The sequence below is a fragment of the Staurois parvus genome, unplaced genomic scaffold (genome assembly GCF_062004578.1).
Source record: "Staurois parvus isolate SC_StPar_1 unplaced genomic scaffold, SC_StPar_1.0 ptg000172l, whole genome shotgun sequence".
In the NCBI taxonomy this organism is placed as follows: Eukaryota; Metazoa; Chordata; class Amphibia; order Anura; family Ranidae; genus Staurois; species Staurois parvus.
The window spans coordinates 10914833-11203190 of NW_028317968.1; the positions used below are offsets into that span (position 1 = coordinate 10914833).

The following is a 288358-nucleotide window of genomic DNA, read 5'->3' on the forward strand; positions in this document are numbered from 1 at the left end:
ATACAGTTACCGGTTATATTATTATTATTATACAGGATTTATATAGTGCTTTACAATATAAGGGAGACAGTATAATTACAATACATTTCAGTACAGAAGGAATAGGAGGGCCCTGCTCGTGGAGCTTACAATCTAAAGGAAGGGGGAGGTGATACAAAAGGTGATAGCTGCGAGGGATGATATGGCGGAGGTGATTCAAGTACAGTTCTTAGGTGGAGGTGGGGTACGCTTCCCTGAAGAAGTGAGTTTTCAAAGATCGCCTAAAGGCAGACAGGGTGGGGGCTGACAGAACATGCTGTGGTAGGGAGTTCCAGAGGATGGGAGAGGCTCTGGAGAAGTCCTGGAGGTGAGCGTGGGAGGAGGTGATGAGGGAGCTAGAGGAGGATATCATGGGAGGAGCGGAGTGGGCGATTTGGCCGGTAGCACTTTCCTCACACGATCACAGTGTGAGGAAAGTACTGCTGATAACCGGCAGCTGTCACAGAGCAGATTGGCACTGATCATCAGAGCACTGATGATCAGTGCCCTGCAGTGCCTCCCATCAGTGCTGCTCAGCAGTTGGGCCTATAAGTGCCGCCAGACAGTGCCATCAGTCAGCACCACCCATCAGTGCCGCCTATCAGTGACCATCATTGCTGCATATCAGTGCAGCATTATCAGTACCTCCTCATCAATGCCCACCAGTGCTGCCTCATCAGTGCAGCCTATCAGTGCCCATCAGTGCTGCCTATCCATGCCACCTCATTAGCTCCCATCAGTGCTGCCTATCAGTGACTATCATTGCTGCATATCAGTGCAGCATCATCAGTGCCTCCTCATCAATGCCCACCAGTGCAGCCTATCAGTGCCCATCAGTGCTGCCTATCCATTCCACCTCATTAGTCCCCATCAGTGCTGCTTATCAGTGCAGCCTCATCACCGCACATCAGTGAAGGAGAAAAAATTACCTGTTTGAAAAATTTTATAATAGAAACAAAGAAAAACTTTTTTTTTTGCTCTTTTTATGTTTACAGTGCAAAAAATAAAACACCCAGTAAATACCACCAAAATAAAGCTCTATTTATGTGTAAAAAAGTATAAACATTTCATATGGGTACAGTGTTGCATGACCGGGCAATTGTCATTCAAAGTGTGAGAGCGCTGAGAGCTGAAAATTGGCTTGGGCAGGAAGGGGGTATAAGTGCCCGATAGGCAAGTGGTTAATTAACACCTTAATTACCCACAGAACCCGTGTAATTACTATGTGTTTGGTTTAAAGGGATGAAGTGGCAACCCTAGATCAGCCCCCCTCAACTTGGCAACCTGGGGTGAGTGAGCAGTGACTGAACTCTCCCCATCTCCCTTCCTCCCTTCCAAAGAGCGATCTGTGTTCAGGTCGCGCGTGGGAAACCTTTTGACAGGCAGTGAAGAGGCATTGTCTCATCTCCTTACTGCTTGCTTTAACCCCTAGAACCATGCACTAGTGCGCCACAATCACCTGCATTGCACACAGTTGTGGTGTGCTTGCAGAGCAGCCTCATTCACTTGAATGGGTCATGTTCAGCAGGCACACAGAGGATTGAATTCCTACAACAGCCATGAAAGAAAGCACCAAAATGGCAGCATGTGTACACCCTCAGATCTGTGTTGCCAACCATCCATGAATTTGTAAAACAAGTACATTTCTCCTGTCCATAAATGTTCATGGATAGTAGAAAAGCGCTGTAAAAAATCGCCTTGTCATTGGCTCTGAGCTGCACATGCACAGTTCAAGAGCTGGCCAATTTGAAAACTGCCATGCTCGGCCCCGGATCGGGCAGCAGGGTGCACCTGCGCGGTGAGATCATGGTGGCTTATATTCACATGTCCCTCCACACAAGTTGAGGCTCAGCCCGGCAGTTCACTAATCACAGTTCAGAGCCAGGAACAAGGGAATTTTTTTACAAAGCTTTTTCCAACCAGCCACCTGCCAGTGGTGAAGGTATATACAAGGGGGAGCACTGTCAGACTCGGCTGTAAGGGGGGACTCTGATGTACGGTGGTGGCTCTATGAGGACACTGATGTAAGGTGGTGGCTCTCTGAGGACACTGATGTAAGGTGGTGGCTCTCTGAGGACACTGATGTAAGGTGGTGGCTCTCCGGGGACACTGATGTAAGGTGGTGGCTCTCCGAGGACACTCATGTAAGGTGGTGGCTCTCCGAGGACACTGATGTACGGTGGTGGCTCTCCGAGGACACTGATGTACGGTGGTGGCTCTCCGAGGACACCGATGTAAGGTGGTGGCTCTCCGAGGACACTGATGTAAGGTGGTGGCTCTCCGAGGACACTGATGTAAGGTGGTGGCTCTCCGAGGACACTGATGTAAGGTGGTGGCTCTCCGGGGACACTGATGTACGGTGGTAGCTCTCCGAGGACACTGATGTAAGGTGGTGGCTCTCCGAGGACATTGATGTAAGGGGGTGGCTCTCCGAGGACACTGATGTAAGGTGGTGGCTCTCCGAGGACACTGATGTAATGTGGTGGCTCTCCGAGGACACTGATGTAAGGTGGTAGCTCTCCTAGGACACTGATGTAAGGTGGTGGCTCTCTGAGGACACTGATGTAAGGTGATGGCTCACTGTGGACACTGATGTAATGTGGTGGCTCTCTGAGGACTCTGATGTAAGGTGGTGGCTCTCTAAGGACTCTGATGCAAGGTGGTGGCTCTCTGAGCACTCTGATGTAAGGTGGCACTCTGAAGCCTGTGATGTAAGGAGGGACTTTGGAGATATGGATGTAAGGGGGGATTGCTGGGGAAAAGGAAGAATTTGATGTGATTGTTGAGCTTCTTGAGGACGCGCATCATGCGAAATGCATTGAGGCTGAGCTGCACACGTCACTTCCGGTTTTTGTAATGCATGCTGGTATGTGGAAAGGTTCCCTCTGGTGGACTGTACATGGTGGTACCCCTCTTGGCAGCAGATGCGTGTGAGTGCATATACGTTTTTATTGTATTTCTTAAAGTGGAGTTCCAGAGGAAATTAAAAAAAAATAAAAGTCAGCAACCACAAAAACTGTAGATGCTGGTTTTTAAAAAAGGACACTTACCTGTCCCTCGATCCTGCTGTGTCCTCCCTGCAGCCCGTTTCACCAGCCGCCCTGTGTTCCTGGCACCGGCATCTTCAGTGTGGGCACCCGGCTGTAACAGCTTGCGGCTTCTCAGCCGGGTGCCCACTGCGCATGCGCGAGTAGCGCTATGCTTTCTGAATAGTCATCTGGGACCTGTCATGTGTCCCAGAGGACTACGGGGAGGGAGGACAACTTCCACTTCTGATCGCCTAGGCCCTGTCCCTCGATCCCATGGTGTACTCACCACAGCCGGTTTCACCGGCCGTCCTCGCTCCATGGTGCCGGCATTTCAGTGTTGGCACCCGGCTGTGACAACTTGCGGCTTCACAGCCGGGTGCCCACTGTGCATGCAGGCGAAGCGCTGCGCTTTGTGAATGGTCCTGTAGTCTTCTTGGACCTGTCATGTGTTTCCGATCACCTATGCAATTGCAGCAGAAGTGAGAGTGGGTACCTGTCAATTTCAGGTACCTGCTCCCCAAAGGTGCCAATTCTTAACAGGGAGCGGGGGACCAGTCCTTAAAATGGAACTTCCCCTTTTGGGTGGCGCTCCACTTTTAATAAACATACTATACTATATACAATTTCCTTTCTGGCTTCTCTCGGAGAACAATTAGTAACAATGGAAGAGGCTTATAATTGCTTGTGAAAATACTTTTTTTGACATTCTGCATGAGAAGTAAACATCTAATTGGGGCTGATTATTATAATACAGGATTTATAAAGCGGCAACAGCTTGCGCAGCGCTTTAATTAGAGGATCTATCATCCAAGGCACACTGACCACTTGTTGGTCAAGGATATCTGGTGAGTGCACAATTCAGCTGAGCATGTTGGTAGAACACTGCTGGAATATTAAGAAGATTTGGTCACTCTAAGTTCACACACAAGAATTTGGTGGATGGGGACTTTTCTATTTAATATTATTTGAACTTAATGATCACTATTGTATTCATTTATGTTAAGGATGAGTTCCCACTGTTATTGTTTTTGTTCATGACTGAGGGACATGCAAAATATCGAGGCAATTACTTACCACCTACACCATAAAACAACCACCCCCCTTCAACCTCCCCCACCTAAATAACCATGCGACTCTCCTTTTGGTGAAAACCAGCCATAACAGCCCATTTATTTAACATAATTCTTACATAACACTTTTTCTGGTACAATTAAATAATAACTGACATTAACAATCACAACTGGGTCCAAGGTCTTCGAAGGCACTGTTACTCACATCAAAGACTTGCCTGTATCTGACGCCCAACGAAAAGGCCCCCAGCCGCTACCACACCACCTCGCGGACAATACTACAGTTACGTAGTCCCAGATACAACCAATGACCTCCCACCTTACCACCATGACCTTATAATTAGGAAGGGACACTCATACCTAAGATGGGCCCAACCCATAATCCACCAACTTGTCACTCCAGCACCGCCTTCAAAGACCCAACGACCCCTACCGGCTGCCATGACAAAGCATAAAACCAGACAACATCACAGGACTTCAAAATGGCGAGCAAGAAAAGAAACAAAACAATGAACCAACACAAAACTACCACAGGACAAACACCAAAAAGGACAAAACCAATAAACAAAGCAAACAAACAAAACAGCAAAACAAAACAAAGAAACAGCTCCAGGGAGGGAGGGCGGCAGAAACCTCACCCATGCTGGCACAAGCTCCGACTGACCACAGACAAGTCCCGACTGACCACAGACAAGTCCCAACCCCTCTCCTCATCCTAGCAAGACCACAGACAAGTCCCGACTGACCACAGACAAGTCCCAACCCCTCTCCTCATCCTAGCAAGACCACCCTCCAGCCCGATTTCTCCGATCAGGTGAGTAACCACCCCCATCTCCTATACTCCCCACCCAAATCCAGTCTCCGCCTCGTCTGCAAGCCCCAGTCATGCTGGCTTCGCTCAGTCCAGGCCCTGACTTATTTGATGTGAATGTGACACTCATCCTGACTGCCACACTCTATAAGGGGGATTTACTAAAACTGGTGAACTCGGAATCTGGTGCAGTTGTGTGTGGTAGCCAGTCATCTTCTAACCTCAACTTGTTCATTTAAGCTTTGGCAATAAAGCCCGGAAGCTGATTGGTTTCTATACAGAAGTGAGCCTGATGTTGTACTCTCTAGCTTTAGTAAATAAACCCCAATGTGTTGTTTGTTACTGACCCCTGAACTCTATACATTATGTTGTATAAAGTCCTGACCAAGATGTTCATTGTCTTAACAGTTACTGGTGTTAATTAAGTTTTTCTTTAACCGCTTCCTGACCGCCCTATAGCAGATATATTACTACATGGCGGCAGGGGTGTGCAAAATTAGGTATATATACACATGATTTTGTGTTTCCGAGCCATGTGCCGCCACTCGCGGCTGCGGCTGTCAATCACCGGGTCCCGGTCGGTGATTACCCGCCAGCGCCTGGTGATTACCAAGCATCTCCGATGGGGAGGAGGACTGCTTTGTTTACTAACAGTCCTCCTCCCTGTCAGCTTGGGTACACTGCTCTGGATGGCTGCTTACAGTGAAGCACCAACACACCGCCCCCCAGTAAAACACTCCCTGGACACAATTAACCCTTTGATCGCCCCTCATGTTAACCCCTTTCTGCCCAGTGTCATTGCTTTTTTTAGCACTGATCATTGTATTGGTGTCACTGGGGGTGTCAGTGACACCAAGTCAGTTCCCCTCAGTGTCAGAATGCCTGCCGCAGTCCCGCTATAAGTCACTGATCGCCACCATTACTAGTAAAAAAAGTGTAAAAAAATAAATACAATTTCAGTATCTATACCGCCATTTGTAAACAATATAACTTCACGTAAACCAGGCCATTTTTTCCATTATGGCGCTGTGTTACTTTAACTGACAATTGCGCTGTCATGCAATGCTACACCCAAAAGAAATGTATGTCCTTTTTCTCCCACGAATAGAGCTTTCTTTTGGTGGTATTTGATCGCCTGTGTGTTTTTTATTTTTGGCGCTATAAGAAAAAAAATACTAACAATTTTGAGAAAAAAACAATATTTTTGACCTTTTGCTATTAAACATATCCAGTAAAAAATTTTAAAAAATCGAATTTCTTCATAAATTTAGGCCAAAATGTATTCTGCTACATCTTTACTAAAAAAAAATCCCAATACGTGTAAATTTATTAGTTTAACTGAAAGTTATAGCATTTACAAATGGCAGTATATATACTGGATTTTTTTTCTTAATTTTTTTTTTTTACTAGTAATGGCGGCGATCAGCGATTTATAGCTCAGGGTGAACTACTCTCATCTGTGAAAAGCACAGGGTGCCAGTGGTGGACCTGCCAATTCAGGTGTTCAATGGCAAATGCCAATCAAGCTCTATGGTGCTGGGCAGTGAGCACAGGACCCACTAGAGGATGCCAGGTCCTCAGGCCATCTTCATAAAGTCTGTTTCTGATTGTTTGGTCAGAGACATTCACTGCTGGAGGTCATTTTGTAGGGCTCTCGCAGTGCTCATCCTGTTCCTCCTTGCACAAAGGAGCAGATACCGGTCCTGCTGATGGGTTAAGGACCTTCTATGGCCCTGTCCAGCTCTCCCAGAGTAACTGCCGGTATCCTGGAATCTCCTCCATGCTCTTGGGACTGTGCTAGGACACACAGCAAACCTTCTGGTAATGGCACGTGTTGCTGTGCCATAGTTAAGGAGTTGGACTGCCTGTGCAACCTCTGTAGGGTCCAGGTATCACCTCATTCTACCAGTAGTGACACTGACCCTAGCCAAATGCAAAACTAGTGAAAAACAGTCAGAAAAAATGAATAGGGAAAACAATGTCAGTGGCCTCCACCTGTAAAACCATTCTTGTTTTGGGGGTCATCTCGTTGTTCCCCATCTAGTGCACCTGTTGATAATTTCATTAACATCAAAGCAGCTGAAACTGATTAACAACCCCCTCTGCTACTTAACCTCCCTGGAGGTATTCCCGAGTGTAGCTCGGGGTAAAGTTTCAGCACCACAAGCGGTAACCCTGAGCAACACTCGGGAATACCCTGCAGTGCTGCTCCGGGATCTGTTCTTCACTTACCTTGTCCTGTGCTCCCGCGATGTCCCTCCTGCAGTGTCCCCTGTAATGTCCTACGGCCGATGCCGGCATCTGTCTTCTGGGTTCTGTCCCCTGCGACGTCAGGACGTACGGGGACAGAACTGGTGGGAAATTTGAAAATAACAAAAAGTGACATTCACTAAATACACTAAAATCACATAGTAAAACATTACTGTATCAAACCATTTCACATACATTTTATCCCTAGTGCTTTGTCCGTGGCGTCCAAAAAGCGTCCCTTTAGGTCAAAAGCGGTTTTAGACCAGCTAGAGAACAGCGATAGTAAATTAGAACCACTTGCAGAATTGAGTGATAATGATTCATAGGGAAATTCGTCATCAGACACTGAAAACGATTTTGCGTCTTTGCTCAGTGATGTGCGAGCTTGGCGCTATATTTCAAATTTCAGTGTTTTTGGTTTGATTATATTATTGAATTAAATTTATTATTATATTATTATTTTTTATGATTATTTATTAAATTATAATTTATGATTTCGTGTTTCAAATTTTAACATACCCGGGATGTTTACTAGACTCTTGTACGGACAGATTTCAGTGAGTTATTCCTAAAAATTACAGGCCTACAATAAAAAAAATACATATTTCCATGCAAAAAAATGTACCGTTTTGAGCACAGAAATACTGACATAATCAGACCGCTAGAGATACTACCTGACTAGATCAATATCCCAGGAGTTTAATTGACTTGATGCTATACTCTGTATAAAGAGTGTTCCTTTAATTTTTTTCAACAGTGTATAACGAGAAAGAAGTACTACTTTTCTCTTATTCCTTTGGTGCTTGCTTTATCTGAGATTGTGATTCCTGCAAAATGCACTGTGTTTTTAGATGCGTGATCCATGCATATAATAACGCAGCGCATTTGCAGGTGCAGGAACCATAGGAAAATTGCATGGTGATTTCAAGGACACTGCATTACTAAAATGCTTCATGCATTTTTTTTTCTGCTGGAAATACAGGCATGCCAGCCCATTCAAATTAATGGACTTCTGTGCCTGCACAAATGTGGGCGGCAAACCCACATAGTTGTGAACCAGGCCTAAAACGGTAGTGAAATAATTTTTTAAAAATAAAAACACTAGTCCCCCTGCAGATTTAAGTCATAATGCACTAGTATGCATCTTATGACAGACTTATCAGTAAACTGAGCCCTTCAGCGCTGTGCTATTATGGATCCCCTTGGCTCTCAGTGCATCCCTCTTCTCTGGGTTCTCTATCTTCAGCCGCTTGAATGGGTAGGCTGTGGTGATATCACTCCAGCGCATGTGCATGGGAGTAACATTACCAAGGACACAGTGTGGGTTGCAAATGTGATGTGAGCTGCGTATGCGTGGCTCAAATCACATTATCGCTGGCAGGCAGGTGGGACATTTATAACAGAAGAGACCACTAGGGACTCTTTTGGTAAAGTGTTACTAAACCCAGGACCCTGCAATTACTATATCTGATCTCCCACAGTACATAGAACATGGAAGTGCAATTATTTTAGTAAATATAAACTGCTAAATACCTTTTCACATCAGCAGTTAGGGCAGTCTTATGACTTTAGCTGAGCACTGGTTAAAGCTTGTAGAAGTTTTCTTTCTTCTCTAGGAGGATGCAAAACCCATGACCTCGATTTGGACAGTGCTGATTGGTCCTGTGCTGATCACATGCACTCTCCCAAGAAAAAAAAAAAAACCTCTCTAGCAATACACACTAAACTGAGCATATGGACTCAGTCTGTGTTATCAGGAGATAAAACGTGGACATTTGAACAAGAGGAGGATCAGAGAAGACAGGATCAAACAGCCTTTTTACACAATGTAGAGGATTAACCCCTTAGGTTCCACAGTGAGTATAACAAGCACATTTTACTGCATATACAGACTGATTTTACTGTTGAGGGTTTAGTAACACTTTAAGTTATTAACATAAGTGTTACTACAGTTGTCCACAGTTGTACAGAGTCCGTACTGTTATAGATCAAGGTAAGGTTTATGGACCAATTCTTTATGTTTACATTATTAAAGTTTTTTGAGATAACTCTATGTGTGTGTTTGTTTTTTGGGATGTTGGGGTAGAGAGTGTGATAGACATTTTTGATCCTACAATAATTTTTAACATTATTGTGAACTTCTGTTAGGGGTCTAAGTCTTAGTTCCTGCAACTTATTTTTCATGACCTTAACAACCTACCCTTTTGAAGCTTTCCTGTAGAGGTTTATGACTGTATGGCCACCTGGCTGAATAAGCCCTGGAGTCGTCATTCCTAAACCCCTCCTAGGGAGTATTGTCATAGATCTTCCTGTGGGAACTGACTTCAAAGGAAGTATGCTTAGCTGGACATTTACCTATTATGAATTCCATCTGATGAGCTACAGTTGGCCAATATCTTTCAGAAGTCACAGAGCCCCCCTTTGAAAAGAAATGGCAAAGTACTGGAATTTATTGAAGGGTGTGACTACCTGGAATGGGGGGGGGGGGGGTTATAAAAGTAAGCTATTGCTCTCTTTCTGCCCTTCCCTCTTGAAGCCCAGTCATCAAGATGTCTGCGTAGCATATTATTCTATGCTTCTTTCCTGTAACTTTCTTTCCTGTAGTTTTTTCTATGTATTGGTAACATTCTGTGTTTACATTGTAATATCATTACTTTAAGGTTCCATGTACACGGGACACTTCTGAACTATGGAAACTGACTGCTAAACGTAGGTTAAAAAACGTCTGTTTAGTCATGTTTGCATACCGCGTTTATGAGCATTTGCGTTTAGAAGCGTTTTTTAAAGATAACCTCAGGAGACCTTCCAAAATGCCCAAAATGCACTGAAAAATAGTAAAAAAATTAACTTTTTCAGACATTTTGAGATAAATAGAGAGAGCAAAAGCAGAGACAACAGTATTTGTTGAGATTAGTTGTCTTGTGTTTTTGTGGTGTTTGGATGTGTTCCAGCTCATTTCTGTGCAGAAATTATTGCAGCAGTGTCTAACATTTTTTTTTTAATGCAAAACCTCAGAGTATGGTGTACCAGGTCCATTTGAGTACCGAGAAAACGCTTTGCATGCATTTTTCATGATGAAAAAAGGCTCTGGACAGCATCTGGAAATGGAAGAGTTAAAGAAAATTTTCAAACACAAACGCCTATAAAAAGGGTTAGCAGCGTTTACAAGCGTTTTGCGTTTGAAATGCTGATAATATCTACTGCTAAACGCAAGTTTTTTGCGTTCAAAAAAACGACTGTAAACTCAACTGCCTGTAAACTCAACTGCCTGTAAATGACGATGTGTACATGGACACATAGGAAAACATTAGGGAGAGTTCAGGGGCTGCTGAAAAAAAACATTGAACAGCTCCTAAACGTGAGTTTATCAGCTGCAGTGTACATGAGCCCTTAACCTCCCTGGCGGTATGATTATTTCAGATTTTTGGTGCTGAAAGCAGTACCATTATTTTGCATGGAAATTTGGCGTTTTATATTGTAGGCCTGTCATTTTTAGGAATAACTCACTGAAATCTGTCCGAACAAGAGTCTAGTAAACATCCCGGGTATGATAAAAGTTAAAACACAAAATCATAAATTATAATTTAATAAATAATCATAAAAAATAATAATATAATAATAATAAATTTAATAAAATAATATAATCAAATTAAAAACACTGAAATTTGAAATATAGCGCCAAGTTCGCACATCACTGAGCAAAGTCACAGAATCATTTTCAGTGTCTGATGACGAATTTCCCCACGAATCATTATCACTCAATTCTGCAAGTGGTTCTGATTTACTATCGCTGTTCTCTAGCTGGTCTAAAACCGATTTTGACCTAAAGGGACGCTTTTTGGACGCCATGGACTTTTCTAAGTTTCCAGGCAGAAAGAACAGTCAAAATGCAGGCAGGGCACAGGACAAAGCACTAGGGACAAAATGTATGTGAAATGGTTTGATACAGTAATGTTTTACTATGTCATTTTCATTTATTAGAAAATGACAGTTTCTAAAATTTTTAAATTTGCCGCCGGTTCCGGCCCCCGTCTGTCCCGACGCTTGCAGCGACCAGAACACGGAAGCTGAATGCCAGCATCAGCCAGAGGAGATGGCCGGGGATGCTGCAGGGGACACATTGCAGGAGCGAAGGACAAGGTAAGAGCTGCAGGGAATCCCTGAGCAATGCTGCATGGTAAGCCTGAGTGTAGCTCGGGGTTACCGCTTGTCGTACTGAAATTTTACCCCGAGCTACACTCGGGAATACCTCCAGGGAGGTTAAAGTTATACCGCTTACTTTTTAATTTTGTTATAATTGATTAGTAGTCAGCTTCTATACTGTGTAAATAAATTAGATCTTTATTTTTGCACAGTTGTTATCATTTGTTATTAACATCATTGGTAACAGTCACATCAGGATTGGCTAAATTCATGTATAGACAAAAGGTTGTAATCACTTATTATATTTATCACCAAGTGAATAAGTGAGGGGGCAAAACCGCAAAACAAGAGAAAGGGGGGGGGGGATGTTTGCCCAGGGTCCAATCCATATTAAAGACAGCCCTGCTTAGATGGCCTCCTTTACATCAATAGCTCATCTAAACCATAACATTGATAAAGTGTGGCATGTCATTTGTTGCATTGCATATTTTAAAATATATGGGCAGCACAGTGGCTAAATGGTTAGCACTTCCGCCTGGCAGTACTAGGGTCGTTGGTTCGAATCCCAACCATGGCACCACCTGCCTGGAGTTTGCATGTTCTCCCTGTGCCTGCGTGGGTTTCCTCCGGCTACTCCGGTTTCCTTGCACACTCCAAAGACATGCTGGTAGGTTAATTGGATCCTGTCTAAATTGGCCCTAGTATGTGTATGTATGAATGTAAGTTAGGGACCTTAGATTGTACATCCCTTGAGGGTTAGGGACTGATGTGAATGTACAATATATATGTTTTGACGGCGCTATATACAGGGTGTTTTCTTCACCAGGGAAAGAATTCTTCGGTCATCCACCACAGTTGTTTTCCGTGGTCTTCCGGGTCTTTTGGTGTTGCTGAGCTCCCCGATGCATTCCTTCTTTTTAAGAATGTTCCAAACAGTTGTTTTGGCCACGCCTAATGTTTTTGCTATCTCTCTGATGGGTTTGTTTTGTTTTTCAGCCTAATGATGGCTTGCTTCACTGATAGTGACAGCTCTTTGGATCTCATCTTGAGAGTTGACAGCAACAGATTCCAAATGCAAATAGTACACTTGAAATGAACTCTGGACCTTTTATGTGCTGATTGTAATTGGGATAATGAGGGAATAACACACACCTGGCCATGGAACAGCTGAGAAGCCAATTGTCCCATTACTTTTGGTCCCTTAACAAGTGGAAGGCACATATGCAAACTGTTGTAATTCCTACACCATTCACCTGATTTGGATGTAAATACCCTCAAATTAAAGCTGACAGTCTGCAGTTAAAGTACATCTTGTTCGTTTCATTTCAAATCCATTGTGGTAGTGTATAGAGCCAAAAATGTTAGAATTGTGTTGATGTCCCAATATTTATGGACCTGACTGTGAGTACCTGAAATAAAAAATAAATAAATAAATATATGGCCATAGGACCATCAGTTTGGCATAATATACAGAAGAGTGTCTAAATAAAAAAACATTAAAAAAACCTTTGCACTGTCAACACTTTTTTCTTACGATGCTTTAGTAAAGTCTTGGCAGCATATTGTCAGTAGCCAGACCGACCAATTGGTTTGAATATCACAGCTGGGATATGATTACACAACTGAACAATATCACACAGCTGGCTTCAGTGTCTCATTGTTGAAAGTAGGGCGATTTTTCTAAAAGGACCTAGTACAGGAGATCAGAGACACGCTCATGAGGTCAATACATTAACACAATGCAGTCATATAGGCTGTGAATAAACAAGCGATTTTCAAATTCAAAAGATAAAAAAAAAATAATATGTCATATGACAGATTTCAATGTTTGTATTCCATTATCTCAGACAGACAGTCTGTTTGTAAGATTTGTAGAACAATGTCAGTAAAAAAAAGATTTATTCTGTTCTTTCTGCACTCGAATATCAGCCAACGATAGTGATCATATCCCAAGGACACCCAATTCCTATCAAGAGCAACAGGATTTGTTTTGTACTTGCAGAAAATGTACTTACCCTGAAGTACAGTCATCACAGCACAGAATTGATAAGCTCAAAGCGTATCTAAAAAAAAAAAAAATTTTATTTTTTTGCAGCTTACTGTTTCTTAGATGTAGTGGCTGTATTAGTATTCCTTTTTTTATACACACTTCATGACCTTGGGTGACAACACTCAATCACAAAAGGATCAGTATTGTCACCTTAGGCTGCTCTCCTGGTTTGAACTACAAACACCTGTAGTGGTTTTACTGTGTAGTTCACAGGAAGTGACAAGGACGTGTTTTCTGTACTTGCAGAAAATGTTTTTGGCCTGAAAAAGAGAAAACAAATGCTGGAAAGATACTGTAGAGTTTAATTAAAGACCACATGGATGAGTTCTTTATTGAAAAATATTTTAAGCAACAGATAGCATGGATTCATGAAAGACAGAAATTGTCAAACAAATCTGATTTCTTTTTATGAGGGGGTGGCGGTGGACGTGGTATACTTGGATTTTGAAAAAGAGTTTGACACAGTTCCCCACACACGGCTAATGTATGATGATCAGTGTACATGTACCCTGAGGAATGCCAATTACCGGCTCTCCTCTCCTCACAAGCTGTCAGCGTGACAGCTCGTGAGGAGAGAAATGCCGATAACCGGCATTTCCTTATTTACATGCGATCAGTTGTGATTGGACACAGCTGATCACATGACAAAGTTGACGTCTTCAGCTCTTTCCGTTGATCAGTGATTCTCTGTGTCGCAGTTAGAGTGGGAGAATGTCATATGATGTCCTCCCAGAACGAGAGAACCGCTTTGCGCCTGTCATTTCCTTATGTGGTGGGCGGGAGGCGGTTAAAAAAGGCCTGAATTCTTTCCTAGATACACAGAATATACCTGGATACTAACATTTATAGGTAAAGTTGATCCACGGGCTTAAATGTCAGCCCCTCATGGATAAGCCCCATACGTCACCATATCCAACAAAAATACCTCATTGTCTTGAGGAATGCAAATGATGAACTGTAATCCACAGTACAGACCTCTTCAAAAAAAGGGGGGGAGAGGAGTAAATACCATGTGCATCCAAAATTGCTCCCAAAGAAAAAAAGAAACTCTACATGTTTTGCTCCAGAAAACAGAGCTTCGTCAGGAGTATAAGGAATTAAAATAGGTCACATAGTGGCTGAAAGTTGTGCTCAGCTGCACATTTTATGCCTTACCTAAGGTACACAAACATAAAGAAAAATCTCCTGGCCGCCCTTTTATCTTGGGCAATAAAAATCTTACAGAAGAAGTAAGCAAATATCTAGATTATATCATGCATCCATTTGTATATAGTTTACCTTCATATATCGACGATACACAAGACTTTGTAAACAGACTAATAGATATCACAATGGAAGATGATGTGTGGTTAGGTAGTCTAGATGTGGAGGCTTTATATAGTAATATAAATCATGACTTGGGTCTAAAAGCTTGTAATTCCTTTCTGGTGAATAGAGGCAAACTATTTGAGAACCATACTACATTCACTCTCCAACTTTTGCAGTTTGTATTGGAACACAATTTTTTCTTATTTGATAGACCGTGCAGAGGAACTGCGATGGGTTCATTGTGCGCACCTACGTATGCAAATCTCTTTCTTGGGTGGTCAGAGTGTACTATGGTCTTTGTAGAAGAACTAGAAGGTTTTACGTCACACATTCGTATTTGGGCAAGATTCATTGATGACGTGTTCATATTATGGCAGGGTCAAAATAATCTGGCATTAATTACAGCTGAGCATACATTTTTTATATATTTGAATAAAGGTTATATATTTTAGATTCATCAATTGGCCAGATGGTGCATAGGGAAATGCACCCTTATCCAGTATAGATTTGTTATTTGCTAAAGATGATGATTCACAATTAAGGCTTAGTTCAATAGTTGAGAAATTTGAACTGCCATTGCTGACTTCGCCTATTAAAATTGCTAGCAGTCTGGCAGTCATGTTGATGCTTTGGTTTCCATAGTTTCTAAATCTAGTTTCTAAATCACTGACCCAGAACAAGAACAGAATGTTCCTAGAAACTAGCTTTCTAGCATTTGACATCATGGGGATAACCAAACCTGACATCCTTCTTTCCTTCAAAATTTTGGTTTCAATAGCTATGTCGTCAAATTCAGAGACCGTAAAGCTGGGTGAAATATTGGTCCTTGAGACAGCAGGTCTGGCTGGTTCAGCAGAGTCCATGGACCATCCACTGCTAGTTTCACTTGCTCCTGGGTCAGGCTAGGGCAACCAGTATCACCGGAATTAACTCCTCCCAAATCCTGCCCAAGAGACATGCCAGCAGCTGAATTGGGGTAAAAAACGTAGATTAGGGAAAACTGGTCCCAAGGTATTACCAAGGAATCTACTCCTACTGTGAGATGGTCCCGCATCCTGGACTCAAACCTGTCCAATTTGCGGTTGAACCTGGACGCCAATAGATCTATGTCAGGGCACCCCCCCCCCCCACTCTGGCAGATTGGCTAGAAAACCTCAGATGCAAGGCACATTCCACCGAAACTAATTGCTGGCAAATGAGATAATCCGCCCGTCAATTTTCTACCCTTGGAATGTATACTGCTGACAGAGCTGGAACATGCCCTTCTGCCCAAGTCACAATGTGGTTTACCTCCTCCTGAGTTCTCCGGCTCCTGTTACCACCTTGGTGGTTGACACATGCCACCGTTGTGGCATTGTCAGACTGAATCCTGACTGGCCAACCATTAAGCCTGGTCATTCAATACTTCAGGGCAAACCTCAGTAACCTCATGCAGAGATGTATTGAAGGATATTTTCTGCTTCTTAAACTCTGAACCTGATCTCTCAGGGCGTGGCACTCTCCCGGAGGCAGAAACCGTGTCTAGGACCATCCCCAAATATTCCAGGGCTGAGTTCTCGAAGTTGAGCACCCACCCCAGGTGTTCCAGGTTATGAACTGCAAGAGCCACATTTTGTCTCAAGCTTGGAACAGACTGACTCCTGAGAAGTAGATCGTCCAGATAACCTAAAACCGATACTCACTGAGTTCTGAGCAGCCCCAACACTGGAGCAAGAAGCTTTGTAACTATTAAAGAGGCTGTGGCCAGCCCAAGAGGTAATGCCACAAATTTAAACTGCTGAGTTTCTACTGCAAAACGCAGAAACATTTGATGAGAGAGAATATTGGCACATGCAGTTATGCGTCCTTGATGTCTATAGACTCTAGAATATCTCACTCTTGTAATGAGGCCACTACTGACGAAACTGATTTCATCTGAAAAGAATAAACATTTAGAAACTGGTTCAGTGCCTTGAGATCTAGAATAGGCCTTAAGTCACAATTCGGTTTTTGAACCAATAACAGGTTTGAATAAAAGCCCTGGAATCTTTTCATCTTGCCTGCAATAAAGACTTTTTCAATGGATTCGTTGGTACATTTGACTTTAGAAAAACGGGGAGGGAGGAAGACCCAAAATTACAGTCTGTACCCCTTAACAACCATAGAGGTGACCCACTTGTCCTGGATCAGTTCCTTCCAGGCACCTAAACAAAAAAAAAAGTCTCCCCCACCCACCCAAACGAGTGGAGGTGCCCCTTCATAGGGAAGCAGATTTTGAATCCGTCTAGGTGGATTTTTGCACCCAGGGCTTCCTCTGGCTCTGTCCCCGAGATCTACCTCTAGATTCTGTGTATGGTGAAATGACTGTCTGGCACTCGAGGACCCAGTAACCAAAGTGCCCAACCCTTTAAAAGTTGGGTGCTTGTATTTCCTCTTAAAGGGTAGCTGTGACCCCCTCCCTTCCCAAAAATCTTTTCGATAGACTTGTCTAGATCTTTGCCAAACAGTCGTTCACCATGATAGGGAAAACCTGCCAATAACTTCTTGAACAGCAGTTCTGCCAACAAACCCTTTAACCACAAGACTCACGTGTGCACTGACAAAAAAGCCATGCGAGAGAACTGCTGAATGATGTCCTTAATGGCATCAACTGCAAAACATAAGGCACATGCAAGTCGGCCAAACCCTCAGTAGAATACTCCCCTTAAACTGACGATCTTCTAACCAACCATTTGACACGATCACTCAGAATCTGACAAATGCCAATAGCCGCCACTGCCGGCTATGTCGCAACCCTGCCAGAGAAAAAGAGGCTTTAAGGAGAAATTCTAGCTTATCTGCTGGATCCTGGATATTATCCAAAGGATATGGTAAATACTTGTTCAGGGAAGAAACAGCAGCATCAAGTACTGCGATGCCCCACTTTGTAACAAATTTCTCCTCCATTGGGGTATATGAGGCCAAAGAGGAGAAAGTAACCTTAGAGGTTTCCACTGGGGGTAGTTTGAAACCTAAGTGGACCATATCAGTAAGGCCCTGAACTAATAACCTCTGTGATTGACAGCCTTGGCAGAGACAGCCTTCTTCCTTTTAGGCTCTGATACCTCAGCCGCAGAATCAACTACCTGACCTTCCTCAAGATCTTCAACCGCCTCCTCATCCTCCATTTCCACCCATTCCTGTTCGAGGACCAATGGATCAAGAGATGGGGATCTCTCCCATTTATTTTTTCCCCCTTAAGTTACAGACACATTCATCCCTGCGATCTTGTCCTCTAACCCTGCCAAGGCTGATGCAAGATTGTCTTTGGTTATGAATGCAAAGGCTGACGCACCAATAGTTCCCACAATGCCAGACAAACGCAGTGGCTCAGATTGACAGAAGGTCCTCAGGACCTGGCGGACGTGCACTTGTGCCTGTTCCTGTGGTGTCTCCTCCACTCTGCTTTCTGGAAGACATTACTTCACCAGCAATCCCTAGGCCATGTAAAGATTAATCAAACAAGCCACAGAGCCCAGGATACAGCAGTGCAAGTAGTGTGATATCACTACATTCAGTGCAGCCTGCTGAATAAAAAAGGGGCAGCACGAATGCAGCCCTCCTGTCTGACTGGCCAGCCCCCCAGAGGAGTACTCACATGCCCCCAGTATAGCCTGTGTCCAGGCTCCTCACAGAAAACAGCAGCAGCAGCCTACGTGTGCCCAGGAAGCCCCATATACAGGGGCGGACTGACCATTCGAGCACTCGGGCACTGCCCGAGGGCCCGGGGTCAGTAGGGGGCTCCATGAGATGCCCTTGGTAATTTTCATTGGCCTTTTCATAGGCTTTTTTGGGTGTTGGCGAGGACACAGGGGCCCTATGATCCCCTATTGCCCGGGGGCATATTGAGTTGTCAGTCCGCCCCTGCCCATATATATTAACATGGCCGACTTCCCCTTTTGGCTGCTACATCCCATCTACTGCACAGGGTTCCGTTACGCAGGGTCCAGTGCCAGAAGGCTGCATTATAGGCAAAACCCAGAGGATTCTTCTCCTTATCCAGTAAGGCTCGGGTACCATCCATTTTATTTATCAGCTTTTTCAATGGATCCGACTGAAGTCCTTGATTCTCAGCAGAACCATTCCTGACCTCCAAGTGTGCTCCAAGAGCACATGCAGCACATCAGTGACCATACACTGGCGAAAAAAAAATGGAAGTATTTCCTGTGTAGAAAGGGGTTATAAAGGGGAGGACGTCTTGTTTGATTGCTTGGCCCATGTCCATTCACCTATAGGTGGCATATAACCCACATAGTCATGATTATAGCCTACTCTGTGTCTTGTGATGAACGATAAAGGATGGCTGTGATAACAGGAAGAGATCCTGTGGTTTTCCATGCTGGACCTGAGTTGTACATGGTTTTGTCAATAGGTTCATATATATTTTGAGTTTTGATTACTACTGAAAACGTAGTCAAGCCGTTCATAAACACAATGAGATTTTTACTGGCTCTTCAATTAGGACACGATGCCTTGCTTGTAGCAGCTTACAGTTAATAATGAGCAAAGCTGCACTTTCTAACCCAGTGAGAGATCATAGTTTAATTACATTCAGCAGCATGTCAACTTGGATAATTACTGTAAGTCTAAAATCCCCAAACCAGTAAAGTAGATAGACTGATAAAAATAGCAGGACTTTTTTCTTGTGTATGCGCTGTCTAGGCCATATGAATAAAGCTATTTTATATTCACGAAGCAAGCTTAATAACATTACTAAGTACATATTACATGATTGCAGCCTGCTTCATTTGTCTCTCTGAAATGCCCCTGGCTTGCAATACTAACTGGTAGCCTGGGGTGTAGGGATTTAGATTTGGCTGACTGTATGCATCAGCCAATCTGTGACAGAATGTCAGTGTCAGCCTGTGCCAAGAAGGTCATTGGGGAACTGTAATGGATTTTATTTGTCGTGCCACCCAAAAGACTGAGCACTTTCTATAAGGTAAGCCATTTAGTTCAAAATTAACCTGTATAGTACTTTTAATCCTTGTTTATTTCAATCAGTTTAAGAGATATATACAGTACTGTACAAAAGTTTTAGGCAGGTGTGAAGAAATGGTATAAAGTAAGAATGCTTTCAAAAATATACATTTTAATTGTTTATATTTATCAATTTACAAAATGCGAAGTGAGCGAACACGAGAAAAATCTAAGTCAAATCAATATTTGGTGTGACTAGCCACTGGCTTCAAACCAGCATCAATTCATCAAGCTGTTTTGAAGAAACGCAATGAAATGGGCAACATTGAGGACCATAGATGCAGTGGTCAGTCAAAGAAACTTAAAGAGGAACTCCCTTTTGCTGCTGGAGGACGTCGGATGATGAAACGCGTATGACGGGGCCTTGGGGGTAACGCACCACGTACGGGTGAGCTGCCGCTGTCTGCTTAGACCGGAGCTATACCTGTCATAAGTGATTGTATTGTTATGCTAGTGTCGGCTCTGACACTGGTCCATGTGAGTGGTTTTAAACACATTTTGCATTTTTTAAAGTCTGGATGGTTTTACACCATGTCGATTCCTCTTTTTTTCTTTCCATGTCCCATTCTGGTTATGAGGAATAACTGCTGTTTTAACGAGTTTCTGAGTATCAGAGAAGTAAGTGCTATTTGTAAGTATCTTTGAAGAGCCAATTACTATTTCAAGGATTTCTCATCAGCTGGTGTGTGTTGCTGCAGATTATTGCACATAGAGCACTAGCGAGTATAGATGGTTGTTATTTTACCAGCATGGAGCTCTGGTGAGTTTATTCAATTTGGTGGTGAATTATTTGGTTCAAACTAATTTTTGGACACTTTTTTATAATTGTTATAATGTTTGATACATATTTTCACGATTAATTATATATAATTTTGTCTGGACACTGTTTTTTACATATTTTTATATTTAGGTTCACTAGGTTCACTGATTGATTCATCAAACTTGTTACTGATTTTGGTACTATACTATTCTTTTACATTATTTTATGGTTTGTGTTCACTCACCTATATTATTTAGAGATATATTAAATTGAAGAGCGCTGCTTTAATTGTGTTTTATATTCAGCACCCTGCCTACAGGGGCAGATAGCAGCTCTTCCTGATATATTTTTGTTGTATGTTATATTGATTCCATAGGCGCTTTCCCCAATTTTCATACATTAAAGAGGAACTTCAGCTGGTTTTCTGAAAAGTAAAAGTCAGCAGCTACAAAAGCTGTACCTGCTGACTTTTAACAGACATTTACCTGTACCAGGATCCAGCGATGTGCCCACCAGAGGGGGCGCTGGGGACCATGTTTGGTCCTCAGCACTAGTATCCTAACTGTGGGCACTCGGCTGTGACAGCTTGTGGCTTCACAGCTGGGTGCCCACTGCGAATGCATGAACCACACTGTGCATTGTAAATGGTCCTGCAGTCTTCTGGAACCTGTCATGTATCCCACATAGGGGGATGGGGAGAGAACACTTGCTAGTGTCTCCAGAGGTGGGCTGAGGCTGATACTTAATGCAAATGTCATTTATGGTAGCACCCTTTCTGTAAAGCAATGCTTCTCCCTACAGACTTAATTAACTCTTAGCCATCCGGGCCTCAATATCTTAACTCTTTACTTTGTATACTACAGACAACAGTTTCTCATTACAGTTCATAACTCTTTTTTTCTTTTTGTTGTGCAGTATTTCTGAGCAGGTACCACTGAGCTTGTACCAAACTCCACCAGCCTTGAAATAATGCAACAGTTTAGCAAAACAAGAAAACACTTTACAGCCACCTGCTTACACAGGGCTATTAAGAATATTGTCTAGTGTTACTTTAAGCTAGGGGTCCTCAAACTACAGCCCGCGAGCCCATACAGCCCGCCAAAGCCATTTATGTGGCCCACCGGGCCAGCCGAAAAAAACAAACAAACCAAAAAACAGACTGGCAAATAGCTAGGCTTCTCACTGGGTCCTCGGCCGCGAGGAGCAAGCGAGTAGCAGCAGCGTGGAAGTCCCTGATTTAACCTGCTGCTGCCATAGAAGTAACAGGAGAGGAGGAGAGTACACCAGGCACCAGGTACAGTGCATTGCAGTGCCTAGGGCGTTAGAGACTACAATGCATTGCGGTGCCCAGTGCGTTACAGTGTACAATGCATTGTGGTGCCTAGTGCGTTGGAGAGTACAGTGCATTGCTGTGTCCAGTGCCTTACAGTGTACAGTGCATATTGGTGTTCAGTGCGTTACAGAGTACAGTGCATTGCGGTGTCCAGTGCGTTACAGAGTACAGTGCATTGCGGTGTCCAGTGCGTTACAGAGTACAGTGCATTGCGGTGTCCAGTGCCTTACAGTGTACAGTGCATATTGGTGTTCAGTGCGTTACAGAGTACAGTGCATTGCGGTGTCCAGTGCGTTATAGTGTACAGTGCATTGCGGTGTCCAGTGCGTTATAGTGTACAGTGCATTGCGGTGTCCAGTGCGTTACAGAGTACAGTGCATTGCGGTGTCCGGTGCGTTGGAGAGTACAGTGCATTGCTGTGTCCAGTGCCTTACAGTGTACAGTGCATATTGGTGTTCAGTGCGTTACAGTGTACAGTGCATTGCGGTGTCCAGTACGTTACAGTGTACAGTGCATTGCGGTGTCCAGTGCGTTATAGTGTACAGTGCATTGCGGTGTCCAGTGCGTTATAGTGTACAGTGCATTACAGAGTACAGTGCATTGAGGTGTCCAGTGCGTTACAGTGTACAGTGCACTGCGGTGTCCAGTGCGTTACACTGTACAGTGCATTGTGGTGCCTAGTGTGTTAGAGAGTACAGTGCATTGCGGTGTCCAGTGCGTTACAGAGTACAGTGCATATTGGTGTCCAGTGCCTTACAGTGCACAGTGCATATTAGTGTCCAGTGCATTACAGTGTACAGTGCATTGCGGTGTCCAGTGCATTACAGTGTACAGTGCATTGCGGTGTCCAGTGCATTACACAGTACAGTGCATTGCGGTGTCCAGTGTGTTACAGAGTACAGTGCATATTGGCGTCCAGTGCGTTAGAGAGTACAGTGCATTGCTGTGTCCAGTGCATTACAGAGTAGAGTGCATATTGGTGTCCAGTGCGTTACAATGTACAGTGCATTGCAGTGTTCAGTGCATTACAGAGTACAATGCATTGCGGTGTCCAGTGCGTTAGTGTACAGTGCATTGCGGTGTCCAGCGTGTTGCAAAGTACAGTGCATTGCGGTGTCCAGTGCATTAAAGAGTTCAGTGCATTACGGTGTCCAGTGCATTACAGAGTACAGTGCATTTTGGTGTCCAGTGTGTAAAGCATTGGACAACAAAATGCACTGTACTCTGTAACGCACTAGACATCGCAATGCACTGTACACTGCAGTATATGCATATTGGTGCCCAGTGCATTACAGTATACAGTGCATATTGGTGTCCAGTGCATTACAGTATACAGTGCATATTGGTGTCCAGTGCGTTACAGAGTACAGTGCATTGTGGTGTCCAGTGCATTACAGTGTACAGTGCATTGCGGTGTCCAGTGAGTTACAATGTACAGTGCATTGGGGTGTCCAGTGCATTACAGAGTACAGTGTATTGCGGTGTCCAGTGTGTTACAGAGTACAATGCATTACAGTGTACAGTGCATTGCAGTGTCTAGTACGTTACAGCGTACAGTGCATTGCGGTTTCCAGTGCGTTACAGTGTACAGTGAATTGCGGTGTCCAGTGCGTTACAGTGTACAGTGAATTGCGGTGTCCAGTGCGTTACAGAGTACAGTGCATTGCGGTGTCCAGTGCGTTACAGTGTACAGTGAATTGCGGTGTCCAGTGCGTTACAGAGTACAGTGCATTGCAGAGTACAGTGCATTGCGGTGTCCAGTGCGTTACAGAGTACAGTGCATTGCGGTGTCCAGTGTGTTACAGAGTACAGTGCATTGCGGTGTCCAGTGTGTTGCAGTGTACAGTGCATTGCGGTGTCCAGTGTGTTGCAGTGTACAGTGCATTGCGGTGTCCAGTGCGTTACAGTGTACAGTGCATTGCGGTGTCCAGTGTGTTGCAGTGTACAGTGCATTGCGGTGTCCAGTGCGTTGCAGTGTACAGTGCATTGCGGTGTTCAGTGAGTTACAGAGTACAGTGCATTGCGGTGTCCAGTACGTTACAGTGTACAGTGCATTGCGGTGTCCAGTGCGTTAAAGTGTACAGTGCATTGCGGTGTCCAGTGCGTTACAGAGTACAGTGCATTGAGGTGTCCAGTGCGTTACACTGTACAGTGCATTGTGGTGTCCAGTGCGTTACAGAGTACAGTGCATATTGGTGTCCAGTGCGTTACAGTGTCCAGTGCATTGCGGTGTCCAGAGCGTTACAATGTACAGTGCATTGCGGTGTCCACTGAGTTACAGTGTACAGTACATTTTTGCACTACAAATAAGATATGTGCGGTGTGCATAGGAATTTGTTCATTTTTTTTCAAACTATAGTCCGGCCCCCCAACATTGTGAAGGTCCGTGAACCGACCCCCTGGAGGTAGGAATTGGGACAGCTGGGACCTTGAGATGGGTAGAAGACCTGGGAAAGGTGAGACCCTGCCAAGAGCGGTAGATTTGGAACAGCTGGGACCTTGAGAGGGGTGGTAGATTTGGGACAGGTGAGACCCCCCAGAGGGGTGGTGGATTTGGGACAGGCGAGACCACGAGAGGGGTGGTAGATATGGGCAGGGGCAGACTGACAACACATGGGGCCCCTGGGCAATAGGGGATCATAGGGCCCCTGTGTCCTTGCCAAAACTCAAAAAAGCCTATGAAAAAGGTACCAGGGGCATCTCATGGGGCCCCCTACTGACCCCGGGCCCTCGGACAGTGCCCGAGTTTCGAAATGGTCAGTCCGCCCCTGGATATGGGACATGTGGGACCTTGAGAGGGGTTGTAGATTTGGGACAGGTGAGACCCCCCCCCCCAGAGGGGTGGTGGATTTTGGACAGGCGAGACCATGAGAGGGGTGGTAGATTTGGGACAGGTGAGACCCCAGAGGGGTGGTGGATTTGGGACAGGCGAGACCACGAGAGGGGTGGTAGATTTGGGACAGGTGAGACCCCAGAGGGGTGGTGGATTTAGGACAGGCGAGACCACGAGAGGGGTGGTAGATTTGGGACAGGTGAGACCCCAGAGGGGTGGTGGATTTGGGACAGGCGAGACCAAGAGAGGGGTGGTAGATTTGGGACAGGTGAGACCACAAGAGGGGTGGTGGATTTGGGACAGGCGAGACCACGAGAGGGGTGCTAGATTTGGGACAGGTGAGACCCCAGAGGGGTGGTGGATTTAAGACAGGCGAGACCACGAGAGGGGTGGTAGATTTGGGACAGGTGAGACCACAAGAGGGGTGGTAGATATGGGACATGTGGGACCTTGAGAGGGGTTGTAGATTTGGGACAGGTGGAGATCCCCAGAGGGGTGGAAGATATGGGACAGCTGAGCGCCCTACCTAAAGGAGTGGTAGATTTGGGACAGACCCCAAGAGGGGTGGTAGAAAAGGATAGTTGAGACCCTGGGAGGGGTGATATCTGCCATGTGTTAGCACTTCTGTAGCTGAAAGGGCTGAGGAGCCACTGTACATTGCATTGGTGGGTCCTGACTGAAGTTGAAGGATGCAGTGCTCTGCTGAAGGCAGACTGTCCTCTCTGTATGCACTCTGCATCCCCCTATATTTTTGTTAGTCACCTGCACAATCCTTCTCTTATTGGGCTGGAGGAGAAGAATGACCCCATGTTATTGTTGTGCGGCAGCTGAGAATTCAGCAGCAGGGGAGAGGCGGGTGGTTCCAGCGTTTGTGCGACACAGTTAACATACCTGACATCCTTTCACCACTGTCTCATAACAGGGAGGAGCCATGAACAAAGAACCTAAACCCTCATTTTCTCCATGCAGCCTAAGGCTCCATGCACACTAGCATTTTTTTTAAGCTTCCTAGAAGCTATGAGCATTTCTAGAAGTGAATAGTGTGTTATCCTATGTGTGCCTTCACACTGTTTTATGCTAGAAGCATTTTTTAAGTGGCAGCGTTTAAGAGCAGAAAAAATTGTGTTTTTGTAGAGTTTTTGGGAGCGTTTTCCCGGCAGAAAAAATGCTGCGTGCTACTAAAATGCTCCTAACAGTTCAAGCGTTCTTTTTTTCCTAACATACTGTAAAAACGCTAATAAAACGCTAACGCTCCTAAACTCTTTTAAACACTACTAAATGCTATTACAAGCTGGCACAAAAATGCTATTATCGGCATTTTTCATCCAGTGTTTTTTTCTACCATTTTTTGAGCTTAGAAAAAATGCTAGTGTGCATGGAGCCTTAAAGTTTGCTAACTGCTGCAGCTCTTTGTAGCAAAGACAAGGGGCAGCTTACTCACTATAGTGCATTCATTTGGTGCTTTGGTCTGTATGACTGTCATTTGTTGCAACGTTCAAGCCCCTCATAAAATCTAACATTATCATTAACCACCTCCCGTACAGCCATTGTATATAAACGGCCAGACGGTGGCAGTGCAGGGTCAGGTGGCCATGTATAAACGGCTTCCCCGGCCCCTGCTTGTGCGCGCTCCCTGGGAGCGCGCAGCACCGCGATCCGGAGCCCGCTGTGTCCAGAACACCGATCATTGTATGGGACCTCTGTGCGAGGTCCTGACCATGTGATCACTGATTGGTCAATCAGTGATCACATGCAGAGTAGTAAGCAAGATGTCATTTGTGACATCATTGCTTACTACATGTGAAATCTGTGAATGATCACAGAGGTCACATGGTACAAGGCTATTCACAACAGCCTTGTACCATGTGACAAGCTGTGACTAATCACAGCTCACTCAGTAGTTCTCAATGGCTGCAAGAATGCAGCTAGAGAGAAGGAGAAATTATTGCTTTTATAGCCTTTATGGGTGTAAAAGCAATCAGCGTAAAAAAAAAAAATCATCACCCCCGACAAGTAGTACAATGTCACCATGGTGACACTGTACTGCTAGGGTGACAGTATGTAACAAATAAAAATAATAGTATATAAAAAAAAAAAAAAAATTGTAAAAAAATGTGTAAAAATCATAATTTTTGGTTATAAACTAATTTGGGTTATTTTTTTTTTTACTAAAAATATAACGGAATAAATTTTGGACAAGATTTATGATGAAATAATATTTATTTGCAACATTTTATAAGAAAAACTCTTTTTTTTCAAAATTTTTGGACTTTTTAATTTACATAGCAAAAAAAATAAAAATCCCAGTGGTGAATAAATACCACCAAAATAAAGCTTTATCTGTCTCAAAAAAATGCTAAAAAATTCATATGGGTACAGTGTTGCATGACCGCGCAATTGTAATTCAAAGTGTGATAGCACTGAAAGCTGAAAATTGGCCTGGACAGGAAGGGGGTGAAAGTGTCCGGACTGGAAGTGGTTAAAGATAAATACCTGCCAGTGGGTAATCAGTCTTCCTTCTCCTTTGCAACAGGGATGATCTGGCTGAATAATGAGGTGTCAAGCAGGCACACTGTCTTGCTAGTCTTACTGCCAGCTGACTGATGCTGGAACATTTGCTGCCTTTTTGGTCTTTTGCCATCCAGCTAAATGTTGAAAAGTTGATATAGTTCAAAAAACGGGTGTACAGCTTACACACCAAGCCGAGACCTATGAAACTTAATCTGTATTATCTTATCCTTAAATACTGCTATCCAGTGTCATGTGAATTCAGAAAAGGGTCCCTGTACAAAAACAATTCTTGGACCCTATGTCCCCAACTGACTTTTGTGGAGCTGCTAGGTCCGCACAATTTATATGTGGGCCCCAATGAGATCTATGTTGTGTGGCTTACTAGTAACTGGAGTCTCTTATTCTTGATTTATTTTTAATCCCTTCACTTCACTCTTATATTTTGCACTTTTTTGCCTCTGTTGAAATAAATTTATAGGTGAAACATGTTGGAACTTTGAATACTTTGTTTGTAGCACCTTAACAATATCTTTACTCTTAAAGAATATGTCAACCCAACATTTCCTATTCCTGATATGTGCTTGCTGTACGATGTACATACAGTTGCAAGAAAAAGTATGTGAACCCCTTGGAGTTACGTGGAGTTTTGCATGAATTGGGCATAAAATGTGCTCTGAACGTCATCTAAGTCACAACAATAGAAGAACACAGTCTGCTGAACATAATACTACACAAACATTAGATGTTGCCATGGTTTAATTGCACATAACATGTAAACATTCACAGTGCAGGGAGGAAAAAGTATGTGAACCTTTAGACATAATAACTGGTTGACCCTCCTTTGGCAGCAATAACCACAACCAAACGTTTCGTGTAGTTGCAGATCAGACCTGCACAACGATCTGGAGTAATTTTGGACCACTCCTCTTCACAAAACTGTTTCAGTGTAGCAATATTCTTGGGATGTCTGGTGTGAATCGCTCTCTTAAGGTCATGCCACAGCATTTCAATCGGGTTGAGGTCAGGACTCTGACTGGGCCACTCTAGAAGGTGTATTCTGCGCTGTTGCAGCCATTGTTTTGTATAATTACTTGTATGCTTTGGGTCATTGTCCTGTTGCATCACCCATCCTCTGCGGAGCTTCAGTTGCCGGACAGATGGTCGTACGTTTTCCTGCAAAAAGTCTTGATAAACTCTGGAATTCATTTTCCCAACAATGACAACAATTCGTCCAGGCCCTGAGGCAGCTCCAAACCATGATGCTCCCTCCGCCATGTTTTACAGTGGGGATGAGGTTTTGATGTTGGTGTGCTATGCCTTTTTTTCTCCACACATAGTGTTGTGTGTTCTTCCCAAACAACTCAATCTTGGTTTCATCTGTCCACAGTATATTTTGCCAGTAGTGCTGTGGAACATCCAGGTGCTCTTTTGCAAACTTCAAACATGCTGCAATCTTCTTTTTGGACAGCAATGGCTTCCTCCGTGGTGTTCTCTCATGTACTCCATTCTTGTTTAATGTTTTCCTTATTGTAGATGTGTCAACAAAAATGTTAGCATGTGCCAGAGATTTCTGTAGGTCTTTAGCTGACACTCTGGGATTCTTCTTGACCTCATGCAGCATTCTGCGCTGTGCTCTTGCAGTCATTTTTACAGGACGACCCCGCCTAGGGAGAGTAGCAACAGTGCTAAACTTTCTCCATTTGTAGACAGTCTGTCTTACCATGTACACATGAACATCAAGGCTTTTGGAGATACTTTTGTAACCCTTTCCAGCTTCATGCAAGTCAACAATTCTTGATCGTAGGTCTTCTGAGAGCTCTTTTCTGCGAGGCATGGTTCACATCAGACAGTGCTTCTTGAAACCAGTAAACCCAAAACAGGTGTGTGTTTTTTAAGGGCAGGACAGCTGTCAGCAACACATCCAATATCATCACACTGATTGGAGTCAAGGTTGGCTCACTCCTGGCTCCAATTAGCTCTGGGAAAAGTCATTAAGCTAGGGCCTCACATACTTTTTCCTCCCTGCACTGTGAATGTTTACATGTTATGTGCAATTAAACCATGGCAACATCTAATGTTTGTGTAGTATTATGTTCAGCAGACTGTGTTCTTCTATTGTTGTGACTTAGATGACGTTCAGAGCACATTTTATGCCCAATTCATGAAAAACTCCAGGAAATCCCAAGGGGTTCACATACTTTTTCTTGCAACTGTATATGAAAAAGTTCCCGTTCTCTTTTTGCTATTATGTGGGTGGAACAAAATTTTCATATGATCCACGAATCGAAACCCAGATTTGATGCTAAATGGGACCCATGGTTAGTATATCGTCTTCCCTCTTCAGACAGATCCTACTTTATATTTGGTAGTTGCTGTTTTGATCACTTTCATTTCTACCATGACATACCGCTGTATATGTATTTAGCTTTGATAGATGCAATCTGTCTGATACATTTTGCTTACAAGACTTAAAAGTGCCTTATTTTATACTCCCATGTTGGGTGATAAGTTTGTCAAAAATTCTTTTTATTTTTGGTCAGTTTTTCACTACTGCATGTAACGATTGTGCGCAATAGGGACATGGAACCTGTACGCGACAGCCATTTTTGTTTTTCATGAGCAATAATCTTCCTCCCTTCCAACCTCCTGCTGAAAACTGTAATTTGTAGCTGTAACTTTTAACAAACTTCAAAAGAACCTTTCATCTTAATTAAAACACAAATACAAATGTCCAGGGCTGTAAACAGCTAATTAGTCTGGGCAGGATGTCCGTTTCCACGAACCATGGAAAATACTTTCCTTTGCCCTATCTTAAAACAATAATAACTCAGTCAAGCAGTCGCACATCACCTGTAAGGCCATTAGAGATCTCGGAATGGAGATCGTGCCATAAAACATCTATTCCACATGTAACAATTCCACATACAATTCATAGAATTCAACAGGAACAAGGCACATTAATATTAGGTATATATTTGAATAGGGAATACCATACCAAGCAAATCAAGGTCATACATGACTATGTTATTACATAGAAAAGGGGAGAAAGCAGTCTCTTCCCTCCTGGGTGACAAATGTACGCTGTGTTTGGTATCCCTGGGTTCAAAATAGAATTCTGAATAATAATCTGCTAGTTGCTAAAATACCACCTGCACATATTGGAAATTTTTAATATTAGTATGAAACTGTAGTTGGGACTTGGTCATAAATTTGGTGACAACCTAGCATCTATCCCCAAAACCGAATGACAGGTCAGTTGTTCTCGGGCAACACCCCTTTAACATCACAGAAAAGGAACTGACCTGATCTAGTAAACAAGCTCTCGTTTAACTTCAACCAAGAAACATCTTAACAGACTTGAAAGCCAAGGCAACATTTTTGCTCAGACAATTGTACTCTGCTAAACCAGGACTTTGCAAGTATTCTGCCTTCTGAACTCCTTTCTTTAATTTCTCTGTTGCATTATTGTTCTCTGTATTTCTGTGTAACATCCCTTTCTGTAAATATTTTAATTGCACCATTTTGACCCATTTAGTAATAAACCCTATTTTGAAAAGTGTTGAAATGGTCTCTAAAGCTTTTAATGCAAACTAAAGAATCCCTGTCTCTTGAAGAGTGCTACTGTATATAATAATCCTCTGCATATACTTGTCTGTGGTGACAGTGTGTTTTGCAGATGTTTTTTGTTCACATTTGTTCTTGCTAACATTGTGAAGGGTTGATATGCCCAAAGCTACAGTATCTGGTGGCAGTTTGGAGTTTGAAGGGTTAATTGAAGAACTAACCTATCCCAGTGACAATCGTTCTCAGGCTGCTAGCACCTGTGGTCCCGCGAGCTGGAAAATCTTTGCACAGGATGCAGCTGAGAGTGGCATTGTTACACAAGTGACAGCGAGGTGTAAGATTGGCTGGTCCTTTGTAACGAGTTGGTGAGAAGGGCAAGGGTTGGGCACTGCATTCATCACACTGCATAATCTAGAGATACAATAGAACTTGATTGTTTGACACTCTCATTATACAATCTTTTCGAATGTATCCAATATACTTTTTTTTTTTTTACTATCCACAATAAAAGTTTTTAAACAAAAAAAAGGGGGAGGGGAGGGGGGAAAGGTATTTATCATGTTTTTATATCTATGCATGCATGTTTTGCCTTTCATTTCTATTTTAAGCTGAATGGGTTGTTTTACAAGGTGAGGGTTTACATACTGTACATTTTAACTCTTACTTGGTGAGGGAATAGGGAGGGAATCTAAAGAAAGGAAAAAAATGACAATTACTGAATAAACTTTTCCTAATATTCCTTGCCCTTTTCTCCCTTTAGCTGTTGGTGAAACTAAGGATAAGAGAATGAGAGTATTAGTAAGCCACATAGGCCTCTTTAGTAAACTAACGTTACTAACTAAGAGTATACAGTATGTGGTTGATAAAGTTAATATAGCTGAAATCTTTTACCAGCAAACGGCCGCTCATAAAGCTCATAATTTATTTTCACAACCTGTTCATAATTTTTAATCTGCCCCTCAGCAAATGTATTACATAAGTGACTTGACGGACTCATCTGGTCTTTACTTTAAAACACTAGGTGGAGATAGAGTATTTATAATTCTTTTGGCTTGCCTCAAATGTATTTTTGTAATTTTTCTTTTGACTTGCAATTTAATCTGAAGGTTTACTTTAACATGCTAACTTCCTCATACTAAAGGGCAGTAAGCCTACGTACACTACAGATATCTCTCAATTTAATGGCAGTTATAAAGTCCACACCGATACCATTACAAGGATTATTATGTAACAAAGATAATGTGGTTATGTTGAAAAAAACCTCAAAATCCAAAGCAGCAGAACCATAGTGTAGTTTTGCATTCTCCATTGCGCCATATGTCATACTTCAGCTCCTTAGAGCTTGTAATTCTGACTGATCACTTGCTTTGCTTAGGCTGTGCTCCTATTTCTCACATATTAATATAACTCTTTTTTTTCTGCTGTGGTCTAATACCAAATATTCATAATGGATCCATAATGATAGTTTGAGACATTCTTCTCTCACCTGTGTCCACACTAACTCAGCTTCCCTTACCAGAATCCACATCTCTGCAAATTCTTTTCTCATCACTACTGCAGATATCCAGACACTGTACAAAGGAGGTACTCCTGCAGGTATCCCATTCATTTTCAATTCCAGGTTCTCTGGCAGCTCACCTCCTCCTGTCCCTGTTACCTTTTTGGGAGTCTCTTTGATCCTCTCTGTTTTGTAAAGAACTCTAACTAGAAGCCTTATAGCTGTTGTCTTGTCATGGCAGTTGTGCTCCAGTGTCTCCAACATTTTGTATCGCAGCTATATTGTTCTTTTAGTAGTACATTGCCTCCAAAATACTGTGCCCTGATTGCTATAATGGAGCTACAAATTATCATTTTTTTTTGGGGGGGGGGGTCTCATGCATGATAACAAGTCCAATCACAGTATTGCCTCCAAAATACTGTGCCCCGACTGCTATAATGGAGCCACAAATTATATTTTATGGGGGGGGGGGGGGGGGGTCTCATGCATGATGATAAGTCCAATCAGAGTATTGCCTCCAAAATACTGTGCCCCAACTGCTATAATGGAGCCACAAATTATATTTTATGGTGGGGGGGGGGGGTCTCATGCATGAGAACAAGTCCAATTGCAATATTGCCTCCAAAATACTGTGCTCTGACTGCTATAATGGACCCACAAATTATATTTTATGGGGGGGGGGGGTCTCATGCATGATAACAAGTCCATCCACAGTATTGCCTCCAAAATACTGTGCCTTGTCTGCTATAATGGAGCCACAAATTATATTTTATGGGGGGTCTCATGCATGATAAGTCCAATCACAGTATTCCCTACACACACACACACATTTCTGAAAAATGGCTGTTCATTATTGCTGGGTGCTGCAGTGACTACATGCTGGGAACCATAGACACTCAATGTAAAGAAATGTCACCAGCACACCAAAAAGTCCTCAAAACAGGTCCAAAGTTTTATTCCGTGGTCATGTAGTGCAAACAAAGGCACTGTTTCGGAACCATAGTTATAGTTGGTTGCTGCCACTTCACATATCAGGCAAAAGAGTATGAAATATTTTCCCTCTCCCAGTGGGGAGTTATGACAGAAAAATTAATAAGTGGATGTGAATTTGGTTTTATTGGGAAGTGGCTGGCAATGAGGGGAGAAAGAGAAAGCTCCGATTATGGCTGAAGAGGCAGAGTGGGTTCCAACCATCATATGCAATGGTAGGTGGGGGATCAGAGGGTATATACAGTTGCAAGAAAAAGTATGTGAACCCCTTGGGATTACGTGGAGTTTTGCATGAATTGGGCATAAAATGTGCTCTGAACGTCATCTAAGTCACAACAATAGAAGAACACAGTCTGCTGAACATAATACTACACAAACATTAGATGTTGCCATGGTTTAATTGCACATAACATGTAAACATTCACAGTGCAGGGAGGAAAAAGTATGTGAACCTTTGGACTTAATAACTGGTTGACCCTCCTTTGGCAGCAATAACCTCAACCAAACGTTTCCTGTAGCTGCAGATCAGACCTGCACAACGATCTGGAGTAATTTTGGACCACTCCTCTTCACAAAACTGTTTCAGTGTAGCAATATTCTTGGGATATCTGGTGTGAATCGCTCTCTTAAGGTCATACCACAGCATTTCAATCGGGCTGAGGTCACTGGGCCACTCCAGAAGGCGTATTCTGTGCTGTTGCAGCCATTGTTTTGTTGAATTACTTGTATGCTTTGGGTCATTGTCCTGTTGCATCACCCATCCTCTGCGGAGCTTCAGTTGGCAGACAGATGGTCGTATGTTTTCCTGCAAAATGTCTTGATAAACTCTGGAATTCATTTTCCCATCAATGACAACAATCCATCCAGGCCTTGAGGCAGCAAAGCAGCCCCAAACCATGATGCTCCCTCCGCCATGTTTTACAGTGGGGATGAGGTTTTGATGTTGGTGTGCTGTGCCTTTTTTTCTCCACACATAGTGTTGTGTGTTCTTCCCAAACAACTCAATCTTGGTTTCAACTGTCCACAGTATATTTTGCCAGTAGTGCTGTGGAACATCCAGGTGCTCTTTTGCAAACTTCAAACGTGCTGCAATATTCTTTTTGGACAGCAATGGCTTCCTCTGTGGTGTCCTCCCATGTACTCCATTCTTGTTTAATGTTTTCCTTATTGTAGATGTGTCAACAAAAATGTTAGCATGTGCCAGAGATTTCTGTAGGTCTTTAGCTGACACTCTGGGATTCTTCTTTACCTCATGCAGCATTCTGCGCTGTGCTCTTGCAGTCATTTTTACAGGACGACCATGCCTAGGGAGAGTAGCAACAGTGCTAAACTTTCTCCATTTGTAGACAGTCTGTCTTACCGTGGACACATGAACAGCAAGGCTTTTGGAGATACTTTTGTAACCCTTTTCAGCTTCATGCAAGTCAACAATTCTTGATCGTAGGTCTTCTGAGAGCTCTTTTCTGTGAGGCATGGTTCACATCAGACAGTGCTTCTTGAAACCAGTAAACCCAAAACAGGTGTGTGTTTTTTAAGGGCAGGACAGCTGTCGGCAACACATCCAATATCATCACACTGATTGGAGTCAAGGTTGGCTCACTCCTGGCTCCAATTAGCTCTGGGAGAAGTCATTAAGCTAGGGCCTCACATACTTTTTCCTCTCTGCACTGTGAATGTTTATGTTATGTGCAATTAAACCATGGCAACATCTAATGTTTGTGTAGTATTATGTTCAGCAGGCTGTGTTCTTCTATTGTGGTGACTTAGATGACGTTCAGAGCACATTTTATACCCAATTCATGCAAAACTCCACGTAATCCCAAGGGGTTCACATACGTTTTCTTGCAACTGTAATCATGGTTGGGTGTGGGAAGCAAACCTAGAAGCTGATTATAGCAGGGGTGGGGTAACAAGCAAACTTTTTGCTGTAATTGGGGATGATTTACAATTCATACTCACTTGTGATGCAGGAATTAGACAAAATTGGTGGACAATGCATAGCAATAACGTATCCAGAGCTGCATGCTGGTCGATTTAGCACTGGGTACCAAATCAAATTCTTGGTCATGTATTAACTGCTTCCTTTCTTGATGTGCAGAGTGGTGGTGCAGCACCAGGCATGACAAACCTCTAGCAATATCTAGACGTTCAACAGAAGAGGTGGAGCTTTATGCAACCAAGAAACTCCATATATTGGTTAAACATCAGGTGATAGTTGGGAGATTGTTTCTGCTAATGCCAGTGGATAGTGGAGACAGTCTTCAGAGACAAGACACCACATAAAGGAAAGCTTTGTGAGGATCAAAGGGCATTGGAGATACCGGAGTACAAAAGCAAGGACAAGGCTGCAGGTTGAGTTGAAGCACAGTACAAAGTGGATGGGATCACAGGATGCGTAGCCATGAAAGCAGTTGACAGTATTGTGGAAGGAGATCAAGGTTATTAGCGGTATAAACAGGTGCAGGCTCTGATGCAGACAATGAGAGTACCCACATGCAAGAAAAATATATTTTAAATATATTTTAAAAATACTCTTCCCAAATATATTGACATATATTTGAAATACTACAATTTTGGCCGTATTCAATACATCTAAAAAAAATTCTGTATATATATATATATATACACACACATATATATATATATATATATATATATATATATATATTTCACACACACACATATATATATATATATATATATATATATACACATACATATACACACACATACATATACACACACACACATGCACACACATACATATACACACACACACATGCACACATGTTGAAATGCATTTTTTATACATTACAGAATATATGAAAAAAATTTTTAAAAATATATATTTTTTAAATATATTCTTCATATTTTTGTAAACATATAAAAAAGTAATTTTAACATACATATTTGTAAATGCATTCCAAAAATGTAGATTAAATGTATTTTTAAAGACATACAGTGTATTTGAAAATGTATTTTTAAAAATATTTTTTATATGTTTTGTAATAAAAATGCAACATGCAGTATATATATATTTATTAAACTATATTTTGAAATATATTGAATACGGTAAAAATGTTAGTATTTCAAATATATGGCAATATATTTGGGAATAATATTTTTTAAATATATTTAAAAATATATTTTTCTTCCATGTGGGTAAAGCTAAAGACGTGTTGGGCAAGCTTTGACAGAAGAGAGTGGATGAAATTAAGATTATGTTGCGATTTAGACACTGATAACAACAAAATGTACAGCGGGGACCTGAACACTGACCAGAGAAAAATGCCTTCTAAAACTTTTATGCGATGAATAATATGTGTGCTGAAGACCTATTGGAGTTAAAATGAAAACTGTAGGAAGGTGGTGCATAGGCTTTTCTGCTACATTAATTCCTGAGGACACAAGTAGAGATGAGCGAATCGAAGTAGGCGAAGTGGAATTCGAGTCGAATATTGGAAAATTTTCGATTCGCGCCGAATCCGAAAAATAGCCTACTTCGGACGCGTGAATCGAAATTTTTCCTAAAATGGCGGCGAACATGTGCGGCGACGGAGCGGGGATGTCTGGGAAGCCGCGCAGACAAGGCGCGCTGACCCATAATGCATTCCTTAATGACATGTGATCGCATTAGCCAATCAGCAGCCAGCCAGCCAGCACTGTGTAATGGTCGAGCTATAAATAGCGGCCATTTTAGAATTCTTCATTTGCCTCCAGTCATTCAAGAGAGGCAGACCGCTCTGTACTAGGGACAGAGTTAGGGCCACAGAAACGTTACTTGGGGACAGAGAAACGTTACTTAGGGACAGAGAAGCATTACTCAGGGACACAGAATTGTTAATGAGGGCCACAGAATCGTTACTTAGGGCCAAAGAAACGCTAGTTAGGGCCACAGAATTGTTACTCAGGGACAGACAGAATTGTTACTGAGTGCCAGAGAATTGTTACTTAGGGCCACAGAAACGTTAGTTAGGGCCACAGAATTGTTACTCAGGGACAGACACAGAATTGTTACTGAGGGCCACAGAACTGTTACTTAGGGCCACAGAAACGTTATTAGGGCCACAGAATTGTTACTCAGGGACAGACAGAATTGTTACTGAGTGCCAGAGAATTGTTACTTAGGGCCACAGAAACGTTAGTTAGGGCCACAGAATTGTTACTCAGGGACAGACACAGAATTGTTACTGAGGGCCACAGAACTGTTACTTAGGGCCACAGAAACGTTAGTTAGGGCCACAGAATTGTTACTCAGGGACAGACAGAATTGTTACTGAGTGCCAGAGAATTGTTACTTAGGGCCACAGAAACGTTAGTTAGGGCCACAGAATTGTTACTCAGGGACAGACACAGAATTGTTACTGAGGGCCACAGAACTGTTACTTAGGGCCACAGAAACGTTATTAGGGCCACAGAATTGTTACTCAGGGACAGACAGAATTGTTACTGAGTGCCACAGAATTGTTACTTAGGGCCACAGAAACGTTAGTTAGGGCCACAGAATTGTTACTCAGGGACAGACACAGAATTGTTACTGAGGGCCACAGAACTGTTACTTAGGGCCACAGAAACGTTAGTTAGGGCCACAGAATTGTTACTCAGGGACAGACACAGAATTGTTACTGAGGGCAACAGAACTGTTACTTAGGGCCACAGAAACGTTAGTTAGGGCCACAGAATTGATACTCAGGGACAGACACAGAATTGTTACTGAGGGCCACAGAATTGTTACTTAGGGCCACAGAAAAGTTACTCAGGGACACAGAATTGTTACTGAGGGCCACAGAACTGTTACTTAGGGCCACAGAAACGTTAGTTAGGGCCACAGAATTGTTACTCAGGGACACAGAATTGTTACTGAGTGCCAGAGAATTGTTACTTAGGGCCACAGAAACGTTAGTTAGGGCCACAGAATTGTTACTCAGGGACAGACACAGAATTGTTACTGAGGGCAACAGAACTGTTACTTAGGGCCACAGAAACGTTAGTTAGGGCCACAGAATTGTTACTCAGGGACAGACACAGAATTGTTACTGAGGGCCACAGAATTGTTACTTAGGGCCACAGAAACGTTACTCAGGGACACAGAATTGTTACTGAGGGCCACAGAACTGTTACTTAGGGCCACAGAAACGTTAGTTAGGGCCACAGAATTGTTACTCAGGGACAGACACAGAATTGTTACTGAGGGCCACAGAATTGTTACTTAGGGCCACAGAAACGTTACTCAGGGACACAGAATTGTTACTGAGGGCCACAGAACCGTTACTTAGGGCCACAGAATTGTTACTCAGGGACAGACACAGAATTGTTACTCAGGGACACAGAATTGTTACTGAGGGCCACAGAACCGTTACTTAGGGCCACAGAAACGTTACTCAGGGACACAGAATTGTTACTGAGGGCCACATAACCGTTACTTAGGGCCACATAATTGTTACTCAGGGACAGACACAGATTTGTTACTGAGGGACACAGAATTGTTACTGAGGGCCACAACCGTTACTTAGGGCCACAGAATTGTTACTCAGGGACACAGAATTGTTACTGAGGGCCACAGAACTGTTACTTAGGGCCACAGAATTGTTACTCAGGGACACAGAATTGTTACTGAGGGCCACAGAACTGTTACTTAGGGCCACAGAATTGTTACTCGGACAGACACAGAATTGTTACTCAGGGACACAGAATTGTTACTGAGGGCCACAGAACCGTTACTTAGGGCCACAGAATTGTTACTCAGGGACACAGAATTGTTACTGAGGGCCACAGAACCGTTACTTAGGGCCACAGAAACGTTAATCAGGGACACAGAATTGTTACTGAGGGCCACAGAACCGTTACTTAGGGCCACGTAAACGTTAATCAGGGACAGACACAGAATTGTTACTGAGGGACACAGAATTGTTACTGAGGGACACAGAATTGTTACTGAGGGCCACAGAACCGTTACTTAGGGCCACATAAACGTTAATCAGGGACACAGAATTGTTACTGAGGGCCACAGAACCGTTACTTAGGGCCACAGAATTGTTACTCAGGGACAGACACAGAATTGTTACTGAGGGACACAGAATTGTTACTGAGGGCCACAGAACCGTTACTTAGGGCCACAGAATTGTTACTCAGGGACAGACACAGAATTGTTTCTTGAGGGACACAGAATTGTTACTGAGGGCCACAGAACCGTTACTTAGGGCCACAGAAACGTTAATCAGGGACACAGAATTGTTACTGAGGGCCACAGAACCGTTACTTAGGGCCACGTAAACGTTAATCAGGGACAGACACAGAATTGTTACTGAGGGACACAGAATTGTTACTGAGGGCCACAGAACCGTTACTTAGGGCCACAGAATTGTTACTCAGGGACACAGAATTGTTACTGAGGGCCACAGAACCGTTACTTAGGGCCACAGAAACGTTAATCAGGGACACAGAATTGTTACTGAGGGCCACAGAACCGTTACTTAGGGACACAGAATTGTTACTGAGGGCCAATAGAACCGTTACTTAGGGCCACATAATTGTTACTCAGGGACAGACACAGAATTGTTACTGAGGGACACAGAATTGTTACTGAGGGCCACAGAACCGTTACTTAGGGCCACAGAAGTGTTACTCAGGGACACAGAATTGTTACTGAGGGCCACAGAACTGTTACTTAGGGCCACAGAATTGTTACTCGGACAGACACAGAATTGTTACTCAGGGACACAGAATTGTTACTGAGGGCCACAGAACCGTTACTTAGGGCCACAGAATTGTTACTCAGGGACACAGAATTGTTACTGAGGGTCACAGAACTGTTACTTAGGGCCACAGAATTGTTACTCAGGGACACAGAATTGTTACTGAGGGCCACAGAACCGTTACTTAGGGCCACAGAATTGTTACTCAGGGACAGACACAGAATTGTTACTGAGGGACACAGAATTGTTACTGAGGGCCACAGAACCGTTACTTAGGGCCACAGAATTGTTACTCAGGGACAGACACAGAATTGTTTCTTGAGGGACACAGAATTGTTACTGAGGGCCACAGAACTGTTACTTAGGGCCACAGAAACGTTAATCAGGGACACAGAATTGTTACTGAGGGCCACAGAACCGTTACTTAGGGCCACGTAAACGTTAATCAGGGACAGACACAGAATTGTTACTGAGGGACACAGAATTGTTACTGAGGGCCACAGAACCGTTACTTAGGGCCACAGAATTGTTACTCAGGGACACAGAATTGTTACCGAGGGCCACAGAACCGTTACTTAGGGCCACAGAAACGTTAATCAGGGACACAGAATTGTTACTGAGGGCCACAGAACCGTTACTTAGGGCCACGTAAACGTTAATCAGGGACAGACACAGAATTGTTACTGAGGGACACAGAATTGTTACTGAGGGACACAGAATTGTTACTGAGGGCCAATAGAACCATTACTTAGGGCCACATAATTGTTACTCAGGGACAGACACAGAATTGTTACTGAGGGACACAGAATTGTTACTGAGGGCCACAGAACCGTTACTTAGGGCCACAGAAGTGTTACTCAGGGACACAGAATTGTTACTGAGGGCCACAGAACTGTTACTTAGGGCCACAGAATTGTTACTCGGACAGACACAGAATTGTTACTCAGGGACACAGAATTGTTACTGAGGGCCACAGAACCGTTACTTAGGGCCACAGAATTGTTACTCAGGGACACAGAATTGTTACTGAGGGCCACAGAACCGTTACTTAGGGCCACAGAATTGTTACTCAGGGACACAGAATTGTTACTGAGGGCCACAGAACTGTTACTTAGGGCCACAGAATTGTTACTCGGACAGACACAGAATTGTTACTCAGGGACACAGAATTGTTACTGAGGGCCACAGAACCGTTACTTAGGGCCACATAAACGTTAATCAGGGACACAGAATTGTTACTGAGGGCCACAGAACCGTTACTTAGGGCCACAGAATTGTTACTCAGGGACAGACACAGAATTGTTACTGAGGGACACAGAATTGTTACTGAGGGCCACAGAACCGTTACTTAGGGCCACAGAATTGTTACTCAGGGACAGACACAGAATTGTTACTCAGGGACACAGAATTGTTACTCAGGGACACAGAATCGTTGAATTAAAGAGTATGTCAGACAACATGCAGAGGAGTGGCAGAGGAGGCAATGTTTTAGGAGCGAGCAGACGTGGCAGCAGAGGAAGGGGTCGAGGCAGCACTATTCGCAGCCAGAGGCCAGTGCTCCCGGTGTCATCCAGCGGTCGTGTCTCCACCGACAACCCTGCCGTCATCGATTGGTTGGCTCGGTCGTCTTCCTCTTCCCAGGTCACCTCTGACACCTACAGCCAACGGTCGGTGGGTACGTCAGACACAACCGTTAGTTGGCATGGCCCGGGACCAAGCCCACTGAAATCACGTGTCCTCTACCTGCCCCTGTCCTTTGGTGTTCCCTCACCAAGCGAAGTATCGCATGCTGTGGGCTCAGCCCCACTGTACAGTGAGGAAGAGCTAACAGAGGGCGGTCAGGAACGGGGGGAGACATCCGCCTTTTCAGCAGCGAGGCGAAGAAGTAGTGGCGAGGAGAGTGGCTCGGTAGCCGGTCTAGAGACAGGTCTGTCTCCTGACCCAGACGCAGCCGAGGGGGCTAGTAGTGAGGCGGAGACCCTACTTGATGATGAGGAGGTTGATCGCACTTGGCAGCCTCGTGATCATCAGGCAATTTCTTCCGCATCATCAGGAGAAGAGGGTGGCAGCTTGGCAGCGAGCGAAACAGTCGGTGGGTTGCCCAGGAGGCAGCAGGGTCGCAGCAGTGTCAGTGGAGCCAAATGGCCACGGAGTAGAGCACCAGCTCCACTGCAGCCTACCACCACGGCCAGTAGTGGTGCCGGTGTGCACGGAGGAAGCAGCAGTCAGCCAGTGAGGAGTATCGGGGGCAAAGTTTCCTACTCGGCGGTGTGGCAATTTTTCGTCAAGCCGCCCGAGGAAGTAAACGTAGCCGTATGTCGACTATGTGGCCAGAAAGTCAAGCGTGGCCAGGGGGCCCATGTTGGGACTACAGCATTGCGGCAGCATATGCAGCGTCGCCATTTGGTGGCCTGGGAAAACCGTGATAAAGATACGGCGGTTCTGCCCGCCCCAGCCCCCGCTCCATCACCCGCTCCGTTACTTGCTCCGTCACCCGACGTCAATCGCCCTCCATCAGCCAGTCAAGGCTCCACAACCTCTGCTGAGGGGAGTTGTCGCTCGTTGGCATCTTCCGCTCGTTCAGATGCTCCTTCTCCTGCTACTCCTCTTCACGGATTCCGTCAGCAGTCTTTCTTGGAATCCGTTTCCAAGAGACAACAGTTTGCGAGCACGCACCCGACGGTGCAAAAGCTGAACGTCCTCCTGTCCAAGTTGCTGGTGCTGCAGTCCCTCCCTTTCCAAGTGGTGGACTCAGCACCTTTCCGAGAAATGATGGCTTGTGCCGCGCCGCGGTGGAGAGTGCCAAGCCGTCATTTCTTCGCCAAAAAGGCAGTGCCAGCCCTGCATTCACATGTAGAAGACATGGTGGGCCAGTCTTTGAGCATGTCGGTCTCTGCCAAAGTGCACGGCAGCGCCGACGTGTGGAGCTGTAACTACGGTCAGGGACAGTACATGTCATTTACGGCCCACTGGGTGAACGTGGTGCCGTCACAGCCGCACCAGCAACTTGGACAGGTCACGCCGCTCTTGCCTCCACGTTTGCACGTCCTTGGTCCACAAAAGATGTCCGCCTCTACCACCTCTTCTTCCGCCGTGTCCTCAGCCGCCACCCCCGTGCCAAGTCCCATTACCCGACCGGCATATCACATGTGCAGGGCGCAACGTCACGCTGTTCTGCACCTGGTATGCCTTGGCGAACGTAGTCACACAGGGGAGGAACTTCTCAGTGTAATGAACAGAGAAATCGACAGATGGCTGTCTCCACGCAAACTGAAAATCGGAACCATGTTGACCGACAACGGAAAGAACATGGTGTCTGCTCTGCGTCAAGGAAGGTTGTGCCATGCGCCATGCATGGCTCACGTGTTCAATCTGGTTGTCAAGCGGTTCCTAAAATCCACCATCCCACTGCAAGACATCCTTAAAATGTCACGTAAACTTTGCATGCATTTCAGCCATTCCTACACCGCAAAGCACACCCTCATTGAGCTGCAGCGGCAGAACGGAATTCCACATCATCGCCTGATCTGCGACGTTGCAACAAGGTGGAATTCAACCCTACACATGTTAGACCGCCTTTACGAGCAGCGAAAGGCCATCACCGATTTCCTGATGTTACAAGCGGATAAAGGTACTCCCCTGTGTAACTTCGATGTCAGCCATTGGCAGCTCATGCGTGACACCTGCCGCTTGCTCAGGCCCTTTGAGGAGGCCACGCTATTCGTGAGTCGGCAGGACTATGGGATGAACGACGTCATTCCTCTGTTGCACGTCCTTGAACAAATGCTGTTAACAATGGCTGGTCAGGGTGCGGTAGACGTGGCGCACAGATCTCAACGCCACATGACCCCTGTGGGGGTAGGACAGGAAGAAGAGGAGGAGGTAGAGGAGGACATTTGTGCTCAGGAATTATTGAGTGAAATGGGTGGTTTTTCCACTCAGCGGACAGGAGTGGAGGAGCAGGAGCATCTGGTAGAGGAGGAGGAGGAGAAGACAGAGGACCCAGACGCACCGTGGCAGTATGCTGTGGAGATGGAGGCAGGGAGTCCCTCGCATTCCTTGGCACAAATGGCCCATAGCATGCTCGGTTGCTTGCGTAGCGACAGCCGAATAATAACCATCAGACAGAGGGATGACTTTTGGCTGTCCACCTTGTTGGACCCTCGCTACCGTTCAAAAATGGTGGCCTTTTTCACACCTGCTGAGAGGGAGGCCAAAATAACGTACTATAAAAACCACCTATGTAGTCAGTTGGTCTCTGCCTTTGTGCGCCAACGTCCATCCTCAGACACTGTGGGCCCTGTGCGCTCGCGTTCCGCTGCCATGGCAGCAGGGGAGGGGTGGGGTGGTAGGAGCAGTGGCAGCTCCACCAGCAGCGGCTGCCTCAGTCTGCAGTCGATGATGAGTAGCTTTCTTCACCAGCGCAGTGAGGAAACTACTAAAACCAGCCGCAGCAGCAGCAGCAGCAGCAGCAGCATCAGGTGGACCTGGAGCAGGACCTCAAACAACAGGCTTGGGCCTACTTGGACAGTACCCTGCCAACCGAGGTAGACAATCCCCTTGACTACTGGGCAACGAAACTTGACCTTTGGCCCCAACTAGCTGAATTTGCCCTTGAAAGGCTGTCATGCCCGGCCAGTAGCGTGGCATCGGAGCGCGTGTTTAGTGCGGCAGGAGGTATTGTAACTCCGCGGAGGACACGACTGTCCACCCAAAGTGTGGAGAGACTCACGTTTGTGAAAATGAATCAGGCGTGGATTAGTCTGGATTTCAAACCACCAGTTCCTGACACAACTGACTAAATCCGCCATGAATCATGCCTCAAACATGTGCCACTTTCAGGTCTCCTCACACACTGCTGGTGTGTTCCATTTTTTGTCATAGGGTGCTGGCAGATTACGGGCCTCCCATAGCTGCTGCCAGGCCCCTAATCTGCCATGGGCCCCTATACCGCCTCCTCATGCTGCTGCCAGGTCCACAGTCTCTTATGCCATGTGCCACTTTCAGGTCTCCTCACACTGCTGGTGTGTTGAATTTTTTGACATAGGGTGCTGGCAGATTACGGGCCTCCCATAGCTGCTGCCAGGCCCCTAATCTGCCATAGGCCCCTATATACCGCCTCCTCATGCTGCTGCCAGGTCCAGAGTCTCTCATGGGTCCCTGTACGGCCTCCCATTGCTGCTGTCTCCATCGCCACACTCTGCCATGTGCCACTTTCAGGTCTCCTCACACTGCTGGTGTGTTGAATTTTTTGACATAGGGTGCTGGCAGATTACGGGCCTCCCATAGCTGCTGCCAGGCCCCTAATCTGCCATGGGCCCCTATACCGCCTCCTCATGCTGCTGCCAAGTCCAGAGTCTGTCATGGGTCCCTGTACGGCCTCCCATTGCTGCTGTCTCCATCGCCACACTCTGCCATGTGCCACTTTCAGGTCTCCTCACACTGCTGGTGTGTTGAATTTTTTGACATAGGGTGCTGGCAGATTACGGGCCTCCTATAGCTGCTGCCCGGCCCCTAATCTGCCATAGGCCCCTATATACCGCCTCCTCATGCTGCTGCCAGGTCCAGAGTCTCTCATGGGTCCCTGTACGGCCTCCCATTGCTGCTGTCTCCATCGCCACACTCTGCCATGTGCCACTTTCAGGTCTCCTCACACTGCTGGTGTGTTGAATTTTTTGACATAGGGTGCTGGCAGATTACGGGCCTCCCATAGCTGCTGCCAGGCCCCTAATCTGCCATGGGCCCCTATACCGCCTTCTCATGCTGCTGCCAGGTCCAGAGTCTCTCATGGGTCCCTGTACGGCCTCCCATTGCTGCTGTCTCCATCGCCACACTCTGCCATGTGCCACTTTCAGGTCTCCTCACACACTGCTGGTGTGTTCCATTTTTTGTCATAGGATGCTGACAGATTACGGGCCTCCCATTGCTGCTGCCAGGCCTGTAATCTGCCATGGGCCCCCGTACCGCCTGGTCACGCTGCTGCTGGGTCCACAGTGTGACATGGGTCCCTGTACCGCCTCCCATTGCTCCCACTCTGCTATGTGCCACTTTGAGGTCTCCTCACACTCCTGCTGTTTTCCATTTTGTCATAGGTTGCTGGCAGATTACAGGCCTCCCATAGGTGCTGCCAGGCCCCAAATCTGCCATGGGCCCCCGTACCGCCTCGTCACGCTGCTGCTGGGTCCACAGTGTGACATGGGTCCCTGTACCGCCTCCCATTGCTCCCACTCTGCCATGTGCCACTTTGAGGTCTCCTCACACTCCTGCTGGTTTCCATTTTGTCATAGGTTGCTGTATGGCCTCCCATTGCTGCTGCCTCCACCGCCACACTGTGGCTCCAAACACTGGTTTTGGCCCCGTGACTGGCCAAATGAGTGAAGTGTGCGGTGATTCTAAGATCGACGGCACTCATCTGCATGTCATACTGACTGACAGTATTATTTCTCTTCCCCAGCAGACTCCAAGGGCATTTAAATTAAAGGTACAGTGTTCTGCACTAATATTAAGTCTCTCTGAAGCCTAGAAACACCCTTTTTTAAGTTAAATTCACAGCGAATATATTCGACTCGAATCGAATATTGTCCACGAATTCGCCAAATCAGTCGAATCGAATTTTTGAATACTTCGCTCATCTCTAGACACAAGCAGCCAACGCTGAAGTTAAAAATCTCTCTTAATACCACACATGAATAAAAAGCAAATGATGGGTCCAGAATGATCCAGCTCTGTCCTGCCTCCAACTGAACTACAATGACATATCACTAGATGGTAACAGCAAGCAATAAATCAGTATTGTAAGTGCATGGACGGGCTGAACCAGGCCTTCCCTGACCCGATTCAGAGCCTTTTAATTAAAAAAAAAAAGATAAAAAAATATTTAAAATGTCTCCTACGTAGCCCATATCCCTTCTCATACTCTGAATGACATTTGCATGAGCTTAAAAACATTTACATAGGTCAGTGCAATGCCTTTGAAAATTTTAATGATCACAAACAAAATGTCAAAATCAGGGGCGGAATGACCATTCGAGCACTCGGGCACTGCTCGAGGGCCCGGGGTCAGTAGGGGGCCCCATGAGATGCCCCTGGTACCTTTCATCGGCTTTTTCATCGGCTTTTTTGGGTGTGGGCGAGGACACGGGGGCCCTATAATCCCCTATTGCCCGTAAAAAGTCCTGTCTGTCCTTCTCTATTGTGCATATTCTTATGCCCCTTGTAGTCCACAGCCTATTTTTCTCCCTTCACTTGCATTGGACTTTGCTTCTCTAAGGACTACAGTTCCCAGAATCCATGATGGTTGCATAGTAAATACCCCTTCCACCCCTTCCCCCCCGATTTTCTCAGGTCCCCTGCTGCAGGGGGGAGCAGGAGGGATTGCACACACAGCTACTCCAATGGTCACACAGAATTCCCAGCTCTGCATTGCTCACAGTCGGGTGGAGGGGGAAGAAGAGCCCACAGCCAGCAGCAGTAAAGGGCGCAGACACCTACCCGCAGCGGGGGAAGGGGTGTAAGCAGGGGAATATTACACAGCCAGCAGCACCCAGCTACACCCTAATACAAACATCTTTAGACTGGGGCTTTTTTGAAGAACTACAAACAGCTATGTGGTCAGTTTTTAGCTGAGGAGACACTCTTGGAGTTTGTACAGCCTGTGGAAGACTGGCATACAAGGTTAATTTCAGTGCTGGACAGGATGACCACAAAGTCTAAAGGCAATAAATCTTCACTACTAAGATAGCTAAATAAATTCTCCTTACTGAACAGCCTGCAAGGGGGATCTGTAACAAGCAACCATGATTCTCAAGTCTCCTCCTGTATGTCTAAGGTCAGCTGTTCTTGATTTGAAATGTCACAAGGGGTACAAGGCTTGTGTCAACAGCAACCTCACTATTCCTAAATGGTACAGTACTGGGATTTGGGTTCTCTTCACATTCACAGATTTTCTGTTTAATTTGCCCCCTTCCATCCTAAGGCTAGGTTCACTTCAAATAAAGCTGGTACTACAAGAAAAAAGAAAAGGGGGGGGGGAATGGTGCCCATAGCCAACCAGCCAGCAATGCAGAGCGGCCAAAGCGCTGAATTTATTGCTTATTTAGGCTATAGAAATAAGTTAATGTTCATAGTTCAGAAGCAGATGCCCCTTAAGCCCTGGTTCACACTGATGTTTTGGGGAATTTGCAGCGTTTTCTGTGCGAATGGCGCACCGCATCAGAATCGCACCTCGTTCATGCAAACAGGTGTGTATATTAAGTTAACAACACCCACAAAACGCGGTGCGATGTACAGAATTGGATTGCATAGGTGTGAATACCCATGCGTTCTGATTCTAGCGCGGACCAAAAAGAGGGTCCTGCACCTTTTTGGTGCGGGTGCGGTGCGTTTGGAGCCATACAAAATGTATGGCTCCATTCGCACCGCACACAAATCGCATGTGATTTGCACAGGAATGTGGTGCGGTTCCTGCGCGAATCAGGTGCGATATACCGCATCACATATATGTGAAACCAGGCTAAATGTATGTAAAAAAAAATTCCTTCAGTTTTCCCACTTAAGGCAAATTCGCACAAGTGCATTGATCCATGTTTTAGCTCAGCTGCATAATGCCGGTCAGCGTAAGGACACCTAAAGGAAAAAAAAAAATTACATGTCCTTTTCACGCCCTAATGCTGCGCTGACCTTTATTATTAGCACTGATCACTGTAGTAGTGTTACTGGGGATGCCAGTGGCAGTTAGTCAGTTCCCCCCAGTGTCAGAATTCCTGCCGCAGTCCCGCTAAAAGTCACTGATTGCCACCATTACTAGTATTAAAAAAATTTTTTTTTTAAAGATTCCAGTATATATACCACCATTTGTAGACTCTATAACTTTCACTTAAACCAATTAATATACATGTGCTTGGATTTTTTTTTTTTTAGCAAAGACATGTAGCAGGATAAATTTTAAATTATAGATGAAATTTGATTTTTTTTTACTGGATAAGTTTTATAGCAAAAAGTCAAAAATATTGTGTTTTTTTTTTCAAAATTGTCTGTCTTTTTTTTGTTTATAGTGCAAAAAATAAAAAAACGCAGAAGCGATCAAAATATCACTGAAAGAAAGCTCTATTTGTAGGAAAAGGACACAAATTGAATTTGAGTGCAGCGTTGCATGACCACGCAACTGTCAGTTAAAGTAACGCAGCACCATATCGCACAAAATGGCCTTGTCAGGAGGGGGGGGGGTAAAATACACAAATGTTTGACATGTAGGGTTGCCACCTCATCCCTCTAAATCCGACCTTTAATCAGCTACAGAGCCTGTGTAATTAATGTGTTTGGGCTTATAGGGATGAGGTGGCAACCCTAATGACATGCACAGGATGTGGATCTAAAATACTTGCCCATCACTACAGGGTCCCGACTCAAAGCAATCTGTTTACTTCTTTTTTTGAGTGAACTTTATTTAAAGCACCCATTGGATGACAAACTTCCAATGACAGTTAGGAGTCTGCATGTCCTGCTGAGCTAACTGTCTGGTGTCAGTTGAGGTTGACGTTGACTCCTTTACTACTACTACCTTAATTAACCTTCAAAATGGAGAAAAGTTGCCTACTTTTAGGATTTCTCCTTCTTATTCCCAGCTCAAAAGGTACTGTATATTTGATTAGAATACACACAGTAGAATATGTGTAATAATGTAGGTGTTAGCCCTGGTTCACACCAATGCAACTTGTCATATGTGTAATAATGTAGGTGTTAGCCCTGGTTCACACCAATGCAACTTGTCATATGTGTAATAATGTAGGTGTTAGCCCTGGTTCACACCAATGCAACTTGTCATGCATTTTGACAGTTCCAAATCGCATGATAAGTCTCACCCTATATGGACCTATGGAACCGTTTAAATCAGTGTTACTCCGACTTTACGGTGCCGCACCGCTTTGGAAAAAAGGTTCCTGCACTGTTTTTTTTTTTTTGCAATTTCATGTGCAACTTGCATAGACAGTGCATGAAGTCACACAGATGTCAGGGAAGCCACACATGAAATCGTACTGACCTACAACTTTGAAATTGCGCTACTTCAAGTGAAGTAGCGCGATTTCAAAGTCGCATTCAGTGTGAACCAGGGCTTAGTGACAATTGCTGTACAAATGGGTTACTCCTGGCTGTTTGCTTGCAAGCACAGTAAGGGATTGTTTACCATAGCAGCAGAGACCACAGCACCTCTTAAAAGCAATCTGCCAGCTGGTCACCTTTCAGAGGCATTTAAAGTAGAAGTATAGGCAAAACTTTTTTTTTGTTTTGGGTAGAGTAAGGGAGGTTTATACCTAGTCAGTTTTTTTTTCCGCTATTTTGGAAATCCCTACAAATTAAGGGAATCCTTAGAGGACCCCCAGGTCACCAGAACTAGTGTCCCCATAGGAAGATTTCAACTCTATTACTTTTCTGGGGAAAACTCAAAATTTACGATTTTCTTTACTTTCAATGATAATGGTAAACAAGACAAATAGGGTGAATCTCCTTAACGGGGTCAGACAGCAATAAAAACTAACAGGGGTTCTAATCCCTCTCCACTCTATCCAAAACTGCTTTTAGTTATACTTTAACAGCTGCTGAGGAGGCAGCATGTCACTTCCTCAGTGCCTCTTTTACCCCTCTAAATATTGTACCACTGTGTCACAACTGCGTACACTGCATGCAGTTGCAGCACAGCGCCATTCATTTGAACTCCAGCTCACCGAACATGAAAGGGGGTCTAACTCCTGCTGCAAAGCATGGTGGCTGCAGCATGTGTACATCCCCAGTTGCTGCTTATGCAGCTAAAGCGGAGCAAGGGGGAAGGGGGTGTGGTAAAAATGCAGCTCAACCACGTGGTCTTACCCCACCCCTCCGATCCCCAATGACAACTGTAAACGAGTGAATGAAAACACATGATTAAGCTATTAAATCATACTAAATATATTATCAGGATATACGTATATGGCACTTGCAGTAAAACAAACTCCCTATGCACATCAGTTGTCTGCCAACAGTAAGCAGAGGATATTTTCCTATTAAGCCCCATTCACACTTCACGATTTTGAATCGCGGGCAGAATCACTGTAATTCTGTCTGTGATTCCAAATCGCACTTCAATCATGGCAAAATGCACCATGCATGTTTGGGTGCATTCACTCTTAATGGCACCTCAAACATGGTGTGATTTTGCTGCGATTGTCACGTGACAGAATCGAGGCAAAAATGCATTGCGTGAAGCTTGTCGCACAGAAAGGAGCAGGAGTTGTTTATGTGACTGGAGTTGCATGAAGGCAGCCTATGTTATTGAATTATTATTACAGGCGCTTATATAGCGCCGTCAATTTACACAGCGCTTTACATATACAGTTGTGTTCAAAATAATAACAGTGTGTTGAAAAAAGTGAATAAAGCTCAAAATCCTTCTAATATCTTTTATTTCCATACACACAAATGCATTGGGAACACTACACATTCTATTCCAAATCAAAACATGAAGAAAAATAGATCAAATTTGTGTTGTTCCTCTAAAAAATTGAAGAAAAGTGAATATTAGACTGTTCAAAAAAATAGCAGTGTTTGTATTCTTCTTTACAAACTCAAACATTCACTATATAAACTGAAAAATGTTTGAAGATTTTGCTTTCCTTTGAATCACTTAATTAATATTTAGTTGTATAAGCACTGTTTCTGAGAACTGCTGTATATCTGTGTTGCATGGAGACAACCAACTTCTGGCACCTGTGAACAGGTATTCCAGCCCAGGATGATTGGACTACATTCCACAGTTCTTCTCTATTTCTTGGTTTTGCCTCAGAAACTGCATTTTTGATGTCACCCCACAAGTTTTCTATTGGATTAAGATCCGGGGATTGGGCTGGTCACTGCATAACGTCAATCTTGTTGGTCTGGAACCAAGATGTTGCACGTTTACTGGTGTGTTTGGGGTCGTTGTCTTGTTGGAACACCCATTTCAAGGGTATTTCCTCTTCAGCATAAGGCAGCATGACCTCTTCAAGTATTCTGATGTATTCAAACTGATCCATGATCCCTGGTATGCGATAAATAGGCCCAACACCGTAGTATGAGAAACATCCCCATATCATGATGCTTGTGCAACCATGCTTCACTGTCTTCACAGTGTACTGTGGCTTGAATTCAGTGTTTGGGGGTCGTCTGACAAACTGTCTCTGGCCACTAGACCCAAAAAGAACAATCTTACTTTCATCAGTCCACAAAATGTTGCGCCATTTCTCTTTAGGCCAGTCAATGTGCTCTTTGGCAAATTGTAACCTCTTCAGCACATGTCTTTTTTTTCAACAGTGGGACTTTGCGGGGGCTTCTTGCAGATAGCTTGGCTTCACATAGGCGTCTTCTAATTGTAACAGTACTCACAGGTAACTTTACACCTTCTTTGATCTTCCTGGAGCTGATTGTTGGCTGAGTCCTTGCCATTTTGGCTATTCTTCTATCCATTCGAATGGTAGTTTTTCGCTTTCTTCCACGTCTTTCAGGGTTTGGTTGCCATTTTAAAGCATTTGTGATCATTTTAGCTGAGCAGCCTATCATTTTCTGCACTTCTTTATATGTTTTCCCCTCTCCAATCAACTTTTTAATCAAGGTACGCTGTTCTTCTGAACAATGTCCGGAACGACCCATTTTCCTCAGAATTTCAGAGAGAAATGCACTGTAACCAGCATGTACAACATTTGCTGCCTTCCTTCCTTAAATAAGGGCAATAATTGCCACCTGTTTTTCAAAGAATGAATGACCTCACTAATAGAACTCCACACTGCTATTATTTTGAACATGCCCCTTTCAATTAGTGATTCAATTACACAGAATCAGCAGCATGCATGTCATGACTGTTGGGTCTGTTGGATTTCTATTACTCTACTACACCTGCTAGTAAATTATTTGCCATGTAGAAATATCATTTCTACAAAAAACAGTGATCAGGTTAGTGATGTCTGACTATTATTTTGAACACAACTGTATATATTGTACATTCACATCAGTCCCTAACCCTCAAGGGGCGTACAATCTAAGGTCCCTAACTCACATTCATACATACACAATTTTATATTTATTACAGGTGATCATATAGCACCGTCAATTTACACAGCGCTTTGCATATATATTGTACATACACATCAGTCCCTAACCCTCAAGGGGTGTACAATCTAAAGTCCCTAATATATATTCATACATACACATACTAGGGCCAATTTAGACAGGATCCAATTAACCTAACAGCATGACTTTGGAGTGTGAGAGGAAACTGGAGCACCCGGAGGAAACCCACACAGGCACAGGGAGAATATGCAAACTCCAGGCAGGGGTGCCATGGTTGGGATTAAAATCAACAACCCTAGTACTGCCAGACGGAAATGCTAACCATTTAGCCACTGTGCTGGGGATGCCCCAGCTGTATGGACACAACCGTACGTCGCAATTTGACAGGTGTGCAGGGGCAGGTGCACAACCCCAAACTAAATGCTATTCCTCTATTGTGTACATTAAAAAGCAAACGTATATATACTGACATAACATGCATGGCATAGGTGAGATCTCCAGCATTAGGGTTGACAATACAGGGGAGGAATGAAACACATCACCAACACTAGAGAGTGCAACAGGCTGGCAGTTAAAGTGTCTGGCCAAAATCAAAACGGACATGTAATGCAGTCTGTCAGAAGCATTACACAGCAATTTATATTTTCTGAGCTCCTTTTAACACGGCTTATTACCTGATGATCTGACCAGTAAGGCTAGGTTTGCATCTACAGTATGTGTTTTTTAGTGTGTTTGCTACAGACATGCACAACAACCCATTTAAAATTATTTCCTGTGGGAATCGTTCACATCTATACCGTTTCCTGCAGTGCTTTTTTGGATGAGGTGCAGGGACTTTTTTTTTTTTTTTACAAGCAGGATGCTGCATTTTTTTGCTTTTTAAGACTTTAATGGAAACACATCAAAAAGACATAAAATATGTGTAGCACTACCCTCCCAGGGGCTGCTTGGTAATGCTTGTCCCCAGTGGTTGCCCTGACCTTGCAAGCCTCCTAACACCTTTGACACTGTGGGTTCAGACATAATTCAATAGTATAGAATAATAATGCAAGAGACACAATTCTTTAGTAACACCTCTATATTAGACTTGTTCAAAAGAGTAGGCTACAGGAATAATGGGTTTAGGATATACAACCCCAGTTAACACATAAAAGCGGAACACTGGTAAAATAGGAATAATCAGTTAGCAATGTTCAACAGATTATACAGTCATGAGTAGTAAGCTTCAACCATTTAATTGCAACACCAGCTCTAAGAGGGGAGGAAGTGGCTTGGTCACTTATCAGCTCCCTCCGGACCACTAGCGCCGCAATGGGGAATGCAGAGAATTATGTAAATGCATACTCCGATATGAATAGATATAAGTACCCTGATTTGAATAGCAATGGACGTAAAAGAAAAGAGGTCCTTTTAACTAGAGATTGCAACTTGAGTCCTATGATGTTTAAAGTTCCTGATATGGTGGTATCTGTTGTGTTCTGCTAGCAATGGTGGGGCCCATAAACAGTAGTGAATACTGGTAATTCAATTAAGTTAAACAGACTGTGATACTGCTCCAAGCAAAAATCTTCTTGTACTGAGGTGTAAAGGTGTCTGCATGCAGTGTCTCTAGAGTGATGATAGAAAGAGGTTGGGTATCCGCCCACTCATCCATCCTATGGACAGCATGGCCTCCTAAGAAACAGAGCTCTTGGTCAGGCTCTTGGCTGTTTGCAGGGATGTGCAGAGTTACCGCCTGACAGCCTGTCAGTGCGGGGCTAGCAGAAATGTCTGTGTGAAGACCAGACAGATAATGATAGTCCCAATGCAGGGACACTGATGCAATCCTAGTGACACGGAAAGGTGTCAGGCTTTGAGACCAGTAGCTACAGCAGTAGAAAAGCTCCCACCAACCAACAGGATTTACAAGCCGATCTCTCTGGCAGATGAAGTGGGCTCACCTGAGGTGCGGGGTCTAAGCACTAACCGGTATTCACCAGAGCTCTTGATGGTGGAGATGGGATTTCATGTGTGTTAGTACCAAGTCACGGTTCTCAGGATCGCCCCACCAGGAGGTGAGCAAACCAGGGCTCAGGTCATAAATAATGTGAAGGAATAACCAAGGATTCGAATTGCCCAGATCTTGTTCTAAAAGCGGTTTTCTATTAGTCTTCTTGACAAATGCGGACAAGGTTATATGCCCCCCATAAATCAAGTTTTCTAAAGACTTGGGCAGAAGTCTTTCCAGCATTTCAGAGATTAGAGGGAGTGGATAATAGTTTTTAATAGTGATTTTATTTAAGTCCCTAAAATCAATGCGCAAGGTGGAGTCCTTTTTCTGAACAAAGAACAGGGCTGCCCCTGCAGGAGACATTGGGGGTCTGATAAAGCCCTTCTCTAAATTTTCAGTAAGCCACTCCCTGAGTGCCTTTAATTCAGGTTGTGACAGATTGAAAAGGTGGCTGAATGGTATTTCTGCCCCTGGAAGCAGTTCGGTGTGACAATCGTATGGGGCAATGAGGAAGTAATTGATCACCATTGTTCTTATCACACACATCCTGGAAATCATGGTATTGTGGAGGCAGGTTGTCATGTGACTGGGTAGTTACCACATCAATTTTTGGTTTCTTGACTGAAGGTGAACTTATCCGACAAGGTTCTCTACAATGTTTCTTGCAATGGGGGTATGCAAAATTTATAGTCCGTGCTCCCCAGTTGGGATTATTGGTAGAAAACCAATGAATACCCAAGATGACCAGAAATTTGGGTGATGTAACAGCTGGAAGCTGATTGTCTCCTGATGGTCAGCCTCAAATTGGAGTACCAAAGGAACCGTTTCATGGGTAACAGGTCCTGATGATAAAGGTGAGCCAACAACCGTCTCCATATCAATAGGGGCAGATTTGTTTCCTGTGATAATATTATTACTGTGGGCAAACTCTATGTCCATAAAATTCTTCCCAGTCCCTGAGTCCAGCATAGCAGAGCAAGGAATTTCACTGCCCTCAGTGATAGGTTTGATACAGACAATAAAATGAGACAGTATAGAACAAACTTTATTTTCTTCCTGGATCAATGGGGAGATAGACTGGGTAATGGAATTTGTTCAGGTTTCATAACAACAGTCGCAGCAATTGTTCTTTTAACTTTGTTCGGACAATTAATTGTGCCCAAAGTCACCGCAATATAGACGGAGAATTGAATAGTTCTCAGAGATTGTTCTCTCTTTCTCTTCAGTAGAAATGGATCTCTTAACAGCATCAACCTGCAATGGTTTGGGTGTGTTAGAAACATTTGGATCTTTCTGAATGGATTAGTAGAGAAACGAATGCCACCAGTATTTCCAAACATTCCCAATCTCTCCTTCTTCCCTGATCAATTCTGATACATAATTTGATGAAAGCCTCAAGATCATTAGGAGTCTCTACTCTGACAAGCACATCTTTTACCTGTTTAGAGTGCCCTTGGTGTAACTGACTCTTCTGCGCTGCTGGGTTCCAGGTTGTGTCTGAGATCCATCATCGGAAATCAGCTGTGTACACAACAGAGCATCTACCTTGCGGCAAACTATGCAGCTTTGCTTTAGCAGTGGCACAACGGTTTGGATCATCAAAAACCTGATTCATCACTGTCACAAAAGTCTCAAAATTATTCAGAGTTGCACGGTCTTGTTCTATTTAAGACTAGAAATGCTGAAGGACTGGTATGTACCCTTTCCAGCAGACTTTGCAATAAAGAATAGGGATATTTAGTTCACACATATTGCAATACATGTTTAAGCTGGCCAACTGCGTCAAAGTAGTCCCTCTATGGCCAGTCCTACTCTGCTAAGCCTACGCAAATGCTACTGTGGTCACAATGCCAATATAAGGGAAAAGACAAAGTGGGGGAGAGCTAGTAGGTTTAGGTCTGGCTACTGACCCCCATTCAACAAACAAGATATACCTGTGTTCAAATCCCAATAGCTAGTACATGATTTATCTCTCAGGTGCTAAAGGGGTGTAACCTCATATTAACACTAGAAATTCTGAAGGACCCTCTGCACACTGGTATATACCCTTTCAAGCAGATTATGCAATAAATAGGAATATTTAGTTTACACATATTGCAATACATGTTTAAGCTGGCCAACTGCGTCAGCTATTGGGATTTGAGCATTGTTTGTTGTTCTATATAAGGAGAGGCCCAAGCTAGGGCTTTCTCAGTCAGGAGGTTTATAACAAACAATACCTTGTTTCTCAGAATATGTGTGTTAGCAACATCGCAGGAACATAAGTCCAACAATCGTCTCTGCAGAGCATGGATTTCCTCCTGTTGCCCCTTCATCACACTTTCCAGTTTGGAAAATGTTTCGTGATAGGTTACACTGAACTCTTGCAGCTCTGAAATTTGCTGCCTGAAAGGAGCCACGGCATTTGCTGTAGTGGCCTCCATGTTTAGGCCAGAATATTCTGTCACGAACAGGTGTCAGGCTCGGAGACCAGTAGCTATAGCAGCAGAAAAGCTCCCACCAACCAGCAGCATGGTTTACAAGCCGCTCACCCTGGCAGATGACGTGGGCTCACCTGAGGTGCGGGGTCTAAATACGAATTACTAAATACTATTCACCAGACCTCCTGATGGTGGAGTTGGGTTTTGCTGTGTGTTAGTACCAGGTCGTAGGCCTCAAGATCGCCCCACCAGGAGGTGATCAAACCAAATTCCAGTAGCAGTAGCAGACATAGCAGGTAGAGATCAAACAGAAGCGTAGTCAGTAAACAAGGTCGGTAATAAGTGGTTACAGGTTGGGATTGGGCAGAAGCGTAGTTGAGGAACAAACCAAGGGTCAGTAATGAGTGGTAGCAAAAGTACAGATGGCACCAGAGGAGACAAGAGCAAGATATTGGCTGGAGAAGGCACAATAATCTGGCAAACAAGAAGTGCTGAGACATGGCTTAAATCAGGAAGTTCATGGGAGGAGCAAACAGTTCAAGGTTCTGCAGGCAACAAGGTAGGATTGTCCAATGGATCAAGCAATGTGCTGTCCAGCATGTTAGAGAAGCATTGCTGCCAGACACAGCAGAGATCCCAGGTTCAAGTCCACGCCGTGACACCTGGTGTGGCAATCAGTGTCAGCACCATGCTGAACTGATGTGCAGAATCATGCAGCAGTAGGCCAGCTGAGTGACCATGTCCCTTGTAGAATATATCTGCTCTCCTAGCATCCCTCTGTTTTGCCAGCTCTCTGGTCATTATAGTTCAATCAGCACTCAGAAACACAGGATATCATGGCTATAGGACTAAAAGTCCCAAGATCCTCTGCTGTTAGAAACACTGGATCCACTCTGCTAACAGGGGGTGATGTAGCAGCCCCAGTACTGAGTACTAGGGGGAAAGGATTAATTATGGTCTCATCTGTAAATGTCCTTGAAAGGCATAATGATATAGCAGGTACCTGGCTACATGTGATTGTTACTCCTTTTTTTTCTGTAAAAATGACATTTGAAAGTTTTACTGGTTGTTATTACCAAAATGGTTTTGGCATTGATGTCACATGACGGCCTAGTTTAATAAAGGATGACAGTCGGATCAAAGTGACGCTGCTTATAAATACAACAAACCCAAGCAGATTAGTATAATTTTAGTTTGACGCTAGCAGATACGTGTTGCCAGTACACAGGCTGAATGCTCATGCCTTTATGATTACCTTCATTGACTATCAAGATGCAGAAATCTTTCCTAATCTTAGGAATTTTTCTTCTTATACCCAGCTCATCAGGTATGAGTGCGGTGAGGATACATAAAGTAGAATGCAAGTGTTAGTAGCTGATGTTGTACACATGTTTTCTCTTTGACCCCAGTAAAGCAGATCTTCACTGCTGCTTACCAGATTGCGGGTTATGCACAATTTAAATACTCACCCACTCAGCAGATCCAGAGTTGTCCTGCTGAGATCCTCTTCACTACTACCACCACTCTGGTGCCATCCCTTGCCGCCATGTTCTTGTGTGACGTCATCAGGAGGCTGTTGGCTCTTCCAGGCTCAGCTAGCAGGCCTCCCAATGACATGACGCTAGGCATGCCGCCTCCTCCTCCTTTTGTGAATGAAAGGCTATGCTTCTTGGGATAGGTGATGTGCAAATCCCAGGAGCCACAGGGAGCATTTTGTATATGATTCACCCAGGGTGAATCATATACAAATGACAACTCATGAGGCCCCCGAGCAATAGGGGATCATGGGGCCCCTGTGTCCTTGCCCAAACTCAAAAAAGCCTATGAAAACGGTACCAGGGCATCTCATGGGGTCCCATACTGACCCCAGGCCCTCGGGCAGTGCCCAAGTTTCCAAATGGTCAGTCCGCCCCTGGATTCACCTAAATGAGTGTTGAGTATGGGGTTGAGACCAGCACATCTTTATTAGACCAATATTTGTGAGGAGGAGAGGTCAAGAGGAGCGAAGTTTGTTTTCAGGGTGAAGATAATTTAACAAGGTAGAAAAGAGCTACTGATGATTTACTTGTGGGCAAATACTTGCTTTACTGCTTTATAGGTGGAAGAATGTTGCGTTTTTGTTTTTAATGCACAACTGATTGTACTATTTCGAAGTTCTGAAATGATTTTTCTATGTTTCTACAGCTGTGGAAATCACTTCCATCAGTGACATCCCTGATGAGGTTAATATTGAAGCTGGATTGTGGCTGTTGATACCTTGCATCTTTTCTACTTATTCAGCAACAAATAATCATAGAATTGAGATGGAGTGGGGGATGGTCCCCTTGGAAGGTGGATCATTCAAATCGTATGTTTATCTCTACCAGCCAGCTACACCACAGATCCGTGACAGCAGGGCCCATGTGTTTGCCTCACTTCTCGAAGAAGGGAACTGCTCTCTTGTCATTGACCCAGTTGGCATACAAGACAAGGGTTTTTTTGAACTCCGTCTCAGTATAGATGGCAACAGCTATGAACCATCTCCAAGTGTAATTGTGAAAGTTTTTGAGGATTCAAGTAAGTCGTACAGAATTTTCAAACCATAGTTACGTTTGCAATATGTGCAAACAAATACCTATTGATCATTTCAGCAATCCAGAGCTGTCCTCTTTCCTGTCCACACTTTTTGTTATCTAAAGGAACCTATTTAGACATCCATTCCTATCGTGGACTATAGCTCAATTAGGATTTATGTTGTAGACATAAAAAGAAGAGGAGAAATTTAAGCAGGACATAAATAATACAATTTTCTTTCCTTCCACTACGGGTATAAGGAAAGAAAATTGCTCAATTTCCCCATCAACACAGTCAGTGTTGATGGAGAAATCACTTCCACAGTGCTTTTGTGTTCTGCCAGCAGGAAGTCTTCCCTGCCGGCAGAATACAATGATCACTGCTAGCAGCTATAGCCAAAGACAGTGATTGCATGTGAAAATAAATCCGAATGGCTGGTTGTACTGAAGTCAATCGATGGATACAACCAGCTTTCCCACTGATGGATCAAATCTCAGCTGGGCCTTTCTGAACCAGCTGAGATTTGAACCCTTATGAACCCTGCCTTTAGTACTTTAGCAAAAAAAAAAAAACTGGGGAGGACTGACACCACTCAGTCCACAAAAATGCTGTTGGCACCCAACAGAAAGTTAGGAGTTTAGGCTATTTTTTTGGCTGTTCAACAAGTATTTTTCTTTACCAATTTAAGGAAATAAAACATGGGGAAACTTTTATATAGTGCAGAGGCGTAGTGCACTTTTTTAATGTCACATTTACATACAGTCAAAGTAGAAGCTTTACTTTTAGTAACTGTCCACACCCAATTGGTGCAGCCTGCTGTATGTAAAAAAAAAAAAACCTACCTTGCTCCCCCTTCTAGTAATCTTCACTATGCAGCCCTGCCCTGACTAGGTTGCTGAAACAGTTCACCTATAGGAAAGAATGGTGCCAATGCATGTGCACACTGAGGGTGGGCTGGCAAGGGCCATTTTCACTAGCAAGGTTGTGAGGCTAAGGACAGGGCCCATACAGTGAAGATGACTGTGTAAGTGCAAGGTAATTTTTTTTTCTAGAACACCCTGTACTATGGGCATTTAAATTGAGACTTATTGATTGTTAATTAACAATATTTTACATTAAAATGCAACAGACAGTTACAGGAACAGGAGGATGAGCATACTAGGAGTGCTCTAACTCTAGACTACAATCTGTGGCTTTAAAAAAATCTCTGTTCAACAACACTATAGCTATTTAGTTTGCCTTCTAACCAGACTTCTATTGTGTTCTTTGCAGATCAGAGAAATGCTGATACCAACAACAGAAGTTTTGAACCTAATGCTGAAATGGATAATGGCTACTTTGGAGATCCAAAACTCGAGGCAACACCGAAGTATACCTTGTTCCTGTGTGTTGGAGGGGCAATTCTAGTTGTACTATTGGCAGCATCTATGGGAGCATTCCTTTACTAGTAAGTTCATTAATACTTTCGATATTTTGCCAACAAGGCGGTATTTAATGAATGTAATGTTTTTTTGTTTTTTTTAAATATATGTTTAGATATCTTTAGAATTATTTTTTTTTTCATTTTAGTTAGTCATACAAACATGAAAGACTACATACCGTATTTTTCGCCATATAAGACGCTCCGGAATCTAAGACGCACCCAGTTTTAAAGGAGGAAAATCTAGAAAAAAAAGATTCGGAACCCAATACATATAGTAATTCATCCCCCATAGTAATTCATCCCCCATATAGTAATTCATCCCCCATATAGTAATTCATCCCCCATATAGTAAGTCATCCCCCATATAGTAAGTCATCCCCCATAGTAATTCATCCCCCATATAGTAATTCATCCCCCCATAGTAATTCATCCCCCATAGTAATTCATCCCCCATATAGTAATTCATCCCCCATAGTAATTCATCCCCCATATAGTAATTCATCCCCCATAGTAATTCATCCCCCATATAGTAATTCATCCCCCATAGTAATTCATCCCCCATATAGTAATTCATCCCCCATAGTAATTCATCCCCCCTATAGTAATTCATTCCCCATATTGTGTCAATTCACTTACCTTTGCTCCGCGCGTTCCTCTCGCCGTGTTCCCGCGCCGTTCCGGTCTTCAGGGTGGACTGTAAGAGGAGAGGAGTTCGTCACGCTGCCCCGCCTACATCCTGACAGCCAATGTTTGCCATGCTCCGCGGGCCGGATTAAAAGGTCCGCCGGGCCGTACACGGCCCGCGGGCCGTAGTTTGCCCATTGCTGATCCACAAGCAGAGGGGGTGATGACGTCAGCGCGCACCGCCGGGTGTACTAAGATGGCCGACCGCTCCAGAGATAGGCCAAAGCCGCGGCCTTCCCTACGGCCGTGGCTGCGCCTCACGGATTCTCTCTCTATTCATTGTATAAGACGCACCAACTTTTCCCCCCCAGTTTTGGGGAAGAAAAAGTGCATCTTATACGGCGAAAAATACGGTAATAATATTTAGAGGAAGACTGGGCTGAGGGTACATGTGCCCCCTAGGCTTGCACTTATAAGATATGTTGGGCTGCTGGCCCTGATTGGAGCTACTTCACTATTCAAACACCAATCAGAACAGGCCCCACAGTCAGTGACACATGCTGGGTATTATATGCCTACCTTGATCAGATCTGCAATCACAGTGTCTGAAAGTAGGTAGTCTTCCTCCACCAATTTTGTCTTGGAGCTATGAAATACTAGGGACCAAATTTTGAGTGCTACATAGGAATCTGATGTTGGTTTATTCAGCTCCTAGGAACCTGTCTCTCTCACAAAAGGCTAGTTGGTTGTGTTGGCCCCTCTGTTTTTATTGATTAGTTACGTTGGTTCAGTTTTGAGCAATTTTAGTATACCTATTCCATACTGATTGGACAATTATGGAAGCGGTGAATCACTTAAGTAGTTGCTGCTACTACAATGGTTGCCACGGTCTTCCAGATACTGTGCCAAGCAACTGCCCTTCTGCATAGTGAACAAAGGTCGTTGCTTGCTCAGCACAGGCTCCATTCACAGAACGCCTTGTATTTATTTTCAATGAATATAAGGCTTTCTCTGATTGGACAAGGTGGAGAAGTGGGGTGGTGATGTCCCAATAGCTTTTATTCAAGATCACATCTGACAGGTTATTGCAATACCTTATATTACTTCATCCACTGCCACGGAAGGACCAGCTATGCAAGAAAGTCAAGAGCCAGGTACTCAATTGACTAGCACTGAATGTTACTTGGGCACAAAATCCCTTGCTCACTTCCCTCAAAGCAGCTTACTAACAAAAACGTGTTTAAAAACCCTTTATCAGACATTTACTGCTGTCTACATACCCATTTCTGGGATTTTCCCCTGCTTCCTGTCCAGTAAGCACATAGGAAATTACTACAAGTCCCTACAAAAAGGTTACAGACAGCAATACAATCTAAAAAGAAAAGCGTTTTTTCCTGCAATAGCAGTTTTGCTAACAGATTGTATTTTTTTTTCATAGTGAGCTACGAGTTCGCAAGGAAAAAGTAGATGGATTAAGGTTGGTAGAAAAGGGAAATGCAAGTCTAAATTCTACAGGTTCTAAGATACATCAAGACACATCAAGTGGCCGTGTCAACCCTCTGTCAGCTGATTACAAGGATGACCATGCAACTGCAGGGTCTGAACTAAATGGCATGAGTCAGATCAATGAGAATTCTGCACCAGGTATCCATAACACCATACCTCCTGAAGTGATATCTGAAGGCTTGCCACTTACCATCAGTGTTCAAGTGACATACACATGTACATGCGTCCCTCCAAGGGTAGGGCCTTCTATATCATCTTTTAATCTCTGTGTCCCACCAGAAGTTGCCTCATCACCATCAGCAGTAAAGCTTTACATGCCAGCAACAGAAGGACACCATGCATGTACATGTGTGCCAGCACAAATTTGCAGGATCAACCTGCTTCCACCTGTTGCCTCTCTCCCCTCATCATAGGCTGTCTACAAGACGCCAGGGGCAGGCTGGTTCAAGGTAATTCAGCACACCTTTGACCAATTTTTATGGGCATGTAGACCTTTGACAATAAAACGGTACAAAACAATGGGTAGAACTGGAATAAGATTTCACTAAAATTCCATTAATAACACTTGGTGTCATGAAAAAGTACCTATTTCTATAAACACATATACATTCTATGATCTGCACTGCATTGGCTTTGTGTATGAAACTCTTCATGATGGGAAATATAGTATTTCCCAATCCCCTTCCCCTTTCTTCCCTATTATTAGAAACCATGTGTTCCTATCAGGAGTTGATGACTCCTAATTCAGGGAATTACTCCATAGGAAGCAACACTGTGCACACTCCTTCCAGGTAACACAGCATTGGCTCTCATTAGAGCAAATAACTTCAGATTCCCATCTGTCATCTAGGAATCTAGAGGCTGTCACAGTTGAAATAAAGAACATCTTCAATAGGTACTGCCAGGAACCATATACCAGGCGGAGACAGAAAGTGCAGTTAAAATCATACCTTTAATGAAATCGCAAAAATAACAGTCCAGGAACATAGTCAAAAACAGAAGCCAGGGTTTGGATGCCAAAGCAGCTACTCAGACGAGCCAGGGTCAGGAAACCAGAAGTCAGGAACAGAAACCAGGAACTGGAAGAGAAGTCAACCAGACCGAGTTGTACACAGGAACACAGGCAGGAACACACTGGTTTGATTACTGAATCAAATATATAGAATATTATAAGATGGCTGTATACTCCATTTTGTCTCATAATAAATGTTTTTATAACTTCATATATTTCAAAGTTGTTCATTGCAAAACACATATCTTGATTGTCATAGTGCCATTAGACGTGTGTGATATTCTAGGAGGGGTGTGTGCCTTCCAATGTTGTCCTTTAATGTGATCCATCTCTATTTGATAAGAAAGGCTATATAAGCAGGGACAGACTCTATGAAGAGCTGTATTCTCATATACGTATATGCAAGAATAAATACAGTTTGGAGCCTCATCTTGTCTGAAGGTGATTATTATTCAAGTTTACTTTGAAATAGAGGAACTTGAGCAGGAGGTACTTTCCTCCCTACACACTGGAGATCATAGACCACGCAAGGGCAAGGAGGAAATGAGCTAAACTGCCAAAATAGCAAAACGGGCTGGCTGTGGGGTGGACTATTGAGGCACATAATGGTAATCAGGTGAGTCTCCTGTGCTACTGCCAGAATTATAATCTGCTGGACAGGAGATCAGTCTACCTGGCACAGCAAGGCAGCAAAATTGAAAGAGGTGTGCTGGAATGCATAGTGTTTCTGCCACTTTTTTTTTTTTGGGGTGGGGTGCGCTTCTTTACTGGCAATCTCAAACATCATAAAAATTCCTATTGCAAGCAATGGTGACAACCAGGGGACAAATTAATGATACCACAGGTAGGAAACAGATAGTAACAAACACAGTACTGAAAATGTTAGTCCTGGTTTACAGCTATGTGTGTTGCGATTGATGCGTTTTTGACACTTTTACGTTTTTTTTGCCAATAGGACATTATTGAGTGCAACCTTGATGTGATTTTACAATCTCTGGCATGCAAAGTCGCATCAAAGTAGTGCAGGAACCTTTTCAGAGTTGCTGCCACTTTGAAAAAGTTTCTGCACTACTTTGATGCGACATGAGAACAAAAATGCATCAAAAACGCAACACTTGCGTTTGTGGTGCAGTTCCATTGAAGTCTATTTCACCAAAAATGCAATCTGCTGTGGGAAAAAAGTCCCTGACTCTTTCCAAAAACACAGGGGCTGAAAACACATATGAGAACGTGCCCAAGAGCAAACCATGTTAAATGGACTGTAGTACATTTCTGAAAAACGCACTAAAAAACACATAGATGTGAACCAGGCCTTAGAGTTCATTCGCATGGGCGATTACAGATTCTGGGATTTCTAGCAGCAAAAAATCTGCAGATTCCTGTGGTTGGAATTGACAGATGCGAGCAAATAGCTGTGGCTGCTGTGCCACAAACAGTGTGTCCAATAGTCACTGCAGACAGGGCCGCATGCTAGACTATTTTGCATCCTAGGCAAGACCAGCTACTTGCACCCCCCCCAAACAAAATTTTTTTTTAAAAAATCATAGAAAATATTAAGTCAACAAAACATGAAACAGCTAAATTTCTTTTAATCTTTTAATTTGCAAAAATAAGTGCCATAAGATGCCACCAGCACCAATATTAAAAACTAAATATATATTAACCAAATATAAATTAACTGTATTAACCAATCAGACAGAGAAACAAAAAAAAAGACAGAGTTACAAAACTCCACAGTGATTAGCAGTCGCCTGCCAGTTTGCAGTAAGAGACTGAGTCTGAGAGGAATGCTGAAAGAAGCAGCAGCTCAGCTGCTACTCTGGCCCCAGACACTCGACATCTTCCTCTGTCCTTTCTTCCTTTCTCTCTGCGCCCTTCCCTTCAGCTGAAGGATCATTCATGATGTGGCGGCATCCCACACGATCAATCAGCATCCACTCCCCTCACCCCGACCATTGTTCACCTCCCTCCTCCTCCTGTCACCTCCATGACCAGCCATTCTCCTAGGCTTGGCTCACCTCTGATGGCTCTTACTGGGGTGTAGAGTCCAGGCTGTGGCTCTTAGTGAGGACAGGCGGCCTCCCACTACTACACCGCTTCCCTCTCGTACACATCGGGACCTGATCATCCTACTCAAATAGGGTTAGCCCTGTAACCAGAGCAAACCCCCGCTTATTGATTGGCTCCAGCTGTGTAGAAGAAGGTGAAGCCAACGCTGGACATGCCCTATTCGGTCACTAGCTGGCTCTCTGTTATAGCTGGAGGATTGTGTGTGCCAGTGTTTGTATCGGAGATGTACGGACTTATCCTCTGATCAGAGACTGCTGACCACCCGGGGTCCTGGGCTAATGTCATCACTTCCCATCTTAGGGGAAGACGACACTTCACTTCTACATGGAATACTATCATGTGTGTATATATGTACTAAATGGTCATGTGTTTGGACAGGCTGTGAGACAATTGTGCAGAGTAAAGATTTCATCATTCCCTGTGTATGAGGAGAGGGGGACAGAGAAATGAAGAATTCAAGAGGTCCATAGGCCACACAGAGAGAGTGGTGGCCTGTGCTACGCCCAGGCGTCCCTAGGTGGTAGTGCACCCTAGGCGGCTGCCTAGTTTGCCTAGTTTGCCTAGTGGAAGCACCAGCCCTGACTGCAGGTAAACACTGGCTGTGCAAACAGTCTTTAATAGCTGTGGCCGCTTAGAGTTTGTCATTATATAGTAACTGCTGCCATTTACACTCTATCAATTCCAGCTGCAGGAATCCACTAACCCGTTGCCACAGGTAATCATAGCATGTGGAATCGTTTGTGTAAATTAACTTATACCTGATAACAGTAAACAATACATTTTTTTGTATGCCTGTATTCCTGAATCCTGCACTCTGTACGTAACACATTCCTGAATCCTGCACTCTGTATGTAACGCATTCCTGAATCCTGCACTCTGTACGGAACGCATTCCTGAATCCTGCACTCTGTATGAAACGCACTCCTGAATCCTGCACTCTGTATGAAACGCATTCCTGAATCCTGCACTCTGTATGAAACACACTCATGAATCCTGCACTCTGTACGTAACGCATTCCTGAATCCTGCACTCTGTACGTAACGCACTCCTGAATCCTGCACTCTGTATGAAACGCACTGCTGAATCCTGCACTCTGTATGAAACGCACTGCTGAATCCTGCACTCTGTATGAAACGCACTCCTGAATCCTGCACTCTGTATAAAACGCACTCCTGTATCCTGCACTCTTTATGGATTGCACTCCTGAATCCTGAACTCTGTATGAAACGCACTCCTGAATCCTACACTCTGTGTGAATTGCACTCCTGAATCCTACACTCTGTATGAATTGCACTCCTGAATCTTGCACTCTGTATGCAATGCACTCCTGAATCCTGCACTCTGTATGAAACGCACTCGTGAATCCTGCACTCTGTATGAAATGCACTCCTGAATCCTGCACTCTGTATGAAACGCACTCGTGAATCCTGCACTCTGTATGAAATGCACTCCTGAATCCTGCACTCTGTATGAATTGCACTCCTGAATCCTGCACTCTGTATGAATTGCACTCCTGAATCCTGCACTATGTATGAATTGCACTCCTGAATCCTGCACTATGTATGAATTGCACTCCTGAATCCTGCACTATGTATGAATTGCACTCCTGAATCCTGCACTCTGTATGAAACGCACTCCTGAATCCTGCACTCTGTATGAAACGCGCTTCTGAATCCTGCACTCTGTATGAAACGCATTCCTGAATCCTGCACTCTGTATGTAACACATTCCTGAATCCTGCACTCTGTATGAATTGCACTCCTGAATCTTGCACTCTGTATGAATTGCACTCCTGAATCCTGCACTCTGTATGAATTGCACTCCTGAATCCTGCACTATGTATGAATTGCACTCCTGAATCCTGCACTATGTATGAATTGCACTCCTGAATCCTGCACTCTGTATGAAACGCACTCCTGAATCCTGCACTCTGTATGAAACGCGCTCCTGAATCCTGCACTCTGTATGAAACGCATTCCTGAATCCTGCACTCTGTATGAAACACACTCATGAATCCTGCACTCTGTACGTAACGCATTCCTGAATCCTGCACTCTGTACGTAACGCACTCCTGAATCCTGCACTCTGTAAGAAACGCACTGCTGAATCCTGCACTCTGTATGAAACGCACTCCTGAATCCTGCACTCTGTATGAAACGCACTCCTGAATCCTGCACTCTGTATAAAACGCACTCCTGTATCCTGCACTCTTTATGGATTGCACTCCTGAATCCTGAACTCTGTATGAAACGCACTCCTGAATCCTACACTCTGTGTGAATTGCACTCCTGAATCCTACACTCTGTATGAATTGCACTCCTGAATCTTGCACTCTGTATGCAACGCACTCCTGAATCCTGCACTCTGTATGAAACGCACTCGTGAATCCTGCACTCTGTATGAAATGCACTCCTGAATCCTGCACTCTGTATGAAACGCACTCGTGAATCCTGCACTCTGTATGAAATGCACTCCTGAATCTTGCACTCTGTATGAATTGCACTCCTGAATCCTGCACTCTGTATGAATTGCACTCCTGAATCTTGCACTCTGTATGAATTGCACTCCTGAATCCTGCACTCTGTATGAATTGCACTCCTGAATCTTGCACTCTGTATGAAACGCACTCCTGAATCCTGCACTCTGTATGAATTGCACTCCTGAATCCTGCACTCTGTATGCAATGCACTCCTGAATCCTGCACTCTGTATGAAACGCACTCCTGAATCCTGCACTCTGTATGTAACACATTCCTGAATCCTGCATTCTGTATGAAACGCATTCCTGAATCCTGCACTCTGTATGAATTGCACTCCTGAATCCTGCACTCTGTATGAATTGCACTCCTGAATCCTGCACTCTGTATGAATTGCACTCCTGAATCCTGCACTCTGTATGAAACGCACTCGTGAATCCTGCGCTCTGTATGAAACGCGCTCGTGAATCCTGCGCTCTGTATGAAACGCGCTCCTGAATCCTGCGCTCTGTATGAAACGCGCTCCTGAATCCTGCGCTCTGTATGAAACGCGCTCCTGAATCCTGCGCTCTGTATGAAACGCGCTCCTGAATCCTGCGCTCTGTATGAAACGCACTCCTGAATCCTGCACTCTGTATGAATCGCACTCCTGAATCCTGCACTCTGTATGAATCGCACTCCTGAATCCTGCACTCTGTATGAATCACACTCCTGAATCCTGCACTCTGTATGAATCGCACTCCTGAATCCTGCACTCTGTATGAAACGTACTCCTGAATCCTGCGCTCTGTATGAAACGCGCTCCTGAATCCTGCGCTCTGTATGAAACGCGCTCCTGAATCCTGCGCTCTGTATGAAACGCGCTCCTGAATCCTGCGCTCTGTATGAAACGCACTCCTGAATCCTGCACTCTGTATGAATCGCACTCCTGAATCCTGCACTCTGTATGAATCGCACTCCTGAATCCTGCACTCTGTATGAATCGCACTCCTGAATCCTGCACTCTGTATGAATCGCACTCCTGAATCCTGCACTCTGTACATAATGCATTCCCTTAATCCTTCCACACTTTATATAATGCACTCATCCACAGTTTGTGCAAAACCATTTGTAATGTAAGCTTTTTATTCTTTTTTTAAAATGATTTTGCTGGGGTTTGTGTCCATGAGAGTCTTGCTTGTAGCACAGCAATCGAAGCATATTTTATAGGTACAAAGAAGCCAGGATTTTGTTTAGCCACACCCCTTAGGCCCCTCCCACTGTCAAACATTTGACCACACCCATTTTGCTATGGCACGCTACACCCACCGCAGGTCACTTCCTCTCTCAAGTGTCCTTTATTCTGAAGTTCAAAAGTTGTGAGGTATTTTGAACTGAATGCATTCACCAGTACTTGGATGGCCAGGAATATTAATACCTGAAAGAAGCAGTCTGAAAAATGTGCCATTTGGGCAAGCTCTGAATTAGGAAAGGTACTAACTAAAAGTCAGAGCCAAATCATAGCTTAAAAGTGAGTAGTCTGTGCATGTATTTTGTTTTCTTTTGTATCTGTCTTTTTATCCTAATGTCTCCCCAAGGAATCAGAGAATCTCACATGTAACAGATAGGCTTTGATAAAGCCTTTAATGCCCTGCACAAGTATAGTATGCTTTAACAAAGGACCACAACAACTCTGTCAATGCATTCTCACTTTGAAGAGTGACGCTACTGGAAACTGTCATGTGATCACTAGCAGCTGCCGGAAACTACAGTATTCTAGAAAGTGGTTAGTGGTGATAGATTTTGTCATCTGTTTTTGTTATGATCTGTAGTATTGTGTCCAGGCTCTGGTTCTGTGACCACATTTATCCAATATACGGTATTTACTTTTATAGTAACTTGTTAGATATTTGATATAATAATGCAGTTAGAGTTTTTAATATTTAAAGGAAATCTCAGGAGAGAAGTATGTGGGATAGCTTTGCTGACATCCTTCTGAAAATGCTAATTGTTTGACTGTTACACAGATACTTTAGCTTCAGTATTTCCTGACCCACAGCAAGTACACTGCTCAAAATATTTAAAGGAACACTTTGAAAACACATCAGATCTCAATGGGGAAAAATATCATGCTGGATATCTATACTGATATGGACTGGGTAATGTGTTAGGAACGTAAGGATGCCCCATCGTTTGATGGAAATGAAAATTATCAACCTACAGAGGACTGAATTCTAAGACACCCTGAAAATCAGAGTGAAAAAATGATGCAGCAGGCTAGTCCATTTTTGATGAAATTTCATTGCAGCAACTCAAAATGGTACTCAATAGTTTGTATGGCCCCCACATGCTTGTATGCATGCCTGACAACATCGGGGCATGCGGGCATGCTTCTAATGAGATGACAAATGGTGTCCTGGGTATTTCCTCCCAGATCTGGACCAGGGAATCACTGAGCTCCTGGACAGTCTGAGGTGCAACCTGGCAGCATCGGATGGACTGAAACATGATATCCCAGAGGTGTTATATTGGATTTAGATCAGGCAAGCGTGGGGGCCATTCAATGGTATCAGTTCCTTCATCCGCTAGGATACTCTCGCCACATGAGGTCGGGCATTGCCATTCATCAGGAGGAACCCAAGCCCCACTGCACCAGCGTAGGGTCTGACAATGGGTCCAAGGATTTCATCTCGATACCTAATGGCAATCAGGGTGCCATTGTCTAGCCTGTAGAGGTCTGTGCGTCCCTCCATGGATATGCCTCCCCAGACCATCACTAAGCCATCACCAAAACGGTCATCCTGAATGATGTTACGAGCAGAATAATGTTCTCCACGGCTTCTCCAGACCCTATCACGTCTGTCACATGTGCTCAGGGTGAACCTGCTCTCATTTGTGAAAAGCACAGGGCACCAGTGGTAGACCTGCCAATTCTGGTGTTCAATGGCAAATGCCAATCAAGCTCTATAGTGCCGGGCAGTAAGCACAGGGCCCACTAGAGGACATCGGGTCCTCAGGTCACCCTCATGAAGTCTGTTTCTGATTGTTTGGTCAGAGACATTCACACCAGTGGCCTGCTGGAGGTCATTTTGTAGGGCTCTGGCAGTGCTCATCCTCTTCTTCCTTGTACAAAGGAGCAGTTACCGGTCCTGCTGATGGGTTAAGGATCTTCTACGGCCTTGTCCAGCTCTCCTAGAGTAACTGCCTGTCTCCTGGAATCTCCTCCAAGCTCTTGAGATTGTGCTGGGAGACACAGCAAACTTTCTGGCAATAGCAGATAATGGTCCTGCTGATGGGTTAAGGACCTTCTATGGCCCTGTCCAGCTCTTCTAGAGTAACTGCCTGTCTCCTGGAATCTCCTCCATGCTCGAGACTGTGCTGGGAGACACAGCAAACCTTCTGGCAGTGCCACGTATTGATGTGCCATCCTGCAGGAGTTGGACTACCTGTGCAACCTCTGTAGTATCCAGGTATCATCTTATGCTACCAGTAGTGACACTGACCCTAGCCAAATGCAAAAACTAGTGAAAAAAAGTAAGAAAAGATGAGTAGGGGAAAAAATATCTGCCTCCACCAGTAAAAGCATTCCTGTCTGGGGGTCATCTCATTGTTCCCCCATCTAGTGCACCTGTTAATTTCATTAACACCAGAGCAGATGGAACTGATTAACAACCCCCTCTGCTACTTAACTGACCAGATCAATATCCCAGGAGTTTAATTGACTTCATGCTATACTCGGATTAAAAAGTGGTCCTTTAATTTTTTTTTGCAGTGTATAAAGAGAAAGAAGTACTACTTTTCTCTTAATTCATTTGATGCTTGCTTTATCTGAGATTGTGATTAAGAAGTATAGAACCCAAAAACAACTCCACTATCAAGGATTATCAGAACATTAAAGTTTTTACTTATTGATTTAGTTTTCTACTTTAGAAACCCACTTTAGCCCTGGCTGTTGTTAAGTCCAGATTTCAAATAGCCTAAGCCCCATCATTCAAAACAGCTGCAATCACAAATACAATATGCAGCTTTTATTGTAGGCATGCTACATTGTGTATATGCTAAAAGGCTTATGGTATTTCTCCTATTCCAAACATCACTTGTCCACAGGAAAAGTGTCACATGAGAGACTCGTAGCTAGACGTGCACTCCAGAAATTTTCGTTTCACTTTGTATGCATTCGTTAATTGAAGAATTTTGTTTTGTAATATTTGTTATGTTGAACTACTTCGTTTTTGGAATTCATTTCGTATATTTGTTGGCCCAGATGGATTAAAACAATTAAGCAGTTTTTCTGGAAGATTGCTATATACTCAATATATTATCAAATTGGACAGATTTTAATCGAAAGGATTTGTTATTTTCAGACGCTAGTCCAACCCACCAAGAAAAATGGCATGAGCTGATTAAACAATATTGACTGACGTCATGTGCATTCGATTTAACAAATGGAATATTTGGATCCATTTGTTATCCAAATTATTTGAAAACTGAATTAATTTCCCCATGGGCTTGAACAACTATCACATCATGTGACACCATCTGAATGAAACAAATGCATTTATTCATTTCGTTATTTTTTTCAGATTTGTTGACATACACTACTATGTCTATTCGGAGAGACATATACATCAGTCTCCAAAAATGTAATTTTCATCCAAAGAGTGAAACGCACATGTCTACTCATCTGCTTCGCTGCCACAAATTGCTGAAAGTAGCAATTATTATAGCTATCGTCTGAGATTTTAGTGTCACATAGAAGCACAGAATCCTTGCTGAGACACTGCAAATAGCTTATATTCAGCTATTTAAAGCTATACATTATAGACTATTAGAGGTAACAACTGCCAGCGATAATGTTATAAAGGTAAAACTGCAAAAACACAATCACTGATTGACTTGCTATAAATCACTAGTGGCTCATCAATTCCTTTTCGGTGTTCCCATCTCTACAGCTGGGGAATGTATGCAAAATTGCCCATATTCCCGACCCGGAGAGGAATGCACGGCAATTTAGCAGATGCGCAGGGGTGCCATTGATTCTTCCTATCACCCCCACACATCAGCACCTGTGCCTCATTTTCGCGCATTCCAAAGCACATGGTCCGCAGCCCCACGTAGCTTGATGCAGCACAATTTAAAAAGGAAAAAAAAAAAGTTTAGGAACTTCTTTCCCTGCATTTTTCATGGTTAGTGCAGTCCATGCAAATAAAAGGGCTGACTTACCTGCGACGTGCGCACCAAATGCACATGCACAGATCTGAACCGAGCTCCATATCACAATCCAGTTCTTACATCCGTGTCCTCAGTCCCCACTGTACATCACAGTTCTCTGCCTTCACGTCAAGACCCCCCCCATCTTCTCAGTAGTGTCCTCAGCCCCCCTTCACATCACCCACCACCCCTTTCACAGTAGTGTTCTCCAGGGCTTTTTTTTTTTCAGCGGGAACGTGGGAGAACGCAGTTCCGGCACCTCTAGCACTAAATGTATGTAATGGTAAGGGGTACTGCGGTGTGCTGGAGAATCTACTGATGCGGACTCCTGAGGGATCTATTGTTGCTGGGGGGATATATTTTTCCTTGGGGGGTCTATTGATGCTGGGAGGTTCTATTGTTGCTGGTGAGGGATCTACCGTTGAGGGAAAGGTCTATTGTTGTTTGCTGCTGGATGGTTTATTGATGCTGGCTGCTGGGAGATCTGTTGTTGCTGATGGGGGGTGTTGTTTGGGTGGATCTATTGTTGCTGGAGGTCTATTTCACTGCTTTTCTTGTTATCATCCAACAAATTAAATACAAATTACTTAGCACCATTAAATACTTGGTTCTGTAGTCTCTAAAAGGGGTGGTGCCTGCAAGGTGGGTAGAGGGTGGAACCAAGGGACAGTACTCGGAGGTGGAGACCAGGGTGACTCAGAAGGAGAGAGGCCCTGCACCCATTCTCTGAGAAAAAAAAGCCCTGGTGTTCTCATATCCCCTTGACATCAACCCCCTCCAACAGTACTGTTCTTTGCCCCCTTTTATTGCAGTGTACTCTGCTCCTTTTCTCACCCCCCCCCCCCCATTACAGTACTAAGACCCTCCCCCACATTACTGTCCTCATCCTCACTCCTCATTACAGTGGCTGTGCATGTGGTATTAGGATATTTTTCTTTGAATTGGATCACTTCTTAATAATATGCTGCATCCTTTTTCAACCATTTTGATTCAGTCCAGTTTCCTCTTCTAAAATGGTTATAAACCTCAGGCATGAAATATGAATAAAGCATATCGCTCTAGAGCAGTGATGGCGAACCTTTTTGAGCCCGAGTGCCCAAACTGCAACCCAAAACCAACTTATTTCTTTCAAAGTGCCAACACTGCAATGAAACCTGAATATCGAGCTTTTGGTTTAGAAAAAACAACTCGTACAGTAGTGCAAACTAATTAACAGTACAGGGATGACCAGAGACTGCGGACACAGTACAGGGATGACCAGAGACTGCGGACACAGTACAGGGATGACCAGAGACTGCGGACAGTACAGGGATGACCAGAGACTGCAGACACAGTACAGGGATGACCAGAGACTGCGGACAGTACAGGGATGACCAGAGACTGCGGACACAGTACAGGAGATGACCAGAGACTGCGGACAGTACAGGGATGACCAGAGACTGCGGGCACAGTACAGGAGATGACCAGAGACTGCGGACACAGTACAGGGATGACCAGAGACTGCGGACACAGTACAGGGATGACCAGAGACTGCGGACAGTACAGGGATGACCAGAGACTGCGGACAGTACAGGAGATGACCAGAGACTGCGGACACAGTACAGGGATGACCAGAGACTGCAGACACAGTACAGGGATGACCAGAGACTGCGGACACAGTACAGGGATGACCAGAGACTGCGGACACAGTACAGGGATGACCAGAGACTGCGGACACAGTACAGGGATGACCAGAGACTGCGGACACAGTACAGGGATGACCAGAGACTGCGGACACAGTACAGGGATGACCAGAGACTGCGGACACAGTACAGGAGATGACCAGAGACTGCGGACAGTACAGGGATGACCAGAGACTGCGGACACAGTACAGGAGATGACCAGAGACTGCAGACACAGTACAGGGATGACCAGAGACTGCGGACACAGTACAGGGATGACCAGAGACTGCGGACAGTACAGGAGATGACCAGAGACTGCGGACACAGTGCAGGAGATGACCAGAGACTGCGGACACAGTGCAGGAGATGACCAGAGACTGCGAACAGTACAGGAGATGACCAGAGACTGCGGACAGTACAGGAGATGACCAGAGACTGCGGACAGTACAGGAGATGACCAGAGACTGCGGACAGTACAGGGATGACCAGAGACTGCGGACACAGTACAGGGATGACCAGAGACTGCGGACACAGTACAGGGATGACCAGAGACTGCGGACACAGTACAGGAGATGACCAGAGACTGCGGACACAGTACAGGGATGACCAGAGACTGCGGAAAGTACAGGAGATGACCAGAGACTGCGGACACAGTACAGGGATGACCAGAGACTGCGGACAGTACAGGGATGACCAGAGACTGCGGACACAGTACAGGGATGACCAGAGACTGCGGACACAGTACAGGGATGACCAGAGACTGCGGACACAGTACAGGGATGACCAGAGACTGCGGACACAGTACAGGGATGACCAGAGACTGCGGACAGTACAGGGATGACCAGAGACTGCGGACATAGTACAGGGATGACCAGTGACTGCGGACATAGTACAGGGATGACCAGTGACTGCGGACAGTACAGGGATGACCAGAGACTGCGGACACAGTACAGGGATGACCAGAGACTGCGGACACAGTACAGGGATGACCAGAGACTGCGGACAGTACAGGGATGACCAGAGACTGCGGACAGCACAGGGATGACCAGAGACTGCGGACAGCACAGGGATGACCAGAGACTGCGGACAGCACAGGGATGACCAGAGACTGCGGACAGCACAGGGATGACCAGAGACTGCGGACAGCACAGGGATGACCAGAGACTGCGGACAGTACAGAGATGACTGCTGACCTTTGGGGAGGGAGGGGGAGCGGGTACCTGAATTTGACAGGTACCCGCTCTTACTTCCGCAGAGTTTTTTTTTTATCTTACCTGTTCTTTTATCCAGCCGCGCGCTGTCTTCCCGGCTTCTGTAGTGTGGGCGCCCGTCGGACAGCCGGATGCCCAGTGCGCATGCGCGAGAAGCGCTGCGCTTTGTGATTGGTCCGGCGGCTTCTGGGATCTGTCATGTGTCCCAGGTACCGCCTTACCATTCACAAAGAGCACTGCTTCTTGTGCATGCGCACTTGGGACCCGGCTGTCACGCACACTACAGCCGGGAAGACAGCGCGCCGCTGGATTCTCCTGGCGTGCCCACAGATAAGGTTCGGCGTGCCACGGGTTCGCCATCACTGCTCTAGAGTGTGTCTCTATCCAGAGCACTAAGTGTCATTTCTGTCTGCTTCTCCATTCCTGTGCGATCAGCATCAGTAACTTTTGACAAGTTTTCCTGACACCAAGAGAAAAAAGGTGATGGGGAGGTAGCTCTAGCAGATTGACAGCCTCAGTTCTGTTTCCGTGAGCTGTGTGAAGGGGGCATGTCCGTTCTCTCTAATCAGCTCTGCAGTGTTTAATTTCAGCCCTCCACCTTCTTTTTCTGAACTCTCAGATAAGCTTTATAAATTCTGGACTTTGAATGGATGTAGAGAAGTGAATACTGCAGATAAACAGGTACAACTTCTAAAGGAGGATTTGTTTAATCTCTGTGTATCATCCGAACCCTGTCACTTCATTGATATATGTAAAGATTTACAACCACTTTAATTATGTTTGTGCAATGTCATATATGTTTTTAATTGGCTTTGTTTGTGGTATATCTAGTAAAGCATACATCAAATGGTAACAAGCATTTGAAAATAATTTCAACTGATAGTGCCTTCAAATGATACAGCATGCCAGATATTTTGTGTACTTCTCTCTCAGCCAAAGAGCATTCAGAAAGGGAAACACACTGGCAGTCTTTTTTGATCCTCATAGTAACAAGCAGCTCTTAGATCTTTTGATAGTTGAACCCACAATTACGAAAATAAATGTAAGTAATGCAGATACACCTTGGTTGAATCTGAATTCAGAACCCTCTTGCTGCTAGGCAACAAGAGTGCTTACTGAACCACTGTCCCACAATCTTTTGATGACAGGGATCATGTAATATTTAAACCTTAAATTGCATTTGTTCTAGTTTTGCTGCAGGACCTTGTTTTTCTGTGCCTTCCTGGCTACCATCATCATGTGGATTTGTGATGGAAGGTTTGAACTGTTTATAGAACATCATTGTCCATTAGCGGTTATTATTAGACACAGCTTCTGTAATCACTGTACAACACAGCTGAAATATCCTCCTCTTGCTGGCATAGTCAATAATCTTATCAATTATTCAAGTCATGTCCTTGATTGCTCTATAATTTGCCATTCTTTATCGTGAAGGTTACAAAAGATGATGTACAGTCTTAGGCAAGGGATATACATCCAACTATAGGCTTCAACATTTAAAAAATAGTTCAATAAAAACTTAATATATAGTATGACGTCTTACATTTACCAAATTTATGAGACAGGATATGTAAATTATGAGTAATTATTTTAGAAAGAATGATATTACTAGAAAGCAGTTCTAGCCATAGGCAAAAAAGTGCTAGAGGCCTTTCTTGCATAAAAAGAGCCCATCAGTCATTTTAAACATTTGCAATAAAAAAAAATAAATAAAAAAAAAAAAACTTGCCTTGCAGCAGACACCATTTGGTCCCTGGTATTTTTTATTATCTAGAAAACCTCCCTTTGTAGGCCACTTTGAATGGTAGTTCACTTTTATCAAAAGACTGCCCATGAAAAAGGGGCACCTGTAGATAAAGGGAGGATGTCATCTCTAGGAGTTTTTCAACCAGGCTTCAGGAAGTAGATAAATGGCCTACACCTATGGCAAGGGCATTATCCAACTTTAGGCAAAGCTATTCAGTTTGCTTTTTATCTACAGGTGCCTCTTACATGCATAGACAGTTTTTTGGTAAGGTGAACCAACTCTTTAAATTAGATTACATTTTGTTTTGATGGGCCTGGCCTCTGGATTTAGTCTTGCCCAAATGCCAATCTATTGTCTAACAAGGGAATTCTAGTGGCAACATGGCTAGGACATTAATAGCAGAGCATGCCTGGAATATAGACCAGGTTTTCTCAACCAGGGTTCAGTGGAACCCTAGAGTTCCTTGAGCAATAACCGATTTCTGACTCTCAGTAACCACTGACACCAATGATCTTTTTAGCTACAGTGTTCAGCATAAATGAGTACACCCCAACAGATTTGTCAGAAAACCTTTACTCTCCTTTCAGAATCAACATTTTCTATGGGACACTACACTACAAAATACTCCCACAAATGCGACAAATTGAGCATAACTCTCCTTCCAGCATCCAGGCTCTAAAAGAGGTCGTTCTTGTAGAATGAAAACAGATGGAAGTCGCCAATGTGTTCATTCCATGCCTAGAAGGCTTGGTGCTGTCCTTACAAATCATGGAGGTCATACAATATACTAGAAGGAGTAATATTTGCTGTGGGGTGTATTCATTTTTGCATCAAATAATTTGAGTAAAACTGAAGATTTTGTACTCTAAGTTATTTTATCAAACTTACTTTCATGTAATGAGCTAAACAAATGTTCTATAAAACTCAGTTTTGTCAATTTTGAAAATTTGTCTTGTGTTCATTGAGATAATAATTAAAATGTAACTTTTCAAAAGGGGTGTACTCATTCATGTTGAGCACTGTATGTGTAAGGAGTTTAGTCTTCCCAATGACCACCAATGTATGCAGGATTCTTCCCAATGATCACAAATGAAAGGAGCAACAGATATCCACTTATCCATCTAAAGTATTAGGGCCCTATTAATTTGAATGGGCTAACATACCCAAAAAAGTTATCATACGTTGTGAATGCCAAAAGGAATGTCGTTGCCACGCATTATTGCATAGCAAAAATATGAATCCAGAATAAAAAGTAATAACATATCTTTGGGAGCCGTTTAAATGAAAAGACCTATGTGGGACAGAAACATGAAAGCTGCCTTTGCTGACTTCTTTAAATATGCCAGTTCAAGATGGTGGGTCCCTTAGGGAGATTGTCTGCATTAAAAGCACTTTTAGTAGAGTTAGGAAGGATTATAATCTTTGCATATTTGACAGCTTTTGGGAACATTTTATTCAAAACCAAAAAAAAAAAAAAAACCTTTTCAAATAGGTTTAAAAAACCGACAAAACGCTTGTATCTTTAATAAAACTTTATTTTTTTTTCTCAAATGAGCACCAACGCATTGTAAATATGACAGAAATAATGCACTTTCCTCTAATACTGAATAACTATGTACATTTACACAAAACATAAAAGACAAACAATTACATTTATAAAACAAAAAAAAAATAAAAATGACCTGATAAAACTTATAGAAGCCAAAAATAAGAATAAGACATTTTGTAAACACAAAAGCAATACACACAGGTATCTGATTCTTATTTCTTGTAAGATAAAATATGGATTTCTCTTACCTCACAAGTGAATTACGTTTGTAAAGAAGTTTAACAGGGAAGATAGATTCCACGTTAAGTTGCTACATGCATGAGCCTCACAAATCCCCCTTTATAGTAAAGATTTCAGAAGACCTCACAGTGCTTAACATAGAAACATTCACTTTCTCCCACTGCTTCCTCACCAATCTTTCTATTTACTGCAAACATTTGGCTTATGACTACCCTTGACAGAATTATCATAAGCAGTAACCAATAGGCTGAATTCTAGGTCAGTATCACCATGTACTATGTACCATAGATAGCAAAATATAGATATCATTTAATTCGAACATCATTTCCAAAACAAAACTAAACAGGTTGTTTAGGCTGGAATTATGATTAAAGTATTACAATAAACCAGATGTTTTTCCCAGTGCTACAGGAATGAGTAAAAATTCCAAAGGGCCAATGCACACAAATTAATATTGGATTTTCGGCAGATGCTAGCAGGATCAATCACTCACTGGTCCTTATTTATCTTTCCAAAAGAGATGTAATGATATCCTATGAGGAGATCTTTATGTGGGAATCTCTAGGAAAGCCAACAAGCCAGTAGGTGATTTAACCGGCCAGAGTCCACCCAATTATTGGATTAGGTTTGGGTGGAAACACCATCTGGTTTCTACTTGCCTAGAGCCATCAGCTTATGCTCTGTCCTGAGAACCACGCTCTTCTTTTTAAAGGGATGCACCAAACCTGTACAAGCCTACTGATCATGACAGATGTATTGGGTCATCCACCAAACTAATATGTAATACAATTTTATTATAAACTCATGCTCTATTATTTTTTGCATCCTGATCAATATACAATATATACCATGGAGATCTTTAAACATTCACTAAACAATAGGGTTTGCTTTGATCAATGTCCTTGTGAAATTAGCAAAACTTGCATCGATTACCTGGTTAGGGTACCATTCTTCAATAATGAACTATGCTAAGTTCTGTATGCACGAATACATAAAGAAGGAACCCCTGTGGAAAAATATAGGAGCCTACAGTGCCAACTTAACAGATTTAGACTCTAGGGGCTGTCGTCATGATTCTGGCTCCAGATAAGGATGACAGCCTTGGAGTCTGCACCTATAGAAGCCCAGAATGCAAGCTTCTATATATTTTTTGTTTTCAAGGGTTCACTATTAACCTAAGGCTAATTTCACACTGCGCAGTTGTAAAAACACAGTACAAATGCAGACATGTTTTTGTTCTGTTTCCATTGTATTTTGCACCTGTGGAAAAAAAAAGTGACTTAAAAATACACCAAAAAAGCAACTGCAGGTGCGTTTTCATTTCAATGGAGAGGTGCGTTTTCAGTGCATTTCTCTTTTTTACTGCACCGAAAATGCAGCAAGCAGTGCTTTGAAAAAGCCAATGGACTCGCAACGGACCAGTGTGAAGAGTTACATAGGATTCCATAGGATTTAATAGTCATGTGTTTTTTTTTACCGCAAAAACGGAAGAACAACGGATCAGTGTGAAAGTAGCCTAAGTAGTAATGCAGAATAGATAATAATAAACCCAGTTTCCCAGTCACGCTAGAATGCTTTCGCTTTGACAATTTCTAATGCAATCTAATTTTAATAACATGATGCAAAGCATAACTGGTGTTGAAACTCGTACCAACCAATCAGAAATCATCTTTTAATTATTTTATTTCATTTAGCAATGAAAAGCCAGTTTCTGCTAGCTGTTGTTCATACCAATAGCTTCTGTATCATGTTATAAAATATACCCAACAATGCTTTGCCCAATTCAGAAAGCCATGTTTATTTGACAAGGAAACCATATGATGAACTCCTTGAATTTAACAAACACAGTTATCATACTGACCATTTTAATGGAAAGAGTATTGTACAAAGCATGGTAGTCCATAGCATCTAATCAGCAATCATAAATCTCTGCTCTTATTGCTCTGAACTGATGAAATCTGATTCATTGCTATGGAATACTAACATTTGGACTTTGAACTATTAGGAATACTAATTGTTGCTTTTTTTTTACTACATATAAAGGGCTCAAATGAAAGCAAATTCAAATGTAGAATGTGTAATCACTGTATAAGGATATTAAAATAAATCTAGCTAAATGCAATGTTTTGGGGGATGCTGACAACAGGATTATAGTTTTAGAACAGCACTGTGGTTGTTGGGGAGGGGGGGGGGGGGGGTAAATGAAAGCATTTCTCCTAGCTACCATTCAGAGCTAGGTTTTAAAGAAAACAAACTGTGCAAGGTATTTTCTTCATCTATCAGCACACCATAATGTATTAACTACACACGAATTCCACATTTTATGTGCTCCTTGCACTTACTCTGTGTGTAAAAGTACTGTACAGTCTTAGCAGCATTACAACATAGTAAATCACAACTCTCTAAAGCTTTGTCAATGTAAGCACAGATGTAACTTTGGTTAGGACACCCACATTTAAAATAAAGACTGAACCACAGAAGGGGTGTAAAATACCCAGGTTTCTCAAAAGTTAACCAAAAGGTGAAAAAAAAAAAAAGAAATATGAAGGCTTTAACAACAAAAGCTGAAAAAAACAGTTGGTAATAAAGACAAGTCTGGATCTTTAGTATGATGAAGGTTCTATGCCTCGTTCGATAAAAAGAAGAAGGTGCAAGTTCCCAATTGGGGCAACATGAGTAAATTAACTGATTTTTGGCTGCTATAGGAAATTTAGTTTTCATCAGACTTTTGTTTCATTTTATTAATGATTTATGAGGGTTGGTGTGATGCTGGTTCACTGAAGAACAAGGTTGATGCTAATAACAGCCTGTATTTCCATACATTGGGTATGCTGCATAATCCATTAACAAGCTATTGGAAAACATACTAGGCTTTACTGCCATAATGAGGCTAAGCACACCTTCCATAGAACAAGTGCACTAAAGGCATTACTGTTCTTTATACAAAGTTTAAATACCCTGTTTAATATTTGCAGCTGATCAGATGTCAGCTGACAGAAGAATCAGTAGTCAGAATAGTCACCCTTCATAAAAAAAAAAAAAAAAAACTGACTATGATTACTTGTACAGGAATCAATAACTACACAAGCCCTGTTGCAAATGAGTTCATTGTATGTTAGTAGATACTTGAAATGCAAATATAACCTCACAAATTGACAGGCAATCTAACAAAAAAGGCTAGATTATGTTATTTTGTCGACATCCTTGTTTTTTCACTTTTTTTTTTAAATTTATTCAAAGACCATTTCTAGGTCATGGTGACCTTGAAGGGTGAGTTACAGCCTATAGCCATAATCTTGTGAAACACTATCAGTTGCATAGCATCTCATGGGATGTTCTTATAATCTGAATTCAGATACATTCACTGCAAACTCAAATCTTATAGGTATGGAGGTTACCCTTCAGATGATAAAATGTGGCTTTCACTGCTGGCATTGGCAATGTAAAACACTACTACCAAATATATATTTCCAGCTGAGCAAATTCTTTTTTTAAGTAATTTTGAGTGGAAGGGGAAGGATGTGTCTGATATATGACTATCACAAGGCCCCATTCTGCCAATTTCCTGCGCTATATGCCATGGACTCAGAGCCTCCTCAATCTATGAAAACATATTGGACTAACAGAGCCTGCTCAACCTATGCAAACATATTGGACCAACAGAGTACTGGAGGCATCCAGGTAAAGTGCAGAGGAAGCCAGTGGACAACTGGAAGAGGAATGTATGCTGTGAATCAGGACAAAGGGAAAAAGGTACAGGAAGGAAAAGCTGCCCCCATCCTTCCTTTAAACACAGCACAGCTCCAAGTTTTAAATTCTTTTAGGTCTAGAAATCTGAACCTATTGATGGTGTTATGTACAAGTAGAGTTTCAAAGTTTAAACTGAAAATGCAATAGTTGCATGTGATATCCTAAAAAAAAATTACATGTTTTATTGGATTAGCCAAAGGCAATATTAAATTCTAAAATTAACTAGTCCTGCCATCAAAATCAAATCAGAGGCTCGTTCATACCATAGAGCTGACACATTTAATGTCTTGTTATCTCCAAGTATATATGTAAATATACTTTTCATTGCTTTTCCACTTGCATGTATTGGGTGCGAGCTATGAATGATCTGTTACTTGACCTTAAATAAAGTTGTTCAATTTAAAAAAAAAAAAAATCAGAGGCTCACACAAGAAGTTCTTAAATGCAGAGAATGACTGTCTTACAACTAGAGTCATAACCTGTCCATCATCTCTGCATAAGTAAAAAGGCTTAAAGTGGAGCTCCACCCAAAAGGGGAAGTTCTGCTTTAAGGACTGGTCCCCTGCTCCCAGTTAATTGGCACCTTTGGGGAGCAGGGGGGGGTGGTACCCGAAATTGACAGATACCTGCTCCCACCTTGATCGCCTAGGCCAGCGGTAGGCAACCTGCGGCTCTCTAGCTGTTGTGGAACTACATTTTCCATGAGGCATTGCAACACTACAAAACTGACAGTTACAGCTATGACTTGCAGAGGCATGATGTAGTAGTCTTGTAGTCCAGCTAGAGCCGCAGGTTGCCTACCCCTGGCCTAGGTGGAACGAAAATTGTCCTCCTCCCCGTAGTCTTCTGGAAACCCGTAACAGGTGCCAGAAGACTACGGGACCATTCAGAAAGCGCAGTGCTACTCGCGCATGCGCTATGGGCACCTGGCTGTGAAGCTGCAAGCTGTCACAGCTCGGTACCCACACTGAAGATTCCGGAGCTGGGAACACAGGGCAGCCGATGAAACAGGCTGTGGGGAGGACACTGCGGGATTGAGAGACAGGTGAGTTGCCATTTTTTAAAAGTCAGCATTTACAGTTTTTGTAGCTGCAGACTTATTTTTTTGCACTTTCACTGGAACTCCACTTTAACATGAGTTTGCTACCAATATTTATAAAAGTAAAGTAAGTGAGATAACTGCATTTTTTACTAATGTAAAAAAGGCTATGCCAATCTTATGCAAGAAACCAAGTATTTAGTCTTAAATTATAAAAATTTATAGCTGTGCATTCTGCTGTAAGAGAGGTTTATATTTGCCCCATATTTAGCTTTACTTATTCTGCCAGACTAACTTCACTTTGAGAGTCAGGTGTTACTTGAAATTTGACAGTTGCTGTCCAATCACATATTTGACATACAGTCCCCCAGCATCTCAGACTGTAAAACAATGTCAAATAGCAGAATTCCACAATTAAGAAAATGTAAACAATTATGGGACTCCGCTATTTAATATTGTTATGTACACTCAGAACTCATCTAACTGTTGCTATAAAATGACTGACTTGACAGCTTCTGACTCTCTAGTAGAAAAGTCAGACTCTAAATAAATAAAGTTAAACAAAGGATATACTCGAATGTAAAAATACACAACCTTAAGACCAAATATACAGATGAAACATCACCAATATTGGCCATGTTCTACATGTCTTTGCACTAGCAGATAGTTTATGGGTTTAGGAATGCATGATTATGAATGCAACAATAATCTGTAGCTTTGGTCACAGAACTCTTACAGGAACATAAAAAAAAAGGAAAACTGCTAGTTTATGATGGGTGTTTTGCTTTGAGAACAGGCTCTGGGTCTATTTGAGATTACTACTTGGTTTGCCTGTGAATATCCTGCAGAAGACATGTAGTACAAAAGGCCCAATGACAATGCCATCTAATGATTACGTCTAGAGTGGCTGTATGTATACCAGTTGGGATTACACTTTTACATTAGAAAATGGAAGGTTAAATATAGCTCACGCTTTTCCTGCATATTCCCAGTACAATTACAGCAACCTTGCTGGAAATCTTTCTACATATATCATGAAAAAATTGTAAAATGGAGCAGATCAGATTTTATAGCATGGATTGCCTAGCATAACACAGAGGTGTCAGTGGGCCATGTATCAATGAATAAAGAATATTACTAGTTTTAATTTAGCCAGTTTTTTTTCTTAGATCAATTAAAAAAAAAATGATTAAGCTATTCTATAAATGACACTGGAACTTTAAATTTAAAATATTTTTAAAGTCCATAATTTAAATTATTATGGCCTGAAAAATGTTGATAAGCCTACAGGCTAATATCTCAGTCTATATGTATTGGCAAATGTAGAGTATAAAAGTAAACCTTGCAGCATGTAAAGATATTGATTATTCTATGGTTTTGTACTGCAAGTACAATAACTAACCAGTCTTTAATAGTCCAAAAAATATGTTTTAGTATACAGAAAACTAAATTATAACGCTTGTGTTGGGCTGATAAAGATGTCACAACACAGCTGTAGTTGTAGATGCCAGGTAATCCTCGACAACAACTAGCTTAGACTGTTGGCTGTCTCAGTTGTCTGTCAGCTAAGGCAGCAGACAGTGAAATTAAAAGTGGAACTTTAAGTCAAATAATAAAAATGGGAGAACAGGCTGGAATTTTAATGCAGAAGGGACAGGTGTTGTCTTTTCTGCATTAAAGTTACTCACCTACCTGTCTGCCCCTGTACAGTGAGCTGCGCACACATAGCGCACTATACAAATTCGGCAATGCCGAATCTGACTAAACTCCCACACATGCACGGGAGTGACGTCATCCCCGCCCGGCCAATGCAGCGGCCGGCAATCAAGACCCACAAGCCGGATGCTCGAAGATGTCAGCAACAGATAGATGCCGCATCTGTGGAACTGAGGTAAGTATAGTTCTGTTTTAAAGAGAGTTTTATCTGGCGTTAGTTGCACCGTGAAAATCTGTTACCAGTGAATGAGATGGGGCTGTTTCAAGAGACAGTTTACTTAGAAACAAGAAATTTGCAGTCAGGTGGAGAAATACATCAATCCTTGGTTTAGACATTTTCTAAACAGATAGTTAAAGAAAAGGCTGCACCCACAGTAGGAGAGACTGGGAGACAAAAGCTCAGCCCCAGGTAACCTATCAGGGCTTACTGCTTTGCTCAGTAAAGTCAGCCTAAACCATTTAAACCTGAATATATTTATAAAAGGAGGGGAGAGAAGTACAGTTTGCCTTGAACTCCTCTTCAATCAAAAAAAGTCTGACACTGAATAAAACCTAAGAGATACAATTAAAGACTTCTGATTTGCAAACTTTAGAGACTTGCAAGTGTAATGCACACACTCCAGCTTTGGATGAATAAAGTCGACTCACAATATTTAGTACCTAGGTACCTTTCCATCATAGCAGTTTTTTCAAGTTGCTAGTATCTTTGCTAGATATAGAGTTAAAAGAGTCTTTTTTCTCTCCTCCTACCATAAACACAATAGCCTCTTGTCAACAACAGAGGACCTACTTTGGAGGTGAGGATTTCACTATAAATCACATTTATTTATTTCACAGTTCAGAAGTAAGCAGATATTAAACAGCTTGTAGAAGGAAGACATAGGTCAAGCCACTACTGAATATTAAAGTGATTCTAAAAGGATTTTTTTTACATAATTAATACGTCATAATTACCTGCTCTGTGAAATGGTTTTGTACAGAGCAGCCCTAATCCTCCTTTTCTGGCGTCTCCTGCCAGTGTTCCTGGCTCCAGCACCCCTCCCCCCTGAGTGCCCCCATAGCAAGCCATTTGCTACGGGGGCACACGTGCAGGCTCGCTCCCAAGCCATGATCTGGGTGTCCATTGATGCATACAGCAAGGCTCGGCCCTGCCCACCGCTCTCTCCTTACTGGCTATAAGTGACAGCAGCGGGAGCCAATGGTTCCCACAGCTGTTAATCTACCCTGTGAGGAGGGAGAGAGCATAGCGCTGTGTCAAGATCAGGCTCAGGTAGGTATAAGGGGGGACTGGAGGAGGGGGGGGGGGGAGATGCACACAGAAGGTTTTTTGCCTTAATGCAGAGAACGCCATTAAATTGGTAGTAAAGTCATTATATTTAGGATCTAATGAGAGGCAGGGCTTTTATAACAGAAGAGACCCTAGCAGGGGTGGACTGAGAACTCATGGGGCCCCCGGGCAATAAGGGATCATGGGGCCCCTGTGTCCTCGCCCACACCCAAAAAAAACCTATGAAAAAGCCAATGAAAGGTACCAGGGGCATCTCATGGGGCCCCCTACGGGCCCTCGGGCAGTGCCAGTCCGCCCCTGGACCCTAGTGTGTTGTCCCCCCCCACCTGTCAGCAGGTTATGTAATCTGAGCTGCACATGCGCAGTTTAGATCACATTTATGGCCTGCTCTGTGTGACACGGAGGTTTGACTCCCGTGTGCATGTGCGTGGGTGACATCACTGCAGTACAGCCATTCAAGATACCCGGTGGAGGGTTCCATTTGCACATAAGTCTTGCATAATGTGCTAGTATACGGTAAATACTAGCACATTATGGCTTAAACCTGCAGGAGGACCATTTATTTTATTTTTCTCTGGAGAACTTACTACTGCTTTAAGGTAGAAAACAACAACAACAACAACAAAAGCCTACCTTTAGAACCACTTTAAGTTGTCAGGTTTGGGTTTATTGAAGTGTAAACAGCAAATTTAGGATCTTTTTTGTGAAAGTTTCTTTGCAAAACTGCTTTTCTCTTCTAAAGCTCTTAAAATAATTCATATATTTTAATTGACAGAGCCCTTAAGTCAACTACTCTAAACTTTGTCTGACTTTCTTCACTCTGAGATATGTATAGAACTTGTTTTATAGACTATTGCAAGCACTTTCCTGGTAAAAACAGCTAATGCAGTGCACTGCAAAATCAACTTCTGCTTTCTCCCCAAGGGGCCTTTAGGCCAAATAGAGCAAGCAGAAAAGGCAGTTTTCCAATGAAAGAGGAACTCAGCACAGAATGACATAGAATTAAGAAACAACTCAACACTACTCATTCACTTTTTGTGTGCATAACTCAAAATGTACATATTGGTATTTAGGTATACTTTAAATATTTTGTCATTGCTCAAAAGGGACACTCTTTATGATAACCCAGGAAGAAGAAAAGCTTTTGAGAATTAATTTCCAGTATTTCAAGATGCTGCTCCAACAAACCACTTTGGTATTCCCAGAAACATTAACATGAATTCTGTAAAACTTCCAATTAAACCTAAACTGTGGGACTAATTTACCAACTGAATGTAATTGTACAGAAAACGATTTTAAAGATTTTTTTTCTTGCTCTGATTACCCTCAATTATATGGATTATCTAACAGTGTAAGAAAACGTAAGAAACATGCAGGAACTGTCCACACATAGCAGTTGTTAACATTTGCCTTCAACCCGGCACCAGAAAAATACCAGCTGAAATATGATAGACTGTTTGATGTCTATCTTTACTTTTATTGACATTTAACAGAATACTGTTAGGTATCGCTCATGCAGCCATTTCCGGCGATTTAATAAAGGTTTTCCCAAATGCTGTGCAGAACAAACACCCGTTCTTTACATGAATAGCAAACAGTCTAGTAATCATGTATCTGTTAATTTTGATCTTGCCTGCAACAGTTGGCAGTTGTTACAACTTGCAAAACTTCCATTAAAGTCTATCACATTGACTTTGCACGAACGCATTCTGATGCTTCTAAGGTGTTTGCTATACATTTGTGGAGAGCTACGACAAAAAAAACAGGCTTTTGTAGAGCTTCAGAAGTTTCTTTCTTAACGCTTCTAAAACACATCTAAAATGTGTGTAGATCTCAAATGCTTTAGGTGTTTCATCTTGTGTAAACCTAGCTTTCAATGCCTTTCCAGTTTGTGCAAAATGCAAGTTAATTAACTGGGCCATAGGAAAGACTATATTATCTTTTAAAGGATGGAGAGTGCAGCTGATTTATGATCGTATAAATGTTTTTGCTTACGGTTAAATACTACTGGTGAAGTAGGATGCTTTTTTAAAGTTTAAAAATAAGTCCTCGGTAATGTTCTTTCTCTCAAGGAAGGTTACAGTTTTACATTTTATGTACTTAGCAAGATTGCACATCAGCAATGTGGAAAAGATAGCTGTGCTTTAGTGGGAAATGTCAACGTGGCTTTACATTAAAACACAAGGTTCTTCAAGCACTGAAATGTATACATACTGCACAAGTGTATTTCCACTTAGGAGTCGAGATGTGTTATCTGTAAATAATATGCTACAGAAAAAAATATGCAATAATAGCACATTCTTATCATACAGTCTATTCCTATTACTTTGACAGGAAGTCACATAGCAAAATGAAAAATGCATCCTTTGGTTTTTCTTTTTAAAAATGGTTTCAGTAATTGCAACTAATATACAGAACACAGACTATGAAATAAAGGCTTAAAAGATCCAGGCCAAAAAAACATTAGGGATCTGTTATGATTGAGATTTCAGCAGCATGAGCTGCAAGGACAATTTTGAAAACAAAAAGGGAAAAAGCTCTGTTTGTTGGGTGAACTTTGCTTTTAGTATATAAACCAAAAAATCTAAGTAAAAAAAAATTTAAGTGAACAGAACACAATATTACAGAAAAAGCCACCCGTGTTTTTGTGAAAAAAAAAACAAAAAAAACCCCAAAACAAATGAAATCTACCATCCTATTCTACAACTGAAAGGTTCATTTTAAATTAAGTAGATCAGGTGAACCAATTTAAAAAAAAAAAAAAAAGAACTTCTTTCCATGCTTTATGGCTGTTTTAAGATCACAGACCACAAATAACCAGCGTACTGATGGCTACCGGAACATTTTACTGAGTACTACAATCAAAACCTGGGAAGCTTTTAACTGTAATAGCAAATGCAGAATAAAATTGACTTATTTAAAGTAAGGGTTTCCCAATTATCTCACAAAGTAAATCAATATAGCATTGTTATTCCTATTCTGGTTTCAGAACTTTTGCAGTTCTCTTAAAAACGTGGTTCTCGTTCTTTGCCTTGTATTTGATACCACTTTGATAGAAGGATCTAAACATACACCCTTCTGCACTGATTTCTGAAACAAAAACAAGAGCTGCTACTATGCTCTTAACAAAAAACATACTAAACAAACAGGTGTTACATGTCCAATATGGACATTAAAATGCCCGGGACACTGGATTGGTTTAATCAGTGGTGCCAGGGCAGACATAAGAAATGTGATCATATACAGGACTTTCAATGTTTGATACAGTCAAGGTGCACAATTCTGTCAGGGAATATTGGTGCAATATGAAATCATAGTTTTTCTGAAGAAAAAAAAGTAATCCTCCTTTTAGTAAACCAACAATGGTCCTGTAATCGGGGGCTAAACAAATTTAGCGTATCAGCTGATTTGCAAGAAAGAATTTCTAAGTACCTCTATATGGCTAAAGATTTCATGAAACATAATTTTCTAATCTGGGTATTTTTGGTTTCTTCAAGGTATAAATTATGAACCCAGTTTGTCTAGGGTAATCACGCACATTATCCAAAAGTAACAGTGAGGTATTTTCCTCTTGTAAGAAACATGTTTCATAACTTAAATTTTAGGACATCGTCATCATCTTCATCATCATCGTACGTCCCTCCCACCATTTAATGACAAAACCTCCCCTCTGTTCTACAGGACGACCCCCGTATGCCACTTCTTTTACATCATGTTACGCACAGCTTTAAATCAACTCTAACAGTTAAAGAACTGGCTGGGCTATGAGGCTCCTGATGCTTTTCTTTAGCCAACTCTACAAAAGAGCATGAGGCCGAGGGCAACTCACAAAAGGAATACAAAGCAAAGAGACAGAGTGTCAGAAGTTTAGAGGCCATTCACCAAGAATGATGGATTAAGGGTGAGAGGATGCTCCATGCGGCACAGCCTCTGAATCATATGAAACCAAGCACTCAGTTACTCGCTCATTCTAAGGATAACACGTTCGGCTGGATGTTTTTTTTTTAAGCTTCTGTGCATCTCTTCAGTCCCAGCCATTATCCTTGATCATGTGAGCTAATTCAATGATGTATTTGCCTTCTTTATACTTCTGGCTGCTTTCAAAGGCATGTTCCTATGGAAAACAAGGAGAAGTCACCTACAAATTCTGAGCATTAAGTATGTAAATATTGTACGTTGCATTAAACATTTCATTGCCTTCTGTGTGTATAAACCTCCCCATTGCAACCTCCCACATACAAAGCCATTCACAACGCTGCCCCAAACTACCTCACAGACCTGATACCCAAATATCACCCAACCCGTAATCGTCGCTCTTCTCAATCACAGCAGATCACATGTCAATTGTATACAATGGATGGCTTCCTGTCATGCCATCCATTGTATACAATTATGTTAGCTGTGATTGGTCAAGGCAGTCACATGATACAAACAGGGTCAATCAGAGCCTGTGTCATGTGATCAGCTTTGCCCAATCACAGCTAATCACAACAAAAGACTGAATGAATCAGATCAGTATCACCTGATATCCAAATACCACCCAACACGTACTCTTCACTCCTCACAAGACCTCCTACTCTCTAGCTCCCTGGTCTCCTCCTCCCATGCCCGGCTCCAGGACTTCTCCTGGGCTTCCCCCATCCTCTGGAACTCACTACCCCAATCCATCAGACTGTCACCTACCCTCCTCACCTTTAGGCGCACCCTGAAAACCCATCTCTTCAGGGAAGCCTACTCCACCCTCACCTAACAGCCGATCTCCTCCACTCCTCCTACCACTCCATCCCCCACAGCCACTTCCTCCTGTACCAATATCCCCTCCCTCCTAGATTGTAAGCTCGAAAGAGCAGGGCCCTCGAACCCTTTGTGTATTGTTTTGTTACTGTATTGTCTCATGTTCTGTCCCCCACTATAATGTACAGCGCTGAGCAAACCTTTCTGGCGCTATATAAATACTGTATAATAATAGTAATAATAATTGCTGCTAGCGTATGACATACAATGGTGACAGCATAAAGGAAAAACTTGGGTCTAACATTTTGTAAATGCTTAAATTGGTTCTAAAGGCTCAAGGTTTTTTTTACCTTCAAGCATTCTATGCATGAAGGTAAAAAACCTTCTGTGTGCAGCATTCCCCCATCCCCCCTAATACTCACCTAAGCCCCCTCTCGATCCAGTGATGTGCACTGGAGTCTCGGATATTCCAGGGCTCCCTCTTCTCACTGGCTGAGACAGAAGAGGGAGCCACTGGCTCCTGCTGCTGTCAATCACAGCCAATGAGAAGAGGGGAGGCGGGGCCAAGCTACAGCTCCGCCTGTGAATGGATACATGGAGCAGCGGGTGCCCCACAGCAAGGAGGGAGGGGCCAGGAGCGCCGGCGGGGGACCTGAGAAGAGGAGGATCTGGGCTGCTCTGTGCAAAGCCACTGCACACAGCAAATAAGCATACACATGTTTGTTACTTAAGAAAAAAAAGAATAAGCCTTTAGAGTCACTAAAAGTTTAAATTGCAGCCAACTAGTCTACATGCTTACAAACTGTTCTGTTTATTAAGGAAAATACAGTCATTTTAGAAGTCTTTTGTTTTTTTTTGGTTGGAAAACTAAAAAAAGGTATTAGCCACCACTTTATGTTTTCACATTAAATGTTAATTTAGCATAGTCACCACAGGTTTACAAAACAGCTTTAACAGATGTACAACACATTCAAAGGCAACCAAATGAATAAATGTAACTAAACACAGGCCTACTTACATATTTCCAGCCCAATGTGGTTTTGCAATTTTCACAGTAGATGTCTGCTACCGCATGGAGTCCTGTAAGTAACACACGCTCTTCTGCAGGCCCACAACCGACGTTAACGCTGTTTTAGAAGAGAAAATGAAAATATATAAAAACTTTATAGTTGAGGTATACTGCACACTATGTTTTCACCATGGAAAATCTCTGAAAAGGATATGAACAGTGCACAGAGATGTCTCTTTTAGATATCCAGTATTTAATGATTCACATGCACAGTAATTTACCTGTCAGCAATTTAGATGAATGTAGCACAAGATTGGTGGAACCTTTATGCAATCAGATGCTAGACACCCCCAGCTTACAGAAGATTGTAGTCACTGACCTATTCAGGTTCTGTACTGCCAACGTTTAGCCCTATATTCTGCTCGGTCTGAGCCAACAACACATAACGGTAGTAGACCCAAGTGAAGAAGGCTAGTGAGCTTCTGAAGGTACGAAATGAAGAATTAATATTATTTTAGCTAAGGCCCCTTTCACACAGGGCAGACGCCATCAAGAATATCTGTCTACTCAGTGGGGGATCTGTCCACTGAGAATGCAGATGAAAGGTCTGTGTCCGCTCTGCTTGTGCAGAGTGGACACAGACTGACACAGCCTGCTGTTCTCTATAGGGCAGTCAGATGTATGCGAACCGCCTGTCTGTTTACATCTTACTGTCATTCGATCCGCTAGACCAGTGATGGCGAACCTATGGCACGCGTGCCAGAGCTGGCACGCAGAGCCATCTCAGTGGGCACGCCAGGAAGAAGAGGAAGATGAGCGCACAAGGACCACGCACACTGACTGGCCATCCAGATCTCGTCCACACTGGACCCCCATCAAACTACATCTCCCACATGTCTCTGGGGCCAGGGTGGGTGTGGACGAGATGAAACGGCTCCTATGCGGATCTGGCACCAGGGGTGATGTAGCCGGGGATGGGCGTGGAAGAGAGGAAGAGGCTCCCACACTGCTCTGGGGCCAGGGTTCAGCGTGGATGGGCATGAGCTGCTGGGTTGGAAGCCACACTGACACTGCCAGAGGTGAGATTAACTGCTTGCCAACCATGCTATAGCCAGTGCCGCTTATCAGTACCCATCATTGCTGCATATCAGTGCATCATCAGTGCCTCTTCATCAATACCCACCAGTGCCGCCTCATCAGTGCTACCTATCTGTACCGCCTCATCAATGCCCATCAGTGCTGCCTATCAGTGCAGCCTCACCAACGCACATCAAAGAAGAAATATTACCTGTTTGCAAAATGTTATAATAGAAGCAAACAAAACCTTTTATGTTTTTAATTTTTTGCTCTTTTTTCATTTATAGTGCAAAAAATAAAACACCCAGTGGTGAATAAATACCACCAAAAAAGCTCTATTTGTGTGAAAAAATGAGTGTTGCATGACCGCACAATTGTCATTGTCAAGTGCAACAGCACTGAAAGCTAAAAATTGGTCTGGGCAGGAAGGGGGTAGAAGTGCCCGGTAGGCAAGTGGTTAATTGCAGTGTTGGCACTTTGAAATAAAAAAGTTGGTTTTGTGTTGCAGTTTTGGGCACTCGGGCTCAAAAAGGTTCGCCATCACTGCGCTAGACAGATGGTGAACGTATCCCCATCCATCTGATTTTGGCGGACCAGATCGGATGGAGGCGGGTGTAAATGGACACGTCCGTTTCCATCCACCTCACCATAGAGAACAATGGGTGGTCTGATCTGTCTGCTCATGAAAGGGGCCTTCAAGGAGATCCAACTCAGCCACCCTTACTACAACTTATTATCTTAAATGTCTACAGCATTACATCATATATGGTGTATATTATTCAAACTAAACATTTTTTTCTTATTAAATGAAACAAAGGTTGCTGTCTGCTCAAAACTTGGTTTCCTGGGCCAAAACCCATCATGTGTTCCATAACTCTGGGTCGGGTGGTAAATAGATAAACAGCTAGCATCAACCCTTGCACAACAGTTGATCTTATAAGTCATGCACATGTGGAAGAATTTAAAACTGCTCTTCTTTAAACGGAATCTGAAGACAAAACCTTTTTTTCCCCACCATTTTGGATAATGTGGGGTCACAACATACACCTTCATTTTATAACATCAGCATTGTAATAACAATACAAATTACAGGTGTACTTCGGTTTACGAATTTAATGCTTTCTCGGGACGTTTCATATTGCGAAAAATTCGTAAACTGAAAACGCAGTTTCCCATAGAAATGCATTGAAAACCAATTAATCCGTTCTGGAGGTCAGAAAAAAGTAAAAAAAAAGTTGCTGTCACTATAGGTCAGTGCCAGTTTTTAAATGTAATTGCCGGCTTTTTTTTTCTTCACTATAGCTCAGAGAATCAGCTGTCACTTTCCCCCCAGTTAAAAGAAACAAAGTTCCCTTTTAGTTTATTTCCTGGAGTTAAAAGAAACAATGTTTCCTTTTAGTTTGTTTCCTGGGATAAAAGAAACAAAGTATCCTTTTAGAGATGAGCGAAGAAATGAAAAATTCGATTCGACTGATTCGGCGAATTCGTGGACAATATTCGATTCGAGTCGAATAAATTCGCTGTGAATTTAACTTAAAAAAGGGTGTTTCTAGGCTTCAGAGAGACTTAATATTAGTGCAGAACACTGTACCTTTAATTTAAATGCCCTTGGAGTCTGCTGGGGAAGAGAAATAATACTGTCAGTCAGTATGACATGCAGATGAGTGCCGTCGATCTTAGAATCACCGCACACTTCACTCATTTGGGCAGTCACGGGGCCAAAACCAGAGTGTGGAGCCACAGTGTGGCGGTGGAGGCAGCAGCAATGGGAGGCCATACAGCACCCTATGACAAAAATGGAAACCACCAGCAGTGTGAGGAGACCTGAAAGTGGCACATGGCAGAGTGTGGCGATAGAGACAGCAGCAATGGGAGGCCGTACAGGGACCCATGACACACTCTGGACCTGGCAGCAGCATGAGGAGGCGGTACAGGGGCCCATGACAGATTACGGGCCTGGCAGCAGCATGAGGAGTCGGTACAGGGGCCCATGGCAGATTACGGGCCTGGCAGCAGCAATGGGAGGCCGTACAGGGACCCATGACACACTCTGGACCTGGCAGCAGCATGGGGAGGCGGTACAGGGGCCCATGACAGATTACGGGCCTGGCAGCAGCATGAGGAGTCGGTACGGGGGCCCATGACACACTCTGGACCTGGCAGCAGCATGAGGAGGCGGTACAGGGGCGCATGACAGATTACGAGCCTGGCAGCAGCAACTTGGACAGGAGGACGTTCAGCTTCTGCACCGTCGGGTGCGTGCTCGCAAACTGTTGTCTCTTGGAAACGGATTCCAAGAAAGACTGCTGACGGAATCCGTGAAGAGGAGTAGCAGGAGAAGGAGCATCTGAACGAGCGGAATATGCCAACAAGCGACAACAGTGGCCCATGACAGATTACGGGCCTGGCAGCAGCATGAGGAGTCGGTACGGGGGCCCATGGCAGATTACGGGCCTGGCAGCAGCTATGGGAGGCCCGTAATCTGCCAGCACCCTATGACAAAAAATGGAACCCACCAGCAGTGTGAGGAGACCTGAAAGTGGCACATGGCAGAGTGTGGCGATGGAGACAGCAGCAATGGGAGGCCGTACAGGGACCCATGAGAGACTCTGGACCTGGCAGCAGCATGAGGAGGCGGTATAGGGGCCCATGGCAGATTAGGGGCCTGGCAGCAGCTATGGGAGGCCCGTAATCTGCCAGCACCCTATGACAAAAAATGGAACACACCAGCAGTGTGAGGAGACCTGAAAGTGGCACATGGCAGAGTGTGGCGATGGAGGCAGCAGCAATGGGAGGCCGTACAGGGACCCATGAGAGACTCTGGACTTGGCAGCAGCATGAGGAGGCGGTATAGGGGCCCATGGCAGATTAGGGGCCTGGCAGCAGCTATGGGAGGCCCGTAATCTGCCAGCACCCTATGACAAAAAATGGAACACACCAGCAGTGTGAGGAGACCTGAAAGTGGCACATGTTTGGGGCATGATTCATGGCGGATTTAGTCAGTTGTGTCAGGAACTGGTGGTTTGAAATCCAGACTAATCCACGCCTGATTCATTTTCACAAACGTGAGTCTCTCCACACTTTGGGTGGACAGTCGTGTCCTCCGCGGAGTTGCAATACCTCCTGCCGCACTAAACACGCGCTCCGATGCCACGCTACTGGCCGGGCATGACAGCCTTTCAAGGGCAAATTCAGCTAGTTGGGGCCAAAGGTCAAGTTTCGTTGCCCAGTAGTCAAGGGGATTGTCTACCTCGGTTGGCAGGGTGCTGTCCAAGTAGGCCTAAGCCTGTTGTTTGAGGTCCTGCTCCAGGTCCACCTGATGCTGCTGCTGCTGCTGCGGCTGGTTAGTAGTTTCCTCACTGCGCTGGTGAAGAAAGCTACTCATCATCGACTGCAGACTGAGGCAGCCGCTGCTGGTGGAGCTGCCACTGCTCCTACCACCCCACCCCTCCCCTGCTGCCATGGCAGCGGAACACGAGCGCACAGGGCCCACAGTGTCTGAGGATGGACGTTGGCGCAGACAGGCAGAGACCAGCTGACTACATAGGTGTTTTTTATAGTACGTTATTTTGGCCTCCCTCTCAGCAGGTGTGAAAAAGGCCACCATTTTTGAACGGTAGCGAGGGTCCAACAAGGTGGACAGCCAAAAGTCATCCCTCTGTCTGATGGTTATTATTCGGCTGTCGCTACGCAAGCAACCGAGCATGCTATGGGCCATTTGTGCCAAGGAATGCGAGGGACTCCCTGCCTCCATCTCCACAGCATACTGCCACGGTGCGTCTAGGTCCTCTGTCTCCTCTTCCTCCTCCTCTACCAGATGCTCCTGCTCCTCCACTCCTGTCCGCTGAGTGGAAAAACCACCCATTTCACTCAATAATTCCTGAGCACCAATGTCCTCCTCTACCTCCTCCTCTTCTTCCAGTCCTGCCCCCACAGGGGCCATGTGGCGTTGAGATCTGTGCGCCACGTCTACCGCACCCTGACCAGCCATTGTTAACAGCATTTGTTCCAGGACGTGCAACAGAGGAATGACGTCGTTCATCCCATAGTCCTGCCGACTCACGAATAGCGTGGCCTCCTCAAAGGGCCTGAGCAAGCGCAGGTGTCACGCATGAGCTGCCAATGGCTGACATCTAAGTTACACAGGGAGTACCTTTATCTGCTTTTAACATCAGGAAATCTGTGATGGCCTTTTGCTGTTCGTAAAGGCGGTCTAACATATGTAGGGTTGAATTCCACCTTGTTGCAACGTCACAGCATGAGGAGTCGGTATAGGGGCCCATGGCAGATTAGGGGCCTGGCAGCAGTTATGGGAGGCCCATAATCTGCCAGCACCCTATGACAAAAAATGGAACACACCAGCAGTGTGAGGAGACCTGAAAGTGGCACATGGCAGAGTGTGGCGATGGAGACAGCAGCAATGGGAGGCCGTACAGGGACCCATGAGAGACTCTGGACCTGGCAGCAGCATGAGGAGGCGGTATATAGGGGCCTACGGCAGATTAGGGGCCTGGCAGCAGCTATAGGAGGCCCGTAATCTGCCAGCACCCTATGTCAAAAAATTCAACACACCAGCAGTGTGTGAGGAGACCTGAAAGTGGCACATGGCAGAGTGTGGCGATGGAGACAGCAGCAATGGGAGGCCGTACAGGGACCCATGACAGACTCTGGACTTGGCAGCAGCATGAGGAGGCGGTATATAGGGGCTTATGGCAGATTAGGGGCCTGGCAGCAGCTATAGGAGGCCCGTAATCTGCCAGCACCCTATGTCAAAAAATTCAACACACCAGCAGTGTGAGGAGACCTGAAAGTGGCACATGGCAGAGTGTGGCGATGGAGACAGCAGCAATGGGAGGCCGTACAGGGACCCATGACAGACTCTGAACTTGGCAGCAGCATGAGGAGGCGTTATATAGGGGCCCATGGCAGATTAGGGGCCTGGCAGCAGCTATGTGAGGCCCGTAATCTGCCTGCACCCTATGTCAAAAAATTTAACACACCAGCAGTGTGAAGAGACCTGAAAGTGGCACATGGCAGCAGAGTGTGGCGATGGAGACAGCAGCAATGGGAGGCCGTACAGGGACCCATGAGAGACTCTAGACTTGGCAGCAGCATGAGGAGGCGGTATATAGGGGCCCATGGCAGATTAGGGGCCTGGCAGCAGCTATGTGAGGCCCGTAATCTGCCTGCACCCTATGTCAAAAAATTTAACACACCAGCAGTGTGAAGAGACCTGAAAGTGGCACATGGCAGCAGAGTGTGGCGATGGAGACAGCAGCAATGGGAGGCCGTACAGGGACCATGACAGACTCTGGACTTGGCAGCAGCATGAGGAGGCGGTATATAGGGGCCCATGGCAGATTAGGGGCCTGGCAGCAGCTATGTGAGGCCCGTTATCTTGCAGCACCCTATGTCAAAAAATTTTACACACCAGCAGTGTGAAGAGACCTGAAAGTGGCACATGGCAGCAGAGTGTGGCGATGGAGACAGCAGCAATGGGAGGCCGTACAGGGACCCATGAGAGACTCTGGACCTGGCAGCAGCAGGAGGAGGTGGTATATAGGGGCCCATGGCAGATTAGGGGCCTGGCAGCAGCTATGTGAGGCCCGTAATCTGCCTGCACCCTATGTCAAAAAATTTAACACACCAGCAGTGTGAAGAGACCTGAAAGTGGCACATGGCAGCAGAGTGTGGCGATGGAGACAGCAGCAATGGGAGGCCGTACAGGGACCATGACAGACTCTGGACTTGGCAGCAGCATGAGGAGGCGGTATATAGGGGCCCATGGCAGATTAGGGGCCTGGCAGCAGCTATGTGAGGCCCGTTATCTTGCAGCACCCTATGTCAAAAAATTTAACACACCAGCAGTGTGAAGAGACCTGAAAGTGGCACATGGCAGCAGAGTGTGGCGATGGAGACAGCAGCAATGGGAGGCCGTACAGGGACCATGACAGACTCTGGACTTGGCAGCAGCATGAGGAGGCGGTATATAGGGGCCCATGGCAGATTAGGGGCCTGGCAGCAGCTATGTGAGGCCCGTTATCTTGCAGCACCCTATGTCAAAAAATTTAACACACCAGCAGTGTGAAGAGACCTGAAAGTGGCACATGGCAGCAGAGTGTGGCGATGGAGACAGCAGCAATGGGAGGCCGTACAGGGACCCATGAGAGACTCTAGACTTGGCAGCAGCATGAGGAGGCGGTATATAGGGGCCCATGGCAGATTAGGGGCCTGGCAGCAGCTATGTGAGGCCCGTAATCTGCCTGCACCCTATGTCAAAAAATTTAACACACCAGCAGTGTGAAGAGACCTGAAAGTGGCACATGGCAGCAGAGTGTGGCGATGGAGACAGCAGCAATGGGAGGCCGTACAGGGACCATGACAGACTCTGGACTTGGCAGCAGCATGAGGAGGCGGTATATAGGGGCCCATGGCAGATTAGGGGCCTGGCAGCAGCTATGTGAGGCCCGTTATCTTGCAGCACCCTATGTCAAAAAATTTTACACACCAGCAGTGTGAAGAGACCTGAAAGTGGCACATGGCAGCAGAGTGTGGCGATGGAGACAGCAGCAATGGGAGGCCGTACAGGGACCATGACAGACTCTGGACTTGGCAGCAGCATGAGGAGGCGGTATATAGGGGCCCATGGCAGATTAGGGGCCTGGCAGCAGCTATGTGAGGCCCGTTATCTTGCAGCACCCTATGTCAAAAATTTAACACACCAGCAGTGTGAAGAGACCTGAAAGTGGCACATGGCAGCAGAGTGTGGCGATGGAGACAGCAGCAATGGGAGGCCGTACAGGGACCCATGAGAGACTCTAGACTTGGCAGCAGCATGAGGAGGCGGTATATAGGGGCCCATGGCAGATTAGGGGCCTGGCAGCAGCTATGTGAGGCCCGTGTAATCTGCCTGCACCCTATGTCAAAAAATTTAACACACCAGCAGTGTGAAGAGACCTGAAAGTGGCACATGGCAGCAGAGTGTGGCGATGGAGACAGCAGCAATGGGAGGCCGTACAGGGACCATGACAGACTCTGGACTTGGCAGCAGCATGAGGAGGCGGTATATAGGGGCCCATGGCAGATTAGGGGCCTGGCAGCAGCTATGTGAGGCCCGTTATCTTTGCAGCACCCTATGTCAAAAAATTTTACACACCAGCAGTGTGAAGAGACCTGAAAGTGGCACATGGCAGCAGAGTGTGGCGATGGAGACAGCAGCAATGGGAGGCCGTACAGGGACCCATGAGAGACTCTGGACCTGGCAGCAGCAGGAGGAGGTGGTATAGGGGCCCATGGCAGATTAGGGGCCTGGCAGCAGCTATGTGAGGCCCGTAATCTGCCTGCACCCTATGTCAAAAAATTTAACACACCAGCAGTGTGAAGAGACCTGAAAGTGGCACATGGCAGCAGAGTGTGGCGATGGAGACAGCAGCAATGGGAGGCCGTACAGGGACCATGACAGACTCTGGACTTGGCAGCAGCATGAGGAGGCGGTATATAGGGGCCCATGGCAGATTGGGGCCTGGCAGCAGCTATGTGAGGCCCGTTATCTTGCAGCACCCTATGTCAAAAAATTTAACACACCAGCAGTGTGAAGAGACCTGAAAGTGGCACATGGCAGCAGAGTGTGGCGATGGAGACAGCAGCAATGGGAGGCCGTACAGGGACCCATGAGAGACTCTAGACTTGGCAGCAGCATGAGGAGGCGGTATATAGGGGCCCATGGCAGATTAGGGGCCTGGCAGCAGCTATGTGAGGCCCGTAATCTGCCTGCACCCTATGTCAAAAAATTAAACACACCAGCAGTGTGAAGAGACCTGAAAGTGGCACATGGCATGAGAGACTCTGGACCTGGCAGCAGCAGGAGGAGGTGGTATATAGGGGCCCATGGCAGATTAGGGGCCTGGCAGCAGCTATGTGAGGCCCGTAATCTGCCTGCACCCTATGTCAAAAAATTTAACACACCAGCAGTGTGAAGAGACCTGAAAGTGGCACATGGCAGCAGAGTGTGGCGATGGAGACAGCAGCAATGGGAGGCCGTACAGGGACCATGACAGACTCTGGACTTGGCAGCAGCATGAGGGAGGCGGTATATAGGGGCCCATGGCAGATTAGGGCCTGGCAGCAGCTATGTGAGGCCCGTTATCTTGCAGCACCCTATGTCAAAAAATTTAACACACCAGCAGTGTGAAGAGACCTGAAAGTGGCACATGGCAGCAGAGTGTGGCGATGGAGACAGCAGCAATGGGAGGCCGTACAGGGACCCATGAGAGACTCTGGACCTGGCAGCAGCAGGAGGAGGCGGTATAGGGGCCCATGGCAGATTAGGGGCCTGGCAGCAGCTATGTGAGGCCCGTAATCTGCCTGCACCCTATGTCAAAAAATTTAACACACCAGCAGTGTGAAGAGACCTGAAAGTGGCACATGGCAGCAGAGTGTGGCGATGGAAGACAGCAGCAATGGGAGGCCGTACAGGGACCATGACAGACTCTGGACTTGGCAGCAGCATGAGGAGGCGGTATATAGGGGCCCATGGCAGATTAGGGGCCTGGCAGCAGCTATGTGAGGCCCGTTATCTTGCAGCACCCTATGTCAAAAAATTTTACACACCAGCAGTGTGAAGAGACCTGAAAGTGGCACATGGCAGCAGAGTGTGGCGATGGAGACAGCAGCAATGGGAGGCCGTACAGGGACCCATGAGAGACTCTGGACCTGGCAGCAGCATGAGGAGGCGGTATATAGGGGCCCATGGCAGATTAGGGGCCTGGCAGCAGCTATGTGAGGCCCGTTATCTTGCAGCACCCTATGTCAAAAAATTTAACACACCAGCAGTGTGAAGAGACCTGAAAGTGGCACATGGCAGCAGAGTGTGGCGATGGAGACAGCAGCAATGGGAGGCCGTACAGGGACCCATGAGAGACTCTGGACCTGGCAGCAGCAGGAGGAGGCGGTATATAGGGGCCCATGGCAGATTAGGGGCCTGGCAGCAGCTATGTGAGGCCCGTAATCTGCCTGCACCCTATGTCAAAAAATTTAACACACCAGCAGTGTGAAGAGACCTGAAAGTGGCACATGGCAGCAGAGTGTGGCGATGGAGACAGCAGCAATGGGAGGCCGTACAGGGACCATGACAGACTCTGGACTTGGCAGCAGCATGAGGAGCGGTATATAGGGGCCCCATGGCAGATTAGGGGCCTGGCAGCAGCTATGTGAGGCCCGTTATCTTGCAGCACCCTATGTCAAAAATTTTACACACCAGCAGTGTGAAGAGACCTGAAAGTGGCACATGGCAGCAGAGTGTGCGATGGAGACAGCAGCAATGGGAGGCCGTACAGGGACCCATGAGAGACTCTGGACCTGGCAGCAGCAGGAGGAGGTGGTATATAGGGGCCCATGGCAGATTAGGGGCCTGGCAGCAGCTATGTGAGGCCCGTAATCTGCCTGCACCCTATGTCAAAAAATTTAACACACCAGCAGTGTGAAGAGACCTGAAAGTGGCACATGGCAGCAGAGTGTGGCGATGGAGACAGCAGCAATGGGAGGCCGTACAGGGACCATGACAGACTCTGGACTTGGCAGCAGCATGAGGAGGCGGTATATAGGGGCCCATGGCAGATTAGGGGCCTGGCAGCAGCTATGTGAGGCCCGTTATCTTGCAGCACCCTATGTCAAAAAATTTAACACACCAGCAGTGTGAAGAGACCTGAAAGTGGCACATGGCAGCAGAGTGTGGCGATGGAGACAGCAGCAATGGGAGGCGTACAGGGACCATGACAGACTCTGGACTTGGCAGCAGCATGAGGAGGGCGGTATATAGGGGCCCATGGCAGATTAGGGGCCTGGCAGCAGCTATGTGAGGCCCGTTATCTTGCAGCACCCTAGGTCAAAAATTTTACACACCAGCAGTGTGAAGAGACCTGAAAGTGGCACATGGCAGCAGAGTGTGGCGATGGAGACAGCAGCAATGGGAGGCCGTACAGGGACCCATGAGAGACTCTGGACCTGGCAGCAGCAGGAGGAGGTGGTATATAGGGGGCCCATGGCAGATTAGGGGCCTGGCAGCAGCTATGTGAGGCCCGTAATCTGCCTGCACCCTATGTCAAAAAATTTAACACACCAGCAGTGTGAAGAGACCTGAAAGTGGCACATGGCAGCAGAGTGTGGCGATGGAGACAGCAGCAATGGGAGGCCGTACAGGGACCATGACAGAACTCTGGACTTGGCAGCAGCATGAGGAGGCGGTATATAGGGGCCCATGGCAGATTAGGGGCCTGGCAGCAGCTATGTGAGGCCCGTTATCTTGCAGCACCCTATGTCAAAAAATTTAACACACCAGCAGTGTGAAGAGACCTGAAAGTGGCACATGGCAGCAGAGTGTGGCGATGGAGACAGCAGCAATGGGAGGCCGTACAGGGACCATGACAGACTCTGGACTTGGCAGCAGCATGAGGAGGCGGTTATAGGGGCCCATGGCAGATTAGGGGCCTGGCAGCAGCTATGTGAGGCCCGTTATCTTGCAGCACCCTATGTCAAAAAATTTTTACACACCAGCAGTGTGAAGAGACCTGAAAGTGGCACATGGCAGCAGAGTGTGGCGATGGAGACAGCAGCAATGGGAGGCCGTACAGGGACCCATGAGAGACTCTGGACCTGGCAGCAGCAGGAGGAGGTGGTATATAGGGGCCCATGGCAGATTAGGGGCCTGGCAGCAGCTATGTGAGGCCCGTAATCTGCCTGCACCCTATGTCAAAAAATTTAACACACCAGCAGTGTGAAGAGACCTGAAAGTGGCACATGGCAGCAGAGTGTGGCGATGGAGACAGCAGCAATGGGAGGCCGTACAGGGACCATGACAGACTCTGGACTTGGCAGCAGCATGAGGAGGCGGTATATAGGGGCCCATGGCAGATTAGGGGCCTGGCAGCAGCTATGTGAGGCCCGTTATCTTGCAGCACCCTATGTCAAAAAATTTAACACACCAGCAGTGTGAAGAGACCTGAAAGTGGCACATGGCAGCAGAGTGTGGCGATGGAGACAGCAGCAATGGGAGGGCCGTACAGGGACCCATGAGAGACTCTAGACTTGGCAGCAGCATGAGGAGGCGGTATATAGGGGCCATGGCAGATTAGGGGCCTGGCAGCAGCTATGTGAGGCCCGTAATCTGCCTGCACCCTATGTCAAAAAATAAACACACCAGCAGTGTGAAGAGACCTGAAAGTGGCACATGGCAGCAGAGTGTGGCGATGGAGACAGCAGCAATGGGAGGCCGTACAGGGACCCATGAGAGACTCTGGACCTGGCAGCAGCAGGAGGAGGCGGTATATAGGGGCCTATGGCAGATTAGGGGCCTGGCAGCAGCTATAGGAGGCCCGTAATCTGCCAGCACCCTATGTCAAAAAATTCAACACACCAGCAGTGTGAGGAGACCTGAAAGTGGCACATGTTTGAGGCATGATTCATGGCGGATTTAGTCAGTTGTGTCAGGAACTGGTGGTTTGAAATCCAGACTAATCCACGCCTGATTCATTTTCACAAACGTGAGTCTCTCCACACTTTGGGTGGACAGTCGTGTCCTCCGCGGAGTTACAATACCTCCTGCCGCACTAAACACGCGCTCCGATGCACGCTACTGGCCGGGCATGACAGCCTTTCAAGGGCAAATTCAGCTAGTTGGGGCCAAAGGTCAAGTTTCGTTGCCCAGTAGTCAAGGGGATTGTCTACCTCGGTTGGCAGGGTGCTGTCCAAGTAGGCCCAAGCCTGTTGTTTGAGCTCCTGCTCCAGGTCCACCTGATGCTGCTGCTGCTGCTGCGGCTGGTTAGTAGTTTCCTCACTGCGCTGGTGAAGAAAGCTACTCATCATCGACTGCAGACTGAGGCAGCCGCTGCTGGTGGAGCTGCCACTGCTCCTACCACCCCACCCCTCCCTGCTGCCATGCCAGCGGAACGCGAGCGCACAGGGCCCACAGTGTCTGAGGATGGACGTTGGCGCACAAAGGCAGAGACCAACTGACTACATAGGTGGTTTTTATAGTACGTAATTTTGGCCTCCCTCTCAGCAGGTGTGAAAAGGCCACCATTTTGGGACCGGTAGCGAGGGTCCAACAAGGTGGACAGCCAAAAGTCATCCCTCTGTCTGATGGTTATTATTCGGCTGTCGCTACGCAAGCAACCGAGCATGCTATGGGCCATTTGTGCCAAGGAATGCGAGGGACTCCCTGCCTCATCTCCACAGCATACTGCCACGGTGCGTCTGGGTCCTCTGTCTCCTCCTCCTCCTCCTCTACCAGATGCTCCTGCTCCTCCACTCCTGTCCGCTGAGTGGAAAAACCACCCATTTCACTCAATAATTCCTGAGCACAAATGTCCTCCTCTACCTCCTCCTCTTCTTCCTGTCCTGCCCCCACAGGGGTCATGTGGCGTTGAGATCTGTGCGCCACGTCTACCGCACCCTGACCAGCCATTGTTAACAGCATTTGTTTCCAGGACGTGCAACAGAGGAATGACGTCGTTCATCCCATAGTCCTGCCGACTCACGAATAGCGTGGCCTCCTCAAAGGGCCTGAGCAAGCGGCAGGTGTCACGCATGAGCTGCCAATGGCTGACATCTAAGTTACACAGGGGAGTACCTTTATCCGCTTGTAACATCAGGAATCGGTGATGGCCTTTCGCTGCTCGTAAAGGCGGTCTAACATGTGTAGGGTTTGAATTCCACCTTGTTGCAACGTCGCAGATCAGGCGATGCTGTGGAATTCCGTTCTGCCGCTGCAGCTCAATGAGGGTGTTCTTTGCGGTGTAGGAATGGCTGAAATGCATGCACAGTTTACGTGACATTTTAAGGATGTCTTGCAGTGGGATGGTGGATTTTAGGAACCGCTTGACAACAGATTGAACACGTGAGCCATGCATGGCGCATGGCACAACCTTCCTTGACGCAGAGCAGACACCATGTTCTTTCCGTTGTCAGTCAACATGGTTCCGATTTTTAGTTTGCGCGGAGACAGCCATCTGTCGATTTCTCTGTTCATTACACTCAGCAGTTCCTCCCCTGTGTGACTACGTTCGCCAAGGCATACCAGGTGCAGCACAGCGTGACACCGTTGCGCCCTGCACATGTGATATGCCGGTCGGGTAATGGGACTTGGCACGGGGGTGGCGGCTGAGGACACGGCGGAAAAAGAGGTGGTAGAGGCGGACATGCTTGCTGGACCAAGGACGTGCAAACGTGGAGGCCAAAAGCGTCGTGACCTGTCCAAGTTGCTGGTGCGGCTGTGCCGGCACCACGTTCACCCAGTGGGCCGTAAATGACATGTACTGTCCCTGACCGTAGTTACAGCTCCACACGTCGGCGCTGCCGTGCACTTTGGCAGAGACCGACATGCTCAAAGACTGGCCCACCATCTCTTCTACATGTGAATGCAGGGCTGGCACTGCCTTTTGGGCAAAGAAATGACGGCTTGGCACTCTCCACCGCGGCGCGGCACAAGCCATCATTTCTCGGAAAGGTGCTGAGTCCACCAGTTGGAAAGGGAGGGACTGCAGCACCAGCAACTTGGACAGGAGGACGTTCAGCTTTTGCACCGTCGGGTGCGTGCTCGCAAACTGTTGTCTCTTGGATACGGATTCCAAGAAAGACTGTTGACGGAATCCGAGAAGAGGAGTAGCAGGAGAAGGAGCATCTGAACGAGCGGAAGATGCCAATGAGCGACAACTCCCCTCAGCAGAGGTGTTGGAGCCTTGACTGGCTGATAGAGGGCGATTGACGACGTCGGGTGACGGAGCAAGTAACGGAGCGGGTGATGGAGCGGGGGCTGGGGCAGGCAGAACCGCCGTATGTTTATCACGGTTTTCCCAGGCCACCGAATGGTGACGCTGCATATGCTGACGCAACGCTGTAGTCCCAACATGGGCCCCCTGGCCACGCTTGCATTTCTGGCCACATAGTCGACATACGGCTACGTTTACTTCCTCGGGCGGCTTGAGGAAAAATTGCCACACCACCGAGTAGGAAACTTTGCCCCCGCTACTCTTCACTGGCTGACTGCTACTTCCTCCGTGCGCACCGGCACCACTACTGGCCGTGGTGGTAGGCTGCAGTGGAGCTGGTGCTCTACTCCGTGGACGTTTGGCTCCACTGACACTGATGCGACCCTGCTGCTGTCTCCTGGGCAACCCACCGACTGTTTTGCTCGCTGCCAAGCTGCCACCCTCTTCTCCTGATGATGCGGAAGAAATTGCCTGATGACGACGAGGCTGCCAAGTGCGATCAACCTCCTCATCATCAAGTAGGGTCTCCGCCTCACTACTAGCCCCCTCGGCTGCGTCTGGGTCAGGAGACAGACCTGTCTCTAGACCGGCTACCGAGCCACTCTCCTCGCCAGTACTTGTTCGCTTGGCTGCTGAAAGGCCGATGTCTCCCCCCGTTCCTGACCGCCCTCTGTTAGCTCTTCCTCACTGTACAGTGGGGCTGAGCCCACAGCATGCGATACTTCGCTTGGTGAGGGAACAGCAAAAGGACAGGGGCAGGTAGAGGACACGTGATTTCAGTGGGCTGGTCCCGGGCCATGCCAACTAACGGTTGTGTCTGACGTACCCACCGACCGTTGGCTGTAGGTGTCAGAGGTGACCTGGGAAGAGGAAGACGACCGAGCAACCAATCAATGACGGCAGGGTTGTCGGTGGAGACACGACCGCTGGATGACACCGGGAGCACTGGCCTCTGGCTGCGAATACTGCTGCCTCGACCCCTTCCTCTGCTGCCACGTCTGCTCGCTCCTAAAACATTGCCTCCTCTGCCACTCCTCTGCATGTTGTCTGACATACTATTTAATTCAACGATTAGGTGTCCCTGAGTAACAATTCTCTGGCACTCAGTAACAATTCTGTCTGTCCCTGAGTATGAATTCTGTGGCCCTGAGTAACAATTGTGTGTCTGTGCAAGTAACAATTCTGTGTCTGTGCAAGTAACAATTTTGTGTCTGTGAGAGTAAACAATTCTCTGGCACTCAGTAACAATTCTGTCTGTCCCTGAGTAACCAATTCTCTGGCACTCAGTAACAATTCTGTCTGTCCCTGAGTAACAATTCTGTCTGTCCCTGAGTATGAATTCTGTGGCCCTGAGTAAGAATTCTCTGGCACTCAGTAACAATTCTGTCTGTCCCTGAGTATGAATTCTGTGGCCCTGAGTAACAATTGTGTGTCTGTGCAAGTAACAATTCTGTGTCTGTGCAAGTAACAATTTTGTGTCTGTGAGAGTAACAATTCTCTGGCACTCAGTAACAATTCTGTCTGTCCCTGAGTAACAATTCTCTGGCACTCAGTAACAATTCTGTCTGTCCCTGAGTATGAATTCTGTGGCCCTGAGTAACAATTCTGTCTCTGTGCGAGTAACAATTCTGTGTCTGTGCAAGTAACAATTTTGTGTCTGTGAGAGTAACAATTCTCTGGCACTCAGTAACAATTCTGTCTGTCCCTGAGTAACAATTCTCTGGCACTCAGTAACAATTCTGTCTGTCCCTGAGTAACAATTCTCTGGCACTCAGTAACAATTCTGTCTGTCCCTGAGTAACAATTCTCTGGCACTCAGTAACAATTGTGTGTCTGTGCAAGTAACAATTCTGTGTCTGTGCAAGTAACAATTTTGTGTCTGTGAGAGTAACAATTCTCTGGCACTCAGTAACAATTCTGTCTGTCCCTGAGTAACAATTCTCTGGCACTCAGTAACAATTCTGTCTGTCCCTGAGTATGAATTCTGTGGCCCTGAGTAACAATTCTGTCTCTGTGCGAGTAACAATTCTGTGTCTGTGCAAGTAACAATTTTGTGTCTGTGAGAGTAACAATTCTCTGGCACTCAGTAACAATTCTGTCTGTCCCTGAGTAACAATTCTATGGCACTCAGTAACAATTCTGTCTTCCCTGAGTAACAATTCTCTGGCACTCAGTAACAATTCTGTCTGTCCCTGAGTATGAATTCTGTGGCCCTGAGTAACAATTCTGTCTCTGTGCGAGTAACAATTCTGTGTCTGTGCAAGTAACAATTTTGTGTCTGTGAGAGTAACAATTCTCTGGCACTCAGTAACAATTCTGTCTGTCCCTGAGTAACAATTCTCTGGCACTCAGTAACAATTCTGTCTGTCCCTGAGTAACAATTCTCTGGCACTCAGTAACAATTGTGTGTCTGTGCAAGTAACAATTCTGTGTCTGTGCAAGTAACAATTTTGTGTCTGTGAGAGTAACAATTCTCTGGCACTCAGTAACAATTCTGTCTGTCCCTGAGTAACAATTCTCTGGCACTCAGTAACAATTCTGTCTGTCCCTGAGTATGAATTCTGTGGCCCTGAGTAACAATTCTGTCTCTGTGCGAGTAACAATTCTGTGTCTGTGCAAGTAACAATTTTGTGTCTGTGAGAGTAACAATTCTCTGGCACTCAGTAACAATTCTGTCTGTCCCTGAGTAACAATTCTCTGGCACTCAGTAACAATTCTGTCTGTCCCTGAGTAACAATTCTCTGGCACTCAGTAACAATTCTGTCTGTCCCTGAGTAACAATTCTCTGGCACTCAGTAACAATTGTGTGTCTGTGCAAGTAACAATTCTGTGTCTGTGCAAGTAACAATTTTGTGTCTGTGAGAGTAACAATTCTCTGGCACTCAGTAACAATTCTGTCTGTCCCTGAGTAACAATTCTCTGGCACTCAGTAACAATTCTGTCTGTCCCTGAGTATGAATTCTGTGGCCCTGAGTAACAATTCTGTCTCTGTGCGAGTAACAATTCTGTGTCTGTGCAAGTAACAATTTTGTGTCTGTGAGAGTAACAATTCTCTGGCACTCAGTAACAATTCTGTCTGTCCCTGAGTAACAATTCTATGGCACTCAGTAACAATTCTGTCTTCCCTGAGTAACAATTCTCTGGCACTCAGTAACAATTCTGTCTGTCCCTGAGTATGAATTCTGTGGCCCTGAGTAACAATTCTGTCTCTGTGCGAGTAACAATTCTGTGTCTGTGCAAGTAACAATTTTGTGTCTGTGAGAGTAACAATTCTCTGGCACTCAGTAACAATTCTGTCTGTCCCTGAGTAACAATTCTCTGGCACTCAGTAACAATTCTGTCTGTCCCTGAGTATGAATTCTGTGGCCCTGAGTAACAATTGTGTGTCTGTGCAAGTAACAATTCTGTGTCTGTGCAAGTAACAATTTTGTGTCTGTGAGAGTAACAATTCTCTGGCACTCAGTAACAATTCTGTCTGTCCCTGAGTAACAATTCTCTGGCACTCAGTAACAATTCTGTCTGTCCCTGAGTAACAATTCTGTCTGTCCCTGAGTATGAATTCTGTGGCCCTGAGTAAGAATTCTCTGGCACTCAGTAACAATTCTGTCTGTCCCTGAGTATGAATTCTGTGGCCCTGAGTAACAATTGTGTGTCTGTGCAAGTAACAATTCTGTGTCTGTGCAAGTAACAATTTTGTGTCTGTGAGAGTAACAATTCTCTGGCACTCAGTAACAATTCTGTCTGTCCCTGAGTAACAATTCTCTGGCACTCAGTAACAATTCTGTCTGTCCCTGAGTATGAATTCTGTGGCCCTAACTAGCGTTTCTTTGTCCCTAAATAACGATTCTGTGGCCCTCATTAACAAGTCTGTGTCCCTGAGTAATGGTTCTCTGTCCCTAAGTAACTTCTCTCTGTCCCCAATTCTCGTTTCTGTGGCCCTAACTCTGTCCCTGTCCCTAGTACAGAGCGGTCTGCCTCTGTTCAATGACTGCAGGCAAATGAAGATTTCCAAAATGGCCGCTATATATACCTCGACCATTACACAGTGCTGGCTGGCTGGCTGCTGATTGGCTGATGCGATCACATGTCGTTGAGGAATGCATTATGGGGCAGCGCGCCTTGTCTGCGCGCCTTCCCCGACATCCCCGCTCCGTCGCCGCACATGTCAGCCGCCATTTTCGGAAAAATTTCGATTCGCGCGTCCGAATTAGGCTGTTTTTCGGATTCGGCACGAATCGAAATTTTTCCGAAATTCGACTCGAATTCCACTTCGGATACTTCGATTCGCTCATCTCTATATCCTTTAGCTCCAGGGAAAGTGACAGCTAATTCTGTGAGCTATAGTGAAGAGAAAAAAAAAGCCGGCAATTGCATTAAAAAAATTGGCACCGACATATACTTCGTATTGCGAAAAAAATTCTTTAAAAATTTGTAAACCGAGGCATTATTTTCAATGGATTTTCATTTGTAAACCGAATACTACATTAACTGAGGCGTTCGTAAACCGAGGCGTTCGTAAACCGAGGTACGCCTGTATAGTGATTTTTAACAATTCAGTATAATCTTACTTGATAAATCTTCTTTCATGTTGTGAGTGCTGCCTATCTGCTGGCCATCTCTTTCAACACCTTCCTGGATTCCCTGCATGCTTTGTGGCTTCTCTGCTCATTCCTTTGGTTTAACTTTCGATTTCTAAGGACAACATATCCCATGGTACCTTGCTGCCTGCAAGCAGTGATGATGTGATGTTTCCTGTACTGACTTTGGCTCCTGAAACTCTTCCTCTCAGCACTTCTGTAGTTCAGATAGCAGGCTCTATGAAATGTGTGACACAGCAGTGCATATTCACAAGGCATAGTGAATATGTGTCACTGCATTAAAGGAATTAAAATGTATGGGCTTTGTCAAAATGTAGGTTTTAAACTTCAATATCATTTAGAATACTTGGAGCACGCTAAAAATAATTGAAATTGAATGTGGAGACAAATATATAATTTTAAAATTTGACGATTAATACACTTTTAAAAGCCCTGCCAATGTTGTGCCATCTGTGCCCTTTTACAGAGACTTCCCTTTAGTTTCTGTACTGCAGACACAACGGGAAGTGTTTTGTATTTTTTTTAATTCTTGGTATAAAATCATTATTTACCAAATAAACATTTATTACTTTATCATTCTCTGTTGGCAAAGCATAGTGAGCTGAGTAGAAAGCCAAGTACTGCCTATATGCCTTTTTGCAAACTTAAAAGTGTTTGTAAAGCCATTTTTGGATAGAGATGGGAAAGGCAAAAGTCCCTGTTTTTTTTTTTTTTTGGGCTGACCATGTCCCATAAAGGGGATTTCCCCTGACTTCTTGTCAAGGAGACACATTAGGAAGTGGGAAGAAATTTCTGCAAAGTGAGGTGCCACCAGTTGTCACCGGGACTGCCAACCCCTGTGAAGATTTGCCTTCTTCCTGTTTGGGTGGAATAATCTCTCCAGAAGGGACACAGACAGCAATAAAAACCTGACAGAGGTTTCTACACTTCCTCAGTCTATCCAAAAGGTCTAGTTTAAGCCGGCCATTGTTGGACCAAATCTTGGCCGGTTTAGCAAGGACCAGCCACAGTTTGATCCATCTATGGGCAGGCTGGTTATACTGAAGTTGATCCATCGATAGACTTCAGTACAACCAGCCTGTTTTTCATGCAATCACTGCAAGCGGCCAAAGCTGCTAGCAGTGATCATTGTGTTCTGCCTGCAAGAAAGGCTCCCTACCAGCAGAATACAATAGCGCTGCGATAACGATTACCCATCAACACGGGCAGTCTTGATAAGGCGAATCAAGTGATTTTTCTTTACTTTCACCTGTGGTCAAAGGAAAGAAAACCAAAATCTATGGGTTGCCTGGGAGGCTGCCATCTCTGCTTAGTTGTCTGTCCCTTCTCTGACTGATTCAGGTCTGTAAGCATAAGAGCTGCGTTCTGAGACAAAGAGGCCTTGTTCTTGCTTAGAGCTCCACCTGTGTGATGCAGGTGGTACATATTAATCTTTCATATTACCGGATTTAAAGAAGTAATACAAATATTTTAACTTTTTATTTATCAAAACAAAAAAAACTTAAATAAATATATATATCAATCATACTCCAAATGCCCTTTAAGCAACTAAAGAGATAAAAGCATTATTATAACTAAAAATCAAGATGTGTGCAAATTGTCTACGTTTTCCCCTCAAAAAAAGAACTGTATATTATCCTCTGAAAGCCACAGGGCACATTTGTTTTATGCAAAGTGTGCAGAGTTGGCCTATTCCTCTGGGTGTCTCCGTTCTCTTATGCACACGCTATAAAAAGCGATAACAATATGTTTTCAGGTTAAAAATAAACAATGGTGCCTTAGAGCAAGCTGCTGCCATTTATGAAGGAATATTTTCTTCTTTCTTTCTAGTCATAGCCTCATAATGCTGTAAGCTTACTGTTCCAACAGCATAAACTACAAATGCATTCAGATAAAATAAAACGTGGAATTTCTCCATTCAACTGTACAGCTTTAGAAAATGATATTTATTACAGCAGAAATTTATAAACAGTCTGTGAGCACTGGTGCGAGTCCTATCTGATATTCTCTGCGCACCAATAGAAAAAGCTTGTTTTAGGAGGAATACTCACACAGAATTGAATAGATAAGCTCGACCTTGACTCCCTTGAAATGACTGCAAATCAGAAGAAAGAAAAACAGTTAAAAAAGAAAAAAAAACCAACAACTTAGTGTATTTTTAAAGAAGAAAAATAACTATTTTTTCACCAAGGACAGCCAAGACCATATTTTAAGGAAACTTTAGAAACGATCTCACACTCTGGTAACCAGAGGATTTCTGTAGGCACCGGTGATGTCACAGAGCCTGGTTGCAGAACTCTGGGAAATCTGAGAAACCCAAGTCTTGCAACAAGTTGCTTCAGCACTGTGCAGGAGCTCATTTTTGCATGGTTTTGGGTGCTTAGCTTTCCCAGGAACCCATAGGATGGCTCAATGACATCACCCTCACCTAGGCAGTCATGCCAGAAGCAAGGATGTAAGGCAATGATTTTTTTACATGTTATATGCTTTGATAGGTTTCACCAAGTGTTTCTTATTTTATTTATTTATTGCAGGTACTTCTATAGCACTGTCCGTTTACACAGCTCTTTACATATATATTGTACATTCACATCAGTCCCTAACCCTCAAGGGGCGTACAATCTAAGGTCCCTAACTTACATTCATACATACACATACTAGGGCCAATTTAGTTAGGATCCAATTAGCCTACCAGCATGTCTTTGCAGTGTGGGAGGAAACTAGAGTACCCAGAGAAAACCCACGCAGGCACGAGGAGAACAAGCAAACTCCAGGCAGGTTGTGTCGTGGCTGGGATTTGAACCAACGACCCTAGTACTGCCAGGCGGGAGTTCTAACCACTTAGCCACTGTTCTGCTCATCTTATTTGGAGGGGCTTCAATATAAGTGGACCATACATTTTCATTTAAAAGATAGTATTTGCTTTATTAAAAAAAACAAAACCCCAAAAAAACCAAAAAACTATTATACTCACCAAGGTGGATCCAGCATGGATCCGATGCATCTGCATCTGTCCCCTGCCCCCCTCTACACTGACAGCTGAGTGATCAAACACTGCTGATCGCTCAGTTCTCCAATCTGCTCTAAACAGGGAACTGGGACTGTCAGTCACCGGCTCTCTGCTCTGCCCCTCTAGCACTCACTGGAGTGCCAAGCTGTGGAGGGGGCTGGAGGGACTGGCTCAGTCTCCCAGCAGTGCAGCTGAGAGGCTGACCCTAGGTGGATTCTGACCTCATATATTAGAGTGACAATTTTCCAGTGGGTACAATAAGCGCACATTCAGTTCGTATGTTGTACAAAATGGACGCAAGCATATAAATTGCAAAAGGAAGGTACGCTGGATATAAGCTAACAGCCATATACATAAAGGGAAACAGATAGCAACTATAACAGCAGTTAGCTGGTTACGAATATGGTAGTATCAAAAATAGATATCAAAATGGAATAAAGGCTCAACCCAAGGATGAGCTTCAGTATAAGGATCACGGCACCATTGTAGAATATTCGTTATGAGTGAAAGGAGGCAATGCATGTCTTGATGGTGATCCATGTAGTAACATGTAGAATGGGGGGTAGAAAAGGAAACGTGCAGGATATAGTGATACAAAAGAAGAAATACACCAGGTTATGGGCATCTCAAGGTTAGGGGATTGCTATTGGAAGGGGAAGGAGTTACAGTACCCTTTCTACCAGTAACTGCATTCATCTACAAAATGTAAAACACTTGGAATCTGGAAAGGGCCTCTAAAAGAAAATTGTACTTCATTTATCTGTGCATGCTTCCATAACAGAAGCTGTCTGCTACGGTTTCTACTGGGGAGCAAACAGAGTGAGCACTCGAATTTAAGTCCAAATAAGCAACACGTCATAAAAAAATATGAAGACTGCAGCTACTCGAACACTTTGTTGCACAATGGCTCCCAGTCTAAAGTTTTGTCATAACACATTTTTCTAAATCAAGATCATATTCTCAAATGGGCAGCCTAAAAAGTGACGTGCCAGGGTTTGTGATGACCACAGGGGATAAAAGGCATTGCTGGGCTGGTCATTAAAGTAAGTGCTTCTGAACATGCTCGGAATAGCAGGTAAGCTGTAATAATGTATAACTTCACTGCTACTCACTGTGCCCATAAGGTGGCACTGGAGTATGCAGTCTTTCAATCCCTACTTGTAGCACATCTGGATGCTATGCCATGCCTCTCCTGCAGTGTCGCTCAGTCAATACATTCCACTTGTTTGCACACAAACTATATGCAGTATAAGGCTTCCTGCATTCAAAAAAATCTCTCGTTACACATAAAACTATACCTGCGTTGCACATATTACTATATTTCTTTGCAGAGAATGTTTTTTTTTTTTGCAAAAAATATATATGTAGCAGTTTGTTATGGTAAATTGTAAACAATAAAACCTTCCTCTACATTTTTTTTCCAGGGGGAGGGGATGTTCCCTGCTTCTGACTTTGTAAGTGAATTTGCCTATGAAAATACCTAGAACAAAAACTAAAAGCACACAAGGCAACTGCTGAGCCCTGATAGGCAAATGTTAGACAATGAACAACACCTGCTGAAAGGTGACAGAGGCAATGGATGATCTTTTGTTCTCATAGGACAATACGCTTTATAAATGCACATAAAGTGTGTTGAATTCTCTCAAGACTTAAACATTGTTCACTGTTGCATTTAAAGAGGTCCACAATGTCATGTACACTTCTTTTTCTCCCCTCTGTCAATAAAACTCACTTTATCACCATCCTGCTAAATGTGTCCTCAACCCATTGCTATAGGTCTCCATGGGACATACTGTAATTAGGCTCAATTCACTAAGCTACGAAACATTTTATTTGCCATAATGATCCTTATTCTCAGCAATGAGAGCTGAAAAAAAGATTCACACAGCTGAATATAATAATCACTGGCAAATAAAATATGCATAATAGGTTAATGGATTTAGCCTTCTCTACTGTTCCATTTTGCTGGCCAACAACAGCTCCAATTTTATATGCAACCTGACACCCCTAATTCCCACTTTTAAAAGGGGTGCATATCATATGTTCTATTCCAAAGAACGTCTTTCTCTAGGACCAAACTGCTCAAAAAAAATGAAGCAAAGAAGAAACAGCTAAAGCATCCATAGAGATTAAAATACAAAAAGCATGAAACTAGTGCTCTCAGCTCATGAAGGAAAAGAACACTCAAGATTTATTAAACGCAAATGATTTCTATTGCATAGTGCAGGTCAGTGAATAAACCTGAACATGTAACTCTCCCTCAACTTGTGTCTGTTTGCCCAATATTGGCACTATATCCACTGACATATGCTATAAGCAAGTATTTTGCGGAGCAGAGTAGGGATTGGCCAGAGAGGGATGTCAGCTCCAGGTACAGCAGTAGTAGGTGTGGCACGCGTTCTACTGGATGCATGCTCCAAACGCATGCCACGTCTACTACTGCTGTACCTGGAACGAACATCACTCCTGTCCGCCCTGTGGATCCATAACGACGAGGAAGTGTTGGGAACCACCAGCACAGCTAAGGACAGAGCATTGGAGACCTGCCTGCAGCGGGACCGGACAGGAGTTGCACAGCGGTTGACACCAGTTTGAAAGCGCTCATTTGACTACTACTTTTGTGAGTTGCCAATTTTGTGGAAATAAATTATTTGTTTTTATTGCTGCACTTTGATGGCGCTGCTTCTCTCCTTTTTTGAGTCACACACCTTTAGCAACTAATGGGTTTTATATACAGCCATAAACTATTTGGATTTGAGTACAGGTTTATTTTATTTTTTAATAAAAACACAAACGCCTATAACCTGTCTTGCTGACTTGCTCATAGATTAAGAAAACATGAAAGTGTAGTCAGTTTTTCTCTGTATTCATTGAGCTTTTTATGCAACACATTTGGAAATATGAAACATATCATCTGCTTGTAACCTACTGTACAGCAGCACTCAGAGGGAGAAGGAGAAGCACGAAAAGCCTGTCAGGTGTGCTGCAGAGCAAAAAGGTGCATTAGCTCATCAGTCTGATACTTTTCTTTACAGGGCTTGTTCACACTAGAACACTGTGCAGGAAACCTGCATTTCAGGAGTGTTCCCCGCACTGCGTTTAAAACACACTGGGTGTGCACCCTGGTGTGGGTGTCAATATATTCCTAACACCCCAAACGCAGATCACAGTGCATTTGCCAGCACGGGATCGCATGGTACCACACTGACATCCAATCTGGTGTGGTGCGTTTTTGAAAAGTAGTGCATGCACCACTTTTTGTGAGTCGCACAGAAACACAGACCATGTTCCTGTGTGATTCAGGTGGGAACTGGCCCTTAATGTTCAACCAAAGGTTGAGTATAGCCAAGCACCTTCAAGTGAAGGAGAAACCGCAATAGAAAAAAAAAAAAAAAAAACAGACATGGTTGCACTGTGTGGCAAAGTCTCAGGACTGGATGGACAGAAGAATAAACCCTTTGACCCTTTTGATCCATGTATTTATCTGTTGCCTGGATTTCAGCTTTAAATGAGGAAAGTCTAAAAAATTAGATTTTACAAAATGCATTTAGGATAAAACTGAAAGGATAAAAAAGAGAAGTATTTTTAAAACCATCAGAGTCAGTTACATGCATCATGGTCTGATACTTTTTCATATTAACAATACAGAAATCAACTCTATACAGAAAATCCTAAAAAGTTAATCTTATATACATATCCCCTTTTCATTTTACTAGTGCTATGCAAAATGCAATGTCAGAATACGCACACGTCTGACATGGTCTTGTGTTTTAAATCCAATGACCTATTATATTGCTTGTGCCTACTCAGACAGATTAACAGTAGGAAAGAGCGTATGTGCCCTTGCAATAAACCTTGTATAGTCTAATCTGCCTACACAGCTCAGTGGCACGATCCATTCTATTAATTATGAATGACGACAAGTGTGTCAGCAATTGTTTTTTCAGGTTACATTGACGCAGAGGGAAAAAAAAAATCTTTCTATTCTTGTTGGCTAATACGTGCTACGGGCCCAGTTAAACCTCAGACAGGCCGTTTACTGATTTAAGAAGATCAGAGAGCGTTATCTGCGAGAGCATCACAACAGCACACAATGAGACTGTACATGCTAACAATGAATTATTACTATAACATGTACATTTACAGGAGCCAATTAGGCAACGTTTTAATAATAGGCACTTCAATTGGAATTTAAATTGAATTTCCTTTTTTGGTAAGAAGTGAGTATACATGGTGTAAGATCACATACAGAAGGTAGCAGTTTGTGTTAGGGCTCCTTCACACTTGACTGTTTTACCAACGCTTGCCAAACGCCCCTATAGCGTTTGGCATGCGTTGGTCCGGCGTTTGTGGAGCGTTTTTTAAAAACGCCCCACAAACGCCTATAATGAAGTTTGAATGGTGTTACCGCTCCACAAACGCCCCGCAACCGTGTTGCAAACGTTGGCCGGGCATTTGCAGAGCGGCACCATAGACTAGAATAGGAGGCTTCAACGCCTCCTGACTTGACCAGAGGCGCCCGTTTTGCCGCGACGCTAATGCTCCCGTTAGAACAGCACCACGTGCTGCAATGTGCAGGATTGTCAGAGGCGTTTGGGAAGCATAGCCTTGAGCAGTCACTAAAAGGGCTTGCTTCAGCCTTGGCCTCTTTCACCTAGCAAAGCTGTGCTGGTTAATTAGTTGGGTTTGAGCATTTATAAGAGATGAATGTGTAATTACCTACTATACTGAAACAAAGCATAGCTCATGAAATAAGATTCCAGACTTTTTTTTTTTTTTATGAAAAAAATGTTTTAACGTCTCTCTAAGGCTTGTGTTGCTGCCTATGTTTATGACCCAACTGGCGAGATCCCCCTCACTGTTGTAAAACAAAAAATATCCAATAAGAATTAAATAAAAAAAAATAGAGGTTCTAACCCTTCTTAACTCTAACCCAAAATAATCTTCGTCTCCATATAGTGCAGCTATGAGCGTTACATATTAATTTAGTAGTTCAGTTTGTTTTTATCCAAGCATTGTTATAAGATATCAGTCCCCTCCAATCCGTTTTGTTAGAGATCATGAGTATCAGAAATTTTGACCATTGACTTGGTGGTCAACCTCTAGCCTACCTTCTGTCACACATGCCTTCCTCCTGGCACAAGAGGCTGCTTGTCACATTTATTGCCCAGGAGAAGGAAATAGTAGGAGTCAGGACAGAGTTTAACCCCTTTAATTTGTAACCAGTTTCTATAATGGAATACTATTTCTATATGGAGTTAATCTTAAATTTTAAAGCAGGACTTCACCCAAAGGGGGAAGTTCAGCTTTAAGTCCTCCTTCCCCCTTCCTCTGCCATATAAATTTCTTTTTGGGGAGTGAGCGGATATCTAGTTTTGACAGGTACGCGCTCCCAGTTCCACTTGGATCTAGGCGTTCTCCCTCCCTGTAGTGTTTTGGAACACGTCACAGGTCCCAGAAGACCACAGGACCATTGAGAAAGTGCAGTGTGGTTCGCCAATGTGCAGTAGGCAGCATAGCCCGCTGCCGCCCTGGGAACCCTAGGACTAGTGATGGCACTGGATCCCAGGACAAGTGAGTGTCCTTTTATTAAAAGTCAGCAGCTATGGGATTTGTAGCTGCTGACTTTTAATTTTTTTTCCCCCAGAGTGAAGAACCACTTTAGGTATTTTGCTCTTAAAGAGACATGGTCACCTTGCACATTTAGGGCATAGGGTTTCTGCACAGGGCATTCCCAAAACCCCATATATTCACCTTACTTGCGCTGCCCCCTCACTCCTTGCTCCTCCACAGCTGGTGCTGGCAACCAGGGGGTAGTGATGGCCCTGCATGGGCAAAATGACCACGTCTCTTTAATTTTAAAATTGTATTGTTGTCGGTTCTCATTTTACAGCTGTAAAATGTGGATCACATGTGGATCAACTCAGTAAGACGATGCAAAAAATCAATGTATTCTGGTTTCTAGTCACTTTATTTTAAATTCTTTCTATGGGTTACAATACACTCTGCATTACCATTGCTCTTTGTATTTGGATAGGCTTCTAGAAACAAGGAACAATATGCAAAGTGCCCAAAGGTCTGACAACATGGATTTTTACATTTGTCTGGTTTCTAATAGTTTTTGCAAATGATCACTGCTCTTTGTACTGCCTTATTATATAGGCTTTTGCAAGTAGCAGTTCTTCTACACTGCCTACATCATGCATTGTACCACTATACTTAGAACTCTTTTTATGTATGCATTTTGTACAAACAGTTCATATATTATAGGAGTACGTTTTTACATATCTCTTTAAACAGTACATGCATTTTACAACACATTCATTCTAGACACAGACCTTTTGCAGAAGCAACAAGCAGCCGTAAAATGTAACCATTGTCTATTTAGCCAGTTTCATAATCTGAGGGTGGAAAGTGGAGGATGGAGTTTCAGGGGAGATCTAAAACAAGGACACACTTTGTGACTCTCAAACACAAACTGCATTAATAACACTAAACCGTAGAATGCTAACATTTTTTTTAATAAGGAGCATGCCTTGTTTCACTGTAGGCCAAGTAATGAGATACATATTGTCAGGGTGTTTTTGTATGAAAGGGGCAGCAATTATACTGGAATATTTTCTTGATTTTATTTTCTCCAGTGCATATTTTTAGATCTTTTGTATAATTTTTAAGCATATATGTATATCCTCATTCCTAGCTAATGCCTATGAATATAGCAGTCATCATGTTACCCTATGCACACTTGAATATTGACACAATTTTGTACAAGCACCTGCACATCCTGAACCATGCAATTATTTTCATAGAAATGGATGCTAGAATGTGCTATCAGAAGAATCATAAGGTCTAACTTAAAGTGGTACTTAACTGTATCAGAGCACCACACACTGAAAAGCTATATAATTTTATTTTAATATTCAAAGCAAACTTACCCATCCATGCATGTCTCCATGCTTTATCTTGCTGAGAAATCACTTTGAAAAACACCCCCCTAGCATTGCTAGCTGCGGCCATCTTGAGTAAGGGCAGAGGATTCATGTAGCATTTACTTCCTGGAATCTATCTGCCCTTAGGTCAGACATGTAGGCAGGAGGGTGTGCTTAGCTGAGAAAACCCCTCCTCCAGTTGAAAGCAAACAAAAATGTTCAGGAAGACTTCTGGGATGTATGACATCATTTTGACCTAGGCCACAAACCAGGAAGTAAATAAAGAAATGTAAAAAAAAAAAAATCAAAACAAGTAAATATACCTTTCTATCGCTATACTAATGCTAGCACCATAATGATTAAAAATAGTTAATGCGGAATGAGAGAGTTTATTTCTTTACGTCCACAGCTACTCTAGGTCTGAGACAGGAAAGATGGTTTCCTAAACCATGGATGTCAAACTGGCGGTCCTTCAGCTGTTGCCAAACTACAAGTCCCATGAGGCATTGCAAGATTGACATTTACAAGCATGACTCTCAAAAGCATGATGGGACTTGTAGTTTTGCAACAGCTGGAGGGCCGCCAGTTTGACACCCCTGTCCTAAACTATAATGAGTACACGGACTCTTCTCAAAATCCCCTACACACACCCCACTAAAATTATCTTGCTGAAGTTTATTCACAATGTTCAGGAGGTGGCTAAAAGAGGGGATACCAGAATAGAGGTCCTACAAAAGGTGCTAAAAAACATGTTATACATAACAAATGTATTTTCTTCTCAAATTCTCCAGAGATTCAACCTTTAACATACAATTCCTTTCACCATATACCGTATTTTTTGCCGTATAAGACGCACCTGACTATAAGACGCACCTAGGTTTTAGAGGCAGAAAACAGGAAAAAAAAAATTCTGAACTAATGGACTGCAGACACAGTACAGGAGATGACCAGAGACTGCGGACAGCACAGGGATGACCAGAGACTGCGGACAGCACAGGGATGACCAGAGACTGCGGACAGCACAGGGATGACCAGAGACTGCGGACAGCACAGGGATGACCAGAGACTGCGGACAGCACAGGGATGACCAGAGACTGCGGACAGCACAGGGTACATATAAAATGAATACCCCCAAAAAACAAATCATGAACCTGATAGGACACCTGTATCTCTACAAAGAACAAAAAAGCTTCCTGAAGGACAGACTGTATAAATCAATATAAATCTGAATAGCACAGCATAACCAATTATTACTGCATATGACCCTTTAGGGGTGCAGGGACCCTGTATAAACCCATGGGTAGGCAAGCATTAGCCCACTAGGCTTCCCCAATCCTTCACTTCTTTGCTTTCCTCCCCTCAAACCAAACTGTTTATAAAACATTTCTTTTCTGCTTATTGATGTGCAGCCTCAGACAGTGTAACTCTAGACCAGTCTTTTTCAACCAGGGTGCAAATGTCTATGCCTATGAATTGGCTCAAATTGTCCAAAATTGTGTACAAGCCAAACTGTGGATCAAGCCTGCCTTTTTGTTACACAAAGCCACAACATTACCACCATGAGCACCATGCAGGCCAGCTGTCTGTGTCCTAACAACAATCCATTGATAGGGAGGATATTGGGCGCATGTACAGCATCCTTGTTTGCCCGTCCCTCTCCATCAGCACTGGGGTCACATTAGCAGAGAAAGTGAGGGACATGAGAAACATTGGAATACTAGTTGGTACCCACTTGTAAAGGTGTGTTTGATTTGTAAGAATAAATCCCCTCGAATGTTGGGTGTCCTATGTGTGTGGATGCTGCTGCGATATGTAAAACTATTAATTTAGTTTTTCCATTTTAGAATGGGGTGTCTTCAGATTGTGCTTAATTATAAGGGTACCTTGACTGAAAAAAGTTTGAGAAACCCTGCTCTAGACTACTACTTTCTTCACAATAGGAACATTTTCTGAGCACAAAAAAACGTAAACACCAACAAAACAAAAATGCACTGTCTAGACTGCGGAGAAAATGATCAAATGATGGGCTGATGCTTGCCTTTGAAACTCACCTCCTTCTGCTGTGAATACAAAACACCAATCTTGACTTGCTCCAAACCAGGTTATGCTGCCAGTGAATGTCATGTCAATTCCTAGTAATAGTAGTCAGACTTTCTCTAAATGGTGGCGGCTAAAGCCTTTGGGCCATGCAAGAGGCAATAATTGACAAGGTATAGTCACAGAATACATAGAACCTCCATAGGCTGCTTTGAAACTCTCAGCCCTTGGGCTGTGGCCTCTTCTTCCCCAATCCACCAAACCTGTATAAGATGGATCAAAGCTTGAGAACAATGCTATAGAGAGACTAAAAGGGTATGACAATTGATCCCTGTAATGAGAGTGTTTATGGAGGGTGAACTACCAGAGATTGTAATTGGAACCACTTGGTATACAATAAAATAAGTAAATGTATTCGGTGATAGGTCCAGTCATTGGGGAGGGTGCAAGGTCAGCAATACATTTCTTTAAACTGACCCGCTTGCATACTCAATTTCAATGAGTTGGCTGCATTTGAAATGCTGTTTTTTTTACCACTGAATAAAAGACAAGTGAAAAAATATCATGTATTATGTACAGTATATCAGATAGCAATTCATTAAAATTGATAGTTATTTTTTTTCCCCACAGCATCTTATGACTAGAATATATTGCCATGTTAAAAAAAACAAAAAAACACCCAAAGAACCCAAAACAGACTTAACTTATTTTCATAGGCCAATAGCAAAGATTATATGGGAAATCAAGCTTCCTTGTAGTTACAGCATTTTCTCAGTTAAGAATTATTATGATGCATTTTTATGAACAGTATTTACATATGTCAATGAGTATAGTATAAAGTCATCTACATGTCAGGATCGGTGGAAAAATTAATCGGCCTGAAGGTGCTCCTACTGTAATAAGGTTACAAAAAGAGTTATTTGTTAAAAGGTCTATTTAGAAATATCAAAAGCTGCAGTTTAATTTGCATATAGTTTGCTTTCTCTGGTCCCCCTTTCTGCCCTCATCAACATGCTAATGACATTTTTCAATAAAATATTTCCATTTTCATTTCACACCTTATTTTAGATCTCTGTGCTTTTCTATACAATGCAGGTAGGGCATGACTGGTGGGAAGGGGGTCAGCAGGGTGCTGTACATAGGTTCCTGAAAACCTCACAGTACTCCTCTCAAGAGCCTTTAGCCTGGATGCAAGCAGTAGGTTGGCTCTTGGAAAAAGTTCTGCAAATCTCATAATGCCTTGAAGGGTGGATGTCAGTCTAGAGGTGCGAGTACCTAGACAGAATGCCCTGGGTATGTAGACCTCCCTAGATAGAACCTTGCTAAGTCTCCATGATTGAAAGAACAACAATCCAAGAATGTATGGGCTGAACCAGGAACAGGAAGGCTGGGAAGGAAAAGGGCTACACAATGCTAGAAGTCTTCCAGCCAGGAGGGCTATATCTGATTTGCAGCAACTTCTAGTGTACATTACGAAAGTCTCACCAATAAAAATTGGCGTAAGCAGTTTCATTGCATTAGAGGAGCTTGTACAACTATGTGAGACTGAAGCTTTTTACACTGTGCAGTCACAGGCTGGAGGAGGATCAAGACCTGTAAGTTTTACTTGAAGTACTATTAAACTCAGCTGATAAAAAAAAAAAAAAATGAACATCACTTAGTCACACCTAAGCTGGCTACACACCATTAGATTTGAACATTCTCAGTACATTTGAGGGTTTGCCAAATGTTGTTCAAAAGTAGTTCAAAATGTGGCTTCACTAGGTATATTACATTGATTGCAAGATTGGATTTCAAACAATCACCTCATGGAGCAAATTGAATAGATGACTTACTATATTGCCAAAAGAATTGGGACACCTGCCTTCACACGCATATGAACTTTAATGGCATCCCAGTCTTAGTCCATAGGGTTCAATATTGAGTTGGCCCACCCCTTGCAGCTATAGCAGCTTCAGCTCTTCTGGGAATGCTGTCCACAAGGATTAGGAGTGTGTCTATGGGAATGTTTGACCATTCTTCCAGAAGCACATTTGTGAGCTCAGACACTGATGTCTGGTTTGCTGTCTCAAAGGTGCTCTATTGGATTGAGGTCAGTCAAGTTCCTCCACCCCAAACTCGCTCATCCATGTCTTTATGGACCTTGCTTTGTGCACTGATGCAAAGCGAAGTTGGAACAGGAAGGGGCCATCCCCAAACTGTTCCTACAAAGTTGAGAGCATGAAATTGTCCAAAATGTCTTGGTATGTTGACACCTTAAGAGTTCCCTTCACTGGAACGAAGGGGCCAAGTCCAACCCCTGAAAAACAACCCCAAACCTCCACTAATTTTTACACTTGGCACAATGCAGTCAGAAAAGTACTGTTCTCCTGGCAACCGCCAAACCCAGACACGTCCATCAGATTGGCAGACAGAGAAGAGTGATTCATCACTCCAGAGAACACGTCTCCACTGCTCTAGAGCCCAGTGGCGGTGTGCTTTACACCACTGCATCCGACACTTTGCATTGCACTTGGTGATGTAAGGCTTGGATGCAGTTGCTAGGCCATGGAAACTCATTCCATGAAGCTCTCTATGCACTGTTGTGCTAATCTGAAGGCCACACAAAGTTTGGAGGTCTTTAGCTATTGACTCTGCAGACAGTTGGCAACTTCTGTGCATTGTGCGCTTTAGCATGCACTGACCCCACTCTGTCATTTTATGTGACCTACCACTTCATGGCTGTGTTGCTGTTGTTCCCAGTTGCTTCTACTGTGTTATAATACCACTAACAGTTGACTGTGGAATATTTAGTAGCAAGGAAATTTCATGGATGGACTTATTGCACAGGTGGCAACCTATCACGGTACCGCACTTGAATTCAACCCATTCTTTCACAAATGTTTGTAGAAGCAGTCTGCATGCCTAGGTACTTGATTTTATACACCTTTGGCCATGGATGTGATTGGAACACCTGAATCCAATGATTTGGAGGGTGTCCCAATACTTTTGGCAATATACTGTATATATGTGTGAGCAACCACCTGGTGCCTTCTATCCAACTCTACTAGCAGTTTAATATCGGATAGCCAGAGGTTTTCTTTGAAGGGCAGATTAACATTTAATGACAAGCCATATACGTACTGGTCCCTGCACTCTGCCAAACGTTTTGCTGTACTCCTTCTCTTGCATCTCACAGCCTCTTCATTTAACTCTGATCAGGTCCTACTTCTCTCACACATGAGCGCCACTACCTCCATCTACTTGAGACTGCAGACTCTCCAGCGTAATGCATGAAAATAGCAGTATACATGTGGGGGAGAAGCAAGAGCTGACACTACAGGTTTTATACCGATTTCTAAATATGAACAATAAAGAAAACTGGGTTACAATCATAAAGATAAATTGAAGCATTCAAACATGAAAGCTTTTAACATATTACAAAATGAAATGTAAAGTCATCAAAAGCTATTATCTTCATTTTTTATTTTTAACTTCATTGCATGTGGTATTTCAGATACCTTTATATTAGTAGGTTTACCACTGCGTGAACATAGGTCTTGCTAACCAACATTTTTAAACAAGGCCAAACAAGACAGTTAAGGCTTGTGTTGAAAGGCTTTTCTTTACTTAAAGCCCAACTACAGGACAATGGCAACCCCAAAGCCCATCAACACAGGGCTTTGGGATTTTTAAGAAGAGACTGTATGGTGCTGAGAAAGCAGCATAGCAAAGATTTTAGCTGAGCAAAAACAGCCAGTAAATGGCTTTGTCAGGGATTTTGCAGAAGGGCATTGGGCCCATTACTTCGAGTGAACTAACCCTTTAAGTACACTGCATAGATACAGTATTCCATGCAATATGCTGTCAGTAATTTGGCCTCAAATTCTGTGCAGGGTTCTGGAAGAGGTATGGAAAATTAAGAGGCTAATTTTAAAAAAAAAAAAAAAAGTTAAGCTTCTTTTGTAGTTCTAGAAAACTGGCTAGTTGTAGATTGCTGACAAAGGAAATTTTTTAACAAACGTAAGTTACACAAGATGGCTTGGTTAGGTCATATACTGTACATATTACAATGTTTTACAGAACTGAAAAACTTCCTCACTTCAGTATACATGACACAGGCTTTGGGAGCCTCCACTTTAGAGCATAAACAATATGAAACTATAATTTCAGATCCTGTATTATAAAAAGTGCAAAAGCAATATATTAAAAAGAATCGTAGAATTAGAAATCTTTACGTTAAACTAAGCAGTGGAGAGTCTTGATAGAAATGGAGCTGTCCAGCATACCAGATGTGATCGTGAGATCTGCAGCCTGAATTTGAACCTGGACTTTCACAAAATGTCTCTGATACCCTAATCATTTATTAAAGACATATTTTTGTATGCAGTATATGCAAGCCAAAATGGAAGTTATGAAAGTACATTTCTAAAAAATACTATTTGTGGGGGAACCTGACGATCCATAGCACTAAGGGGCTACAGCATTAGTGGTGCTATCTCCAAAAAAAAGAATAAAAAAAAATTATATATACAGTCATGGCCGAAATTGTTGGCACCCTTGATATTTCTCCAGGAAATCATGTATTTCTCACGAAACGTATTGCATTAACACATGTTTTGCTATACACATGTTTATTCCCTTTGTGTGTATTGGGACAAAACAAAAAAAGGGAGGAAAGAAAGCAAATTCGACATAATGTCACACAAACCTCCAAAAATGGGCTGGACAAAAGTATTGGCACCCTTTCACAACTGCGGATAAATAAGAATGTTACAAGCATGTGATGCTCCTGTAAACTCACCTGGGGCAAGTAACAGGTGTGGGCAATATAGAAATCACACCTGAAAGCAGATAAAAAGGAGAGACGTTCACTTAACCTTTGCATTGTGTGTCTGTCTGTGCCACACTAAGCATGGACAACAGAAAGAGGAGACGAGAACTGTCTGAGGACCTGAGAACCAAAATTGTGGCAAAATATCAACAATCTCAAGGTTACAAGTCCATCTCCAGAGAACTAGATTTGCCTTTGTCCACAGTGCGCAACATTATCAAGAAGTTTGCAACCCATGGCACTGTAGCTAATCTCCCTGGTCGTGGACGGATGAGGAAAATTGATGAAAGATTGCAACGCAGAATAGTCCGGATGGTGGATAAGCAGCCCCAAACATGTTCCAAAGACATTCAAGCTGTCCTGCAGGCTCAGGGAGCATCAGTGTCAGCGCGAACTATCCGTCGACATTTAAATGAAATGAAACGCTATGGCAGGAGACCCAGGAGGACCCCACTGCTGACACAGAGACATAAAAAAGCAAGACTACAGTTTGCCAAAATGTACTTGAGTAAGCCAAAAGCCTTCTGGGAAAACGTCTTGTGGACAGATGAGACCAAGATAGAGCTTTTCGGTAAAGCACATCATTCTACTGTTTACCGAAAACGGAATGAGGCCTACAAAGAACAAAACACAGTACCTACGGTAAAATATGGTGGAGGTTCAATGATGTTTTGGGGTTGTTTTGCTGCCTCTGGCACTGGGTGCCTTGACTGTGTGCAAGGCATCATGAAATCTGAGGATTACCAAAGGATTTTGGGTCGCACTGTAGGGCCCAGTGTCAGAAAGCTGGGTTTGCGTCCAAGATCCTGGGTCTTCCAGCAGGACAATGACCCCAAACATACGTCAAAAAGCACTCAGAAATGGATGGCAAAGAAGCGCTGGAGAGTTCTGAAGTGGCCAGCAATGAGCCCAGATCTAAATCCCATTGAACACCTGTGGAGAGATCTTAAAATTGCTGTTGGGAAAAGGTGTCCTTCCAATAAGAGAGACCTGGAGCTGTTTGCAAAGGAAGAGTGGTCCAAAATTCCGGGTGAGAGGTGTCAGAAGCTTATTGATGGTTATAGGAAGCGACTGATTTCAGTTATGTTTTCCAAAGGGTGTGCAACCAAATATTAAGTTAAGGGTGCCAATACTTTTGTCCAGCCCATTTTTGGGGTTTTGTGTGACATTATGTCATATTTGCTTTTCTGCCTCTGTTTTATATTTGTTCCAATACATACAAAGGGAATAAACATGTGTATAGCAAAACATGTGTTAATGCAATACCTTTTTTGTGTGAAATACTTGATTTTCAGGAAAAATATCAAGGGTGCCAACAATTTCGGCCATGACTGTACATGAGGGATGTTCAAGTCAAACTGGGACTTTTGAGTTTATGTAGGCTGTCCCTAAAGTCTGGACACATAGGCAAAATGCATATTGAGAAAAAAAACATATAGTTAGCGATATTTTCTTTGTGACCAGACTTTAGGGAAACTCAGTATAATAAAAGAACAAAATTTCAAGGAGTGGAAACTGCATTTTTTCCCCCCGACTTGCTCCCCTGCTACATTTATATACTTATTCCAGCATTTAACTAATGCCCGGAAAGTTTTGGCATAGAAAGATTTGTCAGTATGCCTGAACCATCCTAGGACAGTTTGCTTCACTTTGTCATCATTGTGTCCACCGTTCCCACAGAAAGATTCATCTCTTGTGCAATTTCATGACAGGTTATGCATCAATTACCCAGAATCAGGCGTTCCACAAGCTGAATGTTCACAGGAATGATTGCTGTGGGCTGGGAACCACTACAGCCAGGATCATCACTGATGGACGTACAGCCATTTTTGAAACCTTTACACCATTCAAATGTCTTACTGCGGCACTGACTGTCTTATCACCGTACTGTGCTTGAAGTCTTTTGTAGATTTCTGTGGGTTTTACACCTTCATTCACAAGAAACGTCATCAACAGGCTGTTCCATGTGCGTACTAACACGATATCTGGACTGGCACACGACATGTGCTACTCCTATCATACCTAATAGGACACACTTGTCACTTACTACTGCGTGCTTACTACTGCACACTAGCATCCCTCTTTAGATCTGTAAAATATCTGTACAGGTTTGACTTGAACACTATAAATATATATATATATATATATATATATATATATATATATATATATAGTGGGGGTTAGCTCAGGTGGGGGATCTCCTTCCCTGGGAAAAAGGCAGACCGCACAGCAGGCTTTCGTCAAAATCTGACTGGTTGTCAGTTTTATTAAAAAGGTTTGCAAGAAATATCAAAATAAACAAAACATCAAAATAAACCCTTGCCATCCAGGCACTAACTAAACAGAAGATGATTCCTCTCTCAGAGGTGAAGGGCTTCCCCCTGTCACCAAAAACAAAACAAACGCAAACCTTTTCTTGTAGGTATAGTACACACACAGCTCTCTCAGAATACCTCTCTGAGTCCCAGGCCACGAGCAACTCTTTGCTCAAGCCCTGTCTTATTTATACCACCTGTTAGTGGTCATCAGTGGAGCCCAAACTCTGGTCCGGAACCACCTCTGCCATTGTGGCCCCAAAAACCCGGAGTGGACTCCACCTTACACCTCACCATATGATCTCATGCGAGGTGACACATATCGTCCATCCAACACTTTGCCGTTCATACTGTCACAATATATATATATATATATATATATACACACACATATACACACACATATATATATATATATATATATATATATATATATATATACACATACATACACACAGTTAGGTCCATATATATTTGGACACAGGCACAATTTTAGATTTTATTCAAGTATTTACCAACACATATTCAAGCTATAGTTCTATAATGATCATGGGCTGCAAGTGCACGCTCTCAGGTTTAATTTGAGGGTATGTACTTCCAAATTGGAGGAAGGGTTTAGGAATTAAAGCTCTTAAGAGTAGGCATCCGACCTTTTTAAAGGGATCAAAAGTAATTGGACAATTGAATGAAAAGCTGTTTCATGGCCAGGTGTGGGCTACTCCTTCGTTATTTCTTCATCAATTAAGCAGGTAAAAGGTCTGGAGTTGATTCTAAGTGTGCTATTTGCATTTGCAATCTATTGCTGTGAACCTACATCATGCGTTCAAAGGAGCTGTCCATGCAAGTGAAACAGGCCATTGTAAGGCTTCAAAACAAATACAAATCCATCAGAGAGATAGCAGCAACATTAGGAGTGGCAAAATCAAGAGTTTGGTACATTCTGAGAAAAGGAGAAGAATGCACTGGTGAGCTCAGCAACATAAAAAGGCATGGACGTCCATGGAAGACAACAGTGGTGGATGATCGCAGAATCCTCTCTATGATAAAGAAAAACCCATTCACAACATTCAGACATGTGAAGGACACTCTCCAGGAGGTGGGCGTATCATTGTCAAAGTCTACAATCAACCATTCATAAGCCTGAAGAATGCCAAGGCCAGAATAGACTTTGCAAAAAAATATCTAAAAAGCCAGACCAGTTCTGGAAAAGCATTCTTTGGACGGATGAAACTAAGATTAAGCTGTACCAGAATGACGGGAAGAAAAAAGTGTGGAGAAGGCTTGGAACAGCTCATGATCCAAAGCACACAATGTCATCTGTAAAATATGGTGGAGGCAGCGTGATGGCATGGGCATACATGGCTTCCAGTGGCACTGGGTCATTGGTGTTTATTGATAATATGACAGAAGACAGAAGCTGCCGGATGAATTCTGCAGTGTTTAGAAATATACTGTCAGCCCAGATTCACAATGGACAATGATCCAAAACACACTGCAAAAGCAACCCAGGAGCTTTTGAAGGAAAAAAAGTGTAATATTCTGCAATGGCCAAGTCAATCACCTGATCTCAACCCCATTGAATATGCATTTCACTTGCTGAAGGCAAAATTAAAAGGCACAAAGACCCACATACAAAGAACAACTGAAGACAGCTGCAGTTAGAGCCTGGCAAAGCATCAAAAAGGAAGAAACCCAGTCTTTGGTAATGTCCATGGGTTCCAGACTTCAGGCAGTCATTGTCAGTAAAGGATTCTCAACAAAATATTAAAAACGAACATTTTATTTCTGATTATATTCATTTGTCCAATTATATTTGAGCCCTGAAAATGGAGGGTCTGTGTATAAAAATGGTTGCAGTTCTTAAAATTTGTACTTGATATTTATGTTGAACCCCTTGAATTAAAGCTGAAAGTCTGCACTTCAAATTCATTTGGATTGTTTCGTTTTAATTTATTCTGGTGACATACAGAGCCATAAGTATGAAAATCGTGCCTGTGTCCAAAATTATATGGACCTAACTAACTAACACCCACACACACCCACAAAAAGGTAGTCACAGCCCAGGTGCTCACCCACATAGAAATCCATAGAAATCCTAAACTGGTTTAGAGGCATTCGCGGGTCTTGCAAAGAAGGAATATCATAAACAGCAGTGCTTTTATGATCAATGTTTCGATGAAGCTCAGTCTTGAGAAAGATGGACTGAGCTTCATCAAAACGTTAACAATAAAAACACTGCTGTTTTTGACCTTCCTCCTTTGCAAGACCCGTGAGTGTCTCTAAACCAGTTTTGGATTTATATATATTATTAAAATTATCATGGGTGACATGAGGCAACAGAAAGGTGAAATAAATAAAGGTAAGCTGCCTGAATACTTATGTATTGTTGTTTTTATCACATCCCAAATACAGAGTGCATATATTTCACTTTAGATTTAATAAACCAGCAGAAGCTCTAAGGTGCATGCAGCAGTAAACAGATTGTCAGTGGCACTTGTGCTCACCATACAGATCAGCTACTGCATTAAGTGTACTGCAGTTAAACTGGAGCAGTCACATCCTTTATGTTAATAGATGATATCCCTGCCGGCCATAACATAAGTATTCATTAAGATCATCTTTGAGGGCATAATTATGTCTTCATAATCTAGTTCACTTTCAAAACACATGTAAAACCAACATCTGGTGAGTATAATATTCATTGCAAGCATACTATTTTCACAACCAAAGCCTATTGTTGACCTTTGAGGATCAGTAAATAAAAATATCAAAATTATTAACTGTTAATATTGCAGGAACATTGTATTTCCATGTTGCATGGTAGATACATTTCATACACTCCGGTAATGATTAGACCAAAGCTGCGTCCCTCCTCAGAGATGTCAAAACTGGGATTCCCATGATAAAAATCTTCAGTACTGTAAGAACCTTGGGTCTAATGCACATCTTACCACAAATTATTTATTTACATAGCACCACCATTTCCCTTGATGCCATCCCAAGTAACATGTAACGGGTTGGTGGGTGGGGGGGGGGGGTTAGTAAAATGCATAAAATGTCCTACAGACTACTATAAACACTTGTTTAGTAAAACATATCCAATAAGATACAACAGGAAACAGTCCCAGTGCAAGCTTGAAATCTAAAAATGTAGACAAGAAAAAAAGAAAAAAAAAGAGAAAAGAAACTGCCCAATTTACACAATGTAAGATGATGCACGTTGCCTAACCAGAAAGCATTTCCGGCTCAGTAATTAAAGAGAATAATTTATCTCAGATTGTAAGCTAGTCTGAAGAGGTAGGTCTTTGGGGTATGCTTGAAGGTTTGCACGATTTGAGCATACAAAACCGTACAGGGGAAGTAATATCTAAGAAAGAAAGAGGCAAATGAGAAGTCCAGAATGCAGAAGTAAGTGGAAGGGTATATAGCAGTGGTGGCGAACTTATGGTACGAATGCTACAGCGAGCACGCAGACACCTCTTTGTTGGCAGGCTAGCCAAGTCGCCCCAGGAACCAAGCATCAGATCAGCGCATATAGGGGTCAATGTGCATGCTGGGAAAGCAGCAGCACCGCCAGGCGATGACGTCACAATCCATGACTCTAGTCAGTGCGCTGCCAAGAAAAAAAAAAAAATATATATATATATATTTACATGGACTTGGATCACTAGACTGTGCTTTTAGCAGAAGCCTCCACAGGCCCACAAGGTAGGAAATGCACTCAGATGCCTTTTTCAGAGCAGGCCAAAAGCTGGTGGTCAGTGGAACGTTGCCCCTCTGTGCTGGTGGTCAGTGGAATGTTGCCCCTCTGTGCTGGTGGTTAGTGGAACTTTGCCCCTTTGTGCTGGTGGCCAGTGGAACGTTGCCCCCTGGTGCTGGTGGCCAGTGGAACGTTGCCCCCTGGTGCTGGTGGCCAGTGGAACGTTGCCCCCTGGTGCTGGTGGCCAGTGGAATGTTGCCCCCTGGTGCTGGTGGCCAGTGGAACGTTGCCCCCTGGTGCTGGTGGCCAGTGGAACGTTGCCCCCTGGTGCTGGTGGCCAGTGGAACGTTGCCCCCTGGTGCTGGTGGCCAGTGGAACGTTGCCCCCTGGTGCTGGTGGCCAGTGGAACGTTGCCCCCTGGTGCTGGTGGCCAGTGGAACGTTGCCCCCTGGTGCTGGTGGCCAGTGGAACGTTGCCCCCTGGTGCTGGTGGCCAGTGGAACGTTGCCCCCTGGTGCTGGTGGCCAGTGGAACGTTGCCCCCTGGTGCTGGTGGCCAGTGGAACGTTGCCCCCTGGTGCTGGTGGCCAGTGGAACGTTGCCCCCTGGTGCTGGTGGCCAGTGGAACGTTGCCCCCTGGTGCTGGTGGCCAGTGGAACGTTGCCCCTTTGTGCTGGTGGCCAGTGGAACGTTGCCCCTTTGTGCTGGTGGTCAGTGGAACATTGCCCCCTGGTGCTGGTGGTCAGTGGAACTTTGCCCCCTGGTGCTGGTGGTCAGTGGAATTTGCCCCCTGGTGCTGGTGGTCAGTGGAACTTTGCCCCCTGGTGCTGGTGGTCAGTGGAACTTTGCCCCCTGGTGCTGGTGGTCAGTGGAACTTTGCCCCCTGGTGCTGGTGGTCAGTGGAACTTTGCCCCCTGGTGCTGGTGGTCAGTGGAACTTTGCCCCCTGGTGCTGGTGGTCAGTGGAACTTTGCCCCCTGGTGCTGGTGGTCAGTGGAACTTTGCCCCCTGGTGCTGGTGGTCAGTGGAACTTTGCCCCTTTGTGCTGGTGGTCAGTGGAACGTTGCCCCTTTGTGCTGGTGGTCAGTGGAACGTTGCCCCTTTGTGCTGGTGGTCAGTGGAACTTTGCCCCCTGGTGCTGGTGGTCAGTGGAACTTTGCCCCCTGGTGCTGGTGGTCAGTGGAACTTTGCCCCCTGGTGCTGGTGGTCAGTGGAACTTTGCCCCCTGGTGCTGGTGGTCAGTGGAACTTTGCCCCTTTGTGCTGGTGGTCAGTGGAACGTTGCCCCTTTGTGCTGGTGGTCAGTGGAACGTTGCCCCTTTGTGCTGGTGGTCAGTGGAACTTTGCCCCCTGGTGCTGGTGGTCAGTGGAACTTTGCCCCCTGGTGCTGGTGGTCAGTGGAACTTTGCCCCCTGGTGCTGGTGGTCAGTGGAACTTTGCCCCCTGGTGCTGGTGGTCAGTGGAACTTTGCCCCCTGGTGCTGGTGGTCAGTGGAACTTTTCCCCCTGGTGCTGGTGGTCAGTGGAACTTTGCCCCCTGGTGCTGGTGGTCAGTGGAACTTTGCCCCCTGGTGCTGGTGGTCAGTGGAACTTTGCCCCCTGGTGCTGGTGGTCAGTGGAACTTTGCCCCCTGGTGCTGGTGGTCAGTGGAACTTTGCCCCCTGGTGCTGGTGGTCAGTGGAACTTTGCCCCTTTGTGCTGGTGGTCAGTGGAACATTGCCCCTTTGTGCTGGTGGTCAGTGGAACATTGCCCCTTTGTGCTGGTGGTCAGTGGAACGTTGTCCCCTGGTGCTGGTGGTCAGTGGAACTTTTCCCACTGGTGCTGGTGGTCAGTGGAACTTTTCCTACTGTTGCTGTTGGTCAGTGGAACTTTGCCTCCTGGTGCTGATGGTCAGTGGAACTTTGCTAATGTAATGTTAATGTATAAGTAGTTTTTTCCAAACTAAAACCTCAGTCTTCAGGTTCAATTGCAGTGTTGGCACTTTCTGATAAATAAGTGGGTTTTGGGTTGCAGTTTGGGCAATCGGTCTCTAAAAGGTTTGCCATTACTGGTCTATAGTGAAGAAGAGGAGAAAATAAGGCATAGGTTGGGATGGCATCCAGTTCAACTGGACATCTAAAAATTAGCAAGGTAATTTATAAAGGGACCAAGGTGTACAGAGATTTGTGTTTTACATTTGGAAGCTTAAAATGTAATAATCTTAGTAACTGACATTTAGTGGAAAGACTGACTGAAGGGAACAGTAATCGAGAAGAGAGACGAGTCATGCACCAAGATATTGGATGGGCTGTCATTCCTTATTTGTTGGTAGACCACAGAGGAGAGTCCACTAGATCTTGGTTGTATCAGAATAAAAAAAAAGAAATAAAAAAAAAAGGGAAGGACTGAGGAGGGGTGTGATATATATGAGGAAGATGACTGGAGCTGGTTAAAAGAATCGGAAGTTTAAAATAGGAAGCAAAATCACATTTTGCTCATAGGCCATGAATTTTGGGAGTAGAATTTTGTATTTGTATTATTTTTTTCAGATAGGGGAGTATAGCAAGTTGGTGAAAAAATATAAAAATATTAGGTTTAATGCAGGCCATTTTTTTCGCCCGAAAGCATAAATCGGAAGATTTTCGCACTGTTAGTGGGGCAATGGCATCAGCTGATTTTCGCGGTTCCTCCTCATTTCGTTTATCGTCATGCTGGAAAATTCGTGAAAAACTGCCAATTTTCGAAATCATTGGTGGCAACATCGGATTACAGAACAAACGATGTTTCGTTTTTCGGACGAAAAATCGGCCGATAAACGAACTGTCTATGGCCTGCATAAGAAAGTGAGTGGACAGGAAGGAAGAAAGGCAGAAAGCAATATGGGAACAGCAGACACTGAAAGTGCAGCAACAGACCTAAGTATGCTAACCCTTTGATACATAAGGAAGAGAGGTTTGAGAGTATTAAAATGGTCAGCAATGTCAAAAGTTGAGGACAGATTGAGAGAAATTACTATGGAGTAGTGAACTTTAGACTACGCAGTGATCAGGTAATTTACAATTTTGGTAAGGTAGCAGAGTGATTAGAACAGAATACTCATTTTATGAATCAACTGACAGTTAACCAGTCCAAAGCAAATGTGTTGATCAAGTAGTCTGGAAAAGAAGGGGTGTAGCGAAATGAGGCGGTAAATGCAGAGGTCTGAAGATGATGGGACAATGGCAGTAGAAAAAGTTAAAGAGCAATGCTATGGCTAGAATTAAGGCTGAAAAGAGATAGGGAGTGAAAAAAATATATATTATATATATATATATATATATATATATATATATATATATATATATATATATATATATATATATATATATAAAGTAACACGTGAACAGATGGCAATATAGCACTTGAAAACTGGCAAAGATAGATTATGCTTAGACGGGATTGAAGCTTATTAGAGAAGAGGCTAGAGACAGGATTTAGACTGACTCGTTGATGCCGATTTACTAAAAGAGTTAAGAATGTTGACACTATGGAGTCAATTTACTAAAATTGGAGTGGGATAAATCTGGTACAATTCTGCATAGAAACCAATCAGCTTCCAGGTTTTTTTAGTCAAAGCTTAATTAAAACAAGCTGAAGTTAGAAGCCGGTCGGCTACCATGCACAGCTGCACCAGATTTTGCACTGTCCAGTTTTAGTAAATCAACACTTATAAATTATGTGAATAATCACTTCAATTATCCAGTCATGTGCAGATGAAATATTTAAACAGAGATTTACTTTTCACATGAATGGATAATTGGTAGAATCTACACACTATTTATGATGTGAACATTCTACATTCCGTTAGTAAAACGGGCCTTAAAGTTGTATAATAAAGGCATTTTTCAGTGACATATGTGCAAAGTTTTTACATGACAAGAAGGAAGTGGGAGACGGAGACATAGGGAAGTGAGGACTGAAAAGTTTCTTTGTGTTGTGGAACTGGGCAGATAGGAGAAAGAAGTAGGATAGTTTAACCATTAGCATATCTGAGCACACATACTGATTAATGTCAATAGCTGGCTACACATATTTCAATTTCATTGTAAAATCTTCTTTAGATTTTCCAATCCATTCATATTCAGTTGGACACGAATATCTAAAGGAGACTGCAGAACTGGACTTGTGTACCTTGCTTAAACTGAATCAGTGCTTTGCTCAAACCGGACCAAGCCACACGTTCACTTTAATGCTCTTAGATTGTAAGCTCCAAGGAGCAGGGCCCTCCTAACCCTCTTGTATTGAACTGTATTGTCTCCTGTTATATTGTAAAGTGCTGAGCAAACTGTTGGCGCTATATAAATCCTGTATAATAATAATGCAGAGCTCTCCAGCAACATACACTTGTCTTCCTTCAGCTCCCTCACCATGCTGTTGTGCTAGAAGCATAAGCAAAGCCCCATGTAGGCTACAAGCTACTGCAGTTGACGCTTAAACAGGGCTTAGGTCTCCCCATGACAGCAATGATTGGCCCAGCATGGTTACATGGAGGGAGTCATAGGCTCCTCTACGCACAAAGTACTGAGTATTTTCTATGTTATCTCTGTTCAGTGCTGGGAAAGTAATGGAAAACTTTAGTACCTTTCCCTACCTGGGGGGGGGGGGGGGGGAAGGGGAAGGGCAGGATTAAAGCAACCTTTTGCTCCCTAAGGTTTTCAGGGTGCCCTTGTGGTGCTACATGGTCACAAATAATTCAAATGAAAAGATAACTATACACAAAAAATAGAATCATTATTAACATTCCATTGGTTGCCAAAGAACCACTACTTCTACCACCAGTTACAAAAAAAAAAAAGCAATAATTTAATGAAGACTTTTTCTGATCTCTTGGTAAACATTGCCATACAGTAGCCTAATCAGAGGAAGATTTGCAGCAAGTGTGACCTTCTTTCAAATGATCATGTTTTGTTATTTTCACAAACAGACAGATACTATATATCAAATGGTCAAACATCTATATCAGGGGTCTCCAAACTTCCTAAACAAAAGAGCCAGTTCAGACTTTAGAGGGGCCAGACTGTGGCTAAGACAGGGATTGAGGGGAAATCTCCAACAGGTAAAAAAACAACATTGAAAAATTAATGAACATTTTAGCTTTCCTCGGCAATACAGTTGTTACTGGGATGTGACAAAGAACATTCCTCCAATACGGTAAAAAAAAAAAACCTCAAAACACTGACAAGTCAGGTCTCTTTTTACAGCCTGTAAGCTTTTAGCTCAAAAATGGACCTGGACAAGGCCACCTCCTATTAATGACTGGATTTCAAAGCTAAATAAGTATATATCCTTTTAAATAAAACTTATTGCTTGAGAAATTCTATGCGCAAGTTCAATTCATTATGGTCAGGTTGGATTGAGGGGATATGCCCTCTTACTGACTCATTTATGGTGGTCTACTATGCCATTTATACATTGTCAAGTGTTGAATGCTCTACTTTTAGCTGTTTGGTAGCAACTAGTACACTGTCCTCCATGTAACAACTGTTCTTTCCTTTTGTTCCCACATAGGCCTGGTCCACACTGGTGTGATTTCAGCTGTCACCTGAGGAACACAGAATCACATGACAATAGAAATCACATTGATCTCAATGGTGCCATTCACATCAATGCAACTCAGCTGTGATTCGATTTTAGGGAAGGTACCTGTGCTACTTTGGTGTGATGCAGTGTGCTTTTTTTTTGCCCCACAGACTTCAATAGAATTGCATCAAAATTGTGGGCACATGCATTTTTTTTTTTCTTTTTCCTCAGTATGAAATTCGCATAAAAATATGCTCCAATTAGCACTGCAGTTGCTCTTCATAAATTGCATTAGAAATTGGATGAAATTGCAGCTGCACAAGTATGAACCAGGCCATAGTGCTGCCCTGTGTGGCAGACTTGTTTCTGTTTTTTGGGGTTTTTTTTAGCCACTTAGTGACCGCCTGCCCACAATGTACTGGCGATAGACGGCCGCTGTAGGCAAAGCAATGTCCCCTTATGTTGCTTCCCATTTCCAGGTGTGTGCCCCTCAGCCGACACTTGCTGTGACTGTACACAGCGGGAAGCTGTCAGCAAGTCCTGGCCAATGATTCACATCAAAGCAGAGAAAATTAGAGATCTATTAAAAATCAGCACAGTTTACACACATTACACATAGTTAGGCACCCATTTAATCGCCCTACATGTTAACCCTATCCCAGCCAATGTTATTAGTACAGTGACAAAGTACAGTATTATCATTGATCACTGTATTAATGTCACTGATGATGTCAGAGGCAGTTAGTCAGTTCCCCCCAGTGTCAGATTGCAGGCCACACTATAGCAGTCCTATTATAAGTCACTGATCACTGACATTAGTATAAAAAAAAATCCAGTATACACTCGCACACACACTCGCACACACCATAGCAGAAAGTAATAGTTTATTTTAGTTTTTTTCCCATTTATAAAATCACAAAAAAATTGAAAACCCAGTGGTGATAAAATACCACTAAAAGAAAGCTCTATTTGTGATAAAAAAAAAAAAGATATAAAATTTTTCTTGGGTACAACATTTCATAACCACACAACTACCAGTTAACCACTTCAAGTCCAGACACTTTCAGCCCTTCCAGTCCAGGCCAATTTTCATCTTTCAGTACTATCACACTTTGAATGACAAATTGCACGGTCATGCAACACTGTACCCATATGAATTTTTTGAGACAGATAAAACTTTATTTTGGTGGTATTTATTCACCACTGAGATTTTTTTTTTTTTGCTATATACCGTATTTTTCGCTCCATAAGACGCACTTTTTTAAGGGGGGAAAATGTCAGTGCGTCTTATGGAGCGAATATGGAGCGGCCGGTATTTCCGGTATTTCCACAGCCACCGTGTCAGAATACCAGGCTGGCCGCTCAGCTCTGCAGTGGGACCTTACCTGTTCCTTGCTCCATCGCTGCGCAGTCTTCCTGCGCCAGCTTCTTTAGTGTGGGCTCTCGGCTTGACAGCCGGGTGCCCAGTGCGCATGCACGAGTAGCGCCGCACTTTGTGAATGGTACGGCGTCTTCTGGGACACATGACAGGTCCCAGAAAACAGCAGACCAATAACAAAGCGCAGCGCTTCTCGTGCATGCGCACTGGGCACCCGGCTGACAGCCGGGTGCCCACACTAAAGGGAGGACAACTCCGCGAAAGTGGGAGCGGGTACCTGTCAAATTCAGGTACCCACTCCCCCTCCCTCCCCAAAGGTCAGCAGTCATCTCCTGTACTGTCCGCAGTCTCTGGTCACCCCCTGTACTATGTCCGCAGTCTCTGGTCACCCCCTGTACTATGTCCGCAGTCTCTGGTCATCTCCTGTACTGTGTCCGCAGTCTCTGGTCATCCCCTGTACTGTGTCCGCAGTCTCTGGTCATCTCCTGTACTGTGTCCGCAGTCTCTGGTCATCCCCTGTACTGTGTCCGCAGTCTCTGGTCATCTCCTGTACTGCGTCCGCAATCTCTGGTCATCTCCTGTACTATGTCTGCAGTCTCTGGTCATCTCCTGTACTGTGTCCGCAGTCTCTGGTCATCTCCTGTACTGTGTCCGCAGTCTCTGGTCATCTCCTGTACTGTGTCCGCAGCAATATTTTATCTTGTTTTCTGCCTCTAAAACCTAGGTGCGTCGTATGGTCAGGTGCGTCTTATGGAGCGAAAAATACGGTAAAATGAAAAAGTCCAAAAATGTTTGAAAAAAAAAAAAAAGTGTTTTTCTTATAAAATTTTGCAAATAAATAATCTTTCTTCATGAATCTTGGCCAAAATGTATTCATCTATCTTTTTAGAAAAAAAAAAAAAAATAATAACCCAAATTAGTTTATAACAAAAAATTATAAATTTTACTTTTTTTTTTAACATACATTCACCATAGTGACACTGTACTACTTATGGGGGGTGATGAAGATTTTTTTTTTCTTTTTTTACACTGATTGCGTTACACCCATAAAGGCTGTAATTTTCTCCTTCTCTCTGGCTGCATTCCTGCAGCCATTGAGAAATATTGGTCACAGCTTGTCACATGGTACAAGGCTGTTGTGAATAGCCTCGTACCATGTGACCTCTGTGATCATTCACAGATTTCACAAGTAGTAAGCAATGATGTAATCACTGATTGGCTAATCAGTGATCACATGAATCGGGACATCACACAGAGGTCCCGTACAGCGGGCACTGATCGCGGTGCTGTGCGTTCCCAGGGAGCACACACAGGCAATGGATGCGGGGGGATGTTTAGAAACGTCCACCCGCTTCGGCAGCGCTCCCGTCCGGCCGTTTATCTACATGGGCCGGAAGGGAAGTGGTTAAAGTAGCGTAATGTTGTTATACACAAAATGGCCTGGTCATGAAGGGGATAAAATCTTCTGAAGCTCAAGTGGTTAAAGTATGACAAAAAGCCTTACATTAACAAAATAAATAAATAAATTACACACAAGTTCTCATTTATAACTCTTCTGCACTCTATCCAAAAAAAGAAGTACCACCAGTTTTGTACATAAATATTGTTTCATGTGTTATCTGAGCTATTCTATAGGATTTAGAATGTCCATATATAGGATTTCCTGGTCCAGTAAAAACAAACAAACAGTTACATATTAATCCCAGACACAGTTAAACTTTATAAACAATGCTATGTCAGCATATATTAGCTCCACATATGTCTGTAGCGGGGGAAGACTGGGTTATTCAAGCCTTTATTTTATAGTGTAAAAAAAAAAAAAAAAAAAAAAAAAAGAAGGATTGCTATGCAGTGTTCTCAAAACATCTTCTAAATTTAGATGCTGCAACGAAGAACATGCAGAACGGTTAGTGCGTCACTGCTACAGCACACGCATACAAAGCAGTGCAGTGAACAATGTAATATTTTGAAGGGCTGTTTGTATCTATTCTGCTTTTTTTCATGTGTTAGTCACTCATGTTTACTTCTGAACGTCAGTTTTCGTTATCTGCTGTACCAGTCACACTGGCTGCATGTTCAAAAATGAAACAGAAATAAAGAACCTATTCTCACAATGAATGTCAACAGTTCAGAACATACCAAGAATAAATAAAATGAGTTAGCACCAGTTACCTGTTGACATACTGTACTACTAGCCCTCATTGCTGTCATTGCTGTATGACCGAGTTTTCTTCCACTTAAAGAGCTGCAATGCTAAGAACACAGAAAGAAACCATGCCCTATGTTATTGTTTTACTCCTGAAAAGCACTGAAGCGCTCCAACTATCCACAAGAAGGAATAGAATTGAAACAACTGTGAGTGCAAACTTGGATACACACAAAATCACATACTAAAAAGCATTGAGGTGATTGAAGAAGGGGACATACCCCGAATGTTTGTCCTCAAAATCGTATGTTAGTGCAAATAAATAAAAAAAGTATCACGTCAGTACTCAATTGTTTCTGACTAAAAAGCATAAAACAAAAAAACTATTCTTAGTGGCTAGACCACAGTGGCATTTGTTACTTAACCGCTTCCATACCAGGCACTTTTACCCCCTTCCAGCCCAGGCCATTTTTCAGGTTTCAGCGCTCTCACACTGTGAATGACAATTGCGCGGTCATACAACATTGTACCCAAACTAAACTTTTAGCATTTTCTTCACACAACTAGAGCTTTCCTTTGGTGGTATTTAATCACGACTGGGATTTTTATTTTTTGCTAAATTAACAAAAAAGACCGACAATTTTGAAAAAAAAAAAAAGTTTTTATTTGTTTCTGTTATAAAAGTTTGCAAATAAATAATTGTTCTTCATAAATTTAGGCCAAGATGTATTCTACTACATGTCTTTGGTGAAAATAACCCAAATTAGGATGTATTATTTAGTTTGTAGGAAAGTATTAGAGTTCACAAACTATGGTATAGATCTGAATATTGATCAATCCTGAAGTACTGACGGCCAATCTAATTTCTTGAGGTCCAAGAATGTCAGAACAGTACAGATATCCCCCAAATGTCAGGACAGTACAGATATCCCCCAAATGACCACTTTTTGCAAAGTAGACAGTCCGACGTATTTCATAAGAGGCATGGCAAGTTTTTTGAAGTTGTAATTTTTTTGTCATAATTTTTCGGAAAATGAAAAAATTAAAAAAATTATTTTCACTATTTTTTTTTACATACTGTCACCAGTGCAGTACAGCGTCATCATATAACTGGCATGGTGGTGATCAGGGACACTGACTGGTGGCAGTATGAAAAAAAAAAAAAAAATTTATGATTTTTTTACATTTTTTTTTAGTTTTAATTTTGTATTAAATTTTCTTTGTTTTAAGATTTTTTTTTCATATTTCACTATGACCAAAATAGTACAGTGTTACCATAGTAACATTGTACTACTTTGGGGAAGTGATCAGTATTTTTTTTTTTACACAATTTGCTTACAGCAAAGACTGACTTTGCTATAAGCAAGCATTCACCTGAATGACATGGATTCATTCAGGGGTTTTTTTTGTGCTTAGCTGTGATTTGGCCACGGTCAAATCACATGACACAGCTAGGCTGTGATTGGCCCAGCTTGTGCATGTGATCTCTGTGACCATTCACAGCTAGACACACTAGTATACAATGGATGGCATGAAAGGAAGTCATCCATTGTATACAACGGTCATGTGACCTGCTGTGATTGGTCACAGCAGGTCACATGGTACTGGAAACGGGGCCGGTACACAGATCTGTCATTGGCTGTGTCTGAGATACAAGGCCGGTGATAGATCACGCCGCAGAGCGGCCCTGTGGGCAGGCGCACTGTGCATGCCTGAAAGGACGCCATATGGCGTCCACCCAGAGGGATGAGGTGTTTTTCCGGCCACCTTTGTGCTATTGGCTGGGTGGGGACTGGTTAAAGAGGAACATACAGTGCATCTGAGCACCACAAACCAAAAACACTATTTAATTCATTTATTTTATTCAAAGCAAACTCACCCATCCATCCATGCCTCCATGCTTTATTTTGCTAAGAAATCATTTTGAAAAATATCCCCTAGCTATCCTGGCATAAGGGCAGATGTTTCATGTATCATTTACTTCCTGGAATCCATCTGCCCTTAGCTCAGGAATACAGGGTGTGCTTAGCTCAGCAAACCTCTTCTCCCCCCTGAAGACTCCTGGGATGTATGACATCATTTGCCTAGGCATGGAAACCAGGAAGTAACTGAAGAAATGTAAAGAAAAAAAAGAAGTTTGAAACAGATAAATATGATATACTATCCTATCTATTTTCTAATGCTATCAACATAAGGATTACCAATAATCAATGTTGATTGAGAAAGTGAAGTTCTGCTTCATGGGTCCTTTCACACGGGTGTTAAAGTGTTTCTAAAGGCTACTTTTTAAAGAAAAACATGTCTATACTTACCTTCTGTGTGCAGTGGTTTTGCACAGAGCAGCCTAGATCCCCCCCCCCCCCCCCGCAGACTCTCCGGTCACCCTCCCTCCAGTCCGGTGCCTCCGCAACAAGCAGCTTGCTATGGGGGCACCTGCTGCTCCGTGTGTCCATTCACCCAAGCCTTTAGAACCATTTTAAATCTAGATCTGTCTGTCAGTTTTTCAGATGGATCCAGGATAAATCACAATGTATGTCTATGAGTGGACAGATGTAAACAGATGATCATCTGTTCACATCGGTCTACATTCATGTCCGTTCAGGTCCATTTTTTGTTTATACTTTGATTCAGTATGAAGAAACTAATCATAATTAACAAGTTATTTTATTTCTTAGCAAAAATGTAACTAACTGCATGCCGCCCCAATGAAAAAGACCTTAAAGCCCATGTTAAGGCAAACACACACACTTATTTAATTTGAAGTGTCCTTTGTGATGGTTATCATAGTTGAAATAGCCTCGTACACACAATGAGAATATTGGACGAATGATCTACCACCATAGCATAAAACCATTTATTTAAAAAGTATAAAAACAAAATCAGTACACTCACATATTTCAAATATATTCTCAACACTAAAGGATCAAGTACCTATAACTTTAACCACTTCAAGTCCGGACACTTTTACCCCCTTCCTGTCCAGGCCAATTTTCAGCTTTCAGTGCTATCACACTTTGAATGACAATTGCGCGGTCATGCAACACTGTACCCATGTGCATTTTTTAGCATTTTTTGAGACAGATAAAACTTTATTTTGGTGGTATTTATTCCCACAGGGATTTTTTTTTTTGCTATATAAATGAAAAAGTCCAAAAAATTTTTTTTTCTTATAGAATTTTGCAAATAAATAATCTTTCTTCATATATCTTGGACAAATTGTATTCAGTTATCTTTTTAGTAAACAAAAAAACAAAAACCAATTAGTTTATAGCCAAAAATTATAATGTTTCTACGGTTTTTTTTAATTTTTATGATTTTTTTTTAATATATTATTTGTTATGGATTTTTGGGGGGTTTATTTAACATACTGTTACCCTAGCAGTACAGTGTCACCACTGTACTACTTGTGGGGGGTGATGAAGATTTTTTTTTTTTTTACACTAATTGCTTTTATACCCATAAAGGCTGTAAAAGCAATCATTTCTCCTTCTCTCTGGCTGCATTCCTGCAGCCATTGATAAATGCTGTGAGAGCAGTGATTGGTCACAGCTTGTCACAAGGTACAAAGCTGTTGTGAATATCTTTTACACCATGTGACCTTTGTGATTATTCACAGATTTCACTAGTGACATCTGGCTTACTACTATTCATGTGATCACTGATTGGCCAATCAGTGATCACATTATCGGGACCTCACACAGAGGTCCTCTACAGTGATCGGTACAGGACACAGCAGGCACCAGAACGCGGTGCCGCGCGCTCCCAGGGAGCGCGCACAGGCTGTAAATGCAGGCGCCATTTATGCATGGCAACTTGCTCCTGCACTGCTCACATCCAGTTGTTTATGTACATGGGCCAGACTGGAAGTGGTAAGCTGAGCCGTCCCCAGTTGTGAGTCCTGGCTGTGAGTGGGCACACTGTACGGGATAATGTCATATCCAAGCATCTAAGATTTCCTGTCTGCTTGGGATCCCTTTTTCAGATTTTCATTGTACTAGGACCCTCATTGATGGCAACAAGAAACACAACCTTGTGAGTGAGTGGAATATCCCCAAATGGTTCAAAAGGCGGTTTTTGAAAAAGAAAACTTAAAGAACCAAATTCAGATCCCATGAAGTAATGGGGGGACTCATAGGGGGAGCCACATGACAGATAACCAGGACAAAAGTCCTTAAACGGTATTAAACCCAGAACCAAAAATGTATTATATTGCAGTTTACCAGTCATTAAATGTGGTAGCTGTATCAGGTTTTCCTTTCTTTGGCTTTTCCCCTCTGTTTTCAGCTGTTGATATGGCCAGTAACATACCTCCAGTATTAGGGAGACACCACTCTGGATGAATGAGCACTGGGGGCACAGCACACACAGCAGCATTGTCAGTCTGGGGGCAGTGGAGTGTTAAATGCATTAGCAGATTTGAATACAAATAATAAATTGAAGACAAATTTCAGCTAACACTTTATAATCAGTTGCAGAAAACAGATTTTTCCTTTTGGGATAAAGGTTTTACATGAATAATTAAAAGCTGATCATTTTAATCACCCCCTGCCAGTGGTATGTGGATGGTCTCATCCATGATACATTCTACTGGAGAGCTTCAGTTTCTGAAAAAGAGCAGAGCTGGTGGGCAAATCACCAGATAATAGAAGAAAAAAAAAAAAAAGGAAACAAATACAGTCATCACATCTAAGAATTGGTAAGCTGCAATATAATAAAGCTTTGGTTATGGGTGTGATACTGCTTTAATTAGAGTGAGCTGCCACTAGCAGATGAGGATTTGGCCACTGGCAGGCTGTATTTATGTCCATAGTGTCCCACTTCTAAAGGTGGCGCTATAACCCGGTGGTCAAGATCCAAAGATCTCTACTGTATCCTTGAAAGAACAGAAGAGAACTATGCATGGTATTCAATCTTGAATGCAATCCAATAGCTAGGGTATATAGTCAAAAGACACTTTTGGATAAAGTGCGATGTTGGCAGGGCATTCCCTCTAAACAATTTTTTAGCAAAGCCAGATTTTACTAATCTCTTACAAGGTTTACTAATCTAAAACAGAAAAAGTCTGGAAAGCGAGAGCTTGCATTAAGTATAAAAGGAATTATTTATATGAACATTCTAGTGCCAAGTATTGAGAAAGAGTCAGGAAATAACCCATGAGTGGTTATGAAACTTAATCATTTGTTCTTGCTTGATTTACTTGGGCACATAAAACAATGTTTAAACAGTTTTTGAAAGCTATAATTTAACGGGTGCCCGTTCTCCTTTGATATGATGATGCTTCTCCATGTTTTCTGCAGACGCACATGTTCATGGGGTTGTTATGGCAACCATAGAAATTAGTTGCTCAAGTATGAGCTAAGCAAATGCTAATGTTAGGAACCCGGTGAATGATTAACTTTATAAAAGGCTTATATAGAATATCAAGATGTTTATGGTTTCTCTGCATGCTTGGATATTGACAAGGAGCATTCATATATGCTCATCACAAATGTGGAATTATTATTATTATTATATTATTATGCAGGATTTATACAGCGCCAACAGTTTGCTCATCGCTTTACAATATAAAGGGAGATAATACAGCAACGATACAGTTCAATACAAGAGGGTCAGGAGGGCCCTGCTCCTTGGAGCTTACAATCTAAGAGGGAGGGGCTGGTGGTACAAAAGGTGATAACTGTGGGGGATGAACTGATATAAGGAATAGCCTCAAGCTTAGAAGTGCTGCACTGTGGCTGTATTTCACTGTTCATCTTATCTCAGCGCAATCCATGGTACAGTTAAAGTGTACAGTATGTAATGGAAAAGTTTTGCTTGCACTGTCTAAATGACAGATGGCCATTAGATGGGTAATGTACAAATCTCTTCATAAAACACCACCGTATAAAAAAAAGAGTATGAAAAGATTTCATGAAAAATAGATTACAGGGCCATTAAGTAGTATGGATTATTCTTAGAGAATAAGGATATCGAATAAAAGTCACTTTAACTTTACAACAGGAACTGTTGTGCCCAGAAAGAAATGCTGTAGGTTCCCATTGAAGACATCTGTACAGATATATGGCCTCGAAAAAGTCTTTGCCCCTTGTCTAAATTTTTTCTTTTTCTTGAAGATTTGTCACACTTAAATAATTCAGATCAACAAATTGTAAAAAATAAAACAAATTGTAATATTGCATAAAGATAACCCAAGTAAATACAAAATGCAGTTTTTAAAATGACGATTTCATTTAAGGGAAAAAAGCTGTCTAAACCTGTCTGGCCCTATGTGAAAAAGTAATTCCCCCCCCTTGTTAAATCATGAACGAACGGACATTAACCACGTTTGCATTTTTTTTTTAATGCGGAGTTAAATTTCACTTGCCTCACCGCGGCCTGATTACTGCCTGTAGACCTGTTGAATCACGAAATCACTTAAATAGAAGCTGTCTGACAAAGTGAAGCATGCTATACAGATCTAAAAAAGCAACACATCAGGTTTTGGAGTGGCCTAGTCAAAGTCCGGACTTAAATACGATGGAGATGCTGTGGCATGACCTTAAGCAAGCTGGTCATGCTCGAAAACCCTCCAATGTGGCTAAATTAAAACAGATCTGCAAAGAAGAGTGGGGCAAAATTCCTCCACAGAAATGTGAAAGACTCATTGCCAGTTATCACAAATGTTTAATTGCAGTTGCTGCTGCCAAGGGTGGCACAACCAGTTATTAGGTTTAGGGGGCAATTACTTTTTCACATAGGGTCAGGCAGGTTTGGGGAGTTTTTTGTATTTACTCTGGTTATTTTTATGTAATATTAGAATTTGTTAGTGATCTGAATCATTTAGGCATGACAAATATACGCACACACAAAATCAGGAAGGGGCAAATACTTTTTCATAGCACTACAGATCTACAGAGGCTGCCATTGTTCATCTCATCTCTCAGTTCCTTGGCAATAATGCTGATCCCACTGGTTTCTGAATTACTGACCTGGACTTCACGCAGCATTGAAAAAAGTACTGTAGCTCCTAATTTTAAGAGACATAGATTTACCAGCTCATGGGGTCCAGTGCTGTCTCCTGAGAACCCAAAGTCTTCAGTGCTATCTTTGGTCCCATGCTGCCATTTTGAATTTGGGAGCCCCCTACTGTGCATACCCTAAAAACAGAGGAGTTCTGGGGCCTGGTACATGGCCTCCTGGAACATGTGATGTCTATCCCAGCAGGCTGCAGGTGTGGTGGGGTGGTCTGAGGCGAAGAATAAAGAACTGAGCAAGTACCTACTAGAAAAAGGTACTTGCTACTCCCAAAAAATCCAAATGTGTAATAGGGATGGGGATGGGATTAGGTTTATTTAACATAATAATATATGGGAGTGAAGGTCTGTTTTAGGTTGCTGTATGCTTTTCCAGGTCATGGACTTAAAGAACTGAAATTAGACAGCTAGCATTTCTTTAAGAGGTAAAATCTGTGAAGTGTAGCAGATGCACCATTTTTGGCACTGGTTCCTCAGGTTTGTGCACTGCCCTTAATAGCCAGATAAACAGCCTACCACTGTCACTGTACCAATTAATGTTCCTTTGCTTTAGGGTCTTCAAACTTGCTAAACAAAGGGTCAGTGCACTCTAGGGGGGCTGGACTGTGGCTAGTGGGAGTAGAAAATTCCCCAGCATCAGAGGGAATGGCCATTGTCCCAGGCTTGGTAGTCAGTAAGAGTAAAAGATTATATTGTGCCTGTGGTCAGTAGGAGGAAGAGAGAGGAATCGCACCCCATCGTTGGTATCTGGGAGGAATGGTGCCTCATTGTTGGTGTAAGTGGGAGGAAACTCCATTCTCCTCTATGGGTAGTCAGATGTAAACGGACATGCGTCCATTTATACCCGGCTACCTCTGATCCAGCAAAAACAAACAGAAGGGAATCTTTTCCCCTCTCTCTGGCCAGATTGGAGAGCAGTCGGGTGTAAACAGACACAAATCTGTTTACATCCGACTACCCATAGAGGAGAACGGACTGTGTTCATGTCTGTTGTGCATAAGCAGAGTGGGCACAGACCTATCATCCCGCTCTACTCAGCTCAGCATGGGATCAGCAGATGGATCCCCTGCTGAGCAAAACCGGATCTGGCCCATGTGAAAGAGGCCTTAGAATTGCCTTGTCTGAGCTGTACCACATAGACATGGTATGCAACCAACTGCAACAGTGGGATACAGCTGTCAAAGACTGTTAACTGTTATATGTTCAGACAACAAAACCTACTAAAACATTCTTGTGTAGTAATACGGTTTTAAAAATTGCAGGAAAGCTTAGGAAAATTATAGACTACTATGCTTGTACAACTACAAATGGAAGGATCCTTCTCTCTTCTGTAAAAGAGGTTCCATCCACAGCAATTTGTAAAATGTTCGCCAACTAAAATGACATCTTTCTACAAATCAGTAACTCATATTTTCCAGAGCCTAGACATTATTTGGCCCAAGTCAAACTTTCCATGCTTTTTTATCCACATCTCCTGGCTCTGTTGTACATTTCATTTCAGCTCTATTTTTAGCTTTTATAAACGAAGCCTGCACAAGAGATTTTATTGCAGTAAGGACTGCAGAGGCAAAAAAACACATCCTGGGAAGGGGAGTCTTCATGTACAGAGCAAAGCTCATAAAACACAGTTATGTCTGTATTCTGTCCCCCTCAGCTACCAGCTACCCATAAAGACTCAACTTAAACCTTTATTATCTACATAAAGCCTGCAGGCCAGATGTGGCTGTTCACATTTCCCCACAGCCATAAACTCAATATTGAGATATTCCAAAGAAATACAACACAATACTTGACATATTTCAGAATTGGCAAGATACAGACAGTGGCTACTTTTATTTCTTAAGACTCCAAGGTGTACTGAAAAGGTTTGACTTCTATGAAGGCATTGATCAGTGTCTGGCCATACCTACTGATGCTCTCTTCTGTAGCCTGGAAGCCCTGAATCCCAGGCCAATGTAATATGCAACAATCATTAAATCCTGGTAGTGTCATTTGCTCACCTCCTGCACATTCCTACTGGCCCACGACTATGATTTGCAGTCTACAGGCCAACAAGAACATGTCTGAGGTAGAAGAGCAGGTTCAACAATCAACACCATTGAGTGGCGTAGAACCATGTAGACTAGACTGACCTGGGATTCAGGGGTTTTGGAAGAGCACACACACATTTCATTATTTACTGTGTGATTGATATATATATATATATATATATATATATATATATATATAATTTTTTTTTTTTAAAGGTACTGCTAGGTGCCCTTTCAGGCTTGGGGCCTGTTCAGAACCCTTTTGGCAGTGCAGCAAAAGGAGTAAAGCAATTCCATTGTAGGCCTTGTTTTCTATGGCTTTAGCATCTAGGAAAGCAGTGTGCGCCTCAAGTTTTTGCTTAGCATTTGTAAAGGTTTGAGCAGCTTTGGTGAAGACTATAAATGACCATTAAGCTTCAGTTTGGGAATCATAAACATGGATCTTAAAAAGACCCTGTTATCAAACCATTTATTTGAAGGAAAAATATAACCAAAGCTATTTTGGCCCTACTTCACCTATAGATCACAGGAGTGCACTTCATTCTGAACTACTGTGACCCGTTTTCAGCCAACAGCAGGCTAAACCTCGCTGTCGGCTGATGTCACTCAACCCAGGCTCTGGAAAGATCCTGACTTTAATGTCAGGATCTACCCAGATGCCTGGGCCTGCAGTTGGCTCACCCACCGCCGACTGCCTGAGCCAGCCACTCCCTCCCCTCCACAGCCCGATGCTCCAGTGAGCTCAGGAGGGGCAGAGCAGAAAGCCGGTGATTCCCTGTATACTGAATACTAGTACCTCAGCGATCAGTGGTCTTTGATCAGTTCTCAGTGTAGAGACGGTAGGGGACCGGCTGCAGCTGAATCAGTGCTGCAGCCATCTAGGTGAGTATAATTGTTTATTTTTTTCTATCCCTGAACTTCTCTTTTAAAGAAAAATATTCCCAGGTCTTGTACATTTAGGGATGTAGGTGTGGAACGTAAAAGGCCCTATCCTTTGGTAGAGCGATCAGCCCCATAGACTCTGACATGATGCCTGCAGTGGAGCTGGATGCTGCACCTGTCCCTCCTGGGCGCATTGAGATGCCAAGAGAGATGCACTGCAGTGACGCGGGTTGCGCGCATGCATATAGGAGGGGTGGTTATGGCTGAATTAATTCATACTTCAGAAGTGGGCACAGGGGAAAGGCACTACTAACCTACTTTTCTGTACCAGCCCAGTGGCTGGAGAATCTACATGACAGCAATGGCAGTGCAAGTATGTCGGTCAGGACCGCAGCAGTATAGAGTGGAAAATCTGCCTGGGATCTGGATTTTTGCCAAAACAAATGTCAGTATAAGCTGTGAATTTTCCCAGTTTCTTAACAGTGAGACACAAGATCTATAGAACTTTCACTAGTAATCATTGAGTTAAAACACATCAGAGACACCATTCCTTAGTGGAATGTCAGACTACTTAAGAAACTTGATACTTGAAATGGACTGCAAAAGTTCTCAGCTGCAAAACTAGTGCAGTCATCTAGTGTTCAAAGCAAGCTCAGTGCTGCAAGCTAGTTTTGCTCAGGGGACAGGCAATATTGCTAAGACAGCTGAAATTGTGAAGAGGCTTATCTCTTTATAGGAAGGTATAGACTCACGCACTAAAACAAGTTAGTACTGGCTTTTTATGACACAGCCTTACTTTGTAAAGCATCAGACATATTGAGGTTGATTTACTAAAGGTAATTAGGCTCTCCATTTTGCAAGAGAATTTTCTCTAGAGCAGGGGACTCCAAATTTTATAAACAAAAGACCAGTTTACTGTCCTTCAGATTCTCTGGGGGCCGGAATGTGGCCAAATATTTTGGCATCAATGGAAGTACACAATGCTTCATTATTGGTATTAGTGGGAGGAATAGTGCCAATTGTTGGTATAAGGGGAAGAAATAGTGCCCTATAATTGGTCCCAATGGGAGGAATGTGCTCCATTGTTGGTGTCAGTCTCAGGAATAGTCCCTGGTATTAGGAGGAGGACAAGTGCCAATCATTGATATCAGGAGAAGTAATAGTGAACCATTACTGATGTCAGTAGAAGGAATGGAAACCCACTGTTTGTGTCCAAGGGCCAGATAAAGCAAGCAAAGGGCCGCATCTGGCCTCTGGGCCACAATTTGGAGATCACTGCTCTAGAGCTTAGTGAATTGTGGTGATACCCAACCTCATGCAAAGAAAATGCAAAAAAAATAAAAACGCTCTGCATTTTTTGCTTGCAGATGATAGACGTCTACAGAGCTTCACCTCATTCACTAAGCTCTGGGGCAAATTTCCTTGTAAAGTGAATAGCCTAGTTGCCTTGATCTCTCAGGTTATGTGCATGCATGTTCATGTATAAAAGAATGTATTCTTATCTTTGTCAGGTGATACCTGTACTCCCCTTGAAAATGCTTATCTTCCTATATCCCCAAAAGGCCGGTGTCACTTTTGTTTGGGCATCAGCAAAGCTCAACCTGGCCATAATCTGGCCCATAGAAGATACAATCATGCAAATCCTGATGCCTAGGCTACTGCAGCCTTTTTATTCTGCATAGATTTGCCCGTCATCTTTTCACTTGCAAAATTATAGTAACAGACGAAGTGATGAAAGAGAGAGAAAAAAAAAAAGACTGAAGAAATGCTTCCTCTTGTCTGCAGCAGACTGATGATCTATCTCAAGCAAACCTTGAAAAGTCTGTGCTCAGGAATCAACACATAGTTGGAGCTCAAGGCTAGTTTAAATACAAAAAAGTACAGTATTTCTTTAACCGCTTTCCAACCACCCTATAGCAGAACTACTGCTACAGGGCTGTGCAAAATCACGTATATATATATATATATATATATATATATATATATATATATACACATACATATACGAGATTTTGCATTTCCAGGTAGGGGGCGCCGCCATTGATGGCTACAGCTGTCGATCACTAGGTCCTGGCCGGAGATTCCCCTCCGGCACCCAGCGATCACTGAAGAACACTTACAGCGGAGAGGTCTGTATGTAAACAATACAGATCTCTCCCCTGTCAGCAACAGCATGCTGCTTTGTATTGCTCTGCATAGTAGAGCAATACAAAGCAGCATGCTTACATAATAAAACAGCATACAGCACACAGTTAACCCTTTGATCAACCCTTTTTGCCCCAAATTTATGATGAAATTTTATTTTTTTACATTTTTTTTACTGGATATGTTGTATAGTAAAAAATCAAAAATATAGTTTTTTTAAAAAAATGAATCGTTCTTTATTTGTTTATAGCGCAAAAAAACAAAACAAAAAAAAAAAAACCGCAGAGGCGATCAAATACCACCAAAATAAAGCTCCATTTGTTGGGGGGGGAAAAAAAAAAAAAAAAAAAAAAAAAAAAAAAAGAGGACATAAATTTCATCTGGGTGCAGCGTTGCATGACCGCGCAATTGGCAGTCAAAATAATGCAGTGCCTTATCGCAAAAAATGCCTCTGGAGGGCAAGTTGTTAATATCATACTGTTGATCATATGCAACTCTCCCAAATGGAATAGCACACAAATGTCACTGTACACAAAACTTTAAGCAATCTAGGGTTACAAGACCTGCAAAGACTAGCTGTAACAGACCTTATTTACTGTAAATTGGCTTTTTCCTTACAAATACATTATAGGCAAATGTTTCCTTGCTCAGAAATGTGCATAGCATTATCATGCAGATAAATATATGCTGCACTCAGGCATGACAATTTTGCATTTTAACTGACTCCATAGATATACAGCCTACATATTGAGTGGCTCTAACTTCCATCCCAGCATTTATCTTGAGCAAGCTTCCCATTTGCTTGCCAAGTCCTTGTGGATGTTGATTCCTTTTTGATTTTTTTGAAAGGCTTTGAATCCCAATAAATGAAGGTCATGTGTCATATTCTCAGGATCAAAACACCACCCTCTATAGTTCTTAAAGAGGGAGCCTGCACAGAGCTTGAGGCAAAATTTGAGCCATTCCCAATATTGTCCTTACATTTACGGCAGTTATACTGGCAGCACATTTACACAGTGGAATTGATTGCATAATTATAGCAGGATGACCCTCCCAATAAACCCAAGCTTGAGGAACTACAGAACAGAGGTAGGTAGAATCTGCAGGTATATTTGTCACAATCATTGCAGCAGGTAAAAGTGACCTGGAGGATGTTTTTCTCATCAACAAGAGTACAGTTTTACATTAAATAAATGTAACAAATTCATGTTGTTAATACTACGAGGCAGTATCAAAAGATTTCAAGACAAGCTTTGTAACACTCCAACAGATGGCAGCACAAGGTTGCATGCACAGTCACAGGGAGCATCAAGCTTCATAAGTCAGGGTGCCAAAAGACATTCACGTTTGCTCTTTGTTCTAACACGCTGTCCATGATGAAACAGCAGACGTGGTAACGCATGTGGTCAGAATAGCACCAGCTGCACAGCTCCCAATGTACACAGGACAATGTCTTTTGGCACACAGACTTGAACAACAGTATTGTCAATCTGGGGAAAGGGTAGTGTTAGCTGGAGTTTGGCTTAAATTTGGCAGTCAAGTTCATCTAATATATGCTAATCTTGAGGGTTAGGGATTGATGTGAATGTACAATATATATGTAAAGCGCTACGTAAATGGACGGCGCTATATAAAGTACCTGAAATAAATAAATAAAGCTGGCCATATGTCAGGCCTTGATATTTCCACTCGCCAGCTCGCATTGGCGAGTGGACTGGTGGTGGGGGCAAGTGTGTCCCCAGGGCCATCTTGCTGAGCAGGCTCAGAACTCAGGGCTGGATCTGTTATTTGCACTGGGAGCCGTCAGGCTACTCAATAGTTCGGCAAAGTGAAAGCAAAGGAAGAAGTGTGTGCTGTGCTCTCTGTCCCCCCCTAGAGCGCAGTATCCGGCTCTGTGAGTGAAGGTAACAAACTACTGCAACTTTTTATAGGGTGTGTGTGTGCGTGTATGTATGTACGTACATGTATCTGTGTGTGTGTGTCTTTGTATGCATGTATATGTGTCTGTGTGTGTGTATCTGTACATGTGTCTGCGTGTATGTACATGTATGGGTGTGTGTACATGTGTCTGTACATGTGTGTGTATGTATATGTGTCTGTGCTTGTGTATTTCTGTGTATGCACAGGTATGTATGTGTATGTACATGTATGTGCATCTGTACATGTGTACGTGTGTGTATACATGTGTCTGTATGTGTGTGTGTGTGTGTGTGTGTGTGTGTGTATGTACGTACATGTCTGTGTGTGTGTACAGGTGTCTCTGTGTGTGTGCGTGTGTATGTGTATGTACATGTGTCTTTATGTAAACCTACATGTATGGGTGGTTTGGTCAGGTTCAGAATTATGTGGTTATTATGGGTGGTAGTGTATGGGGCATTTGAGGTATTGCTGGGTTGGATAGTAGGTAGGATATGCTTGGTAGAGTTATGGTTTTGTGAGTGAAAGATTATGGGGGGGGGGTTAAGGTTGTATGCGGTACATGGTCTAAGTATGATGGAGTGTTTAGGGGGACATTGGAGGCCCTGATGTAATGTGGGTAACATTTAACAGTGTCATTTCATGAAATAATTTATGAGGGTGTGTTTGGGGGCAGAATTAGGGGTGTAGCAGGGTAAGGGTTGGGTGGGGCAACTGGTGGCGAGTAACTGAAGCCCTGGCTAGTAGCTCAAGACTTGAAATATTAAGCCCTGCCATATGTTATACATTTTTCTTATTCAATTTCCTTTAGGCTATGACCTTCAACTATGTAGTGCAAGGGCCTGACTGACTGCATACAAATGAAAAGTATTTAGGTTTAACCTTTTCAGAGTTTCTGCTACACATAGGGATTGATTTATTAAAGGCAATTAGACTGTACACTATACAAGGTGCAGTTGCTTGGTAAATCTAAAGGAAAATTGTATAAGAAAATTGTATACATTATGGTCAGCCTAACGCCTAACGTTACAGCAACTTTTTTTTTTTGGTTTCTGTTTGGGATAAAGGATTTATATAAAATTAATAAAGCCAACCATTGTAAGCATGTCTGCCAGTGGTAAACATAGGTTTGTCACAACCCTCTAACTGCCACTTTTGCTGGACAGCTTCATCTGTCGAAGAAGGAAAATAGCAGACTTAGTGATCAGATCATCAGGTGAAAATAAGAGAGAGAAAAAAAAAAGGCTAACAAAGAAAACAATGCAGATACCGCATCTAAGAAATGGTAAGCTGCAATATTTTATTATTAATTTTTTTTAATTTTGGGGGTTTAATATTGCTTGAAATATTTGACACCTTAACATTGGCAGTGTTTGCACATACCAATGTTTACTTTGTCAGTCGTGAACCAAACAACATTGGTTCTATTTCCAAACATTGTGCTCTCTCGTTCTCGAATGCCATATAAAAACTTGTAAGTCACTAATGTACACATTGTTTTGACATTGCATGCTACTACATAAAAAAAAGTGAGATACTGTACAGTTTGAATCCTGAACGCCAACATTATTTTCAGTCTTTTGGAGGGCCATATTTGCGATGTTTATGTAAAAGGAATAGTTCTAGGACCCCCATACAGCTCCAACTTAGAAATGATAAGTCATGTAAACCTCCCACCAAAAAGACAAAATATGTATTATAGGACTCATTTCTATACAGGGTCAGTGTAATAACAGGCTTTGTAAATCTGTTCTTTCAATAGGCAACAAGCTGCAACTGAACAAAATGTAAATAGCGATTTGAGGATGGATTACAGAAAGGACACCGGAACATCGCCAAGATACGCTCCTTCCTTACCCCAGACACCACTAAACTACTCGTACACTCCCTGATTATCTCACGCCTTGACTACTGCAACTCCCTCCTCACCGGCCTACCCCAGTGCAAACTCTCCCCGCTTCAGATCATCCTGAACTCAGCTGCCAGACTCATCCACCTCACCAGCCGCTCCACCTCTGCCACCCCCCTCTGCCTCTCCCTCCACTGGCTCCCATTGCCCAACGCATTAAATTCAAATTGCTCACCCTGACCTATAAGGCCATTCACAAGACTGCCCCTAACTACCTCACCGACCTGATTCCCAGGTACCACCCTACCCGTACCCTTCACTCTTCACAGGACCTCCTTCTATCTTGCTCCCTGGTCTCCTCCTCCCACGCACGACTGCAAGACTTCTCCAGGTCCTCCCCCATCCTCTGGAACTCACTACCCCAATCCACCAGACTGTCACCTTCCCTCCTCACCTTCAGGCGCTCCCTGAAAACCCACCTCTTCAGGGAAGCCTACCCCACCCTCACCTAACAGCCGCTGCCCTTCCCTCCTCCTACCACTCCATCCCCCACAGTCATTTCCTCCTGTACCACTACCCCCTCCCTCCTAGATTGTAAGTTCGAAAGAGTAGGGCCCTCTTACCCCTCGTGTGCTGTTTGATGTTACTGTACTGTTTCATGTATTGTCCCCCCCTCTATTGTACAGCGCTGAGCAAACCCTTTGGCGCTATATAAACTAGATAAATAAATAAATAATAAATAAAATAACTTACAATTCCCAAAATTCCACACTGATGAATATATTCAGAAAGGCAAACTTTCTTTAAAAAAAAATCTGAACACCGGAACAGTGGTGGGAACCAGGTCAAAAACAAAAACCAACTTTGAATCACAGTAAAGCTACCTGTTACTTTTCAGAGTTTCTGCTACACATAGGGGTTGATTTACTAAAGGCAAATAGACTGTACACCATACAAGGTGCAGTTGCATTTTGCAGGTGTAATTGCTCCAGAGCTTTGTAAATGAGATAACTATCCAGGAATACCCAATCACGTGCAGCGAAGATTGGAAAAAAAAGTACTTTTGCTTGCACATGATTGGATCATGGAAGTCTGAAGAGCCTCTGCTCATTTATTAAGCTCTGGAGCAACTGGAGTGCAACTGCACTCTGAAAAGTGCACAGTCTATTTGCGTTTAGTAAATCGACCCCAAACACTTTGTATATTTATATTTGTTTTCTAAGTAAGAATTAGTGTGAAAGTTATTGTATTTTTATCTGTATGGTTTAAGGTCATCTTTTAGTAAAAGGAACACTATGGCTTGGCTTTGATTCAAAGTTGGCTTTTATTCTAGACCTGGTGCCCACCACTGTTTTGAGTTACAATGGTATTAAAATGGTTCTAAAAGGCAGAAGGGTTGTTTTTTTTTTACCCTAGTGCATTCTCTGCATTAAGGCAAGAAACCTGATCAGCTCCCCCAGCCCCCCTTAAAGTGACACTAAAGCTTTGCTGTTTTTTGTTTTTTCAATAACAAACATGTCTATACCTACCTGCTCTGTGAAGTGGTTTTGCACAGAGCAGCCCTGATCCTTTTCTTTTTGGGTCCTCACCAGTGCTCCTGGCTCCTCCCCCTCGAGCAGTGCCCCCATGGAAAGTGGCTTGCCCTGGGGGCACCGCTGCATGCTCATCCCTGAGCTGCTGCTCTATGCGTCCATAAGACACAGAGCTGTAGCCGCGCACCCCCAACCCCCCAGCTCTCCCCCCATTGGCTCACTGGCTGTGATCGACAGCCAATTGTCTCAGCCAATGAGAGTCCCCAGACAGCAGAGGCTGTCGAGAATGCCGCTGGATCAGAGGGGGCTCATGTAAGGACTGGGGGGCTGGGGGGGACCTCTGCACACCAAAGGTTTTTACCTTCATGCATAGAATACATGATGGTAAAAAACTCTGAGCCTTTAGACAACTTTAAATACTTACCTGAGCCCGATCTCGATCCAGCGCTGTCCCCATCTGCAGCTGCTCTTCTCCCCTCTCCTTCTCTTCTCACATGAAATGAGCCATTGGCTCCAGCTGTTGTCAATCAAATCCAGTGAGGAGAGAGCGGAGACAGGTCAGAGCTGCACTATGTGTGTCAATATGTGTTTCCCACCTAAGCACTGAGCTCTCATTAATGCACCCATAGCAAGCGGCAGCTTTCTCTGGCAGCAGCTAAACAAGACATGCATGTAAATTGGAATTAATATATAGGATGACATACAGTGGGGCAAAAAAGTATTTAGTCAGCCACCAATTGTGCAAGTTCTCCCACTTAAAAAGATGAGAGAGGCCTGTAATTGTCATCATAGGTAGACCTCAACTATGAGAGACAAAATGAGAAAACAAATCCAGACAATCACATTGGCTGATTTGGAAAGAATTTATTTGCAAATTATGGTGGAAAAAAAAATATTTGGTCACCTACAAACAAGCAAGATTTCTGGCTCTCACAGACCTGTACCTTCTTCTTTAAGAGGCTCCTCTGTCCTGCACTCATTACCTGTATCAATGTCACCTGTTTGAACTTGTTATCAGTATAAAAGACACCTGTCCACAACCTCAAACAGTCACACTCCAAACTCCACTATGGTGAAGACCAAAGAGCTGTCAAAGGACACCAGAAACGAAAATTGTAGACCTGCACCAGGCTGGGAAGACCGAATCTGCAATAGGCAAGCAGCTTGGTGTGAACAAATCAACTGTGGGAGCAATAATTAGAAAATGGAAGACATACAAGACCACTGATAATCTCCCTCGATCTGGGGCTCCACGCAAGATCTCACCCCGTGGGGTCAAAATGATCACAAGAACGGTGAGCAAAAATCCGAGGACCCCACGGGGGGACCTAGTGAATGACCTGCAGAGAGCTGGAACCAACGTAACAAAGACTACCATCAGTAACACACTACGCCGCCAGGGACTCAGATCCTGCAGTGCCAGACGTGTCCCCCTGCTTAAGTCAGTACATGTCCGGGCCCGTCTGAAGTTTGCTAGAGAGCATTTGGATGATCCAGAAGAGGATTGGGAGAATGTCATATGGTCAGATGAAACCAAAATAGAACTATTTTGTAGAAACACAACTCGTCGTGTTTGGGAGAGAAAGAATGCTGAGTTGCATCCAAAGAACACCATACCTACTGTGAAGCATGGGGGTGGCAACATCATGCTGTGGGGCGGTTTCTCCGCAAAGGGACCAGGACGACTGATCCATGTACAGGACAGAATGAATGGGGCCATGTATCGTGAGATTTTGAGTGCAAACCTCCTTCCATCAGCAAGGGCATTGAAGATGAAACGTGGTTGGGTCTTCCAACATGACAATGATCCCAAACATACCGCCCGGGCAACAAAGGAGTGGCTTCGTAAGAAGCATTTCAAGGTCCTGGAGTGGCCTAGCCAGTCTCCAGATCTCAACCCCCAGGAAAACCTGTGTTGCCCAGCGATAGCCCCAAAACATCACTGCTCTAGAGGAGATCTGCATGGAGGAATGGGCCAACATACCAGCAACAGTGTGTGCCAACCTTGTGAAGACTTACAGGAAACGTTTGACCTCTGTCATTGCCAACAAAGGATATATAACAAAGTATTGAGATGAACTTTTCATATTGACCAAATACTTATTTTCCACCATAATTTGCAAATAAATTCTTTCCAAATCAGCCAATGTGATTGTCTGGATTTTTTTTTCTCATTTTGTCTCTCATAGTTGAGGTCTACCTATGATGCCAATTGCAGGCCTCTCTCATCTTTTTAAGTGGGAGAACTTGCACAATTGGTGGCTGACTAAATACTTTTTTGCCCCACTGTATCAGCTGTTCTTTTTTCAGCCTCTACTACCTCATTCAACCATCGGATACGTTCATACACAATGCACTACATGTTATTTTGGGTTACTTGTTATACAGTTCCCAGAAGTGATATTCCCAATGACTGAACATACAGTGCCTTGAAGTCCAATTGAATCATGAAAGTAGCTACCACCCAACTGTGCAGTCCATCCACTGTGTTGAGGAATCAAAATCAAATATTGGTGAAGTGCTTCCAATATGACATAAATCAAATATCATAAAACTTCATACCATAACCCTTTAAAACGTAAATGTATTTTTTGGGATATTATGTGATAGACCAAAACACAGTGGCACATTAATTGTGAAGTGGAAGGAAAATTATAAATGGCTTTCAAAATTTTTTACAAATAAATATCTGAAAAGCACAGAGTGCATTTGTATTCAGCCCCCTTTACTCTTATACCCCTAACTAAAATCTGGTGAAACCAACTGCCTTCAGAGGTCACCTAATTGGTAAATAGAGTCCACCTGTGTGTAATATAATCTCAGCATAAATACAGCTGTTCTGTGAAGCCCTTAGGAGGAACACACCAGACAGGTCAGGGATAATGTCGTGGAGAAGTTTAAAAGCAGGGTTAGGATATAGAAAAATATCCCAAGCTTTGAACATCTGACAGAGCACTGTTCAATCCATCATCCGAAAAGGGAAAGAGTATGGCACAACTGTAAACCTACCAAGACATGGCCGTCCACCTAAACTGACAGGCTGGGCAAGGAGAACATTAATCAAAGAAGCCAAGAGACCCATGACCCATGGTAACTCTGGAGGAGCTGCAGAGATCCACAGCTCAGGTGAGAGAATCTGTCCACAGGACAACTATTTGTTGTGCACTCCACAAATCTAGCCTTTATGGAAGAGTGGCAAAGCCATTGTTGAAAAAAAGCCATAAGAAGTCCTATTTGCAGTTTGCGAGAAGCCATGTGGGAGACACAGCTAACATGTGGAAGAAGGTGCTCTGGTCAGATGAGACCACAATTGAACAATTTGGCCTAAAAGCAAAAATGCTATATGTGGCGGAAAACTAACACTGCACATCACCCTGAACACACCATCCCCACCGTGAAACATGGTGGTGGCAGCATCATGTTGTGGTGATGCTTTTCTTCAGCAGGGACAGAGAAGCTGGTCAGAGTTGATGGGAAGATGGATGGAGGCAAATACAGGGCATTTTAGATGAAAACCTGTTAGAGCCTGCAAAAGACTTGAGACTGGGGTGGAGGTTCACTTTCCAGCAAAACAATGACCCTAAACCTACAGCCAGAGCTACAATTAAATTGTTTAGATCAAAGCATATTCATGTGTTAGAATGATCCAGTCCAGACCTAAATCCAACTGAGAATCTGTGGCAACACTTGAAAATTGTTGCTCACAGATGCTCTCCATCCAATCTGACAGAGCTTTAGCTATTTTGTAAAGAAGAATGGACAAAAATGTCACTCTCTAGATGTGAAAAGCTGGTAGAGACATCTCCAAAAAGACTTGCAGCTGTAATTGCAGCGAAAGGTGGTTCTACAAAGTATTGACTCCGGGGGGCTGAATACAAATGTACGTCACATTCTCTAGATATTTGTTTGTAAAAAAGGTTGAAAACCATTTATCATTTTCCTTCCACATCACAATTATGTTGGTCTATCACATAAAAATCCTAATAAAATACATTTACGTTTTTGGTTGTAACATGACGAAATGTGGAGAATTTCAAGGCGTATAAATACTTTTTCAAGGCACTGTATAAAATTAAATTAAAGGTGTTCAACTTTCTGCTTAAAGTGATCCTAACCAAACCTCCTAATTTCTCTATAAGCATCTAGGAATACAAACAACATAGGAGGGAACAATAGTTTTAGCTTTGAAGTTGAAAAGCAAGGCATCCTACCTTTGAAATAAGCTCATCGTGATTTGCAAGATGAGCTCTGCAATGGATGCAACTGTATGTTCTATGGCAAGAGGGCAGGTATGCCTGAAATGTTTTGGACCTTGTCATTTTCACCATTGGGGCCACTGAGCGCTGAGTAAATTCTGGAGTGGCCCACGAGGCGCTACCGCAGGAAGGGTCGCACGGGAAACACCGGAACACGCAGGTAAAGGCCGTGGTTTGGCAGGTTACGGGTGTGGGGGCAGGCTCCACACACTGAAGAATATACTAATGTTGGATACAGTGCCTCCAGATCCAGTGCAATCACCTGAAAAAAAAAGAGGAAAATGGATTTTAGAAAAAATATTCAACTGAGGGTATCAAAGCATCATTTGTGGGACTACAATATTTTATCACAAGTTGTCAGTCTACTGCAGGGTTTCTCAACCAGAATTCCTCCAGGAAGTTGTTAGGGGTTCCTTGAGCAATGAGTAATTTCTGCCACTGACACCAATGATCTCTTTAGCCATCTGTAAGGGGGTGATTCTTCCCAATGACCACAAGTGTCAACAGCATTCTTCCCACTGAACTTTACACTAATGTATCATGAATTGTAGATATAGTAATATTTAGCAGGGGTTCCCTGAGACCGGAAAGTTATTTCAAGGGTTCCTCTGTGTTGAAAAGGTTGAGAAAAGCTGGTCATATATACATTACTGACAAATACTACAGAGACAAATGTACAATTCACATGTGCACCTGGCTCAGTGGAGTTTATATTCTAATGACACCACCACAATCTTGAAAACACAAAGGCTTATCTCATAGCTATATTAAAGCAAAAACCCAGGGGGTGACAGTGTAGTGTAAAAGGGTCAACAATAGGGACGTCAAGCAAATGATGTGTGGGAATTACATGTAGCATACGGGGGTGCATGGTATTGTGTGCCAATATTGGGGTTCATGATGGTATGCGGAGTACGTTGGAGTTGATGGTGTGTTAGGGTGAATGGTAGACTGCCTCCTCTGTACACTCTGCTTATATGAAATTCTCCACAGGCTGCTTCAATCTGTATAATAAACACTACACAACATACACATACACCATCATTAATCACTAATCAAGGCAGCAATATTTATTAATAGACAGAAGTTATTTGTATCAATAGGCACACTTTGGCTAATGAAAATAATTTACTTCTATTTTTGAATGTGCAACAAAAATGTGAGCCTGGGTTCACATATATGCAGGCCTGGATGCAGTGCAATTTTAAAGGCCGTTACGGTGCAATTTTGTACTTGCCGTTCAAGTGCGATTTCAATGAAAATTGTTAAAGTGTATCAGATTGGAAATCGCACCCACCCCACACTGAAAAAAAATTAAAAAATAAAATAAATTCGCACAGCGTCCTTTTTAAAATCACACTGGGGCCGTCCCGCATAAATATGAACAGGCTCCGCATAAAAGTGTTTCATTTTACATGTCATGTGCATCGGTGTGGTTCAAAATACATCCGAATTCACATATACGTGAACTGAGGCTAAGAGTTCTGAGAAAATATATGCAAATGCAGAAAGCACATACAGGCTTTATACAGTGGACCAAGACTGGCGGCCTATCGCTACAAGCTAACAATGCTAACCACAAAAAAAACAAACTACTCCATTTATTAAGGCTCTGGAGATGGGAAACACGGAACCTCTAAATTATAGAAGATTCTCACTGAAATAAACGTAGATATAAGTCCTCCATATATAAAAAAATGGGAAAGAGAAATAGGAGTTACAATAGATGCAGAAAAACAGAGGAAAATGTATAGAATAATCCACGGAAATATAAATATGCAGGAGGTAGAAATTAATTATAAGTGTTTGGCAAGATGGTATATCACACCGAGTGTGGCTCACAGATTGAGTGGAGATAATTCACCTTTATGTTGGCGTGGATGTGGAGGTAGAGGCACAATGTATCACATATGGTGGGAGTGTTCTAAAATACAAGAGTATTGGGGGAAAATAGTAAGCTTCATTCAGAAAATTACAGGTTGATATTCTAGTAGACCCAGATATTTGCCTTTTTCATAGTACTAAGCTTTCAGTTAAAAAATACAAAGAATCTGGTTTATTGTACTATTTGAATGCAGCAAAGGGACTGATACCCAAGTATTGGAGGAGACAGGAGATGCCGAAAAGAAAAGACTGGGTGGATAGGGTGGATCAAATATGTAAATTGGAGGAACTTTATAATTTGAATGAATATAAAATGGAGAGTCACCATACAAGATGGAACAAATGGGAGGAATTCAAAAAGTCAAGGCTAGCCTTAGAGGTTATGAGGGATTAACATAGAATAATATGGAAACATATTTTGTTCTTCTTTTATAGGGATTACGATGTCCAGAACTGACCAGGAAAATGCAGAGCAGAAGGGGTCAGGGATTGAATTGGGGGGGGGGGGGGGATGAAACAATAAAATGTTTTTATAAAAAGCTAAGGTTTTAATGAATATGTTTGTATAACTTGTTTATCTGAAAAATGTATAAATATTTAAATTTAAAAAAATGAAGGCTCTGGAATTACATTTACTATTCAATTAGTTATGAAACCCCTTAATATAAACAGGAATTATGGCAGAATCTATTTTATCATCTGAAATGCTTCATCAACAGAGGAAGACATCTAAAAATAACACGTCATAAAAAAATGAAGACTATTTATGATCAAACTATGTTCTTGTGCAGGCTCCTCTGTTATTTCCTGTCGAGTGTATTGTTGCCATTGTATCAGTTTTCAGTCTGGAAATAATTTTGGACATGGAAAACAAAAATGATTCGGCAGATGGATAAAAGATGTCAATACATGTCAAAAGTTGTTGAAACAGAATCTGTCATTTCTTGGCTTGTGTGTATTCAAGAGCTGTCAGCAAAATTCAGAGATGAGTCAAATGATTAACAGGCTTATCAGAAATGAAGACCTCAAAAGGGAAACCTCTAGACCTAGAGAGAAGTATTTCTACACATGGCTAACTTCCTGATAGCAGTCCAAGCAAATGATAAACAGACAGCCTCTCCCTGGCCTAAAATAGCTCATTACACTACATTCACACCTTTGTACTTTTCATGTGGCGCAGCATGTTCTAGGTATGTTTTCAGCCCTTTGAAAGGTTTTCCTGGACACCACAAAGAACTGCACCTAAACATACGTGTAAATATAGCCATATACAAAACAAACTGCAAACTGAACAAACATAAAAAATGTAAATCTAGTTTTACACCCCGGTCACATCTGGTGCAATTTGGCATAAGATTTGCATGTCATGCGACTTGAAAACCGTATGCCAAGTCGCACCCTATTGACCGCTATTAGAGCGATCATATTGGTGCGGTTCCGACTTGGTCTAAAGCAGTATATGTACTACTTTTGGTGCGATTTGTATAGACATCTGTGTCAGATGTCTTGCAAATCGCAACTGAAATTGGCACGTCACCAGATTTTGAAATCGTGCAACTTCGCTGTAAGTCGCACGGTTTCAAAATCGGCTTTGATGTGACCGAGGGCTTAGAGAGCTCATATTCAGCACGTCTGTAGGACATATTTGTAAATGAAGTGCATCACTTTATAATAATCTTATAAGACTTATTTTTACTACTTCGCTGAATCACACTGCTCAAACATGTGATTTGCTAACACAAGACTACCTAGAGCAGCCATTCCCAACTTAGGTTCCTCCAGAGATTTCCCTCCCATTTGATGGTGTCTATGTAGTTCCCAGCCAATGCCACTTGTAGGAGCCAGTCCCATGACATCGATTATTTTTTCAGTGTTCTGTAAAAAGGGGTAATTTTTACCACCACTGTAAAAAAGGACATTCTTCTCACGGACCATCAATGTAAGGGGCATTGTTCCCACTATCCCCCAATGAATGGTTTTAGCAAGGGTTCCGCAAGACCTGAAAATTATTTTAAGGGTTCCTCTGGGGTAAAAAAAAAGTTGGTAAAAGGCTGACTTACAAAAATGCAGAAACACATATAGGAATCTCCTGTTCTCTACGGTCTGTATTTGTAAATGCCTGGGATGCTGACATATTATGGACGTACTTGTCTCTGGGTTGTTGGGTTGAAAACCACAGGAGGAGGGAGGAGAGAAGAGACCACATGTCCTGTCCATGAAAAAGCTGCTGCTAAATCCAGGTAAGAAGGGATTAATAGGCAAGTGCTCCTGTGTTTATTAGTTTACTATTCTATCGATCTACCGAGTATCTTTTATATCTCCATCCAGCAATGGAAATTGCCATAATGGCATTTGGAGGTAATGTATAAATCAATCCACAGGAACCACCACAAGCATCCTGAGATAACGGGCATAATACTAAAGACTTGTGCCCTAAGGGTGTCCTCAATAAATAATAAATGTTAATATAAATGTGTGAGATTTGCTTTCACACATTATATATATATATATATATATATACACATACACAGTTGCAAGAAAAAGTATGTGAACCCCTTGGGATTACGTGGAGTTTTGCATGAATTGGGCATAAAATGTGCTCTGAACGTCATCTAAGTCACAACAATAGAAGAACACAGTCTGCTGAACATAATACGACACAAACATTAGATGTTGCCATGGTTTAATTGCACATAACATGTAAACATTCACAGTGCAGGGAGGAAAAAGTATGTGAACCTTTGGACTTAATAACTGGTTGACCATCCTTTGGCAGCAATAACCTCAACCAAACGTTTCCTGTAGTTGCAGATCAGACCTGCACAACGATCTGGAGTCATTTTGGACCACTCCTCTTTACAAAACTGTTTCAGTGTAGCAATATTCTTGGGATGTCTGGTGTGAATCGCTCTCTTAAGGTCATGCCACAGCATTTCAATGGGGTTGAGGTCAGGACTCTGACTGGGCCACTCCAGAAGGCGTATTCTGTGCTGTTGCAGCCATTGTTTTGTTGAATTACTTGTATGCTTTGGGTCATTGTCCTGTTGCATCACCCATCCTCTGCGGAGCTTCAGTTGGCGGACAGATGGTCGTACGTTTTCCTGCAAAATGTCTTGATAAACTCTGGAATTCATTTTCCCATCCATGACAACAATCTGTCCAGGCCCTGAGGCAGCAAAGCAGCCCCAAACCATGATGCTCCCTCCGCCATGTTTTACAGTGGGGATGAGGTTTTGATGTTGGTGTGCTGTGCCTTTTTTTCTCCACACATAGTGTTGTGTGTTCTTCCCAAACAACTCAATCTTGGTTTCATCTGTCCACAGTATATTTTGCCAGTAGTGCTGTGGAACATCCAGGTGCTCTTTTGCAAACTTCAAACGTGCTGCAATCTTCTTTTTGGACAGCAATGGCTTCCTCCGTGGTGTCCTCCCATGTACTCCATTCTTGTTTAATGTTTTCCTTATTGTAGATGTGTCAACAAAAATGTTAGCATGTGCCAGAGATTTCTGTAGGTCTTTAGCTGACACTCTGGGATTCTTCTTTACCTCATGCAGCATTCTGCGCTGAGCTCTTGCAGTCATTTTTACAGGACGACCACGCCTAGGGAGAGTAGCAACAGTGCTAAGCTTTCTTCATTTGTAGACAGTCTGTCTTACCGTGGACACATGAACATCAAGGCTTTTGGAGATACTTTTGTAACCCTTTCCAGCTTCATGCAAGTCAACAATTCTTGATCGTAGGTCTTCTGAGAGCTCTTTTCTGCGAGGCATGGTTCACATCAGACAGTGCTTCTTGAAACCAGTAAACCCAAAACAGGTGTGTGTTTTTTAAGGGCAGGACAGCTGTCAGCAACACATCCAATATCATCACACTGATTGGAGTCAAGGTTGGCTCACTCCTGGCTCCAATTAGCTCTGGGAGAAGTCATTAAGCTAGGGCCTCACATACTTTTTCCTCCCTGCACTGTGAATGTTTACATGTTATGCGCAATTAAACCATGGCAACATCTAATGTTTGTGTAGTATTATGTTCAGCAGACTGTGTTCTTCTATTGTTGTGACTTAGATGACGTTCAGAGCACATTTTATGCCCAATTCATGCAAAACTCCACGTAATCCCAAGGGGTTCACATACTTTTTCTTGCAACTGTAATATATATATATATATATATATATACACACACACATACATACATACACACATATATGTATATATTCATAAATACACACACGTATACATGTACACACACATATACACACACACCATTCCTTGCTGCAATGTCAAGTCCTCCTCCATAAACTTGAGAAATAAATGTTCACCTCCCTGCAATATTTTTCACAATACGGCCCTACACAGGACATTGAACACAATTAATAAAATGTGAAATTTGCACAAAACCAATTTCACTCAACTTGAAAATTACAGCAGGCCTCAAGTGTGGCCCCTGACACTTCCAGAGGGCTGCACAATAGCAACACATTTTCATGCATTGGGGTGCACTGCTTCAAGTTAGGTAGCCCATTCAAAATGAATGGACCAGAACGCACCTCAATGCCCAAAATTTCAGTCCTGCTGCATTTTCTGCAGCCTATTGCAATGTACACTGAAGACTTTGGAGTACAATAACCCCCAGAATTGGTGTCAGTGGACACAATAACCGCCATCATTGGTGTTAATGAGTGTAATAATAACTGCCAACATTGGTGTGGGTGCAATAAAAAAAGCAACACTGGTGCCAGTGGATGCAATAATAAGCCCCAAGATTTGGTTGTTAGTGGATGCAATAAAAACCCACAGCATTCCTGTCAGTGAGTGCAAAAACAGCCCCCAGCACTGGTGTCAATACTACTAATTCCTCTCCACATTCCACTGGTGTCAATATGATTAATTCCTCTGCACATTGGTGGTCACTGGCAGTAAACTTTTATCCCCCCAACCCCTCTGCATTATGGTCAGTGGCAGTAAAGTTTAAACGCCCCCCCATTCTCCCCTGCATGGGTGGTAAGTGACCATGAAAAGTCACCCCCCCCCCCTTCACCATTCTCCACCTGGTGCCCAATAGCTTGCTGGCCTCATTCTGAGGGCCTGCGGACTGCATTTTGGCCACCAAGGCACTAAAGACTAATGCAATCCGAGTTTTGAGCTGAACAATAATGCAATTGGGAATTTTAACATTTTATATTAGCGTTTTTACAGTACATATAGAGGGGGAAAAAAAAGCTGTTAGGAGTGTTTTGCGTTTTTTTTCAGCTAGAAAAACGCTCAAAAAAACTATAGAAAACAATTGTTTTTCTGCTCCTAGACACTGAAGCTCAAAAAATGCTAATAGCCTAAAGTAGTGTGCATGGAGACATAGGATAACACTATTTAGATTCTAAAAAAAAAAATATGCTGATAATAGTTTCTAGGAGCTTAAAAAACTGCTAGTGTGCATTGAGCCACATGGTTATCGTTTCTTATTGATATGTCCACACATACGGTATAAAACACATTTCTTGTGGTATCTTACTGATCACACAAATGCAATACGAGCTGTAAAGAAGAAAATAATCTCAGGGGTTTCCCAAGATATTAAACTCTTTTCAAGGGTTCCTCCAGGGCAAAATAGTTCAGAAAGACTGTTCTGGAAAGAAACCAGTTTAATGCTGAATTGTTGCTATGGGGACCATTTTTACTTTAGGCAAATTAACAAATAAGACCCCTGATTTTATGCCATCTTTGGATTTACTATGAGTAAACGCCAGCTGGCTAAATAAGATGTACAAAACATGTCCTGTAGTCTGAACACTACAATTAATATCACATGTTCATTTTTAAAGAATAATTCTGGCTTGGACCAATGTACTAAGTATACCAGTGTGTCCCCCTAGAAGGTGGAAATCACTGTAGCAGACAATGCTACTCCAGTGCTCTCCAATAGCTTGCGCATCCCATTCCAAGCGGCAGCTCTTCTGCATTGTGAGTTCGGGGGGGTTGTTGCCATCTCAGCTTAGGTACCATTCAGAGAGATTGCTTTACATTTTCTCAAAGAATACAAAACAGTTGTTGATTGAACGAGGTAGAAAGTACCCCTTCCCCACCTTGCCCACCATGGTTGCATGAGGAAACACGCTCTGAGAAATACCTTAAGGCTAGGTTCACACCTATGCAGGTTACGTTTGAGCCGTTTCTGCATTGCGTTTTTTTACACGTTTTGCGAGAGTTTTTTTCCCCATTTTTATTTTTTTTGTTGATAGGCAGATTTAAAATGCATCAAAGAGGTGGCAAAAACACACTACATGCTTTTCTGCAGCATTTCCATTTAAGTCTATAGAACCAAAACCGCAACTTTTTGCGTTCAAAAAAGTCTATGACTCTTTCCAAAAAACGCAATGGGTGAAAACGCAGAGATATGAACATGTCCCATAGGAAATCATGTTAAATGGACTGTACTGTGTTTCTGCAAAATGCTGCAGAAACCGCTTAGGTGCACACCTAGTGTAATGGTCCTTTCACATGGGCAATCTGTATTTTTCACCAGTTCAGTCACTTTTTTCAAAGAAAAGACTGATCAGTTTACATCAGATTTTCATGAGTTTACATTAGTTTTTTCAGCAGTTTGTCAGTTTTAACATAAATTTTTTACATCTTTTACCAATGCAAAAACAGACCGTATGTCCATTTACATCCGGTTTTCATCCGTTCCTTGTTTTTTTTTGACGGAAGAAAAATATGGTTTTCTTCCGTTAAAAAAAAAAAGGATGTTAATGGATGCGGACATCAACGGATGTAAACAGATGATTATCTGTTTACATCCACTAGTCCATAGAAATACATGGGTGTCCGTTTTTTATCCGTAAACGGACAGATTAAAAACGGACATATGGAATGCTCGTGTGAAAGGCCCCTGAAGCTATCACTTGAGAGCAGACAAGAAGTGATGGGGCTGCAGGTGATCAGCTCAGATCCTCCCATCTCCACCCTGGCAAAACCCCACATCCTTTTGGGGACAAGATGTGAGGAGAGGGCCCTTGTCTCAGGACAAGGTGTCCTTGCAAGGTACTGTCTCAATGGTGAAAGGCATGTGGCCTGGTAAAATTCGGGGAGGAAAGGGATGGGTGGTGTCACTCATTAGCTGTCCTCCTTTTCATACCCACTAAGGCTGCATGCCTGAATAAGGGTCTTCTATGAATTTTAAAAAGAAAGTTAAACCATACTGTTCCCCGTAACTTAATGTGTAGCTTTAAGTTACCCCCACGTATGTTATTTTAGGGACTGTGTATTTTTAATGTTGCATTAGAATATCCTCTCCACCTGAATGGTATTACTACATTTTTTTAGGGCATTGCTACATGTCTTCCCATGGCAGTGCCCAGCTACCCATGCTGTGTGTGCAAACTGACCTTGAAGAGGGTCAGAAAGAAAACGTTACGCCTCCTACGAACTTCAACTAAACTTTGTCTGATTCACTCATCCCTACCCAGCATCTTCGGAAAAGCTTTGAGGAATGTTCTTACAACACATAAGTGGTATACAGTAAAGGGCTCCATATGCAGAAAGCAAAGGGAACTGAAGATAACTGGTGTCATTATACCTCTACAAGTCCATGATCAGAAATCTTAATTTTTGTACCCACTTGCCCCTTGCTCAGCATTAAACTGAAATGATCAAAAACAGCTGAGTACTGTCCATGATACTTTTTATTTGCACTAACATCCACATTTTCAGGACAGGTTTTTACAGAGTATTCCTTGTCCCAAAAATTTGGATGAGAGTGAAAAAAAAAAAAAAAAAAAAAAAAAAAGGAAGGAAGGAGTATCACAGACTGTACTCAATTGATTTTGTTGCAGGTGCTCTAATACAGCTACAATCACCTTGAGAATGAATTGATCCAAAAAAGAACAGTTAATTAAATTATTAAAAGATTAACAAAACTTCAGTGCAAATATCAATTTCCAATATATATCAAATGCTGCTGGCATTCAATGCATTCCCACATGTGCAACCATAAAAAACAATCATAAATCAATACGTATTAGAAATACCATATGTACAAACTAAATACTCGTGCAATTCCTTAATGTTACAGTGCTAATGCAGTGATACTATAACTAATAAACAAAAGTGCATATATTCAACTACATATGTGCATCAATAATGTGTAATAAAGACTCCCATATACAGTACATAAAAGTCCATTATGTGCCCAAATTCCACTTAAATGGTTAAACTCTTACGTATGTGAATCCGACACTTCTATGTGCAAAATCACAGCACCCTTCAGTGTTCCTCCACCTCTGGCACACTTATGCTCTCACCTCTTCGTTTGACCCATATTGCTAGGTCAAACCACGCTTTTCCCTTTCACCTGGGCAGGTATAATATCTTTAAATAGCGGTGCATCGAAATGAAAATTCTTTTTTTGCACTGTCCCTTTAAAAAAAATTTTCATCACTTTTACTCTTATCACAAGAAATGCATGCATCCAGTGTGATAGAAATAATTAGTGACGGGTCCTCTTTATGGAGAGATATAGGGTCAATAAGACCCCACATCTCTCCTCTACAATGTAAAGCATTGGATCAAAAAAAAGCATTGATCTAGTACTTTAAAAAATAAAAAAAATGGCCGAAACAGGAAGTGACATCGCTGCGGTCCTCCAAGGGCATAGAGATGAGTGGAGGCCATCTTTCTTTCACTAATCTCTATGCCCAGCGCTGGGATTGTTCGATGGTTTCTCAGGTAAGGCTAAGAACTACCGAGCGGCGGCCTGTGGCCGCAGTGGCGGGTGGGCGGCGGTGAGGGGCGGGGTTTTTTCGGCACCTGTATCAGTGCTTTTTTTCATATCCGCCAAAAGGGGTGTTTTCAGCCGAAACATTTCAGCCACCAAAATTTCGGTGCATCCCTATCTTTAAATATAACTCTTCACCGCACTCTATTTCACCAGACTCTTGTTACTTATTATCCAATGTGTCCTCCTATACCATGCAGAGAAAACGCTCAACATAGTGTAGTATATACAACCACCAATACTTATTTAAAATTGAATGCACTCACTTAAAAAGTGTCCATCTGGGACACTGCAGTAGACAAGCTCGCAGTATTTAACATCCAGTGTCACTCACAAAATGACGGCTGGTAAACATCCGGTTTTGCGGCTTGAGGTCATCGGCTCACCCTATGCGTTACGTCACAACACGTGACTTCATCAGGAGTTTGGTTGTAAACCCTTACATATATTCAGTGAAGTGACCGGCCTCAGGTGATAGAAATTAAACAAATCCTTCTCCATAAACGTTGTACCCGCTTTATGTTTTATCTGCAGTCTTCTCTACATCTGTTCAAAGTGCTGATGTTCTAAACCAGGGGTCCTCAAACTTTTTAAACAGGGGGCCAGTTCACTGTCACTCAGACCGTTGGAGGGCCGGACTATAGTGTTAAAAAAAAAAAAACTATGGTCATCTCCTGTACTGTGTCCGCATTTGTTCAGAGACTGCGTACATACAACGGCGGTGGGAATACTGGGCCGGCCGCTCTATAAGACACACAGACATTTCCCCCCAAGTGTGTCTTATGGAGCGAAATAGTGTCCCATCATTGGTGTCAGTGGGAGGAATAGTGCCTCATCATTGGTGTCAGTGGGAGGAATAGTGCCTCATCATTGGTGTCAGTGGGAGGAATAGTGCCTCATCATTGGTGTCAGTGGGAGGAATAGTGCCTCATCATTGGTGTCAGTGGGAGGAATAGTGCCTCATCATTGGTGTCAGTGGGAGGAATAGTGCCTCATCATTGGTGTCAGTGGGAGGAATAGTGCCTCATCATTGGTGTCAGTGGGAGGAATAGTGCCTCATCATTGGTGTCAGTGGGAGGAATAGTGCCTCATCATTGGTGTCAGTGGGAGGAATAGTGCCTCATCATTGGTGTCAGTGGGAGGAATAGTGCCTCATCATTGGTGTCAGTGGGAGGAATAGTGCCTCATCATTGGTGTCAGTGGGAGGAATAGTGCCTCATCATTGGTGTCAGTGGGAGGAATAGTGCCTCATCATTGGTGTCAGTGGGAGGAATAGTGCCTCATCATTGGTGTCAGTGGGAGGAATAGTGCCTCATCATTGGTGTCAGTGGGAGGAATAGTGCCTCATCATTGGTGTCAGTGGGAGGAATAGTGCCTCATCATTGGTGTCAGTGGGAGGAATAGTGCCTCATCATTGGTGTCAGTGGGAGGAATAGTGCCTCATCATTGGTGTCAGTGGGAGGAATAGTGCCTCATCATTGGTGTCAGTGGGAGGAATAGTGCCTCATCATTGGTGTCAGTGGGAGGAATAGTGCCCCATCATTGGTGTCAGTGGGAGGAATAGTGCCCCATCATTGGTGTCAGTGGGAGGAATAGTGCCCCACCATTGGTGTCAGTGGGAGGAATAGTGCCTCATCATTGGTGTCAGTGGGAGAAATAGTGCCTCATCATTGGTGTCAGTGGGAGGAATAGTGCCTCATCATTGGTGTCAGTGGGAGGAATAGTGCCCCACCATTGGTGTCAGTGGGAGGAATAGTGCCCCACCATTGGTGTCAGTGGGAGGAATAGTGCCCCACCATTGGTGTCAGTGGGAGGAATAGTGCCCCACCATTGGTGTCAGTGGGAGGAATAGTGCCCCACCATTGGTGTCAGTGGGAGGAATAGTGCCCCACCACTGGTGTCAGTGGGAGGAATAGTGCCCCACCACTGGTGTCAGTGGGAGGAATAGTGCCCCACCACTGGTGTCAGTGGGAGGAATAGTGCCCCACCACTGGTGTCAGTGGGAGGAATAGTGCCCCACCACTGGTGTCAGTGGGAGGAATAGTGCCCCACCATTGGTGTCAGTGGGAGGAATAGTGCCCCACCATTGGTGTCAGTGGGAGGAATAGTGCCCCACCATTGGTGTCAGTGGGAGGAATAGTGCCCCACCATTGGTGTCAGTGGGAGGAATAGTGCCCCACCATTGGTGTCAGTGGGAGGAATAGTGCCCCACCATTGGTGTCAGTGGGAGGAATAGTGCCCCACCATTGGTGTCAGTGGGAGGAATAGTGCCCCACCATTGGTGTCAGTGGGAGGAATAGTGCCCCACCATTGGTGTCAGTGGGAGGAATAGTGCCCCACCATTGGTGTCAGTGGGAAGAATCGTGCCCCATCATTGGTGTCAGTGGGAGGAATCGTGCCCCATCATTGGTGTCAGTGGGAGGAATCGTGCCTCATCATTGGTGTCAGTGGGAAGAATCGTGCCCCATCATTGGTGTCAGTGGGAAGAATCGTGCCCCATCATTGGTGTCAGTGGGAGGAATAGTGTCCCATCATTGGTGTCAGTGGGAGGAATAGTACGTCATTGGTGTCATTGGGAGGAATAGCGCCCCATCACTGGTGTCAGTGTGAGGAATAGTGTCCCATCATTGGTGTCAGTGGGAGGAATAGTACGTCATTGGTGCCAGTGGGGGGGGGGGGTGGAATCGTGTCCCATCATTGGTATCAGTGGGAGGAATCATGCCCCATCATTGGTGTCAGTGGGAGGAATAGTACCCCATCATTGGTGTCAGTGGGAAGAATAGTACGTCATTGGTGCCAGTGGCGGGGGGAGGAATAGTGCCCCATCATTGGTATCATTGGGAGGAATAGCACCCCATCATTGGTGTCAGTGTGAGGAATAGTGTCCCATCATTGGTGTCAGTGGGAGGAATAGTACATCATTGGTGCCAGTGGGGGGGGGGGGTGGAATAGTGTCCCATCATTGGTATCAGTGGGAGGAATCATGCCCCATCATTGGTGTCAGTGGGAGGAATAGTACCCCATCATTGGTGTCAGTGGGAAGAATAGTACGTCATTGGTGCCAGTGGCGGGGGGAGGAATAGTGCCCCATCATTGGTATCATTGGGAGGAATAGTGACACTTAACTAGCCGACCCCTGTTCCAGCATGGTGCTGCTGCAGCCAGCATACCTGGTTGCAGCAGTACCATCTGCACGGCACACTTACCGGGCGGTCAGCTGTCCTCCTTCCTTCACTTCGGCCTCTCCCTCCTTTGATTTTCGCGGGGCCGCTCCGCTCTGCCTCCTTGCCGGTGATTGTCCGCCTGTGTGCCTTTCCTGAGCTACAGTACTGGCGCCCAATCACCGGTGAGGAGGCGGAGCCGAGCGGCAGCGCGGCCATCGAGTGAGGGAGCGGCCGGAGTGAAGGAGCTGCGCATCCTGGACTGGATCGCCGTTGGCCTGGGACCGGAGCCAGGTAAGAGAGAGCAGCCCCCTGCCCACCCCTGTACTTAGTGTCCTCTGCCGGCGGGCTGGATAAATGTGCTCAGCGGGCCGCATGTGGCCCGCGGACCGTAGTTTGAGGACCCCTGTTCTAAACCTTGTCTGAGATATCAGAAAACGGGGAGGAGAGCTGAATTTACACTCTGCAGAGCTCAGTCAGGAGAGCTCTTAGAGCTGATTGGAAGCAAGAGACACCCCCCCCCCCTCCACACAGCTCACAGGAACAGAGCTGAGGCTGTCAATCTTCTGGAGGTCCCTCCCCTGTCACCATTTTTCTCTTGGTGTCAAGAAAACCTGTCAGAAGTAACAAAGGAACAGAAGAACAAAGTAACAGAGGAACAAAGCAGCAGACAGAAATGACACTCAGCACTCTTGATTGAGACAAGTACACGTTATAGAGATACACCGTTCATATTTCATGTCTAAGGTTTACAACCACTTTAAGGTTTTGGGCATCTGATCATTTGCATATGAGCTCTTCTTACCTTACTAGGGAAACTCAGTGAAGTCTTCTTAGGACACAAGGTATTCATATGTCTCAATCCATCACATATCCTAAAAATAAGAGATTTAATTCTCATTTCAGGACAGTGGACGGTGTCATGCAAAATCATTCCTTTACACCCCAATGATAGAAATGCACATCTAGAACCGCTAGTGATAGTACAAACACAGCTTAATATTACAGAGCCATTTATTTGGGGTAGGTAGATAAAACTAGACAAAAGCTTTAGATTTAGTGACTCCAGCAGCTCAGCATTATAAAAGAATAATAATATCTTGCACGAGACTGAGCTGTGGCCTAATTTACTGGAGTGTAAATTCCCTGCTGCAATTTATTAGAGACATTGCTTTCTTGTTTTGCTCTCCCACTGTTCTTTTCTGCCTCCCATTTGTGAAATCAGGAAGTGGTATTTGTTTTTGTTGTACATGCATGTGTCGGAGCTAGGCAGTGCTGCCTGTATTAATTGCAGCCTTTGTGTCAGATCCAGGGCCGACTAGTATACAAGGAAACGAGCCAGGCTAAAAACATAGAAACTGCCATTGCTGAGGCAGAGAGTCAAGCTGCAATCGGATTTGAAATCTATGTCATAACCAGGGGCGGACTGACCATTTTCCACTGCCCGAGGGCCCAGAGTCAGTAGGGGGCCCCATGAGATGCCAATTGGACCTTTTTCATAGGCTTTTTTGAGCTTGGGCAAGGACACAGGGGCCCCATGATCCCCTATTGCCCAGGGGCCCCATGAGTTGTCAGTCCGCCCCTGGTCATAACCTGTACTACCTTGCTTATACATGCAATAATTGCTGAGTATAGGGCTGAAGGCTGAAGAGTGAATCTGGTGAAAACCATGGCACGTCCTGCCTGGAGTTTGCATGTTCTCCCTGTGCCTGTGTGGGTTTCCTCTGGGAACCCCGGTTTCCTCCAAAGACATGCTGGTAGGTTAACTGGTTCCTGTCTAAATAGGCCCTAGTATGTGTATGTATGAATGTAAGCTAGGGACCTTAGATTGTGTGCCCCTTGAGGGTTAGGGACCGATGTTACATAGTTAGTCTGGCTGAAAAAAGACAAAAGTCCATTCAGTTCAACCATTAAAAAAAAAAATAAAGTTATAACCCTATACCCACAGTTGATCCATAAATATATATGTATATATATATTTATGATTTGTCACTATCGGTAATAGTGGAGCGCAGCACAATTTGGCATTTATAATTGATTAGACACACTGGTATGAGTGTTAGGTGCAGGCGATCCACTAATTAGCAATTGTATTTGGTACAAAATAAGAAACTTAGCAGCTCACAAGTTTTGATTTAAAATTTTGAATTTAAAGTGGAGCTCCATCCATAAGGCTTTACTTCCGATTTCCCTGCATTCTCGCTATCTGGTCTCCCACAGTACACAGAACATGGAAATGCAATTATTTTAGTAAATATAAACTGTGAAACACCTTTTCTCATCAGCAGTTAGAGCAGTCTCCAGTGCCCAGCCGAGCACTAGTTAAAGCTCGTAGGAGGAGTTTTCTTTCTGCTCTAGGAGGATGCAAAGCCCCTGACCTATGTCTGGACAGTGCTGACTGGCCTTGTGCTGATCACATGCACTCTCCCAAGAAAAAAAAAAATCTAACAAATACGCACCAAAATGAGCATGTGCAGAATGGCTACGGTTTAGTCTGTGTTATCAGGAGATAAGACGTGGACATTTGAACAAGAGGAGGAGCAGAGAAGTCAGGATCAAAGAGCCTTTTTATACAATGCAGAGGATTAACCCCTTAGGTTCCACAGTGAGTATAACAAGCACGCTTTGCTGCATATACAGACTGATGTTAGTGCTGTGGGTTTAGTAACACTAAGTGAAATGTAAAACAAAAACAAAAAAACAAAACAATTTTTAAAGCCTTCCACATACACACATATCCAAGCATACATCAGGTGTGCCTACATGCACAAACGACGACTGTGCTACATGTGTTACATATTGCTGGAAAAATTTATAAATTGCTCCAGTTTCAAAGTGGTTAGTAAGAAGGTATATACCAAAAGGTACGTTAAACTGTGCTAATCAATCAAAACCAAACTTTACATTTTGGATGTCACTCCACTTCCTCAAATTCAATCTGTCCAAAGCTGAGCTCATACTATTCCCTCCAGCCTGTGCCCCCTCCCCTGACTTCTCCATCAAGATCAATAACACATTCATCAGTCCCTCCCCTCATGCCAGGGTACTAGGTGTCATCCTAGACTCCCATCTGTCCTTTCAGCCCCAAATCCAATCGCTGTCCAAATCTTGTAGACTTCACCTCCGCAACATCTCCAAGATACGGCCGTTCCTAACCTCGGAAACCACTAAGCAACTTATTCACTCCCTTGTTATATCTCGCCTTGACTATTTTAACTCCCTCCTCATTGGCCTACCTCATCGCAGGCTATCCCATATTCAGTCTATCATGAATGCTGCTGCCAGACTCATCCATCTTACTAACCGTTCTGTATCTGCCACCCCTCTCTGCCAATCCCTCCACTTGCTTCCCGTTGCCCAACGGATAAAATTCAAAACATTAACACTAACAAATAAAGCCATTTACAGTCATGGCCGAAATTGTTGGCACCCTTGATATTTCTCCAGGAAATCATGTATTTCTCACGAAACGTATTGCATTAACACATGTTTTGCTATACACATGTTTATTCCCTTTGTGTGTATTGGGACAAAACAAAAAAAGGGAGGAAAGAAAGCAAATTCGACATAATGTCACACAAACCTCCAAAAATGGGCTGGACAAAAGTATTGGCACCCTTTCACAACTGCGGATAAATAAGAATGTTACAAGCATGTGATGCTCCTGTAAACTCACCTGGGGCAAGTAACAGGTGTGGGCAATATAGAAATCACACCTGAAAGCAGATAAAAAGGAGAGACGTTCACTTAACCTTTGCATTGTGTGTCTGTCTGTGCCACACTAAGCATGGACAACAGAAAGAGGAGACGAGAACTGTCTGAGGACCTGAGAACCAAAATTGTGGCAAAATATCAACAATCTCAAGGTTACAAGTCCATCTCCAGAGAACTAGATTTGCCTTTGTCCACAGTGCGCAACATTATCAAGAAGTTTGCAACCCATGGCACTGTAGCTAATCTCCCTGGTCGTGGACGGATGAGGAAAATTGATGAAAGATTGCAACGCAGAATAGTCCGGATGGTGGATAAGCAGCCCCAAACATGTTCCAAAGACATTCAAGCTGTCCTGCAGGCTCAGGGAGCATCAGTGTCAGCGCGAACTATCCGTCGACATTTAAATGAAATGAAACGCTATGGCAGGAGACCCAGGAGGACCCCACTGCTGACACAGAGACATAAAAAAGCAAGACTACAGTTTGCCAAAATGTACTTGAGTAAGCCAAAAGCCTTCTGGGAAAACGTCTTGTGGACAGATGAGACCAAGATAGAGCTTTTCGGTAAAGCACATCATTCTACTGTTTACCGAAAACGGAATGAGGCCTACAAAGAACAAAACACAGTACCTACGGTAAAATATGGTGGAGGTTCAATGATGTTTTGGGGTTGTTTTGCTGCCTCTGGCACTGGGTGCCTTGACTGTGTGCAAGGCATCATGAAATCTGAGGATTACCAAAGGATTTTGGGTCGCACTGTAGGGCCCAGTGTCAGAAAGCTGGGTTTGCGTCCAAGATCCTGGGTCTTCCAGCAGGACAATGACCCCAAACATACGTCAAAAAGCACTCAGAAATGGATGGCAAAGAAGCGCTGGAGAGTTCTGAAGTGGCCAGCAATGAGCCCAGATCTAAATCCCATTGAACACCTGTGGAGAGATCTTAAAATTGCTGTTGGGAAAAGGTGTCCTTCCAATAAGAGAGACCTGGAGCTGTTTGCAAAGGAAGAGTGGTCCAAAATTCCGGGTGAGAGGTGTCAGAAGCTTATTGATGGTTATAGGAAGCGACTGATTTCAGTTATGTTTTCCAAAGGGTGTGCAACCAAATATTAAGTTAAGGGTGCCAATACTTTTGTCCAGCCCATTTTTGGGGTTTTGTGTGACATTATGTCATATTTGCTTTTCTGCCTCTGTTTTATATTTGTTCCAATACATACAAAGGGAATAAACATGTGTATAGCAAAACATGTGTTAATGCAATACCTTTTTTGTGTGAAATACTTGATTTTCAGGAAAAATATCAAGGGTGCCAACAATTTCGGCCATGACTGTATAACTCTGCCCCAAATTACATCACCGATCTTATCTCCAAATATCACCCAAATCGTACTCTCCGCTCCTCGCAAGACCTCCTGCTCTTTAGCTCCCTTGTCTCCTCCTCCGATGCTCGTCTCCAGGACTTCTCCAGAGCTTCCCCCATCCTCTGGAACTCTCTACCCCAATTTATCAGAATATCGCCTACTCTGCTCACTTTTAGGCGATCTCTGAAAACCTATCTCTTCATGGAAGCCTATCCTGCCCTCAGCCAAGAATGGAATCTTCTACTCTTCCAACCAGTCCATCCCCTCACAGTTATTACCTTTTGTACCACCAGCCCCTCCCTCCTAGATTGTTAGCGCCAAGGAGCAGGGCCCTGCTATCCCTCTTGTATTGAACTGTATTGTTACTGTATTGTCTCCCGTTATATTGTAAAGTGCTGAGCAAACTGTTGGTGCTATATAAATCCTGCATAATAATAATAATAATAATAATAATAATAAGCATAGGCCTACATTAAGGGGATGGTAATTCTTTATCGCCGAATCTTTTTCTGTCACCAGCTGGACCAGTAAAATACTAACCAGGATAGGAACTCTTATAACGTCTAGTGAGACCACAAATGAAGATGTTCAGCAGCGAGATTAGCAGACAATGGTTAGGACCAGGAAACCCCCTCTAAATTAGGCTTTGACCTACAATTTTACTGCAAAAACAAAGCACGCCTTGCCTATAGTGCATGTTTCTATATGTGTTGCATCTGCTGTGATGACCGTCTAAAGCCACATTAATTGGTTTGGCCTGAAGCCGCAGGCGGCACATTAGCCATTATCTGCTCTAGTGTTATACCGTATGTGCGCTATCAGCATTATTTCCTGGATGCACATAGAACATAGTGATATGCAATGCAATTTATTCAGTGCTCCCTGGGATGTGTAATGAAAAGGTCTGAAAATCCAGCCAATATCTTTAGGCTATTAATGTATATACTTATTTATTCATTGTCCTTGCGGAGCTGCTGATAACAGCTGTTAGAGCACTTTCTTGTTATCTTTCCTATGGTTAAATATAATACCGCAGAGGCCTGCAACAACTTAATAACTCAGACTACAATTTACAAGCAAAACAGACTATAGTAGGAGGCCCAGTTTAAACATGCAGAAAACGCAGGGGAAAAATCATTAGCTTGATTTTTTCAGCCATTATATAGAGGTTTAGGCTCCATGTACACTGCAGCTGATAAACTCACGTTTTTGAGCTTTTCTGCGTTTTTTTTTTCAGCAGCCCCTGAACTCACCCTAATGTTTTCCTATCGGTCCATGTACACTATGTAGTTTACAGGCAGTTGAGTTTACAGTCATTTTTTGAACGCACCAAACTTGCGTTCAGGAGTAGATTTTATCAGCGTTTCAAATGCCAAACGCTTGTAAACGTGGCTGACCGCGTTTATAAGTGTTTGGAAAATTGTTTTAACTCTTCCATTTCCAGATGCTGTCCAGAGCCTTTTTTCATCAAGAAAAATGCTTGCTAAGTGTTTTCCCGGTACTCAAATGGACCTGGTACACCATACTTTGAGGTTTCGCATGAAAGAAAATATGTTAGACACTGCTGCAATAATTTCTGCACAGAAATGAGCTGGAACACATCCAAACACCACAAAAAAAAGACAGCTAATCTCAACAAATACCTTTCTCTCTCTAAATGTCTGAAATAGTTAAACTTTTACTGTTTTTCAGTGAATTCTGGGCATTTTGGAAGGTAAAATTTCTACACAGAAATGAGCTGGAACATATCCAAACACCACAAAAAAAAAAAAAAAAAAAAAAAAAAAAAACACAGCTAATTGATCAATCTCTATTTCTCTCAAAATGTCTGAAATAGTTAATTTTTTTACTGTTTTTCAGTGCATTCTGGGCATTTTGGAAGGTCTCCTGAGGTTCTCTTTAAAAAACGCTTCTAAACGCAAACGCTCATCAACGCAGTATGCAAACGTGGCTAAACAGACGTTTTTTAACCTACGTTTTCCAGCAGTCAGTTTCCATCGTTCAGAAGTCTCCCGTGTACATGGAGCCTAATACTCTCAAACCTCTCCTCCTTATGTATCAAAGGGTTAGCATTCTTAGGTCTGTTGCTGCAGTTTCAGAGTCTAGTGTTCCCATATTGCTTTCTGCCTTCCTAATTGCTAATCTCAACAAATACTGCTCTCTCTGCTTCTACTCTCTCTATTTTTCTCAAACAGTCTGAAATAGTTAATAATGTACAAGTTTCCAGTGCATTCTGGGCATTTGGGAGGTTCTCCTGTGCTTATCTTTAAAAAAAACGCTTCTGAACACAAACGCTCATAAACGCAGCTAACTGCGGTATGCAAACACGGCAAAACTTACTTTTTTTAACCTGCGTTTTCCTGCTGTCAATTTCCACCGTTCAGAAGAGTTCTCCAAATGCACCGTGTACATGGAGCCTTAAACGTATTTCCAAGCCTCCTGGCCAATGGTTTTATTATTATTATTATATGGGATTTATATAGCGCCAACAGTTTGCTCAGCGCTTTACAATATAACGGGAGACAATACAGCAACAATACAGTTCAATACAAATATTGGTGATTGATTCTAAAATAGAGCAAAGGCTCTTCAGCTCTTCCATTAAATTCCCATTTTATACAGTAGGTTTCCTATAAAAATTGTAACCCTATTAAGGGTCATTAGGAAGTCACAATTATATTTTCACATTAACCACTTGCCCTCCAGAGGATTTCCCTCCTGTCCTGACCAGGCCATTTTTTGCGTTGCGGAGCTGCGTTACTTTAACTGACAATTGCGCGAACATGCAATGCTGCACCCAAATTACATTTACGTCCTTTTTTCCCCCCATGATTAGAACTTTCTTTCATTATTTGATTGCCTATGCAGTTTTTATTTTTTGCTCAATAAAATAGAAAAAAAAAAAAAAGATGTAGTAGATTCTACTACATGTCTTTGCTAAAAAAAAATCCCAATACATGTAAATTAATTAGTTTACATGAAAGTTATAGCGTTTACAAATAGAATTATATATACACTGGAATTTGTTTTTTTTTAGTAGAAATGGTGGTGATCAGTGACTTATAGCGGGACTGTGGTGTGCATTCTGACACTGGGGAGAACTGGCATCTCCAGTGACACCAATACAGTGATCAATGCTACAAAAAAAAAAAAAAAAAAAAAAAAAAGCACTGACACTATACTAATGGCACTGGGCAGGAAGGAGGTAACATCTGGGGTGATCAAAGGGTTAACTGTGTGCTGTTTTACTATGTGTGCTGTGTGTGTGTTTCACTGTAAGCACACTGCATAGCCATCTCTGCTATGCAGAGCCATACTAAGCAGTGTGCAGGAGCTGACAGGGGAGAGATCTGTATTGTTTACATACAGGTCTCCCCCCCCCCCATCAGAAATCCTCTGAGATCGCCAGGTGCCGGCGGGGAATCACCGGCCGAGACACGGTGATTGACAGCTGAGGCCACGAATGGCGGTGCATGCCTCCTACCCAGAACTGCAAAATCACATATATACACACACACACACACATACATGATTTTGCACACCCGTGCCACCCTGTAGCAGTATTTCTGCTACAGGGCAGTGCGGAAGCGGTTAAAGAGGAACGTCACCTTAAAAAGGGAAGTTCTGTTGATCCTCCCCCCCCCCCCCCCCTCTACTTTTACCACTTTTTTTTTTTTGGCAGAGTGGGAACCCAGCGGAAGTCCCCTTCACCAAAAACCTCCTGGGACACGTCACAGGTCCTAGGAGATGGGGGGAACAGTCACAGAGTGCAGTGTGGCTGGTGCATGCGTAGTGGGGAGCCCGCTGTGATAGCTGGCTACCCCCAATGAACATGGTGCGGGGGACCCAAAGACCAGTGAAGAACCCAAAAGGAAGACGTGAGAACAGCACTGGCCAGATAGGTTTAGGTTTTGTTTTTTTAAGTATTTGTAGCTGCTAATTTTTAATTAAATTTAATTTAAAAAAAAAAAAAAAGGAAGAAGAAAGAAATAACGGAAGAACCTCTTTAACCCCTTTACGCCGGCCGCACACAAATGTGCCGCCTCCCGGGGTCTGGGCCTAGACACTGAGTGGCCGCACATTTGCGTTCATGTAACAAAAAACGTATGTGCTGAGAGCGAGCGCCCTGCGCGCTGCCAGCACACATGTGCGGTACTCATGGAAAGGTCCTGGTCCGCTCTATCGGGATCTTTCCGGATCATGTGACCGCCGTGACGACAGGTCGTCACCGCGGTCACATGATCCCTAAACCACGCCCGCCCCGCCTCCCGGTGCCTGAAACTCTTAAAGGGCCGGGAGGCGCCGGCGGGAAGGGGTTAATACTGCTTTACACATACATAGGGAAATATATCTCTCCAATCACAATTGTAAGAAGCGTTAGAGGATAAGTTCACCTTTCTGAACAAGTTACACCCATCTTTAGGGTGTAACATGTTCAGCATCAGACCCCCTCTCTCTCTTCTGATCCCCCCACTCCTTGTGGCAGCGAGACAGGAATCTTCTCCCCGTACTCGCTGCCACAATTTAAGGAGAGTGTGGCTGTGCGGTGCTCCGCCCACGTGGTCACGTCATTGAGTCATAGATCCCTGTGAATCAATGAACTACAAGTACCAGTATCCTTTGCAGCTGTCGGCTTGTAGTTGTCAATGAACTACCACGGCGCTGTTGAGCACTGTGGTAGTTCATTGTTTCTTCCTGTCGGTGTACAACTGCCTACCCGTACGATGTACAGGCAGACAGCTCACACTGACAGTCTGCAGGAGACCAGTATGGCACCAGCGATCAGCTTTCCAGGCAAAAAAAAAAAGAAGTGCATTCATTATTTTTCATTAAATGGCGAACTTATCCTTTCGATTTATTTTTACATACAGCTAAGACTACATACCCTGGCCCCTAACCATCCCAAATGCTGTGGGACTGTCCTGGAATTTAAAATGAACCTGTGCCCAGCTAATGCACTCTAAAGTGCTTACGGGTTCTCCAAATGCCTCATTCACACTGAACGGGTCTTGGTGCTCAAGTGAATGAGGATTAAATCGCCATCAGATGTTTCTAAGCCAACTAAAACCCAAATCTAGAATTTTTGATGTGATCCTTAGGAATAAATAATTTTCCATTAAAAGCAGCTAGTGAGGTTAATTCAGGTCATACATGCATACGTGGGTAAATGTGGATGCACACACCATCATTGTTTACATGAGTATGGATGCAAAAAGCTAGTCACTTGTATGCAAAAATACAAAGAGAAAATTCGCCACTCACACCTTGACTGTATGTGGCACCTGTGGCTCCCTGGGATTGGGAAAGAGTCAGGAGTTTTACACTAGAGGACTTTAGGCTTCATGCACATGACCATCTAGAAGCTGTAAAGTTCTTTTACTGCTTGTTAACCTCCCTGGCGGTATTCCCGAGTGCAGCTCGGGGTAAAGTTTCAGTACCACAAGGTAACCCCCGAGCTACACTCGGGAATACCATGCGGCGCTGCTCAGCGATCCCTCGATCACTTACCTTGTCCTGCGCTCCCGCGATGTCCCTCCCGCAGCGTCCCCGGCAATGTAATCCGGCAGGTGCCGGGATCTGTCATCTGGGTTCCATCCCCTGCGAGCGTCGGGACGTACGGGGGACGGAACGGCGGGAAATTTGAAAATGACAAAAAGTGACATTCACTAAAATCACATAGTAAAACATTACTGTATCAAACCATTTCACATACATTTTGTCCCTAATGCTTTGTCCTGTGCCCTGCCTGCATTTTTACTGTTCTTTCTGCCTGGAAACTGAGAAACGTCCATGGTGTCCAAAAAGCATCCCTTTAGGTAAAAAGTGGTTTTAGACCAGTTAGAGAACAGCGATAGTAAATTAGAACCACTTGCAGAATTGAGTGATAATGATTCGTGGGGAAATTTGTCATCAGACACTGAAAACGATTTTGCGACTTTGCTCAGTGATGTGCGAACTTGGTGCTGTATTTCAAATTTCAGTGTTTTTGGTTTGATTATATTATTGAATTAAATTTATTATTATATTATTTTTTATGATTATTTATTAAATTATAATTTATAATTTCGCGTTTCAAGTTTTATCATACCCGGGATGTTTACTAGATTCTTGTTCGGACAGATTTTAGTGAGTTATTCCTAAAAATTATAGGCCTACAATAAAAAAAATACATATTTCCATGCAAAAAAATGTACCACTTTGAGCACAGAAATATGGACATAATCAGACCGCTAGGGAGGTTAAAGTGGAACTTCACTCTGTCAATCAACATGGACTATTTTGAATCCTTATGCTGCTAGTATTAGTAAATAGATCGGAAAGTATATCATTTATACTTGGTTATAATTGTTGTTTTATATTTCTTTAGCTAGTTTCCATGCCTAGGCAAATGATGTCATACATCCCAGGAGTCTTCTGGATGGGAGGGGGTGGAGTTCTCAGCTAAGAACACCCTCCTGCCTGCATGTCTGAGCCAAGCACAGATAGATTCCAGGAAGTAAATGCTGCATGAATCATCTGCCCTTACTCATGATGCTAAGGTGTGCTTTTCTAATTGTTTTCTCAGCAAAATAAAGCATGGAGACATGAATGGCTGGGCGAGTTTGCTTTTAATATTAAAAATAAATAAATAGCGCTTTTGGTTTGTTGTGCTGAGATACAGTATAGTTTTCCTTTAAGCATATGTAAATTCTTTAACCACTTGCCTACCGGGCACTTATACCCCCTTATTTACCACGCCAATTTTCAGCTTTCAGCGCTGCCGCACTTTGATTGACAATTGCGCGGTCATGCAACATTGTACCCATATGAAATTTTGATCATTTTTTTCTCACAAATAGAGCTTTCTTTTGGTGGTATTTAATCGCCACTGGGCGCTTTACTTTTTGCGCTATAAATAAAAAATTGCCAAAAATTTGAAAAAAAAAAAAAGTTTCTTTGTTTCTATTATAAAATTTTTCAAACAGGTAATTTTTCTCCTTCACTGATGTGCGTTGATGAGGCGGCACTGATGGGCACTGATAGGCAGCACTAAAGGGCACTGATAGGCAGCACTAATGAGGTGGCACGGATAGCCGGCACTGATAGACAGCACTAATGAGGTGTCACGGATAGGCGGCACTAATATGCAGCACTGATAGGCGGCACTGATAGGTGACACTAATGATGGGTACTGATAGACGGCACTGACTGGCATCACTGCTGGGCACTGACTGGCGGCACTGACTGGCACAACCGCTGGGCACTGACTGGTGGCACTGACTAGCAGCACTGCTGGGCTGCACTGGTGGGTGGCACTGGTGGGCAGCACTGGTGGGTGGGCACAGGTGGGTGGCACTGGTGGGCACAGGTGGGTGGCACAGGGGGGCACAGGTGGGTGGCACAGGGGGGCACAGGTGTGTGAAATTGCAGAGTGGCACAGGTGGGTGCACTGCTGGGCACAGGTGGGTGCACTGCTGGGCACAGGTGGGCGGAGCTAGTGGGCGCACTGCAGGGCACAGGTGGGCGGAACTTGCGGGTGGCACTGCTGGGCACCGATCATCAGGGCACTGATCATCAGTGCCCTGATGATCGGTGCCGATCCCCGCTCTGACAACTGCCGGTTCTCGGCAGTACTTTCCTCACGATCTGACAGCGTGAGGAAAGTGCAGCCGAGAACCGGCACTTGCATTTCCCTGTGATCAGCGTGTCATTGGACACCGCTGATCAGGTGGTAAAAGGCCGCTGTGATTGGCCTTTTACCACATCACGTGATCAGCTGTGTCCGTAGGACACAGCGATCACGGAGATCGCCGGGTGCGCGCGTTCTGGGGGGACGTCATATGACGTCCACTCAGAACTGGCCGGCCGCAGTGCAGCCGTCATTCGGCTATCTGCGGTCGGCAACAAGTTAAAGTGGAACTTCACTCTTTCAATCCACATTGACTATTTTGAATCCTTATGCTGCTAGCATTAGTAAATAGATAGGAAGGTATCATATCTACTTGCTTTAAAGTTGTTTTTTTTACCATTCTTTAGTTACTTCCTAGTTTCTATGCCTAGGCAAATTATGTCATACGTCCCAGGAGCCTTCAGGAGGGGAGGAGGGGTTTTCTCAGCTAAGCACACCCTCCTGCCTGCATCCATGAGCTAAGGGCAGATGGATTCCAGAAAGAAAATGCTACATGAATCATCTGCCCTATAATTGAGTATTTTGTGGGTACAAAATGATGGCATTTAAGCCAAGTCTAATAATGAGCACAATGTGGCTCTCCCCACTTTGTTGCTGTGGCAGCTGTCATCTTCAGGATTGTACATTTTCCCTTTCTCCTCTTTCACCTGTTCTGAATGTTGGAGGTATGCATACCTGAATCTGTGCTGATATAGCCTGTTATTCTCTGGCCCATTCCACTTACACTGGAAAATGGAGACCCAGCTCCAAGTGCTCTATTGATTTGCACACTGCAGTCTAAAGCACCTTTCAGACGGGGCAAACTCTGTCTCAGTCAGCAAGGGATCCACTCACAGAGCATAGCAGGCGGATCGCACATCTGTGTCTGCTCAGTTTATGCAGAACAGGCATAGACAGATCCCACTCTGCTCTATGAGTGCTTGGGAGTAAATGGACTCCCCATTTATATCTGACTACACTATGATTGATCCGCCCAAATGGAAGAAGACAGATCCCTTCCGTTTGTTTTTAGAGGACCATATCGGACCCCGAGTTAGGTGGGTGTAAACAGACACAAGTCCATTTATACTTGCCTGTTCATAGGGGTGAATGGACCATCTAATCAGGTCTGCCTGAAAAACTGACAGATGGACCTGATCGGACCCACTGTTTGCAAGGGGCCAACATGTGAACATGCTTACAATAGAGAAGAGCACAATGGGTGGTCTAATCAATACTCTGCTGCTCCTTCCTTGTCATGGCATAGAAAGGGGTTAGTTAGTTCTGCACTAGACTGTATTACTTAGCTGCAATCTGATTCACAAGGACATCCAGGAACCAACTATGCTATCTGCAGTAGTTCCTTGATCACAAGCCTGACTTTACAGAATTACAAATCCTTTGAAAAAAGAAAAGAAAAAAAGAAAAAGAAAGAAGAAATAAAAAAAAAGAAATGGAAAAAAAAAGAAAAAAGAAAAAAAAGGAAAAGATAAAAGAAGAAAAAAAGTAAAAAAAAAGAAAAAAAAAGGAAAAGATAAAAGAAAAAGAAAAGAAAAAGAAGAAAAAGAAAAATGGAAAAAAAAAGAAAAAAAAAAAAAGAAAAAAGAAAAAAAAGGAAAAGATAAAAGAAAAAAAAAAGTAAAAAAAAAGAAAAAAAAAGGAAAAGATAAAAGAAAAAAAAAGTAAAAAAAAAGAAAAGAAAAAGAAGAAAAAAAAAAAAGAAGAAAAAAAAGCTTCTCTATTTGAGAAAATACAATTCCCTTAACAAATAACTATATCCAGCTGAGTAAATGGCCATATATCATATAGCCCTATTATTATTTTATTTTTTTTAAATTAAAACCCTTTCTATGAAAGAAACATTTTATAAGGACTGTGCCTCTAACTGCCAAAGGCAATGTTGAGACACTGAATTGTTTCCTGTCTGTGGCAACTCTCATGTCGCAGCTTAATTAACTGGATTTAGGCACACGAATATATGCTTATGGAATGGGAGCTTGCACAGTGTCTTGCTCAATGTAACTTTATATTGTGAATCAACATGATGTAGTACCGAAGATGGATACTGACACAAAGTATAAAAAGGACTGAATGCTTAACAGGAAATGAGTCGTTCACCCATTGCAAGGACAGCAGGTAAAAGGTATTAACTGGCTGGGGGATTCCAAAGACCCTCATTTTTAAATAACATTCTGCTTTTTAACAAGAGAATGAATTGTGAATTATTATTTGGCCATATGTATTTTCACATCTTAGCCACTCCATTTTTCTTAAAGAAGTATTAACCACTTCCAGACCGGACACTTTTACCCCCTTCTTGACCAGGGCAATTTTCAGCTTTCAACGCTATCACACTTTGAATGACAATTGCGCGGTCATGCAATACTGTACCCAAATGAATTTTTTACCATTTTTTGAGACAGATAAAGCTTTATTTTGGTGGTATTTATTCACCGCTGGGATTTTTATTTTTTTTTTGCTATGTAAATGAAAATGTCCAAAAATTTTGAAAAGTGTTTTTTTTATAAAATTTTGCAAATAAATATTTCATCATAAATCTTGGCCAAAATTTATTCCGTTATCTTTTTAGAAAAAAAAAAAAATCCAAATTAGTTTATAACCAAAAAGTATAATTTTTAAATATTTTTTTTACATTTTTATTTTATTTTTTTATATTATTTTTTATTTTAATATTTTTTTTTTACATACTGTCACCCTAGCAGTACAGTGTCTACATGGTGACACTTTACTACTTGTGGGGAGTGATGAAGATTTTTTTTTTTTTTTACACTGATTGCTTTTATACCCATATAGGATGTAAAAGCAATCATTTCTCTTTCTCGCTGTGTGCATTCTTGCACTCATTGGGAAGTACTGAGTGAGCTGTGATTGGTCACAGCTTGTCACATGGTACAAGGCTGTTGTGAATAGCCTTGTACCATGTGACCTCTGTGATCATTCACAGATTTCACATGTAGTAAGCAATGTCGTCACAAGTGACATCTTGCTTACTACTTTGCATGTGATCACTGATTGGCCAATCAGTGATCACATGATTGGGACCTTGTACAGATGTCCCGTCCAACGATCGGTGTTTCACTGTGTCCGGAGGACACAGCGGGCACCGGATCGCGGTGCTGCGCGCTCCCAAGGAGCGCGCACAAGCAGGGTGCGGGGAGGCCGTTTATAAACGGCCACCCGACCCTGCAGTGCCATCGTCCGGCCGTTTCTATGCAACGGCCGGTCGGGAAGTGGTTAAACCCAACAGCAAACATTTATTATATTGCAGCTGACCAATTCTTAGATGTGATGACTGCATTAGTGTTCTTTAAGGCTTTATTTTATTTTCATCTGGTGATCCTGCCAGGATATCTGTTGTTTTTCAAAAGAACAAGCTCTTTTCCAGTAGTATCAGTTTTCAGGGATGAGCTAACCATTTACTATCAAACAGGGGTGCTTACAATGATCAGCTTTTATGTATAACCTTTATCCAATGGAAAAAACTGTTTGTGGTAACTGCTTATAAAAGTATTAGCTGGCGTTCGGCTATAGTTTGTTAGTGTATTTATATCTGCTCATACTTTTCACACTCCCCCTCCCCACACCAGACTGACAATGTTGCTGTCCAAAGGTGCCCCCTGTGTTCCTTCATCCAGAGTGGAGGCACTCTAATACGGGAGATGTGTTACTGGCCAGATTACCAGAGGAAAACAGAGGGGAAAAAAGACTGAAAATAGAAAATAAATGCAGCCACCACATCTAATGATTGGTAAGCTGAAGTATTACATTTTGGTTTTAATACCACTTTAAGTCACATATTTGAAAAAAAAAAAATCTTGTGCAGTAAACTATAGCAATGTAAGGAATTAGAGAAGAAAATCAAGTCTGAGTGCTTTTTGGAATCTGGGCTTGAAATGTTGAGATAATTACAGTAATGTATATGTCAAAGGAAAATGGATGGTATGTTCAGTTCCCGCAAGAAAAAAAGAAAAAAAAATCTAATTTTGATTATGTTTTCTTAGTCCCCACTCTATTTAAAGCTAAGAAAAATGTTTTTTTACAGTCCTATGGGTGAACAGGTGTAGGTATACCTGGGTCCACCTATATCCATCCACCCCCAGGTCATTTTAGGGCCAACAACCGAAGGCAAAAAGTTTGCATCTGGGTCAGCATTTAGGCTTCGTTCACACCAATGCATTTTTTTTGTGCTTTTTGCAGAAATGCACTACAGTCCATTTAATATGGGTTCCTATAGAACATGTTCACATCTATGCTTTTTTTGAGCTGCTGTTTTTTTTTTTTAAAGGGTCAGGGGCTTTTTTAAAAGCAAAAATCAGTATTTTTGCTACAATAGAGTTCAATGGAGAAGCTGCTGAAATGCATGGTAGTGCATTTTTGCCACGTTTTGAATTTTTATTCTGGCCAGCAACCAAAAAAATTCCACTTTAACAAAAAAAAACCCGAATAAACGCCAAAATACATGTAAAAAAACCAAACAAAAAAAAAAACACGCAAAACAAACTGTGAAAAGCACAGCAGACAAAAATCAAACTGCATAGGTGTGAAAGGAGCCTTACTGGCCAGATCAGAGGTGGGTGGATATAAATAGGCGCAGGTCCACTTACATCCGCCCACCCATAGGAAACACATGGGCAGAGTTTTCCATAGAGAAACACAAATGTGACATCCAAACTGTTCTAATCCAACTCAGCAAGTGACCAGTCTAAATTCCCTGTTGAGACTGAACACACACCACTGGTGTGAAAGGATCTAAGGATTTCATTCAGCAGACTTGAATGGCACAACACAGGTTCATTCACCCAAAATGCAGCATACAGTTGCAAGAAAAAGTATGTGAACCCAATGGGATTACGTGAAGTTTTGCATGAATTGGGCATAAAATGTGCTCTGAACGTCATATAAGTCACAACAATAGAAGAAGAACACAGTCTGCTGAACATAATACTACACAAACATTAGATGTTGCCATGGTTTAATTGCACATAACATGTAAACATTCACAGTGCAGGGAGGAAAAAGTATGTGAACCTTTGGACTTAATAACTGGTAGACCCTCCTTTGGCAGCAATAACCTCAACCAAACGTTTCCTGTAGTGGCAGATCAGACCTGCACAACGATCTGGGTTTTGCTGGTTGGGCAGAACACAATGAATACTGCTATTGGCCACCGGCGATAACCAAATAGAAAAAAAACCGACAGGCTAGTTGTACCAAAGTCGATCAGCCTGCCCATACGAGCATCAATCCTCAGCCAGTCCTTACTGAACAGTCCAAATTTTGATCCATGTATGTACAGGAAAATCCCCCATGATGAGACAGAAAGTGGGGACATTTCCCCTCACTTTTTGTTCTGTGACACCCATCAAACAGAAAGAAAGTGGGGACATTTCCCCTCACTTCTTGTTCTGTCTGACATCCATCAAGTAGACAGAAAGAGGGGACATTTCCCCTCACTTCTTGTTCAGTCTGACACCCAATAAACAGAGAGGAAGTGGGGACATTTCCCCTCACTTCTTGTTCTGTCTGATACCCTTCAAAACATACAGAAAGTGGGGACATTTCCCCTCACTTCTTGTTCTATCTGACAACCATCAAAACACACAGAAACTGGGCAAATTTCCCCTCACTTCTTGTTCTGTCTGACATCCATCAAACGTACAGAAAGTGGGGACATTCCCCTTCACTTCTTGTTCTGTCTGACACCCATCAAACACACAGAAACTGGGCAAATTTCTCATCACTTCTTGTTCTGTCTGACACCCATCAAACGTACAGAAAGTGGGGACATTCCCCTTCACTTCTTGTTCTGTCTGACACCCATCAAACAGACAGAAACTGAGCAAATTTCTCATCACTTCTTGTTCTGTCTGACACCCAATAAACAGAGAGAAAGTGGGGACATTTCCCCTCACTTCTTGTTCTGTCTGAAACTCATCATATAGACAGAAAGTGGGGACATTTCCCCTCACTTGGTGGCAGGTGTATGGGGGACTGTGGTAGGGGAAGGCTTTTGACCGGGCGGTAGGTGGTGGTGTTGGTTGGTGTTACTCCACTGATTACACTCCAAAAAACAAAGATAGGATGTAATAGGAGCCCTTTTTAAAGCTTGAAGCACACTGTAAGGCAGGATGATCTGCTCCCAAGCAATGTACACACTGACAGGATCAGAACTTGACTTCCCTAAAGGAAAATTGGCTTCCTTGAGGAAACCAAGCAAGCATCAGCTCAGTAGCTAGAATCTCTAGGTCTTTGATTTGATGACCATTTGCATGTGAACAAAAAATGCATCATATTTTCAGTTTGAGCCCTGGTTCACACTGATGCGGTCCGGAATTCACAGCGTTTTCTGTGCAAATTCCGCACCGCATCAGAATCACACCCCGTTCATGTGAACCGCTGCAAGTGTGTATGTTAACAACACCCCGAAAGCGGTCCACAACACCCGGTACAATGTGCAGAATCTGATCACATAGGTGTGAATACCCATGCGATCCGATTCTAGTGCAGACCAAAAAAAGGGTGCTGCATGTTTTGGTGCGATGCGATTAAAGCCATACAAAATGTATGACTCCAATCGCACCGCACACAAATCACATGTGATTTGCACAGGAATTCGGTGCGGTTCCTGTGCGAATCACATGCAATATACCGCACCGCATATATGTGAACCCAGGCTTAAGGTCAAACTCACACCCACAAACAATATTTTGGTTTTCTATCAAGTCACCTTTTTTATAAGCATCCATGGCCCCTTGCACACAGGTAACAACAACAAAAAAAAACCCTGAATATGTAGCTGTATTTTTTTAATGGTTCTTAACACAAGTACATGTCTATGTATTCAGAGCCATAAAAAATAAATAAATAAATAATAAAAAAAATTGTGTATTCACATTCACACAAATTGCAACACTGGCAGATAGAAGAGAACGAAGAAGAACTTTACATGCGTATACGTATATGCACATATACACAAGGTCTTTATGGAACGTAACTTGTTTTTTTACTCAGTATCTTTTTGCCAGCAAGATCCTGCATATAAACATCAGTAAAGAAAGTATGTCGCAGGGGAATGACAACTCACGGGGCCCCCGAGCAACAGGGGATCATGGGGCCCCTGTGTCCATGCCCAAACTAAAAGCCTATGAAAAAGGTACCAGGGGCATCTCATGGGGCCCCCTACTGACCCCGGGCCCTGGGGCAGTGCCAGAGTTTCCAAATGGTCAGTCCGCCCCTGGTCTGTAGAAGCCCAAGACCGCTATAGCAAGATTTCCAAAAGTAGACTTTATCTTCACCAAATCCCACGACAGAGTCATTGTTTAGGCACTGGAATCATCAACTGATAGAAGGCTGTTTGCTGTCGAACAGCCATGAAAACACACTTTTTGGTGGATCTACCCTCTAAAAGATTGTTTGACTCATTCAAAAGCTGGCCATACATTAAGATTTCTCTCCTCAAGCCCTACATGCTGAACGGTAGAAATCTCCATTAAACAGTGTGGATGAAGGAATCTTCATTCCTGGCTACTGTATTCAGACAGTCAGCTCCTGCAGCTGTCAGAATACCCAAAACAGTGGCTGCATCTGAATGGATGCAGCTACTGTTTGACTAATGATTTTTCACCTGACTCCCTCGACTTTCTGATTGAAGGATATCAGGTGGGAGGATGTTGACAGGGACACCCATGGCTTGAATTTCAGACAGTTTATCAGGAACCCGTTGAAATGTGCTACCAAAATCAACACAAACAAAATGCACTATGCATATCTGCAGTCCTAAAAATATTATAGACACAGATTAAGTCATTCTGACTGTTCAGCCAAACACATTGCCAAGTGGTTCTATGTTAAATCTTAATAAGAGAGGGGACAACTGGCCAGACACACTAGACATTTGAGATTAATGTTACGTTGTAATACAGGATTAATAAGTGTACACCATTATGAATTATTGCCTGCAGTGAGCAGCAGAACAGAACTCTGACTCCACTGCAGCTTCCTTCCAATTTTTAGAAAATGTATCACAACAGCTTAAGCAGCCCATAGATTGTGCAATTTTCTTTCCATCCACCACAGGTGAAATGGAAAGAAAATTGCTCTTTCCCCCGGCGCTATTGTGTTCTTCCTCCGGGGAGCCTTCCCAGCCAGCAGAACACAATGATCACTGTTGGCGGCTATAGCATGAGCAGTGATTAGATGAAAAAGAAAAATCCAACAGGCTAGTTGTACTGAAGTCGATCATTGGATTCATTTCAGCACAACCAGCCTGCCCATAGATGGATCGAATCTTGGCTGGTCCCTGCTGAACCAGCTATTGTGTTCTTCCTCCGGGGAGCCTTCCCAGCCAGCAGAACACAATGATCACTGTTGGCGGCTATAGCATGAGCAGTGATTATATGAAAAAGAAAAATCCAACAGGCTAGTTGTACTGAAGTCGATCATTGGATTCATTTCAGCACAACCAGCCTGCCCATAGATGGATCGAATCTTGGCTGGTCCCTGCTGAAGCAGCTGAGATTCAATCCATCTAGAACAGGTTTTAGTTTCCACTGCTCTTCATGCAACAATGGCAGAAAGAATATAAAGTGGCTCAACACCCTGTTTTTACATCAGAGCCCCTTGGACACCAAAAAGAAGTGGAAACGGAAAGTGGAAGTCCAGTCAAAACCGAATTCATCTTAAACCCGCTCCCACCATAATTCTAAGCCCTATACTAACTACCCTGTAAAGAAAAGATGCTCAAACTTAGCTAATTTAACGGCACTCCGGTCCGGGCACATGTTCCACTCCCAGCGCTGGATTCAGGGTAGAAGAGGGTCAGCTGACAATGCACGTCCCATAGTAAGTCTATGGGCGACGTCATCGCATAGCCTCTGCAGCTGTTGTTGGTGCTCTCTCCTCTCCCCTGAACCCAGTTCTGGTAGCCGATCACGTGACCGGACTGGAGTGCCCTTAGATTAGGTATGTATGCACATCTTTTTACAGGGTAGTCAGTATAGGGCTTGGAATGGGGCTGGGAGCAGGGTTTAGAGTCCATTCACATTAGTGCGTCTCCAAAGTCGCACAACATTGATCTGACCTTACATTCACTGGACTAAAGTTGCATCAAAAGTCGTACCAAAGTAGTGCAGGAACTACTTTCAAGTCGGTGTGTCTCAAAGTCGCACAGATTTGAATGGTACTCATTGGAAAACATGGGGTGTGACTCGTCATTTGACTTTGGATTCCAAAGTTGCATGACAAGTCACACAAGTATGAAAGGACTCTTAAGCCAAGTTAGGTTTTGGCTGGACTTTTATAAATGGCGACCCACTTCGCCACTGCTCCCGTCCGCCAATTTAAGCACATGGGCTAGACGGGAGCAGTGGTGAAGCGGGTTGCCGTTTATAAACGGCTCCCACATTCACTGCCTGTGCACGCTGCCTGAGAGCGCCCGCTGTGTCCGATCGCTGTACGGGACCTCTGTGTGAGGTCCCGATTCAAGTGATCCCTGATTGACCAATCAGTGATCACATGAATAGTAGTAAACAAGATATAATTTCCTGACATCATTACTTACTACTAGTGAAATCTGTGAATGATCACAGAGGTCACATGGTACAAGGCTATTCACAACAGCCTTGTACCATGTGACAAGCTGTGACCAATCACAGCTCTCACAGTATTTCTCAATGGCTGCAAGAATACAGCCAGAGAGGAGAAATGATTGCTTTTACAGCCTTTATGCATGTAAAAGCAATCAGTGTAAAAAAAAAAAATCTTCATCACCCCCCACAAGTAGTACAGTGTCACTATGGAGACACTGTACTGCTAGGGTGACGGTATGTTAAAAGAAAAACAAATAATAATATAAAAAAAATTAAATATTTTTTTTTAAATTATAAATTTTTGGTTATAAACTAATTTGGGTTATTTTTTTTTTTACTAAAAAGATAGCTGAATATATTTTGGCCAAGATATTTGAAGAAATATTATTTGCAAAATTTTATAAGAAAAACACTTTTTTTTCAAAATGTTTGGACTTTTTCATTTATATAGCAAAAAATAAAAAGCCCAGTGGTGAATAAATACCGCCAAAATAAAGTTTTAACTGTCTCAAAAAAAAATGCTAAAAAAATTCATATGGGTACAGTGTTGCATAACTGCGCAATTGTCATTCAAAGTGTGACAGCGCTGAAAGCTGAAAATTGCTCCGGACTGGAAGTGCTTAAAGTAATCGTTTGCTCAAATGAATGTGTGAAGGTTCCCAACTTCTTTAGGAAATCAGCCTTTTTGCTAATAGAGGACCAACGGTGGCCATACAAGAAACAATTTTAAATACAAACCTATCGTCAACAGATTTATTGGGAATACGATCATAAAATCGAAAAGCCATTCGCTTAATGATCATATCGAATGATCTTCTTTCCTACAATCAGATATTGCTCCCATCACTAGTGATGGAGATTCAGCAGAGTTCGAACCAGCAACACATTGACTTTGTAGCGATCCTATCGCTGGCGATCTGTTTCTAGCTCCAGAATCGCCTGTGTGTCATCAGCCTTACAACTAAACATTGCCCTGCCCTCTGTGAACACATAGAAATGCTTGTGTAACAAAAAGAAACTAACAGGAAGTTCTGTTCTGGTCATGCACTAGCATCTTGATACATTGTTAGTTCCATAGAGCCTGACAAACATTGTGTATATCTTGACATAAAGGGGGTTATTTACTAAAGCTGGAGAGTGCAAACGTTGGTGCAGCTCTGCATAGAAACCAATCAGCTTCCAGGTTTTATTGCCAAAACTTAACTGAACAAGCTGAAGTTAGAAGTTGATTGGCTACCATGCACAGCTGCACCAGATTCTGAGTGCTCCAGTCTTAGTAAATCTCCCCCAGAATGTCACAGGATTACTACAGAGATACTGCAGTATAAAAGGTTGACATAAAAACATTGGACTGATCGAAATCCAAGAATAGATACAAATAAAACAGATTATTTAGGTAAACATGGTAAAGTCTACTCTAGACCAACTATTTAAGTCACAGTGTTCTATCTGAGAATATTTACAGAAGGGCAGTGCGTTGTTTGCCGTTTGGGACTATTGACCTTTCAGCATGGAGAAGCACAATGCTATACATCACCGATACAACACAAGCTGACAATGTATACTGTTTACTATAAAGCTGGAATCAAAGCAAAAATTCCTAACAACCTTCACAAACAGCATGATAAAAGACTACATGTACAAAGGCGGGGAGGAAAAACAGGTGGTTTAGCCACGGTTTTACCGCTCCTCAACTGCTGAGGCCACAAGTTAGCATGGCCGCAGACCATGTTAGTACACACTGCAGAGGTTATACTATAGGTTGCATTCAGCAGCCAGTACCACTGTTAATTGCAACCCATGCAGGTGAATGGGGTGTGTACTGCATATAGATGCAGCACATTTGGCTTTCAAAGCAGAAGAAAAAAAAAGTCAGCAGCTACAAAAACTGTAGCTGCTGACTTTTAAAATACAGAAACTAAGGCTGGCCATACACACTACAATTTTCTGTCCAATTTCGTTTAATTTTACCTTCAACTATGTAGTGCAAGGGCCTGCCTAACTGGATTCAATTGAAAGTGCTGTTTAGGTTTGAACTCATATTGTATAGTTTTTGGTAAATCTAAAGCAAAAATCTCAAGAAAATTGTATAATGTATGGCCAGCCTTACCTGTCCCTCGGTCCAGCGGTGTCCTCACCACCGCTAGTTTCACCGGCCGTCTTCTCTCCCTGGCGCCGGCATCTTCAGTGTGGACACCTGGCTGTGACAGCTTGAGGCTTCACAGTTGGGTACCCACTGCGCATGCACAAGAAGCGCCGAGCTTCATGAATGGTCCTGTAGACTTCTGGGGCCTGTCATGTGTCCCAAAAGGCTACTGGGAGGGAGGGGGAGAGGACAACTTCTGTTTCCTATCACCTAGGCGATCGCAGAGGAAGTGGGAGAGGGTACCTGTCAAATTCGGATACCCGCTCCCCAAAGGTGCCAATCCTTAATGGGGAGCGGGGGACAAAGGCTTAAAGCGGATCTTCCCCTTTTGGGTGGAGCTCTGCTTTAAGCCCTCATGCACAGTGGATGTTTTTACAGCAGCTGTTTTTGGCTTTTGATGTTTTTTTCTACAGATAGTAAACTCCCCAGCATTTTATCTTATGTGTCCATGCACACATAGACTGTAATCAGCGTTTTTTGGCAGGGGTGTTTTTTGGCTGGGAAAAAAAAACCCCCAGAACTAGTTAGCAAAAAATAATTTTTTCAGCAAAAAAAGTTAAAAAACACAACAAAACGCCGCTAAACGCTAATGCAAAAATACTAAAAAAACCTCACGTTTTTAATATGACTTTACACAGCTAACGTTACCAGCGTTATTAAAATGTCCAGTGTACATGGAGCCTAACACAGGCAGGGATGAGGTGACATGTTGCCTCTCAAAAGTGCTTTTCAGAGGGGCAGCAATGACAGGCGCACATGTAAACGAGCCCTTACAGAATATATATGCATATTTCCCAACAATTTTTCTTGTAATACAATGGTCATTATGTCTGGATTCTAGAACTAGCCATAGACTGCTCGAAATTTCAATCCATCTATGGACAAGCTCTAGCCACCAGCAGGGATCATTGTGTTCTGCCGGTGAGAAAGGTTCCCCACCAGCAGAACACAATAGCGCTGCAGGAGGGAAGGAAAGAAAATTGCTTGATTACCCCATCAACACTGACTGTTCGGAATTTTCTTTCCTTCTCTCCCTGTATTTCTTGTGGGTAGGACACCCATTGAAATGAACAGGCTGCCCTGCATGCGACAAGCAGGTAAACCGCACACATGTGTTCGTAAGCGCAGTAATGTGAACCAAGCTTAAAGCAGCCTAAAGATTAGGCTAGCAACAAGAAAAAAAAATAAACGCAAAACGCATAAAAAAACACAGCAAAAATGCAGGTGCAAAACACAATGCAGAAACGGCTCAAACACAACCTGCATAGGTGTGAACCTGGCCTCATGCAAGCTCTCATGACCAGTGTCCTCCTTATAATGGCCATACAAGCTTCAAAAAATGATCAACTTATTTTTTGATCAATCTCTTCCAATAGAAGTAATCACATCTAGTTGACAACCTATTCAACTGATATGCCACACACAGGGAAGTAGATTTGGATCAATAGTTACGATCCAATGGTAATTTACAATAGTAAAATTGTATCTCTGTTTCCACCACGTAATCTCATAATCTGATTGATTAAAATACAATTGCATTCATGAATAAAGTATCTCAATGCTGCCAACTGCCAGCAGTTTAATCGAATCCGATCGAAATGGAGTCTAAATTGATTGGAAGGGATGTTATGGCTGTTTGATTGGTTTGCGGATTCAATCGTTTTGATTGGATCACACATCGATTGGAATAAAAAAAAAAAGAAAAAGAAAACACACATATATATATATATACACATATATATATATATATATATATATACACACACCACACACACACACACACACACACACACACACACACACAAATACACATATACAGGGGTGGACTGACCAATCAGACACTCGGGCACTGCCCGAGGGCCCAGGGTCAGGAGAGGGTCCCATAAGATGCCCCTGGTACCTTTTCATAGGCTTTTTTGGGAGTGGTTTGAGTGTGGGCTAGGACATAGGGGCACCATGGTCCCCTATTGTCCGGGAGCCCCATGAGTCCGCCCCTATATAGTCCCCATGAGTCCAACCCCATGAGTCTGTTCCTTCTTTTTAAGAATGTTCCAAACAGTTGTTTTGGCCACGCCTAATGTTTTTGCTATCTTTCTGATGGGTTTGTTTTGTTTTTTCAGCCTAATGATGGCTTGCTTCACTGATAGTGACAGCTCTTTGGATCTCATCTTGAGAGCGACAGCAACAGATTCCAAATGCAAACAGCACACTTGAAATGAACTCTGGACCTTTTATCTGCTCATTGTAATTGGGATAATGAGGGAATAACACACACCTGGCCATGGAACAGCTGAGAAGCCAATTGTCCCATTACTTTTGGTCCCTTAACAAGTGGGAGGCACATATGCAAACTGTTGTAATTCCTACACCGTCCACCTGATTTGGATGTAAATACCCTCAAATTAAAGCGGACAGTCTGCAGTTAAAGCACATCTTGTTCATTTTATTTCAAATCCATTGTGGTGGTGTATAGAACCAAAAATGTTAGAATTGTGTCGATGTCCCAATATTTATGGACCTGACTGTATATTTTATTTTTTTTATTTTTTTTTTTTAGATTGAAGTGTGTGTGGCCGCTATAACTGTTTCATCTTGAATTGTATAGTAACTGTACTGTCTTCCTTTATATTGCAAAGTGCTGTATAAATTTTGTATAATAATAATAATAATGTATAACCCCAAGTAATAGCATTGTTTCTAGGATAGTGGATGTCCCTGCTGGGTGTACACAGTAAATGATGTGTGTATACAGGACATACAGAAAAAGATTGCGGTTCTATTTTTGGACACGTTTCCCACGAGGGGGGGATTACCAGCAGTCCTGCCCTTCCAGCCATGTATGTTATCCTCTACACCAAGGACATAACACAGTGCAGGAAGAGAAGGCAAGCTGTACTGTGAGCAGCAGACACAAGTACACAAACCCTCTTCCGCCTTGAGAGCAGAGCAGGAGGTGAGGAGTACTCCTCCCTTTCATGTGTTGGTAAATAAGGCAGTCACATGGCTAGCTACCATTTAGCACCCTTCACCATACAGCCTGCCTGGATCCACGCGATCTACAGGGCAAGGCGAACTAGCTTATCACTTGTCAAATTTACAGTACAGAGGCCAGGCTTACCCTCCCCCCAAAAAAACACCAACACGTAACGCATAATCAGATTGCACACCCCATTAAATAGAACTGGAGCAGAGAGAATCTGGAGCAGCTGAGCTTAGTAACCAATCAGCTTCTAGATTCAGCGAGTTCAGTTAAGGCTGGCCATACATTATACAATTTTCTTGAGATTTTTGCTTTAGATTTACCAAAAACCATATAATAGGAGGTCAAACCTAAACAACACTTTCAGTTGTATCCAATCAGGCAGGCCCTTGTACTACATAGTTGAAGGTAAATCTAAAAGAAATCGGGCAGAAATTGGACATGAAATTGTATAGTGTAAGGGCAGCCTAAGTGTTGAAAATGAAAGACAGAAGCCGACTGGTACAGCTGCCCCAGAGTCTATCTGCTCCACTCTTACTAAATGCCCTCTGTAGGAATACATTATGACCAACCTAAATGATATTTTAATGCTCTGTATGAACAGGCCCATCTGAACGACAAGATACTTTTCTCTGGATCATTCTGTAACTTTGAAAATAAAAAAGGGAAGGGGTGTGATACAAGAGGTGCCATCATCCCTGAAAAGTACAACGGAGAAGCCCTCTTCTTGATGGGACTTTTAAGGCACAGATTTTTATCAAATGGTAAGTTAACAATTCTCTCAAGTTTTAAATTGCTGGCTTACCATTTGATAAAATCAGTGCCTTAAAAGTCCCATCAATAAGAGGGCTTCTCCATTATTCTGTAGCTTTCACACCATCAAATCTGGGTACACATATACCCTATCGCCTGCACACATTGTTATCCCCAGGCTCCAATCACCTGCAGTCATCCTCATTCCCTGCCTCAATCACCTACCATCATTGTTACCTTCAGATTTGATTACCTGCAGTCATCCTCATCCCCCAGCTCCAATCCCCTGCAGTCATCCTCCACCCCCAAGCCAATCACCTACCATCAATGTTATCCTTCACCTTTAATTACCTGCAGTCATCCTCATCCCCCCATCACCAGTCGCCTGCAGTAATCCTCATACCCCCATCACCAGTCGCCTGCAGTCATCCTCATACCCATCCCCCCATCACCAGTCGCCTCCAGTCATCCTCATCCCCCATCACTATTCACCTCCAGTCAGTCTCATCCCCCATCACCAGTCGCCTCCAGTCAGTCTCATCCCCCATCACCTCCAGTCATCCTCATCCCCCATCACCTCCAGTCATCCTCATCCCCCATCACCTCCAGTCATCCTCATTCCCCCATCACCACTCACCTCCAGTCATCCTCATCCCCTGACACCAGTCGCCTCCAGCCCTCCTCATCCCTCGGCACCAGTCGCCTCCAGTCCTCCTCATGCCCAGGCACCAGTCGCCTCCAGTCCTCCTCATCCCCAGGCACCAGTCGCCTCCAGTCCTCCTCATCCCCAGGCACCAGTCGCCTCCAGTCCTCCTCATCCCCAGGCACCAGTCGCCTCCAGTCCTCCTCATCCCCAGGCACCAGTCGCCTCCAGTCCTCCTCATCCCCAGGCACCAGTCGCCTCCAGCCCTCCTCATCCCCAGGCACCAGTCGCCTCCAGTCCTCCTCATCCCCAGGCACCAGTCGCCTCCAGCCCTCCTCATGCCCAGGCACCAGTCGCCTCCAGCCCTCCTCATGCCCAGGCACCAGTCGCCTCCAGTCCTCCTCATCCCCAGGCACCAGTCGCCTCCAGTCCTCCTCATCTCCAGGCACCAGTCGCCTCCAGTCCTCCTCATCCCCAGGCACCAGTCGCCTCCAGTCCTCCTCATCCCCAGGCACCAGTCGCCTCCAGTCCTCCGCATCCCCCGGCACCAGTCACCTCCAGTCCTCCGCATCCCCTGGCACTAACTGCCTGCATTCCTCCTCATCCCCCAGCTCCAATCAACTGCAGTCATATTCATCCCCCAGCTTCATTCAACTGATGTCATCCTCATCCCCCAGTGCCAATCGCCTACCGTCATATAGCTCCAACCGCCCGATGTTATTCTTATCCCCCAACTTCAATCAATGGCAGTCATCATCATCATCCTCCAGCTCCAACCACTTGCTGTCATCTTCATCATCCCCTAGCTCCAATCTCTTGCAGTCATTGTCATCCCCAGCTCCACTCAGTTGTGTAGCAGTGTTCATGTATGTGCTTGTTCCCCACTTACAGGGCTGGACCCCGGTGAGCTGAGATCTGTCATCTGTATAGAGCAGACAACAAGGAAATGTGTCCCCAGTGATCAGGACAACACACAGCTCCTAAATCTGCGCCAGCACTAGCACAGCCCAGCTCCGATCACTCCCCCCTAGTGCAGGCAGCCAGGTGAGCCCAGGACCAGCAGCACCCCAGTGTGCACACACCACCCTGACACCGGTCACGTAGGAGGGGAGCTCCGGGCAGCTGACGCACCACCATGCCATCAGGATGACATATTTCTCCGCAGAGGCCAGACACACGAGCTGGTGACACCTCCAGATCAGATCGCCCCCCACAACCCCCCAACCCGGGCAGGTTTAGCTGGCTGTCAGCGGGCGACCCCCTGTCCTGCACTGTGCTTGTATACAGGACATCGATCTGATGACATGGGGCCATCCATCCACACACTCCAGCCTCTGCCACTTACTGAGCCCAGCCAGGCGGTATGGAGTGTCCGGGGTACCAATGGTCAGGAGCCCCTCTCCAGCCAGATCTGCATTTGAGCTCTATGCAGTTTAATACAAGAACAACCGAACCAGCTCTCTAATAAGTGACACCTTGATCCACCTATACGTAGGAGCGAGCGCCTAGCAACACTGCAGACATTGGCTGGGGCTAGACACGGCCCATTTTCTTACCAGTGTGCTGTCATTGGCCGCATCCCCGGCATCCCTCCACACGTGGCAGTACTTGTGCGTGCCACCTAGGTGGCGCTGTGTCTGGACTCTGCCTATATACTCTGTACTTCTGCACTCTGCTGTCTGCTGCTTGTTACATTCTAGGAGAACCCTGTCCCTGTCCCTGTCCCTGATTGTACAGCTCCTGGAAAATCTTCCTGGGAGCTTCTACATTCTCCTACGGAGAGCTCTGGAATATGAACTTGTGCTCCAGGCAACACTGGCCATACACAGCTCAGATTGTGGCCAATTCCTATGAACTGGCCAAAATTCAAGTCATGGATGGCCCTGTCACAGGCCTGGACTTGGACAAAAAATAGGCCTGGATATTTTGGACGGAGCAGCCCCAAGCCCGGGGACCCTTTCCTCAGAGCTCGGTGGTGGAACACCAGGGCCTGGTCGCAAGAATGACCTTTGTGACCCTGGTAGTTCTGCCACTAGTGTCAGTAGGTTTTTATTTAATTTTTTACAGTTTTATATTTTATTATTTTTTTACTTTTTTTGTAGGAAAGAAAGAAAGAGAGAGAGAGAAAAAGAAGGAGAGAAATAAAAAGACAGAGGAAGAAAGAAAGAAAGAGAAAAAGAAAGAAAGAGAAAGAAAAAGAGAGAGGAAGAATCGAGTGCATGAAGGTAAAAAAACCTTGAGCCTTTAGAACCACTTTAAAGGCTAAGTTCACCTTTGGAACATGTTTCATGTTCAAGCTGTATTTAGGTTGGAACATGTAACATGTTCCCACTCCTGGCTCCTCTTTCCCCCAATCCCCTTCCCTGTGACAGCGGGCGGGGGATTCTCTGCCTGCACCCACTGTCACATTTTAAAAACAACTGGGCCATGCAGGGCTCCTCCTACATAGCCATGTCGTTCATTCACTGGGACCTGTGAATGACTGAACTACAAGTACTGTTGGCCTGAACTACGAGAGAGCGGGTGAGTGCTCTTGTAGTTCATTGATTCTTCCTGCAATTCAGTAACTGTCTGCCCCTACAGGTGGTACGGGAAGACAGTGCACTCATAGTCTGCAGGATCCTGGCATTGCGCTCGTGATCTGCTGATCACGGGTGCAATGCCTTACAGGCTGCAGTGTAAAAAAAAGGTAAATGTATCTGTGTAAAAGGTCCTTTATAGGGCCCAGCCACACCTCTCCAGTACACATTGTACTACAATCAATTTTAATGCAAGTTACATGCTTTAGCATTTTGCTGTTGCATTAATTTCGAATGGGGACCTCCTGCATATCCCTAATGTGTGCAGTTACCATGCATCACCAGAAGGGGCCACTGTGCAGTCCCACCTTGCTGCCATCCAACTTCAATTTGCCTGCGCTTGCAGCTGCAGCTCAAAAGTGATTTGTAATCGCATGCAGGCTAAGGCTAGTAGGTTCACATATGTGCGGGTGGTGCCGCTGCGGATCCGCACAAAAATCCACACAGAAGAATGTGGGTGGGTGCCAATAATTCTAATGGCACGCCGCCCGCACTGGAAATCCAAGGTTCCCATGCGGGCTGCGGTTTCCAAAGAAGTGCAGGGACTTCTTCCCTGCGTGTCCTGGGGCACAGGAGTCCATTCAAATGAATGGGCTCTCGTGCCCACGCAAAACGTGTCCCGCAGGAACGCGGATATGTGAACCAGGGGTAATGGTCTGAGTGATGAGGGGTACAGGTGTTTATTTGGGACAAATCAATGACTGTCAGTGATCCCATGTAACCGTTTGAGTGGTCAGAGTCTTTGACCAAGCCTGGATATGGACAACTTGTATCCAGAGTTGCTGGCTTTTGCTGCAGACATGCTGGACATGCAATGTGTATTGGCCTCTGCACAAGGAGAAACAGAATTAGTGACTGGTCTCTATTACAGGAAGCTTCTGCAGTTTCACAATGGATTATTGCCCCGATCTGGAAGAAATACACAAAGCACATCAAGATTCAAAGAAGAACACACACATCTCCTGTACTTAGACAATATTTACTTATCCTGGAAATCAGCTGTAACATACATGTGTAGCACAGCACAATGAAGGGTTACAGCACTTTCTTTTCAGTAAAAAGAACTCATGGGTTCTAGACTACTCAATTGCACCTTGTACCCCAACTACAGAGGTGAAATGCCCAAGGATCGGACAAAGGCTGAGTCCAATTTTTGCAAAATAAATGTGCATGTATTTATTAAAGTGTTTCTAAACCCAGGACCCTGTATTCACTATATCTGGTCTCCCACAGTACACACAACATGGAAATGCAGTTATGTTAGTAAATATAAACTGCTAAATACCTTTTCTCATCAGCAGTTAGAGCAGTCTCCAGTGCCCAGCCGAGCACTAGTTAAAGCTCGTAGGAGGAGTTTTCTTTCTGCTCTAGGAGGATGCAAAACCCCTGACCTCTGTCTGGGCAATGCTGATTGGCCCTGTGCTGATCACATGCACTCTCCCAAGAAAACAAAAACCCTATCTAGCCATACACACCAAACTAAGAATGTGCAGAGTGGCTCCACACCATGTCTTATGAGGAGAACGGGAAGAAGGGGAGGATCAGAAAAGTCAGGATCAAACAGCCTTTTTATGCAATGCAGAGGATTAACCCCTTAGGTTCCACAGTGAGTATAACAAGCATGCTTTACTGCATATCCAGACTGATTTTACTGTTGTGGGTCTAGTAACACTTTAACCCTTGCATATTTCCAGAGGAGTGGGGTGGGGGGAAGGTCCACTTGGAACAAGCACTTACCTAACATCACACGACACCTGAGCTTTAAATTTGCTTAGCAGCATGTGATCACCGTCAACCTTGTTGACTGATTGCCTCCTTTGCATCACTGCATCAAATCTAACGTTTTGCAAATAAAGTATATAAAAGTATACTTGACCATTGTGACTATGTTTTCATGTTAAACCCATATTTAGAATGTAAAATAAAAACACGGTAACATTTCCCATCCTTGAAGTCTTAAAAAGGTTGTAAAGGATGAAGGTTTTTTAACCTTCATGCACAGAAAAAAAAACCTGTGTGCTGCCCCCCCTAATACTCACTTGAGCCCCCTCCCAATCCAGCCACTGGCTCCCCCTGTTGTCACTCAAAGCCAGTGAGCTAATGAGGAGAGAGTGGGGGGCGGGGCTGAGCCGCACCTCTATGTGTTTTATGGATGCATAGAGCAGGGCTCAGAAGCGAGCACACACTAGTGCTCCCAGAGCAATGCTATTGGGGGCACTGATTGTAAAGGGGGAGGAGTCAAGAGCACCAGTGGGGAACTCAAGAAGAAGTTGATCCGGGCTGCTCTGTGCAAAAACACTGCACAGAGCAGGTAAGTATGATGTGTTTTTGTTTTTAAATTATTATTATTATTATTATACAGGATTTATATAGCGCCAACAGTTTGCTCAGCACTTTACAATATAACGGGAGACAATACAGCAACAATACAGTTCAATACAAGAGGGATAGGAGGGCCCTGCTCCTTGGAGCTTACAATCTAAGATCCAAACCTTTAATATCACTTTAAAAAATGCAGCACATATTGAAATGTTTTACATTTCAATTCAAGTCTATGGGAATGCAAAACCTGTTTGAAGCCAACGCAGGTCAGAGGGAGGTCAACTGCAGGTCAGTATCACCTATCAATTAATAATGATCTTTGAAGCGTCAAACTGATGACATTGGCACAAGCCCAAAGCCTGTTAAATTGTGCAGTCTTCTGGCTGGTCATGTGACATGCCCGGTTCTCCTCTAATGTCATGGCAATGGGTAGCATTCAGTACTCCTGAAAGTGATGTTATGCTAAAAGCATAGCTCTCTGCAGTGTTGTACTGTGAGCCAAGGTTGACATGGTGTTGGCACCCCCAGGGGTTGTGTCCATGACAGCCTAAAGCAATGGTGGCCAACCTTCTTGACGCAGAAGGCCTCAGGTGCGGCCTCTGATATCACCAGAGGGCCACACGTGAAGTGAAGACATGTAACGGGCCGGTCAAAGACTATAAGCATGCTACAAGTAATGGTCAAAGACTGCAGACATAGGGGAGTCATAGACTAGAGACACACTACATTAGATTACTAGCAATTACTGCTATTACAGCCCCTTTACAAATTAATGCTTCCATGACCGGCCCCCTTAAAGCTGAACTCTGAGCTCACTACCTTTCATTATAATATATTCCTCAGTAGCCACAAAGCATATAAATCCACTATGTATGCACAAGGTGCCTTTGCAAACCCAGATATTAAGTTGTAAATGTGGTGGTGTCATTGTCACTGTGCTGTACATAGACTGTGCAAAGGGTAGAGCTCTGGGAGGGACCAGGAAGGCTCCATCCACTACTGACTGCCTGCAAAAAACTACGTGGGGGGGGACCAGATCAGTCATACTGTACATTGAAAGAGAGCAGCAGTAATGGGAAGCCCCTGCATAGCTGAAAATTTTCACATTGTATTACTGCCCAGATCTATTATTTATTTATTTCAGCTACTTATATGGCGCTGTCAATTTACACAGCGCTTTACATATATATAGTACATTCAAATCAGTCCCTAACCCTCAAGGGGCGTACAATCTAAGGTCCCTAACTTACATTCATACATAAACATACTAGATTAGACAGGATCCAATTAACCTACCAGCATGTCTTTAGAGTGTGGGAGGAAACCGGAGCACCCGGAGAAAAGCCACGCAGGCACAGGGAGAACATGCAAACTCCAGGCAGGAGGTGCCATGGCTGGGATTTGAACCAATGACCCTGGTACTGCCAAGCGGAAGTGTTAACCATTTAGCCACTGTGCTGCCCAAACTAGAAGAAATACACAAAGGACACCAAGATTCAAGGAAGAATGCACTCTTATATTTAGACTGTGTTTACTTATCCTGGAGACCAGCTTATTTATGCCACATTTGGTATTTCTCTTGGCAAGATCCATTATAAAAGGGGGAAAAAACATAAAAAGTGAAAGAGGATGGGTAGCACAGAAAAATAGAAAGATAGCAGGAATGAAATAAAACAAGCCAGAGTAAAGAATGTTTTTCCTTCACTGGCCTGAGCAACTATAAAGATAAGGTATAACAAACTACTGTCTGCAGGGGTCCCAAGGGGCGCGCATTAAGTGACAAAGGGCCACAAATTGAGCTCTACGGGCTTAAAGTCACAGGAAATAGGCTAAATGATGCTGTTAGTCATTCATACTTCCCAACTTTCTGAGATGGGAACAAGGGACACCTATTAGCAAAAGTATGTATCTATATAGGACACACACCCCTGCCACACACCCCCCCCTTAACTACTTCCCGTCTGGCCCATGTATATATACGGCCAGACAAGAGCATTGCAGAAGCGGGTGGCCGTTTATAAACGTCCTCCCCGCTTGGCCAATCTGATCACATGAATAGTAGTAAGCAAGATATCACTTCTGACATCATTGCTTACTACTATTGAAATCTGTGAATGATCACAGAGGTCACATGGTACAAGGCTAGTCACAACAGCCTTGTACCATGTGACAAGCTGTGGCCAATCACAGCTCACACAGTATTTCTGAATGGCTGCAAGAATGCAGCCAGAGAGAAGGAAAAATGATTGCTTTTACAGCCTTTATGGGTGTAAAAGCAATCAGTGTAAAAAAAAAAAAATCTTCATCACCCCCCACAAGTAGTACAGTGTCACTATTGTGACACTGTACTGCTAGGGTGACAGTATGTTAAAAAACACATAAAAAATAAAATAAAAATGTCAAAACCATTTTTGAAAAATTTTAATTTTTGGTTATAAACTAATTTGGGTTATTTATTCATTTTTTTACTAAAAAGATAGATGAATACATTTTGGCCATTATTTATGAAGAAACACTTTTTTTTCAAAATGTTTGAACTTTTTAATTTATATAGCAAATAAAAATCCCAGTGGTGAATAAATACCATCAAAATAAAGTTTTATCTGTCTCAAAAAAAATGCTAAAAAATTCATATGAGTACAGTGTTGCATGACCGCGCAATTGTCATCCAAAGTGTGATAGCACTGAAAGCTGAAAATTGGCCTGGACAGGAAGAGGGTAAAAGTGTTCGGACTTGGAAGTGTTTAAAGGAGAATTAAACCAAAAAAATGATTGGTTAAACCCATAAGTGCTTTTTTCTAGGACTACTACTTTATATTGGCTTTTGGAATTTACAATGCAGCAATTTAGAAATTGGATGAAAGGTTTAGCACTGTAAAACACTTTTTGATAGATAAATAGTGCATTTTATAGATCAGACCAAAATGATGGGACACATGAGGAGGAAGGAGGGACAGAGGGACCTTGTTCTAAATAAGAGACAGTCCCTCGAAATCAGGGACAGTCGGGAGCTATGGTCATTCAATCTGGAAGAGAAGATTGTGGTTTTTTTTTTATGATTACAATACTGGGCTATTCCTTTTTAAATTTTCCTGAAACTTGGGAGACATAAAAAGTGCTATAAAAAGTCACATTTTGTCATATTTGTATGTGTTTGAATGCAAAATGCTTACCCAAAGTAAAATATTTGCAATGCAGCTAAGTGGTGTCAGGTGTGTATTTCCAAAGTGACCTGTCAAAGTGTAAGCTCAACAGACAAACGCATATCTGCAGCACCATCTACTGGTCATTGGGGAAGAGGGCCTCTGCAGGCATGCTGGGGATGCAATTGATGTAATAACATGCGACCAATCAGAAGAGAGTGCATGTGTCTAACCCACCTCCTTAATGTAGGCGCCACAGATAGCAGCATATGGTTAGGTTGCAGAGAAGAGGCGACAGCTGGGCAGTAGACAGCCAATGAGGCCAGTGACTGAGCTGCCAGGATGAGAGCCTGAGGAGCATAGCCAGCTAAACAGGCATTGTCATGACAAGCTGCAAGTGACCTCAGGCTGGCAGCCAGATCACATTCACATCTAGTGACTTCATTGTGCAGCCTGTAAACTTCCTCTGTCACTTTAGCAATATCTGAACTCCAGGGAGGATATATTTTCCATACTTCAATTGGGCCAGCTCCAATTGGGCCAGTAGCCTGAGCTACTACGGTCATGTCCTGCTAGGCTGCTGTTCTGCAGCTTTGTGAACACAGGAGGTTGCTTGCTCAGCACTGCCACAATTCACAGTAGGCCTTGTATCTTTTTTCAAGGTGTTTTCTGATTGGATGAGGTGTAGTAGAAAGGTGTCTTCATCACAGTCTTCCTCTCATCCAGTCATAAAACGTGGCTGTCTTCTTTTTCCAGAGACAACAATTGCCCTGATTTGGGGAAACAACATCATGTGAAATCTTTCCTGTGTGGAGGGAAGACAGTTTTTTGTAAATGTATAGCCAAACCTTTTTTTCGTGTGTTAAATAAAAGAGTAGAGAAGGGTTTAAACCCCTGCCCAGTTACTTTTGGCTGTGACCCTGCAATTCATGTCCCAGAGATACAACAGGAAGTTAGAGGAAATTGCCAATTAAAGGGATTCTTTAACCGCCTCCCACCCGCCATATAAGGAAATGATGGGCGCAAGGCGGTTCTTTCATTCTGGGAGGATGTCACATGATGTCCTCCCACTCTAACCGTGCATGCGTGCCCCGGGGGCGCGCAGCGTGGTGATTGGTGGTGCGCTGTGTCCCTGGGACACAGCGGATCACCGATCAACGGAAAGAGCCGAAGACGCCGGCTCTGTCATGTGATCAGTTGTGTTCAATCTCAGCTGATCACATGTAAATAAGGAAATGCCGGTTATCTGCATTTCTCTCCTCACAAGCTGTCATGCTGACAGCTCATGGGGAGAGGAGAGCCACCTTTCAGTGCCACTTATCAGTGCCAGTCAGTGCCACCTATCAGTGCGTCAGTGCCGTCTATCACTGCCAGTCAGTGCCACCTATCAGTGCCGCCTATCAGTGCCATATATGAGTGCTGCCTTTCAGTGCCCATCAGTGATGCCTGTCAATGCCCATCAATGCCACCTACCAGTGCCTCCTCATCAGTGCCCATAAGTGCAGCCTATCAGTGGCCATCACTGCAGCCTCATTAGCGTACATCAGTGAAGGAGAAAAATCACTTATTTACAAAATTTTATAACAGAATCTAAGAAAAAATGTTTTTTTTTTCAATATTTTCAGTTGTTTTTGGTTTGTTTAGCAAAAAATAAAAAGCCCAGTGTGATTAAATACCACCAAAAGAAAGCTCTATCTGTCTAAAAAAAAGATAAAAATTTCATATGGGTACAGTGTTGCATGACCGCGCAATTGTCATTCAACGTGTGACAGCCCTGAAAGCTGAAAATTGGCCTGGGCAGGAAGGGGGTATAAGCACCCTGTAGGCAAGTGGATAAATAACAAACATGCCTATACTTACCTGCTCTGTGTAATGGTTTTGAACAGAGCAGCCCGGATCCTCCTCTTCTTGGATCCCCCACAGACACTCCTGGCCCCTCCCTCCTGTCGGGTGCCCCCTTAGTGGTAGCAATAATTTTGATTAAAAAAATAAATAAAGGGACAGTGTAAAAAAATAGATTAAAAATAAATAATAAAATTAAAGTGCCCCTCCCCCCGACCCCCATACTTCTGCACAAAGGCGAACTCGCACATAGGCCTGTGATTGCACCACACATGTTAGGTATCATCACAAATGTCAGGGTGAGAGCAATAATTCTAGCTCCAGGTCTTCTGTGTAACTTTAACTGGTAACCTGCAAAGGCTTTTAAAGTGTTGCCTATGAAGATCTTTAGGTACTGTAGTTTGGCGTTGTTCCACAGGCATGCGCAATTTTATCCCCCTTTTTCCAAAAATTTGGGGAAAAAAACAATATTTATACTTTCTATTATAAAACATATCCAGTCTTCATAAATCTAGGCCAAAATGTATTTTGCTACATGTCCTTGGTAAAAACAATTCAATAAGTGTATATTAGTTGGTTTGTGAAAGTTATAGCAGATGCTATCTACTTTTGTAGATACAAAGTATGGTATGTATACTGGAATTTCCGCAGCAATAGACTCTATACTTGTAATGGCGGTGATCAGATAGTGGGACTGTGGTAGTGTGGTGGACAATCTGGTGCTAAAGAACACTGGCTAGGAGGAACACTAACTGACTGACACTGACATCACTCATACAGTGGTCAGTGATAATACTGTACACTGTACTAAAGACACTGGCTGGGAAGAGGTTAACATCAAGAGGCAATAAGTGGGTAACTGTGTGCCTAACAAGTGTAATGTGTGCTGCTTTTACTCACAGATCTGGCTGTTTTTTCTCCTTGCTTTTCAGGGAGAAGAAAGAGCCTGATCGCTGTTCTGTTTACACAGAGTTCTGTGTGTTTATAAACACAGAACTTTGTGCTGTGTTGGACAGAGCCAATGAGCAGATTTCAGCTGAAATCATTGGCTGAAACCTGCTGACAAACTCTAGCTGTGTCCATTCACAGCACAGGTCAGCAAGGGATGTGTGCACACGCGCCTGAAATCCCGGAAGCAGGCGGCGACGTACATGTACATTGCCTAGCCTGCAGCTGCCACCTGCTGACAACAGATGTAGCAGTTCAAGCATGACATGTGAGGCATCAATTTACTCAACATAACATCATCTTTTATGTTTTATGTTTTACAAAAATGTGATATATTTTTTTTTGTTCACAAATTTTATTAAAGTGTATGTTTTAAAAAACAAATTGCGCTTGAAAAAATGCTGCGCAAATATCATGTGACATAAAAAATTGCAACACCCACCATTTTATTCTCTAGGGCCTCTGCTTAAAAGTATATAATGTTTGTGGGTTCTAAGTGATTTTCTACAGATTTTTACATGTACAGTGAAGGAAATATGTATTTGATCCCCTGCTGATTTTGAATGTTTGCCTGCTCACAAAGAAATGATCAGTCTAAAAATCGAATGGTAGGTGTATTGTAATACTAAGAGCCAGAATAGCAACAAAAATTGAAAAGAAATGCATGTCTAACAAATTATGTACTGATTTGCATGTCCTTGAGGGAAATAAGTATTTGATTCCCTTCACAAAACATGGCTTAGTACTTGGTGGCAAATCCCTTGTTGGCAATCACAGAGGTCAGACGTTTCCTGTAGTTGGGTTATAAAGCCTGCGGAGCTGTAACGTTTACTTGTCATGAGTGTCAACTATGCCCACCCAGCTCCTCCGTTTATAGTTGGCATTCTTGACAGGTGCCAGTTACAGCTCCATTGGTTCTATTAACCCCCACTGGACCAGAAGATTACTATGGTGGGGGTAAAGGGGGATTGATGGAGGAGGATTTCAGCTAATAGAGGAGACAGCAGCACAAAGGACACATCCTACTGACTGTAAGTTATGTCCCGTGCAGGGGCGGACTGACCATTTGGAAACTGGGGCACTGCCCGAGGGCCCGGGGTCAGTAGGGGGTCCCATGAAATGCCCCTGGTAACTTTTTCATAGGCTTTTTTGAGTTTGGGCAAGGACACAGGGGCCTCATGATCCCCTATTGCCCGGGGGCCCCATGAGTTGTCAGTCCGCCCCTGGTCCCATGTGCTGATTTCTGTGTTTTTATTTCCTGCTACACTAAGATTTTAATCATAAATAATTCTTTAAGAATACTGAGCAGGATGTTCTTTTAAAACATTGATGTGAGCAAATGATAAGAACAAAATGCTCAGAACACCTTACATGTGCTGCTAATGATTACTAAATCAAATTTTGAATCATGTTGACAGCACATTAAAAAGATCTATTGTAGGGTAGAATTATTCAGGTCTGTTCTCTCGGTGTATTCCCGGTGAGTTGTCATTTCCCTTTCATCTGAAATTTGTCTTCTCACATCCCACAGAACTTCCGACAATCGCTGCATTCTACTTTCATCCTTCGACAATGTTTTTATCGTGGTTCTCAAATGTTTCAGCTTTTTGTCTTCTTGTCAAACTTTACAAACACAACATTCTAAGCTAATGCATTCCCACTCTGAATGACATACACTGTAAGCCAGTGTTTTTCAACCTTTTTTGTGCAAAGGCACACTTTTTTCATGAAAAAAATCACGAGGCCCACCACCATTAGAAAATGTTAAAAAAATTTATTGAAAAACTTTTTGACTTGAGGGCCGCAATGGGTTCATATATTGGACCCGGGGGCCGGACCAAGAGTAGATGAATGATGTGTATGTGTCATCCATAGTAAGTATAGTAATATTCCCCCATAGTAAGCATAGTAATTAATCCCCCATATAGTAATTCATCCCCCATAGTAATTCATCCCCCATATAGTAATTCATCCCCCATAGTAATTCATCCCCCATAGTAATTAATCCCCCAAATAGTAATTCATCCCCCATAGTAATTTATCCCCCATATAGTAATTAATCCCCCATAGTAATTCATCCCCCATATAGTAATTCATCCCCCATAGTAATTCATCCCCCATAGTAATTCACCCCCCATATAGTAATTCATCCCCTCTATAGTAATTCATCCCCCATATAGTAATACATCCCCCATATAGTAATTCATCCCCCATAGTAATTCATCCCCCCTATAGTAATTAATCCCCCATATAGTAATTCATCCCCCATAGTAATTCATCCCCCATATAGTAATTCATCCCCCATAGTAATTCATCCCCCCTATAGTAATTCATCCCCCATAGTAATTCATCCCCCATATAGTAATTCATCCCCCATAGTAATTCATCCCCCATAGTAATTCATCCCCCATATTAAGTCCCCAAGCCCCCCCTGTGTCAATTCACTTACCTTTGCTCCGCGCTTTCCTCTCGCCGTTCCGGTGTGTAGCATGAAAATCTGTCTCCTATGAGGATCTGTCCCCCTCGACGTATCTGCGCATGTGCCAGTTTCAGGCATTAGCAGCCGATCGGCGATCTCCGGCACATGCGCAGATACGTCGAGGGGGACAGATCATCCTGACAGTATCACGCTCCGCGGGCCGGATTAAAAGGTCCGCCGGGCCGTATACGGCCCGCAGGCCATAGTTTGCCCATTGCTGTTCTAATGATTGGTCTATTTGTGAGCCGAGGCCACATGTTACGGATGAAATTGCAATTTTTCCCATGGCACACCAGACAATATCTCACGGCACACTAGTGTGCCGCGGCACAGTGGTTGAAAAATGCTGCTGTAAGCCACTTAAATTACCCATTTTTTGTAATTTTACTGTAATTCTTGTTTGTTTGTCCTCAGTTTAAAGAGAATTAACACTTTTTGTGAAGTGGTTCATTACACCATACCCTCAGTGAAATCACCAGTGTGAAATACTGTCATTCCTGCTCCTGAGATCTTCATTGTGTGGGCCTGCAAGTCCACAAATAGTCCAGGCCAGGCTGAGTGTCAACTGGGTATGCACATGGCTCACCCTATGCAGTCCTATTGATGGGGCTTGCAAGTGGGTTACAATTTAGCTAGCTAGGTGCTGACCCAGACAGGAGGGTTAGGGTTAACCTTAGTTCCTGTGTTTTACTCTTGGCAGGCTTTTTGGGTTTGACACACTGATCCTGGAGGTATAAATGGAAAAGTGGTCCAGAGCCCTGAGAGTCTTGTCTTGCTCCTGCCTTACACCTTGCTGCCATGATGTAGAAACCCTGGGGTTCACCCCAAAGGCATCGGCCGCTGGACAATGCCAATAACCATGGATTTTATCATTGATGGACTTTACCTTTTGTAGGTATGCTGGGATGGCACACAAGCCTGAGTTAGGGCTTAGTGCTGTAGGAAAGAATTGTTCTCACACATATGGACTTTGTCATGTTTTGCACTTTTCTATAAAACGTTGAAACTTTGTCTTCGACCTGGTCTGAATTAAAGGATTGCATTGCAAGAAACTGGCACATCTTTCACCTAGTCCAGGGGTAGGCAACCTGTGGCTCTCTAGCTGCGGTGGAACTATATTCCGCATGAGACATTGCAAAATTGACAGTTACAGCTATGACTTGCAGAGGCATGATGGAACTTGTAGTCCTGCAACAGCTGGAGAGCCGCAGGTTGCCTACCCCTGACCTAGTCTATAGCTTGGGTCACTGGACATATTGGGGAATGAAGAGACAGCACTAAGAGTCATCCTGGTGTGAAGTCAGTCAAGTGGTTACCAAGGGTAACGAAAGCCAACAGTCAGTTAAGCAGCCTTTCGGTACCTATTACAGGTGGGACGTATCTAGCAGCAAGGGAGATGTTGTTGGCACTCCTTCCTTCAGTGGGTCGGTCTCCCATGGCAATGGAAGCAGATCGGCACCGCCGAGGTCCCCATCCTGTACAGAGGTACGGAAGCTCAAGGTCTAAGTTAAGTGCATCTAGAGCCACACTAAGTGCACAGAGGGGCCCCGTTTTGCTACCAGAAGAGGTGGTTGAAAATGCTGGACAGGTGGATGAGGACAAGGCTCAGCGTGTCCCTCCTAATTTCAAGAACACAGTGAAAGTGTACATAGGTACAGGGACCTGAGATTTAACTAGCGGACAGTTATTGTGCAAGTATACATGATGTATGCTCAATTCTAAGAGTGGAGGCCCCCCTCAAGGTCGAGTATTCCCTAACAGCAGCATCAGCCTTGTTCTAGGGAATTGTTGAAAACAGCACAGAGTAAAGGTACCCCATGTGTAAAGTAGAGTGATCCTGTTATAGGTGGCTAGCGTAGCTCAGAAGAACGCACCCCAGGAGTAATCTTCTTATGTGACCCAGACTTGGCCCCCCAACAAGTTATTGAGAAGCATGGAAAAAGTTCCACCATCTTCTACCCCTCACCACCCCATGGCCTACAGGCTGTACTTATGGCAATCACAGCTATCCATAAGCATTATGGCTCCAAAAAAGTAATGAATGGGGTAAGTGTCACGGATGCACAGTAGAGTAGATAGTAGGATATTCAATACATCTGACTATATTGGTACATCAGTTAAAAAGCTGGACTGATTGCAGAATCCCACAAGGTTACTGCACATTGAAAAGGAAACCCAAAATTAGATCTTGCTGATTAATTGTACTTTTTACATTTTGTTTCACATAACCTTGGACCATGTATTTGAACCTGTTTGTATGAATACCAGGCTGTCTTGCTGCATTCTATCCCAGTGTTCTAAGGGTTGGCCTAGAATGTTGCAGAAAAGATTTAATTGACAGGATTCTCATGTGTTTCTTTGTGTTTTGAAACTGATCAGGCTTGCCCTAATTGCTTTCCATTGAGTTATTGTCACTCTTGGCTGGCATGGAACACAACTAATGCTTTAGACTTCATGGATGTTTTTTCAACTGCTCCTAGGGGCGTCTGGCATTTTTCTTTTCCTTCCTTTAAACTGCCCTGCATGTTAGTCTATGTGTCCATGTATTTAGAGGAATTTAGAGGCAGAGGGGTTTAGAAGCAGGAAAAAAAAACATTGCCAACGTGTCACTCTGCAGCAGAATTTTGGCAAAAAAAAACACTTGATGCTTCTAAACGCACATAAATTATTATTCTGGCCAGTGAAATTAATTAACGTCCAAGTGCTTCATGCCTGTAAACGTGCCTAAAGGTATACAAACTTTTACAAGCATCAGGCATTTTTTCTGCCAGAATTCTGCTGCCAGAAGGAAAGGCTTCTAGGACAGTTAGAAAAATGGCCTATGTGCAAGAGGTGTTAAAGCCTTACTAAACCCATGACCCTGCATTCACTATATCTAGTTTTCCACAGTACACAGAACATGAAAATGCAATGACCTCTGTCTGGACAGTGCTGATTGGCCCTGGGCTGATCACATGCACTCTCCCAAGGAAAAAAAAACCCTATCTAGCAATACACACCAAACTGAGCATGTGCAGTGTCTCCACATGATATGTGTTGCCAGGAGATAAGAGGGAGACACTGGAAGAAGGGGAGGATCAGAGATGTTAGGATCAAAGAGCCTTTTTACACAATGCAGAGGATTAACCCCTTAGGTTCCACAGTGTGTATAACAAATCCATCTCTGAGGCACAAACACTTCCTTCCTCTCTCCGAGAAGCCCTAATAATATTAGCAATACGAGTAAATTCAGTGATTACCTCTCCAATTAGCTTGGATCAAACAGGCTTTATGCTTGGCCTTTCTACACATATTAATATCCATAGTTTATTTACTCATCTCGTGAAGTGCCTAGAGTGATAATGGCTCTGGACACACATAAAGCCTTTGATTCCATTGAATGGCCTGATTTGCTGTGTGTACTGGGAAAATTTGGCTTTGGAGATGCCTTTCTCACTTGGGTCCGTATATTATATAACCAACCGGTGGCTCACCTTCGTATGAATGGTAACATTTCAAAACCATTTGCTATACACCGAGGCACAAGGCAAGGTTGCCCATTGTATCTAATATTATTTTCCCTGGCAATAGAACCTTTGGCACAACTTAGTAGGAACTCTGTGGAAGTATGAGGCATGTGGGTTGGCTCTTTAGAAGAACATATTTACCTTTATGCGGATGATATGTTACTTTATCTTCCTGATCCACAAACAATGATCAATGTGTACAAGATTTTGGCACCTTCTCTGGCTTCTGAGTCAACTGCTCCACGTCCACGTGTCTGTAGTGGACTCGGAAACGGTGCCTGCTTTACCACCGGATTGCCTTTTACAAGTTACTACCTCTTTTGGATACTTGAGGATCATAGTACAGTTACCCTTAACCACATATATTCAAAACAACCTGCTTCCCTGTATTTCTTTACTTAAAATTCATATCTATAACTGGAAAACACTACCTTTAACTTTATTAGGGAGGATACATCTTTCAAAATGGTACTTCTACCTAAAATTTTATATATTTTATCCAATAATCTGGTATATATCCCTAAACAGTTTTTTACAGAGGTAGACTCTCCTTTTCCTCCTTCCTTTGGTACCCCAGACTCCCAAGTATTTATTTAACTAAGCTTCAACTACCAATTTCACAAGGAGGTTTGGCATTTACGTTTATATTATTTTGTATCTCAGCTGTTGTTTAGACATTGGTGGCTTTTACCGCAATTAAATAATGCAGCTACAGGTACAGAGGCAGCCCTGGTTTCTTCCTACGAAACGCTGACAAATTTAAACTATAGGCGAACTACTTCAGCAGGGGATAGATGGGATGAATTTGCTGAAAGTATCACTTAAAGTATATTGTCAATGTGCGGCCATGTTGCCTGATACTTCCCATTCTGTCTCACCCAATCAACCAATTTGGTTCAACCCTACTTTACCTCAATTTCTTACCCTACCGAATGCACACTTGTGGGTGCAGAAGAGTTTGAAATATGTGCAACAACCAGGGGCGAACTGACAACTCATGGGGACCCCGGGCAATAGGGGATCATGGGGTCCCTGTGTCCTTGCCCAAACTCAAAAAAGCCTATGAAAAAGGTACCAGGGGCATCTCATGGGGCCCCCTACTGACCCCAGGCCCTCGGGCAGTGCCCGAGTTTCCAAATGGTCAGTCCTCCCCTGGTCTCAACTGTACGTTGATGGTTCATTTAAGTCATTCCCTTATTTACAATTAGGATTTCAGGTGCCAGGTACCTGTTTTTTTAGGTACCTTCAATTACGACATGCAGTCACATCTCAGTTAGGATTCAGAAGTTCAATACTGGATAAAGCACTGTTAAATTCTGAACACTCTAAGGTTATCTCTTCTTATTATGGTATTTCATCAAAGAGTACACCTACTCATCTACACATCCTACAATCCCATTGGACACAGGATATCCCAGACCTTTCAGATGAGAACTGGGATGAACTCCTTCATAATTACTTCACTTCTACTATTTCCGCAAGGGGTAGATTAATTCAATTTTTCACAGAATATATTATACGCCCCTGTGAATCTTTCAGATACACAAGAAGGATAATCCTGAATGTCATAAATGTCATAATTCTAGGGGAGATTTTCTTCACATGCTTTGGAGCTTTGAAAAGATTTGTCCCTTTTGGTCACAAGTTACCCAGTTTCTTGCCACGCATTTTGATTTGCCGAATGTTTGTAATCCAAAATGGTGTAAATTAGGGGTGTTAGAAGATTTAGAGCTCCTATCACAAACAATTTCTTCATTATCTATTATTTTAAGCCAGGAAAACTGTGGTACTACAATGGGTTCACTCTGAAATCATTTCTGTTAATATATGGAAAAATTTGATTAACCGAGTACTGCCACTCTACAAACTGACCCACGAGGCCAGGGGATGTCCTCACAAATTTTACCAAATATGGGGCAGATGGAGAGAGCTATTTGATACTTGTGTGGAGCCAGATACGTAATTAATTTTTCTTTTCCTAAGAATGACTTGGATATTGGTGTGGGTCTGTATGCAGAGGACTTCATTTTTCATTTTATGTTACTTATTTAATTTTAATTTATACTGGCCATTGAAATTAATAAAGTCTCAACACATAGGCGTGTCTAGATATAGACGCGTTTTGTCACATTGGGCATTTTTTTATGCTCAATTGTTCCTCTCCTAAAGCCGATTCTTCTGCATTCAGGAGAGGAGATTTGACTGCCTCTTAACACTGCTGCTCCTAAACTCCTCTAAAAGCCTATGGGGTTGATTACTAAAACTGGAGAGTACAAAATCTGGTGTAGCTGTGCATGGTAGCCAATCAGCCTCTAACTTCAGCTTGCTCAATTAAAGTGGAGCTCCGGGTTCGTCCCAAAAAATTAAAGATCAGCAGCTACAAATACTGTAGCTGCTGGCTTTTAATATAAGAACACTTACTTGTTCAGGGATCCAGCGATGTCCTCACCTGAGCCAATTCTTCAATTTGCTTTGGGTGCAGGGGCTGGCATCTTAAGTAAGTGAAGCCTTGTTCCTACAGCTGGTTCCCTAATGCGCATGCCTGAAGCATGCTGCACTTTTTGAATGTGTTGCAGGCTTCTGGGATCTGTGATGTGTCCCAGAAGGCTTCAGGGGAGGGATGGGGTTCCAAACTGCCAGCTTAGATCGCTTAGGTACCCGCTTCCCCCATAAAGTGCCAAATGTGGCAGTGGAGGGGGAAGGATGCAGACAAACGGAATTTCCCCTTTTGGGTGAAGTTCTGCTTTAATCTTTGACAATAAAGCCTGGAAGCTGAGTGGTTTCTATGCAGAGCTGCACCAGATTTTTAGTAAATCAACCCATATGTGCACATGGACACATAGGCTTTTATTGAGGGGAGTTCAGGGGCTTAGGCCAAAAAAACACCAAAAGCCGCAAAAATGTAAGTTTAGGAACAGCAGTGTGTATGAACCTGTAGGCCTGCTTCACACCTATGCATTTTTTGTGCTTTTTGCATTTTTCAAAAACTCACTACATACAGTCCATTTGACATGGTTTCCTATGGGACATGTTCACATCTATATTTCAGCCACCGCGTTCCGGGTGCAGATTGCATCATGCATAGGTGTGAACCAGGCCTTAAGTGCTCTTGTTTCTGAGCAATATAGTTTGTGAAGCCATGTTTTGGACTACATACTTTGCAAAACTGCTTAACTGAGGCAGAAGACAACCCGCACCCATGTTGGGAGTATCGGGTGCAGGAAACGTAGAGTGAATCTGTGGATTTCTGTGGCATGCAGATGAAATAGTTATTAGGACTGGGTAATAAATATTAGTTATATGCCACAGTACAGAAGACAATAAAAAACTCTGACAGACAAGGCTACAAGAGCAGTGCAGGAAATATATATGCATTGTGTAAATCATTAAACAGGAAAAAGGCAATCAGATTAAAATTGCATACAAGACAATACTAGATAAATGTAAGGAAATATATAAGACACAACAAAATACTGTAAATAGAAATAGGGTACTAGTAAGTTCTAGATATAAATTAAAATGTGTGCTGGTACTAAATAGAAAAAAGTAAGGTGAGACAAGAGTAAGGAGATACAGATAAATGAGATCTGATACTACATTGTGTGTGATAACTACTAAGACATCTGACACTATCAAACAAGAATATTTAAAGCCCAGCTCTGTGATACTGGCCCACTATACATAAAAAAATTCAGTATATTGTAAATACTTTTTTCTTCTAGTTGATTTCTAGCCATGTGGTGTTGTGTTTTTCGTCTGAGCCAACCTGATGACCTGAAGACCAACACGATGGTGTACCCCTAGAAAGGAGGGATATTTAAAAGTTATTTAAAAAAAAGGATTCAAGAAAAATGGCAGAGGCACTGCAAATAAGCTCAAGACTTTGTTTTCAAATAGTGCCTCCAGAATCAAACAGCAGTAATGCTCTTGTCACTTACTTTTTTTTCCATATATGATACAGTATAACTCCTGTCAGTTTTTTTCTGCCATCTGTGGTACACAGGTCAGTCCAATGGACACAGCCAGTGGCAGATCTCACTGCAGCGTGGCCCTGCATCATATAACCTTCACGCGGATCAACGAAAGTCATGCTCAGCCGTCATTTTACTATAGGCCAGGTGGGAACCGGTTGAGGATGCCAAATTTAGCAGTTTGGTGGCAGTTTGTATAACCACTTCCGGACAGCCCGTCCACAGTAAATTGGAACGACGCTGCCTGCATCCTGGTTTAGGGCTGTCAGCAAGTCATGGCCAATGATTTATGGACCTGCTGATCAGCTGTGTCCAATCACAGTCCAGAGCCATGTGTTGACAATCAACATAGGGCTCTGTACAGAGGGAACGATCTTCCTGTTTCTCATCCATCCCTTAGTAAAAGCAGCGCATAATACACACATTACACATTGTGAGGCACACATTTAAGCCCTTGAATGCCCTTGATGTGAACCCCTTCCCAGCCAGTGTCATTAATACAGTGACAGTGTATAGCATTATCACTGAGCGCCGTACTAGTGTCACTGGTGATGTCAGTGGCAGTTAGTTCACCCCAGCATCAGTTAGTTTCATATTGGCCGCCGCTCTATTGCAGTCCCATTATAAGTTGCTGATCACCTCCACTGGCAATAAAAAAATATATATAATAATTCATATATATATATATATATATATATATATATATATAAACCATAGTTTGTAGACGCTACAACTTTCATGCCAAAAAATTAATGTACACTTATTGGGATTTTTTTTTCATTTAGCAGAATACATTTTGGCCACAATGTATGACGAAATTAGATTTTTTAACATTTTTTATTGGATATGTTTTTTAGCAGAAAGTAAAAAAAAGTGTTTTTTTTTTAAATTTTCAGTCTTTTTTTGTTTATATCGCAAAAAAATACAAAACCCAAATACCACCAAAAGAAAGCTCTATTTGTCTGAAAAAATTATATAAATTTTGTTTGGGAACAGTGTTGCATGACCACACAATTACCAGTTAAATTAGCGAAGTGCTAAATAAGAAGAAATAGACTGGTCAGGAAGGGGGTAAAACCTACTGGAGTTCAAGTGGATAACCTACTCCTTGGATGACTGGACGTGCCTCCGGGAAGTTATACAAATATTCTGCCACAGCCAGCATTAATGGAGCAAACTGGAACACTGCTTCATCCTTTTTAATGAAAAAGGGGGCAGTGGCTACAGTGATGTGCTGTAGCTCTTCTATAGGGCTTCATACTGGGGTGAAGCTACAGCACAAACATAAATATAAATAGGCTTTTAATAATTGGGCAGCACAGTGGCTAAATGGTTAGCACTTCCGCCTGGCAGTACTAGGATCATTGGTTCAAATCCCAACCATGGCACCACCTGCCTGGAGTTTGCAAGTTCTCCCTGTGCCTGTGTGGGTTTCCTCCAGGTACTCCGGTTTCTGCTCCCACACTCCAAAGACATGCTGGTAGGTGAATTGGATCCTGTCTAAATTGTCCCTAGTATGTGTATGTATGAATGTGAGTTAGGGACCTTAGATTGTATGCCCCTTGAGGGTTGGGGACTGATGTGAATGTACAATATATATGTAAAGTGCTGCATAAATTGACAGTGCTGTATAAATAACTGAAATAAATACACAACAGGGTCATGAATCAAAATAGGACCAAGTGCTACATGCACTTGATCCCCTGGGGAAATTCAACAAGGATTCTTTATGTTGTAGTGATACTTCTTTCAGCCATAATACTTATTTCACACTAATGTGACTTTAGGTGTGACTTGAGCCGCTCAGAATTGCATGACATTGGAAATCACATTCTTTTAAATGCTTCCCATTCACATCAATGCAATTCAGCAGGGCACAATTTTGGAAACAGTTCCTGTACTTCTTTGTTGGAATTCCAGCACAGTTTTGATCCCTTAGAACAGGGGTGTCAAACTGGCGGCCCACCAGCTGTTGAGAAACTGAGAAACTACAAGTCCCATCATGCCTCTGCCTTTGTGAGTCATACTTGTAACTGCCAATCTTGTAATGCCTCATGGGACTTGTAGTTTGGCAACAGCTGGAGGGCCACCAGTTTGACACAGGTGCCTTAGAATATGAAAACAACATCATAGTAGCATCCAAGTTTCACTACATAATCACACTGCAAGTCATCAAAATCTAATCTCAGGAAGGTGAACCTAGCTCTACTTGTTCTGATGCCGTTTGCCTTTCTTTTCATTTATTAAAACTACAAATTTTGGCCCCACCAAGCATTTTTTCACACGGAGGGCCTTTATTGAACATACGTTCTCCCAACGGGAAATAAATCAACTTATGGTTACATTTCAATATACCGCCTGGTATGCTAAATCCAACCTGGCTAAATACCCTAGGCCTGTTGAATGTCTTGGACCCTACATCTATTATGGGAAATGATCCCCCCACCCTGGGGGACTTTCTCTTACACCTGTAGGGCAAATGGAGTAGGAGTCGTTAGCCCAAGATCCTATCCCTCAGGGATTCTTATTCAGTATTTTTGTTCTAATCCTTGGGAATCTGTTTGGTGTAAATGTACTCCTACCCATGTGAAGTCTCCTTTCTGTTAATATGAACCGATATGTGCCATTTTGGGATGGAGTTAAGGTCTCCAGTCGTGAACTTTACTCTCTTCCATATATGTATGAATATGACGTGTCTCACTTGTGAATGACCAGCTTTCCTCTGCTTATTTGTCTTGCAGGGTACATTCCATTTAGTTATTCTGTTGATCTGCTATTCATTTGTTATTTTTGTCTTCTGCCCAGTTCCTGTATATCATGTTCCTTTTGTTATATTGTGAAAAGAAAAATTGAAAATCTGAATAAAAATAATTAAATAAAAACCAAAACTACAAAACATTGTTGTAGTCACCATAAAATGTTTTTTTGTAGAAGTATTTTACGGGGAACAAAAAAATCACAAATCTGTATTCAAACAACAGTATGCCTCTAGAATTAAAGGTAAATATGTGTTTAGGCGTGTTTCAAATAATAGCAAATGTGCTCTAGTTCTTTGGAACATGCCTGAACTTGTCTTATGGGTGTCTTTATGTCAATAGGTTGAAATCCAAAAATCTGACAGTTTGCTGTAAGATTTTAAGAGTTGATATGTTTTGGTTACAGGAGATATAAGCAGTGAAAATATAAAGGCCCTATGTACAAAAACGTTTATGAACCACCAACTAATGTGGTAGACATTGACGTAAATTATGTCATATTGTGCTGCTGGTTAGCCTTTGCACAGTATTTTGCAGCAAGCTTAAAGTTTTTTTTTACATATATGTGAAAAATTTAGCAGGAACAGGACACTTTTTACTAGGTACTCATACTCCTTGTATGCTTCCACTTTGTTCCTAAAACATTTCAAAATAATTTTTTTAAATGGTTCAGTATTTTTAAATAGAGTTATGAATTTCAGCCCTGCCTGATTTGCTAGTCTGTAATATGAAGGTCTCCCAAAGCACCACTTACACCTATGCATTTTAACACACACACTTTTTGGTAAAAAGCAAGTGAATGTGCAGTGTAACATGTTTTGCAATGTTTGTGTACATATGTGTATGTGCGTTGTCATGTTGTGTGTTTTTTATATAAATGGATATGAGATGCAAAAATTGCAGCCTGTGTTACAAAGCAGATCAAAGTGTATTTTTATCTACTGTTTCAATGGAAAACACAGGTGCCTAAAAACAGAGAGCTGGGAATGCAGCCTGAGCCCTCATGTACATTGAACGTTTTAATAACGCTGGTAATGTTAGCTGTTTAAAGTCCCGTTAAAAACATGCGTTTTTCAGCTTATTTTTAGCGTTTTTGCATTAGCGTTTAGCGGCTTTTTGCTGTGATTAGTGCCGTTTTTCCACGTTTGCATTTTTAAAGCTTTTTTTGGTCCAAAAACGCAGGTTTGCAGAGTTTTAGCGCGTTTTTCTGCGTTAGAGCCTTTTTTACAGCTAAAAAATTCCTTTAGAAAAATACTAGTCCTGGGGTTTTTTTTCCAGCCAAAAAACGTTGATTACAGTCTATGTGTGCATGGATACATAGGATAACATGCTGGGGGGTTTACTGGCTGTAGAAAAAACGTCAAAAGGCAAAAACAGCTGCTGTAAAAACGTCAAGTGTGCATGAGGTCTAAAAGCGGTAATAAATTTCTATTTCCTGACTGAATTAAGTGGAGTTAAAAAAGGGTCACATTATGGCTACTTTACTCTACTTTTCACATCAATATGTCAATAACTAATGTACACATAAATAATTCATGTCCACATTATATAATGATATTGGTAGACATGAAGAGCACTCTTATATATCCTTAAAGCGGTTCTTCAGTCTAAAGTGCAAAAATTAAAATTCAGCTGCTGACTTTTAATAATATGACACTCACCGGTACCAGGATGTCCTCACCTGGCCGGTTTCTTCACTGAGTTTTGGTCACTGGCGCCAACATACAAGTGTGGGCATCCGGCTGTGACTGCTGTTGACTTCACATCTGGCTGATCATTGCGCATTCGCGAACCATGCAGCGCTGTTTGATTGGTCCCACAGATTTTTGGGACCTGTGACATGTCCAAGAAGGCTGCACTGAAGGAGGGTGTGCTGAGTCTCCGCTCAAGTCGCTGCGGTGATCTCACTAGAAGTGGAGGAGCAAGTACCTGTCAAAACCAGATACTCACTCCCCCCCCAAAAAAAAGATGTCCAAAATGTAAAGGAGGAGGAGGAAGAGCGGAACTTCCTATTTTGGGTGATGTTCCACTTTAAAGAATATTGAAATAACCACAATCATTTACAGAAATTACTTGATGCATAATCAGAAGCGCATTAATGGCAAAGTGTGCTACAGAGGAAGGACTGACAAGGTAATGGGAACAAGCAATATGGAGGAGAGGTGCAGGTGATTCTCACTATGTGGCACTAATAGTGAGAATCAGTATGGGGAAAAGGAAAGGCGCTATTGATAAACAAGTGTAGTAGTATGGGGGGGGGGGGGGGGGGGCACTGGAGGCAAACAGGAGAAGCAGTACAATGGAGTGCAAGAGATGGACAAGTGGATCAGTACAGAGCAGTACTGGGGATAAAAAAAAAAACAAAGTAGAGTCACAGATCTAGCAGAATGAGCTTTAACAGGAAAGGGTGGAACCCAATCTTCTAGAATATAAACTTGAAAATTGATCCCTCTGAACCATCGTGGAATGGTGGAACAAGAAGCTGATTCCCCTATGGGGACCATAAAGGTTGACATGAAGACAAGTAGTCTTTGAACAATCCTGACTGAGATAAAAGGCCAAAACGATCTTAGGGAGGAAGTTTTTGGTCTCAATGCCACCTTATCTTTGTGTAAGACCAGAAAGGGTTATTTACTAAAAAAAAAACCTGTCAGTTCAGACTCATAGCTTGCAGAGGTGATTTTGACATGAAAAGCAACCTTGTAATGGTAGAAAGGGGAATATCCCTGATAAGTTCAAATAGTGATCTTTGAAGTGCTGACAGAACCAAACTGAAATCCCAGTCGAGTCACAAATGGTTGTGCAGGAGGACCTCTATACAAAAGTCATAAGCCTTAAGGATGGGAGGCTAGTGCTGTTTGTAAAAAGATTGCAAGGACTGAAATGGTGGTACTTTGGACCAAATGTTGATCCAGGCCTGTTTGCAAAAAGGTCAGGACTCTTCCCACATAGTATTTCCTGGGGTGAAAACTTTGTTTACAGCACCACATGAAGCATGCCTTTTATATGCAATGGTAGGCCTTGCGGGAGGTTAAAGCCAGCAGTTTGTTCAGGTCAGAGTACCACATCTGCCTGGGCCAGTTCAGAGCTATAAATATCACTGGAATGCCCTTCATCTCGGTTCTGTGGAGTAGACAAGGAATGTGTTTCAGAGGAGAAAAGGCATAGATTAAGATTGTACTGATCCTATTGACCCACCAGAGCATCCACATTCATTATTCCTGCCAGGGGATTGCTGAATACATACCTGTACACTTTTTTGTTGGACCTGGAGTCCAGGAGGTTCACATCCAGGCTCCCCTTCCTGTGATGCTTGAAACACTTCCAGGTGCAAGGACCATTTTCCCCAGCTCAGGCACTGCTGAGGTACAAATAGTAAACACAAAATAGTCCTGCGCTTGGGGGTGAACTCGGTGTGACTATGGATCTGTATGGGAATTCTTGGATGTTGCACACCTTGCTGCCCTCAAAGGACTGGGGAATTCCAGAACACTGGATATAAAGCAACAAACAGAGGGTGCACTGTCCTAGTGCATTACCTAAATTACATTTATTAATAAAAGTAGCAGATAGTGGTATACTCACTAACGACAATGATTTAAAAGCTCGTCATAAAGAACAATATCCAGTCCGCCTGATATGGTGTTCCCCACAGGAACACTGGACCTTCAATAGGCTAACTCGTTTCGGGACTTGCCCCTTATATCCACTGCTGAGGCATGAGCAACAATCTGTTGCTGTTCCCCAGACCAACATTTCAGCCCAAGAGTTTCCACATATTCACTGGTAGAGACTCATTTGGGAAGTAATCTGGCAATACCAACTAACCTATCTACACAGTAGTGTAGCTGACGGCATGAAGGATCAGTATTTTTAGTTAGAAAGGCTGAGAAGCAGCCTGGGAATAGTCAGCAGGACCAAATTTGGGTCAGGGCTAAGAGGCTCTGCAGATCAATTTCTTTATACCTCCCCCTGCTGTAGAGAAGAATCTTTCAGAAGATTCTAGAAGCAGTGGGTGGGGGTGAGGAGGGGCTGATCTGCATACTTAGGGATCCTTACCAATCCCCAGGCAGGAGGCTTGGAATTGGGTCAGGACAGCCCTTAAGTATGTTTGAGCCTGCTCAGCATCCAGAGAGTTAGGGTGGAAGATGCAGTGAGAGGAACAGATGTAGGAGCCTGGGAGGGGGCCCAGTGGGAAGGGGCCTACCTACAGACTGGGACCTGGGCAGGAGGATCGCTCAGCCTCACTAGTCCCCGGAGGGAGGACTACCTGTGGAGCCAGGAAAGGAGCCGACCCAGCAGAAGGCCTGAAGGTAGCCACCTACCTAAACCAGCTCACATAATAGAGTGATTAATCCTACACCCCCTGGGCCAGCTAAAGGAGAAAAGGGCACTCTGGTGGGAACCATGATTAGCTCCTTATCTGGGACTGTTCATCTTAAAGTGGCAGGCACTGGAACCCCTTGTCCAGGGATTCCTCCAGACAGTTGGGTAAAGAAGAGGATTTATCTGAGGTCTGGGGTGCTAAACCAGTAGAGGCTGGAAAGCTGTCCCAGAAGAGCTTTGCTATGTAAAGACTTGTATATAGTTGCCAGGAAGTTGTCCTCAGTTTACTGTTCTTGGGCATCCCATGCATCCCTCAACCCCATGAAAGTTTATTACCCCTAATAAAATACAAAAAAACAAGTTCAAGGACTATTTACTCTCTGGAAGGCAAGTCTGTGGAAATTGCATGTTGCTTGGCTGTGCAGGACTATAGGGGGACCCAAATCTTCAGCAACTCCTAAGGGGGTAGTGCTACAAAAGTGTTGAAGTAGGCTTACAGTTTCTGCATTCAGCATTAGCAATCAAAGTTCCAATTTGGTCCATTAACTCTTGTATAATTGTTGAGAACTCCTTCCTACACAAGACCAAAGAAGAGGCCACACCTGAAGACTCTAAGGAGTGTATGGACTAAAACAGGGGACTATGGTGCAGGCTGTCAATGTACATGAGGAGGGACACTGCTGGCCACCAGTGAATCGTGAGCTTGAGAGACCCAATACAGAAACACCGTGCTCTTGAAATCTAGCATGTTGTACTGCTTGATAGAGATAGTTTAATTGAGAACACCAGGTAAAATCTTTGAGTACATACAGGTGAAACTCTAAAAATTAGAATATCGTGCAAAAGTTCATTTATTTCAGTAATGCAACTTAAAAGGTGAAACTAATATATGAGATAGACTCATTACATGCAAAGCAAGATAGTTCAAGCCATGATTTGTCATAATTGTGATGATTATGGCTTACAGCTCATGAAAACCCCAAATCCACAATCTCAGAAAATTAGAATATTACATGCAATCAATAAAACAAGGATTGTACATAGAACAATATCGGACCTCTGAAAAGTATAAGCATGCATATGTACTCAGTACTTGGTTTGGGCCCCTTTTGCAGCAATTACTGCCTCAATGCGGCGTGGCATGGAAGCTATCAGCCTGTGGCACTGCTGAGGTGTTATGGAAGACCAGGATGCTTCAATAGTGGCCTTCAGTTCTTCTGCATTGTTCGGTCTCATGTCTCTCATCTTTCTCTTGGCAATGCCCATAGATTCTCTATGGGGTTCAGGTCAGGCGAGTTTGCTGGCCGATCTAGCACAGTAATCCCATGGTCATTGAACCAGGTTTTGGTGCTTTTGGCAGTGTGGGCAGGTGCCAAGTCCTGCTGGAAAATGAAGTCAGCATCCCCATAAAGCTCGTTTGTGGAAGGAAGCATGAAGTGCTCCAAAATCTCCTAGTAGACGGCTGCGTTGACTCTGGACTTAATGAAGCACAGTGGATCAACACCAGCAGATGACATGGCTCCGCAAATCAACACAGACTGTGGAAACTTCACACTGGACTTCAAGCATCTTGCAGTGTGTGCCTTTCCATTCTTCCTCCATACTCTGGGTCCCTGGTTTCAAAATGAGATGCAAAAGTTGCTCTCATCAGAAAAGAGGACTTTGGACCACTGAGCAACAGACCAGGTCTGTTTTTCTTTAGCCCAGGTAAGACACTTCTGACGTTGTTTGTTGTTCAGGAGCGGCTTGGCAAGAGGAATACGACATTTGAAGCCCATGTCCAGGATCCGTCTGTGTGTGGTGGCTCTTGATGCACTGACTCCAGCCTCAGTCCACTCCTTGTGAAAGTCCCCAACACTTTTGAATGGCCTTTTCCTCACAATCCTCTCCAGACTGCGGTCATCCCTGTTGCTTGTGCACCTTTTTCTTCCACACTTTTCCTTTCCACATAACTTTCTATTAATGTGCTTTTATACAGCACGTTGGGAACATCCAACTTCGTTTGCAATTACCTTTTGAGGCTTTCCCTCCTTATGGAGGGTGTCAATGATGGTTTTCTGCACAACTGTCAGGTCAGCAGTCTTTCCCATGATTGTGATTCCTACTGAACCAGACTTAGGCTGGCCATACATTATACAATTATCTTCCAATTTTCTGCCCCATTTCCTTTAGATTTACCTTCAACTGTGTAGTGCAAGGACCTGCCTAATTGGATACAACTGAAAGTGTTGTTTAGGTTTGTCCTCCTATTATATGGTTTTTGGTAAATCTAAACCAAAAATCTCCAGATAATTGTATAATGTATGGCCAGCCTAAGAAGACCATTGAAAGGCTCAGGAACCCTTTGCAGGTGTTATGGCCTAATTAGCTGATTAGAGTTGGACACTTTGTGCCTAGAATATTGCACCTTTTCACAATATTCTAATTTTCTGAGATTGTGGATTTGGGGTTTTCATGAGCTGTAAGCCATAATTATCACAATTATAACAAATAACAGCTTGAACTATCTTGCTATGCATGTAATGAGTCTATCTCATATATTAGTTTTACCTTTTAAGTTGCATTACTGAAATAAATTAACTTTTGCACGATATTCTAATTTTTCGAGTTTCACCTGTATATTCAGCAGTGACTAGGTCACTGTGGGAGGCAGCAAAGACTAACCAAGGTGGAATGGTAAAAAAATGCTACCTCACTTTGAGGACAGGGAAAGAATGCAGAGTGAGTATGTCTGGCACTCCAGATAGTGATTGAGAGAATGTAATTGCTCATTGCATTAACCCTTCCATAGAGACCAATGGAAAACTGTGGTAACAGTGGTCCCAATGATTCTTAGAAATATTGTAATTCATGATGCTCAACCTACAGTTGCAAGAAAACGTATGTGAACCCCTTGGGATTACGTGGAGTTTTGCATGAATTGGGCATAAAATGTGCTCTGAACGTCATCTAAGTCACAACAATAGAAGAACACAGTCTGCTGAACATAATACTACACAAACATTAGATGTTGCCATGGTTTAATTGCACATAACATGTAAACATTCACAGTGCAGGGAGGAAAAAGTATGTGAGGCCCTAGCTTAATGACTTCTCCCAGAGCTAATTGGAGCCAGGAGTGAGCCAACCTTGACTCCAATCAGTGTGATGATATTGGATGTGTTGCTGACAGCTGTACTGCCCTTAAAAAACACACACCTGTTTTGGGTTTACTGGTTTCAAGAAGCACTGTCTGATGTGAACCATGCCTCGCAGAAAAGAGCTCTCAGAAGACCTACAATCAAGAATTGTTGACTTGCATGAAGCTGGAAAGGGTTACAAAAGTATCTCCAAAAGCCTTGATGTTCATGTGTCCATTGTAAGACAGACTGTCTACAAATGGAGAAAGTTTAGCACTGTTGCTACTCTCCCTAGGCGTGGTCGTCCTGTAAAAATGACTGCAAGAGCACAGCGCAGAATGCTGCATGAGGTAAAGAAGAATCTCAGAGTGTCAGCTAAAGACCTACAGAAATCTCTGGCACATGCTAACATTTTTGTTGACACATCTACAATAAGGAAAACATTAAACAAGAATGGAGTACATGGGAGGACACCACGGAGGAAGCCATTGCTGTCCAAAAAGAATATTGCAGCACGTTTGAAGTTTGCAAAAGAGCACCTGGATGTTCCACAGCACTACTGGCAAAATATACTGTGGACAGATGAAACCAAGATTGAGTTGTTTGGGAAGAACACACAACACTATGTGTGGAGAAAAAAAGGCACAGCACACCAACATCAAAACCTCATCCCCACTGTAAAACATGGCGGAGGGAGCATCATGGTTTGGGGCTGCTTTGCTGCCTCAGGGCCTGGACGGATTGTTGTCATTGATGGGAAAATGAATTCCAGAGTTTATCAAGACATTTTGCAGGAAAACGTACGACCATCTGTCCGCCAACTGAAGCTCCACAGAGGATGGGTGATGCAACAGGACAATGACCCAAAGCATACAAGTAATTCAACAAAACAATGGCTGCAACAGCACAGAATACGCCTTCTGGAGTGGCCCAGTCAGAGTCCTGACCTCAACCCAATTGAAATGCTGTGGCATGACCTTAAGAGAGCGATCCACACCAGACATCCCAAGAATATTGCTACACTGAAACAGTTTTGTGAAGAGGAGTGGTCCAAAATTACTCCAGATCGTTGTGCAGGTCTGATCTGCAACTACAGGAAACGTTTGGTTGAGGTTATTGCTGCCAAAGGAGGGTCAACCAGTTATTAAGTCCAAAGATTCACATACTTTTTCCTCCCTGCACTGTGAATGTTTACATGTTATGTGCAATTAAACCATGGCAACATCTAATGTTTGTGTAGTATTATGTTCAGCAGACTGTGTTCTTCTATTGTTGTGACTTAGATGACGTTCAGAGCACATTTTATGCCCAATTCATGCAAAACTCCACGTAATCCCAAGGGGTTCACATACTTTTTCTTGCAACTGTATGTGGACTACTCATAAATGAGCCATAACAGACTGGGCCATACCAGAGGTTGTGCAAAACTTCTGGACTTGCTACAAAGTGCACAAAGGTCTAAAAAAAGTGCCACAAGCAGAATTCAGTACCTGAAGGTCATATTCCAAGCAGACCCTGCGATCATCCTACCCAACTGGGTCCAGGTACTGATTCCAAAGCTATTTATAGGATATACAGATCCAAATGGCTGCATAAAGAGACTGACTCAAACAGCAGGTAGGTGAAGTCTTGACTGCAGCTAAAAATAATCTTGAAATAATGATGAAATGGCTAGTAAAACTGTTAAGCTGTTGTCAATAGTGTCCATCATTCTATGACACTAGCAAAAAAAATGAGGCATACTGGGATTGAGAGGGGTTTTACCAAGATGATCACTATTTTTTTGTCTGTAGTGTCCATATTCCCCTGTAGGTATCAGTAATTGTCTCTGTGTGTAGAGACAAATGAAGTGAGAGAAATTTCCCCAAAGTGAGGGAAATTCTTTCTAAGACAATTGTCACTAGGACAATAGTCCACACTGGAGTTTTTCCATTTTTTTGTTCTGCTGACAACTCACAGTTTTAGATTTTGCTTTCTTTTTCACTTTCTATACCGGTGGACAAATAGAGAGATTGTATTTCCCTTGGAAGGGCGAAGACAGTTCTAAAAATCAGACAAGGGTTCTAAACACTCACCACTCCATCCAAAGCTAAAAAGCACACAGTTTGGCTTTTGATACACTTAGGGGTTGATTTACTAAAACGGGAGAGTGCAAAATCCAGTGCAACTTTGCATAGAAAACAATTAGCTTCCATTTTTTTTGTCCAAACCAACCAATGTCGTCATTGGTTGGTAGTATGCAGACAGGCAACCCGCACAGCTTTCTGTTTTGCTGGCAATAATACAGACAGCAGCAGGGATGAAAAGAGAGCTGGGAGGAGTTACAGGCTGTGCTCTCTCCCCTCTCTGTGCATGAGAGTTACCACAGGATTGCTTTCACATCAGAATGTACAGAGCTTGATTATCACCCCCTATCTCTTCCCCACACTGTTCCTGTCCAGGCAACTGAAACTTTGGATGAGGAGAGGTAATCAAACCCTGTACAGTCCAATCTGAGAGCAATCCTATGTTAACTCTTGTATACAGACAGGAGGAAGAGTTGCTGGGGGGGGGAGCGAGCACTTTCCACACTAACTCCCGGCTCTGTCCTCCTGTCTGCTGCTGTCACTACTCCTGTAGTTCCTGTAGTGATGAGAGGTGGGAGGAATTTGGGGTGGGGTTGTGCCGGGGGGGGGGGGGGGTTGTGCTAAGGGGGGGAGTTTAGGGGGGATTTGTGCTGGGAGGGGGATTTGGGGGGGTTGCGCTAGGAGGGGGGATTTGTGCTGGGAGGGGGATTTTGGGGGTTGCGCTAGGAGGGGGGATTTGAGGGGGTTGTGCTAGGAGGGGGGATTTGGGGGGGTTGTGCTAGGAGAAGGGATTTGGAGAGAGTTTGTGCTAGGAGGGGAGATTTGGGGGGATTTGTGCTAGGAAGGGGGATCACTGAACACTTGGTGCAATACAGTAATGTGCAAAATTGTGTGTCTTCCCGTACTGCACAAAAATGTGCTGCCTTCTGTAGATGTGCGTGGGTGCCATTAATTCTTAATGACACCCCCACACATCTAACACATGTGCATACATTCACTCCTACTAAAACGTATGATGCCACAGTACCATACATTTTGCTGCTGCGTGATTTTAAAAACCACGCCGCCACTTTTTTGAGCTTTTCAAATGGCTTCATGGCTCATGTTGCAACATCCACTGCTAATGCTCGCCTCATTATCTTCACTAGAATGCACTGCACTGCTTGTGCTTGCTCTTTGCACATCATAAGGATGCACCGCACTCAGGGCCATGGATAAGGGGGTACCACCAGTCCTCCCGGGGGGGGCCTAGGCAGATGGGTGAATTTGATGTGGGCAGGGAGGGTGATTGCCACAGCAGGGGGGGGGGGCAATTCCTACAACCGATCCCCTGTATGGCTCTCTCTGCAGCAGCTGAAATCTGGCTTCTTCTCCTCTCTCTCCCACTGGCTTTCAGCTGCTGCAGAGAGAACCATACAGAGGATCGATTCCAGTAATTTCTCCCCCGCTGCACCCATCACCCTCCCTGTCAACCATATGTTTCCCCCTGTGTGCCCCAGTGTTGTCAGTTTCCCTCCTCTCCTTCCCACCCGCAGTTGCAATCACATAATAGGATCATTTAGGACGGGGAATGGGGGAAAGGTCTTGGAAATATGTCACATTTACCACCCCCTTCCTTTCCTGAATGAACACAATGAGTGAGTGGTACCAATCACTCATTGTGTTCATTCATAACTGGAGCATAGTAAACTGTGTTTTTTTTGGGTGGGGGGCCCTGTCAGGTTGCCTGTATGGGGCCACGTGGTTTCTATCAGCAGCCCTGACCACACTGCTGGTGATTGCCATGTGGACTCCACCAGTATGCACTGCACTGCTACTGCTTGCTTTGTGCATTTGATTTGGATATTCAACATTTCGAATGCTTGGTGACACACTTCATCTGACTATTTTTGCATGGCCTCTTCATCCTCTAAATAAGGGGTGGCAGTTTTACCTTTGATTTCTACAGGTTTATATTTTGAATCTGACTGTGGGGTCTGCCTGCTGCTAATTGAATTTTATACTACTGTACAATTGTTTGGACAAAAGGGAGGCACAGCAAATATCGGACATAAGGAAAATTATTGCTGATGTGTCAAGGATATTGTGACAGTGCTGCCGAAAAAATGTTTAACGTTTTAAAAGCTAATAAATAAGTCACACCTGACCCAGAAAAATGTATAACAATGCCAGCCGCTAAGGGCTAATGCTAAAAAATTAATACATTCGTTAACCAGGCAGAAATATACCTGACCTGTCAGAAAAATATATATCTGACAGTGTTATATTGTAACTACGCTGACACCTACAGACACACAGATGTGTCAAACAAGGCCATAAAAATCAGATTGTACAGTGCTGTTGGTAACACTCAACCAAGAAAAATTAATACCTGTGAGAAAAATTAATAGTTTATATATATGACAAATATATATAATACTGGTGACACTGATGATAGATAATAGGCTGAGTGACACAAATGATCAGTCTGTTTCTGACCCCTTCCATGCATGCAAAAAGGAAGTGAATCAATGAAAAGTTGTTCACTAGTCATTTTCTTTCTTTGATTCTAAGTCCTTCTATTGCAGGCAAAAGTGGGGTAAAGCGATGTAAAGCTGGGTGAAGTTTAGCAAAAAGTAAGGTGGACAAGATCAGCAGCAATACTCTTATCTCACACACAGAGGGAGCAATTGTGAGAGGAAGGGGAGAGCTAGCTGCTGATCACAGCCACTGTATACTACTTGTGATCTCTGTGATTGGTACTCAGTGATCAGAAGGCATAAAGCCACTTTCATTGGCTCTTTTGATTGTGCCTGTAATCTATGATATCTGATGACAGTGTGAGCAAAGGCATTGTAGGCACATGCTCCACGTACGTGCAGTGAAAACAAGGACATTTCTAAAAAAAGTGAAGTTAGGCTATAAGGTGCTCAAATCCAAATACAATAGATACAAAGGAAATACCCCCCTTGGGACTATAATGCAGCTAAGAATCAGGGGGATCTAATACATTAATTTAACAACCATCATATGATGGTGCATTCGATCCCCCTCTTTCTAATTCCCCCTGAAGAAGATCTTGGATTGCAAAGATTGAAACACATCGGGGCCATTGGGGTTATTATGTGCAAGTGTCTGATTGCTTTTTCTTTTTTGAGCCCATTATAGGGCATTGTGTCCAATAAATTCTGTCAGAGCTAACATAGGATTTTAGCATATGTGTGATGATGATTTTAACCTCCCTAGCGGTATGATTAAGTCCATATTTCCGTGCTGAAAGCGGTACATTTTTTTTCATTGAAATATGTTGTTTTTTTATTGGCCTGTAATTTTTAGGAATAACTCACTGAAATCTGTCCGAACAAGAGTCTAGTAAACATCCCGGGTATGATAAAATTTGAAACACAAAATCATAAATTATAATATAATAAATAATCATAAATAATAATATAATAATAATAATAATAATAATAATAATAATACATTTAATTCAATAATATAATCAAACCAAAAACACTGAAATTTGAAATATAGTACCAAGTTCGCACATCACTGAGCAAAGTCGCAAAATTGTTTTCAGTGTCTGATGACGAATTTCCCCCACGAATCATTATCACTCAATTCTGCAAGTGGTTCTAATTTACTATCGCTGTTCTCTAGCTGGTCTAAATCCGCTTTTGACCTAAAGGGACGCTTTTTGGACGCCATGGACGTTTCTCAGTTTCAAGGCAGAAAGAACAGTAAAAATGCAGGCAGGGCATCGCGGTAGCGAAGGACAAGGTAAGTGCAAGAGGGAATCCCAGAGCAGCGCTGCAGGGTAATCCTGAGTGTAGCTCGGGGTTACCGCTTTTGGTACTGAAAGTTAACCCCAAGCTACACTCGGGAATACCGCCAGGGGGGTAAAGAAATCTTGTATAATAAAGTGTATATTTTCTACATATCAACATATAGAGCAACACAGTGGCTGAATGGTTAACACATCCACCTAGCAGTACTAGGGTCATTGGATTGATTCCCAACCATGGCACCAGTTGCCTGGAGCTTTCATGTTCTCCCTGTGCCTGCGTGGGTTTCCTCCAGGTACTCTGGTTTCCTCCCACACTCCAAAGACATGCTGGTAGGTTAGTTGGTTCCTGTCTAAATTGGCCCTAGTGTGGATATGTATGAATTTAAGTTAGGGACCTTAGATTGTACACCTCTTGAGGGTTAGGGACTGATGTGAATGTACACTACATGTGTGTGTGTGTGTATATATATATATATATATATATATATATATATATATATAAATATATGTAAAGCACTGTGTAAATTGATGGTGCTATATAAGTACCTGTAATAAATAAATGTGTGGTATATCATTAGCTGCATTAAAGTCCCAAGGGGGTATTTCCTTTGTGTCTACAAGGACATTTTAAAGCACATGTATCAATCTGGTGGCCCTCCAGCTGTTGCCAAACTACAAGTCCCATGAGGCATTGCAAGATTAACAGTTACAAGCATGACTCCCAAAGGCAGAGGCATGTTGGGACTTGTAGTTTCACAACAGCTGGAGGGCCGCCGCCAGTTTGACACCCCTGATTTAAAGGCAAATTTGTCTTTATTCAATTTTGTATCAAAGCAAACAGTATATAGCAAGTAAATAATGAGAACAGAGACAAAGAAATGGGCATACAAAAAAAAAAAAAGAACCAACACAAATATGACTATGATCCATTAGGATGAAGGAAAATGAGTCCAAATAACATCAGGATGTGGGGATCAATAACATAAATAAATCACGGAGATAGGCAAAAACATAGATACGGGGGAGGCATCCCCAGACAAGATGTATGCAGCAAAATGCGATAACACCGTATAACCAAGAATATATACCCGAACAGAGAAGAAAAAAAAAAGGAAGGGAAAGAGAGAAAGAGAAGAAAAAAAAAGGGGGGGGGGGGGAGGGACATCAGTAGTAAAGCTAGTGAAGGAAAAGAAGAAAGAGGGTCAGGAGACGTACACGGCAATAAGCAAAGACAAAGTGGACCCCAGCAACCGCACCTCAATACGGTCCACAGGGCCACACCAGTGAACATACTAGAATGGAAAAGAAATCGGGGGAACAGGGCTCAACTCCGTTGAGGCACAACAGGGGAGACACCCCTGATTTAAAGTATTCTCTTGAAAGATACCCCTGCTGGCTGCTTACTTATAATGGCAGATTGTGAGATAATTAAATACTATATAAGAAAACCTGTCCTGAAAATACAAAAGAAGTTGCCAATTGCTGATCTCCTTCTGAAATGCTAGTTGAAAGCATTGCGTCTGCATAGAAGCAAGGTAATTAACATTTTGAAAAGTGGATGTCAGCAATCAGTTCACTTAAAGAAGAACTATAGGCAAAACATTTTTTTCCCATTTTGGATAGATTAAAACCCCTGTTAGGTTTTTTTTGCCATCTGTGTCCCATTGGGGAAATTTACCTTCACTTTCTGATCTATAGCCAAAAACAGGAAGTGAGAGAAAATCCTGGCAAATTAAGGGAATTCCTTGGGGACCCTCAAGTCACCAGAACTAATGTCCTCACTGGAAAATGTCCTCTCTATTACTTTTCTGGGAACAAGTAAAAAAAATTTTTTTTTTTTTATACTTTCACTTTTGATGATAATGGTAAACAGGAAAAATAAAAAAACAAAAAAAGAAAGCGCCAATCAACAGTATCAATCCTCTCCAGCAGCAAACCTTTAACCCAAAATATTGGTAAAATATAAAAAATCAGAAATTGGAATGCGCTAAAATATATCAAAATTAATATCACAAATATGTGTATAAAAGTCCCAACATTATAAATACAAAAAACTTTTCAGTGAAAATAATCCATAAATTTCGTGCATATAAGTGTATAGAAGAAATGTCCAACACCCCAAAACAGAAAATTTTCTTCTTTAAACATGTAATTCCACCGTGCTTTATCCACCACCAAATGAATGGAATAAACTCACCAGAGCGGAGCTTATTGGATGACGTCAGGACGTTCCCTGGAGCTGTCGGCGAGGTGTCCGCGGTGAACGGGGCTCGTCCATTCCGTATATCTGATCGTTTGCTATACCAGTGTCAGGTGGACACTTTATTTTGTGAGTAGGATGCGATTGAAATAAAAGTTTTAATGGTTCTTACTTGCTGCACCATCATGCCTTTTCTTTATTTTTGAGTGATGTTACTATACATTTGGAGGATGATCGTTTTATAAGGAGTCTTGGCTATACCTCAAAATCACTGCAGAGTATTGTTCCTGCTATCTGGAAGTGTCTATACTATAGAGTGCTGCTTCATGATCTACTTATTCATCGCTCCCAGAGCAAACGCGCTTGTGCTGATTTATAATCTAATCAGCATTGAGCTCTGGTGAGTTTATTCCATTCATTTGGTGGTGGATAAAGCACGGTGGAATTACATGTTTAAAGAAGAAAATTTTCTGTTTTGGGGTGTTGGACATTTCTTCTATACACTTATATGCACGAAATTTATGGATTATTTTCACTGAAAAGTTTTTTGTATTTATAATGTTGGGACTTTTATACACATATTTGTGATATTAATTTTGATATATTTTAGCGCATTCCAATTTCTGATTTTTTAGGAAAAATAAAAAGGATGGATTTCCCTAATGGGGCCACAGACTGCAATAAAAACCTAAAAGGTGTTCTAATTCCTCTCCGCTCTATCCAAAACAAAAAAAAATTGTTTTGGCTTTAGTTATACTTTAAATAGATCATATTGTTGTTTGTTGTTGGGGGTCCTGACTTTAATTCCTACTAGGAACACTAATTGAATGGAGTTGTATATCTATGCATGTTATTATAATTATTATTGTATAGTATTTATATAGCACCAAAAAGTTTGCTCAGCGCTGTACATTAGAGTGGGAAACAGTACATGAGACAATACAGTAACAATACAATACACGAGGAGTTCGAGGGCCCTGCTCCTTGGAGCTTACAATCTAGGAGAAAGGGGATAGTGGTACAGGAGGAAATGGCTGTGGGGGATGGAGTGGTAGGAGGAGATCAGCAGTTAGGTGAGGGCGGGGTAGGCTTCCCTGAAGAGATGGGATTTCAGGGTACGCCTAAAGGTGAGGAGGGTAGGTGACAGTCTGATAGATCGGGGTAGTGAGTTCCAGAGGATGGGGGAAGCCCTGGAGAAGTCCTGGAGTCGGGCATGGGAGGAGGAGACCAGGGAGCTAGAGAGTAGGAGTTCTTGTGAGGAGCGAAGAGTACGTGTTGGGTGGTATTTGGATATCAGGTCGGTGAGGTAGTTTGGGGCAGTATTACGAATAGCTTTGTACGTCAGTGTTAGTAATTTGAATTTTATGTGTTGGGCAATCGGAAGCCATGTTATGTTTATTTTATTTATTAGTATATTTTGTTATGTTTATTTATACATACATAACATGGTATAAATGTTATAAATCCTTATATTTTCCAGCAGGATATAGTTCACCAGGTAATCATTTATTTTGTGGCTGTAGAAATCTTCCATTCCTCATTTTTTTTTCAATCTTGGCTTGCTTCCATCTCTAATGGATTTTAGTATAATCCAAATTTCCTCCCCGAACACACAATTTTAATTAATCCTACTATTTATCAAGTTTTCTGATTTGCAAACTGCAATTTCCTGCTTTTGTGTACCAGGCAGTCTTGTATCTCAGATAAGACCTCTGGTGGAAAATTACAAGTAGAAATTATCTTCTAGCCATATGCACCTTAGCAACTGTAAGTTACCGTGCTATTTTGCGCAAATTACTTGAAATACTTAAGGTTAATGTTTAATTATGACAAGTGAAGTTGTTTAAAATAGGAAAATTGCAATAAAATGAGTCTTTTTTGACAAGAAATTGGTTATGGTTCATATGGACTACAACTCATATACATTGCAGTGAAACCATGGACAATTTAATAAACTGCAGCAGAGAAGATGCAAACAGCTCGAACATATGGAGCCCTAATGTTGTCCTTGCACTAGGAATACCTCAAATCATCACAAATGTGTTGTCTGCTGCATTTAATTGTTCTGTGATTATCAAAATAACATTTTCTAAAGGTCTTAATAATTGCATTTTTATTCTTTTTTGTAACCTGGCTGTATCAGATCTTTTTGTGAGCCTATCTGGATTTTGGATTTCTTTGCATTTTATTACAGAACCAAACATCACCATATTTGGATCATGGAATATCTTGATTGCGTATGTATCTTATACTATATCCATACTATCTACAGTATACAACTTAGTGAGTATTGGCATAGAGCGCTATTTGACAGTATCTAGGAGCATCAAGCTGAAATGTAAGGTTACCAAGTACCAGACCTTGTCTGCTGTGTTCGTTATTTGGACAGTAGCCATCATTCTTGGCTCTCTGCCTTTGCTGGGGTGGGATTGTTTGGAAAAGAAAGAAAATGTCTCTACTCTTTATGGACCATTTTGTATTGACTATTTGGCTTTCATCACTATACCTAACTGTATAGTTGCTTTAATCTTTCCTCTGATTACCTATGTTGGAATCATTTTAATGTTAAGGAAGCAGAAGCTTTCGATGCTGGCACGAGGTCAACACAATGGCACCTATAGGACAGCTGAACTGCAAGTAGCTAAAACATGCATTTTCATATGGATCCTTGCTCTTGTCTCCTATGCTCCATTCTTTGCTGGGGTTCTTTGGGATGTCATCTACACAGTTTGCCCTGGAGAGTTAAAGATCAGTGCCTTTATATTCCGGAACATAAGTGCTATGATGATTACATTGAATTCCTTGGGAAACCCAATTATTTACTCTCTCTGGTTTAAAAGTCTGAACAATAATTTTGTGCTCTGTAGATGCCAGCCAAGTAATCAAATTTCTGCCCAAGCTTTTTGAAATGCTTGAATATATCACTGCCTGTGATGAAAAAAAAATTATAAGCATTGAGCTATGTATTCTTCTTGGACTTCTTTACTGTTTTCATGTGTAAATGCAGCTAGAAAACCGTGAATCTGAGTTATGGACAATCTGTCATTTTGTCTATCCACGGCAGAGGGACAGGTTGTCTTGACAGGTCACACCCCCCACTTTGAAACTCCCCATGCTTCATTCATGCCTTAAATGGGCAAAGAGAGAACTTTAGAAAGTAAAAACTTTAGAAAGTATTAGAGTGTATTAGAGGATCAATCTACTTAAAACTTAAAGTGAACTAAAATTCAGCTTTTGCTATGAGGGTTTAATTGACTGACAGTTTCTTACATCTCTCAGAGACTCCATAATGTCCAACTGTCCAGTTGTCCAACTACTGTGGCTATTATGAGGGTTCCTATTCTCCTTATTGAGTTTGTATTTTATTCTCTGTTAATGAGAATGAGAATGAAATGTGAGGTGCTGAAACACATAAATAGATGGGAACACCCACAGAGGGAATTTGGCAGGAAGATCTGGATATTGTAGTAGAGACATATAGGGGTTGATTTACTAAGACTGGAGAGTGCAAACTCTGGTACAGCTGCACATGCTAGCCAATCAGTTTCTAACTTCAGCTTGTTCAGTTAAGCTTTGACAATAAAACCTGGGAGCTGATTGGTTTTTAGGCAAAGATGCAACAGATTTTTGACTCTCCAGCTTTAGTAAATCAACCCCATAAAGTCAGTCATAGATGGCTTGAATCTCTGCCAGTTCAGCAGGGATTGGGCAAGATTCAATCCATCTATAGGCAGGCTGGTTGTACTGAAGTTGATCCATCGACCGACTTCAGTACAACCAGCTTGTCGTATTTTCTTTATGTTATCACTGCCTGCGGCTATACTAGTGATCATTGCATTCTGCCGGCAGGGAAGACTGCCCGCTGGTAGGACACAATAGCGCTGTGAGAGCAATTCCCCCATTAACACTGACTGTGTTAATGGGGGAATCCAGCAATTTTCTAACCTTCTACCTGTGGTGGAAGAAAAGAAAATTGTATAATCTATGGCTTATTTCAGAAGCCAAGGTCTTCTTACATTGTAAACATACAGTTCCGCACTTCTTAGCTCACTTATTAATAAACCAAACAATAGTGTAACATAAATCAATAAAAAATTTTAAATATAAATAATAAATATAAATAATAAAATCAAAAGTCTCTAAATAGTGAATTCTTCAACTTCATATCATTTAATCCTCCACCAAAAACAAACACCAGATGTGCCCTCACTTGGAATTTTTGACCACACATAACGTTAGATCAAAAAACGTTGTGTCCCTTGAAGTGGACATACAACAAACGTTGTATCCTGGTAATGGAATCTTCCTTCACAGATCACCACTCTGTGTCCTTTTAGCCTCGTATAAAGAGAACCTGTCGTCTGTTGAAAATTTTGTGTACATGCATCAATTCTTTATTAAATGTAACCCATTTGTGCCAAATCTATCAGTGTGCAGATTATTATTAGAATGCAAAATAAAGTGCACTTGGCAGCATCTAGGCACATAACAGTATCAATAGGTTACAGAGAATGTAGGTTGTACAATATGTAGCTGGAGGTTATGAGTAAGCGCTAACGCACGAAACATGTCAATCTTGCTCTTGTTCCCCCACCATATGTGATTCTGCTTGTGGGAATTTTATTTTTTCAATAAAGTGGATCTGTTGGAGTGCATCCATCTGGGATTTTCGTTGTTCCTTGTGCAGTTTGCAAGCTAGGCAAGCACCCCCTTGACAGGTGTGTGGGGTGTAGTTAGCATGCACCAACCTGGAACAGCAGCTCTTCAGTGTAGCTGAATGGTTGTTCTCTGCAGAATTGTTCAGAAATTTAATTTTCAACCAAATTCACACTTTTTTTTATTATATCTTTATTAGTTTTTATTATACAAGTCCATTTTAAACCAACAATATACAGTATAAAAATCCATATTTAATTACAATCCCTGTCCCCGTATTTACCCTCCCGCTCCCTCCCTATGCCCCAAAGTCACATATTTTCACCACTCTTTACATGGAAAAGTTAAAAAAAAAAGAAAAAAAACAAAAGTAATATCTGTAGTGTCTCAGTCTGCTCCACACTGATCTGACCTCAACTGGGACCAGTTTACTTTAGGACAGCACTAATGCTTTACAAATGATAGCACCTTGGAGCAACATAAACTTAGCTTAGTAGTTAAGACTGGCTTTTGTTAGAAAGACAGTTGTACACACTGACCTTCTGAGCCGGCCGATTTTTGGCCAGTGTGTACCCAGCTTTAGTGAACATTTCATATCATTTATTCATTTCATAAAATATTTAACACATTCTCTACATTCAAAACTCACATAGTCATGAATGAAAACTGTTTTTTGTATCCTCTGGCTTTGGTTTTTGAAATGTCATTGTCTTGCAGATAATTAATTATACAAATTTGGAATACTGTTTTCAATGAACGATCATCCGCAGTAAACTTTGGTTCTAATTTTGCAATTTCAATTAGGAAAACCAGTCCATGTTCATTAGAATACCGATGCTTCACATGACTGTACACAAAGACAATTTGCTTTAGAAACTTTACATACTTTCCTTGGACAGAGCTAATACTGACTTTCTGCAGAATTCCATTTGCAGACTATGCCCTGCTAAACTGTTCTTTTTTTCTGTATAAGCAAGGTAATCTAGTGATCAAGTAGATCTTGTTTATAGAAAGCTAGGAAGTAGGAGTTTTGAGACCTATCACAGTCTTTTTCCTGGCCCATCTTGTCACCCATATCAAAACATTTAAAGTCCTTGGGCATGAATGGCACAATCCCTTCAGCATCCAACCCTAGTTTGATAGTGCTGCTGCAAATTGTGAAGTTGGTGGTGTTGCCTTCTGTGTATATTTGAAGCGTGCTAAGGAGCTGTGCCTGCTTTAAATATGCAGGGAACAGCACAACCATTGGTCCCTCTGCACATGCCAGGGTGCTAGGTGTAATCCTAGACTCTGACCTCTCCTTCGGGCCCCACATCCAATTACTGGCTAAATCCTGCCGCCTCAACCTCTGGAACATTTCTGGAATTTGTCCCTTCCTGACTAAAGACACCACAAAATAACTTATCCAAGCCTTGATTATATCTCACCTTGATTACTGCAACTCCCTCCTCACTGGTCTACCATTACACAGGTTATCCCCCCTTCAGTCTATTATGAATGCTGCTGCTAGACTCATACACCTTACCAACCGATCAGTGTCTGCTGCCCCTCTCTGCCAATCCCTTCATTGGCTTCCACTAACCCAACGTATAAAATTCAAAATACTAACCACAGCTTACAAAGCCATCCACAACACTGCCCCTAGCTACATCACCGACCTCATCCACAGATATAGTCCAAATTGCCTGCTCCACTCCTCCCAAGACATCTTGCTCTTTAGCTCCCTTGTCACTTCCTCCCATGCCCGTCTCCAGGACTTCTCCAGAACCTCTTCCATCCTCTGGAACTCCCTACCCCAGTATGTCCAGTCAGCCCCCACCCTGTCCGCCTTTAGGCGACCCTAGATTGTAAGCTCCAAAGAGCAGGGCCCTCAATCCCCTCATGTTTTGCATTGTATTGGTATTGTTCTGTCACATGTTCTGTCCCCCTTTGTAATGTACAGCACTGAGTGAACTATTGGCGCTTTATAAATACTGTATAATAATAATAATAATAATAATAATCTTTGAAAACCCACTTATTCAGGGAAGCCTACCCCGCCTCCACCTAAGAACTGTACTTGAATCACCTCCGCCAGATCATCTCCCACAGCAATCACCTTCCCACAGCAATCACCTTTTGTATCACCTTGAATAACATCAACCAGATCATCCCCTACAACAATCACCTTTTGTATCACCTCCTTTAGATTGTAAGCTTCATGAGCAGGGCCCTCCTATTCCTTCTGTATTGAACTGTATTGTAATTGTACTGTCCCCCTATATATCGTAAAGCGCCGCGTAAACTGTTGGCACTTTATAAATCCTGCATAATAATAACAATAATCTGTAGTAGGGAGTTCTATCACCATACATTTTACTGTTCATGCTGCCCAAGTACAGGGTCCTTAATTCTACAGAGGGAATTACCAACATGGCACACAGTGCTCTGAATTGGCATGAAAAGCTATATCACTTTTCTCTGGTCATCAACTTTGCTGGTGTCTTCCTTGTATACTATTGCATGCAGAGCCAGCTGCAAAATGTAGCCCTGGTTCACACCAAATGCGACATTAAAATCGTGCTTCACTTAAAGTAGATCGATTTCAAAGCTGCATACCCGGTGCAATTTCATATGCTGCTTGCAAGTCGTACCTGAAATCGTGCAGGAACTATTTTCAAAATCAATGCAACTACGACAATAGGATGCGATTTGTCATGAGATTTTCAACTGTCAAATCACATGACAAGTCGCATCGGTGTGAACCGGGGCTTAACCACATGCCATCCGCCCTGTAGCAGTTCTGTGCAGAATCATGTATTTCTGCGCGCCCCCTACCCGGGCTGTCATTGGCTCCCATAGGGGTCAATCACCAGGTCCCAGCCAGCGATTCATGGGTGGGGCTTGGCGATGGGCAGAGCAGCTGACAGGAGAGAGATCTGTGAGTGTAAACAACACAGATCTCTCTCCTGTTAGCAGGAACGTGCTTTTTTTTTATTTCTCTGCAAAGCAGGGAATAAAAACCAGCACATCCCTTGGTAAAACACTACAAAGTAGTGCTTTTTATTAGCACCGATCACTGCATTAGTGTCACTGGAGATATCAGTGGCAGTTAGTCAGTTCCCACTCAGTATCAATTAGTGTCAAAATGCCTGCCATTCTATTGCATCCCTGCTATAAGTCGCTGATCGCCGCCATTACTAGTTTAAAAGAATAAATTAATAAAAATTCCAGTATATATGCTGTCATTTGTAGATGCTATAACTTTCATGCAAACCAAATAATATACATTTTTATTGGATATGCTTTACAGCAAAAAAGTAAAAAATATTGTTTTTTTTTTAAATTTAAGTCAGTTTTCATTTATAGCGCAAAAAATAAAAACCCCAGTGATAATCAAATACCACCAAAAGAAAGCTCTATTTGTGTGGGGAAAAACGTTTGTGTACAGTGTAAACTGTCAGTTAAAGTAGCACAGTGCCGTATGGCAAAAAATAGCCTGGTCATGCAGGGTAAATCTTCCAGAGGGCAGGTGGTAAAAGTGACTTTAAATGGCCTTGTCATGAAGACATATGCTCCAGCACATTCAAAGGCGTTGTAATAAAAGACAACAAATACTGAGTTTTGGACATGAAATAACAATAAAGAGAAAGTCTGCCTTGGTTGGTTGTGAAGTGATTTTGGAATGCTGAATCACCAGATGGGGAACCACTGTGGGACACCACAGGAAAGCTACACCCAAATATAGTAGACATGGCAGGTGGGCGAGCATGTGGTTTTGCTGCTGAGGTCTCCAGAGGAATTTGGTAGGTGATTTAACTCATAGGCATCTAGATCAAACTGACGTTTCCAGTGCACACCCATAAAAATATTTCAGAAACCCACTTATACATTTACATCATTTGTTTTTTTTCTTGCACGGCTTGTAAATGTGGTATACCTAAAACTTTTGAAATAATTAAAAAAAAAATGTTTAATTTATCCTGGTTTATTGTTTTGTATACTGTATTCCTGCTATACAGCATAACAATTCTGCCATAAAGTTGGTAAAACGAAACAAATATTTAAATATACAGCTGAAATATGCATTGGAGTTGATTTACTAAAACTGTAGAGTGCAAAATCTGGTGCAGCTGTGCATGGTTGCAAATCAGCTGCTAACTTCAGCTTGTTAAAAGAAACTGGAAACTGAATGGTTTCTATGCAGAGCTGCATCATTTTTAGTAAATCAACCCCATTATGTCTGTAAATGGGTTTCAGGGACCAGAAAATATCGGACAGGCTACATTTGAAGCTCTGTAGCTCTTGCTTTACATCAAAACTATAAAAAAAACACTAAGGGTCATTCATGTGAGCCAATGACTCTGATATACCAGATTGGAATACTCCTTAAATCAATAAATCCCCTTTCACACCGATGTTCCGATCAGGTACACCTGCCTGGAACCTCTATTTTCCTCTATGGAGCGGTAAGTAAACAGATATGTGTCCGTTTACACCAGCCAACATCCAATCCGCCAAAAAGAGATCAGAAGGGATGGCAGTTGGATGGAAATGGAGCGGACACAGACCTGTCATCTACTTGCTCAGTGGGGATCAGTGGAGAGATCCCCTGCTGAGCAAGCGGATCCGCTGATGGGTCCGCCCCGTGTGAAAGGGGCCTAACTCTGCACATGAATTTAAGACCAGCTGTACCTCAATAAAATATTATTTACTTTTGATCCCTTATGTTTTTGTAGACCCAGTATTTCCTTGAACTGATTTCCTATCTTTTCATTAAAATGATATTTTAAATTTGTTAAGCTGAATCTCCAAATACCATAAGTTTGCGATCACCAAATCCGACTTTGAAATCGTAAGGATGTCAGTCCAACTTCAGGTGCAACTTGGAAGACATCTGTGCAACTTCATGCACAGATGTCTATGCTAGTGGAACCTAAACTTTCAAAAAGTAGTGCATGAAGTACTTTCAAAATCTATGACTGCTTCCATTGCGGACAATAGGGTGTGACTTGTCATGCGATTTGAAACTATCAATTCGCATGACAAATTGCACCGTTGTGACCAGGGACTGAATCTCAAATTAAGTAATCTTTGCCTCTGTGAAGGCTACCAAATTTAAAAATTTTATCTGGGCATGGCAGCGAGTGTGACAGGCATTTCTTGAGCCCTGGTTCGCACTGTGCGTGCTGGTTGCGGGTTCGAGAGTCGCATATGTTCCTGCACCCAAATTGAGCTGCTCTTACAAGATGCACGGGGCTGCCATTCATTTTGAATGGCAGCCCCACGCATCTCAGCCTGAAGCGCGTTTGCGGGAACCGTAGGGAAAACTGCACCCTGCAGGTGCATGCACTTTTTTTTTTGCACAAAATGCTGGCACGGCAGGCCATTCAAATTATTGGGCTTCCATGTCTGAGCAAACGCGGACCACGCGGCCCGTGAAAGTGTGAGCCAGGGCTAAAGGTCAGAATCGCAACAGCAGTTGCTGTGAAAGGTGCATGCACTGCTGGTTTGGCTGTACTTCTTGTGGGGATAACAGGAATGCAGTTTGTTCTGCACTCCTGTGACCCATTTTCAGCCAACAGTGGACTGAAGCCCGCTGTCGCCTGATGTCACTCAGCCAGTCCAGGCTGGAGAAAGATAGCAATCTTATGGACCGGGCTCAGCCTCTCCTGCCCCCTTCAAAGCCCAGCGCTCCAGTGACTGCTGGAAGAGCAGAGTAAGGAGCTGGAGACTAATGCAGGCCATAGACGGGTCGAACATCGGCCGATTTTTTGAAAAAAAAACCAAAAACTAAAAATCGGTCGTTCGTTTGGCCGACGTTACCACCAACGGTAAAAAAAATCGGCCGACAAAATCATAAAGTTCACCCCAGAACTTCTCTCCCTTGCAGGTCACGGCTCATGCACGGATTATTTATCGGTAAAACGATCGGTCGATTTGCCCATCATTGCCGGGAAAATCTGCCAATTGTCAAAATCGGCCGCAAATTTTCCAACATGACTGATAACCCACTAGCCAAAAAATCGGCCGATTTTCGACCCGTCTATGGCTGGCATTAGGCTGGCCATACACATGTAGATTTTCAGACGATAATATTCGTAAGAAAAGTCGCACAAAAAATCTTTGAACATTCGATGAATGGACGAATGTCGTTCAAAAATTGGCTTTTAACATTCGACTTTAAAATTAATGCAATCTCTGAAAGATAACCACGTACACTGGATGAAAATTCGTTTGATCGATAAAAGTTTTCCTTATCATTATTATTATACAGTATTTATAAAGCGCCAATGGTTCGCTCAGCGCTGTACATTACAAAGGGGGACAGAACATGTGACAGAACAATACCAATACAATGCAAAACATGAGGGGATTGAGGGCCCCGCTCTTTCGAGCTTACAATCTAGGAGGGAAGGGATAGTGGTACAGGAGGAGATAGCTGTGGGGGATGGAGTGGTAGGAAGATTGGAGGAGGTCGGTAAGTTAGCAGGGGGTGGGGTAGGCTTCCCTGAAGAGATGGGTTTTCAGGGTGCGCCTAAAGGAGAGGAGAGTAGGTGATAATCTTATGGGTTGGGGCAGGGAGTTCCAGAGGATGGGTGACACCCTGGAGAAGTCCTGGAGGCGGGCATGGGAGGAGGAGACCAGGGAACTAGAGAGAAGGAGGTCTTGTGAGGAGCGGAGTGTGCTTGCTGGGCGGTACTTGGATATTAGGTCGGTGATGTAGTTCGGGGCAGTATGGTGGACAGCTTTGTACGTCAGTGTTAGGATTTTAAATTTGATCCGTTGCACAATCGGAAGCCAGTGGAGGGATTGGCAGAGGGGGGGGGCGGAAATGGAGCGGTTGGAAAGGTGAATGAGTCTGGCAGCCGTATTCAGGATCGACTGAAGCGGGGATAGCCAGCGGCGAGGCAGGTCAGTAAGGAGGGAGTTGCAGTAATCGAGTCGTGATATGATGAGGGAGTGGATGAGCTGTTTAGTGGTTTCTGGGGTTAGGAACGTGCGTATTTTGGCGATGTTGCGGAGGTGGAGTCTGCACGAGTTTGTTAAAGATTGGACTTGGGGCTGGAAGGATAGGTTGGAGTCCAGAATGACACCAAGTACTCTGGCCTGCGGGGCGGGTTTCATGGTGGCGTTGTTGGATGTGACAGAGAAGTCACTGGGGGGTGGTGTCTGGGCTGGGGGGAAGACAAGAAACTCGGTTTTGGAGAGGTTCAGTTTAAGGAAGTGGAGCGACATCCATTCTGATATGTCGCTCAGTAGGTGTGTGATTCGGGCGGAGACCAAGGGGGTGAGGTGAGGGGTAGAGAGATAGATTTGTGTGTCGTCAGCATAGAGGTGGTAGTTGAAGCCATGAGAGTGTATGAGTTGGCCAAGGGAGGAGGTGTAGATGGAGAAGAGAAGGGGTCCGAGGACAGAGCCTTGAGGGACCCCAACAGAGAGGGGGAGTGAGAGGGAGGTGGTAGCATTATAGGTAACGCTGAAAGAGCGTTGTGACAGGTAGGATGAGAGCCAGGAGAGAGCAGAATCTCTGAGGCCGAGGGAGTGTAGTTTTTTGAGGAGGAGGGGGTGGTCGACTGTGTCGAAGGCCGCAGAGAGGTCAAGGAGTAGGAGCACTGAATAATGGCCATTAGCTTTGGCGGTTAGCAGGTCGTTGGAGAGTTTGAGTAAGGCAGTTTCGGTGGAGTGTAGGGGACGGAAGCCGGACTGTAGTGGATCGAAGAGGTTGTTGTTGAGGTGAGAGCTTAGGCGGGTGTAGACTAGGCGCTCGAGGAGTTTAGATGTAAATGGGAGCAGGGAGATCGGTCTGAGGTTGTTCGGGTCATTGGGGTCCAGGGAGGGCTTTTTAAGTGCCTTTGAATTCCTGCCCCTTTGAATTTTCCTGTCACTGCTGTCGAAAATGAACATCGATTTGACCCCACTAATGATTAGAAAATCAAAGGAATATTCTTGAAACGAGTCCCAGCTCTCTGCTCAGTACGGCAGGGAGAACTCAGTGATCAGCAGTGTCTGATCGCTGCGTTCTCACCCTTAGAAGCGGTGGGGGACAGATGCAATAGTAGCCATCAGCTTATGCCCATTTTCTTTATCCGGTTCCCGGCTTGAAAGTGATTAAGCAACTCAATCACTCTCACAGAGAGGGTGGCACAGTGCCCCCAACTCCCCCCCCCACCTCTACGTAGTCCCCAGGCTCTTCCAGTAAGAGATGGAGAATGCGGGACCACATCAATGGGCTTCATGATGGAGAGCAGTAGGGAGGCCGAGCCACATCCATGTCAATCTCCTCCGTACTAATGAAACTGGAAGTGACAATGATTTTGCCACTTCTGGCAGTTACAGCCAAGGGAACATCTCTCCGAGCAGATCCCTGCTCAGTTTAATACTGTGAAGAGCAGGGAAGACATTGGGGTCTATTGGACCCCAATATCTAAATAAAGAGTACCTCTCATCTGCCCAGTTCTATCACACGGGGGTTTATTAACTCCTTGTGCAAGCAATAAAGTAAAAATAAATAAATAAAATAAAAAAGATTCCCTTCACACACCCGCAAATGCAAACACGCCCAGGGTGCGCATGTGTACGTAAACCTTTGAAGGGCCAGGGAGACATTGGAATCTATTAGACCCCAGTGTCTTTATAAACAGTACCTGTCAGCTGCCCAGTACTATCACATGGGGGTTATTAACCCCTTGTAATAGCAATACAAATAAATAAAATAAAAAAGTTGCCCCTCACACACCCATAAATGCAAACACACACCCAGGGTGCCCATTTATTTCAGGTACTTATATAGCGCTGTCAATTTACACAGTGCTTTACATATATATAGTACATTCACATCAGTCCCTAACCCTCAAGGGGCATACAATCTAAAGTCTCTAACTTACATTCATATACTAGGGACAATTTAGACGGGAGTCAATTAACCTACCAGCATGTCTTTGGAGTGTGAAGGGAAACCAGAGTACCTGGAGGAAACCCATGCAGGCATAGGGAGAACAAGCAAACTCCAGGCAGGTGGTGCAGTGGATGGGATTTGAACCAACGACCCTAGTACTGCCAGGTGGAAGTGCTAACCATTTAGCCACTGTGCTGCCCACATGTGTATGTAAACTTGTGAAGGGCCAGGGAGACATTGGAATCTATTAGACCCCAATGTCTTTATAAAGAGTACCTGTCAGCTGCCCAATACTATCACATGGGTGTTATTAACCCCTTGTAATAGCAATACAAATAAATAAATAGTATAAAAAAGTTGCCCCTCACACACCCGTAAATGCAAACACACGCCCAGGATGCGCATGTGTATGTAAACTTGTGAAGGGCCAGGGAGACATTGGAATCTATTAGACTCCAATGTCTTTATAAAGAATACCTGTCAGCTGACCAATACTATCACATGGGGGTTATTAACCCCTTGTAATAGCAATAAAAATAAATAAAATAAAAAAGTTGCCCCTCACACATTTGTAAATGCAAACACACGCCCAGGGTGCACATGTGCATGTAAACCTGCGAAGGGCCAGGGAGACATTGGAATCTATTAGAGCCCAATGTCTTTATAAACAGTACCTGTCAGCTGCCCAATACTATTACATGGGGGTTATTAACCTCTTGTAATAGCAATACAAATAAATAAATAAAATAAAAAAGTTGCTCCATACACACCTGCAAATACAAATTCACACCCATGGTGCACATGTTTTTTTAAACCATGGACACACCACACATTTGAGGTATTGCCGCGAACATCAGAGTAAGAGCAGCAATTACTCTAATCTGATTTATTTTTTATTTATTTTTACAGGTACTTATATAGCGCCGTCAATTTACGCAGTGCTTTACATATATATATTGTACATTCACATCAGTCCCTAACCCTCAAGGGGCGTACAATCTAAGGTCCCTAACTCACATTCGTATACAAGGGTCAATTTTAGACAGGATCCAATTAACCTACCAGCATGTCTTTGGAGTGTGTGAGGAAACCGGAGTACCCAGAGAAAACCCAGGCAGGCACAGGGAGAACATGCAAACTCCAGGCAGTAGGTGCCGTGGCTGGGATGCAAACCAACAACCCTAGTGCTGCTAGGCGGAAGTGCTAACCATTTAGCCACTGTGCTAAATGGGGTCCAATGACCTGTAGAGGCCTTTAACCATTTGCCGCCCGCCCTATGGCTGAATGGCAGGCAGCAAATGTCATCAGCATTCCGGGTGGACGCCATATGGCGTCCTCCCGCACATGCGCAGATTGCACTCCTGCAGAGCGGCGCAGCGGCGCGATCTGTCACCGGCCGTGTACCTCGGACACGGCCGATGACAGATCTGAGTATCGGCCCCGTTGCCGGTACCATGTGACCTGCTGTGACCAATCACAGCAGGTCACATGACAGTTGTATACAAGGGATGGCTTCATTCATGCCATCCATTGTGTACTAGTGTCTAGCTGTGAATGGTCACAGCTAATCAAATGCACATGTCATGTGATTAGCTGTGGCCAAATCACAGCTAAGCACAAAAGAAAAACCGGAATGAATCGATGTCATTCAGGTAAATGCTTGCTTATAGCAAAGTAATTCTTTGCTATAAGCAAATTGTGTAAAAAAAAAAATAAATACTGATCACTTCCCCAAAGTAGTACAATGCTACTATGGTAACATTGTACTACTTTGCTCATAGTGAAATATGAAAAAAAAATCTTAAAAAAAAGAAAACAAATTTAATAATAAAAAAAAAATAATAAAAAAAATATATATATATTTTTTTTCATACTGTCACCAGTCAGTGTCCCTGATCACCGCCATGCCAGTTATATGATGATGCTGTACTGCACTGGTGACAATATGTAAAAAAAAATTGTGAAACTAATTTTTTTCATTTTTTCATTTTCCAAAAAATTATGACAAATACAACTTCAAAAAACTCGCCATGCCTCATGAAATACGTCGGACTGTCTACTTTGCAAAAAGGGGTCATTTGGGGGATATCTGTACTGTTTTGACATTCTTGGACCTCAAGAAATTAGATTGGCTGTCAGTACTTCAGGATGGATCAATATTCAGATCTATACCATAGTTTGTGAACTCTATAACTTTCCTACAAACTAAATAATACATCCTAATTTGGGTTATTTTCACCAAAGACCGCGCAATTGTCATTCAAAGTGTGAGAGCGCTGAAACCTGAAAACAGGCCTGGGCAGGAAGGTGTAAAATTGCCCGGTATTGAATTGGTTAAAGCATCACCCATGGAGAATTTGTGTACCATAATTTTTTGCGATATCATGGGCCCCCTTAATTGTAAGATGTGACATGTTTGCTATATATTTACCTCATTTTTTAAATAAAAAAAAAAAAACATGGTTATTATGTTGTGTGTCTGCACTAAAATTCATTTTATTATATTTTGTCCTGAAAATTTGCGAAAATACCATGCAACAAAATAAATATTGCAACTCTCAATTTTTTTTTATTCTACAGGGCTTCAGTTTTCAGAAAATATATAATGTTGAAAACTTGTAGGGTGTGCCTCCTCTCAAAAAAAAACAAAAACAAAACTGAAATGAAATTTTTTTTTTTAAAGTGTAACTAAAACCAGGACCCTACATTCACTATATCTGGTCTCCCACAGTACACAGAACATGGAAGTGCAATTATTTTAGTAAATATAACCTGCTAAATACCTTTTCTCATCAGCAGTTAGAGCTCCCTGTGAGCCCGATGTCCCTAGAAAGCTGGGTGGGAGCTGTGCTGACGTCAGCCCCCTAGTCAAGGTCCTGCTGAGTCCCTGTGAGCCTGATGTCCCTAGAAAGCTGGGTGGGAGCTGTGCTGAGGTCAGCCCCCTAGTCAAGGTCCCGTTGAGTCCCCGTGAGCCCGATGTCCCTAGAAAGCTGGGTGGGAGCTGGGCTGAGGTCAGCCCCCTAGTAAAGGTCCTGCTGAGTCCCTGTGAGCCCGATGTCCCTAGAAAGCTGGGTGGGAGCTGTGCTGATGTCAGCCCCCTAGTCAAGGTCCCGTTGAGTCCCCGTGAGCCTGTTGTCCCTAGTACGCTTTGTGGGAGCTGCAGTGAGGTCAGACTCCACAGCCAAGGTCCCGTTGAGCCCCCGTGAGCCCGCTTACCGTGGGTGTCCCTACAAGTCGCATGTCGCGGAGTGCCATGAACTGTCCCGATTGAGTGTCTTTCCTAGTTCAATAAAGCTTTGTGTGTTCCCCATCTTCTTTGTGTGTTCTGTCCTGTCTACGCTTCCGTTACATATATATATATATATATATATATATATATATATAGTTTTTTGGGCCTGGAGATGGGTTTTAACCTCTTCCCACCCATGTAACACCTATATATGGCAGCAACATGGGTCGGCTTTAACTCCCATGTGCCATACATTTCCATCCATGGATGACTGAGAAGCAGGGGCGGACTGACAACTCATGGGGCCCCCGTGCAATAGGGGATCATGGGGCCCCTGTGTCCTTGCCCAAACTCAAAAAAGCCTATGAAACAGGTACCAGGGGTATCTCATGGGGGCCCCTACTGACCCCGGACCCAAGTTTCCAAATGGTCAGTCCGCCCCTGCTGAGAAGTTGAGATTTCTCAGCCTCTAGTCTTGATCAAGAGTCTGCAGGACAAGGTCCAAATCATGTGACCACTGGGCACAAAGACCCATTTAAAGGGATGCCAAGACTAGGTGGTAAGGGGTTAACAGTCTAAACTGGCAAAAGCACAAATTAAGAAAAAACAAAACGAAAAAAAAAACCTCATAAATAGTCATTTTGAAACAGTTGTAAAACATGAGACATAGCTCAAGCTCAGAGATAAGCAAATCCAAAGACGATTTTGGTATAAACACTGATCTATTGATGGATATGTAAACATACTAACTTCTGCAGTGAGGTAACACATGCAGCCTGTACACATAAATGTTCACAGTTTGTCGATGAAAGAAAAAGTATTGTTTGATGCAATGCACACATTGTGTTCATTTTGTAATTTTTTTAAACAAATAATTGTTTTTCTAACATAAGAAAATATGAAAGGAAGTTGTATGTTATTTTGTATGTTAGTCTGAATAAATAATGCATATTATATAACTAGTGTTTGTCTTATCCAGTATATTTGTACAACAAACATCTTTGTGTGGTTTAGCTAGTTTATTACCTTGGTGCTGAAACTGCTGAGTGAATGCCTGTGTCATACACAGTATTATTATGTTTGTAATTAACGAGCTGTAACAAATGTGCAGATATTAACTCTTTTTTTAATGTTGAATTCATCTGGTGTAGGAAGAATTGCCATCCTTCGTTACATGTTTGTGAATCTGTAAGGGATCTAAACTTGTAGTTGAGGAGGAGGGGGCTGTAAAAACACAAGGTTGAGATGTGCTATTACTGGCTCCCAGTCACCTCTCTATTAGCTGCAAAGGCAGTGGACAGGGGTGATCACACACAGCAAATTTTTTACCCCTGTCATGTTTGTCAGGCAGCACCCCAAATGAATGTGGACATGCTGCAACCACGTTTAATGCATATAGTTATGGCATGGTGTTGCAGCACTTTTCAGAGGCATGGCAACATTGTTGCAATTCTAAATTTGCCCAAGAGCTTTAAAGCTGAAACCTATGCATATAAGAATGGGCACAATTCACTAAAGCTTTTCGCATGAGTTAAGTCAGTCACATGACCACATATCGCATGCGATACTGAAAATGTCAATTCACTATTGCTAGTATGCGGTATTTACCGAAACTAGCAAAAACACTCGATAAATACCGCATAAAAGACCTTAAAGTCATTTCACAAAAAGAAACAAATAATTAAATGCATGCGGTTATTAAGTAGTGGTCCAGGCATGTAAGTGTGTACTGGTATCTGTCAGTACTGTCATGGGCTGTTAAGGAATGAGTGGCCGGAGAGTCCCTAACAACCTATGAGTCATCAGCTGTCAGCGGGGCTCCCTACTGACAGCTGAATGCAAAAATAAAATTGCCAATTAAAAAATTATTTTAAAAAATGGCGTGGGCACCCCACTTCATCCATACCAAGCCTGCTTTGGTTCAAGAGGAGGGGGGGCGCTCACTCATCCCTGTGACGGGTGCGGCGTCAGACCCCAGCCCTTCTCACCAACTTGTGACTGAAGGAATAGCCAATATAAGACCGCGCTGCCACTTGCATAACAATGCCACTCTCAGCTGTGCCCTGCACAAAGATTTTCCAGCTTGCTGGACCACAATCTATGTGCCAGCAGCCTCAAAGCGATTGTTACTGGGTCAGGTTAATTACACAATTCCACTGCCACCACCACCTTTTTACAAAGAAGGAGGAAACTCACAAATCTTAGCAGTAACACTATGATGTTTGAATAAGCGTCTGTATACACAATGTCACTGCAGACAGATGTATGCAGAAGGTTAAAACACACAGTAGCACTCTTCAGAGACAGGGATTCTTAATTTGCATTAAAGAGCTTTAGAAACAGTTCAACACTTTTCAGAAAATAGGATTTATTACTAAAAAGGTCAAAATGGTGCAATAAAAATATTTACAGAAAAAGATGTAACATATATATAGAGAGAGAGAGAGAGAGAGAGAGAGAGAGAGAGAGCAATAACACAACAGAGAGATAAAGAAAGAAGTTTAAGAAGGTAGGATACTTGCAGAAGTCCTTGGTTTAAGCAGAGCTTGAGCTCAAGCGTCCTGAACAAAAGGGTACCTTTTCTCCCAAAGTTGGTTCCTGGTGTTAAAAGGGAGAATCTCTTCAAACCTCTCTCCAGGCATGACAACCTTTTCTAGTGTCCCAGCAGTGGGTGTCTACTAAAGCCAAGGGCCAATCACCTCATTTGGGGAGGGGTGTTAGGCAGAGACCCAGGCTGTGACCCAAATCCCTCCCCAGTTTATAACATGGTCAATAACCTTCCATAGGTACATGTAGCATCCTATCCACTGGCAGATTAATATGCACAATCATCTGCTGAACATCCAGACACCAAATATGACATATCTTACTGTTCCAGATAAAGACATATTGCTTTCTACTCTTGTGTAGGTGCCACATAGAGGTGTAAGGTGTCAGGTGACTCATATTAAAATGGCCTATCTGAATATATGCTTTGTTTTATTGTGCCCTGTTCCTGTCAGGATTTATGAATTTGTATGAAAAGTGATTCAAGTGGGATGTACGTTTTACTGCCACTCTGGAATGCTTTTCATGTCCAGTGACAGACTGATTGATAGCTTTACGACCAGGCCAAGGCAAGAGTCTGACAAACATCATGGGACCAGGTAATTGGGTTTATAACCATGAAGTGTATCCAGCTGTGCCTGATGCACTTGTGAGACCAGCATACACACACCACATGCCTTTCAAAAAAGGGAGGGGGAAGACAGAACGGAGTGAGAATGACATTTGCAGAGTATGATACAAGATGGTAGATCTTAACAAAATGGTTGTCCACGTCCAATCACCACAGTCCCCCGCTTTCCTGACCTGCCGAGCTAAATGCTCGGATAAGGGACTGGTATGGATTTGGGGGGGGGGCACAGCATTTTTTTTAAAATGTTGGCGTGGGGATTCCCCTCAAAATCCATACCAGACCTGAAGGGCTTGTTATGGATGAAGGGGGGGAACCCCACGCTGTTTTTTTAATTGCCGGGAATTATTTCTTTTACGTTCAGCTGTCAGTGGGGAACCCCGCTGAAACATGATGCATGCTTTTCACTACTAATATACCGCATGATTTGATAAAATAACTCATGCAGTATTTTAGTAGCATTTTTTAGTGAATTCAAACTTTTTTTTTTTTAATGCTGTGTGGTATCCTACCGCATACTCGGATGCAGTAAGATACCGCTTAGTGAATTGTGCCCAATGGGGTCTATTTACTGAAGCTGGTTCACTCAGAATCTCGTGCACTTCTGCATAAAAACCAATCAGCTTCCAGGTTTTGTTGCTAAAGCTTTATTGAAGAAGCTGAGATTAGAAGGTGATTGGCTACCATGCACCGCTGCACCAGATTCTGAGTGAACCAGTTTTAGTAAATCTTCCCCAATGTATTCTGTTCTGTATTTACTAATACAACATTACATGTATTTTTAAATGTTAGCAGCTCAAGTATCAAAATATGACCTAGAATCAGTCTCTCGCAATCCCTGTACAGCAGAGCTCAGAGTGATAGAGGACGAAGCAGTACAAGGAACCAGTTAGGTGTTTTCTGATAGGAGAGAGTGCAGAGTGACAGAGCTCATAATTGTGCTTCTTCTCCTTCATTGTAAAATTCACAGGCTGGGGGTGGGTCCATGACAGCCTGGGCTCAGAGGAAGTGGGTTGAATGAAGCTATCATTCAACCTGAAAGACTAAGAACATTTAGACGTGGAAAATAAGTACTGTGGGGGCAGCTCTGGATTGTAATTGAGTATTGCAGCAAAAGCATTTTTTATATATTTTAATGGATTTTTTAAAATATTATTTTTTATTTTTGGTTAGAGTTCCGTTTTATGCTGCAAATTCTGAATTAACCCTTTGCACATTGGCTGATCACGTGTAAAAGGCTGCTGTGATTGGCCTTTTACCACATCACGTGGTCAGCTGTGTCCGACAGACACAGCGATCACAGATATCGCCGGGTGCGCGCTATGGGAGGACGTCATATGATGCCCTCCCAGAACTGGTCGGCCGCAGTGCAGCCATCATTCGGCTATCTGCGGTCGGGGCTTCCCGTTGTCTGCAGGAGACGTGTGTGATCCCCTCAATCCGATCTGTAGGGGGAGGGGGAGGAGCCTTCAGGCCTCTATGGGGCCCACTGCTGCAATTTGTGTCAGACCTAAATGTTGTAGGTCAGGGGTGTCAGACTGGCAGCCCTCCAGCTGTTAAGAAAAGACAAGTCCCAACATGCCCCTGCCATTGGGAGTCATGCTTGTAACCGTCGCTCTTGCAATGCCTCATGGGACTTGTAGTTTGGCAACAGCTGGAGGACTGCCAGTTTCACCCCCATGTTGGAAGATCTGAGTTTGGGGATCGGTGCCTGCGTCTCTATTCTTGGATCTGGGGGGGGGGTCACCATCTATTGCTGAGGACTGAGCGACCTTCCCACAGCAGATCTGAACATGTGGCCTGTAGTACCATAGTATGGGCAGCAGGAGGCGGCAGTGAGCTGTCAGGCAGTATATACTGTATACATTCCTTTATATTAGGAGGCGGGTTTGCAGAATAAGTGGCAGTTCTGATCTTTTGACCACTTTTATATCTTAGAAAAAAAAATATCATATTAATATTTGCTGCTGAGAAGGGACCCCCCCCCACCGAGGCATGAGGCACCCGATACCTCTGGGGCTTTGGTGTGACACAATGTCAGTACCATGAGCTGGAGTGACCTCCACTTGGCTACTAATCAGATACAAGGCCCACTGGACCCCAGGGATGCCCTTCGACCATGCTGGGACTTGTAGTGCAGCGACTGCCTATCACACATTATGCGGGCCATGCTGGGACTTGTAGTGCAGCGACTGCCTATCACACATTGTGTGGGCCATGCTGGGACTTGTAGTGCAGCGACTGCCTATCACACATTGTACGGGCGAACCATTCTGGGACTTGTAGTGCAGCGACTGCTTATCACACATTGTACGGGTGGGCCATGCTGAGACTTGTAGTGCAGCGACTGCCTATCGCTTCTTGTACTGGCAGGCCATGCTGGGACTTGTAGTGCAGTGACTGCCTATCAAACTTGTACAGGCAGGCATGCTGGGACTTGTAGTGCAGCGAGTGCCTATCACACGTTGTACCTGCGGGCCATGCTGGAACTTGTAGTGAAGTGACTGCCTATCGCATCTTGTATGGGCATGCCATGCTGGGACTTGTAGTGCAGCGACTGCCTATCACTCATTGTACAGGCATGCCATGCTGGGACTTGTAGTGTAGCGACTGCCTATTGCATATTGTACGGGCCATGCTGGGACTTGTAGTGGAGCGACTACCTATCACACATTGTACGGGCGGGCCATGCTGGAACTTGTACTGCAGTGACTGCCTATCACTTATTGTACGGGCGGGCCATGCTGGGACTTGTAGTGCAGTGACTGTCTATCACTCATTGTACAGGCGGGTCATGCTGCGATTTGTAGTGAAGCGACTGCCTATTGCATATTGTACGGGCGGGCCACCAAGTGGTAGGCCACGTAACATGACAGAGTGGGGTCAGCGCATGCTGAAGCACACAGTATGTAGAAGTCACCAACTGTCTGCAGAGTCAATAGCTAAAGACCTCCAAACTTCTTGTGGCCTTCAGATTAGCAAAACAACAGTGCGTAGAGAGCTTCATGGAATGGGATTACATGGCCGAGCAGCTGCATCCAAGCCAATCACCAAGTGCAATGCAAAGCTTCAGGATGCAGTGGTGTAAAGCACGCCGCCACTGGACTCTAGAGCAGTGGAGACGTGTTCTGTGGAGTGAAGACTCACGCTTCTCTGTCTGATGGATGTGTATGGATTTGGCGGTTGCCAGGAGAACGGTACTTGCCTGACTGCATTGTGCCAAGTGTAAACTTTGGTGGAGGAGTGATTGTGGTGTGGGGTTATTTTTCAGGGGTTGGGCTTGGCCCCTTAGTGCCAGTGAAGGGAACTCTTAAGGCATCAGCATACCCAATAATGTTGGACAATTTCATGCTCCCAACTTTGTGGGAACAGTTTGGGGATGGCCCCTTCCTGTTCCATCATGACTGTGCACAAAGCAAGGTCCATAAAGACATGGATGAGTGAGTTTGGGGTGGAGGAACTTGACTGGCCTGTACAGAGTCCTGACCTCAACCCCATAGAACACCTTTGGGATGAATTAGAGCGGAGACTGTGAGCCAAGCCTTCTCTTACGACATCAGTGCCTGACCTTATAAATGCACTTCTAGAAGAATGGTCAAACATTCCCATAGACACACTCCTAAACCTTGTGGACAGCCTTCCCAGAAGAGTTGAAGCTGTTATAGCTGCAAAGGGTGGGCCAACTCAATATTGAACCCTACGGACTAAGACTGGGAGGACATTATAGCCCATGTGCGTGTAAAGGCAGGCATCCCAATACTTTTGGCAATATAATGTATAACAGCTTCAACTTTTCTGGGAATGCTGTCCACAAGGTTTAGGAGGGTGTCTATGGGAACGGCGTTACAGCATATAAAAAAGCTTACCTATCACCACGGCCCTATGCCTCTGAGGAAACCCAGTGGGAGGGGCGACCGTTGTGATGCCCTACAGGTGTTTGAAGAGCACAAAGGGTTGATTTATCTTCATGCTTCATTTATTTTGGAGACATGTGAGTGTATTACTAGTGTATGTCAATTTTATGGAATCACACTATTTGGATGCCTTTTCCATTCAGTGCATGCATACAGTTGTGTTCAAAATAATAGCAGTGTGTTGAAAAAAGTGAATAAAGCTCAAAATGCATACAAATGCATACAAATGCAAATCAAAACATGAAGAAAAATAGATCAAATTTGTGTTGTTCCTCGAAAAAAATTGAAGAAAAGTGAATATTAGACTGTTAAAATAAATAGCAGTGTTTGTGTTCTTCTTTACAAACTCAAACATTCACTATATAAACTGAAAAATGTTTGAAGATTTTGCTTTCCTTTGAATCACTTAATGAATATTTGGTTGTATAAGCACTGTTTCTGAGAACTGCTGTACATCTGTGTTGCATGGAGTCAACCAACTTCTGGCACCTGTGAACAGGTATTCCAGCCCAGGATGATTGGACTACATTCCACAGTTCTTCTCTATTTCTTGGTTTTGCCTCAGAAACTGCATTTTTGATGTCACCCCACAAGTTTTCTATTGGATTAAGATCCGGGGATTGGGCTGGCCACTCCATGATGTCAATCTTGTTGGTCTGAAACCAAGATGTTGCACATTTACTGGTGTGTTTGGGGTCGTTGTCTTGTTGGAACACCCGTTTCAAGGGAATTTCCTCTTCAGCATAAGGCAGCATGACCTCTTCAAGTATTCTGATATATTCAAACTGATCCATGATCCCTGGTATGCGATAAATAGGCCCAACACCGTAGTATGAGAAACATCCCCATATCATGATGCTTGCCCAACCATGCTTCACTGTCTTCACAGTGTACTGTGGCTTGAATTCAGTGTTTGGGGGTCGTCTGACAAACAGTCTACGGCCACTAGACCCAAAAAGAACAATCTTACTTTCATCAGTCCACAAAATGTTGGGCCATTTCTCTTTAGGCCAGTCAATGTGCTCTTTGACAAATTGTAACCTCTTCAGCACATGTCTTTTTTTCACCAGTGGGACTTTGCGGGGCTTCTTCACTAGCCAATGCCCTACAGCACCAAAGGTCGAAAGTCTTTGTGGCCTCCATATCTGCTCACAGTGGCACTAAGACCTCTATACCAACCAAGACTGTGACCTTCTTCAAAGTGTATACTGTATGAAACTCTCTAACCTAAACCCCAGGAACCAAGCATTAATCAAGACACTCACTCAAATAAACGGTATGAGGGATAAAACATATCTGGAGTGACTTCAGGAATGTAATATTTACAGTCTAGAGCAGGGGTGCCAAACTGGCAGCCCTCCAGCTGTTGCAAAACTACAAGTCCCATCATGCCTCTGCCTGTCGGAGTCATGTTTGTAACTGTCAATCTTGCAATGCCTCATGGGACTTGTAGTTTGGCTACAGCTTGAGGGCCACCAGTTTGACACACGTTGTCTAGAGGAAAGAAGAGGGAGTCATGACTGAAACCTTTACATTCATCAAGGGGGTGAATAAGGTTAAAAAAGGAAGGATTTTCAATATGAAACCAAAAATCAAGAACATGACCTCAAACTAACAGGGAAGTTTAAACTAATTTTAAAATGGTTTAAAACTAATCTTAGAAAGTATTATTTTACTGAAAGGGTAGTTGATGATTTGAACAGACTTCCAGCAGAGGTAGTAAGTCAGTCAGCAGTAAGGCCTGGTTCACATCAATGCAGTTTGCTTTTTATCCATTTTGCAGTGCTTTTTGTGGTGCGTTTTGAGTTTTTGTATGCGTTTTGCATTTTCTGGGGGAGTTTTTGGGCCAACTTGTTGGTGGGCATATTAAAAATGAAAAAAACACATCAAAAACACACTACATGCGTTTTCTGCAGCGTCTCCATTGAAGTCTATTGCAAAAATGCAACAGTTTGCAGTCTCTGATCCTTTTTAGAAAAGCATAGATGTGAACATGTCCCATAGGAAATCATGTGAAATGGAACAAAAAAAGTTAACCAAAAAAACCCCAAACGTGTAAATTAAAAACAAAAAGGGCAGGCTCGATGGACTACTTTTTTTTTTCTGTTGTCACTTTTCTATGTTTCTATGTAAAAGATGAAAAACTACCTGACCAGATCAGGCCTAGGGACCCTAGTTGTCCAGAAAAAAGAATTTCAAACAGTCAATTACTCCACTGAAGCCACCAAGCACGCAAAAACAGATAAATCATCTGGTCCTGATGGTTTCACCATCACTTATAAACAATACCAAACCCAACTTTCCCTCACTTTTATTGCTATTTTCAACTCTCTCTGCCACAACCCACGACCAAACTCAAGTACCTTGGCTGCACATGTTGATGTGATCTCCAAAGAAAGCATAGATCCACATCATCCATTTTCTTCTCATCTGACACCGTCAAAAGGATGGACGGAGCATCCATACGACACACATTAGAGACTAAATGACTAAGACCTAATATGCACTCCTGGACCAGATCCCTGCACTCATCCCCATCAGCCCAGGTCTGTTTGAATGAGGTCCTTTCCAAATCCTGAGGAATGTGATCTGCCAAGCTTGCCTTTCTTCACTCTCATTTTTATCTTGACTTCAGAACCCTTCCTGAGAGGATCAGCTCCAGATAAATCCAGAATTAACACTGGCTGAGATCATCACAAAGTCTCATCATATGACCTGCTCTTCTTGTGCAGTAACCGCAACAACTCCCTGCTCAATCTTCCAAAAGTCAGAAGCCATGCACCTAAACCTACCAGCAGCCCTTCTGCAATGCCCCATTTCACCTTCAAATATGCTACACTCTCTATTAAATATCTGGTCTTTAGTTACCAAACAACCTGTTTCAACTTTATACATTTATTTTGGGTAGCAGCCTAGAACCATATTTTCTCACCCCCACTTCTTTGTCTATTGCCTTGTCTATTTCAGCCAGATCATCTCCTTTGCCCCTTCTACCCCCAATCCAACCCTAATAAGGGGGCAGTCTCCCCCATCTCCCAACCAGTTTCAATATCTCCCCATATCTATTCTACCAGAATGTTTAAAAAGTTGCACTTGCAATCTCTACATTCTCTATAGCTAACTCCAGCCTGACACATCTTAGTTTAGGTAAACCCTGTAATGATCTAAACATACCTGGTACACGTGTCAAACATTACGGGCAGCGACTGAATAGTTAAACTAATGTACTGTGCCTTGTCAGCTGTGTACTTTCTATACTGTTTAATTTTTACCTTTGCAATTGTGCTTGACATCTGCTGTATGTGACTTCAGGTGCTGTTCGCTAAATAAAAATAGTATAAATTCTTGGAAAATCCTCCAAGCATAGACTCAACTGCAGTACTTTAATTAGGAAAAAGAATGTGGTGGGATGGGAATACCTGACTTAGAGGTACAGTATATTCTAGGGTTACAGTCAGGGGTGGACTGACAACTCATGGGGCCCCTGGGCAATAGGGGATCATGGGGCCCCTGTGTCCATGCCCAAACTCAAAAAAGCCTATGAAAAAGGTACCAGGGGCATCTCATGGGGCCCCCTACTGACCCCGGGCCCTTGGGCTGTGCCCGAGTTTCCAAATGGTAAGTCCGCCCCTGGTTACAGTTCTCTACCATACCCTTGATTCATTCCACTAAGAGTGTAAAAAACAATGGGTTCCACTTCATTTTGATATTGGCCAGTGTGGATTTTAACAGCTATTCTCGGTACTCAAAATATATGTCATTTATTAGTTTACAACACCCTTTGGTAAATCACAACTCTTTTCCTTCTCTACATTACCAGGACCACTTACTCCCTTAATACACAGCTCAAATTTTCCAATGACCTACATTCTAATGCTTTCCTGAGTTGGGATAGATCTTTCTGGCCACAATTAAAATATGTCATATCAAAAGACTCACTAGTTTCCTTCCCCCAATTACAATTTCTGCACCTCTGTTCTAGAGGCCTTTGGTTGGGCTATATACAATTACAGAGTTTTTAAGGGTCCACTTCCCAGAGCTCTGAAATACATAGATCTTTGACAAACTTTGAACAGCTCTGTATCTTAAACACACCATCTCTGTGTTATATTCACTAGCAATATCTTATTTGCCAATTGGCCTTTTGACCTACATCTCTAAGTGGGTCACTTTTCCCACAGGGGGGGGGGGGGGGGGGTGTGTGTGAAATCTTTACATTTACCTAAAAATGTTCTCTGTCTTGTAAAGCCCAGCTTTACACCTACCAAACTCTGATCTATATATCCTTTTCATTCCGATGTCCTTCCACTCTTGATACTAACCTCTGTATTTGGTGGGAATGTAATCCCGTCAAATGTTTGGAGACCCATTTCTTACTCTGTACAATTGAGTATTTTGGGAACACATTGAATGTTTGCTTCCCCTAAACCTATGCTTCTTACTTTGCTCTCACAATCCCTATCAAAAGCCAAGGGCTCTGTATTAAGATTATTTATTTTTGTTGCCCAGCTAATTCCCAGATAATGGAAATCCAACAAGGCCCCTTCTCTACCTGAATGGATGGATTCACTTAATCATATAATGCATATAGAGAGGCTGGTGTCTGTTGAAAGAAATACCAGTGAAATGTTCTACAACATCTGGTTATCATGGATGGTATGCAAAGACTCTCAGTATTTTAAATATTTCTGACTCAGTTAAATACAAAAGGAAATAATGCAGACACCTAAATTATCTACACAACCTGATTTACAACTCATGTGGACACTAATCAGCGTTAAGGCCTTTTTAGTTGACGTGCCAAAAATGGTTGTGATGATCATGAAGTACCACAGGAAGAGTTTTCTATCTTCTATCTTTTCCTATCTTCTGTTTCCTGTTTTTCTTTTCTATCTCAATATTTCTTTCATCTATTTCTTTGATTAAGGCTCCTCTCTTCCTATATTTTGTCTTTATATTTTTCCACTGCTGCATAGTTGGTAAAAATAAATTTGAAACCACACTGGGTAACGATCAATATTTCACAACATCCTTTCCCTCTCATCTCATTTACACCTGTCCTTTGGGATACTTATTGGGGTCACCTTTGCCAGTGCTAATGTTTATGTGATCATTGTTTATGGTTGACCTCAGGTGTACATTTTTATTATCTTGGATAAAATCTATGTGTGTTTTCTGAATAAAAGTCAATTTGAACAAAAACTTTTTTAAAAATATCAGTGGCATTGCTATGGGCATGCAGACCACACCCGGGTGACACCTGCCAGAGGGGTGACACCCAGGGCCTGCGGCACCATCAGACAGTGGAGCACCAGGCTGGCTTGGAGGGGTAAAATCCCTGTCTGTTCCCTAATGCTGCACCCTCTTCCCTACTAGGCACAATGTGACACATGGGCAAAGGGGTTGTGGTCTCCCTGTCCAGCACATGGCTGTTCTCAGATGAAGATTGGGGGGGACAAAGGTATTGCCTCTGAGCAATGTGTGCCAAGGTAGGGGGACCATGAAACTCCTGGACACATCAGTGAGGGCTGTGTGTGGGGAGGGAGTTGGGCAGGCAAATTGAGCAGTCTGCTTCTTTGGATTGGATGGGGCAGAGCAGAGCGGCAGAAAAGATTGCTGTGATGGAGGGAAGATGGCACAGGACATGAATTGAACTCCTTGGGACACTATAGGGGAAGGTGACACTGCTCCTTATTGTGCCATGTGGACTGTGCAAGGGGCCGAGAGAGGCGTTCTAGAGGAAGGAATGTCTGCAAGACTCCGAGGAAAGAGCCACTGCTCTGTTTAAATGTAACCCCCCATAACCACCAAGGCTGGGGGGAGGTGGGTTAACCTTCGCTGTATGACCACAAATGCAGAAAGGAGTTGGTGGGTTAAAATGTCTCTGCCTTGGCCAGCAATGGAGGATGGGGATGAGGGTTTACTTTCACTGCCACTGCCCCCAAACCATCCCCCTATTAGTGGTCATATCAGTGAAATTTTATTCCCTCTTCTGCATTTGTAGTCATACAGTAAAAGTTAACCCACCTCCCCCTGTATTGGTGGTCATGGGGAGATAATTTCTAATTCCACTGACCAGCAAAGTGGGCGTTGGGGTTATTAGCACTGACACCAATGTTGGAGGTTATTTTTACATCCACTGATCCACTGACACCAATTCAGGGTTTTAATATTGTGTCAATTGACACCAATGCAGGAGTTTATTATTTCGTCCAGTGACAACAATGCAGGGGTTTATTATTGTGTCCAGTGACACCAATGCAGGGGTTTATTATTGTGTCTATTGAAGCCAATGCAGGGGTATATTATTGTGACATGTGACACCAACGCAGGGGTTTATTACTGTGTTCATTGACACTAATTCCTGGGTTTATTATTGTGTCTATTAACACCAATTCAGGGGTTAATTATTGCATCCAGTGACACCAATGCAGGGGTTTATTATTGCGTCCAATGACACCGATTCAGGGGTTCATTATTGCGTCCATTGAAACCAATGCCATTATATATCTCCTAGATTGTAAGCTCGAAAGAGCAGGGCCCTCGATCCCCTCATGTTTTGCATTGTATTGGTATTGTTCTGTCACATGTTCTGTCCCCCTTTGTAATGTACAGCGCTGAGCGAACTATTGGCGCTTTATAAATACTGTATAATAATAATAATAATAATAATATGCAGTGTTATATGGGAAGAAAATTATTGGTGGGGGGTAACACAATGTTTTACCACGCAAGGTGACACCAACCCTAGTGACGCCATTGTAAAATACTATCTGTACACGATAGATAGATAGATAGATAGATAGATAGATAGATAGAGAGATAGATAGATAGTCAGACAGATAGTATGCTGTGTATTAGGAGAAAAAGAACTCTAGGAAGCATGGATTTATCAGTTTTTTTTTTCTCTTAGCAAAACCAACCGTGATTTTAGAACAAAGCTTGTTTACTGTGTTTGGGGTCCATGTGGCTCTAACAGTTACAAAGATGCAGTATAATTAGGAAAACCAGCATGCTTGTATAACTGCCCCTCGTGGACTTTGTGTCATAGTTTTAATGCTATAAAAAATGTATGAAACATTGTATCCTTAACTTTCCCTTTACCTCAATGGGCTGTGTTTCTCTACTTCAGCCATCAGGTGGTGCTCTGCTTGTAGGAAATATAAGATCTCTACCATCAATAAAAATGCTTTTAAACAGAGATGCCTTCCTTTCTTACAGCTCAAAAGTGTTACTATGTTTTCAGAATTATTATTAATTATAAATTATAATTTATTATAAATTATTATAATATTTATTATAAATAATTATAAATTATTATAAATTATTATTAATTATTATTAGTCGCAACACTAATAGATTCAGCAAAGACAAAGTGTGGGAAGCATTTTAACCTCCCTAGCAGTCTGATTATGTCAGTATTTCTGTGCTCAAAGCGGCACATTTTTTTGCATGGAAATATGTTGTTTTTTTATTGTAGGCCTGTAATTTTTAGGAATAACTCACTGAAATCTGTCCGAACAAGAGTCTAGTAAACAGAAAATATAATAAATAATTATAAATAATAATATTATAATAATAATACTAAAAAATGTAATTCAATAGTGTAATCAAACCAAAAACACTGAAATTTGAAATATAGCGCCAAGTTCGCACATCACTGAGCAAAGTCGCAAAATTGTTTTCAGTGTCTTATGATGAATTTCCCCATGAATCATTATCACTCAATTCTGCAAGTGGTTCTAATTTACTATCGTTGTTCTCTAGCTGATCTAAAACTGGTTTTTACCTAAAGGGACGCTTTTTGGACACCATGGACGTTTCTCAGTTTCCAGGCAGAAAGAACAGTAAAAATGCAGGCAGGGCACAGGACAAAGCACTAGGGACAAAATGTATGTGAAATGCTTTGATACAGTAATGTTTTACTATGTGATTTTAGTGTATTGAGTGAATGTCACATTTTAAAATTTTTGAATTTCCTGCCAGTTCCGTCCACTGTACATCCCAACGCTCGCAGGGAACGGAACCCCGAAGACGGATGCCGGCATCAGCCGGAGGACATGGCTGGGGATGCTGCAAGGGGGACATTGCAGGAGCGCAGGACAAGGTAAGTGCTGGAGGGAATCCCTGAGCAACACTGCAGGGTAATCCGGAGTGTAGCTCGGGGTTACCGCTTCTGGTACTGAAAGTTTACCCCGAGCTACACTTGAGAATACCGCCAGGGGGGTTAAAGTAAAACCTTTTTTTATTTTGGATAGTACAAGGGAGGGTTGTGGCCATCTGTGTCTCATTTCGGAGATTTCCCTTCACTTCCTGTCTCATAGCAAAATAGGAAGTGAGAGGAAATCCCCTGGGGACCCCCAGGTCATCAGAGCTAGTGTCCCCATTGGAAAACTTCCCCTGTATTACTTTTTCTGGGGACAACCCAACATTTGGGGTTTTCTCTACTTTCCTTTTGATGATGATAGTAAACAAGACAAATAAAGAGGGTGAATCCCCCTAACAGAGACACAGACAGCAACACAGAGAGCAATAAGGCCTGAGGGGGTTACAATCCTGCTCCACTCTATCCAAAGCTAAAAAAGTTTTGATGTTAGTTATACTTTAATCTCCATACTGGTAACACCTGAGATGTTTTGGTTGCAGTTTTCACACCCAATGATTGAAAAATTAAAATGAAAGCAGATCATGCACTTAAAATGCAAGGTCCGCTTTTAAATGTGTTCCCTCCCCTTTTGTAAATTGCTGATCAAATGCCTAAATAAATACCTTCAGGTGGAAAAATGTTGGACTTTCAGTTATAACCCTCTGCTCCGAGACGAAGGTATCCTCATTCTGGCAAATCTGTGGAATGTACATTAGCCCAAATCTCACTGAGAAGATGCTCCCAACACTGTGCTGTAGCATCTTCTGATGAGACTTGGAGTACTTGGACCATTCTAAATGATCTTGTTGGCAGGATAATGGCATCCCCTCTGCACCACAGAAGCCAAAGGAAAATGAAAATGATATCTAACATTTTACCCATACAAGTATTTTTAAATGGTTAGCACTTCCACTTGGCAGTACTAGGGTCGTTGGTTTGAATCCCAACCAGGGCACCTGCCTGGAGTTTGCATGTTCTCCCTGTGCCTGCGTGGGTTTCCTCTGGGTACTCTGGTTTCCTTCCACACTCCAAAGACATGCGGGTAGGTTAATTGGATCCTGTCTAAATTGGCCCTAATATGTGTATGTATGAATGTAAGTTAGGGACCTTAGATTGTACACCCCTTGAGGGTTAGGGACTGATGTGAATGTACAATATATATATGTAAAGCGCTGTGTAAATTGACGGCGCTATATAAGTACCTGAAATAAATAAAATAAAATACACTTTTATACTTATAGTCAGCATTTCTGCAAGAGGGAGAAGGTTACTTATAAAAGGCAGATCTGGCATGGAGTCTAAAATACCTTCTTTAAATATCAGATGGCACCAGCCGTTTATACACAGGCTGTTTTTATAAAAAGACTGCTCTGCATTGAACAAATGTCCATGTTTGACCTATGGAGAAAAACTGAGGAAATATATGGGTCCATCTTTTAGAAAAAAATCTAACCTAGGCAATTGCTTTGTTCCCCCAGAAATGCTCATTGAGGGGATGTCTACTGGAGTTGGAGAGGTAAGGAAGGAATAAGATATTGGCATCATATTAGCATTTTAGTAAATACAATATACAAGTGAAAAGCAGCTACTGCCCGTGTGGAGCACTATTCCTTTCCCATGACAGAAGTAGTGCTAAGATTTTCAGTGCCCTTCCATCCCATTGACATCAATCCTGTAGTTTACAAGTTAGTTGGTTCCTACAGCAGAAAGTCAGTGAGAATTTAATCTATATTATTATTAGCAGTATGCCCTTCATCACAGTATAGGTACTTGAAATGATGGTCCAAAAAAGACCCCCACTCAAATGGATACTGAGCTCTCCCACACCAGTTTTACCCCAAGAAGCCTTCTGGGGGTTTATCTACAACATATTTGATATTGAGAAGATATTTGACATTTGACAATCACAATCGGCTTAACAATGACTTGAAAAAAATATTTGCAGGTTAATAACCTTCCCCCATTACCTATATTGTACAGTATCTTTCTCACTGTAAAACCTCCCATTTGGTTTAAAGTGGAGAAATAAAGCACTCTCAAGTATGAGCTTTGATGTTTCCAACTCAATGGGGTTGTTTTACTAAAACCGGAGAGTGCAAAATCTGGTGCAGCTGTGCACGGTAGCCAATCAGCTTCTAACTTTAGCATGTTCAATTAAAGTGGTTGTAAAGGCTCAAGGTTTTTTAACGTCATGCATTCTATGCATGAAGGTAAAAAAACCTTCTGTGTGCAGCAGTGCCCCCAGCCCCCTCAATACTTACCTGAGCCTCATCGAGATCCAGTAATGTGCATGACATCCTTGGCTGTCCCGGGCTTTTGCCTCCTCATTGCCTGAGACAGCAAGCTCCCGCTGCTGTCAATCACAGCCAATGAGGAGAGAAAGGGGGTGGAGCCAAGCCACGACTCCATGTGTGAATGGACACAAGGAGCAGCGGGTGCCCCCATAGTAAGCTGCTTGTTGTGGGAGCACCTGACAGGAGGGAGGGGCCAGGAGAGCCTGCGGGGGACCTGAGAAGAGGAGGATCCAGGCTGCTCTGTGCAAACCACTGCACACAGTAGGTAAGTATAACGTTTTTGTTATTTTCTCCCCCAAAAATTAACCTTTAGAATTTCTTTAAGCTCTGATCAAAAAAAACCTGGAAGCTGATTGGTTTCTATGCAGAGCTGCACCAGATTTTGCACTCTCCTGTTTTAGTAAATCAACTACAATGAGTGCATGCATCTATTTTCATTATTATAAATGGAGTGCAAGGTTTATCACACTCTAGTTTACAGGTGTCAAACTGGCAGCCCTCCAGCTGTTGCCAAACTACAAGTCCCATGAGGCATCACAAGACTGACATTTACAAGCATGACTCCCAAAAGCAGAGGCATGATAGGACTTGTAGTTTGGCAACAGCTGGAGGGCTGCCAGTTTGACACCCCTGCTCTAGGTCATATGTTGTCTTTGGCTCAGTCATTTAATACAGAATATTGTAGTAAGGTTGTTGATTACTGGAAGGTCCCATGTTGCTACTTTGAAAACTCAAACGGCAGGTAAGAATCACAAAAATCCCAAACCCAATTACCCACACCACCATCTTGGGGAACTAGTGGTGCAGAACAGTCCTGGGCCCATTGGCACCCACCTGGCATTTTGAGAGGTGATCCCATTTTTTCAAAACCCTCTTGAAGTCCCTATTATGAAGGCCATACCGGATATTATAACTTTCATAGCTCTTTTGGTATGTGTACACCAGTCTCTAAACTTGGTATGATGGGCTGATTTGATTGAGTAGGGTATCATTTCCTTTTTTTATAAGTTAAAATAAAAATGAAAACATCTCTGGTCACGTCAGGCCCGCAATTACAGCTTACTGTCCTTGCTTAGCTCAGGACCTGAATGAAATTGAACTGAAAAGTGGAGTGAGTGTTACTTGTTAGAAATGGTTAGTGTCGCTTGTGATTTTTTTTTTTTACCAGTTTTACGAGTTAATCAGACACTGATTACTATGCAACACTGAGCAATAATTACAAGTGGGAATACCACTTAATTTTGTGACACTTGATGCATCAAGCCTGTTGACATATGTAGCCAGGTGCTGACTATATCATTATACCATGGAGGGACATTTACAGATGAGACTATGATTAACCTCCCTAGCGGTCTGATTATGTCCATATTTCTGTGCTGAAAGCGGTACATTTTGTTTCCTTGAAATATGTTGCTTTTTTATTGTAGACCTGTAATTTTTAGGAATAACTCACTGAAATCTGTCCGAACAAGAGTCTAGTAAACATCCCGGGTAGGATAAAACTTGAAACACAAAATCATAAATTATAGTATAAATAATAATCATAAAAAATATTAATATAATAATAATAAATTTAATTCAATAATATAATCACATCAAAAACACTGAAATTTGAAATAGAGCGCCAAGTTCACACATCACTGAGCTCAGTAGTAGAATTGTTTTCAATGTCTGATGACGAATTTCCCCACGAATCATTATCACTCAATTCTGCAAGTGATTCTAATTTACGATCGCTGTTCTCTAACTAGTCTAAAACCGCTTTTGACCTAAAGGGACGCTTTTTGGACGCCATGGACTTTTCTAAGTTTCCAGGCAGAAAGAACAGTAAAAATGCAGGCAGGGCGCAGGACAAAGCACTAGGGACAAAATGTATGTGAAATGGTTTGAAACAGTAATGTTTTACTATGTGATTTTACTGTATTAATGAATGTCAGTTTTTAAAATTTCCCCCCGGTTTTGGCCCCCATACGTCCCGACACTCGCAGGGACTGGAACACGGAAGTCGGATGCTGGCATTGGCCGGAGGAGATTGCCGGGGACGCTGCAGGGGACACATCACGGGAGCGCAGGACAAGGTAAGTGCTGCAGGGAATCTCTGAGCAACGCTGCATGGTAATCCCGAGTATAGCTCAGGAGCTACACTCGGGAATACCGCCAGGGAGGTTAATCCGTACTGGGCACTAGGGCGGAAACGGATTAACCTCCCTGGCGGTATTCCCGAGTGTAGCTCGTGGAAAAGTTTCAGTACCAAAAGCGAGATTAATGCGCAGGACAAGGTAAGTGCTGCAGGGAATCTCTGAGCAACGCTGCATGGTTAATCCGTTTCCGCCCTAGTGCCCAGTACTGGGACTGTTACATCACTTCCTGTTGGCAGAGTGGATCCGGTTCTTCTGACAGCAGAGGATCCTGGGACCCGTAGTCCTATTGCCAATACATACTGTATTTCTGAGTGCTGATTGAACTACCTTAGAGCTGGGGAACCACAAGGTTGCTGGGAGAGCAGATAGATTCTACAGCAAGGGAATGGCTCTCTCTCTTGGTGCAGGATTCAGAGCTGAACACAGTGAAACTGCCATTCTCTTCCAAAGACAGATTGCTGGCTACTACTGCGGACTACTGCGGACTCTGCTTACCACTTCAGCACAGCGGTGACATCGATCGCCACACCAGGATCACATAAGCTTCCATGCATCGGGAATGTATCTAACCAGCCTTCAGCCAGTCATATCTGCTTGCCACCCTGACAGGCTGGCAGGTGGTAACTCTGCATTTCTCTGTGAACAACCAAGAGCCTGTGCAAGAACCCTGTTCCTAGGAGCCCGTGCTATCCATGGGATTGGTGAGCGGGCGGATGTCTATCCTCTTTCTGACAACACTCTACAGCAGCCTTTCTCAATCAGGGTGCCCAGGCACCTTGATGTTGTTTCAGGCTTCTTCAGGGATGCAAAATGCCCAAAAATTGTATACAAGCCAGCAGGTGGATCAATCCTGCCTTTTAGTACACAAGGCCATAGGTTTTCCTTGTGCACTTTTATGACCTTCTAGCTGCCTGCATCCTAACAACCAATGACATCATCAGTTGATGAGGAGGACATGGGGTGCATGCACATCATCCTTGTTTGGCCCTCCACTAACTTTTAGAATGGGGTGCCTTAAGATTGTGCAGAATTTTAAAGGGTGCCTTGACTGAAAAACGGTTGAGAATCACTGCTCTAGAGCCACTGCATGCAGACACTGTTATACCCCAGTACCAAGAGCTGTTTGCTTTGAGCATTTACCACAGCCTATCTGTTATCTTCATTGAATTACCATTACTCACTACTGTATATGGGCACAACCATTGCTAACAGAAGACAATGGCTACTATCACATCAGGAACTTTAAACATCTGAGGACTCAAATTGCTATTTCTAGTTAAAGGGACTTCTTGGCATCTAAATCATTGGTATTCAAATTAGGGTGTCTATACCCATTTATAGTAAAGATAGATTATATCTATATCTATATATATATTTATATATATATGTGCATTTGCATAATTCTTTGTATTCCCTACTGTGAAGCTGGTGGCCCAGAGGGAGCTGATAAGTCAACAAGCCTTTTCTTCCCCCTCCTGCTGCTGGTGTTGCAGTTACTTAGTTACACTGTACCATTTGTGACTGTATAATCTGTTAACCTTTGCTATTTGGTTATTTCCATTTTATCAGTGTTTTGCTTTTATGCATTGCCTGGGGATGTACCTCCTAAACCTTCATTCTGTGGTCTACTCCTTTGAATGAGCCTTATATAGAGGTGTTACTAAAGAGTCATGTCTCTTGCAAATGTATTTTATACTGTTGAAATATGTCTGAACCCAAAGTGTCTGGGGTGTTGGAAGGCATGCAAGGTTAGGGCGACCACTGGGAACAAGCATTATCAAGCGACCCCTGTGGGGGTAGTGCTACGCCAACACATAGAAACCACTTCTTTAGCCTTTAACCGCTTGCTAACCGTGCTGTAGCCAAATGATGGCTACAGTACGGTTGTCCAGTTCTGGGAGGGCATCATATGACGTCCTCCCAGAGCGCGACCTCACGCTCGCCCCCAGTGGCGCACACCAGGCGATCTCTGTGATTGCTGTGTCCCACGGACACAGCTGATCACGTAATGAAGTAAAAGGCCAATCACAGTGGCCTTTTACTACGTGATCCGCTGTGTCCAATGACACAGCAGATCACGGAGTAAATACAGTTGCCAGTTATCGGCAGCACTTTCCTCGTGCTGTCACAGTGTGAGGAAAGTACTGCCGATAACCGGCAAATGCAACAGAACAGATTGGCACTGATCATCAAGGCACTGATGATCAGTGTCCTGCAGTGCCACCAGCCAGTGCCCAGTAGTGATTCTCACCAGTGTCCAGCAGTGACACCCACCAGTGCCCATCAGTGCCACCCATCAGTGCCCAGCAGTGTCACCCAGCAGTGCCACCGAGCAGTGCTGTACAAGCAATTGCGCCCATCAATGCCCAGCAGTGTCGCCCATCAGTGCCGCCAGTCAGTGCTGCCAGTCAGTATTGTCAGTGAGGGCCATCAGTCAGGCCTGCCTGCCTGTCAGAGTCACCCATCAGTACCACCAACAGTGACCATCAGTTGTGCCTATCAGTGCACATCATTGTTGTATATCAGTGCAGCAGCATCTACGCTCACAAGTGCCGCCTCATCAATGCAGCCTATCAGTGCCCATCAGTGCTGCCTATCTGTGCCACCTCATCAGTGCCCATCAGTGCTGCCTATCAATGCCCATCAATGCTGCCTATCAGTGCAGCTTCATCAACACACATGAATGGAGAAAAATTACCTGTTTGTAAAATTTTATAATAGAAACAAAGAAACATTTTTTTATTTATAGTGCAAAAAATAAAACACCCGGTGTTGATTAAATACCACCAAAAGAAATCTCTATTTGTGTGAAAAAAAATTATAAAAATGTCATATGGGTACAGTGTCGCATGACCACGCGATTGTAATTCAAAGTGCGACAGCGCTGAAAGCTGAAAATTGGCCTGGGCAGGAAGGGGGTATAAGTGTCCTGTAGGCTAGTGGTTAAAAACAGTGGTTTTGGGTCTGCTGTAAAAGGTTTCAGTTATGTAGGCAGCATATACCTACATTAATAAAATAAGTTAAATGGTAGAAAAAGGTGCAGCTTACATAATTAATGACTTTATGCTTCTAGATGTAACTTGGCTAACTGCATTGTACATGGAAGTACAAGCATTTAGAGATATTATTTTGTAGAAAACGCATATTAACTGATGTAGTACATGTAAAAATA

General features: G+C 43.2%; 1 protein-coding gene across 3 annotated transcripts; it reads right to left on the reverse strand.

Moving 5' to 3' along the window:
• Positions 1-11491: 11491 nt before the first annotated feature.
• Positions 11492-211203, reverse strand: YPEL2 (yippee like 2). Of its 3 annotated transcripts, XM_089676670.1 has the most exons (7): positions 211076-211199; positions 181688-181757; positions 167023-167329; positions 115633-115676; positions 94153-94261; positions 13337-13384; positions 11492-12730 (listed from the first exon to the last, which is right to left on the reverse strand). In XM_089676670.1, exons 3-6 carry the CDS (start codon positions 167137-167139, stop codon positions 13352-13354), a joined length of 303 nt encoding a protein of 100 aa, XP_089532796.1. In that variant the 5' UTR covers positions 167140-167329; positions 181688-181757; positions 211076-211199; the 3' UTR covers positions 11492-12730; positions 13337-13351. The 3 variants fall into 3 exon arrangements, with proteins under 3 accessions (XP_089532796.1, XP_089532794.1, XP_089532795.1); XM_089676668.1 differs by lacking the exons at positions 11492-12730; positions 13337-13384 and adding an exon at positions 80333-92514; XM_089676669.1 differs by lacking the exons at positions 11492-12730; positions 13337-13384; positions 181688-181757 and adding an exon at positions 80333-92514 and having other exon boundaries at positions 211076-211203.
• Positions 211204-288358: the final 77155 nt, after the last annotated feature.

What these genes read in the sequence shown, in the direction of transcription:
- YPEL2 (XM_089676669.1), bottom strand. Translation starts at nt 167,139, where the DNA reads ATGGTGAAAATGACAAGGTCCAAAACATTTCAGGCATACCTGCCCTCT. An exon ending in ACGATGAGCTTATTTCAAAG is followed by an intron (nt 115,677 to 167,022) that starts GTAGGATGCCTT and finishes TCTGATTTGCAG; the next exon opens with TCATTTCAAGGGAGTCAAGG. An exon ending in CCACATTGGGCTGGAAATAT is followed by an intron (nt 92,515 to 94,152) that starts GTAAGTAGGCCT and finishes TGTTTTCCATAG; the next exon opens with GAACATGCCTTTGAAAGCAG.